The sequence below is a fragment of the Cottoperca gobio genome, chromosome 19 (genome assembly GCF_900634415.1).
Source record: "Cottoperca gobio chromosome 19, fCotGob3.1, whole genome shotgun sequence".
NCBI classification, from domain to species: Eukaryota; Metazoa; Chordata; class Actinopteri; order Perciformes; family Bovichtidae; genus Cottoperca; species Cottoperca gobio.
In genome coordinates, this window is record NC_041373.1 from 9,862,552 (window position 1) to 10,108,816 (window position 246,265).

General features: G+C 40.6%; 14 protein-coding genes and 1 non-coding gene across 42 annotated transcripts in view; 5 read left to right on the top strand and 10 right to left on the bottom strand.

Annotated features, from left to right (window-relative positions):
• Positions 1-3,793: 3,793 nt before the first annotated feature.
• Positions 3,794-5,365, bottom strand: six3b (SIX homeobox 3b). The gene is made up of 3 exons (XM_029456532.1): positions 5,335-5,365; positions 4,550-5,244; positions 3,794-3,932 (listed from the first exon to the last, which is right to left on the bottom strand). Exons 2-3 carry the CDS (start codon positions 5,242-5,244, stop codon positions 3,794-3,796), a joined length of 834 nt encoding a protein of 277 aa, XP_029312392.1. The 5' UTR covers positions 5,335-5,365.
• A 9,365-nt stretch (positions 5,366-14,730) lies between these two features.
• ppm1bb (protein phosphatase, Mg2+/Mn2+ dependent, 1Bb) lies at positions 14,731-35,967 on the bottom strand. Of its 2 annotated transcripts, none has more exons than XM_029455601.1 (6): positions 35,584-35,967; positions 25,571-26,413; positions 23,124-23,241; positions 22,445-22,556; positions 21,696-21,753; positions 14,731-16,077 (listed from the first exon to the last, which is right to left on the bottom strand). In XM_029455601.1, the coding sequence occupies exons 2-6, from the start codon at positions 26,399-26,401 to the stop codon at positions 16,048-16,050; spliced, it is 1,149 nt and encodes a 382-aa protein (XP_029311461.1). In that variant the 5' UTR covers positions 26,402-26,413; positions 35,584-35,967; the 3' UTR covers positions 14,731-16,047. The 2 variants fall into 2 exon arrangements, with proteins under 2 accessions (XP_029311461.1, XP_029311460.1); XM_029455600.1 differs by having other exon boundaries at positions 14,731-20,175.
• A 6,223-nt stretch (positions 35,968-42,190) lies between these two features.
• Positions 42,191-42,284, bottom strand: trnai-uau (transfer RNA isoleucine (anticodon UAU)). The gene is made up of 2 exons: positions 42,247-42,284; positions 42,191-42,226 (listed from the first exon to the last, which is right to left on the bottom strand). It is a non-coding gene; the product is annotated as a tRNA-Ile (tRNA).
• A 2,902-nt stretch (positions 42,285-45,186) lies between these two features.
• mta3 (metastasis associated 1 family, member 3) lies at positions 45,187-68,722 on the bottom strand. The gene is given in 20 exon segments (XM_029456472.1): positions 45,187-45,843; positions 51,442-51,560; positions 51,651-51,682; positions 52,261-52,422; positions 52,546-52,624; positions 52,626-52,639; positions 54,389-54,611; positions 55,661-55,818; positions 56,570-56,688; positions 56,841-56,899; positions 57,788-57,862; positions 59,072-59,260; positions 59,363-59,462; positions 60,087-60,189; positions 61,060-61,177; positions 61,647-61,710; positions 61,847-61,973; positions 64,589-64,682; positions 65,746-65,813; positions 68,488-68,722. Coding segments are annotated over 20 exon segments (2,103 nt in total). The 5' UTR covers positions 68,516-68,722; the 3' UTR covers positions 45,187-45,671.
• Positions 68,723-69,831: 1,109 nt separating this feature from the next.
• On the top strand, positions 69,832-73,144 carry kcng3 (potassium voltage-gated channel, subfamily G, member 3). The gene is made up of 2 exons (XM_029456585.1): positions 69,832-70,457; positions 71,991-73,144. The coding sequence occupies exons 1-2, from the start codon at positions 69,832-69,834 to the stop codon at positions 72,634-72,636; spliced, it is 1,272 nt and encodes a 423-aa protein (XP_029312445.1). The 3' UTR covers positions 72,637-73,144.
• A 4,706-nt stretch (positions 73,145-77,850) lies between these two features.
• Positions 77,851-82,543, top strand: cox7a2l (cytochrome c oxidase subunit 7A2 like). Its single transcript, XM_029456969.1, has 3 exons — positions 77,851-78,008; positions 81,084-81,218; positions 81,537-82,543. The coding sequence occupies exons 1-3, from the start codon at positions 77,937-77,939 to the stop codon at positions 81,675-81,677; spliced, it is 348 nt and encodes a 115-aa protein (XP_029312829.1). The 5' UTR covers positions 77,851-77,936; the 3' UTR covers positions 81,678-82,543.
• Positions 82,544-87,292: 4,749 nt separating this feature from the next.
• On the bottom strand, positions 87,293-90,796 carry pigf (phosphatidylinositol glycan anchor biosynthesis, class F). Its single transcript, XM_029456483.1, has 5 exons — positions 90,388-90,796; positions 89,362-89,453; positions 89,039-89,155; positions 88,849-88,957; positions 87,293-87,614 (listed from the first exon to the last, which is right to left on the bottom strand). Exons 1-5 carry the CDS (start codon positions 90,613-90,615, stop codon positions 87,501-87,503), a joined length of 660 nt encoding a protein of 219 aa, XP_029312343.1. The 5' UTR covers positions 90,616-90,796; the 3' UTR covers positions 87,293-87,500.
• Positions 90,797-91,241: 445 nt separating this feature from the next.
• On the top strand, positions 91,242-93,543 carry cript (cysteine-rich PDZ-binding protein). Its single transcript, XM_029456985.1, has 5 exons — positions 91,242-91,383; positions 91,612-91,677; positions 92,040-92,094; positions 92,304-92,407; positions 93,085-93,543. The coding sequence occupies exons 1-5, from the start codon at positions 91,368-91,370 to the stop codon at positions 93,147-93,149; spliced, it is 306 nt and encodes a 101-aa protein (XP_029312845.1). The 5' UTR covers positions 91,242-91,367; the 3' UTR covers positions 93,150-93,543.
• Positions 93,544-94,448: 905 nt separating this feature from the next.
• On the bottom strand, positions 94,449-97,740 carry gch2 (GTP cyclohydrolase 2). Its single transcript, XM_029456984.1, has 6 exons — positions 97,244-97,740; positions 96,643-96,752; positions 96,422-96,477; positions 95,839-95,870; positions 95,619-95,703; positions 94,449-95,402 (listed from the first exon to the last, which is right to left on the bottom strand). Exons 1-6 carry the CDS (start codon positions 97,533-97,535, stop codon positions 95,273-95,275), a joined length of 705 nt encoding a protein of 234 aa, XP_029312844.1. The 5' UTR covers positions 97,536-97,740; the 3' UTR covers positions 94,449-95,272.
• Positions 97,741-103,610: 5,870 nt separating this feature from the next.
• On the top strand, positions 103,611-114,336 carry msh2 (mutS homolog 2 (E. coli)). Its single transcript, XM_029455704.1, has 16 exons — positions 103,611-103,868; positions 104,118-104,266; positions 105,447-105,731; positions 106,104-106,250; positions 106,585-106,734; positions 107,473-107,606; positions 108,127-108,326; positions 108,680-108,789; positions 108,896-109,019; positions 111,119-111,269; positions 111,375-111,472; positions 111,766-112,011; positions 112,469-112,673; positions 112,752-112,999; positions 113,203-113,378; positions 113,871-114,336. The coding sequence occupies exons 1-16, from the start codon at positions 103,661-103,663 to the stop codon at positions 114,045-114,047; spliced, it is 2,808 nt and encodes a 935-aa protein (XP_029311564.1). The 5' UTR covers positions 103,611-103,660; the 3' UTR covers positions 114,048-114,336.
• Positions 112,042-129,709, bottom strand: fbxo11b (F-box protein 11b). Of its 4 annotated transcripts, none has more exons than XM_029455709.1 (23): positions 129,385-129,709; positions 128,018-128,181; positions 127,739-127,799; positions 127,355-127,496; positions 127,141-127,270; positions 125,677-125,760; positions 125,367-125,499; positions 125,103-125,209; positions 123,276-123,387; positions 121,531-121,637; positions 121,276-121,413; positions 120,974-121,191; positions 120,558-120,738; positions 120,338-120,460; positions 119,657-119,742; positions 119,423-119,499; positions 119,196-119,339; positions 116,736-116,846; positions 116,530-116,637; positions 116,326-116,434; positions 115,997-116,095; positions 113,851-115,799; positions 112,042-112,668 (listed from the first exon to the last, which is right to left on the bottom strand). In XM_029455709.1, the coding sequence occupies exons 1-22, from the start codon at positions 129,470-129,472 to the stop codon at positions 115,670-115,672; spliced, it is 2,652 nt and encodes an 883-aa protein (XP_029311569.1). In that variant the 5' UTR covers positions 129,473-129,709; the 3' UTR covers positions 112,042-112,668; positions 113,851-115,669. The 4 variants fall into 4 exon arrangements, with proteins under 4 accessions (XP_029311569.1, XP_029311568.1, XP_029311566.1 ...); XM_029455708.1 differs by having other exon boundaries at positions 127,355-127,499; XM_029455706.1 differs by having other exon boundaries at positions 127,718-127,799.
• A 4,719-nt stretch (positions 129,710-134,428) lies between these two features.
• On the bottom strand, positions 134,429-146,886 carry fshr (follicle stimulating hormone receptor). 5 transcript variants are annotated; one of them, XM_029456199.1, is made up of 14 exons: positions 146,508-146,886; positions 143,743-143,814; positions 142,911-142,985; positions 140,955-141,029; positions 140,787-140,861; positions 139,599-139,673; positions 138,932-139,012; positions 137,882-137,950; positions 137,707-137,781; positions 137,000-137,197; positions 136,457-136,581; positions 135,896-136,077; positions 135,618-135,809; positions 134,429-135,470 (listed from the first exon to the last, which is right to left on the bottom strand). In XM_029456199.1, exons 1-14 carry the CDS (start codon positions 146,678-146,680, stop codon positions 134,943-134,945), a joined length of 1,995 nt encoding a protein of 664 aa, XP_029312059.1. In that variant the 5' UTR covers positions 146,681-146,886; the 3' UTR covers positions 134,429-134,942. The 5 variants fall into 5 exon arrangements, with proteins under 5 accessions (XP_029312059.1, XP_029312057.1, XP_029312058.1 ...); XM_029456197.1 differs by having other exon boundaries at positions 136,457-136,674; XM_029456198.1 differs by lacking the exon at positions 140,955-141,029 and having other exon boundaries at positions 136,457-136,674.
• Positions 146,887-150,686: 3,800 nt separating this feature from the next.
• nrxn1a (neurexin 1a) lies at positions 150,687-205,888 on the bottom strand. Of its 20 annotated transcripts, none has more exons than XM_029457182.1 (26): positions 205,542-205,888; positions 202,954-204,353; positions 198,263-198,280; positions 197,532-197,561; positions 196,472-196,477; positions 185,406-185,707; positions 184,201-184,224; positions 182,168-182,329; positions 179,820-179,891; positions 179,276-179,500; positions 178,432-178,579; positions 177,429-177,559; positions 176,086-176,338; positions 172,709-172,912; positions 171,608-171,634; positions 168,512-168,634; positions 167,248-167,629; positions 166,767-166,957; positions 165,974-166,147; positions 164,006-164,125; positions 163,026-163,207; positions 162,214-162,385; positions 161,182-161,271; positions 159,788-160,098; positions 154,028-154,106; positions 150,687-153,376 (listed from the first exon to the last, which is right to left on the bottom strand). In XM_029457182.1, the coding sequence occupies exons 2-26, from the start codon at positions 203,684-203,686 to the stop codon at positions 153,075-153,077; spliced, it is 4,461 nt and encodes a 1,486-aa protein (XP_029313042.1). In that variant the 5' UTR covers positions 203,687-204,353; positions 205,542-205,888; the 3' UTR covers positions 150,687-153,074. The 20 variants fall into 20 exon arrangements, with proteins under 20 accessions (XP_029313042.1, XP_029313041.1, XP_029313044.1 ...); XM_029457181.1 differs by having other exon boundaries at positions 205,533-205,888; XM_029457184.1 differs by lacking the exon at positions 198,263-198,280 and having other exon boundaries at positions 205,533-205,888.
• An 18,606-nt stretch (positions 205,889-224,494) lies between these two features.
• Positions 224,495-229,956, top strand: chac2 (ChaC, cation transport regulator homolog 2 (E. coli)). Its single transcript, XM_029457136.1, has 3 exons — positions 224,495-224,869; positions 225,599-225,634; positions 228,743-229,956. The coding sequence occupies exons 1-3, from the start codon at positions 224,735-224,737 to the stop codon at positions 229,136-229,138; spliced, it is 567 nt and encodes a 188-aa protein (XP_029312996.1). The 5' UTR covers positions 224,495-224,734; the 3' UTR covers positions 229,139-229,956.
• A 373-nt stretch (positions 229,957-230,329) lies between these two features.
• psme4b (proteasome activator subunit 4b) overlaps positions 230,330-246,265 on the bottom strand; it is a 31,715-nt gene continuing 15,779 nt past the window's right edge. The window contains 29 exon segments of the mRNA XM_029456393.1: positions 230,330-230,974; positions 232,862-232,995; positions 233,187-233,325; positions 234,256-234,411; positions 235,350-235,478; positions 235,644-235,729; positions 237,076-237,278; positions 237,487-237,618; positions 237,809-237,900; positions 238,650-238,754; positions 238,873-239,025; positions 239,287-239,412; positions 239,505-239,571; positions 240,005-240,158; positions 240,512-240,593; positions 241,487-241,616; positions 241,879-241,932; positions 242,095-242,231; positions 242,539-242,676; positions 242,678-242,749; positions 243,002-243,133; positions 243,324-243,419; positions 243,541-243,603; positions 243,691-243,789; positions 243,880-243,935; positions 244,038-244,094; positions 244,232-244,287; positions 244,435-244,530; positions 244,831-244,988. Coding sequence (XP_029312253.1) covers positions 230,840-230,974; positions 232,862-232,995; positions 233,187-233,325; positions 234,256-234,411; positions 235,350-235,478; positions 235,644-235,729; positions 237,076-237,278; positions 237,487-237,618; positions 237,809-237,900; positions 238,650-238,754; positions 238,873-239,025; positions 239,287-239,412; positions 239,505-239,571; positions 240,005-240,158; positions 240,512-240,593; positions 241,487-241,616; positions 241,879-241,932; positions 242,095-242,231; positions 242,539-242,676; positions 242,678-242,749; positions 243,002-243,133; positions 243,324-243,419; positions 243,541-243,603; positions 243,691-243,789; positions 243,880-243,935; positions 244,038-244,094; positions 244,232-244,287; positions 244,435-244,530; positions 244,831-244,988 — 3,237 coding nt within the window. The 3' untranslated portion in view covers positions 230,330-230,839.

Below are 246,265 nucleotides of genomic sequence, written 5' to 3' on the forward strand. Positions count from 1 at the left end.
TTGAGCGTCATAATTCAGCCCCTACCTGTACATCAGGCCTGGCCAGTTGCGCCCCCTGCTGGCTTGTGGGACGTATCGCCGAGGTGATGACGCTCCCAGGACGTGATGTTACGGCACGCTGTGTTCAAGTGCTCTTCGTAGATTCATATTTCGACAGTGATCATTTCTGTGACACAGAAATCCTTTACTTAAAGTAAAAGTACTGATAAAAAGTGTAGAAATACTCCATAACAAGTAAAGGTATTGCATTTAAATGTATAGTTAAGTAAAACAAAAAATAAACACGAGTATTATCAGAAATGTTTTATTAAAGTATCAAGGGTAAAAGCCTTAAACAAATTATTTAACTGAAAATGTCTGAGCAGTTTAGAGGGGAAATGTTTTTTGGTGGAAGTGCTAACAACTAATCCAACATCTAAAACGCCACAAGGTCAAAGTACAGTACTTAAGTATATGTAATGATATACTTTCTACCACTGTCTGTGCTGTTTAGTTCATTGTACACAAAGATGTCTGACAGATAAAAGGAAAAATACAACAAAATAAAATGGTATTCGTTTTATATCTCCTGATTCCAAGATAAGGTTGTAAAATATATGCAGTGGGAAGAAGTACTCAGATTCTTTACTTCAGTAAAAGTAGAAACGCTACAATGTAAAATACACTCCATTACAAATAAAAGTCCTTTACTCCAAATTACTTTAAAAGCTGCTACATGTATTTTAGCAGATAAACTAACTTTAAGTATCAAAAGTAGAATGGCTCCTTCCAGAAACCTATATTATTGTATACTATATATTATGATTGTATTACTCCTGTATATGAATACATATGTTAACAGCATTTAAATAGTTGGTCAAAGTAGAGATAATTTGAACTGTAGTTAATCTCTAAAATACATTTTTTTTTTAACATATCATATATGTTGTCATTCAAATCTTCCCATCTGGAACACGGTGGAGTTGAAGTATTAAGAAGTATAGTATTCAAAATATGTAAACAAAGTACAAAAACCTCAGTACAGTTACTCTGAAAAAATGATGAAATAGTGTTAAAATTTAAAATATGAGTCAGTGGTAAAAAGGGAAACTAATGCTTGTGAGTCAGGTGAATCCAAGGTAGTTGGGACAGTTTTGAAATGTCGTCCTTGTGTTAGCTTTCTTGCCATACATTTTTTATAACACATGATACTAACATAATATGATTTGAGGAGAAAAAAAGACTATAGCATAGGCTATTCCAAAGGGGCCTGGCATACCATTGTTTTGTAACATTTGTGTAAATTGGACAGCACATCTTATCTAATATAATCAAAACTTTTATTTTATTTTATGTGTCATGATTTTATTGTAGTAATACATTACATTCACGTTTCCATCAAAGGTTTTTGGCAATATATATGACAATTGTATGACCTTATGATGAAAACTAGCAAAGGTTTATAAACGTTACTTTACTCACCTCACGAGTTGCAGGTCAACTTCCTGTTTGATCTTGGCCCCGCCCACCTCCGTGATTGAGTTTCTCTGCTCGGGCTCAGAGAAATAGTTTTTATCTTCCATACGGCCCTATTTTACTTTATGTCCAAATCATCCTAAATGCAGCCTAAAGTAGGAAACTAGAGTTAATGTACTAAGTTAGCCTACATTCTGTAAAATATGAAGGACACAATGTTACTACGATATAAATCAGCCGCTAAAAGATCATGTAACCCTGTTTAAAATCATTGTCCAGCCTGATTTACGATTAAAGCTCGGTTACTGTACTTTTTAACAGTTCATTTTCTGCATAAACGTAATATCTTTACTATACTTAACCGTCTTTACTTTGACCAATGGGTGGCGTCCCTCTGCCTTCACACCCCCTTTGGAAAAGTCACCGACTGCAGGTCAGCAGCATGAAAGTGAGAGAATAACTATTTTGGTTTGTTGTGACCTTTATGTGGTCAATGATGTGAAAAGAAATAGCATGTTTGATTTTTTTTCAACAATGGAGGAGGTGTATTGGAGGGGTATGGATATATAAATTACAATTCAAAAGTGTGCAAGAAGAAATAAAAACATCTGTGTAGACGTCTTGGAAAAATCTAGTTTTAATACTTTTGAATCGGGAAAACACAAAAGTAGCCCAACCTAACAAACAGCAGTGGAGGGAATATTCTTTTAAAAGTAGCCATACAAGTAAAAGTCCTGCACTCAAAATGTTACTTCAGTCAAAGCACAAAACTATTAGCATCAAAATATACTTATAGTACACATTATGCAGAATGGCCCATTTCAGAATAATGTATATACTATTATTGAATTATAATTATTGTGTTGATTTTAATTATTTTACATACTGCTGGGTAGCTTGTAAATGTACCCCTAGGAAACATTAATGTCTTATTTGATCTATTCCTATAATAATAATAATACATAACATTGATTTGATGATTATTTTCTATGTCATTAATCTTCATCTGCAAAGTAACTAAAGGTTTCAAATAAAAGTAGTGCTGTTAAACGTTTGCCTCTGAATTGTAGTGGAGTAGAAAGTAGCCGAAAATGGAAATACTCACAGTACCTCAAAGGTCTACTTCAGTGCTTTAGTAAAAGCTGAATGGCAACGGACGATGGATTGCTGTTAATCCCAAAGACACCGAGAACATTTCAACTGACGTTAAGAGCGAGTTGCTTGTATCATACTAAGATGTTTTAAAAACATTTTCTTGGTTTTTTTATTGCGCAAATGCTGTGTTTCTATTTAGCAAGTAGAGATGCATAATAGTATAGACAAATATTATAGAACATATATATATATATAATATAATTATATAACAAAAATAATTTATCAAAACTCACATAAAACCTTTCAGGTAACACTTAAATATATTTATAGACAGTTTTAAAGCCACCCGTGAATCATTTGTACTTGTGATTTTACAGTTAATACATTCTTTATAACTCACTGGATTTGTTCATGGTTGAAATCATACAGTATATCATTTACTACTGTGATACGTTTTTATAACAATATATACAATAATATACAATTTGTGACAGTAATGGTGTCATTAAAGAAGAGTGGTCACAATAACAGTCATATATTAAATACTTTTATTTATATAAAATACCAAAAACATTTCTTCAGCATCAAATTGAAAACGAAGTACTACATAGTATCACACACAGACTGCACAGTGAACTCTGTGAACTTTAAAGAAAGAAGAAGTGAAGGTAAAGAAAGAAAAAAAGGTTTATAAACATACAAATAGCCAGATAGGAAGGTAAGGCTTTAGTGCTTATTGATTGTCTACAGCAGTGGACATCCTGGGGTCTTTTAGAGAAACAACTAGTTTCATTTAAAAAAATAATAATGACATATAATTAGAGAAAATAAGAGTGATTATCTCACTGGCAGGTTTCAGTCTGTAAAGGTCCTCCCATGTGGGGGGTCCCCGGGTTAAAGTCCAACAGGGGTCCACGGCATGATGTCTGTTTAATCAGGTTGGTAGTGTAAGCTGGGTCAACAGATGCACCATCCAGTGAAAAATCTAAAATGTGGGTCTGGTGATCAAAAAAACAGAACACCAGCAGCATAGACAAAAATCTATCACATTCTCGGGAAACAAAAGGGAAAAAAAACTTCATGTAACCTGGCTGGGGTAACATTTAGGATGAAGCTGTTTTATGCCCTGAACATTTATTGCAACCCAAACCCTGACCAGCCTTTTTTCCGCATCCTCCCCTCTCTGGTAATCCACGACGGACCATGTCAGGCCCCTTAAAGGTTCATTTTATATGTTTTAGTCTCAAACATCCAAGTCCGAGTCACTGTCCGTTACTGAGAGAAGAGTTTCTCCATCTGCGCGCTCCCCGCTCTCATCTGGACTGCACTCCCCTCCGCTGAGTGACCGCGCACCGTCTGGACACATCCGGTGATGCTGCAACCTGAAAGTTAAGAGAAAAACAAGTTAAAAGTGGGGAAGTCATCTAAAATGTAAACCCAATTGTTTGCGAAATTAAGTGCAAATGCAACAAGTTCAAATTAAAAAAACTAAACTTGTCATGTTCTTATGAAAAATAAACTAAATGAACTAAAACGAGTTAAAAGTGATTGAAAACCATTGTTAAATCATAACAACAAATAATATCGTGCTAAGCAATTTGCACCCATTCATAAACGGTTTGCCTTCATCAACAAGATGACCCACACACTGACCCAGACGCAAATTATTGTGCGAGAGAGAAGAAAGATCGTCCAGGTCAGACTTACAGAAGGAAAACAAAAACCTAAAGGCTGAATGGCACTCTTTTACGCACACCATTGGTTGCTTGTGGAGACGAAATTATCTCAACGTGAGAGTGAAAGAGTAAATGATCAATAACGATACTGATTACTTTTTTGGACAAATAGAGTTGCCATGATTTTAACAGTATTTCAACTGTTACTAACTAAATACACTGTTAATAGTTCATGTTGGCTACTCTAGAGTGCAATACCTGCATATTTCTTCAGCTCACTATAAGTTACCAACTGTGACTTATTCCAAGTCAAAGTCACTGACCTGTTTTTGGCTGCCGCCGCCCGGTCTCTCTGTCTCCGGTTTTTAAACCAGTTTCCAACCTGAGTCGGTGTAAGTCCGGTTGCGTGCGCCAGCTCCCGCTTCTTCCCGGGGTTAGGGTACGGGTCCTGCAGGTACCACTCTCTTAGCAGCCCCCGTGTGCGCTCTTTGAAGCAGTGCGTCTTCTGTTCACCGTCCCAGATTGTCCTCGGCAACGGGAACTTCTTCCTCACGCGGTACTTGTCAACAGGTCCGAGCGGTCGCCCCCGGAGCTTCTCTGCCTCCCGGTAGTGAGCTTCGAGCCACATCGCCTGCAGTTTAGCGTGCGAGGCGCGCGTAAAGCGGTGCGTCTCCAGGATGTGATAAAGCTCGCGGAAACTCCCGGTGTGGTAGGCCACCACGGCACGAGCCCGCTGCACAGATTCGTGCTCAGAGATGGAGTCGCGACCGTCTGCTGTCACCGGGAGAGACCAGAGGAAGCGGGCCAGCCGCTCGATGTCTCCTGTCTCCTCCAGGGTCTCGCAGACGCTGGCGATCTGCGCCGCGGAGAAACACATCCCCGGGAGAGCCAGGGGAGGACAGGCGGAGGGAGGGTCCTCCGGGGACCGGGAGCGGGCCAGGATAGAGGGCCCATCCGCGAAGTGTGGCAGGAGGATCCGAGAGGCTGAAAAAAAGTCGAGCGGTGATCTGAACACCATCTGGATGACAGAGTGAAACCAGAGAGGAGATGAAGTGTGTCTCGGAAACAGTCTGACAGAAATCTGCTGAAGTCTGACTCTTTAGCTCACCTGGGAGTCAGGGAGGGACCCTGAATCTGACTCCTCATTGGACACCCTGCAGCTGATGCGGGGTTGTCATGGCAGCACTGTCAATCAAACACAGAGGATTTATCTTCCTCCTTTTAAGCACAAGCCGGACACATACAGTCTCTTCTGAACTGACTCTCCATTGTGGCCCGTGACTGTGACCTATTTCATTCAATAGGAAACAGAAAGAAAGTTAACTCAAGGGCCACTTATTAGCTATTTCCGGGGCTTTAAAACAGATTCAAACGAGTGGAAGAGATACACAAAAAAACACACCAGGCAGTACATTCAAATCAGTACGAGTGGACCAAAACGGCATTATACAAAATAAAAATAAATCACAAATGGTGTTACAGTGAAACATTACATTTTAGATGAGTATAGTTTTCAAAATATTGATAAGATATCCACATGACTCTACATATACAGTATAATCTGTAATAGTACCTGGTTGTGTGTTGGAAATTAAAAAAAAAACATTAAAATCTTCTTCTTAATGTATATCTGGATATTTATATTAATGCTAGAACACCATTTTATTTCCAACACATATTTTAATAATGATAATAATGAAACATCTTTTTTAAATCTTACATTATTGTTGGGTATTTTATTTAATATTGTGTTTGTATTATTGCTATTTGTCGGCTTTATAACTTTGTTTTGAATAGTGCTGTATAAATAAAAAATATAATTTGTATTGCTATATTTAGGCTATTATATTATATTATATGTATATTATACAATTCTAACCGTTTTTAAAATGTATCTTTAAATCGATTCAATGTTGTTTCAGCTCCGGTTTTATCTACCAACAAAACAGCAAAGTGATATGTAAAGACAAACACAAGGCAATTATTACTTTAGACTTATTAAAGCTAATACACAATACATGACAATAAACCAAACAATATTCAAATAACAAGAAGGCCCCTCAGAGAAAACACACTATGATTATGATTATGATGTGTCATAAAACAAAAGAGAAACAGGAGGAAATACATCTTGAAACAAAACTGACATCTCTGCTTGCTATCAACTAAATCTCATAACCTCTCTGGGCATGCGGATAAGCTGCTTGCATCATTAATAATAGCAGTGATGTGGACGGTGTGATTGGAAATCTCACCCGGACCTGAAAGCGTATGTTTCTCTAAGTGGTCTCCGTCCACTCTAATCACTTTCTAATCACTTTTCTATTCTCTAATATCCATAAGTTCAGAGATAAGCTGCGGCTTCAGCTCCATTCTCTTACCTTGGATTAGCATGAGGCCTGCACAGCTGGCTAACATTAGTCTAATAGAGCAGCATATTCAATCAGCATTAACACATTTGGGTTGGCCTGGGCCATATGCTTTGGAGGGTGGCACCCTTAGTGCAGATTTAGTGTGTGAGCATGAAATATGAATATAAAGTAGATTTTTTTTGGGCCTCAGCAAACAAAAACACACTCTTTTATACCTTTATGTGCAGCATCTCATCCTACTTTGACACACACACACAAACACCCCAAATGGGTGTTCCAGTGCAGATGTGTTGGCCGTGAAAAAGGGGGTCACCCATCTTAAAAAGGGTTAATGCCAATTACCCCAACAGACAGATGTCCCTGCATGAGGAGGCGTGTGCCAGTTTTTTTAGCCCAGATGATGCATGGTAATCTCTTCTTCTTTTAATAAATCAAATCCAATAAGCGTTATAATAATTAAAATAATAATAATACACCAAAGCGTACAGTTTCTTAAATTCTCCGCTGACGATTTGAAAATGGAAAACATCTTGGGGTGCGCAGTTAAAAAGAGCTTGCTCCTCATTTTACTTGAGGCTAGCAAACTTGGGGCAACATTAGCCGCCAATAGCGTAACACACCTGGATATCCAACCAAACCTTTGATGGTTGAGTTGCATTGTGGGTAATGTAGGCGGCAAGTTTTGACAAGTAAGAATGTGTGGAATAAAAAAGATGACACCTCTGGTTCTGCTGCATTCATTTAGATTTTTTGAATTTTAAGCTGTCCATTGAGGATCCGGCCATGTTACGGGAGTGCAATGCTAAAACTATTTCAACACCTTATACAGCCCAAGAGACTTCACAAACAAAACTGATACCGACAAGAAAAACATTTCAGTGTCAGTTCCTCTTGTTCCCACATTCACGTGGAGTGGCTCATTCGTCTCTACTTGAGATGCTGGAGTCTCCAGAGCATCGCAGCATGTTTCTCTGTGTGTTTAAACAGCAGGAAACAATGGACAAACACACACAACAGTCTCTGAGCGACAGTCATGGCCAGGGCTCCTCCAAGTTGAAAAGAAATTCTTCTAATTGAAGGAGGAAGGACGAACCAAACATAATCGAGGTTTGTGTGTGTGTGTGTGTGTGTGTGTGTGTGTGTGTGTGTGTGTGTGTGTCTGTGTGTGTGTGTGTGTGTGTGTGTGTGTGTGTGTGTGTGTGTGTTGTGGTGATAAGAGGGCGAGTGAGTCGTAATGGTGACAATTAAGTTAATTCAGCTACATCTCCATTCAGCAACAGCACAATAAGGGAGGAGGAGGGAAAGCAGAGTTGGATGACACTTCCAGGGTGGTTGAAGGTACACAGCGAGGATACGAAGTGAATCGCCTCCTGCGTCTCCTTATCCCAGTTTACAAAAGCCCTGCTCCTAATTAACCTCTCCACTGACCTCCACAACTTAATACTGACCTCTTAAGCCCTGAAACTTTAACCCCCTCACCTCGTCTTATGGAAGAGGCCGTATAGCCCCCCTAACTCCCCGCAAAGCCTTCTCCTCGTTAAGCCACTAATCACTTCCTGAGTCTTTGTTGTGTTTTTGAGCTTTTAGAGGGATCCAGGAGAGTTTGGTGCACAAAGGTACCCAGAAGAACAGGAAGGAGGGGGGTAAATTGTGACGGGCTGAGAAAATTAAGATGTGGAAAGAGTGGGAGGACAGTGCTTTTTAATAAGAGTGCCGGTTAATCGATTAGTTGGTTGCCAGAAAAGAAATCAACGATTTTGATAATCAATCAAGAGAATCATTGGAGTCATTTAACAATATGCTGATATGCTTTCTTGCTGAGAGCGAGATGAGAAGATTGATACCACTCCAAAGATGATATCTTAAGAAAAGTTATTTTCTTGGTTTCTACCTATGAATGTTCAGCAACATGGGCGATCAGGACAACTGTGCAAGCATAAACCCCTTCAATAACACACACAAAAAGAGAACACATGAATGTGAAATGATGTACAGTGTGGCAAGGGGAGGTGAGTGTTCTGAAATGCAAGTAGGAAATAATTTGTTTTTAAGTTTCAGCTGTCTTCAGCCTCTCCAATGTTAAGTTTGCTGCTTTAATCTCACTGTAAATTGAATATATGGATTATTGATTCAAGGAAAGCTGGCTGTACACGAAGACAGATGGATTAGGCTTTGTGTTAAATTCGGAGTATGTTTGTTGTGTGGTCTCCAATTGACCTCTGTCAAAGACTAGCTAACAGGTACTCAAGTAACTGTACTTGCAACTAATCCTGATTGGTTTGAAATCCAATACCTCCAAGTTAATCCTGCTATTTTTATTGGTGAGACGTTAGTCTAGCTGTTTGAACTCAGAAACGGCTGGAGAAGAGATTTTTTTGCAGAACGACAAACATAAATACACACGTAAACACCTAACCAGGTTTGTGACACACAAATACACACAGATGCTCACAAACAATCAGCCACACATGACAGATGGGTGACGAGACATTAAAGCACAAACACCTTACTGATAGATGAATAAACAAAATAATCAGATAATTTGACTAATAATTCCTCTTAGGACAGCTGGGCCAGATGTGAAGGTGGCGATTACATCATTATCCTGTGTTTTGTTAGTGTCATCTCACCACTCACCGTGATTTTAATTAAAAGCTTGAATGACACAAACACGGCTGCCTGACAAACAAACCCCAGCGGCCAAAAATACAAACAGCTGGAGCCTGAACAAAAGTCTGGCAGAGACACACGGTCATACAGATGTAGGGACACACATAGTGCACAACAAATACATTAACACCCTCCAATTACACACATTCATGCAAACTCAGCGGGTTAAGAGAGTCAAAGAAATGGAAATGAAGAGAATGAGTCAGGTTTTTTAAACTGTGTCAATCAACCCGGGGATCTAAATCTTTAAAAGAGAGAAAATAAATAAATATATTTTTATAGAATTAAGGAGGTAAACTGAGAGGTCCAGAGAGTCGATAGATGCCCCTCTTTCAGGTTCATAACTACTATCCAAGTAGCAATCACTGAATTAATCTAAATACTCCACATACACATGTACATTTGCAAGAAAAAAAACAATATATGTACAATATTTTCACAAATCAAACCAAAGAAGGATCAATATTCTTAAATATTAACTATAAGTTGCCCTTTAGTTAATGTTCACTGATCACAGATCACAGTAATGCATGTCATAGAAGCAGAGCAGAAGAGTTTATACTTTTACCCCCAGTTTAATCAAATGTATATTTATCTAGATGTCTCCTGTATTATTAAGTGCATGCTTTGTCAGTGATTTATGGATTGTTGTTGTAAACAATGAAAGTGTAGAAATGATTCAAGTTGACTGCTATGTGTAAGTACTATGTACTTTTGGTGTTTTTATTATTTCACGTCATGCTTCAATTGAATGTTTTATGTTTAGCACTTTGATTGTTTTAGGCTATATGTGGTTTATATTTCATGTCATATTGAATCTGAGTGCTTTTTGTCTGTTGTTTTTGTGTGGGGAATAGCCTATGTGGACAAGTGTCATGTGTAGGTTGATTAAAAAACTAATTCAACATATTAACATAGTCGCAATTTTGCATTACGAACACAAACGTTCACCTTCAATCCCATGATTATGACCTGTTTAAATAAATGCAAGTAGTATAAGAAGATATATTTTATAAATAGTATAGTATATATTCCCCTCATAGCTGATTAGTTTTGCTCCCTTTTTAAATAATACTCTTTGTTTGGTACAAATGAGATATCTCTTAATGTATTTAATGTAAAACACACCTATGGCTGGATCTAAGACATTATCTGCACCTGACGAATGTTGTGAGGCTTTGGAAGAGAACAAAGATTGCAATTTTTGGACTTGTAAAAATAGATGTGTATGTGTTTCTACTCTAGAGAAGAAAGTATTAACGATGGTAAGAATAATTGGTGGAGGAGCAAAAATAAAGGTAAAGAGATAGATGCAAAAAAAAGTGGGACAAGGATGTAGGAATAAAAAACCAAGAGAGGATGAAATGACATGAAGTCAGGGTCATGATTGAGTGAAAAGAGGAGCAAAGCAAAGAGGGGAGGGGGAGGCTTAGAGGGGAAGCAGAGGGGGAGGAAACTGTCCTGTCTGGTGTGGTTTGGGGTAATCTGGTCTAATCTGCAGCATGTTAACCTATCTGAGCAGCAAGAGAAAGATTATCCCTCTAACAATGGCCACACGCTCATCTGCTAAATTACTCCACTCAAAATCATATGATGAGACACACAAATGTGCAGAGACACACACACACACACATTTCAGAGGTCCATCAGCATATTATATTTCATTATATTTCACCTTGTATGGATATTGAACTCCTTTTGAGCTCTCATTTGGAGCCTTCACATCACATTCAGAGGCGAGGTGTCTCGTTTGAAATATGATGCTCCTGCAGAATCACCCGGTCGACATTTCTCTCGCGCAAGGTTACAGCTATAAGCGGAAAATCCTTCGCTATGAAAAGAGAAAGAGTGGGTGGAAGAAGAAGAACTCGAGTGAAAGCACGTAAAAAAAGAGAGAGAGAAACCACTCGCGTTTACCTCCCTGCTAACAAAGCTGTTGGTTTTTCTATTGGCACATGTTCTTCAGCATGTTCAGGTCAAAATAGGTCAGTTGACCTTGAGATGTAGAGAGGACAAACAAGTACTGGCAATGAACACCTTCCGCACCCTTTCAGGAGAGGAAGGAATAGGAATACAATGCTTAAACAGCCGCAATACATACAGATATATTATATAAATACTGTAACGCAGGGCAGGTTCAGAGTCACCATGTATGTGCTCTGTAAATGGAGTTTCCGAAGCAGCTTTACCAACAGCTCCAGGTTACAGGTGAGGGCTGAAAAGCTCTGACCTTTTGACACAAACTGCTCTCAATTCAAACGAGAGGAGACAGACGGAAATAAGAACGAGGAGAGTCTGAAAATACTTGATGAGTTCATGTAATTAAACAAGACTAATGCTAACGGCAGCATGCTAACACGTTCAGAATGACAATGTTACCAGGTACAATGTTTACCATCTTAGTTGAGGATGTTAGCATGCTGACATTTACTAATTACTAAATACACGGTACAGCTGAGGATGATGGGAAAATCATCAGTTTGTATTTGGGGTTTTCCAACATTTCACAAAAAAATGACAAATGTCAACCTCATGGTGGCGCTAGAGTCAAGGGATCATGTAGATTCATCCTCTGGGGAACATGAATGTCTGTAAAAAAATGTGTGCCAATCTATCTAGTAGATTCCAGTTGTGTCGTGGAACTAAGTAAGTACTTAAATACTGTACCGTAGTACAATTGTTAGTCAATTTATTTTAGTATTTCGAATTTATGCTACAGTAGCCTATACTTTTTACTTCACGTTTTTTACATTTATTTCTACAGTTGCGGTGTTCTTAATTTGATTTCTCATACAATAATCCAATCAATGTATTAAATATGATGCATTATGATAAACATAAACAAAGTCTTGAAAAACATTCTTTTCATCTTGCATAAGATCCATATGCTGTGTGCACAAATACCATCTTTTGGGACCATTTTGCTTATGATACTTACATAGTTTTTGCTTTTTCCACTATAAGATGGAGAGATATTTCAGTGGGGACAGTGAAAACAATTGACCTGCTGGTAGCCCAAGAAGAAAAGTAAAAAGATCACCAAAGTTATCAGAATTGATATGCAAATTTCATGGCAATCCATCCAATAGTTGTTGAGATATTTCAGTCTAGACCAAAGGGATGGCTCCACCATGGCTTAAAATAAATGGGACTATTCAACAAAAACCAAAGAGGCCGTAGACCTGTGTCTTATCTTGTTTTATGTCATGTACTTATACACAAACAAATTAAAGTGAAAGAGATTAAAGATGAACGAGGAGGGGAGCACAAACTAATTTTAACAGGTCAGTGTCTATTGTTTTTGTAATATCAGGCTTAAAGTGGCACACCCTGTACCCCACAATCAAATTAATTTCACCCCTTTTACCCCCCTAAACACACACATATACACACCATCAACATGGTAATATATTTGGATCGCAGTAACACACATGCTCTGCAATCCCATAATCCCACTCCAGATTGAGAACACCTTTAAGATACGATGTGATTATGATTAGGGATTATGATCAAATTATGACAGAGTGACAGATTAGACAGGGGTTGTGTGTGTGTGTGTGTGTGTGTGTGTGTGTGTGTGTGTGTGTGTGTGTGTGTGTGTGTGTGTGTGTGTGTGTGTGTGTGTGCAGCACAATCATTTATAAAATTGACTTTTTTGTCAAGGCATTCTGGCTTTATTAGATATTTATCCTGTAAAGTGAATAGCAGAAGACATTTTTGAGGGAAGGGAAAAGACAAATGTACGTGGACGGATGGATAATGTTGCTGCTTAGATTTCCTTCTAATAGTAGAAATTGCAGAATTGCTTCCTAAATCTAATACATAGATTAGTTCCTTAGAATAGCACAAAACTGCCAAAAAAAACTGACTACCAAACCTCATGGAAAATCTTTTAATTGTTTTGTATCAGACACTTGTAGGTTGTTTGTTGTATACACATTATTATGCATAAGCAGATAATTACACTGAATTACCACTTTCTTTATTCAATTCGATTTATTGATGTGGGCACCAATTCAAAGGTCTGGAACCAGGCTAATATAATCCACATTTGTCATTATATAAGTACTGGCAGACTGAATTCAGTGTATGCAGGGACAGCACACTGTGCATACACAGTATGTACCTGATGTAGTCTTGTGGGCTATTTTTACCAGATGCGACAGTGTGTGGCTGGTATTGTTTTCACCTTGTGAGTCTGTGTGTGTGTCATCATGGCAAAATGTGCTCCTGGAGACACCTACCGTAGTGGGAACTAACATAGAAGCTTTGTTGAGTATGACAGGTCTATATATTTATCATGTTTACTGATATCATTTCCCCCTGAGGATTAATAAAGCACCTATATACCTTACTATCTACCTACCTACAGAAAAAAAAAAAAGTATTGTGTACATTCCCTGCTCTACACAGATCAAAGGTCAAAGGTCGTCTATATAGCAGGATCCCGGGAGCTGGTAGGACTTTAGCAAGTCACTGATCCATGAACTTCTCCCAACTGCCGCCCTCAAAGTAATTAATGCGCCTCATTAAGAAATGTAACTGTCATAGAGGAGCAACAATGAGGCCAAACAAGCCAAGACAGGTGAAAAGTTCAATTTAGTCCGACTCGCTTTGTGTTACTTGGCTTCACTGAGCCAACGTCGGTGTTTTTTCTTTTTTCACGAGAAAGAGGTGGAGTTATTACAAGCAACATCATGACAACCATGAACAAAATACCTGCTGAAACGGTGATACTTGCGAGGAAAATTCCAAAATTGCAGTGGTGGATGAAGTACTCAGATCTTTGCAGAATGGCCCATTTCAGATATATATTATTGGAATACAATAATTATTCATGCATTAATGTGTTCATCAGTTTAATGTTGCAGCTGTAAAGGTGAAGCTCATTTTAATTACTTTATGTATTGCTCGGTAGCTTAAGCTCTAATATTGTATAATCATCTAATAGTTGATTATATTTTGTATTAATAATCTAAATCTGCAAAGTAAATAGTACCTAAATTGTCATATAAATGTATAAATATAATATATAAATAATTGTGGGAATTATTTTCTCTTATAAAAAGCATTTGGGATTTTCAACATGCTGTGATATAGAACTTTCTCTATTTTGACAAGCAATATAAAAAGTTAAAAGTAATGCTGCCAAAGATAACACCTGATTTAATCTGTCACCTAAAAAACAACAGAGGGAGTATTTTCTATCACCAATCATCATCACTCATGTTATTCTGAGCCGTGGTGATGTAAGAGTAAATACATCTCTACACTGTCAGGGATCCTGTCGGAAATGTAAAAAGCAATTTGAAGCTATAACTTTGTGGTAAACTATACCTCAGTCTGTTGATCTGATGGGTCCTGCTTCATGACACGGGCCTCTGAAAGTGGAAAAGGCCACAGAGACGTACATCCAGATATTGATATGACCTCTTTGATTAAAGTACGCAGCCACCACTGGATCCTTGGCAGGTATTTTATTTCATATATAGACGCTTTCTGTAATCAAATGTGAGTGCAATCAAACAACAGCAATACAAACATTACCAATGCAGTCTGAGAACCAGGAACAGGGTTAAAACAGGGAGTTCACTCACTCTACATAGCGAGCAGCTAGTAACCTCATGGACAACATTAAAAAAAACGAAAACAAAAAAAAACACGATCCACTGTCAGGACAGTCCGCCGTCATGTGTACTTCCAACCCATGATGGTGGGGAGGGAGGTGGGGAAGCCCGTTTGACCCACCGCCCTCCTGCCCTAACCCTCCTCCAATAGGAAGTCCAACCAGTGATACAACAGCACCCCCCCCCCCCCAACCCCCCCAATAGTCCAACTTGCACTCAGCTCTTCAGTGAACTAGATAACCTCCTATTTTCCCCCATCATGATTATCATCGTCATCATCCTAATAGTATCAACAAGAAAAAAAAAAAATCCAAATCATTTCCACTTCTCACACGGCAGGAGCCAATCAGAATGCAGAGGTCCTTCGGGTTCAGTCAGTCTCAACCAATGGCTGTCCATCCGGGTCGACTAGAAAACCACGTAGCTGTACATGTAGAACCAAAGTCCTCATGCAGTGCCCTGCGAAGGTGGCACATCACATACGTGCACAGGTGGAAGTGGAAAGTGGGTGGGGGGTGTTTATGGTAGTTTTTTTTAATTGTGTGTCTGTGTGTGTTAGAGAGAGTGTGTGTGTCTTTTAAGAGGGGAAAAGCAAAGGTGTTAGACAAATATCAGACCCAGGAGCACAAAAAAGAAAAAGTCCAGGAGAAGAAGAATTACATACAAAGTCTTTATCCACCGTCTGTCTTCTCTTGGCCCTCCTCAAAACACTCTCACACACAAACTCTCTCTCGCACACACAAACATACGCACACACTATAGGTCCTTATGTCATTGTGAAGTCAGGTGTTCAATGTCAACATTCGAGAAAAAAAACAAAAAACAAAAGAAAAACACCTCAATGGTAAAAATCATCTCTACCATCACAATGCTTTCAGTTCATAAAATCTTGACATTTCTGAAGTGATTTTTGTTTTCCTCCAGGTTTTAAGCAGTATGCGTGTGTGTGTAGTTGTTGTCGTTGTCGTCTTTGTCCCACTGCTGCAAACACACACACACACACACATGCACAACCAACATACGCACACTCACGCACTCCAACACACACCACATGTCCTCTTTTAGTGGAGAAAGACATGGCGCAATGGAGAAACACTCCTCCTCTGGGCGGACGCACCGATCACCAGGAGGAGACGGGGGTCGTTGCCACGGCTACCAGGGGTCTTCCAGCTCACCGGCACTCTGGGTGAGTAAAAAAGGAAAAGAGACGGAGAGAGGTGTGTGTTAGGTTTTATTGTAGCTGCGTCTTTCATTGCACACTCAAGTTAACATACTGCTCCTGATGCCTTAAACAATGACACATTTTGAACCTCACTGCCCTCTTTGATCTACTCAATTTGAATGGATAATGGTGAAAAACAGTGACATTCCCCTGCCCAGCCTGTACGTTAACTACAACGAGAACCCAGACCTCTGATGACTCACCTTGCGGAGAATCACGAGGCCAACTGTCAGACTGAAAAACAGGGGGAGAAATGGAGAGAATGGAGTCCCTATAGTCTACGCAGCACCCCCTTCGCTCGTCGCTGCCAGCTCATGCAATGCAGCAGCAGGCATTTATTTTGCTGCTATTCTTTTAAAGGAGACGACAGATTAGAATGTCTTCGAAGCAGCTGGGGTGAAATTACGAGACGAGGCTATAGCGCTAAAAGCTGACAGGAGGGCAAGGAAGGTGAGGATTTATTTTTCTGCTAGAGCTGAAAACTTCAAAGCCTACACAGAAACATGTACAACACATTCAATATAGTAGAGGGACACAAGAAGTTTCATGGAACGGTCCTCTATCAAATGCCACCACTTTATCTTGGGACTTTAATGATTTCTTTGGATTACATACAACAAATTTTAAACGGGGCAAATATGATTTTCGTTTTGCCTTTTGTATCCCTAATCACAACCCTGATCTACACATTTGCAAGGTTTGACACATTGGTCGAGACACAAAAAGTGTACAGTCAGATAACAGTGAGAGACACTCATATACGTGACACAAATCATAGCATTATACCTCAAATCATTTTTATTTGTTCATTTGTCATTTTAAGTGTGTGGGACTGATTTGGCCCACGTAACCGCATACAAATACAACTCATAACACACACACACACACACACATACATACATACATACATACACGCAGTGTTTAGAATAACCTCCCCTCCGATAGTTAAGTGCCTTAGATATTGAAACGATAAGTGCAGTGCATGCATTACACCGGGTACTGGGCTTTATACAGTCTTACAATAACATCCCTCTACCTGCTTTCAAAGAAGAATAAACACTGGAGGTTCAGTCTGATCGAATCTTTCACAATGAGGCAAGAGTTTCACATTGTGTTGTTTTGAACAGACGTTGTCGTAACCTGTGAGGAATTAAATATATTTTGTGTGGGTTTTTATCAAGCTGAAACACATCCTGCCACAGTTAATACCAGCGGCTGTCAGCATGAGCAGTGGGAACTTTATGAAAACCTGGTCCACGAATGCTTCAGCTATACTGTGAACTGATCACAGGTATCACATAATGCCGACAGTGGAATTCAGTGCTACGATTGTTTCGGCCACGCTAGCAGTATGACTTTAGGGATGTAATGTCAGCCATATGTTTGAGTGGGTGTTGCCAAGAAAAAAGGCCATATTGTTACCTAAAGCAAGATGGTGAGTAGTATCTACAGTGACTTTTTCTTTTCTTTCTTTTTATCTTAAAAGGGAACAGTTCACCTTAAAATCCCCAAAACACAGTTTACCTCTCGCCTGTAGTGCTATTCATACATCTATATTGTTTGGATGCGAGTTGCAGAGAGTTGGAGATATCGGCCGTAGAGATGTCATCACCTTCTCTCTAATATAATGGAACTAGATGGCACTCGGCTTGTGGTGCTCAAAGCGCCAAAAAAATACATTTGAAAGACTCATGGGTCGTGATTTCTGTAGAGAAACATTGCTGTTGAGTTTTTCAAATCTAAATCTTTGACGCTTTGAGTACCACAAGCCGAGTGACATCTAGTTCCATTATATTAGAGAGAGGGCAGAGATCTCTACACCAAAACAATCTAGATTGCTAAATAGCCCTATGGGTAAGATTTTGGGGTGAACTATCCCTTTAAATGTCTCAGGTTCAGTTCTACAGTTTGACTTAGCTCAGCCTTCTTCTGTCTAAGATTAACTTTGTCAGAATGGCTGCACTTAAGCACAGCTGTGCTTTAAGAGGAATGCTAACGATAGCATGTTACCAATGATCACATTAGTATTTAGTATTTAAAATCCAAAAGTTGTACTCAAAAGCAGTTAGTTCACCTTTGAAGTCTTTTCTCTTGTAAAAGCAAAAAGATAAAAAAAAAAGACTTTAAAAACACTGATAAAGCAAAAATCTCACATTTGAGTCACTTGTTCAAGTTTCTATGATGGGCTCATTACTGTCCCGAGCTGTAGTGGGAGCCCATTCCACACCATCTTCGACAAGCGATACATATTTAGGCTGTATCGGAAGTGTTTTCAAACAGCAATTTATTTTAGTTTTACAAGAGCAAAGACTTCATGACTGAAGACTAACTGGTTGTTTTGGCAAAAATATGTCTGTTTAACCGCTGAACCAGCGTTAAAGAGTAGAGCACAGCTACTTCCCTGAGCTTTTCTATGGAGCAGGGGGTACGGCCAACAGTAGCTGTGATTTACAGCCAACACTGACAAAGCTCACATGACTAATATAAAAGTTGAGCCATGTCACATAATGTAGAACAAGAAAAACACACACACTATACAAACGATTTTAGAAACAATATGACTTTTCATCTGGCAAAAATTTTTAACTAGTGACGGTTTCTCATATTCATCCATTCAAAAATGTACTTTCTGCTGTGTAATAAGCGTTACAGCATTACAGGGTTGCTAGCGGGGCTGTAGACTATTTTAGTCGTATTTTCATTTAAACACACGTTACTTTTATGGCCCCTTTAGTCAGCTAGTTGAGTGTTACTGACACAATTACTTCCCCCTTAATACCAACAACCAGGAACATATCTTAACCTCTTTGTAGGTGACTAATTCCTTGCACTGATGTGGAATTAGGGATATGTGGTGAGGGAATGATTTAAACGAAATGCTGCTCAAACTACAACCAACCCACCTACACAAGTGTCCCTCTGTGGTTAAACTGCCCAGTTGTTCTGTACCCAGACTGATTTGAACAACCTAACATCGCTGAACTTGCTGATAAATAGGCTAACAATCAATGATCCCCCGCTACCAAAAACAGAAATTTCAGTAGTGATGATTGGTCTCTTTCTCCGTCACTCAAACTCTTGCAGACACACATAGACACACTTACATACATAAACGCAAAAAAAATTGTATTCTGAGTCTGTAGATGGAGTAGGCCTGGAGACAGTGCAGTGTGGGGAACACAGCTGCAGTTCAGAGGGTCTCCTCTCTTTTTCTTTGTCAGTCCGTCCACTGTAAGCAGGTGAGGGGGTGGGGGGGGAGTGAGGCTGGGGATTGTGGACTGGGAAATCAGCCAGAAGCCAATACTGGTAAATGTAGGCCAGTGCAAGGTTCATTTTTTGCTTCACCAGCCACTTTTGCATGTAATAATAATTTTTTTATTGATTATGTTCTAGTGTAAACATCAGTCTGTGTTGTAAAAGTGGCTGGCAAGTTTGGGGAATCCAAGCCAAGGTGGTCAGGGGACAGGGGGGAAACAATAGAAAAGAGTCCTCATTAGGAGGAAGGTATATATGTGGCTCGGAGACAGAACTTGAATAGACAGAAGGGCCATTTTTATTTCCATTGCATTACTGAAATATTCATGAATGGCAATGATAGCTGTAGTTGTGCTCGACCATGATGGATCTGGAAGTGGCCGATGTGTCCATTCAAGTTCTGTGGTGAAGGAAAGGAGGAGAGGTCATAGCACATCTGACTAGAGCTCTGGGGTCGGGTGGGTGGGGAGGTAAGCTCAGTTAGAGGAGGGGTCGGACTCAAGGGCGGGCGCATCTTGGCTGGCCTCCGGCTCTGCAGTGGCAGGTGAGGGTGGGGGTGACCGGGGAGAGGGAGGGGAGACGGGCTGCTGCAGGCCGTCGCTGTCTTCATCGGAGGTCCTCCTGCCCTCCCCTGCTCCCTCCGCAGTGCTCTCCCCTCGCAGTGTGTAGGTGGCGAGGGACTCCTCCAGCACCGAGTGGTACTGCCCCCGGTGGTGCAGGCGGAACTGCCGCAGAGCCTCCAGCAGATGAGCCGCCGTGCTGCCACCTCCCTCCTCACTCTCCTCCTCTCCCCCCGCACAGGCCTGAGGTGACACGCCAGGGGTCAGACTCTGCAGGCACGCTCCATGGTCAAACACACACATACATACACTAACAGCGGCACAATACTCACGTCATTGTCACACAATTATCTACTACACACTAGCGTGACGATGTCAGAGACATTCTTTCACCAGTCGGACAAGCCCATGCAAACGCTACCTCTGACCCTGTGACCAACAACCCTTTGTGATATTCGCTGTATGGTGTAACAGAGAGGAGGGGGAGAGGGGGTGGGGGTGGGGGGGGGGTCAGCACCTACACAGCCCAGAGAAAAGAGCCTGCAAGTCAAGACTCCACTGACATTAAAATGACAATTACACTCGTACATAAACACAAACCTCCACCATCACATCACACACTTTCACAGTTTAAAACCTGACATCTCTTTTTTAGAATAAGAATTATATTTGAAAGATTTTGTCTTTATGGTGAAATAAATAGTTATGATTTATGGAGTTTCACTAAAAAGATAATCTGAATAAAATGACCATAGACAATATTTTTGTGTTTTTTAATGTAAATAGTAAAATGTGTCTGAGAATGTAGAACTTGCGTAACCATGGGATAGTAATGTTAATACTAAGCATCTGTGTGTGATTGGCCCTTTTCTGCCCAGGTTGAGTGAATCATTTTTCCTAAAAGAAATTAAATTAAGAAGAATTATATCATCCTCTGGATGATTTTTTAACTTATTGAGATTGAAGAGTGGAAAATAGAGTTGCTCTGTAGTGATGGTCAGTCACAATACATTTGACAATAAAAGTTACTGGACATATTTGGACATATATTACTTTTTCTGTACGCTTCAGCTAGCCACTCTTTATAAACACTGAGAACTATATATATATATTTTACTTTTTCTTTCAATTCCCCCTGCACTCAAAAATGTGTTTTTCTTATTGTAGCGTTTTACAGTAGACGACTGCTTTCACATTCGTCTGCAGGAGAGGGAACGTTTCTCTGTGTTCACCTTGAATTTGCGCTTAGGACGTGTACGAACGTGTACATGACCAAAAGTGTGATGTGGAAACTTCAAGCCTCCGGTGCACATACGAGACTTCTCAGTGAAGCAACAGACATCATTTTGATCGGTAGTTCAACTTAATTACCATTCCAAGCAGTATTTCTATACATCTTAAAAAATGTAGGGGGCGGGGGGCTATTTCAGTCATCCATAGGTTTTGCGTGTATTCATTGCTGAGGAGTTCAAAAGGTTAATGGAGGTCATACTATACAGTATATATTATTTCAATGATAAATACAAGATTGGAACTGACCGCACCGCTCAAGGCTTTTCAACATGGAATGCAGTCAAATGAGTTTCACTGAGCTTGCCAAGATTATACTGCCAAGTCTATCCTCCACCCTCTTTCACACTTAAATCACATTCATTCGCTCACACACACAAAAGAGTGTCCTTGTCTGGGCTGGTGTGCGTTTACATGTTGCGGAGGGGATGAAAGGTCGGAGAGGTGAGGGGTATAAAGCGCGATCAACTCACCCCTTCCTCTTCTCTGTGAGGGTTCAGCTTGTTGTACACCGCCTCGATCACACTCCGTCTGTAAACACACAAACAGCACACAGCTCTCTGCTTAGAGAAGAGGACAACTCTCAACATAACACAAATAGTCTCGGTTCATTCTTTCCAAATGTATATTGATTAACTTTTCTAATGGAACTGAGAAAGCAGCTGAGTCAATACTTGAGTATCCGCTATTCAGGCATAAATAGACTACAGAATCTCTTTATGAATTTTTACAGCTAAGTGTTTTTATGAGTGTTATCCGAATGTTTGCGTGTGGCCCGTGTTGTGCATACAACTGTCTGAGTAAAAAATGCTTGGCTCAGTGCGACCAGAGATGCAACTAATGATTGTTTTCATCATCAATTAATCTGCTGATTATTTTCTTGTGTAATCGTCTATAAGACATCAGATAACTGAAAAATACATATCACAATTGCCTTTTTAGTCTGACCAACTGACTTAAACCCAAAGATAGTCCTTCTGCTACAAAGTAAGACAAGGGAAAGCAAAAACATCTCACATTGTGAGAAGCTGGAACCACATAATGTTTTGTGATAATTATGGATTATGTGTATTAGGATTAGGATGCTGGTGATAAATTATGAATTTTCCAAGTTTCTTTGCCATAACAGAACAATATATGTGTATAGTAAAGGCCAATAATATTTAACAGTGTGTTGTGTATGTAAAATGCAGTTAATTGTTGTTCCGGGCTGTGTATTTACTTGCTGGCCAGGCCTCCACCAGGTGGGAGGTTGGGGATGTTCTCTGTGGCAATGCTCCGCAGGACAGACACCAGGTCAGGGACTCCCGCCTCCCCACTGTTCCCCAGGAGCTCTACACAAACAAAAAGAGGTCCAGGGGTTTGTGAGAGGTAATGTTGTAGTTTTAGGTGCACCTCCCTTTCCTTACCTACCATCCAATCTCCCATAGTAGTGCAAAATATGTGTGTGTGTGTGTGTGTGTCAGACTGATTTAAAATATTTGTACTACCTAAAGAATGTTTATTTTTGCCCTGGTATGCACACAGAAACTGAGCACAGTATGTGGCCACTTGCTTCACTTAACCTTTTTGAAAAACATTTTTGAAGAAGACATCGAAAGACAGCTGAAGAACAGTGTGGTCATTTAACTACAACTGAACAGCTAAATGTTTATAATAATATACCACAAGTTTCAAATACAGCACATCAGCCAGTGATAGTTTAGAAGATAAAAAGTAGGAAAATATTCAGAATTGTTGTTCAAATATGATAAACTATGAAGATTATAGCATTTTAAATTAATTTTAATACAATAATTAATGTAACTGTGCCCCACTGAATATCATGATAAATGCATACAGACTGTCTATAATGTTCGTATGTGTGAAGGTGTGCGTGTACAGGTGCAGTGTGTGCTGACCCTCAACACGGGTCTCCAGGTACTTATCCAATTCCTCTTCTTTCTTCAAAGCCTCCTCTGAGATCTTAGGAGCGCCGGGTAAAGACACCAGCACCACACTCATATTGTCCCTGCTCCCCTGCAGAACAAAGATGAGATGGAACAAATAAAGAGGAAATTTAAAATCTGTGTAGTTCATAAGTTATATTTTCTAGCTTTTAATTGTACTTATGTTCACAACGATATATCATATACAGATGGACAACATGACAGTTCCCAAAAGGTGAAGCTAAAACATCTTGATTGCCCCCTGATGGCTGGCTGCAGTATAGGTCATAAAGCCCACTCTTTCCATGTTGGGACATGTGCCAAACAAAAAAGTACAGCAAATTTTTTCCTAAAGATTATTTCTGCCATTTTTGGAAGTTCTTATCACGCTGATGTATGTTCAAGTATTAATTTTTCTTATATGATCGGATTTGTTACTTGATGCTATAAATATTGGGTGAGACGTCATGATTGACAGCTGCTCTGAGTGAAGTAGTCACAGAGCCAAATGCTTGGGAATTGTATGAGAGAGGTGTAACTTTAACTTTCCTTAACAGTCATGTGTCTCAGTAAGTGAACAAGTGTCAATTTGATAATACATTTATTTATAGAGATATTCTGGATCGTTGTTGTGTCTTTCTAGCCCAACAGCTACCATGGCGCTAACATAGCAGCTAGGTGGCTCATGCTAACAAGCTGTGGCCATGCCTGGCTCGTGATTGGCTCAGGCTGGTGAGTGGGCGGGACCTCGATATTGCAGCTCCAGCCCCTCAATCACAAATACACCGACTCCAAATGACGTCAAAAGCACATGTTGGCAGCGCCAGTATCAAGGATATTTTGGGTTCACTTTTGTACAGTAGGTAGAAGGGAAGATATGTCGTCCATCTTTATATACAGTCTGTGAATGCAACCCTTAAAATCAGCTGGTCAGTCATAATGTTCCTAAATCTTGTAAATAAAATAAATTAAATAAATTATTAAATGCTAGGTAACCAGCCAGCAGTCTTTTTTCTTCAAAAACAGAAGAAAAAAAAAGAAAATGGTGTAAACCTCCTGCTAATAAAAGATTAAGACAGGCAACGCTAGCATGCTGTTTTGTTTATATTTGAACATTCAAAGCTTTCCAGAACAGAGCATTGCGGGTGGTGCAAGTAATGAGTTACAGTAACAGGTTAGTTACTAAAGAACGACCGATACGGGTATTGATATTTGAGGGTTTTTTAAAAGATCATTTTTTGGCTCAGCGGGCTTCAATTAGCGGGAGAACGTTGTGGCCGATGGTCCAACATGAAGCCACGCTCATCCCGGTTTAGGAGCCATTGTCTGAACAATGGACAGCATAATAATTGGCATTTATAGGACACACAAACAGTTACAGACAAGACAGAGCTCTGGCTTTAAACCAATAGATAGTAACCTTGTCATTTACTTTGTAAAAGTCAGTGTGGTCAGAGTAACTTTCTGTAAGTGTACAGTGTCACATACATCACAAAAGGCAGTGGCAGCAGATGAGATTTATGACAGCGTGTGGCTGATACTTGAGATAACCCATCTAGTAAGATAAAAATAACAAGGCTGCTAGGCACTTGTTGGTTCTTAGAGTAATGGAGACACAAAATAGGTGATACATGGAAGGTAGAAGTCCAAAATGTGGAGCGGTGGATGAGTTCAGCTGAGTAAAAAAGAGACTTGCTTTTTATTTATTTTTATCAACAGCTGAGAAGGCCAATGGGCAGGGATAGAATTGAAAGCAATGATACATTATTTATAACCAGATTTTTATGATCTCTCACTGTGAGATGTTTAATTTTATCAAACAAACGTTAGATCATTTTGTTATCTTGTGATGCAGTTTTCCATCATTTCAGTATGTTATTATTTTGTATATTATATTCTTAGTAAGTAAAATACCTTTATATTCTTTTCACAATTCTAAGGATAAGAGGCATGACTGATGAGCAGATCATTTGGAAAACAGAATTGATGCAAACCGAACAACACTAAAACCTCACTATCACCCACTTTATCAATTACTTGTGAATCTTCACTGGCCTCACGATTCATCGGTCAAAGATTTGAATGCACAATGACTCTCGATGCATCTCAATGTATCGCATCCACAATTTTCTATATCACTGCACAAGGGTACTTTTTATCAATCAATCTAAACTCCCTTTTAGACAATCACCGAAAGACCTGCCATTGCAGCTTTGGACCGTAGCGCTTTGCTTTTAAATGAACGCTCTTGCAGGTATGTTCTGTCTCATACAACACATTGGATTTCAATTTACCTTTGAAGTTAAATTTGGCTTTTGAATGTTGTAAATCTGTAGATTTAAAAGACAAGCTGAAAAGCAGTTAACTATGTATACACTTTCATCTGCAATGTACGTCATATGTGAGAAATAAAAGCTTACCTTGTGCAGACAGGTGTCCACCACTGAGTTACAGACCTTCTCCAGGTCATCACACACCAGGAGTCGTGAGCGGACAAAATCACACAGCTCCTCGTTGGACATGACATCCCAGATTCCATCACAAGCCAGCACCACAAACTCGTCTCCTTCGGCCGCTCGCTCCAACACGCACACCTCGGGCTCTGGGCTTACCAGCTGCTCCGTGGGGCCCTTACCATCCACACATTTGTAGTCGTAGTCCCCCAGGGCCCGGGACACAGCCAGGGAGCCATTTACCCTCTGGATCATGACTGAGCCTCCAGCGTTCTGGATGCGCTCCTTTTCACGGGGGTTGCAGGGCTTGTGATCCTGGGTGGAGAACCCCACCTTGGTGTCTCGACTCAGCACGGCCCGCGAGTCGCCGCAGTTAATGAAGTAGAGGTGGGTCGGGCTGAGCAACACACACACAGCTGTTGATCCACTGCGGTCCAGGCCCTGTCGCAGGTCAGAGAAGCTGCGCATGTACTCGTCAATGTTCAGGAAGCCAGAGCGGATGCCGTCCTTCACGCCCTCCACGGAGCCGGATCCTGAACTAAATTCAGCCCCTCCTGATAAGATGTGTTCCAGCAAGTGGCCGGAGCAGTAGTTGGCTACCCGGGAGCCTGCATGGCCATCGTAGACAGCAAAGAAGGACCAGTCGGTGAGTCCATGGGGCAGGCCAACTACAGCTGTGTGGGCGTCCTCCATCTCCACCCGCCAGCCCTGCATGGAGCTCAGGCCATAGCGCAGCCCATTGCCCTCACCGTGGCTACTATGCTTCTCCGTCTTCGGCTTGTCCAGGAATGCACCCATTGCTGCCTATAGCTGGAGATTAACCAAGGAAAGATAGGAGAGAACCATAGAAGTAAGATTACACCATCACGAGCAAGGACAAAGAAGATCATTTATCCCTCACCAAGTCAGCCACTTTTATCCTTATGCATCGGTATCTGTCGGGCTACATTTAGAATATAGGTAATAACAATTCTTATTGATAGTTTTTAAAAAGTTTTTCGTTAATGTTGTAAGTTATAATGACTGTAGAAATAAGAACTCAGAAGGAAGAAAGAAAGCATTACCAAGATACTGTAGTTAACTTGATTTTGTATGTATTCATGATCTACATAAGTTGAAGTAATAAACAATCAAGAACAAATCTAGAATTTGATTGACTATTTCACGATTCACGATCTTATTACAAGCCATTTCATCACTCAGCGCACATGTAATTGTAAATAAAGACATTACAAATGTGAGTGAAGTAAAACTCAATTATTTTGTCAGATTACATACTATTTTATAGTTGGTACAATAACTCCCTCTGTAAATCAGCAGTTTTTGTTCAGCAGTTCAGTAGGCTAACTTATAATGTGCTTACAGAGTGTTTTTAATTACTCAATGGATGGTGAAAGCCAGAGATCCTCACAACAAGACAAAGATAGCCGAGGAGGAACCACACTGCAGCAGTAAAGCTTCTTTGAGCACACATAGTTTATTTTATTCTGAACACAAGGCAACTAATACTATTAGTTAACTTGTTGGCAGAACATCAAGTGTGTGTGACGTCACATTGCTGAATCAGCAGGGTGTGAAATTCTAACCTGCAAAGAGCTGAATGGGAATGAAAACGGTAAATGTTTTTGTTCTTTGCGAGTAGTGAAACTTTGTCCATTCTGACCACCATAATACTCTCTCTCTGCTCATGAACTAATCACAGCCAAAGGCTGAATATGGATACAGAGGCAGTCAGATAGGCAGCATATTTGGTCTGTTAGTGGCCATTCCGAGTGAAATAAATCTGTGTTAAAACAATTAATTGGGCTGTTTGTTCAGGTACTGGTGAGACAATAAAATGCCACGAGCAGCACCTCATGCTCAACCGCCTTCCGCCAAATCCTTGCCATTTATTTTTACCTACACTATATTTTCCCCTCATACCAATCAATTCTGACCTAAATGTCAGCAACTGCTGCTGAGAGCTACTTAAAATATGTATTGCTTGGCTGGTGTAGTGCTCTTAAGATCTTGAAATCAATAAAAAAGCGATAAAAATTGAAGGCGCCCCGAGCACGTCTTTTTTTTAAAACATATTGATTTCTCGCTCTGCATTTCCTCCCACATGACTGCACACACGGCATGACAGGCATGTGCCCAAAAAAGGCTGGTACATGCAAGGAGTGACTACAGCTGGTTTTAGAGGACTGTGTGTCTGTGTGTGTGTGTGTGTGTGTGTGTGTGTGTGTGTGTGTGTGCGCGCGTCTGCTCTGCGCATGTGTGCAGTGTCATAGTCTATGTGCGAGAAAAAGACACTCTATAAATACACCTTGCTGGTTTAGATTTCATGTCCAGGGTGGGGCAGTGGGCCACGCCATTCACATTTCTATTGCTGTTCTGTTACATGATTGTATCAACAGGGTTCCCTCTATCAAGCTCTCGCCACTAGCTACTGCCACTCACAAGTAGCCTATAGGTTCAAGTATGGTAAGAAAGTGTGTTTACATATGTGTGTGAGAGAAAGAGAAATCTGTTATGTTCACCAGCAGTGATTCTCTCTAAAAATAAAACAAACACACTGTCATTGCCTAGCAACCACCCACCCTGCATGGCAAACATCCAGGCTAAGCTTCATTCAGCGACATCCCCCTCTCTATGTCTCTCACTCACACTTGGTAGAGAGGGGAAAAGGGAGTTGCATCATACATCCATTAAAGCAGTCGCAGTAGCCAGACCCTGAAAGGAGACATGCAGACTGCAAGAACACATGCAGATACTATGAGATTTCTCTGGCTGACAATTGTACATTACACTACTCTCTCTCTCTCACACACACACACACACACACACACACACACACACACACACACACACACACACACACACACACACACACACACACACACACACACACACACACACACACACACACACACACACACACACACACACACACACACACCTCCATTGAGACATCAGACTGAAACAAGGAACTCTCAACCACTTAACCCCCTCAAAACTGCTGTCACCCGTGCTGTAACCACAGGTTGAAATCAACACCCCCTCATGCAAAGACACACATGTCTGCCAAAAACCTCTGGCTACGAACAGGGAAGTGGAAGGTCGGGGATTACATAATTCTGCAGAGAGCCTGAGTGCTGCTCTGAGAGCAGTGCACAAATAAGTTAATGCTATCCTGGAAGCAAGGTTAACATACAACTTACGACACTATCCATGTGTACACATACATAAAGTATGTATCAGCTTGGGATGTTGATTATTTGATTTGAAGTCAATTTTTTTTCTTTTATTAACTAAACACCTTGTGTTAAGATAATGCCGAGAAAAACATTTCAAGTATTTTTCCAGTCAATTTCAGACTTTTGCGTTGACGCCCACATCGAGCATTGCAAATTGGCTTGCTTTTGCTTTTGTGAATAACTGGAAAAACAACTGACCCAATAAGAGCCCTAATAGAGGACACTATAGAGGAAAACAATACCAAGAAAACTTCAACAATGCAATAAGAACATATTCAATAGGCTATTTAATGAATATCAATGAATTTGATGTAACACAACATTGTACAATTTGTATAACCCTAAATTATGACACTGTGTCCAACCAAGTTTGGCTAGCATTAAGAGTTAACTACATTAGCCATTTTCCCTCATGTTATCGCGTCAAAGCTTTAGTTACTCATTTCTTGAATCATTAGTTTAGAGACTTGAGAAAATTGACGACTGAGGGCGGAAGCTAGACTAACTGCAGATAATGATTTAGCTAACTAAACTAGTACTTACAAACATTAGCCAAGCTGTCTATCCAGCCAGCTAACTTCTGCTAAATGGATAATACACTAACACATTGTCTTCACGTAAACAAATTGTAATGTCAATATCAACTGCCGTTCACTGTAAACCTGCTTAATTGATGACAACTGTCTGCAGGCTAATGTGGCTTTCAGATAGAAGACGACCATTCCAACCTAGCGCGGCGCCGAGCAAAGCACACCCAAATTTCAACCTAGTTGAACTTTTGTGATGAATGCCCCACCACTAGGAATGAGGCAGGCAGCCAGCTACAGATATAAAAATGGAGGAAAAGTTCAAAAGAAATTGGTAGTATTCAAATTCTGGGACACCCGTCTCTGCATATATCGTGACATCTGGAGGAAAGTCCTATCTTGGAAAATGGTTTCCAACAAACTTGGAATCCCAGGTGTGTTACAATGTGTGGCGATCAGATCAGATTCAACTTCATCATCAATGCACAAGGACAACGAAATGGGCATAGGGAATAGGGCAAGTGCTAGGGCACGCTTTTTAGATGCACCAGATTCAACATTGCTGGCAACAACAAAATGACACGCTTTGTCTGGCAAGGGCTCTAGAATTTTTGAAAACCTACTTTGTGTGCTCCTCAATGACTTCCCAGAACATCTGGTCAGATCTGCGCTGAACCAAGCATGTGCAGCGCACACCACATCCAATCTAAAAGCCCTATAAACGCAGCCCCAGTGTCAACTGACAATAGACAAATCTATGTTGAAAGCGGAAGTAGACAAGCCACCATTACTGCGGGGGCACCTCTCTTGAAAACTTGTGTTTCACACTGTAAAGTATGTAAAAGATTTTAAAACACTTTTATCAAGACATATGTCCAGCAGATCATGTTGAAAATGCATCAAGTGCCATTAAAATAAAGGTTATAATCTACTACAACAAAATTGTGTCAAGACATCATTGCTGTGGAAAGTAAAAACCACAAGCCTCTGCTCAATTTTACTTTCAGAAATAGCCATTATTATTGTTTAAGTCACATTCTGAGAGGCTTGGCGACAAAGGACCAACCACACACCAATAACGACGGAGCAATGTGGTCACACAGGGCCAACAGTGAGCCGCCACACCACTGCTTTGTGTGATTATTAAATCATAAGCTGGCAAGTAATTCCTATGGGTTTAGTTGGATACTCCACACGGCACTTTCACATCCGGACTGTGGAGGAAAGAAGCAGTATGATGATTGATAACTTTTACTACCTGTGAGAACAACAGGCTGGCAAAAACTGAAATTACTGCTCATGGACTCCATGGTCTTTGACACCAAATACCTACATGGTAATAACTGAACACACAAAAGAATACAATGACACTATATTGTGCTGGTCCAACTAGAGATGTTTCCTGGTGAAACAGACTCAAATTAGAGGCTACATATACAATCCATGTGATGAACTCAGTGATTGAAGACCACATGAAGGAATATACCTGATAAATATGACACGATCATGTGATATTTCCCCATATTTACAAGGTGAGGAGGACCACGTGAATGCACCATTAAACAAACCAGCCCAGAGTGGATTGTAGGATAGTGAGCGAAGACTGCAGAGGATACACCGGGTCAAATTTCACAGCCGCATTTGGAGAAGCCACTGGAATGGGACAGCCTCGTCAAACTGTTATGACGTATTCAGTCTTGAAATACGGACTTTGGAGCAGGCAACACTGAATTGGGACACAGCTCATATTGTGTAATTGGTCCCCTGTGTATCAGTAATGACTTCCAAAGACACACCTTCCTATTGTGTCTATTCACACCTATAATATATTAGTGTTACATATTTAAGTCTGTCTTTTTTTATCTTAACTGCTGAAACCAATTTAACCTATACTCTGACCTTGCATCTCTTTTGTACATTTCTTTTATTACACACGGAACAAAAGGTGCAAAGATCCAACATGCAGCACTTCAACACACTTTATTGATCCTCCATTTCTTCTTCTCCACTTTGTGCACTAATCTGCTGCAGAGTGCTTCCAAGGTCGAACATACAACTCCTGGATCATACCAGTCAATGGAAATAACTCCTAAGCACCTGCTCTCATGCATTCTTTTCCTTTGACAGTCAATAAGATTTTTACTTCATGACGGTGAGAGGACAGAAAACGCTCTAAAAACATAAAGCTTGGATAGAAAGTGACACTTCACAGACGTAATGGTGAATTACACCTGGCGAACAAGAACAAACACCTGCAACCACAATTTACAACTAAGTGAGACTCAAGAAGTCTGACATTTTACCACATAGAAAGACAACAAGGGGCCACATTTAATAATTATTTTCATTATAACTCTCTTTTTTTTTTGATAAATCAATTATTCATTTGATTTATAGTGTACACGGCTCATCATAAGGTTTGAGAGTCCACGTTGACATCTTCAAATGTCTTGTTCTGACATTTGCCATTTCGGCTTGAATAAACAACTAGTGATTATCGATTATGAAAATTGGTGCAGATAATTTTTCTGTCGATTGAATGATCAATTAATCGACTAATTGTTTCAGCTCTAGGTTTTGTATTTTCTGAATTTTCAAGAAGAAACACAGCTCAACTACAATCCTGGCAGAGGTTTCCTAAAACCTCCTTCACAAGTGACCTATAAGCTTAAAAGAAGGGATTACTTAGGTGCTAAGACACTATCAAGAAACCCAGCCAAGTCTGTTAATCATCACAAAGTGTAAATAACATAAGGATTAAAGAACAGGTATCAATAAACCACTGCCATACATATGAAGTTACTGATGGCAACTACATATTAATTCTGCAACTAGCGATTATTTTTTATTATTGATTTTTTGTCTATAAAATGTCAGCGGGTTGAGAAAAATGGCCGCCACAAGTTCCCAGACTGTGTTGACAAGCCCCAAAAGTCTATGTTGTCCAACCAACAGTCAAAAACACAAAGATATTCAGTTTACCATCATAGAAGAATAAGAAAAGCAGAAAATATTCACATTTGATAAGTTGGAACCTGTGAAATTCTGCTATTTTTGCTTGAAGAAATAGTCAAGATAATTGGCAAATAAGTTTCCATCAATTGACCAATCGATGAATACTCAATTAAATTGATAATAGTTGCAGTTCAAACATACATGAGTACATGATCCATCGAGTTTTTGAAGTGTTTATACAAACACAAATGGCCTTTTTTATTTTTACAAATAACTAGGGCTGGGCAATAATAGAGTATAATAATTTATAGTCTTTCAATGGAATCATAGAGAGATAAATAGAGACAGTGATATACAATTATGTCATCTAAATAGATAATAACAAGCACATAGTAACTCAAAATGTAATTACCCCAGTACAAAGCTACAGCACTTAATATCAGTGCATGAACAATAGTGGCAAACATACACCTGGTACCCCAATGCAATAGTTTTTATTCCAAGAATATTTTATCAATGAAATCAGTACGGGAAAGAAAATCTGCATGGCTCAATGGTAAATGTTACTTAGTTGCCTTCATGTTGATGTTATGTCTCTCTAACACTTAATCAATAACCTACATAAGCAAATGAGAAAGCTGTGGTCCAACTGATTTACTCCACTGAAAACAATGAAACAGTCTCGTCAGAGAGGTTTTAGAAACAGTGCAAATGCTTCCCCATTATGGACCAATGTGGGCTCTTGTAGTGATTTACATATTTTTAAAAGCACCTTGTGACACACAGTTCTATCAGTGCACAGCCAAAGCCTTTAAGATCTGTCAAACTCTAAAATAAGCTTGTTGACTGTCTCAATCTCCTACTGACACTGCGTTTCATCTGCTCCTCAGTCTTTACACAGTGACTGCTGACTCAGATAAGATTATCAGCTATTGAACTCCTCCCGTATCGGGCTGGCAGGGCACAAGCCCAACACCAAGTGATGTCATATGCTGGGTCACCTGTGCGCCTTATCGCAATCTGATATACTGGAGAAGGTGAGCAGGGTGGCTGCTAGGCTACATTTCAACTCTGCACAAGACAACATTGATGATGAATGTGAATGTATCATATGACTTATCTTAGATGACAAATCTCTGCAATATAGTAGAGTAATTTAGAATGGCTTGATCATCTAAGATCATATAACATTCTGAATTATTTTTTAAAAAGCTAATAATAATATATATATTCTTTTTTTTTTTTTCTTTTTCTTTTTAAAGGTGGAAATGTTGTCTCTGCTCTTTTATATTGCCTTTACCTCTTCACGTCAAGAGCTTCACTTTCAACATAAAATCTTAGCAAATATTTTTCTTAGCCATCAGGAGACATGCATGAGACGTTGGCGGAGTACACCAGTACACGCTGGTTTGCATTGGCTAATCCCATTGTTTAGACCGAGTCAAACTGGGAATAAGACCTAGTTACATGAAAACTTCCAAAAATTCTTATTGCAATATTAGAAAAAATAAATAAATACTAGGACATAATTAATAGGCTTACTGATCCAAAGTTGATTTGTGATTAGTTGATGCAAAGCGTTACTTACTTAGCTGATCATATCACAAACAAATTTGTAAAAAAATATCTATAAAGAGAACAGTATGCAAGGTTCAAAAAGTTAGTAGCAGGAGTCAGCATCTCGCCACGGATTGTCTCAATTCAAGAATCAACGACAACAATGGAAAGCCAAATTCAATTGGCACTTTTATTAATATAGAATTATGTTAAATCGTAAAACAGTCTTAGCGTTATGGTCGATCATATAGGCCTGTACTGCTGTATATCTAAAGTTAGGAGTTACCAACCAAGCCCATGTTTATAGTCAGGGCAAACCCTGCTGCCCTGTGCCTATGGACCTGCCCCTCCCTAATAAAGCCTGGACTAAATGTAATACATAGAAAATATTACAAATACATTAACATGTATCGCAGCTGCAGCAAAGTCAACCACGATATATGTTTATGTCAACTGAGGCATTAACAACAAACTGGGAACTGTACAACTGTACTTGACCAGTTAAGAAGCAAAAACAATGTACACAGTTTAAACTTAAAACAATTGTAGGGAATTATTTATGCGTGTTTTGTTTGAGTTTTAATCTCTTGTTATTGTACTTCATTTCACTGTAATTTTGAGTTTGTCAGCTCCACAATACGTACTGAGTGTTATCAAAAAAAACAGTTATGCTATTTATTGTTATATACCTAATACCTAATATATTTTGGGTAAATAATGAGCAGAAGAGAAGAAGGTGAAGTGTTGGGAGGAGCAACGCTATTGCCGCAGTGAAAAAATGGCTGGTTATAAACACCTTACAAGCTTGTGATTAACATTAATTGTTATCTGTTTAGATTACATTTCAAGTGTACTGACTGATTTCACGGGCACCAACAAAGATACTAGACGTAAAAGCGGGGGCTTGCGGTTATAATTACCCTCTAAGGTCACTGCATACACAACAGAACATACAGTAAGTTAGCTATCCAACTGGCATTGAACGCATTTGTGTTTGACACATTAACGGTAAAATGTGGACATTAATATCGCAACATAGCTACTTCTTGAAATGAATGGGGCCCATGGCAGTTTGTGGCTGTGTGCTTGGTTAAATATAATGTTATGTCGTTAAAAATACCATTACACGGCCAAGCTAACATCACATAGCTAACCATTGACACTCATATGACAAAGTCCGCTAAGCTGTCATTAGCTGGTTATAGCTAGTGTAGCCTATACCATGCTATATTAGCTCGCTTGGGACCAGACTAAACACTGGAAGCCAACGTGTTGTTTGACTGTTAACATTAATGTTACTTTAAATTTGCTTCATTCAGAATTGGCTCGCAAAGGTTAGCGGTAACGTTAGCGAAGTTACTTTGAAACTTGAGATGATAAGTCAGGTTTTATTTTGACAATTGTCTGTTTGAACACTAACGTTATTGCACAACACAATTTATTTTTGCATGAACCGACTGACTGTTTTTGGAAATGCGTTTCTGTGTTGAATACCAATCCACTGACCACATGCTGAACTCCATTCCACTTAACACTGCTCCCTCTACGGAAAGGCCTAGTTTGCTAGTGTGTTGATATGAGCTAACGTTAGCCGACTTGCTAATGTTAACTTAACAGTTAGCTGTCGTTGGTGCCAACGCAATTCCCCAGCTTGTCAAACTCAAGCTAATGACGTTAGCGCACATACTAGCATGCTACTTACGTTTTCCTGCTGTTGCGAATGTAGATCCAATCTTGATTATCTGCTGGATTCTGCTTTTGTGTGAAGATATGTCGGTAACCTAGCTATCTACGGAGCTAACGGTGGCTAGCTAGCTATGTTATGTTTCCTTATTTGACAAAAATAATCGAGATTGGCCTCAGATGAGCGGCGATAATTCCTTTCTCGGTGGTTCCCTTCTTGGACAGCGTTGATTTTTACGCATGTTTGACGCCAGTTCTGTCTCACACATAAAATGAAGACTATTCCGATCGTTCCAAAACAAATATGGACACTGAGAATTGGTTATATTATACAACACTGACAAATCTAGCACTTTCTTCAATTGAAAGGCCAGAGCTATCCTTCGACTTTGGGTGCTGAACAAGAGGAGGTGTTATTTTTGGCATATGCTTGGTGATTGGTTACAACGTCAGGGCGAAACGCCTGTTAATTGGCTGCTGCTTCTGTCAATTAGCTCTGCCCCTGTCCAAAACTACATTCTCATTGGTCTATTACCGAAGTTCTATGATGCACTGGATCTGTGGAATACACTCGTAACCCATTTTGGTGTACGCCGAAGTAAATCTAGATAGGCGGGGTCAATCTTGAAAAACACATTTAACGCCGTGGCGGGAGTAGATTGAGCGCAAATTGGCGTCCAAGACTCAAAATACAAATACAATCAAAGCTGGTACAGTTGAGATTGAAATAATGTATTATTCTCATCCACTATATGTTAGGAAGTCACCACGCACACACTCGTGTGCCCCGGAGAAAAATAACAAGCGCAACCTAATTCAAGTTCAGCAGGGATGATTGAAGGGGTTCCAGTGGGAGTCTCCAACATAAGGAAGAATTGTTCCATTTTACTGTAATTCTCGAGAAATTACACATAACGATTAGGTTTCACTCACTCCCTGTGCACTATATTTTGCTTAGGCGACGCAACTTTTCAAAATTCAATCAAATATGACAAAAATCTCCTCATAGGGGAAGAAATCTTATCAAATATAAATTATAATGACAAGGATGTTAAGAAGTTGAAGGATCCATTTTACTGTCACATTGTCATAAATTAACTAAATATAACCACATCAAGATATCTATTCTCAAATTGATTTAAATCAATCTTTAGGATTTCAATTGTGGTTTAATGTGGGCGATCTTTGCATTAGCTTTATTTACAATAGGCAATAATTGCTGCTACTTTGTTTAAGTGTAGCAGCTCATTCTGTATAGGCATACATGTGATTGACTGTAGAGCTGCAACAATTAGTTAACTAATCAATTCGGCAATTGAGAGAAAAATTATATGATAATCTATTAATCATGATAGTAGTTTAATCTTTCATGCAAAAATGACATAAAATACAGTTTTCAGTCCCTCAAATACGGAGATATCCTGCTTTTCTTTATTTGATATAGTAATAAACTGTGTTGAACTGACAAACAGGACATTTAAAGACATAACACTGCACTTTAAGAACCTGGGATGGAAGTTTTTAATAATTTTCTGACATTATTTAGACCGAATGATAATAATAATAATAATAATAATAATAATAATAATAATAATCGTTAATGAAAAGAATAATTAATTGCAGCGCTGTATCAGTTCATGATACTCTATATTTTCAATCAGTCAAACCTACAAACTTTATGTTTGTTCATTTTGCGAGATTATCACCTGTTCTTAAAATATGAATCTCACATAAAACGAACAATGCCAGGTTAATAGTTTTGACCATCTTGCACCTTGCATTGAAAGACCTGAAACAGTCACAGCTCAAATCATATGCTGTTCTCTCATGCAGTCTTGATTTTACTGTATGACTCCGCTGCGTTATCTAGGTGCAGTTAAAGCCACAAGGTGAAGCCAATGCTAGGAGGCCCTTCAAGCTCAATCCAGCAATGACACACATCTGCACTAAATGCAAACTGACACTGTACCCAAGGTTGTATTACCAATAGACATAATAAGGAACTTCCCTCTGGGGAAGTGTGAACAGGTAGTATTTCAGCATAGAAAAACTGTACATATTGAAGGTTAATAGGAAGCAAACAGTTCATTTTTCTTCTGGAGCCACAGCAGGTTAGGACTGAACCTGCAACTTCAGTTTGAAACCAAAGTAATAGAGTAATAGAACGTTTTTTCATGGGAATAAAGCAAGTCTGGTGGTTCCCCAGGACATGATTAGTATTTGTTTTGTATGAGCTCTGCCTGATATCAGTGAGATATATTAGTTTCATATCAAAGACTGTTATCAGAAAGAAAGAAAACATGTGTGGGCATTGCTTTTATTAGTGAGTCGTTTGTAGAAAATGACACAAAAAGGCCTCAATATGATTCAGACAAGCTTGTCAGATCATCAAATAGCGACAGAAAGCTCTTATCCAAAGTCAGAATTGAGTTAAGAATTGGGAGGGGCTCTTTTGGGAGTCCTAGATTTTGGAAATAAAACTCCCATTCCTTTTCTCCACAGACAATGCTACATGACACTTCCGTGGCTTGGATAGACCTAAAACTCTCCTGGTTTAATCATCACTACAAAACATGAGCAACTAGTAAATATTGTTCTTTGATGAAGAGTTAAAGGTACAAGCTTGTGTACAGTAAAATGAATGGTGAAAACGACTCCTGGTGGACACTGAGTAGTATTTGTCAGTCGAGATTTGTAAACACAACATTCAAAATTGGCCGCTCCTCCAAGGCTCAACAAGGGTTACGGTGCTCGCCAGCAGATGAAGGCCAACATCAGATACACTCTCGCTTTGGTCACCTGGTCGCTACATTTTTACAAACACAGATTTCTTCAAGAGATATCAGAGAAGCAGTGTGATTCAGGTAGGAGGAGGTTATGACCTTCAAATGAGGCCTTTCAGAACAGGTATAAACACGAGAGCCTTTAGACAGGCAGGCGGGTTACTTTCAAGTATACTGAACACTTTACTCTGCAGTAAAAGGGCGTAAAAAGATTATACATATTGGTAGATCTTTTAGAACCTCAGACCAACCAACTACAGATTATAAATAAAGATGATATTTCATTCATTCGAATAACAAAGATGTGCAAAGAAATACAATGTAGGCTGGAGTGAATACAACTGGGATTGGGAGATTAAAGCATAAACATGAGTGTAAGTGTGTGCATAAAGATGTCTAGTTAGATAGTGTATCAGTGTGTGTGTGTGTGTGTGTGTGTGTGTGTGTGTGTGTGATGGGAAAGCTGGGTTTATCCGTTGTCATTTTGTGTTTCTCCCTCAGGATTAGATTTGTGTCTTATTAATGAAAAACTCATCAGATATCAGTACAGTTCCCTAAGGAACTAAGCAGGGTTATGAGACACAGGTCAGATTAAGACCCTGTTTAAATACTGTGTGTGTTTGTGTGTGTGTCTGTGTGTCTGTGTGTGAGTGAGCAGCAGAGTGGTATTTAATTTTCCAAGTTGGAGGATTATCACTGGCAGAATTTGATCATTCTGCTCTGATCAGGATGTTCACTCACAGCTTATCCCTAATATTAAACTCTCAGTCTTTTGTCCCCTCTCCCCTCAATCCCCCACACATACACACACACACCCACACACACACACACACACACACACACACACACACACACACACACATATTTCCACACGTACAGACGCTTGCGCCACTCCAACTGCCGCTCTTCTCATTGAATAAAGTGGCCCACTGAGCCTACTGTCAGGGTGTCGTGTGTGATTGTTCAGCCACCTGGTCACCTCATTGGAGGGAGTAGGGGGGGGCAAAGGAGGAGGAGGAGGAGGAGGAGGAGGAGGAGGAGGAGGAGTTGTGGGGTGGGGTCGTGGGGTCTCTGGTGGGGAGATGCAAGGCTTTAGTGTCTTATGGAGGCAGCTGAGGAGAGTAAATTAAAAAACAGTTTTGTCTAATCCGGAACACCAAGAACAAGTGGCACACACTCCAAAATCTGATCCCTCGTGTTTACATGGATCTGGATGAGCTTAAACACACACACACACACACGCACACACACACACACACACACACACACACACACACACACACACACACACACACACACACACATACTACAACATTCCCTCAAATGATATACACACATGCATTTACATGCATACATAGACACATATTCCCTGCTGTTAAATACTCTGTGATTGTGTCCCGGGCTGGATAGAGGGAGAGGGAGGGAGGGCAGGGGGGGACGGGAGGTACAAGGCCCTGATCTGCACTCTCATTTTCAGCCTGGAGATCTGCACCCGGGACATCTGGGTCACATCATTACTGCAATCTTCTACTTGTTCATTCGCAGCTTTAAAGGGCTTAGAGTGACAGACCTGCACACAAACATTCACACAGAGCACACACACATCCAAAGACACAGATAGGCCCGTATATACAGCATGTAACAGTCATGTACAGGGAAACAAATTATGTCTAAAAAAGATTTATGGTTTGAGTCTTCAATAGCCCAGATGTTACCATGCAGTGAAGAAATCGAGCATTATGCACATGCTGTTTAGAGGTATGCCAAAGCCAAAGCTCCGAATGGCTCGATTGAAAATGTCACTCAGCAAGACAAGGCAAGTTTATTTATGTAGCACAGTTCAGCAACAAGGCAATTCAAAGTGCTTTACACAAAACATCAAAAACATTGAGACAGGGGTTAGGGTTAGGGTTAGGGTTAGGGTTAGAAAAAGAAACACACCACAAAAAGACATTCAACTACAATAAAAACAGTAATTAAAGAACCACAAGAATGGAAAATCAAAACAAGTTCAAATAGAATAAGAATACAAGAAGAAAAGTTATAGTGCAGTGTGTAAGAAATTAATGATTTTTTGATTTTTTGAGATTGTCTTCAGCCTTGATTTAAAAGAACAGAGAGGTGAAGCAGACCGGCAGTTTCGACACAGGAAGCAGACCTGTCCCAGATGACCTGAGAGGTCACTAAATAAATCTGTGAATACAAATGATTATAAGAAAGACCAGAGGCAGACTAGTCATTCAGTCTCCTGTCAAAAAGCATCTTGTGGAACATAAACGCAAACTACAGTTAGAAACACATCTTTAGAGCTGCGGAGGTGTGGACTCTGTCCAGTGAAGTTGCATCGCTCTCTAGTGGTAAAAACGCTTGTTTCACAAAATAGCAGCAGTTCCGGTGGACTACAGGCAGGGGGCGCTGTTGGGCAACACACCTGAGAAGATCGAGAGAGACATACTAGAGTTTGTGTGAAATAAAATAAAAATGTTATTGCTTTGCTGTTTGTTAGTCCAATATAAAAAATCCAATATTGTGTTGCTGTTGTTTATAGTGATATCAAGAAGCTGTGTTTCATGATTTAACTCAAAATATAATTATCACTTTAATTATTTTACTTTATCCTTCCGCTTAGTAATATAGTTGTTTACATGACAGTTACTAAAACAAAAGGATTTTTCATAATTAGTATTGTTATTTTTGTTTTTTATTGTTGTCGTTATTATTATTGTTATTATTATTATTATTATTATTATTATTATTATTATTATTATTATTAATATTATAAGATATGCAACAAGCATGTGTGTACAGAAACTATTACACAAAAATATAAGAAAAACCTAATAAAAAGAAAATTCACTACACCAACAAAATGTTAGTAGTTAAGGAGTTGTTTAAAATGTTCAATGTCATGTTTGGAGTAAGTTGATTTCTTCTTTATCTACCCACCTTATGTGGAATTCCTATTATACAAAGAAATTATCATTTTCGTTTATATCTTAAAACAATAGACACTCTACCTTGTATTGCTGACTTAGTGTATTATCTATAATCTCAAAATATTTAAAATGAATCAAAAATATATTTAAGGTTTGCAGTAAAAGAAAATATATATATTTTTAATCGAGACAAACACGATTACAAGTATCATAACTTTATAATGTTATACATATTAGACACTGTCATTTTTGCTTTGTGATTTTGTCACAAAGTGCTCTTGTATAGTTTATATTATTTTTTACTTTCTCTATTTATCTGTAGGCTATATGTATCATTGAAAGGAGCCAGTTGAGGTGGTTCGGGCATCTAGTAAGGATGTCACCTGGGCGCCTCCCTAGGGAGGTGTTCCAGGCACATCCAGCTGGGAGGAGACCCCGGGGAAGACCCAGGACTCGGTGAAGAGATTATATCTCCTCACTGGCCTGGGAACGCCTCGGGATCCCCCAGTCGGAGCTGGAGGATGTGGCCCGGAGAAGGGAAGATTGGGGTTCCTTACTGGAGCTGCTGCCCCCGCGACCCGGACCCGGATAAACCCGGATAAACGGTAGACGATGGATGGATGGATGGATATATGTATCTATCATTGTTCTGTAGCTGACCCTATCATATTAAAATAATATTATGTGCCATTTTAGTTTTCTATTGCTTGATGTTTGTCCAGTAATTTATTATCACCACAGTCACTTTATGAAAATACACCTGCTGACAGGAACTAAGAATCAATGTTGTGTTTATGTGTATTTGGAGATTAGAGTTCTACCCAGATGCACAACAGTTGTTATAGAGGAGATTAATATGCGAGGTCGTTTGCCTGCTGTCACAAGGTCAGGGTTAATGTAAAAACTGTGCTCCAGGTGAGGCTCGAACTCACAACCTCGGCATTGCTCTGCTGTATACTGTCATATAAGTACCGCGCGCTAACCGATTGCGCCACTGGAGCTTCGGCGGTTGAATGACACGAAATCGGTTTAAGAACGACATCCACGCATGATCAACAAAAATCTTTTATTTTGTTTGTTTACTGTTTTATTTTGACATTTTTTTCATTTTGGAAAGCAATGGACATAATCAAGAGACAGGGTGAGAAGTACCCGGGCCAGGATGCCGGTGGTCACACAGTGTCCAGCATACAGCGTGATGCGTTCAAGTACCTCATACAAAGCTCCGACTTCCAAGATCTACAGGAGTAATTTTGGAGTGCGTGTTTTAGATTTTTGTGTACATGATAAAATAGAGGTCCTTTTAATCAGACAGTCCCTCTCTTTTTATCTATCATGTCGTATTGCTCCTAAAGTCAAAGAAACCCATTTTAAAATAGTATCAGCAATTTGCCCTGCTTGTGATTTTGAAGTGGGTCCTTGCATCTTTTGTTCTTCAGAAGCTGAAACCATTGATCTTTTTGTTTTAATTGTTCATACACTAATTTGTCTGGCGTTCATATTTGGTTGTCATTAAAAAAATATATAACATTTACCATCATATACATACAATGTTATCACTTATTTTATTTGACAATAGGATGCAAACATTTCAGATAGCTAATGTTTATCTTGTGATTATTTTGGGGTAAGTATCATATTCATACTACAATGTGTTCATGTATAATTCTGCAAACTACTGTAAGTCACTGAAATATATTATAAAATGAATGGAAAGACACATTTTACCTCTTACCTTGCTCTATTTTGCTCTTTGTCTGTTCACCTGATTGTTTCTCTTTTTAATTAAATAAAAATAACAATGATTAATTCCCCGTCTTATTTTGTATATTTCCCTTGTGCTAAATTAAAAACAAAGAGTTCAGGCTTTTTCTTGTTTCAAAAAACACCAACAAAAAATTCAATAAAAATAATTTTAGTTAGAGTAGTAGTAGATAGTATAATAGTAGAAATATATATGTGACACATCATGCTTGAGTCTCTTCTTTTTTAGTCCTGATCCTTATTTACTAAACCACATTGATAACCCAAATATGCTTATTAAGGTCTTACGGTCCTACAAAAAGGAAAATAACAACTGCCTGCCATTTAAAATGCTGAAGTGTTGAAAAGCATTGATTTAAATAAACAGCATAATCAATTAAAAACAAGATGTTTAAAATCAAAACAAAAGCAAAAAAACATGAGGTAAAAAGCAAGTGGACAATATAAGCTGTAGTCTAGACTGCATGAAAATGTAAACTGTCAAGAAAAACATAGCAGAATAATAATGCCTATGATTTTAGAATGACATGTTAATCAATTACATGTTAAGGTGTCCACATATGTTTTCCCACTATAGTTTACATGTTGTGTTAAAGTGCAAGATTCAATGTGCTGCCTATGTTACAAAGGCCTATATTATGAGGAAACAGATGTCATGATGAACATGTTAAATCTGCTGAGGCTTTTTTAAATTGTCCCTTGCAGTTCCACATGCCTATAGTTAAAACATAAATCCAATTACAACATATCTAGTACAATGTAAATATTGTCATTCACACTCTCCCTCTGTTTCTGATTCTCACCTTCAGGGGAAACTGCAGACTGTACAGAAAATGTGATGGAAACAAAAACACACAGCAGTTGACACACACACACACACACACACACACACACACACACACACACACACACACACACACACACACACACACACACACACACACACACACAGTGAAGTACCTTGAGGCAAGCTGCAAGCTTCCAACAGCATGATTTATATTTGGAGAGCACTGCTCATTCCTCATCACTGTGTCAAATTACCCTATTTTTTTAGGATATTTTCTGACATCCACACACAGGCCACAGTGTGCAACAGGTGATCCATAACTCTCTACCCTCCAGAGCACCACAAAGAGAGGCAGAGAGATGGAGTAGGTGGCCGGGAGACAGGGCAAGCTGTCAGGATGTAACACCACAAAATTACTCACTGAGACTGGACACCATAATCCGGCATTGTGTTGTTGTTGTTTTTTTATTATTATTATTATTCTCATCTTATTCATAATTCAACACATGACATACGGTAAACACTAACATAAACATTCTGAATGAAAGAGAAGAAATCATCAGCGGAGGCTCTCACCTCAAAGACATGCGGCGGCGATGCCAGTTTTAAAACCCATAATTAAACACACCTGAAGGCTGCGTGGGATAACCCGGCAACATTTTGAGTCAACGCCCAATGGCAACATGCAGCAGGGAGAAAGAGAGGTCTGAAACAGGATCAACTTGACTGTTGGCTTTAAAGAACAATGAAGAAATATTAGCTGCTGGACAAGTCGCTCATCTTTTTTGCCTCAAAATGTTGCCCGTACCTCACAGCCTTGAGGAAAATATGACAGATCCATGCCCTTTTTCTGTTGCAAAGTAAGTGCTTTAGTACCCGTGTTAGGGCTAGGTAGGTACAGTCGGCCATAGAAATAGGATGAGTAGATTTACAGTGCTTTCATGAGATATACAATATATTATACAGTGATTCATGAGGGAGGCGTATGCTGTTGGACGTAAGCTCTCTATTTCGTTGCCTTGTTATATTTTCAGACCTGCAGATTTGTTATAAATAACTGACAGCTATTATTTGTGAAATAAAGTCTCCAGGTCATCATTTTTCAACTCCAGCTCATTGATTTAAACTTCAAGAACAGTATGAAAACCTGCAGGTAAAACACAATTCTGAGCAGCCATTCTATTTTTTTTTATAAAGAAAGGCTGCAAGTTCAGTCTTCGCATAGTGCATTTTCTTTTTAACGTCAGCGTTGGACATTTGCCTCTTCTCCAAAGTTAAAAGAACCCAACAAATGCAATCCCAACCCCCACCCCTATCCTAATCCAGCCCCATGCCCCCACCCGAGTCCCCTCCCGAAATAACTTTATACAAACTGATAAAACTTCACAACAATTCACCATCAACACAAAAAAAGTCACACAAAGTTCTGTCGTTATGTCAATCCATAAAAACTAAGTACACGTCAACATCCTCTCTCGCGTGTTGCTGGCATGACACACACACAGACACAGACACACACACACGCACACGCACACACACACACACACACACACACACACACGCACGCACACACTCACACACACGCGCACACACACTTGCATGCACCCAAATACAGTATTTACACATACAAACACATTCCCAGGATTAAATTCAGGCGGCACTTTCAGTCAGGTCAGGTGTATGTTTCTATTGCATCACGGCTCATGACATCCTTCTGTTGCCAGCTTGTTTAAGTGTTCAGGATTATAACGCCATTTTAAAGGAATTTAATGAAAGAATAGGAGGCGAGAATTTGTTAGTGTGTATGCAGCAGGGGTGTCAGAGAGTCCGTGTTGAGTCAGTCGTGGATGACGATGGGGCCGCGCATCCTCAGGCTGGGGTGAGGGTGAGGAGGGGCGAGGACAAGCCCCTGTGGAAGGCCCTGGGTGACCCTGCGCAGGGTGATCTGCTCGCATGGCTGCCGACAAGCATGCCTCAGCTGGGTGCGGGATAGCAGCCGCCTGGCCCTCCTGGAGGGGTGGAGACGAGACAGGACATAAGTGCAGAAGAAGATACACTGATGCAAAGCTAATGTCAGTAAAAACTCCAGATTTAAAGATTCCTTCTTGACCTTGGAATCAGTAGTTCGTAGTAGTAACAGCAAAGAAAATAATCTCACAAATTTGCCAAATTACTGTTTCCAAGGCCAGGAATGAATTTCTAATCTCAATTTTTAAGGCAACATGGATGAGCAGTCCGTAAAATGCTAATGAAAAATGGAAACTTTAATCTATTCTATATTTTATTCTGTATATACTCTGTACATTAGCCTACTGCTTTTTGCACTTCTGATTAGATGCTAAATTGCATTTCTTTGTCTCAGTATCTATACTCAATAAAGAACAATAAAGTTGAACCTAATCTAAATAGACCTTTGTGTTGAGATTGTTTTGTCAATCAAAATGAGTAATTCAGTTGGTTTTTGACAGAGCCAGCTGTTTCCCCCTCTTTCCAGTCTTTGTGCTAAGCTGTTGACGGTAGCTTTGTATTTAGCGTACAGATATGAGAAAGCGGTATCGATTTTCTCATTTAACTCTCACAAGAAAGCAAATTAAACAAAACAGTCAAACTTTTCTTAAAAGGTGGATTTTAACTGCGTACTTGCGATTTGGGAAATTTTGGCTGTTAGATTTGATTGTTGACTCTTTCATTCACTTTCTCTCATCTGTACTTTAACTATGAAGTCTCCGGAGTTAAACTTTCTCTTTTACAATCCGACAGTTTCTAACAGTTTCATTCTTCATGAAACATGTTTAGCACATGGCGTTTGGGTGTGTGATATTTAAGTAGATTAATACAACAGTTAGTAGCATTAGTAACATTTGTTTTTAATGGTGTGTTATGTCATGTGTATTGTGTGTACCCTTGCTGCACTTGGAAGAAGTCAAAGACAAACTTCGGCTGAGGTGGACAAAAAAATCGAATCTAATTTATGATTACATCTTTATGTTTCAGCTAGTTACAGTAGCTGAGCCTGCGGATACTGTTTGTCTGAATAAATTATTTATACTGGACGTGATGCTTGGAGAACAACCTGCAGTAAAAAAGGCTTCCAACACATAGAAACAATAATGAAACTGGCTTTGGGCTGTGGGCTTTATCAGACAGATTATCTATTATGTATGCTATTAGTTTACAGGCAATTTAGTAATTAATCACTTAATTATTTGCTTGAACAAATTGTGTCCTCACTTGCTCTTTGATTCTGGTTTTTGCAACATCTCCTCTCTGTGGCTGTTTTCTGCACATCTAACAGGCAACAAATTGTTTACACTTAACAATGAGGTGTTAAGTGGTAAAGCCTCTGACACAATTAAGACATTAGATGAAGACACTAATAAAGAGAGAAGACTGCAAACTTTAAGTTGGTTAAAATGATTCAATGCAAGACGAAAAGGTTCGGTTTAAAGGCACCAAGTTGAGGTTCCATTCTGCTGACAAAGTCTTTAGAAACAACCACTTCATTTTTATTTCTGGAGGACTCAAAGTGCAACATTTATTGAGCATTAGTAGTAGAATTAGTGACAGAGAGGTCCTTCACTGCAGGGTTTCCAGACTTATAAAGGAGCTTGCTAGTCATTTCCAGACTGCAGTGGGCTTTGTGCTATAACAGGTAGGCTCTTTCAACAGCACACAGCAACCAAAAGCACTAAACTACAAGGCCATGGGGCGCACTCCCGTGTGTTGGACACAGCACTACTGGTATTATTTGCAGACAAATGTGAGATACATAACCACAACGTGTAGTTGATTCATGGTTTACTTCAGGCGGTCAAGAAAAACACTTTCAGATTTAATAAATGCACAGCCCTTGTCTTTTCTTCCTCTTTCCTTGTTTCTCAGCAGCATTAAGGATGTTTATTTTTGTGTTGTGAACAGGAAAACACATCAGCTCCCTCCACATCCCCGCTGTTGATAAAATGAGCACTAGAGCACTCATGAAGACCCTGCGCACATTATGTGCCTGTGCAGCCAAGTGTAGTAAATAGGCCTGCAATTGCATGCATCTACACATCTTTTAAGTACGACGAACCCTGAGATTATCACACAGCATGACAGACGTACATTTCACTTAGACCTAGAGTCAGAGCAGAATATAAAGCAGAGAGGAACAGAGCAGATATCAATTGGTGGCACATTATCTAAAGCTCTGCTGTTTGTCTGTTCAGCTGGCCGTTGAGAGGAGAAAAGCAAACATGTGAATCCACTCTCAAATATAGCAAGCTGTCTCATTTACATTTCTGTTTCTTGTTCTGGGCTCAATATATATATTATTATATATGACATTAAATGATTGTTATTACCGATGCATTGATGCATAAGCAGCAAAAGCTATTTGATAAACAGTTTGGTAGTTTATTTCAGTGGTTCCCAACATAGGGGTCGGGGCCCTTTCAAAGGGTCCCAAGATAAACGGTGATATGATTAATCGGGTGGGAAAGAAGAAAAACGAAATCTTTGGTTTTTGTGAAATATTGGATAATTTGATAATTTCTGGCCTCAAATTGTTCTTTAAATAGAACATATAGATGTCTATAATCGTATCATATGTTTCTCTTAATCTTAATATCCAAAGTAACTACAGCTATTTTATAAAAGTAATGAAGTATTAAGTACAATATTCCCCTCTGAAGTGGAGTAGAAGTACACATAAAGTATAAAGGAAATACTCAAGTGAAGTAAAGACGCGTACAGTACTTGGGTTTAAGTACTTGGCTACTTTCCACCAATGATTAGGTATCTCTGAATCTGAACTAGACTTGCAAAATCATTTTCTTCACCTTCCTTTTTAAAACTGTTTTGAGGCATTTATAGTTCCCAGAGGATGAATCCTAACAACGTTGATTGATTCCCTGCCAATACGCCATTTTGGTTCAGAGTGAAAGGTTTCGACAACTATTTGTTGGATTGCCAACATACTTTCTACTAACATGGTCCCCTCTTATTCCATCACGAGTTTCACATTCGTGGTTCAGATGAAATATCTTGAAAGCTATTAGATCGATTGCCATGACATTTTCTACAGATCGTCATTGTCCCCGCAAGATGAATCCCAATGACATTGTTGATCCTCTGACTTTCCACCAAAGGGCCACCAGCAGGTCAAAGTTGTCAATTACCCAGTGAAATATCTCAACAAATAATACATTGATCCCTGACTTTTTATCAGCTTCATGATCAGGTAAAGATTTCAGTTTCTTCATAAGTTCTTATCATCTTATTTTTGTCCTGTTTAGCTGTTTGAATTGAGTGAAACCCATGCAAAGAAAAGTGTTAATCTCTCCCTCTCTGTCTCTATTTGTCTCTCTTGCCTCCCTGAATTAGAGGGAGTGATCTCCCACTCCTTCTCTCTGCTCTGTGACACACTGCGTTCTTCATCATACTGAGAAAGAGAAAGAGGGGGAGGAAATGAAACTTTCAATCATCTCTCATTAGCAGCAGCCTTTCAGAGCAGAATCTATTCATGTCTTTTATTCTGAAAATCATTTCTAGTCTCTACTAGGCAGTGTAATATGATAAAGGGACAGCATTCAGAACGACATCGCTCACACACACAAACACACCGCCATGTTGATATTGGTGGTAAGTGAGTGATCTATATGAATGCAGCTGTGATTAATATGGTAATGATATTTCCACTCAGGGCCCAGCGCTGCCTGGCTCCTCGCTGGCCGATCTGCACCAGTTAGCTGCTCTAATTTTAGCCTCGGTTATCAGTGGGCGGCTCTGAGGCCCGGGTGCCATGGCTCATTAAGACACAAGCTTAATGGAAGAACATCTTTCTCCCTCACATACAGACATGCAAACATTGATCATGATGTGCATGTGTGTTTGAGAGATTCAGAGAGAGTGTGTGTCGATGTATGTTTGAGAAAAATAAATAGAAACTTATTTTTTATGCATGTTTATTCAATCATGTCTACAACAAAAGGTGTACTGAGAGTACAAACAGAAACAGACCATGAATGTGTTTGGGGTTTTTGAGACATTTCGATCAGTTTTTTTTCATTTAAAAAGCATTAATTTCAAAATATACATGTATGCCTGTATTACAGTCGTAAGCAAGTTATTTGTTTACATCAATTCCAGCAATTTATAGAAGAGATTATTTTATTTAAATTTCATTTTGTTCAGCAAGAGTGCATCATCAAATCTTACAATCCACAATTTTTATTCAACTTGAGTCTTGAAAAAACTAAAATATCTCTATAAATGCAGCACGTAAAAACTTGGATAAATGCTAATATCAGCATACAAACATACTCAAAATGACAATGCTAACATGCTGATGTTTAGCAGGAATAACGTTTACAATGTTCACCATTTTGCTAACATTTGCTAATTAACACTAAACACAGAGTACAGCTGGGGCTAAGGGACATTTCATTAGTTTTGTGGGTATTTGGTCATAAACCAAAGTATTAGAAGAATAAAAAGATTTGGCAATAAGTGATCGTCAAAGTTATTACAATTCATCCCGTGGCGAACATGAATGTCTGTTTTAAATTTCATGGCGAGACATTTCACCAAAAACTCAAAATGTCAACCACCCGCTAGCGCTATAGACGAAAAAATATCGATAATACAATAATATAACGATGATAGAGTTATTAGACTTCATCCAATGCACCAAATTTTATGGCAATCGATCCAAAAGTTGTTCAGGCCGTAGTCGAGAGATTTACAATATTGAAGTCACGATTCAAAGTCCCACCAACACCGTCTATAAAATTGTCAAAAGAAATGCATGTTTTATGTATGGTTAGGTGTTCAATTCTAATGTAAGTGAGCATTCTCATGGAAGCCCACTACTGACGTCAGATGTTGTTTCGACTTATCATCAGGCCCTGCAGTGAGAATCAAGCTGTGCGGTCTCAAACGGAGCCATCTGACAGCCGACATCATCCCTCTAACGTACCTGAGCTGCCTCTAAATCCGGCACTCACCCAAGCAAAGAGCAGCTAAACCAAAACCTACATCTACATGGTATCTGCTTAGGCTAAACTGCAATGGCTGGCCCAACTGGCACCATAGGGGACTTCATCTGAATGCCGTGGCCCGCTTTTTTTAAACTATAGAATATTAAATTCCCCAAGGTTGCTAAAAAAACCCTAAGTTACCAGAAAAACAGTGAATATGACCTTAGTTTCCTCAACGGCAGCTTTTCTTCTAGGATACATTTTTCCTTTGGATCAAAATATCTTAATTTAGTCCATCGACAGTGGTGCTTTTACCGTTTTATAGCTGTGACCAGCTGCATTAGAGTTTTGATTCAAATAAACCCTTTTATTTAATTTTAATCAATTTGAACTCTGCAGGTTTCCCAGGCTGCCACTCTAAGGTCACCACAGGACACACATATTGTCTTTTCTTTTAAGAGCTCAATTTCTCTTATTTCGCTCTCAGCATCACTTGCTTTCCGTTGACACACACACACACACACACACACACACACACACACACACACACACACACACACACACACACACACACACACACACACACACACACACACACACACACACAGTCAGCCAATCAGAGGTTATAAAGGTGTCACCTTTGCTTACCTGGTGTCCCGGGTAACAAGGAAGAAGCTGTCATCAGGGGCATCGATCCAGTTGGGGCGTCTCTTGCGGTTCATCACTCCACCTCGGGAGTTACCACTGCTGCTGCTGCGACCGTTGTGCTGCAAAAACAAAATGAAATATCATTTTATTACAATAAGGGGGGATGCAGTCGCACAGAATTAGTTAAAGGGAGAATATAAGACACTTACCAGGAGGGGTCCACCTGTGGTTCCAGGGTTATCTGCAAAAACAAGAGCAAGAGGCAAAGTATGCATGAGGGAATCTGTCACTTGTGAATAGTATTGATTACTTTTCCTAGTTACAAGTGGTGCAACAAATAACTGTGTTTCAATTTCAGTAAAAATTAGTGAAGTTACCAATAAAAAACAAAGAGTCAGACTGAAGTTGAATCATCCAAATTATCCAATTGACCCCCATCTGCTGATTCGTTTTCATTAGAATTAGTTGTCATTCTCTCCAACGAGCTAGTTTAGATAAGAAATGGCAGAAAAGGTTATCAACTCCGGGTGTATTTCCACTAATTTGATTTTATCAAGCAAAAGGATGACAAGGATATCAACAGTTTTGTCCCCAAGGTCCACTCACATCATAAGTAACTCAGTTAAAAAGCAAGACGGGACGCATTTTCCAACTTTTTCTTTTTTGGGGGGGGGGAGGGGGGTTTAATTAATAGATATAAACAAGTAATGGCTTTTTGCTTCTAGGCAGGATAAAGTTAAGCAATAACACTCTTATTGGAAAATAACTCTTAATGTTTGTGGCATTCAGATGTTATATACAGAAAAGGAGTGTGTGTACCTGAGCGCCTGTCCGGGTCAGCCCTGCTGTGATGATGGTAGCTGCGTTTTCCCAGCATGCCATGGGGGCCGTGTGGGAGAGAGGAGAGGAGGCGTCGAGGGGGAGGTGTCTGCAGGCCCGGGGTGCGGTGGGAGCGAGGGGCGTGGGCTGCTGGACGGGACTCTGGAAGAGACACTGGAGCTGCATCAACTGGCTCCTATAGACCATCTGAATCATCGCTACTCATATTCCTTTATTTTGACAGTTATTCAGTAAAAATCCAAGTGCTGATTATGTGTGATTTACCTAGAAACTGCACAACACTGGTCAGAGTGCTCCTTTGGGGGGCTCTGGTTTTGGGTAGGCGATTCCCCTGCCCTTCCGACGGCCCTTAACATGTCTAAACCAAACACACACACATACATTTTACAAACCACTGCAGTGTCTTTGACTGTATAATATCTCTCTTCTCCCTCGATCTACTGAAATACTGCAGAATCATGCAAGTAAAAAACAAAGCCCGCAGGTTTGTAGAATTGTGTATAAAATCAGTCTGTAGGTAAAAAGGCAATCTGTCAGGATGTCTTATGAAAATAACCTCTTTATGTTTAAAATGAATGATGCAGGAGTCGATGCATGTGGTGACTTACTTTCAGGGATGGTATGTCCACTAAAATATCATCTCTAGCCACATGCATACACAGAGATGTAAGTACATGCTTACATGCACACACACAAAATAAAAAAATAATTGTCAACACGTACATTTAAATATGAAGGTATTACCAGGCATTGCAGGTTGCAGGTTGAGTACATGCTGGAGGGGTGGGGGTGGGGTGGGTGTGTGTTTATGGTTCCTCGGAGTGTGGTGGAGTTGATGGACAGATAACACGGGACACATGAAGCACAAGGACTCGGAAGAGATGCTTTCAGGTGTGACTTTATTGGAGGTCTACTCTCACATTCACACAGTGATGAAAGAAAAGAGCAAAACAGAAGAGGTAGAAGATGAGATGAGAATATTGCAACAGTTGTTAGAAAATGAAGGACGAGGATGGGGAGAAATGGCAAATCCTGTCTGCAGGATTTACAAGCGAGAATAGGCAACATGATGGATTCATGTGAATATTGCATGATTTGAACACAGGAGAACAGCTGAGTGGATGGTATGGCGAGGAAGGACATGGTCCAGTAGATGACTCCGAATGGGTAAGCCTGATAATCGGCGGGAGATGCGGCCAGCAGCAAAGAAGTCAAGAGCAGCTAGTTATTCTTTGTACCAAAAAAAAAAAAAAGGTCCTTACTTCAGCTTCAACCTCCCTTCTTTCAAGTTTTATCAGTGCAAAATCCATCTAAAGCTCATTATCAACCCAAACACAATTCATTTTACACACATGATTAACAGCATGAAGAAGAATGAGTGCGCAAAAATGAACAAAGATGATTTTAAAAATGGTGATGACAAACACACTGAAGCTGAGGTTCAGTATTTACAATAAACATTCGTGGCCGAGACAACTCGTTCTGCCATGACAGCACAGAGTGGGCACGCCTGTACCAGGGGCGCCGTGCAAAATAGAGCTTCTCTTATTAAAATACATTTTCTCTACATCTAATTTCAGCAAGTACACGGCTCAGACTAGAATATGAGTTCTATTGGATTACAGTTGACTACTAATGACAGTTATTATGTGTGTGTTTTCAAAGTGTGTGCAGGCGTGCTCATGTAGAATAGCCCTGTTTAACCAATAAAAATCTTTGTTTGGAATTCCAACAATGGCTTTCAGTTCACAGTGAACAAGAACCACAACAGATAAAAGAATAAAAATAAATAAAAAACACGAATGAAAAGATGATCAAAACTCATAGTTATGAGGACAGGCAGTCTTTATTGGAAACAGGGAGTGGGAGAATACAAAACCAAAATAATAATAATAACAATAATAATAAAAACAGAAAGAGAGACAGACGGGGGGCAGAGATGGGGGGGGGGGGGGGGGGGGGGGGGTTGATGGTGGGGCAGTCAGGGAGAGGAAGGGTGGCGAGTGTGTGTGCGTGTGTGTTTCTGTATGTCTGCATATGTTGTGTTTTGTCTGCAGGTGTGTGTGTCCATGTGGCAGAAGTTAGGAGGAATTTAAAGAGCTCTTACACTCTGCCTTTATGGCCCCACAGTTAATGGGGACAAAGGGCCGGCGCGCAGCACGGCGCAGCCTGATGACGTCGCGGCACATGTGCCGGGCCAGCTTGGTGAGGCGGGTGGCCTGCAGCAGGAAAGCCTGCTTGGTCTTCATGGAGGACTTGGGGCTGCCACTGTTTCGCATCGGCACCATGTGGTTGGACTGGCGAGGAGCGTGACCCCGTGAGCGAGGCTCCTGGGAGGAAAGGAGGGACAAACAAAAGGCAGACGGTGGATTAAATCCCATTTTAGGTGCATTGATAATCTTTGTTCTCAATCCGCTTCTTACTATGAGCGATGTGCTCCAACAAGAACACACCACTTTGTGCCAAAGTTGGAACAGTTTTGGTGATTTTGCATGAGAGTAGTCTCAGTTTGTTTTACTTTGACACGGGCTTTGCCACAAATACTTAAATAGAAAAGTTTTCAGGGACTTCATAACTTTTCTGTTCCACTAGCTTCCACATCACAATGCATTTCATTTTGAAAGCATGCTCATGTTCAAGAATGTTTAATATTTTTAAATGCTAAAAAGACATGTTATACCAACTTGCTGTACTAAATAATAATAATCGTGTTTAAACTTTACCACATAGAGAAGTCAACACTATGATCAAAATGTTAGCTTCTTTCTTAAATACAGTCCAATACAACAATAAATCCTACTTGCATTAGGGTTAATAGAGACGTTAACGCAACTGTATGGTCCTTTTGGAGGCAGCAGTTTGAGATGTTACACGGAGAGGTGATTCTAATATTTCATCCAACACGTTTATGTCAATGAGGGTAACTACAGCCTCCAAAATGACCATAAAATTGAATCAGCACCTTAATAAAAACACCAAGAACAAAAATGTAACATCATAATCCCCATGAAGGTAGATGATGTGTGATGAATACTGTTAATAACGCTGCTGCAATACAATTATGTGAGGACGCTCTAGGGTTTCTGGTGTTGTTCATTGATTTCTTTATGACGAAATACAAATTAAATCCACAGAGTAAAAGTGGAAGGTGTGTGAATGTATTCACAGCTCATATGTGAGATACAGGAAGTGATGTTTGATGTTCAACTTTACAGACCTGCAGTTGCGTGGTTCTTTATAAAAGCATCTCTAATACAGTATTTTGGGATAAAAGAAAACTAGTATGAGATTAGGTGAATTTAAACATGTCATTTCTTGAGATTCTCTCTTCTCTGCACTACATCCCATGCGTTTTAAATCTGTGCCTGACTGGGCTTACAGTAGGTGCTGGACTGGGGGAGGTCCTCTCCTCAGGGCCCTCTGCTCTGCTCGGCATCTTCAGGCCTCCGTACTTCTTCCAGTACATCCAGCAGGAAACGCAAAGGCGGCACTGCATGTTCGGAGGCCCCCACGAGTACCACTGGGCCGACTGTATGGCTGTTAATGCACAAAATAAAATTCATAAAAAGATATATTTTGCGATTTTCATTTTGCTCTGCTCAACGATCGAATGGTCAGCTCTTACAAACACCAACAGAACACTTCCTGCCACGACTGTAAGGGTTTTATTGTGACGGAGCTTCATCTTCCGGGAGCCATTTTTAATAATTCTAGCAAGTGTTAACTCATCGGTGCGCTTCTTTTGACAGTAAACTAGTTTGTTAAAATAGAAAATGCAATTCAGTGACAATCTTTTATTGTCAAAACTAAATTTAGACAAAAGATGAATTGCTATAATCATTTATCATAGAAACAACGCCGACTATTTGTCGCTCTTTAAATGCGAAAATCTGCACTTTTCTCTGCGTGATATAATTGAAAATTAAATATTTGGGCAATTTGAAGCGATCACACCTTGTGAAATTATCAGGGGCATTTCACTATTTATAGAAGAAACAAATCAGCAGAACCTATGGCTTGTTATTAAAAGTGAAGGGGGATATTGATCACCGAATTAGTAACAGCAGTCAGATGAATAAATAGATGGTAATAGTAATGGTGCAAATTAAAGGAACTGGTCTCTTCCAGATCCAGAAGTGCTCTATAAGGAAAAGAATCGTTTAGCTGGGTAACACTTCATTAGTTTCCCCTCCATTTCTTATTGACCCATGCACACGGCACATGTGATTTAATTTCACACTTACCATGCTTAAACATGCACTCGCTCTCACACTCAAACAAAACTCACTATAGCAGCTCTCGCAGGCTCTGCCCCCGCCTGCTACATGGAAAGCTCCGGGGCCCGCTCCATTCACTGTCGCCATCTTGCCATTGGTCATTGAGATCTGGTTGGGGTTGGGCTTGTTACTGCAAGAGAAAAGAACAAGAGGAGATTTAAGAAAACAGACTGACTGCAGCTGCCCTCTGCAGTGCTTTAAATCAAAGCATTAATTATGCATAAAAAGCCATGGTTACAGTAACGCTACCAACTTTCATAAATGTGAAATGAATCGACTTACTATGTGGGGATATAAACCTGCTTCAGTTTGCTCTCTGCCTCTGCTGCCTTCAGTCTCTTCTGCTCAGAGAGAAACACAGTGGATTGATCCATTAATGACAAATAAATCAGCTGCTGATAAATATCCTCTCAGACAGTTCAAAATGAAGTCTAATGCATTAGAGTTAAAGGCATTACGACAACAATCATTAATTGTGTCAATGCATTTTAAAAAGGTGTCGTTTTCTTCTTCTTCTCCACAGTTTGCAGTCACAATGGACGGCCACTGATAATCTCTACAGCACTGGGAAACCCCATTAGCATGAAAAGTTAACCCTTCGTCAGCGCAGTTTGTAGAGAAAACTGTTTGTACTCATGTTATACATTTGACTGATGCTTTTATCTAACGTGACCTCTTCTCTAAGAGCTACGCCTCCACTTCATCAACGCTTCCTTTTACTTATTTGACAACTTTCTAAGCTTCTCCTGCACCCAAAATTCCCTTTGGTTTATTTTCCCCATAAAAACGGTGCACTTCACCAATGTTACACACAAAATGGTCAATTTATTTGCCATGGGATCTCCCACTCAGTCTGTACAAAAAGCTGCATGATCTGTTTTGTGAGTCTTGGAGACATTTCTAGCAGAAAAACCTGCATTACAATCGGGGGATTGCACGGAGTGAAGGTCGGTGAAATGAAAGATGCTACCGAGTTGCATTATGGGAATTGTAGAGAAATGGGAAGAAACGTTTTTGTTTTGTTTGTTTTCAAATGTTAAAAAAAGAAAAGAAATACTTCTTACAAGGTTGACTTATTGTAGTTGCACACAATGTGTTTTAGTACAAAACATTGAATGTGAACAATAAATGTGTACAAGAAAATTCCACAGGGCACCTTTAAGCCTTGGACCCAAAAGATTAAAAAAATACTTTTTAAAATTGTTTTGCAAATACTGAATTGGTCTCACCTGTTGCACATATCTGTCTGTGGTCTTCCACATGTAGTAGTACTCTATGATACTAGTCAGAGACTTCCATGGCAGCTTCACAAGGGGAAATAATGAGTGGAGAGAGGGAAACGGAAAGAGACAGAGCAAATTAATGATATTAATATCTCATGTTCTTGCCATCTGGGTGCGAACGCCTTCATATATATTCATGAGCGGCATCGTGACCACAGAGGCTGAAAGCTACCGGCTTTGCTTGGTTCTGAGCCCCAGACCAAAACACACTCCCGCACGGACACACACACAGTGATTCACACATTTAATAAAGTATTCATGAACACCTGGTGCCTCTACAAACACCCATATCCTGCCTTTATTGTACGGTACAGGTAGATGGTGGGAAGGAGAGTTCAATAGAAATAGTCACGCTCTGTAGGCTTGAAAGGCGGCTGTTAAAATTGGTGATTTTTAATTCCCCTCCACAGAACAGTGACTGTGGTCATCTTGAATTCATGAAGATTACACTGAATTCCCACTGAGGAGGAAGTATCACAACTTACAAAGAAACTCCTACAATCACCTCTGCGGCACAATCAAGACTCCACTGTGCATTAATATGGCAAGTTTCAAGAAGACAGCTTCTCCACTAAAACACAGCTCATCACACAGCTTCTGCTTTTTACTTCACTCGCCATTATGTGCTAAAGTTTATCACACGTAGCCCACCATGTTCTTCGTTCTTCAACGGACATACATGGCCACACAACTAGACAGCGGTGAAGGTAATTATGCTGTTGTCATGTTTTAATAACTTGATTCCCCAACATGACACCTGGTCACTATGGGAGTACATTTTAGCATATGAATTCGAGCGGACCACAGATTGAGTCATCGTCTAACAGCCGCCTTTCATGACTAAATAAGGGGGAGCATTTTATGCTCTCTCTGGAAAAAGGAAAATACTTTATGGTGCAAAGAATTCACGATAAAAATGGGACCAGGATCAATAGATGTACAAATCTTTCTGACGTCCAGTTTTGGAGCTCAGAGGGAAAAGATGAACTACATTTAGGGCCGACTGTGCCATCGAAAACGTGTGTTGCTTCCTGTTCATTTGCAGGTAGAATCACGGTTGACAATAACGCAGAATGTAACATTAAAAACACACTTGAACACCAAATACAAAATACTTAAAATGACTAAAATCGAACAAAATGTCCCCTTGGCAACACTGTGGCAGTTTGCGCGTGACTGATATGACTTAACATAAGTGAGTGTGATCGCAATTATAAAACACACACTTACAAAGTCTTGTCGGATGTCGTTGAAGTCTTTTCCGTATTTCTCTAGCGCCTCTTCGAACATGGCGGCTTCCGAGGCGCTCCACTCCTCCATCTCATCCCTGCAGAGCACCGGGCCGCCAGCTGGGACCAGTACACTCAGTGCACTGGAGAGGTCGTAATTATGACGATGCAGCGTGTCCATCGCATGGAACTGCAACAAATGTACACAGAGAGGAGGGGGTTACAACTCCTCATTTAAGTGGCGATCAGGTGCTGCAGAGAGAGTGTGCATTAATGTGTGTGTTCAACTCACCAGTGTGATATCTCGTGACGCTGCAGCCGCACTCATGTGTAAGCTTGGCTGTCGAACTGAACTGCTGCAGTCTAACGCTCGAGCAAAGGTCCCAACCGCCCTGAGCAATTACACACAAACACACAAATAAACAAACGCACACATCCTGGTCAGAAGGACTAATTATTTTTGTTCATTGGTGTTTACAGAAAAATAAGCAGACACAGCTGCACAGCTTCCAGTAACGACACAGTAATGAGCCAATCATGACTCAAACTCAACAAATGGTTAAACTAATAATTCTGTGCAGAATACAATTTCCATCCATTTTTTATAACCAAAATAAATTGTTATAAATTAACATATTTTTTAAGAATAAGAAATGAACATAATGAGCTTTATCTCAAATAACAACAATGTGCATTTATTACATTTGCGATGATATTTGCGTCATCAATCATCCACAAACAGAAGAAAATAATGGCTAAATAATGTAAGTTTCACAGCAGTGGGGGTTACAGCTGCACAATATAGTTTTTTTTAAATCGTCATTGCTATGTCAACTTTTTTATTGGTGCCTTTTGTGCTCAGTGTAAGGTTCAATTCTTTTTTTTAAAAAAAAGAAATTGGAAAGAATTTTTTTTTTTCAACAAGCAATTTGCTTTATTTTAGCAGCATACTGAAAGCAGCAGAACGGTATAAGTCCACATAACATGCGGTCAGTGGCAGAGGTGAAAGGTCTTACCGTGCTACTACTAGGAATTGGTCTATCTGTTTGCTGGTGAGCGGACACTCTGGATACCACAGCTTCTCTTCCAGCTTGGACTGGTCCCGGTCATCTGCCTCCCCTGCAGGACACAAAAAGGCCACAGCTCACAGACAGCGGGGGATCTTAGACACAGGCCGAATAATTTGGTATATTTTGTGGAGATATTTATGATTATCAACCCATGAGAAGGCTGTATCAAGTTTTCTGGTAGAGCTAGTAGATTAAACTCGGCACACAGTTTGCTGCTAGTGCCATCTGTAAATGTCCACAAACTATATGATGGCTCTGGACAGAAGAGGGTGATCTGGGGTCATCTTCTTCCATTATAAACTGTGTACATGTTGATATCAGTACAGTAGTAGCGCCATCTTCTTTGTTCAATACGATCAAAAACAAAGACTTTCTGCTCTACAGCCTCAAAGAGGGCAACAAATTGCAAAACTAATCTCTAATGAGCATACTGGATATAGACATTTTACAACTTTTGTTTACGCTAGCAAGAAAACTTTGTGTCAAGCTGTGAGGTGGTTTATTGTCTTTTCTAATATTGACTTCAGTTACCATTAATACTTGGCCATGTTTTCAAGCTGCATGCGGGAGAGAGGCTTAAAAAAATCAAGTCATGGGACAATATCAGTTTTTGTTCTTGTAAAGAGTGGACACTGGATAAACAAGGAGGGTCAATCATGGGCTTGAAGTCTAACGAAACCTACAACAGAGGATTTTACTTGACTACAACAAGGGGGAAAAGGCAGCTATTGTCTTCATTATTCAAACAAAGCCTGCATATTCTCACCCCTCCAAAGAGAAACTACCTTTCCATGCTGTACCCCTTTCAGACCAATCATTAGAGGTGTGGATACTGAGGCTGGAAATAAAGTGTTGTCAGTCAGAAACAAAACAACAAAACCTGTAAGTGTAATTATATAAATCACACGTTCTGACTGACCCTCTTGTAGCATTTCAGGTACGTCTGCCTGAAAGCGCGGTCCCACTCTTATTTCTCCTTTGTCGGCCAGCAGGGTTTTCTGTGTTGGGTCGTACACCAGCGAGTAGAAGAATGTGTCCTAAAGAAAACAAACCAGTTATCAGCAATCATATTTATATATTTTTTTTTTAAAAGCACAGGATAGAAATAGTGAAGTTTTAGTGGGAAATAAAGATAACGGCTGAAACGAATAGTAAAACCATATGCCACTATATTGATCATTTATTACACGTTCGGGTATTTGTTGAGGATTTCTTTAACTAACGGGATAATAAACTTAATAGTTTTAGTCTTGAGGTGTTGGTGGGACAAAACGAGTAATCTGACACGATCATCTCGGGTGTTAAAAGATTATTCTGCACATTTTTCACTAGTTTCTTAAATTCTATGGACTAAATGATCAATCAAAACAATTATCCGCTGATTAATCAACAATGAAAGTAATTGTTAGCTGCAGCGAAGACCTTTATCTCCGTTTTTGACACCTGACAACCTGCTATGACATCAACAGTAAGAGATGATAAATCAAGTTATTTTCTTTGGCTCACCTCTTTGTCAAGGTATGAAAGAACGGCTTCAGTCTCATTCAATAATGCGACGCTGCACTTCCCCCTAAGAGGGAGAGCGAGAGAGAACAAGCACCATGTAAAACACAGGAAGTGAGCAGCACTTGTCAGTTCATGGCTGGATGAATGTCTATCCATGGGCACTGCCTGCACAGGAGATTGTGTGTGTCATTGAACAGTACCTGATGTGTGTCGCAGGTAGACTTTCGTACTGCCGGGAGAGAAAGAGCTCTCTGTGGCGTAGCTGGTGTTTCTGTTTTTCTGATAGCTCTGTCTCTATGGGGCTCTCCTTCTCTTCTTCCAACTCCTCTGCAAAAGGCACACATCAGAAAATGACATCAGAAAACTTATGAATAAAAAATAGAAAGAGTATCCATGTGTCACAGAAGCAAGTTGAAGAAGAATGACACAACAGGCTTTACTCATGACAGATAACAGACCGTCCATTTATCTCTAACATTTCATAAAACACCACTTAATGATATTTCATAACTGGGCTGACTTCAGATACAATAGGCTGGTAGAATGGCTCGAGGGCTTTGCAGTCACAAAGCTGCCATCCATTAAAGACGCCCGAGCTATTACACTCAGCACGACTACAAGTCATTTTAAGAGGACACCGTGTTCAAGCATAAATACTGGAGTAGCTGCAGCAGTCGGCACATAACAACATGCAGCAGATAAACGTTTTAAGTCAGTGCTACACAGTGCAGGCATATACTTCAGATAACAGGTGACGTCAATTTATCAATCTATTATAACCCCAGTTATTTTCACTCTCCATTATTGTTCGCCATTATCTCCATATTTAAACAATTAGCATCCCCCCCCCCCTTCTCTAAGATGGCTGTCTTTTCACCCGGCCTTCAGTGTGGCGGTTGCACTGTGGTGTGACAGCCTGTGGCCGGGTACATTTCCATTGTAGTTACTAAACCCTTGAGGCCGGCGTACGCTCCAAATGATCTAGTTCTTAAAATAAGTCTGAAGAAGAGAGTATTTTCTAGTTGTTCTGTATGGCCACACACAATGACGGGGCAAAAAGCTTCGGTCATAGCGAGTGGCGAGACGCAATGAAGTGTACAAATGGAAAAATAACAATGAACACTTTTGGTCTCTCCACAGTGGCGTTCATAGTGTTGCACTCGTTTGTACACAGAAAAAGAGACAGAAGTAACAAGAAAGCTAGAGAGCGAAGTTGAAAGCTTACTTACAAGCACTTTGAGTTGAAGCATACTGACCCCTTGACTGAGCAGCGTCTGTGATTGGCTTACCATTTTTAAAAGTCTTTATATTTCGATTTTAGTGTAACATAGTTTTTCCATTTCCTATATCATGTTGCTGTTCTTACTTTTATCCAACAGATAGAAGTCTTGCTGTTTGCTCGTCAGCTCTCCTTCTTAATATAAGAGCTGTAATTGCTGTGTAAAGACAGAGCTAATGCAAACTGAAAGGTTTTTCTTTTTGCTGCTGCCGTTTCACATTGAAAGCTTTCCACTTACAAACCACTGGAAGGCCACTACAGGAAGTCTATCTCTTATTTCTCGCTGAGGTTAGCAACTGGTTGATTTTCATCACAGCCAGATGTATACATTTTAGCAGTGGATGACTAAATGTATGCATTCAAAAAACAATTGTTGGTTGTTTCGAGTGCCACAACACAATTATTTTCACTACAACTGTGTTAGGGAGGCATCAACAGCAGCAGCAGCAGCAGCAGCAGCAGCAATCTCAGGGGCAGATACCTTCAAATCTTGACAAATAAAATCCAAACTATTTGCATGGCTTGATAGTAATAAGGGTATGTTGGAAAAAGTATATATTTTTTAAATAAACTGGCCGATTGGCAGTTGAGCCTCTGTTTGGCCCATTTTTGCAAAGAGTTTTCTCTTCTGCTGAGCAGCTGGTAGACAACTGACTCCAAATAGCTTTGTGGAATTGGCACTGTGCTGCAATGAGTGCATATGTCCCTGCATACAGTATGGTTTATTTTTTTGTGATTAAGCTTTATGTTTACAGTCTAGCCAAATGAGCAAAACTGGTTTTCCACAAACAGTTGGACCACACAGAGAGAATATAATCATGTTACATTCCTGTCTTTTCTGTCAGTGCTGATTCTCAGTCACGTAAACTTCAAAAACTATTATTCACTGGGTCTCCAGCTGCCGACTCCTCATCTCAATCGTCCTACTCAAAGTTGTGGGATTTGCTTTGGCAGAGTTTTTTCTTCTTTTCTATTTTTTATTTCCAGGAAGTGATCAACAATTTGTTTTATTGTGACTAAAGGACAAAGTGAAACCTCACTGGGAACAGGTACATGCTTCCCACACAGAACAGTGTGATAACAACACTTTCCTTCTTTCGTCTCATACAGACACCCTCCAATTATCTCCCTCCAGGTAATAGGTAATTGAGAAATTAAATATGTTCAAGTTGCACTGGAGCGCCTATTTGTGTGACCAAATGGATGCACTCAAGAGCCGTGGCCAACAGGCAAAAAATAAAATCATATCGATGGTAAATGTTACATTGTGCACAGGACGTGCTAAGTGGAAACACAGCTGGACATGTCTGCCTGACTGACATGCAGCAGAAAGCCCATAATGATATTTTCCATTTCAATACATACAATAATATAAAACAGAGAAAAGCAAAACATATTCACTTTTGTGAAGCTAAAACCAGAGAATGTTTAAAATGTTTGCATGAAAAATGACTTAAACAAAATAATTGATGTTTCCTAATAAATATTGTCTGTTGATTGACTACCTAATTGACTAATCATTTTGAGTTTAATGCAAATCAATATAAAGATTCTGAACAAAGTATATCGTCTCTTACAACAATGAATTGCTTGTAAGGGACAAATTCACATGTGATACCTGAACATAACGTTGTCCTGGTGTGTGACAGGAGTTACTACTCACTTGCATGTTTGTCTGCGAGCTGGATGAGGCTGTGGGAGATGTCTCTCCTTCTGTAGAAACAAACCACCTTGGCCTCCACATTTCCACTTGCCGTCTGAAACAGAGAGTAGAAGGATCCAGGTTGACTGAAAGCGTTGGCAACACCTCCCTGCACAAACCTCTAATTTCCCAAGAGACCTGCCTCCTTTGTGTGCAATGCTGCTGTGACAGGCTGACCAGGACAGCAACAGCGCTTTTGATCAGATGATTGATTGATTGTCTCGCTGTATAATTAGGCCGACAGGCTTAAAGACTCAGCCAGTATTAGATTCTGTGACTGATGGAGAGCAAATGGATGTGGGGGTATGAGATTTGAGAAAACTGCTTCCAACTTCTGCTGCTGTTCAATGGAGCTTGGTGGTAAGAGCAGATGTATTTTATGAACCAAATAACAGGAACACTTCATGATGTATTGCAATGCAGCACCAAGATAAGCTACTGCCACAAAAATGTCCATCAAGTTGAATATACCATTCGTCATACAGGCAGCATCTGTAGCAGGGCAACTGTGTTACATTGCATCATGCTGCAAGGAGTTCCTGTTATTTTGTCCACCTTCTAATGATAATATATATATTACAATAATGTACAATATGTTTTTTTTCTGACATCTTCTCACCCACACCACTTGATAATGGCACGTATTGATAATGCAACACAGGAAAAGCTTTTCTGATGCCTGTTGAAGATGCTTGTGTAATATTAAATTAACTGACATAAGTGACACACATCTAGGAAGAAAAAAACAGGAAACTCTACAAATGATCAAACATTGGCAGACAAAACAGGTCAGACCACGTAGCTTTTTTTAAGTTGGTGTAAACGGCTCTCAAGTACAAAGCTAGCTGAGCTCCTGAAACGTTCATTACAATGATCTCCCCCGCCTACACATATACTCCCACAGGTGTGTCTTGTGATATCTATGGCAGTTAGGCGACTAGTAAACACCCGTCAGGTTCCCTCATATTACAAACACTTTATGTTACAATTTGCACACACACACACACCATCGCAAAGTGGGGGGTGGGGATACGAACAAGGAGGAATCCTAGCTATTTCTCTTCAGGCGTAAAACAGCAATAAACACACACAAAAGAGACACACAAACACTTCAATACCTTGTTGAGTTCTTCTATCCGCCGGATCAGGTAAGGGTTACTGGAGGAGTTCTCAAAGAATACGTAATCTGCAACAGAAAACACACACTAATCACCTCACTGTATCACTTACTATACTATATTACTATAACGATGGATTAGCCGGTAGGACCAAGTGAAAAAAATACACTCAGTGGCCGCTTTACTAGATACACCCGTAAAATCGAACGCAATCAACAGCAGCTCGCCTTCACAAAGATAATAATGTTCAGTTTTGATTGAGGCTGTCAGAGGGGGGGTTAATTACCTCGGAGAAAGGAAGAACCCATTACATTTTGGAGAAGATCCTAATCGCAGGGCGGATACACAAATCATGCTTTACATTTGTTAACATTTGTGCTGGTTCAGTAATCGGAAAATATAGTTCCCTACTTGGGAAATTCAAAGTTGTTGAACATTTAAGGGACACATTTTCATGGCTCACCGGATTAGTTTTCTTTGCTCTTCGTTGTTACACAAATAGGCCTACTGGAAACACTGAGCAATAAAACAGGACTACAACACATTTTCTTTGTTGTCCATGTTGTTTCCACATTACGACTTAAAGCTCATTGACACACCAAAGTCGGAAGAATGACTAACGAACTCTGGAACTGTACCATCCAAGGAGCATGTGAATGCACCACTGGCCTTGGCGGAGGTCTGCACTCCCAGAGTGCTACTCTAGTTTAACAACACATTTACCATTGAGGTTGTAGTTTGCAGTAGTGTTGAACAGGACTGCATTGTATTGAGAAGTGTTTCTAATATTTTGCCCACCCGATTTACGAAAATGAGGCGGGGAGAATATTAGAAATACATGAATTAACTCTTCTCTAACAGTGTCAACAAAGCGCTTAACAAAACAGTCCCCTAAAAGTAGAATTTGTGGCAGAACCATTGCATTTGAGTGCATTAAATTGTATAGTTGTTCCTTATAAAGTATGTGTACGTATATGTACACAAGTATATTGCAACAACTAATTCATTCCTACCTCACTAAAAGAAGTGTGTCCCTTCATTGTTTAAATATGCCATTGATTAACTAATGTTTCACTGCCATCAGCAATTGTTACATCTAGAGGAAGAGGTTGAAAAACAGATGTGAGGTCCATTAATAAACTGGGTAATTGTAATAAGCAAGAACCACAAAGAATATCGATTCCAAGTTAAACAGTTCAAGGCAAAGGCAATTATATATTTGTACTGCAAGGACTCAACAAACAGCCTGTGAGACAGTCACCACACTGTTGTGATTTTGTAAGATAAATAAATTGTGGACAGGGATATATCTAAGTCATAATTGCTGATTTTCAACTGCTGATCAATAAAATCAGCGTAAACATGACTTCACCTAGCCTGAAGAGACAGAAAACCAGCCTGATTCAACTCTACCTGAGCAGAATATACAGTAACTTTGGAAAAGTTCAGTCCATGGCAAATGCTGCCTTCAAGTGCCATCTGAAATATAGGTACAACTATGCTCCATGCACACAAACAAGTCAATCAATAGCTCAATATTTAATTCAGAGTTGTCTGTTTGTCATTCAGTCAGGGCATTTAAATACTAGTTATCCACCTCTAGATTGAAAATGTTTATCCTCCGATTTGTATTGTTGTAACAGAATACATTCCAGCAATGACATTTATATTATTCTCTTTAAGTTGCACAAAGTAACACTAGCTATGAGTATGAAGAGTTAACATTTCCAAAAGACTAGTCTCAAGATAGATATGTTATTCTTAAATAAAGACAAAAACTCCAATGCACCATCAAGATTTTAGTCCTAGCAGCTGCAGTTTCCAAAGAGCACTTGAAGGCAGCAGGAGAGCTGCAGCTGAGGTGACCATACAAACAAACTGATAAACATTGTAACGACACTGATACGCTTGTAATAAACGGTTGCCAATAATATCAACTGTGTAAAGACGCTTAATGTTTAAGTGACATGTCAAACATCTGTTCAATTGAAGATTAATCACAGTCTTCATGCAGATTAGATGTGAATAAAGGTGTAAAGTTTAATTCCACCCGACGCAACGACGCCATGAATCGAGACAATAATTTGATGATGAATTCCTGTACACTGCTAAGAAGCTAGCTTGCAAGTGAAGCCAATTTGCTAATTGATTGTGCTTGTGGTGAATGTAAGTGGACAGTGTGGTAATGCCCTGGGTATAATGTGACCAAGATTGTGAGATGCATTCCTCCAATACTGTGGGATTAATGCTAATCAGTGAAGCCATTGCTGGTGCTAACGTTAGCTAAATAAGGACTCGTACTAATGGCTGCATGCCAGAAGAGGCAAATACAAAGGCAGCCTCATACTGCCCGTGGTAACATTTTAACAACCTTTTAAACACATGTCTAGTCAAGAAGTGACAAGGCATATCCGTAACCCGTGTCCCCGGTGTAGTTATCCAAAAGCCAAAGACCAACAAAGGAGCCGACAATTGAAATATGTTTACATTGTAAGCTAGCCATTTAGCAAGCTGGCGGCTAGCTGCTGTGGCCACGACAGACGCGAGGCCTGACCCATTTTGAATCCAAAATATTTAGAAATGCTCACCTTCCTGCGCCAACTTAACGCATCTCTGTAAGTGTAGCACAGCCGTATCTCACTATTAGATGCAAACAAACAAAAATAGCGCCACACAATCCCCAGGGGATGCAAAACTGGAAGGGTTTCAGTTTGATAAAAAGATCCACATTGACATACATACCTCCGACCCGGTACATGTTGGCCGCCATTTCTGCCCTCCCGGAGTGTTAACGTAAACCATAAACTAAGAGAAATAGAATAAATTAATAAAAACAATAAAACTCGGTCTCTAAAAAGGTAAAAGGTGCGATAAATTATGATCGTCGAGACTCCGGATGTGTACCCAAGCGGGAGAATTTTTGGCGAATCAACCCCCCCCTCCTCCTCTAGGATTCACAGTACCCTTTACAATACAGTGAACTCACGGCAGCCAAAAGAAGTCGGATCAACCCGAAAAACCACTGACTGGTGACGTTGAGAGGGGGGCCGCGCACGCGCACAGACACGCACGCACATACACGGTTACCTTTAAAAATCATGATACCTTTAACCAAATGCAACCATAATTGTAATACAGGGAGCATATATCATATATAACTATATATTTAACCAGGCTACTTAATATTATTAGCTTAGGGATATTATAGGAAGACGTCATTAAATGTTCTTAATAACGTATTACAATATGTCATGTTCTTTATTGTCACGTCTACAAAAATGACAGGGAAGTTGATTGAAACTTTTAAGGATTTTGGCTTTGTATTTGGTGCCTGCAATAAGCACATTAAGAGGAAGTAAATACAGGAAAAGTAAAGGTCGAGAACATCAATAGAAAAAAGAAAAAATATGAATAGGATAGGATAAAATATAGCCTAATATAACACGGCTACACTAATAGTTTAGTGCAGGGTGTGCAAAGATACTGATAGTGAGAAGTTCACTTTTTCTTGTTTCTTAGAACTCCTTCCAACAGTGCGCATATAAATATGTATATGAAAATCTGAATAAAATAAAAATAAATAAGTTAAAATCTAATTAGAATCGTGCACAACTCCCTAAATAGTTTATACAATAATTGTTGCCATGTTTTTGATGATGCTGAATATTTCAAACTAAGGGCAATAAGGGGGAAATAAACTGTAAGATTTACCCATAAAAATATTTGTACTATTTTATATCTATGGAGACAGGTTCTTCTTTGGAGAAACGTGTGTAAAATTACGCTCTGCAGTTCCCTTGTATGTTTTCTTTCAATGCGTGCGTCCGTGCGCGCGCGCATGTGACATCATTGATGGGATTGGCTCGCCCTCACTGGGGTGGAGAGCCTCTTCTACTGGCTACAGAGAGGAGAGAGGAGTGAGGGACATAGGGGATAGTTTCCATCAGCCACAGAGCTCCACTCAGAGCGAACCACGCCCAGAGGGGACAGACAGGGGAGACTGTGACCCCCAAGTGTCCAAACTCCTGTGATGGAAGGGACAGTGGACTGTGAAGATGAGTTTTAGTAAGGTTACAGGTTAACAAGATGAAGTTCGGAAAGAGCATCTGCGTACTTAACGTAGGGGGAACCCGGTACGCCTTCACCAGTGAGGTGATTAGGGATTTCCCTCTCCGGCGCGTCAGTCGTCTGCATGCCTGCGCAACCGAGAAAGAGGTTCTTGAACTGTGCGATGACTACGACCGGGACCAGAACGAGTTTTTCTTTGACCGCCACGCGCAGGCTTTCGTGTTCATCATGCTTTACGTGCGCTCCGGTAAACTCCGTTTTGTCCCCGGAGTGTGTGAGTTGTCCTTCTACACAGAGATGCTCTACTGGGGACTGGAGAGCGTGCATTTGGACTCCTGCTGCCAGAAACGCCTGGACGACAGGATATCCGAGATCGGACTGGACACACTGTCCGAGGTGGACATCGGTCTGTCGGGGGATGAATCTCAGAGCTCGAGCGCTCCGGTGCAACGGACTGCGCTCACCGGTCGTGCCAGATGGCTCGAGAAGATACGCAAGACATTCGAGGAGCCCAACTCTTCGCTTTTGGCACAGCTTTTGGCTTCAGTGTCTGTGATATGTGTGCTGGTTTCCATGATAATGCTGTGTGCCAGCACACTGCCGGACTGGGATACAGCCAAGAAAAACATTGCGGAGGAGCAAAGGTAGGCGGTCGTCCGGGGTCAGTTGAGTTTAGAGGAATAAAAGGGGCAACTTCATGAGGGTGCTACTAAATGTTTCGGCGCTATATCTGCGGATATGTGAGACTGTGCTTTAAAATCAAGTGCATACAAGTCAGTAGTGACTTCATGCCATGAGCTCAACAGGTTCAAATATATAAAGGATACGTTTATGTCATGATAAACACTCACACACTGTAAATGCATACATTAACACACCCTTCGTCATAGAAGCATCTGCATGCGTTCAGCGGTCATTGTGCACTATCCATTTATTACCCAGAAGGTTGATGCATTGTCATAGCCCAACACATGACCCTAATATGATGTTATCATTTCCCCCTATTATTTCAGGGTAAAAAGTCAACAGTTACTTTGAAGCAGTATATTTAAACCATGCTAGAAACCCTTCATTAGTTAGACATAGGGACTTAATCCCTGTGTTTAGAGAAATGACACTTCTTAGGTCAATACAGCTCAATGACAGCAAGTTTCAGGCAGCACTTAAACATTAGGATCCTCAAATGTCAGGCAAGCTCTGGAGGAAGCCAATAAATAATCATTCCATATTATCAACACAAAGTGTGGTGTTAATTATTACACAGAACACCCAGTCTTCCTCCTCAGCCTCATCCTCTACACGTTTAATTTGAACATCTTTATTGGCTTGGTTAGTTTACATTGCACAGTACACAAGAAGGACAACCATATCAAACAAATGACAGATACATAATATGCCAGCGGGTAATGAGTTGAAAGAGAAGGTGTACTGAGGGATTATATATTAGGGTAAGCAAACAAAAAGGAATAAAGCCACTTACAGGAATCACCTTCCATCTAAATCAGTTATTTTGGCTTCAGTTTTTGGATGCGACGTGAAAAAGTGCACCTCTCTTTCCACATTATTTTTGCACACCCTGTTCTCTCTGTGAATGCCCGAGGCAGCCGTTCTCTAAATAAGGCTGGGTTATGTTCACTCACACTGGACATAGTTTTGGATCAGTCACAGTGGTTAGGTAATAACTAAAAGTGTAGTTTATACTCAGGGTCAAGATTATTCCAATTTAATTTCATGCCAGTAGTCGATGATGCAATTCCCTCAGTTGCTGATGTAGTTATCCTGAGGCTCTGACTCCTTCTATATCAAATACAAGCTCCACCCCACTCTAGTTCAATTTGATTGCCTTTGCTGTGCTAATCAATATAATTGTGTGATTGCTTGTTTCACTGTGTCTATTTGAGGGTTTTTATTCCCTCACTCTGTGCAGTTTCCCGGCAATGTTCTGTCCTTAATATATATCTATCCTCCTGTCTTTGCTTACTTGTGTCAACCCTGAAATGTGTCACATCCTCCTTATTTCCCATAATTCATATTACCCCTGCTTTGCATCGTTCTTCCTCCTCATTAACTGATCGTCAAACAGTGTCTCATGATATCCGCATCTCTCTGTAGCTCCTCTGCCATTTCCTGTTTAGTCACTTCGGGTAATTTTTCTCCTCTCCTCTCTTTCTCTGTAGAATCGTGGAGGCAGTGTGTATTGGCTGGTTTACAGCAGAGTGCACAGTGCGCTTTCTGGTGGCCAGAAGCAAGTGGGACTTCCTTCGCCAGCCGCTGAACATTATTGATGTGATTTCCATCACCCCCTACTATGTCACCATGGCGCTGGCCCAGGCCGGGATGCCGGGTGCCGGGCTCGGGGTTGCTGGAGTGATACTGCGGGTGCTGAGGATGATGCGAGTGTTCTGGCTCATGAAGCTGGCCAGACACTTCCTGGGCCTGCAGACTCTGGGGCTGACGCTCACTCGCTGCTACCGGGAGATGGTCATGCTAATGGTGTTTGTCTTCGTTGCCATGGCAATATACAGCGCTCTGGCCCAGTTGCTAGAGTACGGCTTGGATTTGGGAACGCAGAACCCGGATTACGCCAGCATACCAGCAGCCGCCTGGTGGGTCATCATCTCCATGACGACAGTGGGATACGGGGATGTGTACCCTGTGACAGTTGGAGGACGGGTGCTTGGGGGAATGTGTGTTGTGAGCGGCATTGTTCTCTTGGCACTGCCCATCACATTCATCTACCACAGTTTTGTACAGTGCTACCAAGAACTCAAACTCCGCTCTGCCAGATATGCACGCAGCATGTCAGTGGAGCTACTGAAATGAACATGCATTTATACCCAAACACACAACATCAGAAAGAAACTCAACAAACCAGAACTGCTGATCTCATTGTGAAAGTAGATGGGCACTCAGAGAGAGCAGACTTTTGCCAAGGCCATTTTCATAAGTGAAAAACAATGCGTGTATCCGCCTCGTGATTGGGATCAAAAATGTAATGGATTCTTTCTTGGCCCATACTACACCCTTCCACCAAGTTTCATGGAAATCGGGCCAGTAGATTCTCCATAATCCTGCTGACAAAACAATAAACTGAACCGAAAACATAACCCCCTCGGCGGAGGTAATAATAATGATCAACTTTGTGCCCAGCTGCCTTGTTTCCTGCCTGAGCTGCACTCAATTTTATCTGGACTGTCTAGTTTGTGCCTGTTGTGTTGATGATCTCCAATCATTGTCTTTAACCAGCATGGTCTGCGCCTGTCTCCTTAACAACACTACTTGGACAGAAGAATAGGAATACACAAATGATTATTTAAGCAATAGCTCACGACAGGCCGTGGTATATGCTCATTATATCACAGTTAAGGGGCGTGGTACAACCCCCTTAACTGTGATATAATGAGCATATATCACGGTCTGAAGTGAGCTATTGCTTTTATAAAACTGTTCCCAAGTGTGGCAATATGAAAGAAAAATACACACTCCAATTTAAATAGTTTTTATTATTAAATAATGATGTTCAAAATAAAACAGTCCCTCCGTTGCCTTCTGCACAAAACATAGTGCGAAGTGGTTGCTATGCAACAACACTAACAGCTAGTGAATATATTAGACAGACAACGTTGATCGATTATTTGGCTATTTATTTACATTAATTTGTATGTTGCCGTTTATCAATCCACTCCTCCAGAGTAAAGCTTCGTAAGCTTCTTAACAGACGTAATATTGTAGCTTTTTATCAGACGCGGAGGGATACTGACTTGTTGTGAAAAGTAACTACAATTCTACACGTGATATACGCTCATTATACCACGCCAAAGAACCAATCAGATTACTTGATTTGACATGTCCGTTTTATAATTATTAATAACATACAGACGCAGTCAATCCAGTTTTGACAGCGGCTGCTGTTTACACTGTATTCCCATGGTTACAACATTGGCAGAGACGGCTGCTGAGTGTGTGTGTGTGTCAGATGGTACAAATTACACAAGGTTGATGTGTGACCTAGATGCATTCGGTTGAACATGTGAAATATAGACAAGGAGTGAACAAGTGAGTGCGAAGTGGGGATGCAGAAGGGGTACACAGAGCGCTTAGTGTGTAGGAGGGGCTTAAGGCACAGGATAATGAAATATGGAGACAGGTCAGCAAAGGACTGTAAGGTGGCAGACCAATAAAAGTGCGACAGATATGATGGCGCAGATGGAGTGTGAACTGGAGGATAAAAGATTCTGGGACAAAAAATGACAGAATGTGTAGCAACCCTGAGAACAAAGACTGAATAGACAGAGAGTGTGTTGCTTCTTCATTTGTGAGTGAATGTAAGGCATTTTGTATTTCTGTGTCTCCAAGGCAACCTCCATCATCCAACATGTCAATCATGATGGCGGTTGGTTTTTGTGTGCACACAAATAGGACACATCCACGCACACAATTCCTGGCTAGCGCGCAGCAATTTTGTTTTTGTGATTATTGGGAAAATTACATAAAATTAGAAAGAAATAAAGGAAAATAGAGGATGCCACAAATGATGGTGCTGACATTAATGATTCATGATGTTTGCATTGTCCATGGTTTGCCAAGATGATATGATTGAAGAGGCACCTGATCAAAGCAAACAAGTCAACACCCCTCCCACACAACAGTCTTTCTCTGCATCTCCTCTCCTCTTGCCATCAACCATCCTCTTTTTATACACACACACACACACACACACACACACACACACACACACACACACACACACACACACACACACACACACACACACATCCAGCTCACGCTATTCTGTTGCAAATTAAACAATTAATGAGTTTCTTAATTATCTGTCGGCCCTTGAATTTAAAGTCTACATGTGTTGTTTCCTCATAAACTTTGCAGCCTTGTATGAGTTTAATGTATTTTAGACATATCTCATGATCATCATTGTTGTTGTAGTTGTATTGTCAATGTGCTTTTTATTGTAAGTAGTCACAAAAATGAGAGATAATCAATATTTTACCACCTTGCCCACGACACATACTTTTCCAGCTCATGTGGCACAGCTTATAGCCCAGTGAACTTCTGGCCAGGCCTGATTGAAACCATCAATCCAAACTTTTCCATCAGTAGAATATAAACTTGTAATTAATGTGATTAATGTATGAGCTTTTATAATAAAAAATATGTGAGCAAAATGTCTGTGAATGTGTAATTGCTTATAACAAATCAAACTAAACCATAAAAAATGTTAAGTGTTATCAGACTCAATCATGCGTCCACTTATTCCTAACCTTAAATTACCTTATGAACTAATCTAATTAATGCCACACAGTATGACTGGATGGAATGGATTTTTGGTAGATGGAGCTTGATAATGCAAAAGTCTATTCACACCTCTAGGTCTGCTGCGTGTGGCGCAACATAACATTTAATGTGAGGAACACCTGAGCCCGTTGGCAAGGATATTCAGTGCACTAATCAGATTCACACTGGGGGGTGAAGATTGAGCCACGGTCTAGTTCACAAAGTACTGTTGTGAGTGTAAATTGAATCACAAACGGATGCAGCTGCTCTGTCTGTTGTCGGTTTAGACTTTTTAAGCATGTTGCACATCTGTCAATGAGCTCTGATGGCTTGAGTTTCAGGTACTCTCAGCTCATTCAGTAGGTAACTAAAAATAGGCACATCAGTGAAAGATTAAAGGAAAAACTAACATAAAGTGTTTTATAGTAAGGCGTTTTTCCTCTACAAGCTGCCAGAAAATCTTTAATGCTCCTTTACATAGATTCTCGAAGTCCCGTATTTGGTGTTTTGATGATGATGGTGTAGTGAAATATACATCGCTCCAAAATTTGTGTTTTTTTGGGTCAAACGTTTGTTGGTTCAACCAAGTTAGAAACCAAAAAGACTTACTTGTAGGCACAGTGGTGCTTTGAGCTAAACGCTAACGTCAGCAACTATGATCAGTACTAGGGCTGTCAAGATATCAGATTTTCAATACACGATTATTGTAAAATTTCACGATAACAATATTTACGCAATATTTATAGAAATGTTGATAAAATAAAAATAATGCACAAACAAAGAGTACAGCTGAAGCTGGTGGGAATGTGATTTGTTTAGCAGGAATTTGGCCAGAAACCAAATGTAAACTTTGAATTGCTGAGTCAGAGAATCATCAAATTCTCTATAATTATTCCTTTGGGGACCATGGAGATCTGTACTAAATGTAATTCACTTCAACACTTCACTAAAGAACAAAAATGTCAAGCTTATGGTGGTGCTGGAGGACAAGTCAGGGGATTACCATCGTCAATAGGATTTATCTTCTGGGTAAAATAAATATTTGTACTAAATGTCATGGTAATCCATCTAACACATATTGAGATACTTCAGTCTGAACTAAAGTGGTGAACTGACGGTGTAGTCGTTCATTTAGTCTCCGAGGGCGTTCTGGACTTGCACTTGAAAAACCTTTTTCTTAAAAAGCTCTTTATGTAACACAGTACAAAACATGCAGTGAACTCAGCCTGAGGGAGAGAGACAGAAGAAAAGCACATGTGGACAAAGATGCTCACACAAACACACAACATGTTTTCATAACTGTCATGAGAATTAGAAATAGCATCAGTTTATACATTCATATAATATATTTTTTAAAAGCAGGTAATGGTTTGGCATGTTTATTTTATACAGGACATGTAGGACTTTTATAGAAAAGTCAAACTGACTAAAAAGTAAAAAAAAATAAAAACATATACTGTAAAAGGCTACAAATATATTTACTAAGGGTGTAACTTCCACTGGAGAAGGTGTGACTTTCCAAATTTCGAATTAGTTTTTTATCTTGGCTGCTCTAATCTTCTGATTTATGAAGCTTTTTGAGGCTATGAGCAGCCTGAGGGGAAGACCTATTTATGGTTGAAAAGATATTGCTTATTTCTCAGCATATATTTTTAAGGAAAGAATCCTTTAGTCATATTTTAATTTACACATGACAATGCTTGATAATTATATTCTCCTAAAAATATGCAGGAGTTGAATATCAATTTAAGATAAGACCGTCCTATTTTTAATATGATCATTATCTATTAGGTCTTTCCTGGGATTAATTCATTATTTATACTAATACCACCTTGTTATTTGCTAAATGTTTTTTTTCTAAAGATATGACAGATCAACAATGCCAAAACAGATAAATCCCAGCTTCTAAATGATCCCTGCAGAAAGTACAGTTACTATCAGCAGCAGTGAAAGGAGTATTCAAATCTTTTCATTAAGTAAAAGCAGAAACACTACAGTGTACACATACTCTTTACTTACAAGTAGGACTAAACGTCCTGCATTCAAAGTTTGACAAAAGCATTAGCAACAAAATATAGGTCTACCTGTATTACCAAAAGTAAAAGTATCCTACTCATATTCGGAATGGCCCATTTTACAATAATTTAATGCTGTATTGTATTACTGTATTGTAATTAATATAATTTATAATAGTAATGCCTACTTTATATACGGCTGGGTAGCCTAATAATAATATAATAATAGGCCTACAACACAATGTATTAGTTGTGGTTGTTATGTGTTTTTTTTTTTTGCTTTTAAATTATAGTAAGAAATGTACAACAATATATGGCAAATGACACATCATCAGTAGGCTCCTTAGAATACGGAGCACTTAATATTAACAGAATTACAAAACCTAATCAAAGACAAAAAATTAGGAAATAAAACAAAATAGCCAAAGGGTCTCTTCTAATAACTCTAAGGCATCAATCATTTCTTTGCTGTTCTCTTTTTCATATCCTCCAGTGTTTTGAGTGCTCATAAAACCACCAGTATGGGCTGTGTTGTACCTTAAACAAATAAAGTATTCAACAGAGTACTGGTACTCAAAAGTGTGCTTAAGTGCGCGAGTAAATATACTTAGTTAGAAATAGTTTTAAATAGTTTTTGTTAGTGTAGTTTAAAAAACATTTATTCACACACCACCTCCGGCGCTCCAGTTGAATTTTAAGCAGGCAGCGTCGGAACAGTTGACTGCTGACGTCATATTCCCTCGACGGTCGCAACCGAAAGACCCTTTACCGGGTGATTTTTGTTGTGGATTACACCTTTCCCCGTCCTTCAGCAGGAAAATGTACTACAAGTTCAGCGGTTTTACCCAGAAACTAACGGGGTCTACTGTCCCGGCCGCCTACAGCCCTCAGGTAAGAACGGGAAGCTGTGTGTCGGCGAGAGACCGAGTCGGTAACCGCGCGGATGACCTTCATATCACCGTGTTGGACCATATGTCTTTACCGTAACGTTAGCGGCCAGGGATTTCACAACGCTTAAATATATTTAAAGGTCTCCAATGCAATGTACAATTTGTGTATTCATTCCCAATCGTGGTGTGGTTGTGTTGATGTGTTTTATCTGCTGAAATATATTATTATTAACGGTGACGTTAGTTTCCTGTCGTTATCTTCATTTGAGCTTTAATTTAATTTAATTGTCACTGTGTAGCTAAAGTCATCTGCTTTGAGATAAACCGTAAAGAGTTAATGTAATTCATTAGAAAATGTCATTTCTTTTTAAATCACTGCCTAATCGTGGAGCCTTTAATTAACCTTTATTTTGAAAGGTTATAGGGATATGGCTTTCATTTGACTTTACAGCCAATTTAAATTCAATGGCCTCTCGCATTATCTGCCAGATGTAACCTTTATTAATACTCCTCAGTTATTTATTTCCCTTTGTTTTTATTGTATTAATAGAAATGAGAAGACAAGAGATAATACATTGTTGATAAAGGTTGGACATATAACTACCCCCTCTCTGTCACTAGCCTGACAGCTCAGACCTTAAGCAAAACAAAACGCACACACACAAAAGCAGAGGTGATATCCATGTGTGTCGGTATGAGTTTAGTTTAGGCTCACATAGATGGTCGATGTCAGGTTTAATCTTAGACAGCCTGACCGTGGTCCAGTATATTCGATGAGCTTCAGTTGGATAAGTTATGTGAATAACAGAGTGAATAATTCCTCTTTTCTTTACACCGCAGCGTCCTTGTTCTATGATAGTGGGTTAGGCTGCCTTCAAGCCATCCTGTTTCTCAGTCACTTATCCAACAGGGTTTATTTGTTGAAAGGAAAGTAAATATTGTATTTGGTGGAATGTAAGTACTTTCCGTAAGTCCCGGTCTCGTACTGTAACACACAATTTTGTCATTTTCTGCCAGCTGAGTATTGGTATGAATGGGGTTCAATAGCATTAAAATCCAGTTCTGAATCCCTTTTTTTTTATCAAATATATTTTGGTAGTTTGTTTGGTGTGGAATGAAGACATCTTAGTTATCAGTTTGTTGTGAGTACCACCTGAGAGAGTTTGTGAATGAAAGATTCAATAAGGGACTCGTTGTCCGCAGAGCTAAACGATTCCACGATCCAAAATGAAATCGGTTATCGGAACCATCTCTACACATTAGCCCGTAGTTACTACTGGGAAAACATCTGCACTACAATCCTAGAACAACGTTTTATATATTTGTGTTGTTCTTAAATGAAATAAGCAAACAATAATATTTTGAACATTCAGGCCTGTGAAAACACTGGCACCCAAAGAACAATGATTGAACCTAATTGCTGATTCCTGATATAGGATATAGGATAATAGAAAATCTTGCCTTTACCAGCGATTGTTGACACCGACTGTTTTTATAGCGTCAATTGTATATACACTTTTTTGCGCTTAAACTCAATCTATCTTTGTCTCCTCTACAAGCTAACTTGCTATGTCAGGTCGATAGTCTTTTTAAAAAATACAGACAACATTCACACTTGGAGACATCATCAGGCAAAGTAGAGATTCTAGTTTACATAACCTGCATGTTTTAGGTAGAAGTGAGGAAACTCTCACCAGACCTGAAGGCAGCATTTTCTATCCTTCTCCTTCGCATTTTGCTTTAAATTCCTCAGCATCTTGCACAACATGGCACATGTCTCCCTGTAATAACAAGTCATGCAGGTGAGGCTACAAAAGATAATGTGGCTTTGTCTCTGTATTTATGGTTTTAAGCCTTAAGCCTTCTCTTAAATGGCATGGGAAAATAATCTTCTTTTAGTGCCTCTGCATTTTAATATGTCAGATTTAATTGACCCGCTCCCACACTATCTGCCTCCACACACCCTGACAAGGCAATGGTTCTCCCTGTCATTTTCAAATACAAGGCGGGTGAGAAGCTTCCTCCAAGTGAGAGGATAATAAGGAGTCACACTTGTACTTCATTAACACCGCAGTGTGCCTCCGTGTTTTTAGTGACAGTATTAACTGAAAAGGAGAACAGCATTCATTAATAATGCTACTGATAATTTCCCATAGCTAAGTAAATCACACTGATGGAGAATTTTAGGATTGCTAGGTGGAAAATGATCACATGCCTCTTTCTTTTCTTTTCTGGGGGCGAAGTATATCTGAAAATGCTGATAAAGTTTGTAAAATCGGCAATAAAATATTGTGTTATCATAACTTGCGACAAAAATAACTTGGATGTTAATGCACTGTAGTTTGTAGTGTTAAACTGTTACTTGAGATGCTCTTTAATAATCTGAACAGGCACTTAAACTGTCTTGCAAGATGAGTTGAATCATTTAGGCAGCAGCGTTGAGCTCAGTGCAGTGCCTACAAAGAGTAAATGGACATTTGTTGTTCTACAAATAGATATGAAAAGAGTTGTTTGACTTTTAAGGGACTTTCTGTTATTTATTACTGTCAAAAAATGCTCAGACAGAAAAAGACATGATTCATATATTGTTTAGGGGTGTGTCTGGATCGATATATTGATTCAATGCACGGGGATGCGTGCGGGGCGCGGTTTCTATTTGCGCACGTGTGCCTGTGTCAGCTGCGAAGCCCCGCCCTTCGCAACACGGAGAGAATGTGAATGCGCAAAGTAGACAGTACAAACTGAAACGTGCACATACATTAGATCAATATCATAAGCGTTTAGTTTATTTAATAAAAGAGCACCTGTCAATGTGAAAAGTGAGTTGTGAATAAAAAAATATATTTTCTGTTTTAATTCGAGAAAGGGGGGGAAAAAAAAAAAACACCTTGAATTTCAGGCAGAGCGCTGGGAAACACTGCTCTCTTTTCGGGAACATCATCATTATATTTGATGTCCTTTGCAAATAAACGTTCATAAATCCGCTTAGAAATCATAGAAAAGGGTGCTTTTGTTGCACGTACTAATGACGTTGCATAGAATTGTGCATTATTTTGACCAGTTTGTTTTTGTTTAGGGGCTGAGGGCAGGTGTGCCAGCAGAGTCCCCAGCCATGATCTTCGGCACACCCACCAAGTTGGTGTCAGAGGGCGGGAGCATGGTGGAGTACATTGGAGCAAACCGGGTTCCTGACCTCCAGAAGATTTACCAGGTAAGGAAGAACAGATAAAAGCTTGAAGTCTTAGTCCTGACAAGAAGATAATGTATTTCTACCTGACACTGATATAGTTTTCACAGCTTTCGTTTATTCAAAGAAGTCAACCTCAGAATAAAGGTTCAAGACCTGCTAAGTTGGTCAAACTTTAGTCAAATAAAAATAGTAAATAGTAACTGGAATATTGTGTTCTGACCCAAATAATAATAGAAAAGTTGTGGCCTATCTGACACAGAAAACTGCTGAGAACTCTTCATTTTTTAATGTTTCATATTGTATTATTCTTGCCTCCCTCTCTATTTCATCCCGACTCAGATTTCAGACGGTATCCCTATTCATTTGAAACGTGGCATCCCTGACAGGCTACTGTACCGCACCACCATGGCTCTCACTGTAGGAGGCGCTCTGTACTGCATGGTCGCGCTTTACTTCGCAGCCCAGCCCAACAATAAGTAAACAACACAGAACCAGGACCTTTCCTTAACACCTCTGACACGTCGCTGCTGCAGTTCATCGACCCAACATTCCCAGTCTCCATCTGACCTCGCCATGCCACCTCTTGGGACTAATCGCTATCGGAACATAACAATAATTATATCTGTCTTCTTTGTAAAACCCATGTCTAAGTTAATAAATTTTAAAGGGAAACAAAGGTAAAACATGATTATTTTTCCTATTTGTCTTTAACATTATATCTTCTGTTATAAGTAAATAGCACTCACTGTATCAGATTAGTTGCCAGATGCACAGACATCATGTATGAATCTGTATCGGGTAAAGAGTTTCTTACAAATGCCAAAATAGAAACGGAGACGTAAAGATATTTCTATGCTCACAGCTTTCAACAGGCATGTGGTAGTGCAGTGATGAGTGAGAGTGTGTGTGTGTGTGTGTGTGTGTGTGTGTGTGTGTGTGTGTGTGTGTGTGTGTGTGTGTGTGTGTGTGTGTGTGTGTGTGTGTGTGTGTGTGTGTGTGTGTGTGTGTGTGTGTGTGTGTGTGTGTGTGTGTGTGTGTGAGGGAGAGCTAGCATGATGGAAACACCTCGTCTGGAACATGGCTGCTGCTCATTTGGCTTGAGTACTGTCTCATTCAGTATTTATATGTGGGCTCTAGTGTGGTGTCAGAGGGAGGCTGTTTCAGACAGACATGTTGGCAGCCCCACATCAAGCTGCTGAAACATTGATGTAATCTCAGTCTCTGCATTTGCATGTGTATGTTCTTTTTTTTTTTTATCAATGTTTTCAGGCAAAACGTCACTTTACATAAGCAATATAATTCTTGTGCAGGAACTGGGTCTTTCAATAAAATGTGTTACAACTTAAGGACACGTATACATTGTAGTTTTACTTAAGTGAAATGAAAAATACATTTTCCAAGTTCTAATCCTGTGTCCCTGTGTTAATTGATTCATCTATTTTTAAATGCTAAATATGTGTAAAACATATTTCTTTAGATATATTATTGAGGACTCATCTTGGACTTGGGCGGTACAAGTTTATCCAATTAAATAGGATTGAACCTTTCCAAAGAATGAGGTTGAGGTCTAATTTATTAATTCAAAAACATGTTACTTAAGTAAAAGTACAAAAGTGTTGGCATCAAAAATACTTAAAGTACCAAAAGAAATACTCGGTATGCAGAATGGCTGATTCCACCTTGATATCAAGACCAAACCATCACCCTATCAGCTACTGTGGTCCATTCGGTTGGGTATGTTTGAAACTCTGTGTGTGTGTGTGCATGCGTAGTGATTGCATTGATGGGGCAAGGTCACATGATGCTCGACACTTTAACACTCACAAGAAGTGGACTCCGCTGATTCAACTGATTAGTGCAGTCCTCACGAGAGATCTACCACTTGTAATCATCGAGTAGAACACGTGCAGGCAGCACAAGCATGTACATGTTGCACGGTACACACACGTGCAGTATATAAAACCGGAGTTTGTTATCATTTTATCAGCTCTTGTATGCATAGTATACCTCTGACATTTTCTTTCTTTCTAAAAGGCGTCAAAAACTCTTAAAAGTTGATCAATTTATTACATAAAATTGAACCTTGTTAAAATGAATGGATACAGCCATGCAGGAGTTTTATTTATTAAGATATGGCACATTCATATGTCAGTATGACTCAACTCTGGACCTCCCTTTGTCATGGCATCAATACTTCACACCCTGAGGTAAACCTCATGATAGATAATTGATGATAGCACTGATTTAAAGGAGAATAATCTGACCTTCTGTGGAGAAATAATGAGTATGGTTAATAAATAAAGACACAATGAGAATGATAACTGGAAGTGCGTTACGCTGAAACGTGAGCTTGTAATCGCTGGTGTTACAACTACAGTGATGAGCATTTCTCTATACGCTGTACACCCTGGGCTGGCTGGTTTTTACAAAATACAATTATTGTTATGGCTAACATGTAGTAGATGGATGTCATTGTTTATTGGTAACACAAATGTTTAGCAGAGCAACTGAGGAGGGATCCTGCTCCCAGGACGGACAGACGTGCAATAGATGTCGTGGGTACAGACTAAACAACATAGTAAAATGACAATATAGACAATCCATGTGACATAAATGTTTATATGAAAAAGATGGATGCAGGAAGAAGAAAAGGCATTACTTACAACTTACAAACTTACAGGTGCTGCCAAAAATAATAACGTGGGCAGGACCACAGGCGCAGACACGATTCCTGATCCAGACGCAACCTGATTGTGGCGCTAGATGAAAAATCAGGATGACCAAAGTCAGTCGGATTCATCCTGGGGAACACAAATGTCTGCACAAATTTCATGGCAATCCATCAAATAGTTGCGATATTTCAGTCTGGACAAAAGTGATGGACCGACCGAGCGACAGGCCAACAGAACATCTTTAACATTTCTTTACCCTTAGGATGTATTTTGTGACCTCTTGGAGAGTCCTGACCCTCAGATTGGTAAGAACAACATCTCTACGACGCTCAGTTGTTCCTTTTACATCTACTTTCTCCTTTATTCAGTTACTCTTCTCCCACTGAAGCTTTTCTTAGAAAAACATGATCATTATGTGCACACATTAGCTTGAGATGCACCTATTTTTGTAGTTTTCATAATAACCCTCGTACCTGCTTTTCTTAATTCCACTTCTCTTTGTCGCCGATACCTCATGCGTCATGAGCCTACTTGTGCATCCTTCAGTCACAATGGATCCTTTATTGTCGCTCTTATACCTGACATGACAATCCCATGAGCTCTGCAATAACATGTTTACCACTCAATAACACTGCAACTGTTAATGAAGCAAGAACCCCGGGGGGAGTGTGAACACAGGAAACCGGTGGGAGGGGGGGGGAGGAGTGTGAGGAGAAGGTAGTTATGTGGAGGATGGGTGTGATTTATATAGTGAAAATTAAAAATGTATCCCGTCTACTCACATTCTCCACAGATAACGTCTCGCTCTGTACGAGATCACTTGTCTGTGCTGTTCCCACTCTAATCCATTCTTGTAATAGATCGATGTAATAGATCAAGTGTGTAAAATCTTTCCATCTTTCAAATTATTCTGATCTGTTTCTTTGTAAAAAAAAAAAATGACACAATCCTGGTGAAAATTGGTGACGGTCTGTTATTAGTGTCCCGTGTCACATTTGTAAATCAGAATCAGAAAATCTCAAGTTGTACACGCGCTGGCTTTAAGCCAGACAGCCGAGATGATTGGAAATGAAAATGAAACTCGGGGAATCGAGATGAAAAAATGTCATAAAGAATATGTAATAAGAAAAGATGTTTCCTCATGAGTGGCATGAATGTGTAAACTATCGTTAACTAACGATGAGCTGGATGACATTGATTTCTACATATGAGCTAGAATTTAGTTCTTTCTCTCAGTATTTCTATTATTTCTAGGAAAGCTTTGGTTTACAATAATTGTTTCCGTGATCAGAATGAGGAAATGTGGAAGTGTGTGTTTGAAAATAAGTAGTTTTTTTCTGATCAGCTAGCTGCTCACTGAGGCTGTAATTTGAGCTAAATGCTAGCATACTCACAACGACAACGCTAACATGATGATAACATTTACCATGTTCACTATCTTAGTTTAGCGTCTTACCATGCTAACATTTACTAACTGGCATTAAACACAAAGTACAGCTGAGGCTGATGGGAATGTTGTATTTGGCCATAAATGACTAGTTTATATGTTTACTTGATGATAGCACAAGACGAAAAGTCAGACGATTACTATTGTGATTACAATGTAACATGATGATAGTACCACATTTAATGGAAAACCATTTATTAGTTGTTGAGATTCTGAGTTTCTGTTTGGACCAATGTGGTGGACTGACCACCATACATTTAATTAAGGGCTGTATTAAGTTAATGACTTTCCCCTTTATTTTTAAAGCTGCATTAAGCTATGTGTTCCCACTAGGGGGCACAACGTGTTGACAAACTATTTTCACATCCTGCAGTTTTGTCTCCAACTCCTGAGAAACATATCTGGGTTATTAGATGTTTGACTTTCTTGATTAGTCTGCTGTTTGAAGCTGGGCTGGCAGTGTACATTAACAGCTGAACTGAATTATCGATGCTGAAAACAACTCTCAAACAGCTAGATTCACAGTTAAGAGTAAATCAAAAAAGCTGCAGAGCTGGGAGTTAATTATTTGTGTTCTCAGCAGACTGAGCACTCTCACAATACCCCGCCACAATAGCAGAGCATGAGAACAAACAATGAACAAATAAGGTTCTCTGAGATTGAACAAGGAGAGTATTTTGTGAAGCAGTAGCTTTGTGTGTGTGTGTGTTAGCCTTCTCCTTGTCTCGCAGATGAAAGGACCACAAGTGGAATTGAGTGCATGAACAAAGCAACTTCATCCAGCCCTGAATGTAAATCGATTATACGTACAAGAACACCTCGAGGGACTAACAATGAGACGATCCAAAGATCACCAGATGTGACATGCCCACTGTACGAGTCATCTTAGCTTTCCACACTACAAGGAGTTTGGAGGCTAAATCTGTTCATCACACCCTTTGCTCTCCATGGGGAGTAATGTGTCAGATGGTGGAGAATAGAAGAAGAAAAAAAGCACGGAGAACAAAGGAAATGGAGGTAACAGCATAAGGTCACGTTGAAGTTAATCAGAAAGATGGATGGAGAAATTGTGGCGTGGAAAAGGTGATTGCTGTCATAAGTATACATGAGCTACTTCAATGCTTTGAAATTCTCTATCTCCAATGGCTTTTGAAAATGCATTTTCCCCTCTTTTTCCTTCAGGCTAATTTTCCCAGCATTTCCCGGGCAACTATTTTATATAAGAGTTCAAACACAGGGCGAAAGGACAGCTTTGCCCCTGGCTCTGTGCTGTCAACCAATCCCACTCTCTGCAAAGATGACTGAAATTAAATTTTTTCCTTGCACGTAATGACTTGAGTTGTATATTATTACAAATATCTAGACCATCTGCAAACAACATCCTTCATTTACTTTACAATCTGACACTGCATTGCAGAAAATGTAAGTAATTATTTAAGTTACTTGGCTGCTAGGGGAGGACAAGAGATGTGGGCGGCATGAAAAGAGGAAAATTAATGTCCCCAAAATGAAAGTGAATCAATATGGTGGCCTACGGATATGAAACGCTGGAATGAGAACGAGAGGGAGGAGAGTGAGTTTAAATAGAGTTGGAGCAAGATTAATGGTTGTTTAAAAGAGAATGGTATTCATCAGTAGTCAGCTTGCAAGTGCAGAACGTGGTGTGTGTGTGTGTGTGTGTGTGTGTGTGTGTGTGTGTCAGGATGGAAGTACACTCTGCAGTGACTTTAACTTTCTAACTTTCCTCCAAGACTCTTTCAATGAATGACCACTCAACCATAATGCTGATTACTTTGCAAATAAGTGTGAGGCTTGATTTCTTCTTTTCACACACACACCCACACAACACACACACACACACACACACACACACACACACACACACACACACACACACACACACACACACACACACACACACACACTGACCCAACAGCACCACCTACAGGTCATTCAAATCACTGATGTCGAGGACATTTTTCAGTTATAAATTCCTAATCTTTTAATCAAAAATCTTCAGGAACATATTCACTCATACCGTCTTGTGTTATTACAAAATCATCTTTCCTACAGGCAGCAAAAGATTGTTCCCAATAAATAATCAGTACAAAGTTTAAAGGAATACAGCAGGAATACGAGAAATGCCCTCATGGACACAAATACAGAAATGTAAATGTCGGTCCGTCACTTGCACTTGTATGTGAGCTGTTTGCGGTGATAGTGGATCCACGCGGGAGCCCCAACAAGCCCGGTCAGGAAGCCGATCGTAGCGCCCAGACTGCAGGAAACAGGCCACACCTACAAGGAGCAAGACAAGTGAGTCAGATCGTTGCATGGAAAGATCAAGAACGGCAATATTAGTTCAATTCATCTTTTTTCCCCACAAGCATGTCTCCCCCAAAGAAGAACTTTTAAAAGAGAAAACCCAGCAGTACAGCAGTGTCATTTAGAGTTATGCTCCAATTACCACTCTTCGCCTTCAATTTGCATTTTCCCTCAGTCATTTTGCAGAGAACTCCCTTTGCAATTATAATTATAATTTTAATCTTTTCCTTTTTGTCATTTAAAAAAACTTGAATTAATTCATTAAAGAAAAAGATTTGAATGGTTACTGGTTTGACTCATATTTCAAACTTATGGAGGTTGTATTTAATACTAATCAATGATGAATGGAAGCCTTTTTGTGAACTGTACTGTATGCAAGAGGAGGTCAAACAAAATGACTGGCAGAAAAACGACAGAAACATTTGCAACAGTTACAGAAATTCAATATTAGGGTCTAGCTTTAAGTATTTTGTAAATTGACTGTATTTTTTTTGTTTTTTGTTTTTTAAATAAGCGGTTCCCGACATTTAGGACTTATGACCACTGAGAAGCTCTGTCTACCGGCACAGTTGGCCTTGGTCTAAGGGTTATGACAAGTTTAATTTAACACTGATCCTTCCTTGATTGTTTTACTTGAATCCTTTTAATGCCCTATCATAATGCCATAATATGAAAAGATTTGGAGTTTAAATACCAAAATCAACTACAATAAAATAAGACAAACTTAATACAGAATTTGTTTTTACTGCAGATATTATCCAATATCTGAGTTTTTAAATCCTTCCCTCTTTATATCTGTCACAGTAAAGCATTAACAGCTGTGCTGTTTATATTTTCTAGATGTTTTGGGTCCTCACATACCTTTACTGACAAATCTGTTTGTGAAAAAATCTTCTTTTTCATTCTTTGCTAACATTTTTAACAGAACAGGCAGCCGTATATGGCAGTTTTAGGGACATTGATTATTCTAATGATGAAATCTAACAAACGTGCACCTCCTTGTGATCATGTGGCATTCATCAAGCTAAAGCAAGTGATTTACTGTAAATCTGTGCAATTAAGAGTTTGGTGAATCCAACATTCACAGAAAAAAAGTAAAAGAGATTTAGGATAAGAACATAAAAATCGTTCTTGCATGAGACCCAATATTAGGATTTTAATCCCACAATATACATTTTTTATGAGAGGATTTCTACTGTATGCTGACCTGCCAAGGCCTGTCCCAGTCCAGAGGTATAGGAAAGGCTCCCACCCAGGCTCCTACCAGTGTGCAGGCCACTGTAATCTGTAGACAGGTGTCCCACACAGACATAGCTCTGGAGACAGAGACACAAGATAAGCACATGAAACACATGACAGAAGGACAGGGAGAAAAGAAAAGCAGATTTTAGGCGCACCCGTGTCGGCTGAACACTCGTATCCAGGCCTGGACGTTGGGGCCGAGGACACAGAGACACCTTAGTGTGGTTAGAGAGGTAAGCAGCACAGCGAGGGAGAATGTTTCCAAGGCGCATCTGAAACAAGTATGAGAAATTTGAGGTTCACAGTATCTGTGACGGGGACAAACAGAACCTGCTTCGGTTCAGATACAGCAGGAATTTTTATAAGCATGACAATATATATATATATACACAAATATATAGCCACAAATACTCCATTACTGCCCTCTGTATTTAAAATAAATCACAGATATAGCACATGAGCGTCAGCAGCTACTCACTCAATCAGCGGCGCTCCATAGAGAACCACCACAGTGTGGAAGAACAGGCACGACAGGAAGAAGTACAGGCAGGAACGAAACAACCTAGACAGCTGCAGAAAGAAAAGGGTGAAGAAAGGTAAATAAATCATGAAGAAAAAAAGTTCACAGAACTTAAAAGTTAAAAGAGTAAAACCCTAGAGCCTTTGATATCCAAGTATGAATGTTTTTGGCCTCAAAAGGTTCCTGGAGAAAAGTTCTTGATTGGAAGAAAGCAGCTGTATGTGCAGGTTAATTCAAGTTAAACGTTCTCAGTTCTTTTAAACCAGCACTTAACACTTTCCTGCTTGCCACTGCTTTTTATCAAATTAAATGCGGGACTACACTGTCTGTTTTATTATATTTATAGCTTGTTTTTTGCATTTTCTCTTTAAATCCTATTTAAATTAATTGTTATATTGCCTTGTGTTTCTTTTCATAATATCTTTTCTGTCCTATGCAAAGCACTTTGAATTTCCTTGGTGTGTAAAGGTGCAGTACAAATAAACTCGAGTTGTAACCCTTCAGAGGGGGTAAGGCATCACTGAACTACAAAATACGTGTACACGTGCTACTCCTCAACCAGCTACAACATTAAAATGCTACTTACAATGCATTAGTATTAACAATCTCAAATTAAAATTCAGATTCAATTTCTACAATCTAAATATGTAATGTATGATAATGTATCAAAGGAAGCCCATTTCCGCTAATAAAAGAAAATAATAAGATAAAAACTGTCAGTCAAGTTATTTTGACAAATGTTCTCATTACATGATCTTTATTCTCTCATCACATTGGTGAGAATGTGCTGCCTTGCTACATGCATATACAGCACATACAACATGTTATTGTTACTGTAGTCAGTACTTTTACATTATGCTGATAATATTCCTGTACTGACATTTATTTGCAAGGCTTTTTACTTGTGATACAGTATTTTAACATTAATGTAATTGTAGCTTTACTTAATTAAGCACAACATTCACGATGAAGGTAAGTCAGCACCTTGTATCCTACTGTGTGCTTCTTGGTGGGCGGTGTGATGCCGAGCAGCCAGAAGACGGCGACACTGACCGCGGTGACCGCACCAGACACCGAGTAGAGCCACAGCAGGTGAGTGCCGTACACCGAGAAGCCCTGCACGAGCGCCGCAGGTAGCACGGTCGCCATGAACACCGAGGCGGCGATGATGGCGTGAGTGGACGCCATGGCTCTGATTTCATGGTCCCACATGACGAAAAATGTAACTATCTACAACAGGAGACTATAGACAATAGACAGCATGTCAATAAAAATACTTTAAACTGTTAATTTAGCAACGGGTGTACAGAGTAGCTTAAATCCATGGGTGAATTTCTTGACCTGCCTTCCGTAAACATGGAGTGACTAAGACTTCCGCTTGGACGTCACAATAAAAGTCTAATGGTATCCCTTGCAAAACGCAAGCCCAGCTCACGATATGAAATGAAATAAAAAAGAACAAGAGAATACTGTCTGATTTAAATATTAATATTTTGCTAATTTAATATGCATACATATATTTTTTGTATTGTTTATAACGTCAAAGTCTGTGGTTATTTAAAAATAAATTAGATGTAGACTGTGACATATAAGATAACATATGATGTATTGGAGATTGTTGCACAGTCTTAGTTATGTTGCACATATGATATATCTAACGTCTATGGATGTGACCCGTACAAGGGCAACTGCCACCTTCAGCAGACTTTTGTTTTGAAGAAAACCATCCTCTAACCAATCACAGAAGGTTTAAGAAGTTAACTGGGGCGGACCGTAGTACCAGCCAATGAAATTTGAGATGTTCATAGCTTTGACCAATCAAACTGTTGCAAATACAGGAAAAGCGAAGAATCGACCGGAAGTTTACAAACATTAACCGAGCAATCCAAGATTAGCTAACAATTTTATGTTGTTTTGACCAACCATTGACGACAAACATTAGTTAAAACAAACATAGAGGAAAAATGGTGTGTGAAAAGTGTACGTATCACCGTGTTCGGATGCTTCCTATCTTCAAATATAATCTATATGTGTACCGCTAGCAAAGGCTGGGGTTCTTTGAAAGCTAATGTTATGTGACTGCTAGCTAACTGTTGTCATTACTGTCCACATCGTTGTATTGGTTTATGAACACGGACTTAAGCGGTTTAAACAAAGCAACCAAGTATGTTATTTTCTCTACAAATTGCGTGTTACTTATTGTTTCAGGTGAGAAGAAGCTCGGTAAAGTTATCACACCTGACACCTGGAAGGATGGGGCACGGAATACAACAGGTAACTGAGAACACAGGTTCAGTGAAAATGTGAATTTGTCGGTAACTATTTCTACTGTTCATAGTTCATATGTATGGCCACATTAGGGACACAAACAAACACACAATGGCGGAGTGACAAAGCCTACATATTATAAATCAGGTTGGAATCGACTGAGAAACCATCTTTTCAAGGCAGACATATTTAGGTTACCATGTCGGCTGTGACTTAAGCACATTATAACAAGCTTTACCCCTCTGGTTTGTTAAATCAGACATATTTAGCTATTTGTGGTTTTATTATTTTTATTTTTATTGTCAAATACAACAATTTAATGTTGGATGATGATGTTTAATTTAATTCCTTCTGCTTCTATCACTCAGAGGGTGGTGGGCGTAAGCTGAATGAAAACAAGATCCTGACTTTGAAGAAAGCTAGGTGAGTATCTCACTAGAGCCAGACTTCCATCATTTTCTGTTTTTATTTACAAGAAGTCAAACAAAAGTAGTTTTTATCTATTCACTCTGATTGTTTCACATAAACATTTATCAAGTTAATTTGTTCCCTAAACCAGTGCTATGGTTTATGGCTAAAAAAATATATTGGTGCATCTCTAGTTATGTATCTGTATTGCATCTCCCTCTCAGGTTTGACCCATACAGCAAGACAGGCTTTGCCACCTGCAGGATCTGCAGAAGCTCAGTTCATCAGTCTGGATCACACTACTGTCAGGGCTGTGCGTACAAGAAAGGTATAATAAACTCATTCACACTGGACTTCATACTGAGAGGAAAAAAAACAAAAAAAAACAGTTTCTTCACTGAGAATAACAATTTAGAGTCCGAACATATCTGTATCATCTCCTCTAAAGAGACCATGTCTACTCACTATGTAGCAATGCAGATAGTTTTGGGTTTATTTGGACAGGTTTTTAAATATTTGTCTCTGTCACTGTCCCCTGTAAAATCCACTCGCATCACCAGTGATCAGGTAGTATTTCTTCCGTTGAAAGTCGTTCCAATGAAAATTGTTGACAGGGAAGTAAATTATCCAGATTAACTGGGCCACTGTTTCTGGAAAGAGAATATGTCACTGAAGCTACACTATCTGCACAAAAAACATGTGTTCTATATGTTGATGAAGTCTTAAACATCAGTGGACAATATTGTGTAATATAATACTTGATTTTTATACTGTGCTGAAATGAATTACCTACCTAATAAATACAACAACTGTAGCTTGTATTTAAAAAGGGACCTGATAACATATTTTGATCGGAAGTTAGTAAAGGATAAACTAGGAAATGCATCGATATAGTAGTTTACATGTTACATAATACAAGTGCACCACCTTCTCCTCATATTGCCTTTCTTTTTATAATGATATTGTTTTTATTTTTACTTTTCTCTTTTTATTTTGTCTCTCTAGGAATCTGTGCAATGTGTGGAAAGAAAGTTTTGGACACCAAGAACTACAAACAGACATCCGTGTGACAGCGTGCCGATCCGAGAAAAGTTCCTACGAGTGAATAACAGATGTGAGGATGAGACTGATGTGTATGTTTGTCAACGTGTCACATTTTCAGTATGTTTCCACAGTGTCCTGCTCACCATACAACTATAACTCTTTTGTGTTATTTTTACCACTTCTTGTGAAGGAGAGAGATTTGGAGCTGGCTTTAACCCTCTTATTACAGAATATCATATAATGCCACTGGAACTATTACAGTGGCCGTACACAGGGAAGCACCGTTGTATCCAAATACACCACCGGTCATCACCTGTTTCTGAAGTCGAGGCTTCTAGATTTAATTTTGTATATTTTAAACGCTTCGATTCTTTGCTTTAAAAAAAAAAAAAAAAAAAAAAAAAAAAGTTGATATCTGTATGTAATATATAAAGTGTTGCATTTTTGTTTGAATTAAACCATTCAATATTAAGGACAGGATTATTTTTATACCTCTGCATGACTCCATAAATGGTACAATTTTAGCCGCTTACGCACAACATACCCATATTTGCCCTGTATGCCTGTAATAATCGGTTTACTCTTACATAATCATATTTAGAAACTGCAGGCTGCACTGTCAGGTGAGACTCCCCTCCCCCTCCTCCATAGCTGTCAGAGATAAAGGTTATAGTTTACAGGTTGTCTGACAACAGGCTCCTCCTTTGATATTTAAAGGCCCTGCTCTCCCTCAGGCCTTTGGCGCACACAGTTGTTTTAATGTCTCATTATTGATTTATGCTGTTGTGTCACAGCACAAAGCAGCATCAGTCTGCAGCTAACGCACGTAATATACAGTAAGTAATGTTGGGATATAGCATATGAGTCAGATTACCCTTCCTAAGTAAGTGATCTAACCTTAAAAAAACAAGTGACTATAACTGGTTACATAATTATGGATCCTCTAGTTTGCTTGTCATATCATTGCCCTTTTGCTCCCGTTTGTTTCTGCATTGTGGTGCATTCAGGGACATCAGTAACCCAGTTTATTGCTGTTACACAGCCAATGCCAGAGCCCTCAATGCTCGTGTCATTTGTATGATGTCGATACCGAGGCAAAGATGATGTTGAAGATAAACTTAGCCGTGTCCCAAGTCTATACTACATATTAATAGTAACATGTACTGTATACTGTTTCTGCAGTTTTTGTGCAAGAAATCAATGACAGTTTGTACTAATTATGCAGATTTAGTCTATAATACCAGCATACTTTGTGTTTAGTGCTAATTAGCTAACATTGATTTTCTTTATTTTCCTGTCATGCACACAAAGTGCCCAAGTGGGTTTTCAAGACTGGTCAAGCATTTCATTATATTATAAAATGATTTGGTTATTTTACTGCTCTGTCTTAAACTAAATATTCTGCCTTCTCTCAAAAGCTTGGCAAATAAAATCCGCTACAAACAAATGTTCTCTTCATGAAACTCCAGCCAAATGAAGTCAATGTAAATGGAGGTAATTTGACTAAAAAAGTACATCATCTCTTATTTCCTCGTGGACAGGACGGTAAAAACAACTTTCATAATTTCCATCATTTTATTTAAGCAAAGATTCATCAAAATACATGCAACAGTTGTCATTGATAAAACTAATAGCAATACATCCTTTATTCTGCACTTTGTACTGCAGATATAATAATTTGTATCTTAGAAATGTCATATATTACAAAGACCTTATAAATGGATCTATAAATGACACATAGTTCATTAAATAAGTGGATTCTAAATATGATAATAAAGCATCAATGATACTTCCAATTTATAAAAAAAAAAGGTTAAGTATTGACATGTTACAACAACAGGTTTTATACTTTATAACAACAATATTGCCATGTAAGACTGTAAAATATCTACCAAAGGCACCAAGAATGTGAGTCTTATATTTCCTATGATGTTCACAGTGATGGATTTCTGCAGCAGGACTGAAATCTATCAGGCGTTGGTGTATTGAGATGAGCTCCAGAGTTGGCTAGGATCCTGCATTAAACCGCAGCTTTATGTTTCCTGCTATTGGATTATATGTTTCCTTAAAAGTCAGAGGATACGCAGATACGGATACGCAGGCTAGAGCTTTCCGTGTGCTACAGAGGACCTGGAGTAAATGACTTTTGTTAGGCGTTCTGTGAAAGAGTCAGGAACTCCTCCCGGGTTTTGGGGTCCTCCAGGTAAACTCCCAACATGGTGCTAGTCACTGTGCGGCTGTTCATCTTCTGCACACCACGCATGACCATACACATGTGCCTGCAAACACACGCAAACACACATGGAATAATCAGATTTGCAGCCTTTGACATGCTTTGAGGAAAGTCTTTGACCTAAATAACGTGTATATAGGGGATCGGTTGTTTATGATTTCCAGGTCTGGCATATACCCATCACTATGAAACATTTTGCCAGGAAGGTAGTAGGGCAGCTTTAACTCATGCAGATAATAATGGAAGTCGTGTGTGTACTTACGCTGCTTCAATAACCACAGCTACACCTTTCGGGTGCAGAGCATCTGATATTCCAACGGCAATCTGCTTAGTCAGACGCTCTTGAACTGAACGAAACAACACAATGGGACATATGTGAACACGATACCAGTTATTGCATTCAAATTCTTGGGTAAACTAGAGGAAAATCACTGATTATATGCAAATCCTATTAATATTGCATAATTTCTTTGGGTGCTTACCTTGAAGCCTCCGACTGTAGATCTCCACAATTCTGCAGAAACCAGAGCACAAGCAAAGTGAAGAGGACCGATAAAGATCAGGCGTAATAATGATTACTCTTTTGATAAACACAGAGTGGCATCAGTCCATGACCCCCCCCCCCCCCCCAGCCTCTACTCTGGCCTTCCAACTGTACAGGCCCTACATCTGTGAATGATTCACCAAACAGAACTCTCCAAATCTGTCGCACAAGATTCAACAACAGCATGCTAGTCTAAAAAGAAACCCACTGACTCTGTTACTGTTATTCTGGGTTTGTATATTCAGAGATGGTGTGATATTTTAGGAAAGGGAGAAAGAAGGAGACCGACAAATGCTGTGATAATAACTGGTGATTCCCACAGGTCTGAAGGGATTTTCTCTGGCTCGAGAGCGGATAGAGTTCAGACTTGTGCTTGATGAGGGGCATGGATGATGGCCACTGGGCTTAGACTTAATCCTCCAGGTCAATGCGATAAAATAACAGAAGAACGCAGCCACCCGGCACTAACACCAGAATCATACAGCCACAGTGGCAGCAGGAGGGTAGGATGTGTGTGTTACCTTGCCAGCTTGCTCAGTCCCACCACTTTTTTGTTCGGAATATACCCGATGTGAACCTGGACAGAGATAACAGACAGTGAGAACAGAGGTCACATAATCAGAGCAAGGATGTTAAATATTTGCAATTAAAATGCTGAACAATGCTTAGAAACATGCAAACAATTTAATGATGATTCAAAGTTAGCTTTTAACCCACAAACACTCCAGGTGCTTTGTCTTACCTTGCCAAAAAATGGCACCAGGTGATGTTCACACAGTGAAAACACGTCTATGTTCTTCACAATCACCATCTCATCGTGGTCTTCATCAAATATGGCATTGTTTAAGACGTCTGGGGACACAAACACACACACTTTAAGAAATATCCACTTAAATGATTCACTTGGAAAATGTTAGAAAATAGAAAATCCATCAAGTCCAAATATATTTAATATAATGTAGGCCTACTATCATAAGACAAAAAAAATACACATCCAATCACAATAACATTTGACGTTTCTGCCGTAAAGAAAAACTCCTAAACCCTAGATAATATAAAGCTGTTCATATAGGCTACTTCCAGGAGCAGCACAACTATTATAAACACTTTACAGTATATTATAATCCAATGCAAATGTCAACATCACAAACTACAGCTATTAAAGGTTGAATCAACAAAACTGTACAACAGTGCGAAGAGGTTTCTATTTTCCCAGTCACTCAGCGTATTTTTCGCGTTAATAATATAAAAGAGACACCATATTACATGAGTGACTGTCTTATAATAGCATGTGTGCATCCTCCAGACAAAAGCCCAGCACAGAGATGAACCTGTTGACTTACCTTCGATGGTCTCGTGGTAGCCCTTGGTCAGGAACTGCATGGCCTTGGCGGCTCGCAGCGGCGTGCGCAGCAGTCCCTGCCGGTCCGTGTCTTCCCCGAGTTCGCGGAGGATGCTGGTGTAGGCGACCTCGAGAGCAGGTAAGCGGGAATTGTCCTCGTCCTTTTTGCGGGACGTCTCGTGCTTGCGGTGCACGACGGACTTCTTGGTGTCTATGATGAGGTCGCTGAAGCTGTTGTTGCAGTGGAACTCCTCCACGGTGTCATTGACCTTAACGTTGCAGTGGCCGTTCATGTTGAAGTTTTTTGTCTCTTTACTTTGGAAGAAGAAGTAGAGCTGCGAGGAGTCCTGGAGGCTGAGATACCCTGCAGTTCTGGTAAACTACTCCTGTTCCCGGTTCTCATCGTGCTTATAAAGCCTAAAGCCGGTGCCTCGTGCGCACCGTCAAGGTGCCGCCTACGTCAAAACATTTAATTTCGTCAGCAGATTGAATGTCATCACAGTGCATCCCCCCCCCCCCCGCTCATAGGGCACGCAGCCGACTTTTGTTCATCACTTGACACATCATCATTCCATTCATTAGTTATGATTATGTTTCTTTAATAGAAACCAGACAGACCTCTCTCTGACAGCAGGCTCATGACTTCACGTGGAGCTCAGCCTTGATTTGGAAGTTAGGGCAATTATGTTTATTTTTGGTTGAACTAACAGAAATGTAATCTTACAGCTGTGTGTATATCCACATCAAATACATTGATAAGCCACAATCAATAAATGAACAGCACAAGGCAGATCTGCAGTACTAAATACAGGAATAAAAACAAATAATTGATCAATATGGTCTGAAAGTACACATTTACAAATACTATTCTTACTTTTAATTTACAGCTGTGCAGGTTATTTCCATTATGGTGGCTATTTAATATTTTCATAGTCTATCAGGGCTAACCACTGTTTACATTATTGATCAAGATGCTTTTTTTAACGTTTAATTATTTGTTTATATTGTGACAAAAGTCCATCACAAGGTGAACATTTTATTATTTTGTCCGACCTACTGTACAGTTCAAACCCCAAAGATACAATGAAAATCCTCAATTTGGAAAAGCCAGAATAATATTTTGCTTCATTAATGATTTAAACATTTAAAGGATTATCAAAAATATTTATTTCATTTTATGCCAGTAAACTACATGAAGAATGTGAAAGAGTTTGATAACAACTATGGGTTTCAATAATTAACCTTCATTCAAAAGAAGACATTGAGAATATTTGCATTAACAAAGTGGTCAAGACTGATGTGCAAAAATATTTTAAGGACCATATGTCATAGTAAAAGTACTGACTTATTATTTGAGCGTGGACAAATTATGTTTTTATGTCATTTGGTTCAATGTGTAATTCCGAGCTACTGGCTCCAAAGAAATAGGGGGCAGTATTTCACCTCTAAACTGGGTCCATACAATCGCTAATGTTCGTATTTTAGTTGTAGTAGTTTGGCATATTTATTGTAGTCTAATTTATTCTTTATATTGTGCATTGCATTTACTCCTGTGTAATGCCTCTCAGTCAGTCAGTGGCCAAAAATATCAAAATTTGACTAAAGGGGAGGGGAGGACCCAAGTGCAGAAAACAGATGAAGACAAACCAAAAGCGAGCTTTTAATAAAACAAAGCTGAATCAATAATACAAAGTAACAAAATAAGACTGAACATAGGCACGGAGTAGGCACGGGGTAGGCACAGCAGGCAGAGCAGGCAACATTCAGGTAACATGAATAACGATCCGACAAGGCACACTGGGGCAGACAGGGATATATACACAGACACCAAACGAGGGCAAAAGACACAGCTGATGGAGAAAGGCAATGACACAAGGCCAGGACAAATAGACACAAGGCCAGGGTAAATAGACACAGGAGAAACACATTAACAATCAGGAAGTGAGGGAAAACACACAGACAGGAAGTACAACTCGACATGACACAAGGGGGAGTGAACATTTCAAAATAAAACAGGAAACCAACGCGCAACCAGACTGTGACAGAACCCCCCTCTCAAGGAACGGATCCCAGACGTCCCAAAATGTAAAAAAAAAAAACAAGCAGGGTGGGTGGAGGGGATCTGAAGGAGGGATTTACGGGGCAAACGAGGCCAGAGAACAAAACTGGCCCGGGGCAGGAAGTCCGGGGAGGCCAGCGAGACGGGGCTGGGGGCCGGCGAAGCGGGCAGGATTGCCCTGGAGGCAGCCGAGGTTGCTCTGGATGCGGGCGGAGCCGCTGTAGTGGCATGCATGTTATTTAAGCAAAGTATTTTTGTATCAATACCTATAATAATGATTTTGTAAACTCATAATGACGTATGATAATCAAATGTATGTTATTATAGGCTGTATTCCATCTATAAGTGTATCCTAGAGGGAGGATTAGGTATTACAGTTTCCTGAGGGAGGGGGAGAGCAAGAAGAGGTCAATCTGATGGAAAAGTATCAGGTGGGCTATTTAGCCCCCCGCCAGTGTAATAAACACGTGTAAGGCTCATGAACGAGCAGATGTCATCCCAAACCAAGTCAGAGGAATGTGACATACAGGGCCTCTTTTTGATTTATAGTTTCAATTGTATATAAACTGGGACATAAGTGTTTGGAACCCAGTGCTTTTCTCCGGAGAATGTATTCAAGAGTTTGCTTTATACTTATGTGTAAAATAAACTCCATTCGTATCAAGACTTTAAAGACCTCTCCAGTGACTTATTTTCTTGTTCATTTATTACGCTAAGATTAAATAAGACCAGAAATACAATAGTTTTAAGAAAGTGATCGTAGGAGGAGATCTTGTTTCTCACCCCTGGCCCAGAGAACATATTTCTTCCACGACACCGCTCTGGAGGCTGACCCGGAGTCACTGGGGTTTCTGGAGTCCAGGGGAACCCGGGAACTGGGGTCTCGAGAAGCAAGGAGAGCTCAGGGACTGGGGTCACGAGATGCGAGGAGAGCGCAGGGACTGAGGTCACGAGAGGCGAGGAGAGCGCAGGGACTGAGGTCACGAGAGGCGAGGAGAGCGCAGGGACTGGGGTCACGAGAGGCGAGGAGAGCGCAGGGACTGGTGTCGCAGGGACTGGGGTCACGAGAGGCGAGGAGAGCGCAGGGACTGGGGTCTCGAGAGTCGAGGGGGACACAGGGGGTCTCGAGAGTTGAAGGGGCACAGGGGCTGGGGTCTCGAGAGTCGAGGGGGGCACAGGGGCTGGGGTCCCGAGAGTCGAGGGGGGCACAGGGGCTGGGGTCTCGAGAGTCGGCCGAGGAACAGCTGGGGTTTCGAGAGGCAGCTGGGGCGGCTGTCTGCAGCGGTCCGGTAGCAGGAGCGGGAGTCTGCGGAGGTCCGGCAGCAGGAACGGAGGTCTGCGGAGGTCCGGCAGCAGGAACGGAGTCTGCGGAGGTCTTCAAGCCGCCTCTTGAAGCGACAAACAGGGGGCTCCTCATGTAGACAAATGAGAGTGTTCACTACCCAAAATATTTGCTGGGTCCATACTATGGTCGGATCGTTCTGTCGCGGTTCTGGATGGGGGAGGATCCAAATGCAGAAGACCAGACGAAGATATAACCAAAAGCAAGCTTTTAATAAAACAAAGCTGAATCAATAATACAAAGTAACAAAATAAGACTGAACATAGACACGGGGTAGGCACGAGGTAGACACAGCAGGTAGAGCATGCAGAGCAGGCAACAGTCAGGTAACAAACACGTGGGCAGACAGGGATATATACACAGACACCAAACGAGGGAACAAGACACAGCTGGGGGAGAAAGGCAAAGACACAAGGCCAGGGTAAATAGACACAAGAGGAACACATTAACAATCAGGAAGGGAGGGAAAACCCACAGACAGGAAGTACAACTAGACATGACACAAAGGGGAGTGAATATTTCAAAATAAAACAGAAATCCAAAGTGCAACCAGACTGTGACACTGAGAGCCGGTTAGACAACTCTTCACGTGGGGCTGATCATCTGTGTTTACTGGGGCACTAATGTTAACCGGGGCTGTAGTCCGTGTAATGTTATATTAGTTTAATTATTGGACTAAATCCAAAGTGGCAGGAACTAGAAGTGAAGGGAGATGGATGTTTCGATTGCAGTTTGACTAGTAAAAATAAATTCAGCCACTGTGGAGATATCAATGTCTAATGTCAAGAAAAATGACATGCTGAAAAATTAGAGGGCGTAGCTTTCAAGTAGTATAACATCATTCGACTATAAGATAAAGGTGGGTGATATCAACATGTTGACCCAGGGGGAAAGTTTATTGAACATTTGACCATGGGGAAAAGATTCACTGAGAACAATAAAACCCTTTGAAAGGTGTCGTTGATGTGTCAAAATAAGAGGATATTGATCTGGGGAACATACCACGCTGGGAACATAGAGTCATCCCCTCGAGACCATGAATAAACAAAATTTCATGGCAATCCATCCAATCAATATTTCAGTCTAGTCTAAAGTAGTGGACCGACTGACAGGCCGATAAACAACCACTAGCGTGACTAAAAAGTCATTGTAAATAAAGGCAGGATGGAGGAGGATGAAATGGTGGCGGAATAAATCTGAAACGAATTGTCGGTGTTGCTGTGTTAGCTGCTATTAACTGAGGAGAATCGAGTCCTCACAGCAAACAATTGTGCTGATGGGCTCATGACACCCTGAGCTCCATAACGTGCGTGATGGCTCAGAGTTGCTGTCCTCCTGCATGTGGTGTGTGATCACTACTTTTTTTTATTGACTCTGTCAGTTTGTTCCACATGTTAAATATTAATTATATTTGGAAGAAGAAACTTTGGCAAAATGATGCCCCTTACTCAGTGTATGGTAGGGTGTCATCTATGTTTGTTTTTGTTGACATTTTTCCTTCTTATCCTTAGTTGTATCTAGCCCTGCAGATAGTTCTGGTTCTATAATTTTTGCATTTTTGTGAATTATGCAATTCCTGACAAGCTTGAAGTCTGTAAAAGAGAATAGTGCACTGCAAAGTACAGCCTGTAATATTGACTTGAAATCAAATTATTTATTTATTATGCTAGAATACGCCTTTGATCCCCAAAGGGGACATTTGGTGAGTTCAGATGGTTGGGAAAGGACATTCATTGTTTACTTTTCCAACATATTGGTGGAATGAAATGATACGCAGTAACCGTATAGGTGTGTGGGGGAAAATAAATTGATTCATGTAATAATCGAGATTCTTATCTTCTAAAAACCTGAATCGGTTCAGATGTGCATTTTATTTTTGAAATTGTTACGTTTCTGACAAATAAAAAGGCAGCTAACCAATTTTATTTATGTAACAGGCAGAATTTTTCATTCTTTGTATAACTTGAACCTGTTGTCACTAAGAATTGAGAAATAATAAAAAACCTTTTAGTACAAAGTTTTTATTTCTGTGAATTTAGCATTAATAAACATTTGCCTTTGTGTGTTTACATTATTGCAATATTTTAATATCACTTTTTCAAATATAAAAACTCTATAATCTTATACACACTTCACTCTACTGTCATGCCGTAATTTGCCATGCCGCCTTTATTAGTGCACAGAGGACTGTAATAGATACTGAAATTGTACTGAATCGAGAATCGATTTCAAATTTAATCATGACCCCAAGAATCGAAATCTATATTGTGAGATACCCAAAGAATCACACCCCTAGTAACCAATATGTCCTCTGAAATGACAATGAAAGAAGAACGTGTGATCTCTTCACATTACATGGACTGTTGCTGATGACATTAGTCATGCAGTTTCTTGGAAACTTCCTTGAAAAAAGAAGAAACAATTCTTGCCTTTGGGTCTGCTAGGACTTTCCCAACAGCTGAATAATTTTATTATTTTTTCTGTCTTGAAAATATACAATACCAAACAATCACATAATTATGAAACCCAATCTGCCTAGCATTACCTAAGACTTAAAAAAATACAATATACACATTTCACATTTTAACTTACTGAACATATATTGTTGTACATTTCAAAGCATACTTTGTATGTATATGTCATTTTGTGCCTACATCATCGAAAAACTAAATTTTGTTGCAAAATCTAATAAGAAAGTAACATTAATTGATGTTTATTTTTTATATTGTTTGATGGGAATATTAACCACTTATTACCTGTCGTGGTTATTTATTAATTTAAGGCTGCAAGTGTTAACAGTATCATTGGTGTTAATCCACCGGAAAACAGTTTTGACGAATGCTAATAAACAAAAAGTTTCACCCATCATTATTCAACACTCTCCGATACAGTAGGAGGCGGTAGGCACCGTTTACGTTGATTTATGACCCGCAAATAAACAAGAAGAAGAAGAAGAGAAAAAAAAGAAGACGAACGTAGATTCCGGTTTGGTCACAGCAGTGGCGGGAGATTCCAGCATGGCGGTGCAGCCGAAACACAACCTGTCTATGGATAGTGCAGCCGAGCATGGCTTTCTGAGCTTTATTTTCTCCATGCCAGAAAAACCGGAAACTACTTTCAGAATATTTGACCGCAATGACTTCTACACTGTCCACGGAAAAGACGCCATATTCGCGGCGAAGGAAGTTTTCAAGACTAATGGGGTCATCAAATTTTTGGGCTCAGGTAACCTGGCCTCTATAGCTTAGCTAACCACGTCACTGAAGCTTGCAAACTGGCGGCAGGCTGAAAGCTAATTCAGCTACGTGTTGATGCATATGGAGGCTTAGATGTAGCTGCAAGCTAAGCTAGCTTACTTGCAAATGCATCCATCAGCCGCACTCCTGCTAACTGTATGTTGCTTTATAGGGAGCGTTGCATGACAGGAGTCGAACAGGTTGTTTTTAATACTAATGTGGGCGTGTTTGTCTACAGGGAGTCGCAAGCTGGAGAGCGTGGTCCTGAGCAAGCTGAACTTTGAGGCCTTTGTGAAAGACTTGCTGCTGGTGAGGCAGTACAGAGTGGAAGTGTACAAGAACCACAGCAAGAGCAGCAAAGAGCACGACTGGAAGATTGAGTACAAGGTAGTGTGTTGACTACCGAGAAGTGATAGTGTGACCCATCTACCATTTCCAACTTTGTCCTCGAAGTGCTATTGGTTTTGCAGCATCGAGTGCAACATAAAACAAACAGCATAATAGTCGGAACAGCAATCAGAACAATACATGACTATATCCTGTCATCCCCTACATAAAAGTATGATCAGCATAGCGTTATAATCAAAATACGTGAACAGTCCTCCAGAGATCAACATGAACATCATCCTACAGATAGTTTTAATATTCCTGATGCGCAAACTGCCTCCTTTTTCCTGCGTTTAGGAGGGTAATGAGTGTTTGAATCTGTTTCGGTAGAGATTGATGGTCCCGATGAAGAGGGTAGGTGCCTTGAGACCGAATGGGATTTGTCTTCTTTAGTTATACAGACCAGACAGGCTACTCTTCTGGATCCTGTTACTTTGCTGTTTTTAAATTTAGATGAGCTATGTTGTTGTCCTACTTTAATTGTGCCACTAATTCATCATGATTTATGTGTTGTTTGTAGAGGCCCTGTACTGTGTATATAATGCTTTTGTGTTGCATGCCTTAGTTAGCACTTGATGATGTTGCCCTCTGTAGTCTGCACTGTATACATACATTTTTACCTATGGTTGGGTGATGCGATTGTATCACAGTGTGGTCAAATGTATGCAAAAAGTGTCTGATTTTGAATTGATTTGATTTATGTCTAGATCAACAAGAACCAAAGGGTAATCAAAGGGTTACTTACTACAGTACCAACATGTTAAAAGACTGGCATAAAAACATCTTAAAACAAAGGATTTGCAGATCTTGAACATTTTTAAAAAGCGCTGTGTTCAGTTCCCTCAAAATAGGCCATTGTTATAACACTATCGATGTGAAAGAGGCCGCTCTTAAGGATGAATCTACGCAGAGCGTTAGCACCTTACTCTGCACCTTACACCTTACAAAGCTTTATCATGCGTTTCAGCTCATTGTTCAGCTGGTGAACACTGTTGGTAGAGACAGTTAAAAGAGAGGGAAGGTTGGATTTGGATTCATCAGGTGGCCAGAAACACGACTCCAAATGGACGATAATGTTAAGTCATTGCAGGTTTAGACAAACGAATAAAACAATGTTTTTATTTCTCTGTCTTACTGTTTCTTGCCTGTCGCCCATCTTGCCCATTTCCTCCGCTCTCAGGCCTCTCCAGGAAACTTGACTCAGTTTGAGGAGATTCTGTTTGGTAGTGGAACCGGTGCAGTGGGTTGTGCGGGAGTTGTAGCCGTGCGGTTTGCTACAGGAGCTGATGGACAGCGAGTGGTCGGGGTCGGCTATGTGGACGCCGCCCAGAGGACGATGGGGGTGTGTGAGTTTCCGGACAACGAGATCTTCTCCAACCTGGAGTCCCTTCTTGTCCAAATCAGCCCCAAAGAGTGTCTCTTGGCCCATGGTGAAGGCAACACCGACGGCAATAAACTACGGGAGGTATGTAGCAGTGACAAAAAGATCTGCGCTCCATCTGAAAGAACTTGTGTGGAACTGTATGTTCAATATATCCCCAAAGCAACACAAACAAGCAACTTTCTGTCACATCAAACTAATAGACTAATAGTTTCAGGCCTGTTAATAATACAATATTACTTCCTAAATTAATTAAAATGTTGCTTTAAAAGCGTTTACATTTAAATAAAAATATCTGATGATAAATTGCAGGGATCGTGCGAGTCTGAGAAGTGTTTAATTTTCACACCCCGCCAATGTATACATTTACTAACGCCCACAAACAGTATAGGTGCAAGTAAGGTGTGAATACTTTGTGCGATTATGGTGTAAAGACGTTATTATGTGTTTGTGTAGGTGGTAGAGCGTGGCGGCGTACTGGTCTCTGAAAGGAAGAGAGCAGAGTTTAGTAGCAAGGACATGGTCCAGGATCTCAACAGGCTGCTGAGGGCCAAGAAAGGAGAGACTGTGGCGAGCAACACGCTGCCTGAGCTGGACAAACAGGTGAGCAAAAAGAAAGAGCTGTCTGACACTTGAGAGTAAACAACAACTTCACATAAATCACTATAGATTCTGTCACATGATACCATCAAGAACAACATAACGATGCTAAGATGTTTTTCCAAGGAGGCGCATGTATATCTTTTGTACATTTTTAACCATAAATATCCAATATTTTTTTTTTTTCCCCCGTGTGGTCGTTTTGGAAAGGCCCGGTGAAGGTGGCTGGCGGTTCTGGCTGGAGCTTTCCAGCACCCTTCACCCGGACGTCGCCGCGCAGCCGTGGACTAAGTGTCCTGTCTTTTAAATTGTGATCTGCGTGTGCTTTCATTCACAGGTGGCTATGTCGTGCTTGGCCGCAGTGGTGCGTTTCCTTGAACTGCTCTCTGATGAGTCCCACTTCAACTCTTTCAGTCTGACTGCTCTGGACCTGGGTCAGTACATGAGGCTAGACAACGCTGCCGTGAGGGCTCTTAACCTCTTCCAGGTCAGTGACGGGGACCAGGTCATAGAAACTTACATTTTACCCCCAATTAACCAGAGTAGTTAAAAAGTAAAGTAAAAAACTAAAAAGTTCAGTTCACCCAAATCACAAAAGAAACATTCTCTCTCTTACTAGTCATGCATGTAGTTTAGATTGTCCAGGTTTTTAAATGTCTGAAACCTGTCGATACAGTTGAAGTAAAACAAAAACACATTAGACAACTGTGTGGCAGCTTAAATCAATTTAGCTTTTTAGATTCTGGGTCATTTTGAATGAATTTAGCATCTATGGTGTCACGTTTTGTTCACAAGTTCAAGCATCGCGCCTATGATTGGTTTCTACTCCAAAGCAACAGGCCGACGCTCATGGGTATTGTAGTGATTTAGACACGTCCAAAACTGGTGGGCAGAACGTCCAAAACTGGTGGGCAGAACGTCCAAAACTGGTGGGCAGAAAGTCCAGAACTGGTGGACAGAACAGGATTTCTCAGAAACAAAGTTGTAATAATTAAAACTTAGTCAGGACACAAACCCTATCCAGGATAGTGTGCACTGAGCCTTTTTGTTTTGCAGCTGCTGGAGCATGTCATGTGATCTCTTTCGTACATGTCCTAGATATATTTCGCTGTGCTAATCTATTCTATTAATCGAGTGTTTTTTAATTCCCAGGCTTTAGCGTGTTACAGAAGCCATGGGAAATGTGTATCATTCTAAGATATTAATGGATCTTGTATCCTCCCAGGGATCACCTGATGACACCAGTGGAGCTCATTCATTGGCCGGTCTGTTGAACAAGTGCCGTACGCCGCAGGGTCAGCGGCTGGTTAACCAGTGGATCAAACAACCACTCATGGACAAAACCAAAATAGAGGAAAGGTAATCCATTAATGGGAACAAAATGTCAAGTTCAAATAATTCTGGATGTCCAGAGGCTTATTTTAATGGATTAGTATCGATCAAACGAGGCCGATCAGATTCTGTGTCAGTTTCAGGAGGCACATTCTCCCAGTTAAACTTTCACTCTTATCTTTTGAATAATTTAAGTTTATACATTATTACACTTTATTTTTGAACCAGGACCTTTTTTTTTGTATTTGGATCAAGAAGCTCGTGAAATATAAAGTCAGATTTAGCAAGCTTCAGTTATTTCAATGTGTCAGATGCATATTTAATCACTGTAAAGATGGGACTCTGTATTAAAGGACTTGGATCTGGATCAAAACGCGTGATTTGGACGTCGATAATTTCTACACAACATTGTGTACTGTAATGAATTGTGTGTGTTATACCATGACTATGTCTATTGGATAAATTGCTGTGAAATTGGCTCTGGAAATTTATTGCATTCATGTTGACACATTTTGAGGATACTCTTGATTTGACTTTGTGTGTACAGGCTAGACCTGGTAGAGAGCTTCGTGTGTGACTCTGAGCTCAGGCAGACTTGTCAGGAGGACTTGCTGCGGCGGTTTCCGGATCTTCACCGCCTGGCCAAGAAGTTCCACCGTCACTCTGCGACGCTGCAGGACTGCTACCGCGTCTACCAGGCTGTGAGCCACGTCCCTGCCCTCGTCACAGCCCTGGAGAGATACTCAGGTACACACCGCTGATAGTGTGTGTGTGTGTGTGTGTGTGTGTGTGAGTGTGTGTGTGTGTGTGTGTGTGTGTGTGTGTGTGTGTGTGTGTGTGTACTGTACACTGGTGCCAGATTTTTAGGAAGGTGCGGTGTATTACTCCTCCTTTTTGGCCTTCACAGCATTAATTCTACAAATCTTACTGTCAACATGATGCAAAAAGAATCCTGTATTTGTACTATAACGGTACAAGTTTGATGTTCCTGAGGCCACGAGAGAGACTCTTCTCGTTCTTCACTGAAAACCTGGTCACCTGACATCATGGCTGTGCATACTACCTTTTTTATTTATTTCTGATGCGTGTGTGTTTTGTAGGTCGCTACGAGGTTCTGTTGGAGGCGGTGTTCCTCTCTCCTCTCAGAGATCTGAACGCTGACTTTGTTAAATACCAGGAGATGATTGAAACCACACTGGACATGAACCAGGTCTTTGCTTTAGTGTTTTATGTTCAATGTAAGAATATCGCTCTGCTTAAAGTTAGCGTTTTATTAATTCTACACGTTGTTTACATGTATCTTTTCTTGCGTGTAGATTGGCCACCATGAGTTCCTGGTGAAGGCGTCATTCGATCCAGTGTTGAGTGAGCTGAGAGAAAAGATGGACGCGCTGGAGAAGAGCATGCAGGCAGTGCTGAACAGTGCCGCCAGAGAACTAGGTACTCTCTCACACACACACACACACACACACACACACTCTATCTTACAGATATCTGTAAAAACAAGTTTATTCTGTATTTAAAACTTTAAACAACGTACAGTATAGCACATGTATGTACAGTATAGCACGTGTATGTGCAGTATAGCATGTGCAGTATAGCACGTGCATGTACAGTATAGCATGTGTATGTGCAGTATAGCATGTGCAGTATAGCATGTGCAGTATAGCACGTGCAGTATAGCACGTGCAGTATAGCACGTGCAGTATAGCACGTGCAGTATAGCACGTGCATGTACAGTATAGCACGTGTATGTGCAGTATAGCATGTGCAGTATAGCATGTGCAGTATAGCATGTGCAGTATAGCATGTGCAGTATAGCATGTGCAGTATAGCACGTGCATGTACAGTATAGCACGTGTATGTGCAGTATAGCATGTGCAGTATAGCATGTGCAGTATAGCATGTGCATGTACAGTATAGCGCGTGCATGTACAGTATAGCACGTGTATGTGCAGTATAGCATGTACAGTATAGCACGTGTAGTATAGCATGTGCAGTATAGCATGTGCAGTATAGCATGTGCAGTATAGCATGTGCAGTATAGCATGTGCAGTATAGCACGTGCATGTACAGTATAGCGCGTGCATGTACAGTATAGCACGTGTATGTGCAGTATAGCATGTGCAGTATAGCATGTACAGTATAGCACGTGTATGTGCAGTATAGCATGTGCAGTATAGCATGTGCAGTATAGCATGTGCAGTATAGCATGTACAGTATAGCGCGTGCATGTACAGTATAGCGCGTGCATGTACAGTATAGCGCGTGCATGTACAGTATAGCGCGTGCATAGCGCGTGCATGTACAGTATAGCGCGTGCATGTACAGTATAGCGCGTGCATGTACAGTATAGCGCGTGCATGTACAGTATAGCGCGTGCATGTACAGTATAGCGCATGTATGTACATCAGCCTGGAGGATCTCTGTGAGAGCATTTGTTCCCACTGACCAGAGGTCACTGCAGAGCCTTCCCACGTATCAGGGAGCCTCTTTTACTGCAGCCATGCCCACATTTGTCTGACACTAACATTTATTTTGTTACATTTTACTGGGGTAATAAATGCCCTATTTAAAATTTTAATGTATGATTCTATATTGTACACATTTTGATGATATATGAATAACAAAAGGCTCCTTTTTGTCTCCCAGCAAAGTTGTGTTGGTGAGTTGCTCAGAGCTGTAGAGGCTCACAAGTTTATATAATTCAAATTTCTTTAGAATCTCAATTTTAAATCGCCTAGAGCTACAATGGTTACATAATCACTGTTGAGTATTCTGCCTATAATTATTTTGATTAATCAATTCGTTTTTTTTCTTTTCTCAAACTGATTAATCGATAATCAAAATGGTTGCCGACAAATTTAATGGCTGACAAGTAATGGATTAATCTTTTGCAGCTCTAGAAAAGACTTCATAACACAGTATGTTATGATTGCCCAGCCTTGTTTAGAAAAGTGGCTACATTATGAACGTTAGCGGCGGCAGGAGTAATAACAACAATGGTGACGTTGCTATCGAGGCCGTTCTAAATCGCTTAAAAGTACCAATTGCTTCGAAACATTCTGCTTTTGAAGGTTTTTTTTTTTCAAAGGTCAGATGTTTTTCGCATTCTCCCCACTTGATTTGGGAAGAGGCGGATACGTTGCTCTCGTGATTTGATTAGGGAGGGTTTGAATCCCCCTCCCCCACAGAAATTGGTTATAGTGCAGGTCAGACTTTAGATGGAAACGGTGTAGAACAAATTGACATTTCTGTCTAGCAGGCAAATGGTAACTTGTAGGAGGAAACACAACCGGTTAAAGCTGAACAAACTGTTTGTGGCTCCGTGTGTAATCTCCGTGGTCAACCCTAGCCCTGATGTTTAGATACATGGGCACCGTAACTCCGCAAGGGAGTAAATATCTTCTTTTTATTAATAATAATAATATTGAGCATTTGATCTAAATTAAAACAAAGCAAGTTGGTTAGATTTAGCGCCACGTGACTATTATTATATTATTGTGACATTTATTTCATGGACGTTGTTTGTGTCTCAGGTCTGGACGCTGGTAAGACTGTGAAGTTGGAGTCCAACGCCATGCTGGGTTTTTACCTGCGAGTCACCTGCAAGGAGGAGAAGAGTCTGAGGAACAACAAGAAATTCAGCACGCTGGATGTTCAGAAGAACGGAGTGCGCTTCACAAACGGGTCCGTCTCACTGTGTCACACACATCATGTCCGCCTGGGATAACAGCGCTCTCCCTGTCAGCTGACTGTCTGTTGTCTCGCATGTGCTCTTTCACGTGTCTATAGTAAGCTGAGCTCTCTAAATGAGGAGTACACCAAGAACCGGGAGGAGTACGAGGAGGCCCAGAATGCAATTGTCAAGGAGATCATCAACATCGCCTCAGGTGAGTTTTATCACATGCTGCTCACTGCGTCCCAGCAGTATGGCATTGATTTGACAGACGGAAGAAATTACAATCTCGTAATTGCATGGAATTTGTCTCATGTGACCTTTTCACAAATCAATTTTATTCACATTTTCTACAAAGGGCAGCAAACTGTAGTGTTAACTTTTTAAAGAAGATTGTGGTCAGATGGTATTCATTAATCAGACAGTAATAATGTTTATGGCCTGCACATGCTGCAGTCTCCTGTCTCTGTGCTAATTCAAGTGTTTAAACTTTTTTCCTCCCACCAGGTTACGTGGATCCCCTCCAGACGCTGAGCGACGCCATAGCGCAGCTGGACGCTGTGGCGAGTTTTGCTGTGGTGTCCGTCTCCGCCCCTGTGCCGTATGTTCGGCCCCGGCTGTTGGCGGACGGATGCCGCCGTATGGAGCTGCAGCAGGCCAGACATCCCTGCATGGAGACTGACGCGGACACCGCCTTCATACCCAACGACATCACCTTCGTCCAGGGAGAGAAGAACTTCTACATTATAACAGGTGTGAAGACATGACACACTTCCAAAGTGAAATATTTTAACACTTTAATAGCAATTCTATTGAGAAAAAATAATAACGCTAATAGTGTGAATATGGGATGGTCTCATATTTAAAAAAACAAATAAAAATAAAAAAACCCATAAAGCTCTGCAAAACTGAGGAGCTGCAGATTAAGGAGATTATTCTCTGTAGGTTCATCCCTTTCACTTTCTCAGTTTTCACAAAGCATTCTAGAGTTTTCAGTTTTCTTCCCACCCATTCCATCGAATCAGTCACACAACGGTAAATACAAACAAAGAAGAATCACTGTTTTAATCCGTAAACATTGTAATTTGCCTGAGGAAATAGGAAACATCTCAAATTTAGTTCCTCGTCTAATTTTTTGGTTTAGTTGCTTTTTCCCCCCTTCAGTTCTGAGAATGAGGACACATGACATTATTCTCCTCTTTGTCAACAGGACCAAATATGGGCGGCAAGTCAACGTTTATTCGTCAGGTCGGTGTGATCGCTCTGATGGCTCAGATCGGCTGCTTTGTGCCGTGCGAGAAGGCAGAGCTTAGCGTGATTGACAGCGTCATGGCCAGGGTGGGAGCGGGAGATAGCCAGGTCAAAGGAGTGTCCACCTTTATGTCCGAGATGCTGGAGACGGCTGCCATCCTGCGGTAAGAACAGACAAGCTTGTTTACAGCTACGAAGATGATACACAAGCTTTTTTCTCATCGCCAGCTTTGCCCCTCCAGCTCGGCCACAGAGAACTCTCTCATTATAATCGACGAGCTGGGAAGAGGCACGTCCACATACGACGGATTCGGTCTGGCATGGGCCATCAGCGAACACATTGCCTCCAAAATCAGCTGCTTCTGTCTGTTCGCCACTCACTTCCACGAACTGACGGCACTGGCAGCGCAGCAGTCCACGGTCCACAACCTGCACGTCACAGCCCTGACCTCCCACAACACACTGACCATGCTGTACAGAGTCAAATCAGGTTGGTCGTTAGATTAGTGCAGATCTCGGCACATGTAATGCAATAATAATAATACAAGCGTTTTCCCTAGCCTATGGATGTAAACTGACAGGGTGACATCTATTTTATTGTTTCTCTGGACTTTTTGAAAAATATAAGATATGGAGTGTTAAGGTACAGAGAAAAGGCAGGTGGACTGACCCAGCCCCTGACTCTGTGTTCAGGTGTGTGTGACCAGAGTTTTGGAATCCATGTTGCCGAGTTGGCGTGCTTCCCGCCATCGGTGGTCGCCATGGCTAAGGAAAAGGCGGAGGAACTGGAGGAGTTCCAGGAACCTGCAGGGGAGAGGTCGGAGCAGGAGGAAGAACCCGAGGCCAAGAGGCGACGGACAGACAAACAAGTAGGGCTCAGTTTTCCCAATATCCAGCGATCATCGCAGCCCACATATACGGGCATGCATTATGGCCTCATTAGAAATAAGAACTGAACCTAACTTCAGTTGAATGACTTACTATACTGACTTTTAATGCCATACTATGACATTCTGATATAAAAATACTTTGTCATGAGGCTGAAAAGGTGGTTTTTCTTTTCAGGGTTTCTAAGAAGTTGACATTTTGGAGATGTACAAACATACCAGCATCACACTCACTTCCTCAAATCATCTGCGTTCCTACACTCAATCTATCAGATATGAACCTCAGCGCAATCACATATCACCCACTAAACCAAAAGTTCACTACCATCTGGTTAGATGGAGCTTTGTTAGTTTCGTCAAAGCAACACTGAACCATCTGACTCGCTACAGTATAATAAATTGTATACATAAGGATTTCTTTATGTAACCAAGATCCTGGTACAATAAATCTTACTGATGTGCTGCTTCTTTCAGGTGGGAGAAAGCCTGATTCAGGACTTCCTGGAGAAGGCGAAGTCACTCTCTACTGCCACTATGAGTGAAGAAGAGGTGAAGGCGGCGCTCATGAAAATGAAGGCACAGCTTCGCTCCAAAAACAACACTTATATCACAGAGATCCTGTCCCGCTGTGTTCCTGCAAAAACAGCTTGATTTTCAGGCTCATCATAACCAACAACGGTCATGTACTGTAGGTAACCACACTAGAGCATTTACATTGTATATTTTTTTTTTTCAATAAAGAATTAACACTTGGATATGCTTGTTTTTTTTACATTTGGCAGTGTAATTTAAGAACATCACATTTCTTTGGAAGCACATGATGCTGCCATTTTCAACATTCCCAAACATTATAAAATCAGACATTTATTGACAATTCTGCAGGATGGGAATTTAAAGACAGACACCTGTGATCTAATAAAGTTTTATTTTCTTAGAAATGGCCAGTTTCCTGTTTTCTTTTTTGTCTTTCTAAGAAAGTATACCCCTTTTTGAATTCCAACTAGCATCTACATAATGGTTATTGAATACTTCACAATATATTAAGTCTAGATGTTATGGTACATGCATACGATTCAGGCTGCATGAGGAGCCACAGTCACCACGATACACGGGGGAGAGAGAAAGGGACGGGCGGGGACGACTGCAGATCGACTCTTCAGTTCCAGTTCAAAAGGAGCTCAAACTCCTTTTGAAACCCTCTCCACAAAACACTGACTGCATCAACTTATAAACATGTACACACACACACACACAACTTTCACTGTACACAACACACATTTATACACTCACATACACACCTTTATACAAGTGTGGAGCCCCTCCACCTGCCATTTAAGCTAATATACTGGAGAGGGTTTTTAGTGTTTAAACGAGATTCTCTTTCACAGAAAGAACTTCACCACTGGGACATTTGAGTTTCTGCACTTTGCCTTACGGTTGGGGTGGGAGAAGGGATGCTAACCAAATAAAAATAATTATAATATATAATAAAAATAAAAGACATTCAAATACAGTCAGCTTTTTTGCTTGAAAATACAAAACTACATGAGAAAGCATTGAAATAAAATCCATTGATCGGAATTTTTTTTTTCTTTTTTTTTTTTAAAAGCCCAAGTGCTCCATCACACACACACAATCTTGCTCTTTATCCACACACACACACACACAACAGAGCAACATCTGCCCATCCGTTGCCTAGTTACAACTGCCAAGGCAGCCAATGGGGATGGCAGCTGCGAGGAAGCAGAAAGTCTCTTTGACAGCAGTTCTTGTGAGGAGGAAGAAGTGGGCTGGGAGGCGAGGATTAACACCGGGTGGGAACTTCACCCGCTGCCACCGACGGCCCCTCTGCATAGCCCTGCTCTTCTCATCTTTGTCTACAGACTGCAATAAGAAATACTCGAGTGAGGAATCTCTTGTGGCCGCTCTGTTAGTCTTCCCTTAGCTCCACTGCTCCCTCTAGTGGAGTCTGCCTCCACTGCAGCGCGTCTGACTGCAGCGGGCAGGAAGCTGCTTCCTCTGCAGCCTCTTTCACCTTGATCCCATCCGAGAGCGCCGCAATCAGAGTCTCTCTGGGTCCTTGTGGATGTGTGCGTGTGTGTATATATATGCATGTATATACACACACACACATACATATATATATATATGCATGTGTATATATATATATATGCATGTGTGTGTGTATGTGTGTGTCTGTATGCGCGCATGGCTGTGTGCAATGTAATGTGTTTATATGCTTATGTGAGAGAGTGGAACTGGACCGGATGCCTTCAGTTGTGTTGCAGCGTGTTGGACTCGATGGGCGGCGCCGAGTCATACAGAGTGTCTGTGTCGTGTGTGGGCTCTCCGGCCAGCGTGCATGGGTTGGACAACGTTCCTGCTCCGCAGTCGCAGAAAAACCTAAACGGGGAAGTGATAACAGGGATTATTACCAGAGTCTCAAGTACATACAAAAATTTAACTACAGTTGCTTAATTGTCAGATTGAAAAATATGATTCCCAGTTTTTCCAATATTGAATCTTAAACATGAAATGCAAAAAATTGAAAATAATTGGGACGTCAGAAGAAAATGTCAAAGGAACCAAAAATGTCTTACCGATCGTGCCGTATAAACTCTACATCGTGTCCTTGGTGGCATTTTTTGATGCAGTTTACACAGATGGCGTTCCTATCTGTTGTATTACAGGTGTGACATCTGGAGCGATAAAAGAAAAAACAGATTCATAGACATAACACAATGAGGGGAAATAAAAACAAAAGCCATGACAATTACTAATCCAATACGAATGTAATGTTTCGGTTGGTCTACAAAATGACTTTATTGCCCAGGTTGATGTCTTTACCATTAGTTGATTATCAAAATAGTTGCAAATTAATTTAAAAATCTATCAATATTATTCAGAACCTTTTATCTGACGCACTTACCTGTAGAAGTCGTGCATGGGGTAACTGGTGTAGCTGGAGATCTTGTAGAGGCACTGTCCTCTGCTCACTGCCTTCTCAATGGCATCCTGGTTATTCAGAATCTTATTATCTGACAGAAGAAGGACAGAAACATGCGATCAGAAGGCAGATACAAACCGCTTGTAACTAGACGGAGGCTTTCATGCACACAAAGCAGCTCGTTACCTTTCATGGTGACGTTGACTCCCGAGGCCAGAAACAGGCCTCCAAAGCGATTGTTGAAGATCTGGTTTCCCTCCAGCGTGGCTGTAGCGTGGTTAGTTATTTCAATACCTGGAGAAGAAGAAAAGTCTGTCATCAGCACCAAAAGGAAAGATTTGGAAAGACCAAACTGAGATTTGTGCTCATATGGATTTAGAAAAAAAGCTAACCTGCAGCGAAGCCGTCAAAAATGCGGTTCTTGCGGAGTATCGGGTGACTGTTAGTGCTGATCAGCACACCAGCCTGAGCATTCCTGAAGATGTCGTTCTCTTCCAATAGACCTAAAGAGAAAAAACAAAAATCATGGTTCAAACCTGTAGATCAGTCTTTCTCAAAGAGTGGTCCGCGGACCACCGGTGGTCCGTGAGCGACCGTTAGTGGTCCGTGAGTATATTGGTAAAATGTCACATTTGAAATTAATATATTATAAGTTTAAAGTGTTTCTCAAACTGTTTAAAAATGACTAGTATAGACTAGAGCAGGGGTCGGGAACCTTTTTGGCTGGGAGAGCCATAAAAGCCAAATATTTTTTAATATCATATGTATCATAACTGGCCCGCCGGCTTAGGTAATTAAATCAATGCATGGCACAACCACGGAGAAATACATATTTGAGGAAGTATCTAAATGTGTGAGAAATGAAAGTGCCTCGGGACAAACTGACGGGACTGACGACAGACGGAGCCTTGGATGCGGGAGAAGATGCAGCGGGAGAACTGTGCAGGTGAGCTGACGGTGTATCACCGCATCATACACCAGGAAGCGCTGTGTTGTAAAGCTCTGGAGATGGAACATGTAATAAGCACCGTAACACAGACCGGAAACTTTATAAGAGTCAATGTAAGTATTTTCCTGAGGAGATACATTCTGAACATGGCGGTGTGATGGCTGAGTCGAGGGAAAGTGCTGAATAGATTTTTCGAGTTGCGTGAGGAAATCTTCCAGTTTTTGGAAAGCAAAGGGAAACACACCACAGATCTCTGGGACGATGTGAGCTGGCCTGTTTGTGCGACATAACGAAGCATCTCACTGTTAAACCTGCAGCTTCAGGGCCGTGTGATCACGGACATGTATGATGCAGTGAGAGCTTTCCAAGCCGAGCTGCCTGTGGGAGACTGATGCAGCAGGAAACTTTGGTCACTACGTGTTTCCAAACGCTGACAAACCATCTCCACCGCTGTGTTCCCGACCGCACATTCTGCTGATCAACTGAGCGTATTTGCAGCTCAGAAATTAAAATTGAACTGCTCAGCAATCCGTTTGCAGTTGACTTAAATATGTTCCATATCTTTTTGGACTTTATCCAATATGTGTATCCTGTTCAATAAATGTGGACCGTGTTTGGCCCTCGACGTAGTCCCAGTTTTTAATGTTGGCCCTCTCTGTGATTGAATTTGACTCCAGCTGCTTGCTTTGCGCAGTTTCTCCTCTGCTCGGTTTTCGCGAAGGGCGGGGCTTCGCTGCCGACACACACACACACACACACACATGTGCGTACACACCGACAGTCAGAGACAGGGCGGAGAAAAGGAGAGGGGAGAACTAAAAAAACAAAATCCGCTGCTAAAAGTTTCACTTTAAAATGACACAGTATAATTATTTATTACTATAAATGTCAGCGAGCCATATAGACTAGAGTGTAGCATAGATGTAGCGTAGCTACGTAGGTTCGTTTTACGATCTTACGTCATATATGATCTGCGCGGTTAATTTGAGTAGTCAGTTAAAAAGAAAATTAAATCAAAAATCTGATGCGACAGTGAAGGTGCTGATGCAGGTGCTGATGCAGGTGATTCAGTAGCTACAAGTCGTTCAGCCGCAGCAACAACAAGTGATTGTGTGCGTTACTGAGTCCCAGGAGAGCGTCAACTATCACATCAAATCGGGATTGTTTTTTGACTGGAGATGAAGAGGATCCCAATCCACACTGTTTTGTGCTATGCGTCGTTGGCAAACGAGGCCCTGAAACCCGCCAAACTCAAGCGACATATTGAGAGTAGACACAAGGATTACTTTGGGAAACCTTCAGGATTATTTGAGAGATAATGTGATGAATTTAAGAAACACATGTCGAAGGCGCCGTCACAGTTTGCATTCTGCGTATCTCTCAGTAGCAAACGATCTTGCTGTGGGTAAGTTGCGGCTCTGTTCGCTCAGACATAAACTCAGTAATACTTGTAGTCTACGTTTCATATGATGTGTAAAATCTATCAGCATTTACTGTTTAAATCGCATATGAAAGAAATGCTTGTAGAATCCGTAGTTGTATTTGTATTGTTGATTTAATGTGTGAACGAGCGATACAGAGAAGGTCACATGAAGCTCATTATTAGGCGGTCATTTGTAATATATTGTTGGAGTGGTAAGCAGGCCTATTGTTTTTGGATATTTGGGGAGTTAGGTGGTCCGCGACTGTTTTTTTATTGGCTAAGTGATCCATGGTCTGAAAAGGTTTAAGAAACACTGCTGTAGATCTACAGGAGTAAATTGTAGTAAGCAAATCTAAACACTGAAGTTCAGCGCATGTTGATCGTGTTATCAAGTTTAAGACATACTGTATATACACCAAAGATTTTAAAAAGCTGTGTGATGTTTTCTAAATTATCTGGCTACAGATTGTGATTAAGTACCTCTGCCTCCATTGAAGATGCAGATGCCTCCATCTCTGCCGTCATGAATCTTATTTCGTCTCAGCGTGGGGTTGCTGTCCGTCTTGATCCACACACCGGCCATGGCATTGTCAAAGATCTCATTGTCCTCGATGAATCCCAGACCTGTTGTATTAAACAGCAGGATTAGACATGCAAAGAACACATACACTACATATGAGACCAGCGGCTGAATAACAAATACAGACCTGAGTTGTAGACTAAAATCCCTCCATTCTGGCCTCCCCATATCTTGTTGCGCCTGATCTTTGGGTTGCTCCCCGTCCTGTCAAGATTCAACAAGAATTATTCCATACATTCACAACCGAGTGGAAAACGAAAAACTAGAAAAATCAATAACGTGCCAAAGCTTTTAGTATGATCATCTGGTTTCATATTTCCTATGTTTAGTAAATAAACTGCTGAAAGAGGGCAATCGTTACCTTATTTGTACACCAGAGTACATGTGATTGTAGATGTCATTGTCTTCCAACACACCGTGCCCGTTGTCATAGAAATATACGCCAACCTAAAAAATTTAATAAAGACAGATGATCACAATATTGAAGTTCAGACTAATTTGTTAGATAAAATGGCAACATACAAGTTAATTTTTCTCCAGAACAGGAAAGTAAATTATAAAACGTAAAGTAAGGCAGAGTGAACTAAAGACAGCTGCAGACCTGTTCTCCTGTTGTGCAATTACACGACTCAATTAACAAAATATTCCCATTCACACACAAAACGCTTGAGGAAAGGTGCACATACATGCATCTTCAACTGCAAACTACACCTATGATGTGTCGTACCAAAACAAGATTACTAAAGAAAACCAGAAATGTGTAAAGAAATTAAAAGCTTTAGTTTGATATTTCTTACTAAGTGCATAGTATTGCAGTCACTCAAATCAAAATGACAGATTATAGCAGTGCCTCACTTCACTGCAGCTGTCACACACACACACACACACTTAATAGTCAATGTTTAACTTTCCATAAAAATAGCGTACAAAAATTAGGTTGTTAATTATATAGTTCTTAGAAAGAAAGAATCGGCCAAGAAAGTTGTAATCGGTGTATCTCTACTTTATATAGATTTCCAATGTTTGACCATGTTCATTTTACCTGTTTGCCACTGTGGATGCGGTTCTTGCGGAGGACCGGCGTGCTGCCTGTGGTCACCCAGACTCCAGCCAGTGTGTTGCTGTAAACCTCATTCTCCTCGATCACCCCCTGGCCTTTCTCATGCTGAAACACAAGGCAGGATCAGCAGTCACAAACCTCTGAAGTTTTTATTAAAAACCAGAAAAATGAGCTGTACTTGCTGGGAAAAGAGTATATTTACCACATAGATGCCCCCATGCTGTCCATCGTGGATCTTATTGTGCCGTACAATGGGGCAGCTGTTTGTTCGGATCTGGATGCCTGCCAAGGCGTTACCATAGATATCGTTACTCTCTATTAAGCCCCGTCCATCTCCAAATATGTACACCCCTCCTTGGTTGCCGTTGAATATAGCATTTCCCCTGGATATAAAAGGAAACAAACAGTCACAATCTTGGAATAAACGTCCACATGCAGACAGAGACATAACATTTTCTTCACAGCCATGTGTTTATTCACAATAATATCAGCCGTGTTGACCGTGTCATATTTTGCTGTCTCCATTGAATCCTAATGATGCATACAACCAGAAGCCAAATAGCCCGTGTCCCTCTATAGGTTTACAAATGCTGTCCAGTGTGAAGTGTTTGTCCTCACCGTATCGTCGGGTCGCTGTTGGACGTGATCCACACACCAGCGAAGTTATTGGCGTAGATTTTGTTCTCTATAAACTGTCCCCGCCCCTTCTCGTGGACGTAGATGCCTCCCGTTTGGCCATGATGAATCTCACAACGCACCACTGTTGGGTTGGCGTAGGCCTTCACCTCAAAGCCTGCTATGCGGTTTCTATGGATGTTGCAGTTCTCAAAGTATCCCTGAAACACAGAAAGAGGATTTAGAGGGTCTGTGATGTTTCTTCAAGTAAAATGTATGACATGACGTAGCTGCTGTGTATTCACCATGCCGTGATCGAAGGTGAACACTCCAACGTCTCGCCCGTGGTGGATGTGGTTACGTCTAATGATGGGATTACCGTGGTTTTTCACCCAAATTCCTGCTAGCGCATTGTTGCTGATTTCATTGTCTTCATAAATGCCCTGGAACAGACGAGAAAACATGGAGTCAGAATCCTGCGTGAACATTTATGTGGGCATTGTTGTGCACTTATGGCAAACTATTAGTGTTACTATTGTGGAGAAGAAATGACTTTTTACCTGTGCGTGATCTGTAATGTACAGTCCTACGTTCTCACAGTCACTGATGTTGCAGTGTTTGATAGTTGGACACGCTCCCTGGCCACTCACACACACAGCTGAACCCACTAAACACGGACACAAATAAACAAAAAACAGAAGCGTCACACTACAGTAATGATCACTTTCATTATCAATTGAAGAAAAGTATTGAAGCCACAATGACATGACAAGACAAAGCATTAGAATCCTTACAACTAGGAAGCAGCACAAATGTGGTATATCTATCAAGACTTAAATCTTAATTCATTGGTTAATTTTCTGCTGATTGACACAATTTAAATTTGGCATTCAAAATAGATAAACGCATGTTCAAACAGGCCTGTAAACTGCTCGCCACACCTGTATGACATGGATACTACGAGTTGTCTGGAATGCAGTTTAGTGCTCATTTAAATGCGTATTATTTGCATAACCTATAAACAAGGCATATATGGGCTAGTAAACACATGCATAGAAAGTAATACTGGCATCTCAGTAGGGCTTTACAGAATAGTTTGAGGCTTCAATCATAAAGTTGATTCATTTATGAGGATGTGATGGCGTAGTGGTCTAGTGGTACGCCTTCCAAACAAAACACTAGAAGGTCGGGAGTTCAATACCAGGCTGAAACCATTGTACCTCTGAGCAAGGTACTTAACCCTGAGTTGCTCCAGAGAGACTGTCCCTGTACTTAGTTCAATGTTTTCACAGAGTTAGATTCCAGTGGTGTCTGTGTAGTAGTGGGATCAGTTTAAGCTTACAAAAAAAAAAATATCACAGGTTTGGGTGACAAAGCAGCAAGTTATATTATTAATAACTTACAGAAACATTGGAGTGCAATAGTCCACCTTCTCTCTCTAAAACACAAACACAGCGAGCCGTCTTCTGTCTGCACATACGTGTATATATGTTGACGAAACTGACGTCATTAAAGAAAGTGGATAAAAAAAAAAAAAGACTACCTGATTTTTTTTAAATCTAAAAAAACATCATCTCATAAAATATGACGACATTCAAAAACCTCAATAGAAGCTTCAGATGTAGAAGAACATGACATTCGGTACAGCTCTACATCTTACTGGCAACACTGTACTCATTAACAAAACATATCAAAAGGTTATGATATTATCTAGGCGAACGAACAATCACTCCCAAGACATTTGAGTTATTGATGCTAAATGTGCCGCGACATTTCATGCTACATGGTCCTCATCAGACGATGAAGACACTAATTCACATGGCCAAGGCTGATGGACATTAAGTTCAATACATGAGGGTCTGCGTTATACTTTACAATATTTCCTATTGTAGAAAACAAATAACCCAACATTTTTCATGAGAGAACCATAATAGTCATTGCCTCCAAAAAAAAAAAAAAAAAAAAAAAAAAAAAAAAAGAACTACTGCTTCGGGGTTTTTTGGTTTTGAGTCCAAGACCCAAATGACAAATTTAGTCTCTCATTCTGGGACATAATGAACACACTGATCATTAAGTGATATACTTAAATTAGGGACACAGTGTTAGTATTCTATGGTTTTACAACACAAACACTAAACTGTTATAATACAGGAGTACACACAAACCTGAACGATATGTAAAAGAAACAAGAGCCCTGCAGGAAATGCTGCATCTGTCAACTCATATGATTTCTTTAGGGCTGTACGAGTGTTCATGTCATTGTGTCCTGCCCTACTAAGAAAGAGTCAGTGTGTGTGTGCGTTACCTGTGCATGTGGAGCGAATGATGCAATGGTCGATGTTGGGGCTGCAGTTGACTGTGATCTCCAGACAGTGGTGGGCGTTATGGTGCTGCGCTGACTTATCATCAGGATTAAACTGAGAAGAGAAGAGCAGCAGAGGTCAGACACTGGCTGCGCTTACTGACAACACATCAAGCTTCTTTCCACCCACCACATCCACACTCGACTCTCCCTACTGGAGGCATTAGTGACTATTACTGTAGCTGATAACAGTATATAACCAGGAAACAGTGATAGCTTCCACTACAAGAGACATAAATTAAAATCAATAAGATAAGATCACATAAAGAGTGAATTTATATTGTAATTGAAGATTTTGCAACAGAAAAGGAAACTTTTTAATTCTTGGACAAAAGTGGTGGTGCTAAAGAATGACTTGTTATAGCTGGTTTAACTCTACATACAAAACTACACTGGCAAAAATTAAGCTTGACATTTATAACAACAAAACATCTTCATTCATTGTGTTTAAAGCACGTATTTCTGCACAGTTGCAGAGAAAGATTAGGCTACACTAATATTATTAGTATATTTTTTAGAATTAGATTCCAGTTGTGGCTGCGTATGATTGTTTCAGACTTCTGTGATCAAAACGTTTCCAATAGCTTTGTAGTGAAAGTCCAAAATGTATTGGAAAAAAGATAGATGTAATCATTTCCAAAATTCACAACATGTTTTTATCTAACAAAATGTATTTGTTGGGGTTCAGCCATTCAAAACAACGTTTTCACTGTGGTCAAAAAACAGTTTGCCGCGCACAAAGGGAGGCTGGCACCGGTTATAATGGGGCAGTCATGAATTACATTTATATACAAGATGAAAATCAATCCCCCCCCCCCTTTATTTAGTGTGATGACGTCATGGCCATTCAACACTTTAAAAAAAAAAAAAAAAAAACTTCTATTGAAGCTTCGCAGAAAAACAACATTTGGTAATACACGGTTAGTGATCACGTCTGCCCGGGTCAAATTGATCTCCATCAGTGGATGAATAGTACCATTCTCACCATCTAATTGGCATTTGTATATTTATTACATGGTTATAAAGTAATGCAAAACGGATAGCTTCGCTATTTACTGGCTTGCTGCCAATTCTGCCCGGGGTGAGGCTTTGCTGGTTTTTGGCTGGCTCTGTGTCACCGCAGGGCAGGCGGTGCATGCAGATAAACGGCGCCCCTTTGCCGGGGCTCCTCTCTCAACCGGCGGCAAAAGGTTCCGGACTCCATATGTCCACTGCCCGAACTTCGGTGCCGCTGAGCCGGTTGAGGAACGTCAGTAAATGACTCTCTCCCCCCTATCACGATTTCAGTGTGAACGCAACACTGTTATAAAACCTTCTAGCTGCTAACACTTAACTAACCAGAAAACAAGCTGTACCAATATTAGGTCATTCTCTTTTAAAAATTCTATTCAGCAAAACATCCTTTATAGGTTGGTCAACGTGTCCTATTCCAATCCCCAAAACAGCAGAGACAAATTTTCTAGTTGACCACACAATTTGTTTTTGTTTTTTAGGATCCCATGAGCATCATTACAAGGCCGTGTTTGTTGTTCGCCTCATTTGTGGTTCTTACTTACAGAAACCCAGGAGTCTCCATTTGGGAAATAATAATTTGATCCTCAACTATAAATAAATAAATAAGAGACTAAGCAGGTTTTTCCTACTGTGACTTCATAGCTTAACAGTGGAGCACTGTGAGAATATTAAAAACAGGGTCCTAAATATACAGCCATTCTTCACGGTTGTTTAAAAATAGGTAAAAATCAAGGAATAAGTGAGAGCTATGTTTACCTTGATGGTCATATATCCCACATAGGCATCCTCTGAGCCCTCCATGAAGACAAACGTCGAGTCTCGAGTATTTTCTATCACCACCTTGTCTGCTACTTTACCGGGAGCTGAGGGGAAAGCAGAGAACACTCATTAACACCCTTATTCATACGGATAATAAAGACCGCTGAGACTGTATCCCATCTTAAGAGATATATTGATTGCATGCGGCACAAGCATCGAAATAAAGTCTTAAGTACTTTCCAGTGAAGAAAACATGCTTACCTGCACCAATCATGGTGATGGGGGACTCTATATAAATCCACTCATCTGTATAGATGCCAGAGTGGACAAAGATTAGACCGTCAAAGTGGGCCTCTTGTACTCCACCCAGCGCATCCTCAATGGTGTCATAATACTGCAGGAAAAAAAGAAGGAGGAACAAACACGTTCAGGCCGAATTTACACACGAACAATTCATCAAGGCAGTTTGGAAACTCACACAGGTGTTTACATTAGCTGTGCTTTGCATAAATGTCAGTGCTATGGCCAATGAAATAAATCCTGAAGGATTTCTCTTTTAGCTATTACTTACCAGCATATTCTCTCTGCCTTTGTATCTGCCAGGGTTACTGTAGAAATGCTCAGCAAAGCCTGGTTTTACATGAGCACCTTTATACTGCAACACAGAAAACAGAGGTAAAGTTTCTGGTGATCGCACCAAACAGTCTTCATAAGAATCACGCTAACCTTTTGCTAGTGTAGCGCAAAAGAAATAGCATATTTAGGTGCAGTAAGGTTTCTGAATAGAAAACGGTGCAAATTGGCAACAAATGGCAGACAGTACATTTTGGATTGTTACCCTTTAAAAACGTAGCATTTGTTGTCTTTTGACCAAATGTAAACACAAACAGAACGAGATAAAACAATCACTGAAGCAAATTCCATTAACATATAGCAAAGGTGGAACCAAATGTGACACTACTAAGTTTTATTTATTTTGTATTTTTAATTGCATAGCATAAGAGATGCTTTTCAGTTGTATAGCCTATTGTGAACTAATGGGCAAGTGTTTGCACAGCATAATACAGTAGTGTTTGAAATGTTCCTTATTTTTAGAATTAAAATATTTCAAATGTTCGAAATAAATACAATTTATTAGTTTTTCCACGCAACCAACCTCGCACTAAGCTGTGACTCCTAAACTGAACCGTGACTTCTGCGAACCATTACACCTCTAGTCTCTGCTGGTTGTGAACATCTTAAACACACAGTTGTTTCTCCTGAAGAGGTCAAATGACCCAACAAGTGACTGGAAGTCAAAATATATTTTAAATTCTGTATAGCAGAATTCTATTTTTTTTCTTCTGGTTCCCGTCCTGTAAACCATCCTGCAACCCATGAACCCCAAATTAGGAACAAGTGTCACATGGAGACATGTTACACTGATCTGACTGAATGAACTGAAAGTGTTCGTTGTCAACTTCTGAGAAATACAAAATAAGCAGAAAAAGAGTTTTGACCCCGGACAAAAGACACTAAGGAGCTGCTGGATTCCAAGTAACTTGTTTGCTTCCAGAAAACAACAACATGAGAATAAAGCACAAGCACCTAAGTAACTTTTAATTAGGTGCTTGTGACTAAGTCAGATTTATTTGACTGTTCATTTAACTGCTTACAATTGCTTATCAAGCTAATTTTCCTAAGTGCTCATCAATGTTTTATAGTGATAGCTTTGCTTCCATTTCTTCCTGTACATAGAGATATTTCAAAAATAAATATACAGACAGAGTCACTTTCTAACGTGTGTGCGCAAAAACTTTACAAGCACTCTTTTCCCCAGATCAGATATTATTATCCTGGGAGTGACATGGATTTCATTGCAAGGTTATATATGACTGCACAGAACTGCACTGCATTGTTTACTTTTAATATCTATACAGAAAATGTAAGGAGATAATAAAAATAACCCAAGTTTGTGCAAAGATATTAATCCTCTTCAGAGAGCACTTTCTTCTTCATGGCAAAACCACACAGAAAACTATGAGGTCAGACTTACCAGCTGTTGGAAGCTCTCCTTCCAGGGGTTTGGGTGTTCATGCTCCTCAGGGCTGACTTGGTAGAACCTGCCTGGCTCAGGATGCATCATGGGACGTGTATACTCAAACACCTCCATGTATAGACGCTTCCTGGAATATTAAATACCACATTAAACGAAATTCAGTCTGCCTTTTATTGAAAAGACAAGTTTCCATCTCTTCAGCAGCACTGACCATAGGATGGGGTCGTTTGCTAGCTGGCTGAATCTCTTGCAGACACAAGCTGCCTGACAAAGGTCCTGTTCCAGTAAGTAGGAGAAGATCTTCAAAACAACCTCATCTGGAAGCTTCTGCTGCAGATATTGCTCTGCTGGGGCTGCTAAAAACACACAAATACACACACACACTCAGAATATAAGCTTTAGGAAAAATATATTTCCTCTCCAAGCACATTAAACTATGGAGTAATGCTATTAAATGGATTGGAAAGTAACAAGATTAACCTGCCCACACAGAAAAATCAATAAAGATTTTTTTTAAAGGAGGGAAAAAGCTAACACTATCTCCTTGCCCCAGCTGCGGAGATTTAACACACACCTGGCAGGTCGTGGCTCTTACCGGACACTCGTGCCCGCTTGGCTCGATGGCCAAAGGCCTCTGTTGATGAAGTAGAAGCTCCCTGTAAAAGAGGGGAAAGAGGGGAAAGAGGATATCAACTTCATGCCAAGATTCAAGCACTAAGTAATCAACTGGAAAATGTACTGCCCTGTCACAAAATCATTGTTCTTTCAAAGGACACAATCAATCAGCAATTCTCTCTCATTCACACACTGAAGTCTATAGACATGCACACTGCAGTCAATGCACAAAAAATGCACTTTAATGTTTCAGTCTAACCTCCATTGGGCCCTTGCTCGGACAGGCAGAGGCGGTGGCAGAGGCAGCAGCGGTTCTCTTGGGAAGCAGGGTCTTGCGTCGGAGCTGGTAGGGACTATTCTGAGCTCCTGGACCGGACTCCTCAATAGCCATCTCTGCTGCAGCTGCTGCAGGAGCCTCCTCATCTGGACAAAAAAGGAAAACAGATTTCCTATACATAGACCACTTTCTTAAGAGGCACTTCAATGCACAAAGCTGCAGTATAGACCAAGGCCATGCAATTTAAAAAATCAAATTAAAAAAAAATCCCTGAGAAGCTGAATCATCTTCTCCTTTGCTCAATTACACAACTAAACGTTCTCCATGAGTTGCAGCAAACACTTTAACCACTGACACAATGGTGTGCATTCAGCTCACATGCTGTATGCACACTGCGCAGGCTAACAGACAGGGTAATAGTTGGTAAGGCAGACAAAGGTTAGTGATTGATAATGGCAGATGCACCCCCTGCAGCCACAATGCCAGTTTTTCATGTCTAGTCAATCACAACTGATATCAGGCAGTGTGCATTTGTCTCTGGTCCTATATGTGCAGGATCAGACTCAGCTTTTATGGTGCTGTCAAATGAAGGGCCGCAGATCAAGTCGATCAGACGTGCAGCTAATGGCTAAAAACTGAACTGCGTAGCTGGCAAATCCGCGGTGTAAACAAATCGAGCTGCGGCTAGCAGGCTCCGAGAACAAGGAAGAGGATGTGGGTTCAATTTGTTGGCTAAGCTAGTTTTAAACTATGGCTCCAAGCACAGAAAATGGACTCGGTGAATTAATAGTAAACACACCGCATCATCTATCACAGCTGATCTAGTGTGGCCTCTGGAAGCTGGGGCGTCTCGGCTAGCTAGCATTGCCCCCATTCGCTGCTAATGTTTTTGTTAACGCTACACCCCAAAAATGGCAGTCCAAAGACGCCGCAGATTTACACCCTCAGAATCGTTAGTGACAGCTGGGAATGCGGCGTCCGATAAGACATGCAGATTGTGGTCAATGCGTGTGAAGTCAATCCCTTTGCGCCCAACTGAGGTTACCTTAATATGTGCTATTAATGTTAAAAGGTTTAGCAACATACGCATTACGTTAGGCGGAGACAACCCCCAACCTCCACATAACCTGGTAAGCTAGCTAGCGGTGTTAGCTATCCCCAATCACTCAAGCCAAACAAAGCGCGGCCTGGCCTAAGCCATAGAGCAAGAAGCCTCGGTTTTTCCTGCTGAACCCGCAGTCTCCAGGAGTGGAGACCAGACCAGTAACGAAAAACAAGGGCGATGTATCGACTGTTATCGCCTGACAATGCTTCGTGTTAAATAATTAGCTGGCCGTGGCCTAGCTTACCTCTATCCCCGTTGTTCCGTTCGGGCTGCACCGGGCGCGGCCTCGACACTCGCCTGGGTCTCCTGTTGGTGGCTCTGACGGAGTTCATCTGGGGAGTTGGTTTTTGAAAAATAGACTGCTATCCTCGACCGACCGCTTCTAAATTTAGCCCTCGACCTAAACTAACACCCGCGCAGCCTTTTTCCCAGACACAACCAAACAACTGCGATCAAAAACCCGCTGGTATTTGGGGTGTAATCGCTATTTTTTCTCCTCCGCGGTGTTACAGCTCCCCCCGTATCGCTGCTCGGTGCCAGCTCCGTCTCAGTCTGTAGCAGGAGGAGCCATTAACCCACACGGGAAACAATCGCGAGAAAAAAAGACCAGAGTGTCCGTTCAACCAATCATATTTGACGTTTTTATAATATCATCCTGCAGCGGCCAATCAGGAGCTTCGTATCATACGACTTGACAAACCTTTCTGTTGTAGTTCGGGATCGGTCAAGCGGCGATTTGATCAATGCCCGAGCAATGATAATGCTAAAAATAATATAAATTTTGAAGCCCTCATTGTCACAGATACATAAAGGCTAGAGCTATATCTTGGTATAATTTGTATGCCACATTGACAAGAGATATCCTCTTATGTTAAACCAAGCATTTAAAAACTCACTTTTTCTTAATTATAAACAAAGAGCATAGCCTTGAATGTGTCTAATTGTCTTCCTATCTAATGGATTTATTTATTTGCCATAGCCTATGTCAATGAAGATATGAGTGGAACATACCGAGCATATGGAGGGCAGATACTGTGATAATGTTGCAGGAAATGTTTATATTAAAAAGTTTATACATTTTTCAAACTTCAAAAATCTTAAAGTAAAATGGAAATGTGAATGCCAAATCAGGGTACATGAATTGTGAGATGGAGCATGATAAGCGGAGTAACATTTTACAGTAATGTTTAAAATGTTATGATTATATTTCAAAACTAAAGTATTACCTAATGATTTAAACAGAAGAGGGAATTTAATGACCTTTTGTCATTAATACTGTATTAATTGGCAATACAATTGGAATCAATTTGAACTGACGTGAATTCAAGCTGAGACTAAACAAAAATCTTTTAACAGCCACTTTTCAAGACTGCAGGATGTGAGTTTTTCAAATGATAGATTTTGGGTGCAAATTTTAGTAAACACGTTTGGTCAATAAGTATCATTACATGTAATTGGACCACCAGATGGCATTGTTTGGCTGCAAATGATTACGCGATGATCTCACAGCAACTGAGACTGTTGTGTTGTATTGTTACAAAAGTTTTAGTTTTTCATATTGTTTTCGATGTGGAGAAGATCATTATGTAGGAGCTCTTAATACACCCTTTAAACATTCAACAAAAGCAGCGATTAATCATTTTTAGTAATCAGTGAATATAAGTTTGAGGACGATTACATTACAATATAGAGGAATGTAATCCATTTAATCATAAATGCTTAGGTTAAAATAATCAAGGTTAACACATATACACAATCATAGTTATACATATGAGTTGTTCTCAAATAAACTACATTCTGCCAATATCTGGTTGGATGTTGTTGTTTTTTTATGTGGCTTTTTTATTACATAGTTTTCAGTGGAGAGGTAGACAGGAAAAACAAGGAGAGAAAGGGGTGCAACATGCAACAAATTAAAGTCAAATTAAGGTAAACAGGATGCCCTGAGTGTTATTGCATTAAGTAGTTACAGCAAAATATCTGGTGAGTAGCAAAAGCCATCAGCCACCCATCAGTGCATACATGGAAATGCTCCTCCCTATCTCAAGGAACTCCTCCTTCCACAAACCTCCACACGCAACCTCCGCTCCACTAAAAAAACTTTGCTCCACCCCCCCAGGACCAAGCTCCGCACCATGGGCGATCGGGCCTTCTGCTCAGCCGCTCCTCACCTGTGGAATTCCCTCCCAGAACACCTGAGGGCTCCACAGGCCACCGACTCCTTCAAGAAGGAACTAAAAACCTTTCTTTTCAAAAAAGCCTTTCCTTAAAACCTTATGTCTGTTGTTGTTGTTTTGTATTCTGTAGCACCTTGAGATTGCTTTTAGCTATGACAGGCGCTTTACAAATAAAATGTATTATTATTATTATTATTATTATTATTATTATTATTATTATTATTATTATTATTATTAAAAGCAGCACAGATTTAGAAACATCTGTACACTAATGTCTTTTTCTCCATTGTGTACAGTAAGTACATTTACTCAAGTACTGTACAAATTCGAGGTACTTGTTCTTTACATTTATATGTTCCTTTTATGCAATCTCAGAGGTTAATATTGTACTTTTTTCCACCACATTTGTCTGGCAGCTATATACAATATGTCATACCTTTCCTGTCCAGTAAAAACAATCACAATGAGTACTTTTACTTTTGATACTTTAAGTACATTTAGCTGATAACACTTACAAGGTTTTTAATGCAGGACTTTTAATTGTAGTGGAGTATTGTACTTTATTACTTGAGTGAAGGATCTGAATACTACTTTCACCACTGCTTTTTTTTTTCTTCCTGCAGGCCCCAATGTGCCACATTATTACCCAGCGCTCTGTCCGGAGCAACATTTTACTGGATCAGCCTTTCTCAGAAATAACGTTATTCATGGTTGAAGACAGCAACACTTTATTTTTTACATAATAGTGATGGTTGGATGTCTCTGTTTTGTTACAAATATATTTTTCAATGAAAACATTTATTGAAAGAATACCACAAGCTGTGAAGAGAATAGTACATTTTATTGTTCTGTTAAACCTCAACTTCCAAGCTGATGTATGTTCTTGTATCTACATTATTTGACCTCTCGCTGTGCTTTGCTGTTACTATCAATTGGTTTTGGAAATTGGCTCCAGACAGAAATGTTTTGGATACATAAATTCAACACTATGAAACCACATGATGGCTTCAGCTTGAACTACATTTTACCTTAAGACTTTTTGTTATCTTTTGAAACCCACATGCTATGAATGTGACCACTGGACATTTAATGATATATGATTTTCCGTAAGACCATCCAACAATGAAAATGAATGAGGTTTAATAAAAAGTCCCTTTACTGTCATCTAGTGTATGGTCTTAATAGTGAATCAAAGATGGCTAAAAACAGAGTTGTGAAGCTTCGTATTGTATGTAATAGGGTTTAGATCAGATTTAACTATATAATAGTTATTGGTCCTGTGAATAGGCTGCATTTCTCCCTGTTCACTAGGCCATGTTCCAAGTGTTAATTAAAGGAGCATTAAATTAATTATAATATAATTAGAAGCTCAATCAAGGAAAGAGGGAACAGGTGTGCCTAATTAAATCCTCTTGCCATGGAGGGGCTGGGCACTGTAAAGATGTAGGAAGATAGGTGGGATAGATCTGCAGTAAATTACATTCTATGACTGTTGGTGTGCTCATTGTTATGGATGGGTGCCCATACCTAGATTGAGATGTTAGGATTAATTTAAAAATCCTGTATTAATGGTATATGTTCATTATTCTGTGTGATTTAGATGCTTGCTCGGTTTCGCTCACCCTGGGCTTACAGGTGGTAGGTTCCAGTTAGGTGAGGCTGAGAAAGAGTGAGAGAGAGGAGAGAGAGAGAGAGAGAGGGGTTGGCACATTTCTTTTGTTTGGTGTTCGGTTTCTTCAGTTTAATTTAGTTTAATTGAAATTCCTGTGTTTAATTGTTGCCCTTTGTTTCAGTAAACTTTAAGTGAATAAATGCCTTTTTTTTTGCACTGTTGCTTATTGACCTGGTTCTTTAACATCCCTTTGTAAAGTTGTCCTGTGCCAAACCACCTCATCTTCCCTTTATATGGGTGGTAGCATTACAGGTCCTGGCATCTAGTCATGGGAAAAGGAAAGTGATTGGTTCCTATATAATTGGATCTAACTAAGAGCTTTGTGTTAACTCAGCCATTGTGTATATTACTGTATTGAATCTGTAATATGGATACTGCAAACACTCTGCTGAGACGCGCAAATAAAAAGTGAGTATTTTGTCCTCTTTGATTTAGAAATCTGGAATGTGCTACCGTTTATTTATTTTTTTGGAATACTATAAATTGATTTTTTTGTTTCTGTTGAGAGGAGGACTTTAAATATGTTGTGGTTCACAACAGAGCAGAGATCCATAAAAAAAATCCTTCATCAGTAGCATCACCTGGTGGTTAAAGAATATACATGCAGCCACACGTTCAATGTTGGCATGTGGGAGGCAGTGTATCCATATCAATGAGATGGACTCGGATTCCTTCTCGCAGCTGCAGCCTTGAAACCCTGGGGGGGGGTGTGTGTGTGTGTGTGTGTGTGTGTGTGTGTGTGTGTGTTTTTATCTAGCTACCATATCCATCCTTCTGTAATAAGCAGAAAGAGCAGCTGTGTCGTCTCCCCTCCCCTCCTACACCCACCCGGGCACACAGAGCAGATGTTGGAAGGGTCACTTTGTCCTTGAAAGCTTTCGATGCTCTGAAGGACAGCATTTCTAGATAAAGACAGCTCGTGTGTGTTTGTATGTTCCTTTTGTTACTACTCCTCACATTCACTATACAAAATCTACTCAAGCAGAGAAGATATAATAAACACATTTATAAATGACATGGAAAACCATCGCAAAGATACATTTTGTACAAATTACACTGATATATATATATATTTTAAAAAGTGACACTTAATAATACTTCCATTTACAAACGATAAACGTAGTAACAGTGTAAAGCTAATCCTTCATTTTTAAGACAAAGTGAAGGGTAGGAGGGATGTGGAGGCATGGAGAGCTACAGCAGACAGAGTGTATGAGAAGATTATTAATCAGTAGGTCCCTGTGGTGTGCTTCTTAATGAATATCATTCAATCGTAATGTTGAATGCTAAATGAATGTTGATCCCTGGATGTGAGTATGCTGACATCCCAAGTGTCAAACCTTTGTTAAACTGTTTCAAAGCACTTCAGTTTATTTCATTATCTTGAGACGCCAGATGGATGACATTTCAGACAATGCATGAAAGTAAAATCAGTTTACTCAACTTCCTCTGCTCTTTTATTTGTGATCTATATTGTTATGAAGAATTAAACTCCACCCATCTGACGTATCAAACAAGTTAAAACAAATGCAATACATTATCTAGGACAGCTATTCAACCTAGATTTGGTCAAAGTATCTGCAGTTGTTCTGTAGCTATCTTTTCTGTACATACAGTAGTGTTTACACATGGGTTACATGGTTTAGGAAGGAAACTTGTGCCCTGTGTTGTTGTAAGTCAGAATCAGTGGCTGGTGAGCAGCCAAAAGATACCAGCAACATATCAGACATACATAAATACCAACAAAATATGATGTCATCCAAAGCATAAGAAAGATGAGTCTGGGCATCATATTGAGGATCTAGCAGTCTTTTCAGTGTCTCTTCAACTTGCACAAGTGAATTGAATTTCTTGTAACTTATGGGTGCATTATATATTCTGTCAATATTACTCAAGGAGAGACAATCCAGCAAAAAGTCTGTATCTGTGGATTTTTGAAGTCAGTTAGCTCTCTTATTTCCCATCTAGATTTAATGTATTGGCCATGGAGTACAGCATCACATGGCTGCTCTTTGGAGAGGTCCACGCCGGCTGCTGACAGGAGGAAGTCTCCGTCCGGTAAATCTGTGCCCGGGTTTTAAACAGGCCGAAGCGAGCTGTGAGGAGAAAGAAATCCCGCCTGAAGGTGCGGGTGAAGAAGGCGTAAAGGAAGGGGTTGGAGCAGGAGTTGATCGGGTAGAAAAGGACCAGCAGAAGTTTGGCTTCTGAGATGGTGATGAGAGGGAGCTTGAGGGCGGCTGAGACAGCAAAGAAGGAGATCGGAGCCATGCAGACAAAGTCAGTGAAGATGAGGACGGCCATGCGTTTGGCCACGCGGGTGTCAGCGTGGGCCGGCGCCGACGAGGGGTTGCGGACAGTCAGGTAGATGCTGAGGTAACAGCCGCACACACAGAAGAAGGCCAGGATGTTGAAGAGGAGAAGAGACACCACGTAGACCTGAGACACCACAGTGTCCACATCCATGGGCAGGCAGATACTCACCTGTACCACAAACAAATACAGACACATAAACACACACATATTCAAAAATCTCACAGTGTACAAGGGCACGTAAATTCTAAAAGGAACAAACAGTAAATTGTTGTAGGAAGTTGAATGGGGAGTATGCGGCCTATACAAAGCACTTACTTTGTGGTAGCTGCTGACCCCGACTGTGGGCAGCAAAGCGGCGAGGGAGGAGAAGATCCAGCCTCCTGTCATGACAACACATGCGTGTCTCAGGCGAAGTTTACGGTCGAGCCGCAGAGCGTGTGTGATGGTGTGCCAGCGCTCCAGTGTGATCGCTGTTAATGTAAACACTGACAGCTCACTGGCAAACACCTGTCATTGAAAGAAACGGACAGAAACGTATGAGTGTTGTGATTTATGTAGTGCTATCATATCTATGCAAAGGATTACATCCACACCGTGAAGAAGCCTGCAGTCCTGCAGCCCAGGCCCGTCTGCCAGTAAATGGCGCTGTTGTAGTACCAGCCACGAGTGAGCATGTCCACAGTTGCTATGACTATCAGGTAGATGCCCATGCAAAGGTCAGAGAAGGCCAAGTGGCACATGAGGAAACGAGGAACAGTCAGTTTGGAGCGGCTGCCTGATGAGGAAAAGGAAAATGACAAAACTAAATCTTGGGAAACCAAAAGGTACTTGGTAAATAAATATTACCAGTAAAATGTCCTCACATCCACATTATATTATTGAGAAAGAGATTAAAGCTTAATATAGCTGTCATGTGAAAACCTTAATAAGAATAAAATAAGCTTATAAACAAAGACAAAAGCAAGTAACTGTAAGAAGGAAGGAAATTAGGAAAGAAGGTAGCATGGAAGAAAGAACACAAGGAAGGCAGAGAGTAAAAACAAGGAAAGGAAATAAGGAAACAAATGATGAGAGAAAGTAGGACAGGGTAAGGGGAAAGGAAGGAAAGAAAGAAATAAGGAAAGAGAGTGTGTAATGTTTGTCCCATTTCTTACCTAACAAGACCAGAAGTACTGCTGCGTTCCCCAGCAGCGCGAGGATAGAGATGACCCAGATGAGGACCCGTAGGGGGACGGTGGCCATGATGTCCTCACAGGGGTTAAAGGCATCTTTAGTTGGGCTGCAAGTGATGGAGGTGGAGTTGTAGCAGTAGACCCTTCGTAATTTAATATTATTTGCATTGGGGTGGGAGCACAAGGAGTGCAACCTCGATCTAGCATACAACAAAATACAAAAAGTGCTGTAAACAACATCCATACTTTTCCCACTAATACAATATTGACTTTTTTGACATGTTTTTCTAAAACAAGAAAATCTCGGGATCAGAGTTCTGTGGGCAATATTACAGTATTAGTGAATGGTAACTAACCAGCAATGTCATGATGAGATATCAATAACAAATATGAAATACTGCTAAAATATTTACAATATATATACTCTTTAAATTTGAACATTTGTTTTGAAATAAATAAATAATCACATAATAAGCATATGTTCTTTAATAATGTGTTCAGACATCTTTTTGATGATAATAGTACCTGTTCCCGTCTATCTTCCCGTCTATCTTTTCTAAGAAGCAGCAGTGTGACGGGTACGTCAGGGTGGCTTGGCGGAGTTTGGTGAAGCGCTGCACAGGAGGAAGTACTTTCAGATCGGGGGCGGACTCTGCAATCAGCTTCTGGAGTCCATCGAGGATGTAGTCCGGCAGGGATCTGAGGGCTGTGTTGGAAACGTCCCTGCACAAACAAATGCAAACAAGTTGGTATCTAACAGAGACGAAACATCATTATAATTTCAGAATGTAGGCCATGTTTAACAGATGTCTTTATCAGTTCATAAAATATATATATATATTTATTTTGCTTAGAAAAAAACCCTCCAGCTTTGCTTCGACTGAAACTCAAATTTCCTGGATTGATAGGAAGAGCCACTGTTTGATTGCCAACTGATTGCTGGGATGTGGAGTCAAAAAACACCACAATGACAGTCCAAAACAAAAACAGTCTTTTCTTTTCTGATTGCCACTTCAATAGAAATGGGTTTCTCTTTGATCGGGGAATAGACTCTCTCCACACCACATTTCCGGCTCTCGGTTGATTTTTTTACCTTAAATCTGCCATGTTTCTAAGTGTTTCTGAGCCACCCCACAAATGCCACAATTCTTCTTGTTTTCTACTAGTTTCATAAGTGATGATGAGGAGGGTGAATCATGTAGGCATAAGTTACTGTTGGATGTCATGCTTACAGCACCACCAACTCACTGGAACCCACAAAGGCGTTGGGGTTGATGTCAGTAAGCTTTATGTTTCCTTTTAGGGACCTAAGAGAGACAAATTAAATATGTGAGTGGAATCTTTTTTTATTTTTTACAGTTTTTGGTAAATCTTCTGTTTGTTATCGTGTGTCTGCCTGTGACTCACAATCTTTTCATCTTTGTGCCGTTGAAGGCGTCACTTGCCACCTCCTCAATATCATTTCTGGTAAGCCGTCTGTCATTAGGAAGAGAAGCCAAATTATAGTCATGTGGCCGCAACACAAACCATTCCCAACAATAAACTTCTCTGAACTATCAATGCTAATTTTAATGTGTGCAGTTCTTTTGTTCTCAGTGTCTAAAGCTGTATGAGTACACAGACCACACAAAATAAATTGTATTTATTATTATTATGTAAGACTTCCTTTGAGACCTTTGAGACTGTCGGCAAACTACATTTGTTACATAGACTTGGTAGAATATTAAGATTTCTACTAAAGTAAAAGTAGTAATGCCACAATTCTCCATAAGTATATTTCACAAAATGTATAACTTTTGCTTTAAGTTAAAGTAATACTGCAAAATAAAAGTTGTCTATTAGAAGTTGGAGTCATATGTAAGTCAAAGTAAAAGTACAAAAAGTATTATCATCAAAATACACTTAAAGAATTAAAAGTTATTTTTATCTAGATTAATTATAAATGTTTTAATATACCATATAATATAATATTGGATAATTATTACTGATGCATCACCATTTGAGATGCATTTTAATGTCGGTCCAGAGGGATTTACTTTGACCTACTTTACATTCTGTCAAGTAGTTAGAACTGCAACATTGTATCATATTTTATTCACAGAAAACATTTAGTAACCTGTTAGAAAAATGTATTATATTATATATATATATATATATATATATATATATATATATATATATATATATATATATATATATATGTCATATATTTCCCTTTCAAACATAGTGGAGTGGAAATAGAGGATAAGAAGTAAAGTAGCAATGGAATAAAAAATAAAGAGGCGATAAATATAGCAGAAAGAGTGTTAAAACTGCAGAAGACAAGTAGGAGAGCACTGGACCCGATAAAGAGGGCAGAGAGCATTTCAGGGAAGATTCATCATAGCGCATGTTATGCCCACTCGGAGCTGTGCGAGGGTGGTGCACGTGTTTCTAAAAAAGTGATGAATCTCTTACATCAGGCCGATAGTTTGAGTGCAGAGGCCTCTGAAGGCATTGCTGGGGACTCTCTTTATGTCGCTGTTTTCTTCCAGTTCACTAAGCAGCACATAAAGAAGAAAAAGGGTAAATAGTAAGTAAAAACAACAGATATATGTACAATACTCAATATCAATCAAATCAATCAATCAAAAAGCTTTATTGTCATTTCGAGCTATACAATGTGCAATTCAAATAAAATTCCTGTTTGTCCTGGCTTACTGTAAAAGTGACTGAATAAGTGATCATAAATATTTTTAAAGTGTCGTAGTGCTAATGCAGAAATATAAAATAAAATGTGTACTTAAAATATAAATGTACTATATATAATATAAATGTCAGGAATACATGCAACAATTCCCTTTGAATCCACTTCCTTTTTGAAGCTGATACATGTCAGATGGGAAACAGTTTGAAGAAGGATTTTTAAAGGCTGGAGACGAGCGACAGATGGCTTGTATTCCTGATACTCTGTTCTGTAAGGACTACTCATTGCGTAGGTTTTAACTGCAGTGTTAAATGTTCAATGGTGTGATTTCTTCTGGGCATATTTAATTCTGTATGCATACAATAGCCTACATGTTCAAATGCATGTGGGAATAATGGTGTGTGGGCATTTGTGGTTCATTTCTGTGTTGAGACGTACAACAGGAAGTCGTAGGCTGCGGAGTGGATCTTTGTGAAGTTTGGAAACAATCTCAGCCCGGTGTTGGAGATGGTCCTGTGATATGCAGATTAACCACCAAATGTTACTACATTCACACTGACGCATCCGAACAACACATACTGAATTGAGTCATAGTGATAAAATTTAACAATGTCGCATTCATTGTATTAACAGAGACACAAATTAGCAAGTGAAGAGATTCCAAGACAACTCAAAGAGAAGTTCAGGTGGCAGGGTGATAAATCAGCGCCTTGTTCCAAATAACTGTCCTTTTTCTGTTAATGTTTAACATTCAGTATCTCGGAAATATTGGATTCTGCAAAACACCGATTATTCAGAACTGATACAAAACCTTAGAAAGAATAAACTTGAATATTTCAAAACAACACTGAGAGTCTAAAGCCTCGCTAGCAGCTCTGTGAGGTTGTACTTGTAGGCACAGTGTAGTGCTTTGGTTTAAGCTAAATGCAAACATGTTAACATCCTCACAATAATAAAGCTGATGTTTAGCAAGTATTATATCTACCATGTTTAGCGCTTTTTGATAAGCAAGATTTGAAATATCAAACCATATTTTAGAGAAACCTCACAGCTGTAACATTTGTTATTAAATGTTATCAGCGTCAAGTATTCTGTCTAAGAGCAATAACTTTCAACCTTTTTATTAAGAAACAAATTGAAGTTATGAAATCAGGTTTTCTTTTTTTTTTTTGGGGGGGGGGGGGGGTTCATTGTGGACGTTTAATGATATGAAATCAGAAATATTTAATTAATTATTATTATTAATGTTTTTTAAACCATGAACTGCTTTGTTCATCTGTCCCAGTTCTCACACATTGGGACAAACATAAAAGTAACAGTGATGCATTGTGCTGAATAAAAAGTTATTTTGATACTGTGTGACAAAAATATGAATCAATCAAATTTATAAAGAAGAATTGCAACACATATATTTAACATGGCTGAAATGAACTCATTTAGTGGAAAAACGTTTTTGACACTTGATTTCTCTTCTAGGGGGATCCAAGCTAATTAATAAATTATGTCTCTGGTCGTGTGGGGGCCCGTCACAAGTAGGCCTGTCACCCGTGACCCATTTTGGACTCACAATCAGCTTGAAAAACAGAAACTGAAGAAGAAAGTATTGCACTCTCACTGTTTACTCACAAATACTGTAGATTCACGATGTTCCTGAATGCATCCGAATGGATGTGGCTCAGGTGTTTTACATTTCTTATGGTTCTGAAAGGAACACACACAGTCCCATTAATTAAATGATTGTTAATTACAGTTACAGGGTGTCACAGCTGCCATTATCCCACCAGGTATACTTACATCTTACTGAGTTCAGGGAGATCAGAGAATGCAAAAGCCCCTATACTCTTCAACGCAACATTCTCAGAGATGTGGCTAAGGGATACACAAATTAGTAAAGAAGAATATGACATTTATATATACAGTGCTTATAGAAAGTCATCATACTCCTTTGAAATAGTTACTTTATTTGCTGTACTGCCTGAAATCAAAACCCATTAAAAAAATTAGACTTTTTCCAGCTTTATTTACAAATGTAGCGTTACAACCTGAAACTAATGAAAAGAAAGACGACAGTTCTGAAAATTAATAAAAAATGAAAAACTAGAATAACAGGGTTGGAAAAGTCATCAGTCCCCTCATTTAATACTTCGTAGAGCCACCTTCTGCTGCACTTACAGCCATCAATCTATTTGGATATGTCTCTACTAGCTCTACACACCTAGATTGGGGAATATTTGTCCTTGCAGAATTGTTCGAGTTCAGTCAAATTCCGTGGTGAGCGGCGATGGACTGCTCTCTTCAAGTCCATCCACAGATGTTTTATCGGCTTTAAGTCAGGGCTCTGACTTGGCCACTCAAAGACATTCACCTTCCTGTCCTTAAGCTACTGCGTTGTTCTTTTGGTGGTTTGTTTAGGATCGTTGTTGTGTTGGAAGCTGAATGACGCAGGTTTTCCTCAAGAATGTGGGTGAACTTGGCACCATCCATTTTCCCTTCAGTCCCTTCAAGTGCCCAGCCCCTGCTGAAGAGAAACATCCCCACAACATAATGTTGCCACCACCATACTTCACAGTAGGTATGGTGTGTTTTGGATGGTGTACTGCGTTTGGTTTTCGCGAAACATAGCGCTTGGAGTTCAGTCCAAAAAGTTCAATCTTAGTCTCATCTGACCATCCAACCTTTTTCCACATGGCAACAGAGTCTTCCAGGTGTGTTTTTGCACAAACGAGACTGAGTGTGGCACCTTTTCAGAAAAGGCTTCTTTCTTGCCACCCTGCCACACAGGCCAGCTTTGTGTAAAGCTTGTGAGATTGTCGTCACATGCACAGACCGACCAGTCCCAGCCATAAAGACTTGTAAGTCCTTCAAAGTTGCCTTTGGTAGCTTCTCTGATCAATGTCCTTGTGGCTCGGTCATCCAGTTTGGACGGACGGCCTGATCTAGGCAAGGTGTTGGTGGTGCCATACGCTTTCCACTACGTGGTGGAAATTTATTTTAGTTCGCCCCTCTCCTTTCCTCCACTCTGTTTCTGACTGTAGGTGTGTTTTGCCGCCCTTCGCAAAGTACAGCGGAGGAGGGAATGTGAATGACAAAGCAAAAAAAAAAGAATTGTAATAAAATAAAATAAAACTTTAATTATTATTATTATTATTATTATTATTATTATTATTATTATTATTATTATTATTATTATTATTATTATTATTATTAATTGCTTTATCTACAAACAATTTTGCGACCCCCCTGCAGTACCCCTGTTGAAGACCTATACTCTAAGTGGCTGATCACTTATCCAAACCAGGTATTTCACTAATTAATTTTTAATACGTGCCCATATTTATTTTTACATTATTTTTTGATGAGGGTTATAATGTGTACATGCAGCTCAAAAAAGTTAGATTTAATTTATTTTAGTTTCCAGGGTGTAATGTGACAAAAGGTAAAGATTTTCACAGGGTAAGATGACTTTCTATAGGCACTGTATATATATATATATATATATATATATATATATATATATATATATATATATATATATATATATATATATATATTAGTTGTTGGGTCTTCATTCACACTCATTCTTTGCCATATTTTGTCTCCACCACCCTGCCAAGCTTACTCCTCAGCTGTTTGGGTGATCAGCTTTCTCAGAGTTTGCAGCTCTTCTTGTTCCATAACAAAGACTAAACACGCAAGCATGTTGTATAAATGAAGTTTCGACCGGTGGCTTGTGGAAAACTGTGTACTCACATTTCAGTGAGCCGAGGGAGGCCGGCGAAGGCAAATGCGCTGATATTCTCCAGCATGTCGTTACAAGATATGGTGCTAAAGTTGGAGGAAGTGGGGAAATGAGGGTAAATAAAAGGATATAAATGATAATTTTTCCAACTTTATGGAAGCTTCATTTACTAACAATTATGGGATGTTTCCCAAATGACGTTCACAATTATATTTCTCAAGACCTGAATATATTGGAAGCGAACATATCACAAAAATGACATAATGAGGATTATTTGTGTCTGAATTCTGAGATACAGAAAAATATCTTTTGCATGCAAATAAATTATATTTTGAGGAAGAATTATTATAAATACTAATTTAACATCCCATCGGTTGTATGTTTGCTATTATACATGCAAGCACACAATATAAAAGACAAATAAAGTTTGTAGCGCAAATAAAATTCCATACTTCAGTTTTAGGAATTTCATGATTAATTCAAACTCATGTAGAAATACTATTAATATCAGGGATCATTTAAATGATTTAGCTTTATATACTATACATATCGTGTTTGCTATTAACACACAGTTAAAGACAAAATAAAAAAGTTTGCAGCACAAATACAATTCATTATTTTTGGGCTTTCTTTTTTCACATTATGTGATTTATTCTAATGTAGCGTTGCAATAAATGTAGGGGTTTAGTTAACATTCAGCTAAACACAAATCTGTATTACGACTAAATTAATTATTTTAGTTTGTATACAGAGACCCCCATCTGACCTCAACAGTGGCCCGACCACTTCTACCCTATCATTATGTTCCACATCGAAGAATACACATTAACAACAGACACTTACATTTCCCTGAGATACTGCAGGGAGCTGAGGGTGCCCTGGGAAATCACTGTGATCTGCGTCTTCCTAACTTTCCTGTTGAAACAGAAACAACCTCTCACATCAGCTCTCAGCGATACACCGATCACAGGAACGTTTCACTTACGAGAAATCCTTAAAAAGCAATTGATGGACATTTTTGTATTGTGGCGTTCAGGGACGTGGGTGGGATCATTTCCACCTTTTCAATGTTACTCATTTATATTGGGGATTTTCTTTTCATGCAACAAGTAAACTGTTTTGTGTACAGCATGTCTATACAAAGACCCCGAGCTTATTTTGCATCTGGTGGTTGTAAATCAGATCTGAAATGACTCTCCATTGCTGCATACTTGTAAATATCCCACTGTTCCTGAGCCTTGACCTTGGAGCAGCGCAGAACAGATGAGAACACACACATTGCTGCCTGGGAGTTCTCAGAACATCTTTTGGGAATGGACGCTACTTCTGTTCTGCCACAAAGTAAGTCATCGTCTGTGTGTGGGTGTGTGTCGCCTGTATTTGTGAGTAAGATACATATGGAGTTAAATCCGGACCAAAAGCCAGATTTTATGTTTTTAGATTTAGATCCTATTTTTCTTTTACAGTTTTACGTCTTATTTTTTTCACTTTCAGATTGTATTTTTTTCAGTTTCATACTTTTGGCCCTGATCTGGCGCGGGGGGGGGGGCGTGGCTTTAACTGAGAGGGGCGTTGAAATGTGAGTGACAGCAAAACAAAGAAGACTGAGGACCTTTCTCAATCATGTTGCCTTCAGGAAACGTAGGTACCGCAAGAAGTATGATTCTACACTTTCTATACACCATATTCCTCTGATTGTGGGACTTATCCATAAGCGCCAGCTGCCGGTTGAACAGTCGACTACTGTGTGCACGCTCAGCTGAGAGGTTGTGTCCTGCTGAGTAGAGAGCACTGCCGATTTACTGCCAATCACGGGAATATGTTGAATCATACTTCTATCATACGCGGTACCTGAAGGCAACATGAATGAGGAAGGTCCTCAGCCTTCGTTGTTTTGCTGTCACTCACATTTCAACGCCCCTCTCAGTTAAAGCCACGCCCCCACAAGTGCATGTTTGTGCTTCAGAGGAACAGCAAAGAGGCCATTGCCCCCCGCTGGCCTCGCTCGGACCAGGGCAATCTTCAAACTCGACCTTCATTTTGATCTAAACCACACACCTGTACATTTTTATGACTGCATCTTTCACGGTTCAAATCAAAATTGAAATCAAATTTATTTATATAGCCCAATATCAACAAATTACACATTTGTCTGCTTTACTGTATGTACAGCATACGACACCCTCTGTCCTTAGACCCTCGCATCGCACAAGGAAAAACTTCCTAAAAGAAACCCCATAATTAAAGGGGGAATAAATGGAAGAAACCTCAGGGAGAGCAACTGAGGAGGGATCCCTCTCCCAGGACGGACAGACGTGCGATAGATGTCGTGTGTACAGGATAAACAACATAGTACAAATACAACATTTGACAGAAAATATGTTGTGTTGAAAAAGAGAAAGTATGGATGAATCCAGGAAAATGTCAAAAAGGCTTTCTGGTGTACGGGCACGGTTGCAACACCAACGCAGTCTCAAAGTCTGCCCTCACACACACACAGACACACACACACACACACACACACATATTTTCATGAGGTGAAAACAATACCAGCATCGTTGTAGTGGTTGGTAACAATATCCCTCTTAGAAAGTTTATTTGTCGCAAGTAATATTTCCTTATATCATGCAGTCCTAATATGACTAGTAGATTATGGTGGCTACTGCTAGCTAATTATGCTACTGTTATGCTAACGTTAGCACTGATCCCATGATTGCTGTTTGTGGACAGTGGTGCGACCATACGGACAAAACAACACACAGTCCTGCCAACAGCTTCACGCTGTTCGGTAGCGGTGATGTACAAAGTGCAGTGAAGAAGAAGATTGCACACTTGTGAAGGTTGTACATGTAAACAATGCACACATCAGCTTTGCAAATGTTTTAAGAAAAAAAATGCGTTTAACAAGTTTGTTAGGCTTCAAGGATACACGCAATGTGTTTTTGTGAGAAGCACTGAAAGTAAACTCTAGCGGGCATCTTTTACCTGTGGCCACTTTAGAACGCTGGGAGTGGCTGAAGACGAGCAGATACGCTTTGCATACATTCCCTTAAGTAATTGAATGTTTATTAAAACCAGCATTTGCAAATTCAGTGCAGAATTCAGCCAAGAGGAGATGAGAGAGGATTAGAGAGGAAAGTCTAAATGATTATGCATGTTCACGGGATGTGATATTGGCCACATGGCATGCTCCCTGAATCGGTATTGGTGTACGATGGTGAATGAGAAATACTATTTTGGGATGCATTCTCTGTAATATTGACGTATGTCAGTTGTTGTAGTTGATTAGAGGGACACTACATCGATTTTACACATAAAGGTAATTTTACTCATTATAAGGAGGACTGCGAAAACAGCTGTATGATGAATTCTGAGCTTTCTAAAGTCTGAAAAATAACCCTGGATGATGTAGTCAGGGCTGGAGAATACACATTTATAACAGAAAATGCATTAAGAAATGGAGATGTGGACATTTCCCGGGCTTTCCAATCTACAGAAAGGAATGAGTCAAAAATAACTTTGCAGCGAACAAATTAAATGGAAACATTTTCAATGATTTCTCAACATTTCTGCAAATATTTGTGTACATTGTGTATGTCTGTACTCACAGGATTTGGGTGTTGCTGGAGATGTTGGAGGGAATCTCTGTTACCCCGAAGCCCAGGTAACATAAGTGCGGGGTTGCTTGGTCAACTCCAGGTTTAATGTCCATCACAGGGCAAGGTGCCGACGCCGTCTTTATCATCACAATTATTAACGTGATCAGAATTATCACCATCATCTTTGCAGTCTGTCCACAGTTCGGATTGTTGTATTTGAGGTTTTTAAATCTCCTTGTTTGTCTTCCTTTGTTTTTTTTCTCCCACGTGGTGTTTTTTCATATATGCAGGCCTTCAACCAGAGCCCCCGCTCCACATTTGATATATATGTTTATCCGTCCATCCACTTTGGGTTCACCAACAGTTCGAAGAGAGAGTAGAAGTGTGACGTTGCTTTCTGCCATGCAGTGGTGAATAATGGGGGCGTGTGAACAGCTTTATGGGTGTTTGAGGATGTAGGAGGTCTCTGCTGTGTCGTGTGTGTGTGTGTGTGTGTGTGTGTGTGTGTGTGTGTGTGTGTGTGTGTGTGTGTCTGTGTGTGTAAAAGCACTACATAAGTGCACAGATGCTGGAGTCTCTCTAAAAACCTGTTTCCATATTTTATTTATTCCACTTGATCTTTAAAGTGTCTTCAAATCAAATCACACAAGCATTGGATGCAGATTTGCAGAAGACTACATTTGTAATAGGTAAGCTATTAATTTCTTATTTGAAACCGATTTGAAAATCAAACACTATAACAATTCTTCACAACAACATTCACCTCATTTGTAATCTAAAAAGTTGATTCTTATGAGGAAAAAGCGGACAAATTGGGTCAAAACATTGATGCTTAATATACAGAAGTGAAATCACTTACCCTCTGCTGGACAAGAGCATTTTTGTTAAACAAAGTTTGTAATATTTGACTTAACAAAAAAACATTTCTAACTTTTTTGCGGATTCCTGAATCTGACAAAATGCAGTAAAAGGTTATTAACGTTAGCTAACAATAGCCTACTTATTTTAGTCATTTTTGACACTTTAAGAAAGAGACACTAAATCATTCACATATAAATATAAATTAAGATACATATTAAAATCAAACACTTATTTCCATTGCATTTTTTTTTCTGTAAACTACCAATTAGCGTTAGTTAGCTAATTTTATTAGTACTGACTTGTTATTTTTTTGGTTGGGTTTCATAATGACAAGTGTTGGGGACTCACCCAAGGCAGAGCCATGACACTCAATTTCCCAGGACCCATTGAGGTGATTTTTTCTAAATTAAGACTAATTAGCATAAATAATAATTGCTCTTAATATAATAATGATTAATTATATTTTAACAATGACTAATTCCTTCTGAATGCCATTTTATTGCATTTTGAGCTACTGCACCTATATAATTGTAGTGCCACATTATTATCAACACTTATTTATTATTAACAGTTTAATTGATATGAATTATCATTCATATATGTGAGAATCTAATAAAATCTCAATTTCTTTTAACTTCAAAGTCATGTCATAAAACTAACACATAATAATTATGGGGAACAGGCGTGAATCTGTTTAGTCTCCTGTCTCATATTTGTGTTGAAAGATGAGTACACTTTGATAGCGATGGACATAATATTCCTGTCTAACTGCACTCCCCACACGTCAGCAGGACAGCCAGCATGCAAGGACACTCTCTCTCTCTACACACACACACACACACACACACACACCCACACACACACACACACACACACACACACACACACACATGCACGCACACGCACACACTCACATGTCATGTAACAAACAAACCATGTAAAATATTTTTAAATGTTCAGCTCTTCACACAGATTCTCTTGTATTGATACATAGTTGTGTGTGTTGTTCTGTGGGAACTTCATGTGGATGAACAGAGCTCTTTATGATTTATTTCAAAGCAGGAGGAAAAACACAGCCTTGAGCTCCTGACACGACCACACACACATTCATACACTCTCCCACAGTTGTGCTCATAAACAAGGTAAGAAAGAAACAGAAGGAGAGAGAGAAAGACAGGAAGATAGATAGAGTCGGACAAATGCAGCTGCAAAAAAGAGTGGAAATGAAGGACTGAGGAAGAGGAAAATCCATGGCCTAGTTTTTAACTCTGCAGAATACAAATATACAGTATCCTTGCTCTACAAGTCAATAGATGCATAACATCAAAAAGTCAAGAAACATTTTTCACAGCAGAGTTGAATGTCAACTCATATTATTGACGATGCATGCAATCCATTTAGGTGATCAAGTTCCAGGGCCCTGCTGGTGTGCATCTTCACTCACTGAGATGGCTTTAGTGGGGCACTTTCATGGGCCACAGATTCACAGATTTAGCATTGCACTTTAACATCAGACTTGTGATGGATAGTATCAAATCGTTGCTGCAGAGAGGATATCTAGTAGAGGCTTATGTAGCCTCGAACAACGAGTCTCAAGAAGAGATGAAGATCAGCGGTCCGGTGAACTCACTTCTTTCTAAATCCAAACTCCCAGATTTGTTTTAATTTTCAAACTTGTAGTATTCAGCTTTTTAATTTTTATTTCGGGGTGAACTGTCCCTTTAGCGCAAACGAAAGATCACCCAAGTCTGTAAATGTATGACATGTCCTAAAATAGCCACTGGTAACAACCATATTGTTGATTTCGATAACAATATGGCCTATATAGTTCTCGCTCCAGTTTTTATCCATCCAAATGTTGTTTTCTGGTGTGTGACGATCACGACAGCCTTATTGGGCCAAAGGTGTGGGATCGTTCCATCGGTAAATGTTGGACGTGTATGTTAGCAGGAAGTAACTGATTGGCACCGGAGTTGTTTTGTTGTTTACCCTATGAATATAACAGGGCTGTGTCTCTATCTTAGCTGACTGTGGTCAAGGACAGCACAGCGGCAGATGGCTACAGCCTAACACAAGCCTTTTGTTGAGCACAGACCGTGCAAAGCAAAAAGAAAGTTAAAAAAAGCCAAACAGTGGGAGAACAAGACAGCGTCACTTGGGAGGTGTTTATTGAAATAGCAGGTTCTTGTAGCTTCTCTCACCTGAGGATGCGAGCTCAACCCTGCAGTCTCAGGGATCTTTCATCCGGCAAACAGCAACTCTGCAGAGACTTACACTGCTCGCTGCACACTTCAAAGCCCTGTGTGGTGTGTGCGAGGCGGTGTTTATGTGTGTCTATTGTCCCAGTTAGACACAGCAGGACTTGGAAGAAAAGGTGCTACTTTCCTTACTTTGATGAAGTAAGAGGTGAAAGGGAATAGGAGGAATGTGCGGGAATCTGCAGCATGCAGATATTTTGTTAGAAGCAGATAGATACAGTATGTCCACATTTTGGGAAATATGCTGATTCACTTTCTGGCGGGAATTTAGATTTTAACATCAGCGCCACTCTCACGTATGCCCGTTAAATATACAGCTACAGACAGCAGCTTAGCTCTTTCCAAAGTAGGGCTACAACTAATTATTCATTTTATTGTTGATTAATCTATTATTTGGGATATGGACGTTACAATGACATTTCCATGGGAGCTGTAGTTTCTTTCTGCGCTAACAAAGTAATCGTTAATCTTTGTTTAGGTTTCAATTACTAATAGAAACAATGCCGATTCTTCTTGACAAAAGTAAACATCAGAAACGAGCTAAAGAAAATTCAGAAAGACAGATGAAAAAATACTGACTTGTTGCTTAATAAATTACTAATCATTAATTAATCATTAATCCAACTTGCTGATTATTTTTCTGTCAAGATATTATTTGATTAATAGTTGCAGTCCAAAGTTTAAGCAGCTCTAACGCATACTTGAGTGAATTAAGATAAGTACAAATAAGGCTATTAAAAAAAAGGGTAAAAACAAAAAAGTCCGGTACATAACCAGCATAAAACGGCAAATTGTCATAATCTGTTTTTGTTCAGATGAAATAAAAAAGATATAACGTGTTAAGTTTTGGAGGTGCTGCAGTGTATCAGACAGAGAATGCTATTCATCTTCAGTAAATAAGCGTATTTGCCAAAATGACAAACTATTCTTTAAAGATCTGCTTCCTAACACAAGATGAGTTGCTATTAGTTTTTCTTACTGATCCACTGATCTCTCATGGTCCATGTGAGGCAGACACAGTATTTCTATCTGCAGGCGCACAAACCAATACACAAAACGCACTCCGGGCTCACTTGGGTAATATTTTATTTACTCATTAATCTTCAAAACTATTTTTCATAATAAATTTCCACTTTATGTTCATCAAAGAACCGTAACAATAAAAATAAAAGTAAATACTGTAGAAAAATTGTACATATAGAAAATAAACATGGTTAATGAACACCTAGATGTAGTATCCCATTGGTTGAGACACCTCCTTTGTTTCAGATGGCAACACAACAGAGATAGAGGGGAAAGAAAGCGATAGACACGGAGGGCAGAGAGGGAAACATACTAAACAAGGGGAAAACAAGAGAAGGGAGGAAAAAGGAGTTAAAGGCCAGTTTAGGATGGAGAGAATAAGGGAATATGTTAAGTAAAGTTTTGACATTATACTTTCAAATCTCACAGTCCTTTTCACGTCCTTTCTTTCACTTGTAATTTTGCATGCATCTGATTGGTTGGTTACGTTGCTCAGCAGATCTGGAGGGGCTTGTTCATGTCATGGCACTGTTCGTATTGATAAACCATGGAGCTACAATTCTTGAGCTGCGGAACCTGAGACGCAGCAAAAGATCCATAAACAGATAATTATACTGTAGCCCAGATTGGAAACCCATCTGTCTGTGTATTGGTCATGTCATGAATATTGAAAAATCCGTCAATCAATAGCATGAAGACAAAAGGACGCAAAGAGAACGAGAGAAAAGGGAGAGCCAGTGAAATCAAAGCAACTCAGGTTGTCATATAGTCATTGGCGTCATGAACTGGACTTTTCTATCTATTAGCAACACATGGTAACATTTACTTTGTTCTGTTTTTGATTATTTTCCTCGGCTGGTTTTTGCTATAAAAAGGTGGTTGGTTAGAGCAGGTATAGTGGGCGTGGCCTATAAGACATCAGGCTAGAAAACAGGACGTGGCCTGTGATGGGCGCACAAATCCAGGCGTTGCACTGGAGTTACATTGCAACCCGCAACACCCCCCTCCTCCTCCCACAAACAAACAAACCTACCGACTTAGTGGGACACGCCACCACTGCACAGCACAGCTCAGAGACTCAGGCATGCAGCACACTCGAGATGGTCACACTTTGAACTGAGAGTCGATTCAGGGATTAAATCATGGTTGAACCCCACAGACTTAAAAACCATTCGAAGTGCGTATTTAGGAATACTTCAAGCCAAGGTGGTAAGTTTATGATGGTGGTGCGTCACCTCTGGAGTTTCAACGCGGTATAAATCACACGGAGTAAGATAATTCACGTGCAATAAGACCCCCCCCCCTCCCTTCCCCAAAGAGTCTATTCTGCCCAAATGTTCTTCATATTCATCATTGCCATAACAATTATCATAATGGTCATTGTCATTTTCACCATCGTCTTCTTGTATAGTCTTCAGTGTCACTTATGAAGATATGGTGGTTCTTTAGCATTGCAGGTACATGTATGTCTGCAGGTATAGATTGTTTATATTTTTCTGTGTGTGCGTGTGTGCTGTACGTATGTGTGTGCGACACCGCAGTCATGCATGACCGGTGTTTGTAGGTAGCATCTGAAGTCTCAAGTATCCTGTCCAGGAAAATGTCCCTCCGTTTTTCTGCTGATTCCATCTTCGTGATTTACAGGGTGCCGTAAAACATCAGCACCACAGCCCGTCCGTTACATTAATGGCACCAGCCCTGCTTCTGCCTATTCACTAGTAATTCACTGTCTCTATGGCTACACCCTGATTTCCCTGTCCTGTTGCTTGGGGATGACACTTGGACCGTCAGTGTGCTTGTTACTTCAGCATCCTCAGTGCTTCATCGAGTCCCGTCTGCTAACAGGGAGGAAGGCCAAGAAACTTGGAAGAGACACTTAGTGCTTGTCTTGGTGCTTTTATATCATATTTGTTCTGGTGCTCTGCCCTCTCGCTCAACACACTCAGTCTGCCATGTGCTTCATTTAAAAGTCTCCCGTGACCTCTCTGAGTCCAACAGGAGAGGTCCTACTGTGGCAGGGGAGTGACTGGTCTTTTTTTATCTGGCTGGACCCAAAAATGGTTCTTAACTGGGAGTTGAACTGGTGCTTTTTTTTAAAAATCATTTGGAATGGTCTTTATGTTCATAAAACAAGCCTCTCGTAGTGGCTCTGCTCGTTGGTAAATACTGTACAATAAGGGTCCACACCCTTGGGCCAGTCTGTATGTGTCTGTGTATGTTTGTGCTTAAATGTATGTGTGCTTACATGTGTATATGTTTGTGCTTGCCAGCATGTGTGCAGATGTGATTATTGGAGAGTAAACATTAACAGCATGTCTATGTCGGTGTGTATCTGTGTGTTTTTTTTTTTTTGGAGAATATATCTATTTATGTACATATACCGTTATATATAAAGGTGTATGCGTATATGTCTGTGTGTTGGACGTCTTCCGCCTCAGACGTAGTACTCCTTGTCTTTGTTCTTCTTGTTCTTGGAGATCTTGGTGATCCCCAGAGGTTTGTCCTTGGCGCTGCCGTTGGGCTGTGTGGCTGAGTTTCTGATGCGGTTGCTGCTCTCGTCCACGCTGTAGGAGCCCTCGTCACGGTTGCGGTACTTGTACATGGCGTAGAGGAGGATGAGGATGCAGAGGGCTGCGGCCGCCACGATGCCCACCACCATACCCGTGGTGCTGCTGCTCTCTCGAACCACCTCAGACGGACCAGGAACCACCTTCACCTCCGGCAGGGGAGGGCGGGCTGTTAGAGGAGAGGGGAGGGGGGGGGGGGGGCACGTGATGTTACATTACACTTTATGGCACATATTATTCATTTGTATTACATATTGAGGGGATAAGTTGAGGGCTGCAACAAGAGGATACGATGCATTATCATGATGAATTATTTGACGTGCACGTGCATAATGCTACATGCTGGCAAGGGAAGTATGCAGCTTAGAGCCAAAGCTGTTTGCATATTATCACATAATGTGTAAACAGATTATATTACGTGTTGAGCGGAGGACCAGAGCACAGGTGCACATTATATCCGTTTTATTACACACATTTGACACTTTATGACATACACAGGCAGCTAGTGGCTGCTGTGTGGTGATATACAGTATGACAAAATATTAAAAGGTTGTTGGTAAAAATAATTTGCATGTGAATTCTTTGGGCTGGATGGAGGTGAGGGAGGAGGGAAAGAAGGAAAGAAACTGCTACAAAAAGAAAGGATGAATATTCAGGGATGGAGAGTTAGGTAATGCCTGGATGCAAAAGCCCAAGTGGAAATTAAAAATTAATTGTAGTGAGCGACCAAGCGGCAGGAAAGAATTGAGCGACAGTAAGCTGGGAGAACAAAAAATAACTTAAAGAGGCAGCGGTGTGTGCATTTGTGTGGGAGGGGTACCTGAACTGGGGTCACAGGGGTCAATGTCTTCATCATCGCTGGGACACTCAGCCGACGCCACCAGCAGGTCGTCTGCCGACTGTGGAGAGAGGATCCAGAAAAAAAACAGGAACATGAACACACGTATATAGAAACAAACTCTTTATCAATCCACAAACAGCCGGTGCTCCACACCCCTTCTGTTTATTTTCTACATGTGTGAGCACACAGTCACAACTCATCGCCCACTCGTTTTCCAGTTTGCCACGAACGCTATTGCCCGTTACGGCCCCCAGCAATGGCAGGCGGCCAACACTAGAGTACCAAGTGGAGAAGAAGAAAGGAGGAGGGAGGAGAGAAACATTGAATACTGTTAAAAAACCACCAGGGGACACTCAGTTATCATCTCCTACTCACTTGACCCTCCCCCTCTTTTTTTCTCCTCGGGCCTCTCTATCTTCCACACCTCCCTGCTTCCCTCTCCATCTGATGTTGGCTAGTGTTCATATGTGCTGGAGAATGTGCAGTGTGAAGCCAAAGAGAAGAATAAAACCCCAGCTTTCATTAAATATTCCACCTTGATGGTTATTTAAATCTAATTTATTTAACACCTCTCCATAAGCACCCTGTCAATAACCCACTTACATTCACTCTCTAACCCACATCAACCAAGTAATATCTCAACAACTGCTCGTTCTCCGTGCCTCGCTCCCTCTCTATGGAAAAGGCACCCTTTTTCCTCTCCATCCTTGCTCCTCCTGTTGCCATGGCAACTCTAAGTTCAGGCTGTTAAAAATGATGGGGAATAAATAAAAAAAAAGGAGTGTGCACCCTCAGCGGGGACCAGTGCATACGCCATTCCAGCCACAGTATGAGGGTAGGGGGAGATAAAAGGAATGTTTGGGAAAAAGAGAGAGAAAAGAAGACGGGATAGGAGGAGGAGGAGGAGCAGGAGGAGGACTTCAAAGTGCTGCGGTCTTTACTTAACACCGTGCTAATGTGCTCCGCATATTCATGAAGTACTGTTAAACATCGCCCGCCTTGACGCTTCGGCATGAGAGATGTGAATGTGTGTGTGAGTGTGTTTTAACCACACTGGGCGCTCAGTGCCAGCACTAAATTAAAATTGGATTGTGATGCATTGCAGTAGATGTTAGTAGCCCACAGAATAAAGGAGAGAGCGGTAGAGCTATATAAAAAAGAAGAACCCTAGAGGCAGATTACAACCAGACCAGAACAGAATCTGAACCAAATCAAAGCCCTAAGTGGTCGATAATGTCTTAGCTGAAACCTACAGGCAGTGATTCAAACAGAAATTCATTAAGCTTCTTCTCTATTCCCTTGCCTCTAGTTTTTGTAAGAACATACAGTATATTACATAAGGTTAGAGGAACAAACAACTAAGTTTATTCTTCTGAAAAAGCCCGCTCTGGCTCTGTATTGTGCGGTCTCGGTCCTGACAAGTCTAGTTTGGGCTGAAACATATATATAGTTATTGATGCTTGACTCTGTCTCTTTCCTCCACTGCCTTTCCAATCAGTTCTGCCTACTGGGCTGTCAAATGCTGCGAGGTTGAGCTTAGCCTCTGGAATCTAGCCAGTCAATAAACCTCTGTGCTTTGCCAGGATCCAAATAGCACAAGAACCAATCAGCCAGTCGGAAACACATCACCCCTTTCTGTCACTGATCAATGTCGAGCCACCATGCTTTATTATTGACCCAAAAGACACGTACGAGCCCTGTTTTTAATCCAGATTTCAGCTAAAACAAAAGCAGACAAGTACATTTAACAAGGCCCCTCCTCTGATCTGTGACATCCCGCCCGTCCGCTGACCACCCCATTCAATCGGCAAGGTGTCAATTGGACTATTGATCCACCTATCACACGGGAGACAATGAACACGAGGAAAACTAGACACTTGCCACACACAACTTAAGTTTATAGCAGATGTACTAAAGACATACGTCCGAGATACATCCGCCCCTCCGTCTTTGTCCCCATATTTTCACAGTCTATCAATAGAGCATGCTGACACAATGATGGACACAGATGCACAACGATAGGATGATAGAGAAAGGGAGTGAGAGAGCATGAAGAGAAGAATATCTGCATGCTTAAAGAGCAAAATCTCTACCTGAGCAGCCGAACAGTGCCAACGACCATCAATGCCTCCCTGACTGCCTAGTTCACACATTTTAGCGGCACTCTGTCCTCACACACACTCGCAGAAGATTCAACAGCGTGTCTGCTACTTTCACAACTGGAAGTCAAACACACACATGTACATACACAAGCTCTATAACAGCCGAACGCTCTCCATTGCTATATTTCTATTTAGACACATCTACACAGGCACACAGGCGCAAACCAAATCAGGCTGAAGTTGGCAGGCTGATGAAGAGATCCTGGCGAGAGAGGAGAGAAGCTAGCTCCACTACTGCAGATGGTGAGATAGACTCATACACCGCCTGCATTAACAGCCTATCACTGGAGCTCAACCACAGAGAGAGAAAAGGAGGGAGGGAGGAGAGAAGGGGGGGGGAGTGACGGGTAAATATGGAAAGCTATGAAGAGAGAGAGAGTGAGAAGAAAGGAAAAAAGAGGAGAGTGAGCTAAGGGAGGAGGGAGAAAGTATCTCCAGGAGATGGATAGTGAGTGGAAGAAAAGCAAGAGGGAGAAAAAGATATGAAAGTAGAAGAGAGCGAAAAAGATAGCAAGGAAAAAAAATACAGGGAGGGAGGATGGGATGTTCAGAGGGCTTGTGGAAGTGTCTGGGTCAGCTGATTCCTGATAGCCAACCGGGCGCCGTTCGAAGCCTCAGGCTTCTTCTATCAGTCTTTCCATCAAACACAGGTACACACATACACATGAACACGCACGTCCACAGACAGACACCAAACATCAAAACCAAAACTCTGTGAGTTAGAGCTGCCTCTAGCATAAATACACACACACACACACACACACACACACACACACACACACACACACGCACACACACGCACACACAATCTTCTCCTCGCTGGTGCTCAGCTGTCATGCATTATTAATCCCTTCCACTTTTCAAAATGCAAAGCAAAAAACATAAAAAAAACAAACTGTGGACTTCAGGAGGGGGGGCACATCACACATTCTTAATGCACAAAGTACTGACGGTAAGAGTGAACCCATGGGGCGACTAAGGCAGAGCCACTTCAAAACACACCCAAACATGGGGCGTGTGTGTGTGTGTAATCGATAAATTGCTTGGAACCGAAGCCCCTTTGGAAGACATCCCTCACTGCCCCCCCTCTGATGCAATGTGGTGCAATTCAAGCCTATTGTTCTCAATCCACCTGAGTATTTGTGTGTGTGTGTGTGTGTGTGTGTGTGTGTGTGTGTGTGTGTGTGTGTGTGTGCGTGTGTGTGTGTGTGTGTGTGTGTGTGTGTGTGTGTGCGTGTGCATGCGTTTTTTCTGTGTTCACTTTGCATGTGTGCGCTGGTTAAGGCCAGGTTAGTTGCCAGGCAACACTAGGCAGCCTCAACAGAGAAGCTGTAGATTTTTCTTGAACAAGACCAACACACACACACACACACACACACACACACACACACACACACACATAAAGACACAAAGTTTGGGGGCCAGCAGGAGTGGTTTGAGGAGCTAACACACACACTGCATCATATTGAGCAGATAGTGGGTCTGACCTAGTTCTCATCGAGTCATATTGACTTGAGTGCACAACTCTTCTGCATCCCAGATATAGCACTGACATCAGCATATCACAAGAGCAGGACTAGTTTGTTTTAAAAAAAGAACATAAACAGGGAGAGATTGAGAGGTGAAAGTGTGACAACAAGCCCGTGCCAGCGCTGTCACTCTGCAGCGCTATCCATCCAGCTCTCATATCCATTATTGATGCCTGAGGCTTAGCTCACAGCTCTCTGCGTTCTATTATTTATATCTGAAACAGCTGGCGGTTTATACACAGACGAGCTATTCTCTATGGGAGTCTGGATGGGAGAGCGAAAGCAAGCAGCAGGTAGTGGGGCTCACTATCTCCATGGCAACTTGTATCATTGGGGAATTCTTTTTTTTTTTAGTGCGGCAGGCAGACACAGTTTTATAACACAGAAGAAGAACTGCAGTACACACAGACACCCACAAAGAGCCTGACAACATCACACTAGTGATCTGAACAAAAGAGTCTGCGGTGCACCTGCTGATAATGTATCCTCTGACATTAGCATCGACTCTGCATCCACTATAAATATGCCTCAAACTACGGTTATGTGTTTCTATTGTTGAGTCCCATTTGCATCAGTTTACTAGACGCATATTGTGGAAAAGCTATTACAGCCTCCATTAACACAAACATTTCCCGTCCTGTAATTTAGTGGGAAGGGACCACTTCGTTGAGCCATCTAATCCACTCATGTGAATGTGCTGTAGCAGAACAATTAAGTGTGTATGTGAGCCTTTTATTGATGAGACGTCTTTGGCTCCCTTATATTTTGCATGCGATGATTTTACCGGGCAAATGAAATACTATTAATCATTCATCAGAAGTTATAAAAACATGTTGCACTTCCTGAGAAAAGGAACTGCAACATAAAAAGGTTCAATTCATTTGACAGCAATACATAGATACATATTTAAAGCATTTTTTTTTAGCTACTCTGCTCCAAAGAGCTGGAGCAACTTTTCAGAAGATATAAGACGTTTGACTTTTAAATTAAGGGTTGAAACTTCATTTGAGGGGTACAAGACTCTGAGCATGTAATCTCAACCTCCACGGTTGTAGTCTGGCTGTGGACCTTTGATGCATGTCGTCCCCCCACTTTGCTACCTCCTCATCTCCTGTCAGCTTTCCACTGTGTACTATCTAATAAAGGCTCAAATGTCTGAAAAAAAACCTTTAAACACTCTCCCCGAAAATAATAACACTAAATACGTAGTCTTTGGCTGAATTTTGAGCATTCATCATTATTCTGTGCTTAGATCCTGGACTACCTTCTATTCATCTTTTTTTTTAATATCTTTCAAATATTGGCCTCATAACTCTGATTTGTGTTTCTAATGCCTTATGTCAAACCCCTGCATTGTGTACAAAATGTGCGATATAAATAAACTTGCCTTGCCTTGATTGGCGTTTATAACAATCCCACTCCTCCTGACATATCCTGCTATCCTCTGGCCCTTCATTAGTGGGCGGTGTGCTTGCTAATCCTCTTACTGAGTTGGAGAAGAAATTTATCAAAGCAAATTAACACTTTTTAATCACCATTTGTCACACCAAAGGATGATGAAAGTGGGTGATTGGACATACTGTGTATTATAATACATCAGAAGAATTACATACAAGTACATCTTTGTATGACCACACACGGCAGGGGGGGTCGAGCGAGTTTTTAATAAGTGCAGTCACAATATCCGATTCTCATCAAGCGATTATTGTCGCCAAAAGAATTCCCGATAACAGTATCATCGCGATATCTATAGAAAATTAGACAATTAATAATAATGCTATCAGTTAAATTCATCTTTATCTTAGTTTATTGTGCGTTTTGGTAAATTAATTACACTCAAGATACAAGTGTAGGGAGGGGAAGAGAGAGTCTGTTACCATAACTGTATAACTGCGTGATTTAAGAGGGACTGGATTATTTACACAATATTATCACATGTGTATTATTAACATGATATCAATATTTAATTGATTAAATATCACGGTTATCGTCAACACCGGTACGGCGCGACACCCCAATTTTCCGAGCTGTAAAAGATGTGCTCTGACCTGCTGGGTGGCGCCCTGTTTCCTGTTGGTGGCCGTGGTGGTTGTGATGTCACTTATGGAGGGGGCGGAGTCAGAGCGGTTGCCTCCAGCTGCAGCACTGGACTGCGGGGTAATGGAGGAGGACGGCATGTCGCCGACCAGTCGTGCGCTGCCATCCACTCTGATGTGCGGGTGCCCCTCGGCGGCCATGTTGAGGATGCGGAGTCCGTTGTAGTAAAGTCCAGACAGCTGGCCCTGGAACATGCCTCCACTTCGCTCACCTCCACCAACACGCACCGTCGTCTGGCTGTTGAAGATGGTCAGCTGGCGACCTACACGGACACACACACACACACGCACACGACACAAACACGCACCAAACACACAGAGGCACACCAGGAAGGAAGGTGGACAAAACACACGCAAATACAGTCACACACACATACATACCAGTGGTCACATACGTGCATACATACACACACAAGAGTGTTTGAGTGTTACACAATCCACCACCCCAAAGCCATGGTGAGAAGATGGGATAGATTAAGCATGGTAGAGCAAATCGAAGCCGTGGAGAACCGTGGAGGGCTGAGACTGTGAGAGATAAGAGTGGGAACAGAAAACAGAGAAGAAGAAGAAGAAGAAGAAGAAGGGGGGTGAAGAGACTGAGACGTCGAAGAGGAGGAGGAGGAGGAGGATGATGAAGAGGCAGCAGATGAGAGGAGTCAGAGGGTCCTGAGAAGATGGGGCTGACAGATGGTTGCTATGGTGATGACTGTGCGGCACGACATTGTATTTGAAGGAGCAACAGACAGGCAGAGAGAGACAGAGATCTAGAGAACTGCATTAACAGCCCTATGAAGCATGCACAGGTTATAAGCTCTAGGACTGCTCACTGTTAAAGGGACTAGAGGCTAATTTAAGGAGCTCTGCTGATGTTTAGGAGGAAAACTTTTACATTTTTTTCAAAAAGCATTGCTCTATTAGTCATTTCAAATTTACATAATCTTTCCATGTCCCAATACTTTACATGTTTAATTTACAAAATGTTTTTTCAAGATATAATTTTTTTTATAAATGCTTTATTGTTTACAATTTGATAATAAACACAATTATTTACCAGTCTTAATAAAGCATCTTTTATCAGTACTCGTTTTCTATTTTCTGATTTATTCACATTTAAATCTCTCCATCGTCCCTTTAACCTGATATTATCAGATACACACTAACAAGATACGTTCACAGGCACTACAGTTTACACAGTATTACACACTACAGCTGCCCAACTTTTAAATACTTAGTTATGGATTTATTTTTAGATGTTAGTTGATGGTGCACAATATAGTATATTCAACTGTCTTCAAATTGTATTTTTTAAGCTCAAAGTTTTAAGGAATTTTAATCAGGGTTTTTACCTTTGTCGAGTAGCCAATCGTCAACTACTCGACCGAGCCGATAGGGGATTCGCTGTCTGGCGATGGCCAGGCGCTCGTTATCAATGTTGCCTTTAATTTAGAGATGAAAACACAGTAGTAATTACGCACATCCATACGTGGTACAGGAGCTGGATACAAAAAGAACAGCAATGAAAAGAAAGTAATGGTCTGCTCATTGTTAGCATGTCACTGCGTTAAGGTAAGCTTGATGTGCTAAGAGAAGAGGAAGCTGATTTCATTATCCAGTGAGCGGACTCTTACTCTCTGTTCATTGGGTTTAATTTAAAGAGACATTTCAGGGGTTAACATCTGCAAGAGCACAGGGAAATAATGTTACAGCTGCCACATACTGTCTATATGACTGACTGAGTTTAGAGTTACATACAGGAAGAACCCTCACACACACCTCACAACAACTAGCATTTAGCATTTTAACTGTCAGCTACCTAAAGCCTGGACCTCATTGTGTTAGACTGCTAGCTAAGATTACCACTTTAAAAACCAACAGATATAAAAACAAAAATAAGTTCAACAAAATACACTTTTTTTTTCTTCTTATGTTTACTCTCTAGTTAAAACTTTTACTCAATATATGACATGTTTTTAAATTATTGTTGAAAAATGCACCAACTTTTATTATTTTCTTTTATGGTGAGAAAAACAACCGACACCTGAATTGAATATTTTCATAAATGACCTTTAACACTATTTAACAGGCCTAACATGACATAGCTGGATAATATACAAGCCATTGTAATAAATATATCTTTTTATGGTTTAAAAAGTCATGTTTCATAATCAGATCACACATATTTCATTTCAAACACAATAACATAAAACAAAGCTGCAATTATATTTCTCAACCTCAGTGTTTGGATATAAACATTGAGGAACGCTGATGTAACCAATCAGGAAGTTGGTTGATTTGGTCTAAGGTGTAGTTAGCTCTGTCCCAGGACAGGCAGTGCTGTGGTCGGAGAGTTGGGCTTATGTGGACGGGGCAGGGCCTACCTGAGGGATAGCGCTCTATGACTGGAAGATCGTCCAATTGGAGGGTTGCATTGCCTCCGCTGCGGGTGAACCGAATTATGTGGTACTTTCCATCGTTGACAAACTTGGAGCTCTCCTCGATGTTGATGTCATCAGTGCCAACATTAAACACTACTCTAATGTTGCCTTTGTCCTGAGGAGGAGGAGAGACAGGAACATGCTTCATGAGGAATGTAAAAGGGCAAGGATATCATTTATTTGTTTGTTTTTCATGTCCTAGTTTATTGCGCCTAATAATGACTAACAATTTGTGCTCCCATGTGACTGTGCCTGTGTTCATGTATCAAATGGGAACTCCACTCATTTTCAACATCAAAGTCTGTTTACAGGTGTTGGGAATACTACTGCACATGTGAAACAACTTGTATAAAGCTTTTTGATGCTGATAAAATGCCTCAAGTGACACTTGTCTGAGGCTGAGTTGCATTGTTGGTAATGTAGGAACCAGATGTTGACAAGGAAGAAGGATGCGTGAAATAAAAAAGATGATATTCCCCCCTGATTTTGAAAGTGTCGTTTTCTGTCATCGTGAGTCCTATACTATTAAGCGTGTGAAATGCTAACTCTACTCTTTTGACTTCTTTATGCGGCCATTTTGTCCAGATCTCTTATGTAAAATAGATGATGGTTCTGAATGAAGCATGTCGGGTCAGTATATGCAGTGAATAAATTATATTTCTCAAGGAAGAGCAATATGTAGAATAACTTCAATTATTCTTAAGTAAACCTAATTTTCTTTGGCCTATTATTTGAATGTGCAGGTGTGTACTTACTATCTGCAGCTGAAGGTAGTCTCCCAGACCAGACGCGCTGTCCACCCGAAGCAGAATGGCGTGTTTCTGTTGTGTGCTAAACCCGAGGGCAAGCCGGTCTGCCCTGGTGCTGGGACGTTCATTAGGAGGCCATGTGTACACCACCACTCCTCCATCACGGCCAAATATATAAGTGGTCCCAGCTGGCCCACAAAGATATTTTTATTTAGATGCAAGCATGTCTATATGCCATGAAGATATATATCATCAGAGGTTCCCTACTGCAGATGGGACCTAGGCCTATTTTTCTGCTAAATGTTTAATCCACAAGGGGCATATTGGAAAAATAATAATACAAATTCTAAAATGTCACAGCTGACTGGCCTTCCACATTTAGATTGTTCCTCCTACACGGCGAAATTGGCTGTATTTGCCAAACTACCTCTCAACATTACTGCGGGAGGCTGACTGCAATAACTGACTCACACAAATAACAGCATACAATTGTACTCTCTGAAGGGTGACTAAATAATCAAGTATGTTACATTGTAAGGCTGATGAGGATAAATTGCTGAAAGAGGGCATTATTATAGAGAATTAGAATAACCGAACTAGACATTTAGCGGGTGCTATCTTTGTGCCTCTTCAGAATCAATAGTTGACAGTGCCCTCACCTGGTGGCTCTGACAAAATGCACACAAAAATGCTTTGATTCAGTGTTTGAAACCAAATCATCCAAGTGCATCAGTTTGAGACCTGCAGTTATACACTAACCATGCACAAAGCATCTACACATGTGATTCAACCTGATGCTCTATGATCTGCATACCCAAACCGACATCTACTGAGTATTCAGGGGTCACACATACTATTGAAATAGATTTTTTACTTGAGTTTAGTTTTTTTTCTTTATACATTTTTTTGAAATAAGTTCATTCTACACTCTTACTGCAGCTGTCTACACCTGGGACTGAGAGAGAAAACAGAAAGCAGAGACTCACCATCATTGCATAGCGGCCCGGCGTACGACGTCATGCTGCAGTCACAAGTGAACCCCTCCCACTGCTGCAAACACACTCCCTGATTTGAGCAAGAGTCTTCTTGACATGTAGTGCTGGGACCTGCAGTGAGAGACAGGTGGTGGGGAAGTTGCAAAAGTTAGGAGACACACTTTTTTGATTTTGTCTGGAGCCCAGTTTTTTCACAACAGTATGCCAGTACTGTATGGTTATTTCTAGACCGCATTTCCTTGAAACACTTTGCTGTTTGAAATGGCCGAGTAGATTGTTGTCGTGCTGCAATGACGTTATGATTAGTAGTATTAGTAGGAAATCATTGTGAGACTAGGATTGTGAATTGTGATGTGAATAGGCTCCCATTGTTTTACGCTAACAGAAGATGCTGGATTATGATTATAAACTGAAATTAAACTGGAATCTGTGTTACGAGGTGAAGAGAGCCAAATGTGGAGAGCATGCAGGAGGTGAGCCTAGATGAATGGGGCAAGGACAGGAGGAGGGGTTAAACATAAGAGGACAGAGTTATGTTTAAAGGCCTTCATCTCAATACTCTTTCTTCAGCAGTCTGTCACCATTCACTCCCTGCCTCGTGTTAAAACCACACAGGAGGAGAAGGACTACATTTAGAAGCACACTAATATTCCACTATTATTCTGAATATCACAATATTGGAATTCGCTAAAGCCTTATTACGAAGGTAGCGTTTTCTGATGAAGATAAGTGGGATATGCTGATATTACCCAGGTTTTAAGAGTCATCTTTTGACATGTATACAGTCTATACATTTGGAATATGCATTTTAAGTAAGATTTTTGCCGCGGTTTGCGACACGCGGCCTCTTGCCTGTTAACGCTCAGCTCTGCGTGTTGTACACAAATCAACTAGAGACGCATGCCCAAAAGAAAAGACCACATTTTTGGTGGGAAGGAAGAACACACCTAATTTCAAACATTATGAAAGACTTGGATACCAACAGGTTTTTGGATTTGCGCAATGTGACCTTGTCAAGAATGTGGCTGAAGGAATGAAAGAGGGAGTGTTCAAATAAATCCGCCACCGGTGGAAGAGTTAAAAAAATCCTATTTGGCTGGCTGCATGTAAACGATAATATCAGTGGGATATTTATTTTTTTATTAGCCATGTAAACAACTTTAGGAATATTGTATTTTTCGGAATAAGAGCAGAAATATTGAATATTTCTTGCACGTAAACGTAGTCATTGTCAAAGCTCTAAACTTAGTTTTTCCTTTGTTGCACTTCTAACACGAGGCATGGAGGAAAGGGTGTGAAATGATTCACAAATGGAGTATTGAAGGTTAGGTTGGGAGTCAGTAGGAGAGGGTTAGACAGCATGCTGCTAGGAAACCCGGGTGGTGGAGCTGTGGTCAACTCAAGTCAAGCAGTGGTGATGTCACTACTGTGATGTAATCACTATGGTGGCTAGGAGAGGACAGGTCACCTCTGACCTTTGACTCTGGATCACTGGGATCCACACAACACTGGACACCACTGGGTAGTTTCAACACACGCATACACACACACACACACCCACGCGCACACTCACACACACATTTTTCCCACCCTTATACACGTGTCTCACATGCTCACACAAAGCGATATACCTTGCAAGTCAGCTTTCATCAATGTAACTTTTGTCAGCCAAACAAAAAAGCAAACAAGCAAATTAAGTTAGATGGTTAGTCAATGCACACAGATGCCTGTGAACTGCTGAAAGAGTGGAACAGAGAGAGAAAAACACAATGTGCAGAGAGCTCGAGGAGGAGATGAAAACAAAAAGAGTCAAATTTACATCTAACAGACCAAAAGCCGGGTTAGTGGGTTATCCTAATAACACAGAGCATGAGTTAAATGAAAACTGAAAGAAAAAGCAGTAGGGAGATGAGACCGGGACAGATCTACTGGTGGGACTTCTGTGTGTTTGCACCTCACCTTCACAGCCTCTTTCTACTTGTCCCATGGTTGCCAGCGCATCAGCCAAAAGGTCAGGGAGCCGGCCATTTAGATCAACTGTCGCTAGGCAACCCTGGAAGCCCTCGCGGGAGTGGACCAGCTTGGGCAGGTCTCGGTACATCTCTTTGGAGACGCCCCCGATGTACAGGTCGCCTGTGGAGGAGCAACTCAATGAGTGGCAACAAAATGAACCAATCACAATGTCAGACTGTATCAGTGTCAGGACTGTAATGCTTTTTATTGATATAAGCGTTATTTTTGCAATTATTTATTACATTTTTTGTTCATATAACAAAATAAACCCAAATATGTTCAATTGATAACAGAAAAAAGCGGCAAATGTTCTCATTTTTAAAGCAGGAATTTTGGGATGTATGAATAGTGAATATTGGGCTTTTAAAATGTATCAATTATGTTAATTATTGACAAAATCCACCTTTAAAGTTCACCGGCCAAGAAATACTCCAGCACATAACCCCCCATATATCAGCAAATCTTTAGTATTTTTACTTTTGTACGTTTGTACGGATTAAAACAATGAGATATAAGATGTTAATTAGTGAGCTTTAGAGGTGCTGGTAGCTTCACATTAATCATACAGACATTAGTAGTATCAATCATCTCATCTAACTCCCGTTAAGAAAACGCTCAAGCCTATTTCCTAAAATGTTGAATTTTTCCCTTTAACCGATTTTTTTTAGCAGTAATTAGTTTATGTTTATGTGCATATAAATTACTGTAATTGAGGTGTCACTTGTGTTTTTGTGCATACCCTTCAAGTCGAGGTTCTTGGCGCCCATTGTGGTCTGCGTGGTGACTTTGGTGTCAATCTTGACCGTGTGGAGATTGTTAGTGTCTCTGGATATGTGCACGTTGTGCCAGTGGTTGTCATTTAGGGGACTGTTAGAGTTGCCCTTGATCAGGTGTGCTCCATTGCCCAGGTCAGAGATGTAGTGTAGGTAGCTAGAAAGGGAGAGGAAAGAGAAAAGAGAAAAGGCACATTAATGGTATTCATGATGAAGAACAACACAGGGGTCATACACTTTAGGGCATCTGTCTCGTATAAACGTAATTACAAGAGAAGAAAAAGAGCTGCTTGAATTGTGCATTTTTCATATTTGAAGCCTCAAGAATTTCCCAGACAAAAGAGAACATGCGGGTATTACCATAACCACATATTTAAACTGCATATCAAATCATTTCCTTTTGCAAGACATTGCATTGACTCGTGCAATGTAAATACCACAGCTTACCCTTTAACCAGCTCTATCACTATGAAGTCATTGCCGTCTCCCCTGTTGTAGAGAACAAGGCCATCGGGGGACGTCGTCTTGAACTGCATGAAGAGATGCATGGAGTAGTAGGCCTGCAACGTGGGCAGCGTGACGAAACTGGAGCGCGAGCGGAAGGTGACGGGGTCAGCCACGATACTCTTATAGCCAATAACAGCGTTGAGCTCGCAGTAGTCGATGTCGCCGTTCTTGCACAGGTCGATGTAGGGCATGCCATTCAGTGTCAGGCCCTGAAGGTGGCCGATGAAATTGGAGGGCACGGCAGGCATAAAGCGCTTCTCCGTCACAATACCGGTCTCCACATTGTGGAACTCCAACTGGGTGTGGTCGCCCGCCATCTGACCTGGTGGCGGGGGTAAACTTCATAGGTGAGGGCTACAGAAAGTTGGGTTTCAAGTGGAACTGTTCCAATACTACAACTACTACTAATCCTAATGTCATGACAGACTAATAGTAACACTAATGCTAGGGGTGCAACGGATCACAAAACTGACGGTTTTAAGTCACCGAGCAGAATTCTTTTCAGATTGGCAAAAAAACAACAAAATAAATGTCATACGAGGCTCCAGACTCAGACTAACTCTTTTAACCACATTGCTGAATTTACAATTCAGTGTAAACCGTCAACATTTTTAGATGTTTTACTTTTATATTATCATCTATAAAAATTAGCATAAAAACACATCATCCATATGATTAGAAAAATAATGGTTGTATTTTTATTTTTATATTTGCTTTGATTTAAAAAAAACATTTGAGAACATCATGATAATGTTATATTTCGCCCAATTTTTGGCGATAGAACTTTACTTCACACGATGAGGGCTGTGTAATTAGTTTGAGGTTCATATGCGCACCACACCATTGGGGGGGGGATCTGTACGGTTAACGGATTAACTGCGGTCCGTTACACCACATACTAATATTAATCTTATAACTAATACTAAAAAAAACTAGTGTACAGTTATAATCACATTCATAATTATTATTTTCACTTACACAGGTAGAGATGTTCTCTAAAAAAATAAATAAAACCCTTATTGTTGGTCTTATAGCATTTAATACAATTAAATAAAGATAACCAACCAACAAATGATCATATAAAACATTTTCATACAGAAAAACAAGCAGATGTCTACACACAGACTTAAGAAAGGGCAAAGTTTTAGAGAGTCATTTTATGATGAAAAGCTAAAAGAGGAAAAGGTAATGCTGCGGTGGTTACCTTCAACTGGCTGCAGATCGTCTACGGTGAGTTTGAGGCCCTTGCCACGCCGGACTACCCTCACCGTGTGCCACTCATTATCATTGAGGCCCGACCCCGCAAAGATGGTCTCTGGGCCTTTACCTACACATAGCCCAGAGCACCATTAACATAATGCACAAAGAGGTGGAGAGAGACATATAGAGAGAGACAGAGGAGATAGAAATCCAGAGACAGAAAAAGAGAAGAAGAAGAAGAAGAAGAAGAAGAAGAAGAAGAAGAAGAAGAAGAAGAAGAAGAAGCCAGGCAGGTTGAATTAAAATTTAAGGACAGAAAGGGAGGGAATGGAGGGGAAATAGCAGAGGAAAGGGAGAACCATACATATTCTGGGGAGACAAAATCCTGCGTGTCAACACACTCTCTCCACAGACAGACAGGTCACTTTGCAGATACGTCAGCGGGACAGATGATGTGACACAGACAGACAGAAAGATTAACATAAATGGATTCCATGAGTGTCTAAGATGGAGACTGAGTCACAACAGGCCCACGCTGAGACAATCCATCTGTGGACACATCACACTGCCATGATGACCACCTACTTCCCACACATGCACCAACAGCAAATTTGCACCCCCATGACTCCTAAACCTCCCCCACACATATAACATACCCTGTGTCTACATGCAGGGTCTTTTCTTTATTTTGTCAGAAGAGCGCAGTACTTCAAAACGCCTCATGGTGGCACTAGACACACAGTAGAACACCCGAGAGCTCTCCAAGGTGCTGATGTGCAGCAGGATGAAAGAAGCTGAGCTGTCCTCTCATGATGTCTCTCTCTCTGCCCATCTACCAGCTCATATCTTCACATAGTCCACTGCACACATTTGACAGACTGACTGTTCCCAAAACCTCGGTGTCCCCTTGCTCCTACTCACTACAAGTACCCCACCAACCTTGAACACAACACCCACCATCCCCCAAATACATACACACACACGAACACACGAACACACAAACACACACACACGGACACACACACGGACACACACACACACACACACACACACACACACACCCCCCATCCTCCTCCAAGCCCTGTTGGTTTGAGTGAGTCTGCTTACAGTGACCTATAGGAGGTAATGATGGGGGAGGTGAGAAGTAAACTGACCCCAACGGATTCTGCTGCAGAAAATGTCAAGCATGCCTACATCACTCATGGAGGCAGGCAGGCACACACACACACACACACACACACTCGCACACACAGAGGTAGAGAAAGAGAGGGAGGCATGCTGACACGCAAACATATTATGAAAAGTCAATCAAAATGGATAAATGTGTTTGTGTTTGCAAAGCTAAAAGAGTGTGTTATGTGTTCAGAGAGGACACAGGGTTCCCCTGAGGAGACTCAGCTGTGCTCTGGGCATGAGCATCTCATCCTGTTACCATGGATCACTGCCTAACACTGAGTGAAGGAGAGAATATGTGCATGTATGTGTGAGTTTATGAGTGAGTGTGTGTGTGTGTGTTTTTGCATATGTAACTAAATACTCGAAGAATGAGCAGACCGTGATGAGAGTGAGGCAGTGATCTGTATCAACCTGGGAACAGGGAGAGGCACAAATACACGCCAATAAACACACAGACATGGTCACACGCACACGCACACACTCACACACTCACACACACACACACACCTATTTTGCTTACAGTGCGTTCAGCAGCGTGGTGAGTTTGGTTTAAAGTAGAGCTACTAGTGATAGCTGTGGCGGTGAGCAGGCAGTCTGCTCTCTGTGCTGTTGAACCAAAAGACGACGAGGCGAGACATAACAAACAGAAAGACAAAAGGGACTGTTGTTCTGCAATTGCAATTCTGAAATTCATATCAAATGAAAGCAAGCTAGTGGAGATTATAAGAGCAGGATAATGAAAACAAAACGACAAAAAGCGTTTCATATTTCATTAGCTCCCAATAACAAATGGCTTTTCTGCTGGATAAGCCTTGAATCTCTCCCATGCCGAGGCTTTTATTTGACTGCTGAGTGGACTGTTTCAATGGCGCCTGGCTGTTAAATAATTTTTTTTCCTGCCCCCCTTGAATATCAGATGTATAATTTATTGTATGCACACGGTGTGCCAGAAAAGTGGCTGCCTACTTAAATGTTCATTGAGACAACCGGTCTAAAATTGGCCGACAGACAGCAACAGCGCTGTGTGGCTAATAGGGTTTCTATGGCAACTGCAGTCGTCCATTTCACCACCTCTTTGCCGTCACAGAGCATTTCTCTTTCTCTCGCTCTCTCGCTCTCTCTCTCTGTGGTCGTGACAGACAGAGAAACTCCACGTGAGGGAATTAAACTTCATCAGGGATTCAGCTCCATTCACAGCAGCATGAACAGGAACATACACACACACACACACACACACAAAGGCAATGTTGAGAATACAGAATGCAAAGGCACGCAAGCACACACTAAACAATTTAAATGAAACACTTTCCAAAAATCCCTCATGTACAGTTTAGAAAGAAACAACAAGCAAACAAAGAAAGCAACCAGACAGACGTTGGGATGAAGGTACGACGGAGAGAAACAGAGCGATAACAAAGTCTTTTGTCTCCAGCATGAAGGAGAAGTAATTACCCTGCAGCTCTAAGTTGCATTCATCCACCAGCTATGCTTCCCAACACACCTAATTTTACCTGAACACCTCATACTGAGATTTTGTCCTTCTTCTTCTGTCTTTTTTCTCTCCCCCTCCCTTCAACCCCCACCGTCCTCTCTTCCGTCTATCCTTCTTTGCTAAAATGGCCGACCTGGAAAACCCTGGCCCTCAGCAAAAATCGCACCACTCCTGTGGTGTAGCTGAACAGGCACAGACACAAACACGCATATGTGCACCTTCCCTGTCCAACACACACTCATACACACATATATGCACACAGACACATGGCACAAAGATATGTTGGATAAGGGATTACGATCAGATGGACTGACAAGACAGAGCGAGTGAAAAATAGTCAGACAGACACATTAACAAATACACACACACCACCACGCATACTGAGGAGTAGGAGGAAGGGGGAGGGGTTAGGTGAGATGGTGGATCACTTACTGGCTGTACAGTTTATCCTGATACAGTCTGGAGGGAGAGCAGAGCAGAGGGTTAATGCTGCACACATACACAAACTCTCCACGCCCTGGGGACGCACACATCGACACACCCTGCACGCATTATTTAAAAACACGCACACACTGCTGAGAAAACACACACTCTCCTTTGTCACAGGACCTCAAGCTGGATCGTGTATTTTCTTACAACAGTGTGTTGCAAAATGCAATTTCTGAGACTTCTGAATCTGGATCAGGATTAGTGGATCTTTACATCGGACAGTTACAAGGAGAGCAGTGTGTCCCAGCATGAGCAGCGTGCTCATTGGCTGCTCTGGCCTGAGCGACAGTTTCAGTCACCAATCAAAAGTGCCAGGAGACTGAGATGGGTCATGTGTGTCAGTTTGTCTGATGACATCGAACACTTCCCATAACCTTTGTCACCCATCCAGAACACAAATCTCCGTAAATGCTCGGAAGATTTAGCCCCACTATTATACTTCTTTTCAAACATTTTTTTACCCATGATGTCTTGGTGTGTCGTGTGGCGTCAACCACAGAAAAGACGCGGCTGCAGACAACCAGAGACCAACACATGCACCCCTCTGTTAGTCTATGTGTGTGTTAGCATGTGAGTGTGCTTGAATTCATGTGAAAAAGTGTGACTGGAAATGTGTTTAACAATTGCAATTATGTGTAAAGTGTACTATATGTGTGTGTTTGTACAGTTTGTGAGTCTTTGTATTGATTGTTGAAGGTGTTAGGGATGCACAGGTCCACTGGGAGTGAGCAGAGAATGCAGCTTGAGGCTTGACCCTCTGTTCAACGGAAAAACAATTCTGCTAACCTTTAATTGTGTATTGTGTTATTGTGTGTATTCAAAGATAAGCTGTATATGCACTATTAAGTCTATCAGCATATTTATCTGCAAGAATAATCATGAAGAGTACTACTTAACTTCCAGAGACAATATATTATTTATCAACATTTAATGACATTCCTATGCAAGGAAAGGCCAAGAGGCCGGTATGAGCTGCATTCCCCTGTGAGGTATTCAAAACATTGTTGGAGAATCTACATGTATGTGTGTGTCATGTGTGTGTACCTAGGTTGACAGTGAGTCGGACACGGCCCCCATCCAGCTCCAGACGAAGGGTGTCTGCGGAGTTACGGGATGTGGTTGCCATGAGAACGCCATAGGCCCGCTGGGAGCGAAAGCGTAGCGATACGTCCTCCGCCTCGGTGTGCATCGCCACAGGCAACTGCACCTTCATAAACTTACTGCCGTCGTACGACAGGATAGTCGCATCTGTACAACACGCACAGAGGGGGGACGGACAGGGAACGAATGAGAGAGGAATAAGGCGGAGGACAGAGATGATGGTGGAGGAGAGTGAGGTGGGTGGACACATAAAAAGAAGAAAGAAAAAAGATTGACAAGGAGAAAACACACGAGGTGGGAGGACACAAAGGCAATTTGACGTTGAGTGAATCAGATTTAAACATGACGAAGTATGTTGCAGCGTGCCTACACTCCCTTGTTCCCCCGCCGGCCACGTCATGTTGAAACTCAAAACCTGCTTGTACAGAATTACTCCATCACTTTCCACCCTTAATTCATCATCTCTCCCTCACAAGAAAGGGATGTAAAAAGAGCCGTAGCTGGTTGTCCGGCCCCTTATTATCCGGTTGAATCAGAATGCATGGCAGTGAGTGTGTTAGCCACCGTCGCTGACATCCCAGACCCTGGAGTCATAATGTAACAAGCTCAGGTGATCCTGCTTTAATGTCTTTTGCATACTCATTTACATATTCATAATCTTCTCTCCCTGCTACCTGCTGGGGCCAATCCCCAACCACTAAACTGTTTACCTCTGAGAACCCTGTTTTTTATTGGCCAATTACATACACAGCTAAACACACTCTCCATGTCTCTGCGTCTATATCTCTCTTCCTTCTTCTCTTCTTCTTATATCCCTCTATTCCATTCCTCCTTCGCTTTCGCTCCCTTTCGCTCTCCCTGTTTCCGTGGGAGACGGTTGGAGCCAAGGCAAAAACAAGAGAACAGGAAGAGAGGGAGGCCTCATGAATACTGATGAGCTGAGAAGGAGGGAAAGAGAGAGATAGTGTGCGTGTGTGTGTGTGTATGTCAGAATAAGTGAGTGAATTTAAGTGTGAACAGAGGAGGGTTTAGTAAAGTGAGAGCAGGGGGAGAGAAAATAGGGACAGAGCAAGACAGAGGGGGGGGGGGGGGGGGGGGGGTGTGTGTGGAGGGGGGAGCTCTTGGCTAAAATGCAAATGAACCCTCATTAACTTGAGGAAAAAAGGAGGTGGTTGGCCTGTTATATCACAGATAACATAACTAACAGCCACACATAAACCCGCCCAAGCAAACTCCAACACACACACACGTGAACACATTTCTGATAAGGGAGACAGCCGACTAAATTTTCCTCACCACAGCACCTGAATCACTACCAGACAACTAGAGCAGGGAGGGTCGGTGAGAAGGAAGTATGGAAGCCCATTTATGCCCCAAAAAAAAGACAAAAGTGCAACGCACACAGGTCGTGTCGCATACCGTCACATCATTTGACACCTGTAGCATGACCAGATATGCCTAGAAAACAGAATAAGAAAGATAGATAGATATATTCTATAGTTTTGTTGTTCCCATGAAAAGATGGAAACCAACTATACTTTGCTACTTTGGGTTGAGATAAAATGTGTGTAATTCATATCATTTCATCTCGTGTTTTCTTTTCCTGGGAGGAGAAGGCTTCCATGGCATAAAGCAGTACAGCAAAAGAAAACTTTTTTTCCACCAGTGTGAACAGCAAGTGACGGAGGAGGAGAAGAGCTGAAATATATGTTTGTGTGACTGCTCTTTACAAAAATATAAATTCATCTTGGAGCCAGAGCGTGGCGACCATCTTTGTTCATTAAAGAAGAGAGAGGTGGAACAAAGGAGAGAGGGAGAGAATGAGGGAGGGAGAAAAACTGAGAGAGAAACCGCAGGTAGAAGGCGTAAACATGGCCAATCACTCTCTCCATCTGCTTCTCCATCTGTGCTTCCTTTAATCCACTGAACCACCAGTTAGTGACCCCTCAATGCACACAGAGAGAGATGAAAAAAGCTCTAGAGGAAAGGAAGACAGAACTAAGAGAAGGAGAGAGAGAGAGTGCATTGCTATGATAAACATACACTGCGGATGTTTGTCCTCCGAAATAAAACATTTTCATATCAACACCTTTCAGAAAGTGTTTGTGTGTACGTGTGCGCCTATATCTCCTGTTAGATGATAGTACAACCATCACTTGAGACGCGTCAACAGTTGCAGCACAAACAACATTTTCTTCTCTTCTCCTTGTCTGACTCCATCTCGCTTTTTTCAACAGGCCTCTATCAGTCCCTCTGCCAATCTCTCCTACTTTCCATTTCTCTCTCTCGGCCTGAATTCATACCTTTTCTCATAACTCTCTCTCTGTCAGATTTTCTACTCCCATCTCCCATTCCTTCTCATCTCCTCACCTGCTGTCATATGGCGGTTCTGGACCGGTGGTTCCACCCTCCTCTGTCACAGCTCCTGCTCCCTGCTTTCTGCACATTTCCTCTCCCATCGATTCCCAGTCTCCACATCCACAGCAGTCCAATAGTCCTGTCTGCCCCCTCTGCATCCTCCCACCTCTTCTCTTTTACCCCCTTTTGATCTCCTCCTTTCCCTGCCTTCATCTTACTACTCTCACTTTTTTTTTTATACACAGATTTGTGTTTTAAGATACAGCCAATGGCAGAAAAGGTTATTATTTTTTATTGCTGTACAAACAGGCTCATTTTCTCCTTGTTCTTTTTTCCTACATCCACCTACTTTCTACCTGCCATCCTCTTTTCATTTCCACCTTTCTATTCTCCATCACCAGGGACAATGTGGAGGGTAAACTTATGTGAACTCAATCTGCAAGCTTTTTTATTTGCATAGTTTAGCCACATTTTTATCTGCCATAAATCTTTATGAGGGTGCCTTTTTAGCGCACATCAGAGTAAGTACTATCAAAGAGATGTAATTTGTTAGGATGGACCTTTTCAAGGCAAAAAAAGCATAACTTAGATGTAAAATGATTTAAAGTTTTATCACCCAATATAACTGATGATCATAATATATTTTCACTGATTGATGAGAGTTATTTCTGACATTAAAACTTTAAAACAGGCTTTCCACACTATACCATCTGTCTTCTGTCGCTCATCTCTTTGGCATTACTCAATGTTCTCAAGCCAAAAAGCAAATGACAAAGCTGTCAGTATGACTGTATTTTGCATCATGACATATTATGAATTTTTCACTAAATGTTACTGTTTGGTGACTGTAATTAGCCAGCTTACTCATCTCTATTGTGAAAATGTGAGTTTAGCATTTATGCCAAATTGCTATACAGGCAGCCAAAGTGTTATTCTCGTCCCCTTCACCACGTCATTCTCACCTCTCTCACAGGAGCGTCCCAGGTATCCCGTCCCAGAACAGTCGCAGACGTAGCGATTCCAGCCCTCCCTGCAGACGCCGTTGTGCTGGCAGGGGTTCGACAGGCACTGTTTGGACGGCTCTCTCGAGCACGAGGGCTTTACCCCTACTGCCCTCTGGGCCTCGGCCAGCCGCCGGATGTCTTTGCTCTGCCCGTCCACAAACAGATCTCTGATGCATCCCACATAACCGTAGTTCAACAGAGCCGTCCACACCTGAGGAGGAAGTCACCAGTGTTGAGTAGCTTCACAAGATGGAATTTGACTACATTTTGCAGTGTTTGGTGACTTGGTAACTGATGTCAACATTAAATCGTTTTATAAATAGCTTGTTCAAAGCAACGTTTGAAGGTAGAACTGCCAGCAATTTTTAGCTTTGAAAGTTTAGACACTCTTGGTCACATTTTCACCCTGATATAAATTGTTAAGATTACTTAGTTTTCCAGACTGCAGTACAGAATGACTCTAGATTCCCTTTTAACGCTTTTGTTTACATATCATGGACCTCAAACAGTGAAATGCAGAGGAAGAAAACTAGCATTATAAAATGATGTAGATGTTGAATTTCAAATTTCAAATTTATCAATTATATTTTATATCTATTTTTCTATTTTAGTGTAACTACTGTTAGTAGCTCACAAAATATATTGCTCTCGAATTGGGATGCAACTAACGATTTTTTCAATTGTCGAATATTTTCTTCACTAATCAATTAATCGTTCTATTAAATGATTAAACTATCTATTAAAAATGACCATCACAATAATAATAAGAGAAACAATTACTAATTGGCTCGTTAAAGAAACAAAAGAACCAATCAAATAACAAAAATAAAAAAAACAGCAAAGACAAATTGGACAATCTAAATAACAACAGAGCACAATATGATTGAAAAAATGTAATCTAATCCGATTTGAAAAGATCTAATATGATGGTTACATTGATAAAAACTAATTTAATAAGCAGGGTTTGAGTTACTCACTACTGACAGAACATCAAGCTGCAACCAACTCATTTCATTACTGATTAATCTGGCGATTATTTCCTCAATAAATCCATTAATTGTTTGGTCTATGAAAAACATTGAAGATGGTAAAAATGTCACAATTTCATGGAGCTCGAGGTGACGTCCACCCACAATGCAAAACCCCAAAATACTCAATTTACTATATTGTAAGACAAGAAAAAGCTTGAAAGTTCAGAAGCTTGAAAAATGACTCAAACGATGAATTGAGTATCAAAACAACTGGAAATGATATGTTTTAGTATGTCATACGGCAGACACACAATGTCAGCACACACACACCTCTGTAGGGAAGATGAGTCCAGCCCGGTCTTCAGGTAGTCCTCCGAGGTACAAAGTCTCATCCAGATCCAGGATCTCACTGTCTCCCGGAGCCGTGTACGCTGTCCTCACACTGTTCACCGAGATGGTTCCTGGATTCACAGCGAGGCATCAAAACAACTTCAGCAATCGTTATGATCTTCAATGTGAACATCCACATCATAATCATCACCACCACCATTATGACTACCATCATCATCATCTTTATCATCATCATCCTTCCCCCTGTCTTTGTACTCCTTCTTACTTTCTATAGTCAGAAGCAATGGAAATACAAAACTACACAGGCCGCAGTCATCGGTCAGCTCCTTTTAGACCATGCTGTTTTAAAAGTGCTTTGTCAAACATTTTGTCACTACAAAATCTTTATTAATACATACATTTTTAGACAAACAAGATCCCAATTGAGAACATTGGCAGCCTTTACTCTGAGTTTCTAGATTGTAGTTAATACTGAATGAAAACTATAATTATATTGGTGTTAGGATGAAAAACCTTTAAATCCCTGTACTGGTACCCCTGGTACTGTATCTATGGATTCAGTCATTTGGCTCGTGCGTTCAAAGGGCCGGGATACTGTGTGAGTATTTATGCATCTACCCACATGAAGCATGGGTTTCATGGCAAATGTAGTCATAACTTTAGAGAACTTTAACAGCACTTCTAGTAGTAGGAGAAAAAAAGAGGCAACCAATTGCTTTAATTATAGTCTCAGTATTATGGTAATTACACCAACACATTTCAACACATTTGACAGTGGTACTGTATATTGATTGTTGCCTACACAGCACCTTTTACAACCCAATTTGAATTAAATACAGACAGCAGCTAAATGGCCTTGCTAGGCTGGCGCTTACTATAAAATGCTGAAGTACGCTCTCGCCAACTCATTTTCCTCCACCCCCTCCATATCACCCTCTGTGGTCAGGGTTAGAATCATGGTTTGAGAGAGCTGTGAGTGTACCTGAGCGTCCGTCTCTCTGGAAGTCCACATGATACCATTCTCCGTCGTTGACCTTTCTGTCCATAGCCTTGGTCTTGGTGGTTCCTGAGCCCATGGCCAGCAGCAAGTACAGGTGCCCGTCCAGCATCTCAATGGCAAAAAAATCCACCTAAAAGTCAAAGAGACATGATTAGTATTCTGTAAAAAGCAGGGATGTTGATGGCTAGCAATAAAAATGCAGATTATAGCTGCAAGTTACAAAAAAGTGAGTGGGCTCCGGTTTAACCATTTACAATCAGGTTCCTTGAGCAATGTCATTCATCTTTTGTGGAGACTAGTAAACTTTTTGAAAACTACATTAGACTTGTAGGGAATGGGAATTTTTAGATAGTTTAGAGTCATAACAGGGACAAACAGGAATTCAGTGGTTTATAGTCATCTTGGATTTGAATAGCCAAATAAAATTGCTATTAAACTTTGTACACATTTTCATGATTCCATGTATACAAATAACTTTTATGATCCCTTAACTTTACACCACCAAATTCAGATTTTTTATTTGTCAATACATTGTTTATATTACCTGCAAAACGAGTGACATTTCCATTTGTGTTTAATGCTAATGACTCAATGTTAGCGTACTTACACCCTAAACTAAGAAGTTGAACATGTTAAACAATATACCTGCATGCGTGGATATTCTTTTTTGTTCACTCCTCTCCTTTCCTCTGCTCTGACTGTAGGTGTGTGCGCACGTGTGTTTGTGTCGGGAGCCATAGGTTCCCGACCTCTGCTGTAGACTGTACGCTTCTTTTAGTTTTAAGTTTCCCTGTGGTATTTCAAAAAATGTATATAATATTTTTACCTTGAGTGTAGGAGGCGTGCGTGGGTCCTTGCGTTGCTGCTGTTGGGGTTTGCCATGACTGAAAAGCATCAACCCATTTGGCTCTGTTGTCCTGAAGTCGAACGAGATCGATCCCGCCTTCTTCGCCGACCACTTGCTCAGTGCCACGAAAGACTCTGGGGTGTCAAAGGTCACGGGGTCCAGCGTGGCCACACTCTCGCACTTAAAGGACACCACCCCACTCACCTGGGGCAGGAAGAAGAAGAAGAAGAAGAAGAAGAAATGTTTATGGGTTCAAGCTTTTAAAAAATGGGTTGTTAAACTGATGTCCCGTGAACATCAAGACCAAAGTGGTTCCTTTATAGTCTGGGAAGTTGCTTCAAGCTAACTAAAAGCTGACTAAAAGACAACCTCTCAAAAATATAAATCCCATTTACTTAAAATTATTAGAGTATAAGTCTCACAAGGCCTGACAGGAGGTTGTGATACAAAGTGATGTCTGTGTTTTATGTATAAGAGGATAATGTGTCTGGTTCAAGTTGTACATGATGTTTAAAGTACATACCTTCATCTTTGGGTCTCCCTGTTTAGCCAGTCTAGACAGCTCCAACCGTACATCATTGTTCTTGTACACCACCTGGAGGGGACGGGATTAAAGGGTAAAGAAGGACACATTAATTCACCTAAGGATTAAAGAAAACAGCTTTTTCTTCACTTCTGGTCAATAGATATAGCCTACAGTATATAAATATTGTGGCACAGAATTGGACTACTGTATTTGTTCTTTATTTAACCTTTGTAGCAAACAAAAAGAATAACCTTTTCAGAGGTCAAAAAGAAGAGAACACTGAAAAGATAAAGAAGGAACAAGGCACTTTATATATGACCAGAAATCCATTAATCTTTAACTCAGGAAACATATTTTTCATTCAAGTGTTTCGGTATTTTTTACATGAAAGTGACAACCTTAAGAGCAGCGAGCCACTCCAGCCTCATCTTTTGATAACTCCCATTTGTCCCCGCCACTTGAAGGATCGCCTTTATTCTTTCCCTCTTCTTCCCTTTTCTATTTCTCTCTTTCCCTGACACAGTACACTCTCTGACTGAGTAGCATGAGTGTAAAAAGAGCGTGCTTGTGCTGAGCATTTAGATGTCGAGAGAGACGAGCACACACAGGCTCTGCTTTATTAATCCACACCTCTTTCTATGACTTGTGAGCAACTCGGCAAATTTCTCCTCTGCATTGGCTTTTCACCTCTGTTTTTGTATGTCATGCGCTTTTGTGTCTGTGCGTAGGGCAATGAGGGCGATTCTGGAATACAAGTGCGGCAAGTGTGAAAAATGGTGTTAGCGTGTGGGCGTGTGCCTGCACCCGCATGAAATGCACAAAATTGTTACAGCCGTGATCGTTCATGCGTGTGATTCACTGCATACATCTTAGTTTGCTCACATGGATTATCATATCATCGTATTAAATATGTAAATGTGCCAGTGGAGGGTTCACTTTGACAGCGGCAGCCTCGTTTAAACGCCATCAGTCTTAATGAAGCAACACAGAGCGCATTCACCACTGATACAGATAGCTCTCTGTTTGGCACATCATCTGTCGGCTTGTTTGGTTGTTTGTTTATGCCTCTGTGTGAGTCTGTGTGAATGAAAGGAAGACTCAGACATGGTGTGTACATAATGCGTGTTAGGATGTATTTGGGAATGTTGTGTGTCAGGTGCTGTGTATGCATATGTATGTTTTTTTGTGCTTGACTATTTTTGTCTGTGTTTTTGTGGGTATATTTGTGCATTTCCACTCATATATGCGCATGTATACAACATGGTAAGATTGCATTTATGTGTACGTGCTAGTGCATTGGTGTGTTTTCATCAATTTGTCATGTGAGTTTTTGTTGATTGTGTGTTGTGGCCCATTTTAAGCACAGCGGATGGATGGAGCATCTCTGTGGCGTAGCTAATTAGCATGTTAGTGCTTAGTGCTGTATCTACTCCCTCAACGACACTCATCACTGATTCTCTCTGATGCTGGAGAGGGTGTTTGTGTGTGTGTCTGGGACTGTTTGTGTGAGTCTGCCAAATGGAAGCATTTCTGTGTGTGTGCGCTTTATAACATAATGTATGTGTATAATGTTTGCGTGATGCGTGGCAAAAAGGGAAGGAAGAAAGTTATTTTTTCTTAAAACCTGAGACTATGCATACATTTATGCAACATTAATGTATGAACTTGGCAATCATTTAATATTTTCATTTATCGTCTTTCAGAAGGATCTTATTATGAAAAATGATCATGTTGATATTAAATCAGTAGCCCATACAACCTAAATTAAGTCTAAATTAATAGTTCTGAGCAAATCATTGTGTTCTCTTGGATTGCCTTAGCAGAAAAAAATAAAAATAAAAATCTAAATCAGTCAAACAGTTTGGCTGAGAAGTGAGTTCTTCTTATCTTCCTATATTTAGTCATGGGACTACTGTTTTAAAATATATATATATATATTTCATTATATCTTTGGAAAAATATTGTTGTTCAATATGCCCAAAGACTAAATATAGTATGATAAGAAAATGGCTGTATCTCAGAAACTACAAAGAGCACAATCTAAATGATAAAAAGTTGAATAGCAAAGATAAACACACATATGCACAACAAAAAACAATGTTAGCGTTTTTCCTCATTTTTCTAAAATCCTGACTTTAACTATTGATATAACTGTTTTTTCATGTGGTCTAAAAATGTAAGATACTTGCCCAAAGTATTTCCATACCAGATTTCAAGACAACATTTTTCCTTATCACACTAAACATAGTCTGTTGGCACCAAATGGGTTAATGTCGTATCATATCAATAGTACGAGTATATCAAGCGTGTTACACACACATACATGAATCATGCATACATCCCACCTCTTTGAGACATCCCATGAAGTTATTGCTGACTGGAGAACCGGGCAGGTCAGCGGTGCTGGGGCTCCCTCCCACGTAGAAGAAGTCGTCAGAGCCCAGCATGGTGTAGTCCTCCTGGGTGTAGCCCGTGGTGGTCAGGATGCCGTCCACAGAGATCGTCACCTACACAACAAAGCACAGGGAAAGGACACGCTATATACTCACACCAAAGGCAGCGCTAGGCGCTAGCTAGGCGCTGACCAGCCAAATTAGCCCCCGTTACTCTGGTAACCAGTGTGTATGCATTGTGGTGGGGAGAAGGCCTGATTGGTTTGGGGAATTGGCTAGTTGTGCTGTTGGTGTGGATCAGTGGTTAAGTGTGTAGTGTAATTGAGTTGTGCTGCCTCTTGCCTCTGCCGGTACGTTAGAAATATGTTGCTAAATGACACTCTGCCTACAGTTAGTAATACACTCTGTAGCCTCATCTACAACTTGTGTTCTCTAACTGGATTCAGACGATGTTGTCCGCCTGCTTCTGCCTTTTTAAGTCTATTGCACAGAATGACAACTAGATCCTGTGTGTGATTCATAAAGATTCAGTGACACCCAAAGCTTCAGACTGTGACTCTTCACATCCAAACTTCAAAACCAGTCCGTCACTCTGTCCCTGCATTGTCCCTGCATTGTACTGACTTTAGCAAACCAACCAATATGTGCAGCGTTGCATTAAAAGGCTCGCCTCGTCTTCTATGTCAGCTAATTCAACCTTTACATTAAAAGTTTTCCTCGTTATGTCTCTGCACAGACTCAAGTAGGAGATACCAATGTACTTCCTAATATACTAACAACTAACAACTTTCCTTAATGCTCCACTTGAAGCGAACCTGACGCTGGTGTTATTATAATTTAACCAGCCTATTCTGCTGTATAATAGCCTGTATGGGGCTTTTAGCTTGCACTGGTTTCCAACCCTGTCACAGTTAGTGGTATGTTATCACCCTAATATTCTACAGTACATTACTGACCATGTTCAACTGCTCATAAAGGTTGAGAGCTTTTGACTTTCCCACTACAGTAAGTTCCCTCTCACACTATCATTGCCGGGCAAAGTTGCCCAGCCAGGCAGGTGTTAGTAAAGTCTCCGCAGGCTTCTTCGTGCTTTTGCAGTAGGTGTTAGTACTATTAACTTGTTAGTAGGTGTTAGTTGTTGCAATGCCGGCAGCCACAGTAGTGCTACTTGTATCAGGCCAAGCTGTGTTGGGCTACTGAGGTTAGGGTTCAATGCTGTTAGTAGTAGTTGTGATGATGTTATGTTGTTGTGCTGTTAGGGTGAGTTGTGATGATGTTGTTAGTTAGTTAGTTTGTGGTTTGGGGGGGTTTGTTAGATCAGCGAATCTGAATGATATGACACATGGACGAACATACGCATATTGATGTACACACACGGACAGGTGTTAAATGGATTACGGCTCATTCCACACGTACACATACGCACAAATACAACATGCAGCCTGTTCCTCTCTCTGCATGCAACCACAAAGAGGACACAGTAGATAAAAAAAACAAACAGAGGACATGATAAATCAGTAGCACCATGGAGAACATGCAGTGGCAGAGTGGAGGACAAAAAATCCAAAGAAGAAAAAGAAAAAGAAAAGAGGGGGAGGAGGGACCTCTCTATCCATTGTACGGACCAGTCAGAGAGGGGAAGGGTTTCTGAGTCACGGCATGCAGGAAGGGAGGGGCTCGCCATTTGCGTGCAGGTAAGGGATGAGCCAATCAGTACACGCCTACATGTCAGTCACAGAGTGATGGGGTGAAAAAAACAGTAGAGAAGGGGGGGGGGGGGGGGGGGGGTGGGAGGATTTAAAGAAAAAAAAGTGGTTGGCAAGGAGGGGGGACGGGGGCTTTTTAAGCGTAAAAGATTACCAACCGCATTTATCCTTTTATTGGTTTAGTTTTGAAGTCTATGGTTCAAAAGGAAATAGAGACGGGGCAAACCCAAACTAAGAAACAATTAGAATGATATCTACCGAACAATGGAGTTTGTTTACCATAGCGTGTCCAATGCCTGAGTGCTTTGTAGGAAAGGGGGAGAAAGGAAAGCAAAAAACTGTGAACAGAACAACTTCGGGAACAAAAAAAGGAAGGCTAGAAGACCTCTGGTGAGGTTAGTAGGTTGGTTGGAGTGGATTCGCTAGGAGAAGGGCACAGGTTAGGTTAGTAGAATGAATCATTCCATGGATGGTGGTTAGTTTCACTAGCAGGTTAGTAAAGTTAGTAGTTAAGTTAGTAGTACAAACAGGCAAACGGTAGAGGCAGGGCACAGGTGGGTTACAAGCACCTGAGTGGTAGTGACCCTCGATGTTTTCTAATTCACTCTCTCTCTCACTCACTCACATATTCACTCGTGTACACACACACACGCACACACACACACACACGCACACACACACACACACACACACACACACACACACACACACACACACACACACACACACAATTAAAAAAGCACTCACCTAGAGCTGAAAGCAGTGCTGGTCTGGTGGTTAACCCACTGTAAACTAAGACCAAAACCTCAGGTATTTTCTTCCTACCACAGCATCACTGCAGATGGACAACAGACCACTGACCGTAGCTTCTACATTGATTAGTTTCTTGCAGCAGACTTAAGTCTTTTCTGCTGCCCTTGAAACATCTGCAGCAGTCACTGTAGTTCACCAAAGTCAAACGCACACTGACACTATTCAACAGGGAATTATAAATGAATGTTGCACTAACAATCATTTTAATTCTTGATTAAACTGTTAATTATTTCTCAAAAAAACTCATTCATCGTCTATAAAATGTCAGAATATAGTCAAAAATGGCCATCACAGTTTGCCAGAGCTCAAGGTGATGTATTCAAAATGCTTGTCTGGTCCAATAGTCTAAATCCCAAAGATATTCAATTTACAATTATACAAAACAAGGAAAACAGGAAATCCTCACAATTGACAAGCACATGTTTGGCATTTATGCTTGATAATTGGTTCATCACAATAGTTGTATTTATTGTCCATTGATTGCTAATCATTTAATCACCAATTGAAATCCAAGCATGCTTCCATCCATTCGTTAATATACCATCTGTTTGTCCCTCCCCAAGACCCTTCAAGTCTTTCTTCTACAAGGCTTATCAATATCGCTACTAATCTTTTATCTCCTCTCTTGTTTGCTCGGTCGCTCACTCCTCCACCTCCTGTTGTCTGGTTACCTGTCTCAGGTTGCGGGTGACCTTGACGTCGTGCCAGGAGTTGTCGTTGAACTTGCCGTTGACGGGCTCCACCAAGGCCTCGAAGGCCCCGGAGCCAAGGTTGATGACAAGTGACACGGCCCCGTTCTTCAGTGCTAGGTTGACGTAGTCGGCTGACTTGCCGGTGTGCAGCATCAGGCCGTTGCGCTGCAGAGTCTTGAAGGAGAGCGTGATTTCATCGCTGCTAGACTGGATGGGGTTGGGCGACAAGTCGTAGCAGAAGAACTCGGAGCCCTTGAAGGTGGCAACATAATCCTCGCGAGCTGGAATAGAAAGGTGGAAGAGGAAGGAGGTAAGAGGGGGAAGAACAAAGTGTGGAGCCATTACACTCTTGTTGAACATTATCATAATGATTACAACAAATTCCAAGCTACATTGCTTCTTCCCACACTGCTCTTCACAATATGCTCAAAGATGATAAAATGGTGGGTGTTCATGAGAGCCAGCTGAGTAAAACAAAGCTCTGCCTGGTTAAATTTGATTTGAAATGTGCAGTACAAAACATATTGTTCAAGATCCCGAAAATGTTGTTATTGTCAAGCAAAGCCTCACTGATGCCAGCACTTGGAAGAAACACTTCCTTCCATACCTCTCATCGTACATGGAGTGGTGTGTAAACAAGCTTTGATCACTCATGTGGGTTGGAGATTAAACAGTGTGGATGTGAGAGAGACAGTCGTGAGTCTGTAGCGTTCCAAACTCGTTATGAAACCTGCCATCCTCTCTTTTGAGAGAACAGCTGTGCTGGCAGTCTGAAGTAATGTGGTCTTGTTTGACAACAAGGCTCATTTCGTGATGTTCGTCAAAAGCCAGAATGTGTCTGTCTGCGTATGTATGTGCAGGAAAGGTTAGAAAGGTTTTGAGAAGGATGAAGATGGAGAACAGCAGCCTGTAAGCAACATGGCGCGAAGCAGGCAGGATTGGCCAATTAGAATTCAGAATAACAAGCAGACAGCCAATGGCGACTTACCTTGCACACCCTTACTGACCCCCAAGGACACGAGACCAAGGTTTTGCAATCCATCATCCTTAAGCTCACACTCTCTTATCTACTCTCTCACACCTACTCACACAGTGCACAGCCAAAAACGCAAGCCAGCAGAGGAATAAATATGCACACCTACACACAGATCTGCGGAAAAATTATCATACTATTGTGTCGGCATACACAAGCAGGGGCGACATTATCTGTCTCCTTCACACCCATCCCCCCCAAAGCATCAACCTTCCTCCGCATCCGCTCTAGTGTTCTCCTCACCACCATCCCTGTACCTCTCACACCTCCCTTTAAGCTTCACGGCACCATTCCTCTCCGCTCATCTCGTTGGCCTCTTTTTCTCTGCTCTGTGAAGCCTCTGGCGTAACCACCAACTTGTAGTTCACGATAATGAGGAGAACAGAGGGGAAATTTAACACACACACTAGGTCAGGCTGGAGCAAGACAGACACTTGGTGAGGAACCGCTAGAGAGGAGGGAGTGGGGGGATTGCCACGTAATGAATAGACTGAAGTGTAATAGGTTATTAAGGTGGTTGAGAGGCAGAGAGAAGTGTGTTGAAATGGAATTGGCCGCACTTGAGTGAATATAACATGGAGAGAATAATGAGAAGGAAAAAGTGAGAATATATCACAATTCAAAGAGCAATCGTGGCAAATTGTCTTTCTTTGCTCCTGTTGCATAAAAAAACCCCAAAGTGTGAATGCCAATATACGGTATTAGTGAGAAACAACAAGTTGTATGCCAGCATGCATGTGAGTTCCCCCTAGTGAGTGCGATTTCTTCCCTCCCAGCATGTTAATTAAGAGTGCGTCTGTATGTGTGTATGTGTGAGTGTGTGCGCGTGCCTCAAAAGAGAAAAGAAAGTGTGTGCAAATTGTGTTAAAGCACATGAATGTGTGCGGACAAGTATAGGCTTTTTATGTGTGTATATAATTTGCGGGGGTGTGGGTGGGTGCTGGTCTCTGTAAATATTGGTGTATTGCTGTCAGAAAAGCTATTACCAACTCAGGGCCTCGGGCAAGTCTTTACTGAGAGGAGCGAGAGCGAGGAGGGGGAGGGAGACACACACACACACACACACACACACACACACACACACACAGACAGAAAGAAAAGCTACAAATGCTAACACAATCACACAATCCCACTGACACACACAAGTAGACACAGAGACAAATGTAAATGAGGTTGCGGAGTGAGGGTGGGGGAGCCAAGTTGTTCACAATGAGAACACACGCAGCCGTCCAGCAGCATTCTCGCGGTTATTTACAGCGGTGCCATTAGGTTTCAGTGTGGCGCGCCACTATTTTGTTGCTAATTTACAGACATGTCATTAGACCAGACAGGAGCACATAAAGCATCTGCATCGATGTGAAAGCTCTGGTCCGCAACAACAATGGGCGCACACGCACATAAATCAGGCAGGAAAATACATATTGGATGACACAAACACAATGAAGAACATGTGTCATGCATGCATGTATTCAGTGTATACACACATAACTAAAACACACACGCACACAGAAACACTCTCAAGTGGGCAGGTTGGAGTGGATCTGTTGTAGCTCAGATTAATGGAGTGAGTCAGTATTAGCTCAGAGTAAACAGTGAGACAGACACTGACATACACACCACATGTCACACTTCATCCTGTGGAGAGCACTGTCGATCAACGCAGGGAAACAGGAGGATGAAGGAATACAGAGAAAAGAAAAGAGAGCAGAGGAAAATAATAGAAATCTCTTAAGCTAAAATTTCCTTTGGATATTTTTAAGTACTATTATCTTATGTTTTATGCAACTCATGTTCTTTCTATTAGTTGTTTAACTAATGTTTTTTTTGTTGGCTGGCTGTGCGGTCGTATGGTTAAGTCTGACTGTAAAAGAAATCCATTGCTCCCCAGATTCTATTGCACAAGAGCCCTTGATCCTAATGTGATTATAAAGTTAGTAAGTAAAGGAAGGTAAAAATGATTCTCTCCAGCTATTTATTATCTGATTTTCTTCATTATTTCTTGTTATTGCTTGAGTGTTGGTTATTTTTTAACCGTATTTGTTTGTATGCCGGTCGCATGGTTGTATGTAAAGTCTGACCGGAATGATTAGTCAAATTATTGATTGGTATTTCGACAGAAGATTAATTGACAAGAGCCTAAAGAATCAATGAATTGATTAAGTAAAAATGCCAGTAATTTGCTCAGCTCAAGCATCTGAATTATGAGCATTTGCTGCCTTTCTCTGTTTTGTATCATCGTAAAACTGAATATTTTAGGATGTTGGACCGTTAGTTGGACAAAACAACACATCTTAAGATGTAATTTGGGGTTCTGGGAAATTCAGATGGGCCTTTTGTTCTCTCTTTTCTGACATTTTATAGACTTAACAATTAATCGAGCAATTGAAAGAAACGATTAACAGTTTAAGTGATACTGATTATAATCTTTAGCTGCTGCCTTATCTGGCTGAAAATGTTTTGGTTTTTTTCAGCTCTCCCTTGAAAAAAACGATCTTGATCTCACTGAGACTATCTGATTGAATTAAGTTACTAAAGGAAAGGACAAGAAAGAGAGGAGAGCAGGAATAAGGGAAGAGAGGGAAGTAAGAAGGGGTGTACGGAATACCCAGGAAAATGTACAAGGAACTAGTATGGAGCCTATAGTGGGAAGAAGGATTTAAAGATGGAGGATGATTGGCATTTGACTTTGAAGGCTGTCATTAAACTACTTCTCTAATTAATAAAGCAGCCTGTGGGGAAGCATGAGGGAGAGAGAGAGAGATCTGATGGTTGCAGCTACTTGGACCAGCTGCAACTGTGCCGCCCCTCCACCGATCACACACACATCACTAGGATTACTCTGTGTGTTTGTGTGCATATGGTGAGTGTGAGTGTGTGTGTCTAATATAGCTTTGTCTCTTCTCATGTGTCTCCTCAACATTTCACACACTAATTTATCATTTCCATGGCAACCCTGTGTTAGAGGTGCTACAGCAAATATGAATGTGTCCGTGCATGTGTGTTTCAGGCGGAGAGAGAGGGGAAGAGTGATGGAGAAGGGGGGCGAGAGAGAGAAAGAGTGATTGAGTGAACAGTACATTATCATGGACAGCTGTACTGAATCAAAATGGCGGATGGAGGCTGGGAGCACATCAGGGGAGCCTACATTATACAGCACCTGATAGAGGGAGCAGGGTGGAAAAGATGCAGGGTAGAGAGAAAGGGCAAGATGCATGGGGGGGATTTGAAAGAAGCAGAAATAAATAAGGGGAGACGGAGATACTCATTGAGATGGGCAACAGAATATGGAAGAGAAAGAGGTAGAGGGGTAAAAAGAGAGACAAGGAAAGGGAGTGGCAGAGAGCGAGGGATGGATGGCTAGAGAGCACGAAAGAGAGAAAAATGCTGGTGTATCTAAATCCTAGTGTAGCAAGCCTCAATCATGGCAGCCCTGTCATTCTGGAGATAGCACACTGCAATTCCACTGCACCTCGTTTTTAGCCCACCATGCAGTTCTGCTATCAGCTCCTCTCAGACTCTTCACACACGCAAATGCACACACACACACACACACACACACACACACACACACACACACACACACACACACACACACACACACACACACACACACACACACAGCATAAACTCAAACATCCTGCATGAAGGCATCCCTCCTTAATAACAGACAGGTGGATTAACTACGCACTCATACAGTATACAGATAGATGACCAGTGTAGGAAATGTATGCAAATGTATGCTAACATATGCATAGACTCTATATTAAGTTAAAGTGTGAAAATCCATATGGCCAAGTTCACTAAAGGCTATGACTGCTGTTTCCATCTCTATTCAGTGATATACAGCAACTGGCTTTGAAACCAATTGGGCTATCACATCACAGCCAAGGGAGCAATACTGTAGAGGAGGATATTACTGTCAGGACACAAGTGACGGATTGGCTGTCTGCAGCATTGAGCTCTTATTGCTTGTTTTGTTGTTGTTGTTGTCGTTAAATTGAAGGCATTCATTTCCAACACGAGAAATAAAGTTTAAAAACACAGGTTTGTCAATTATTTTCATGATCTATTAATCTGCAGGTTTCTTTCTTGGTTAATTGATTAATTGTTCTATCTATAAAACAGTAAAGTGTCAAAATGCCCTCCTTAAAGTCAATAATTGTCTAAAATAAAATAATTGTCAATACAAAGCAATTGTACAAGCAGCAATTGTAAAGAGTCCAATGTGATCAAAACCCAAATATATTCAATTTACAGTGATACGTCATATGGAGCATTTTTGTGTAGTAAATACAAAATACATTAAAAGTTCAAATTGTTTTTCATCAGATATGATCTTTTCTGCGTGAATTTAGTTGAGACACAAATAGATCATAACTTAATAATATCTTATATTGTTAATTCCTTTGAATTTAATTTAAAGAAAAAAAACAGCACACTTCCTGCCATTATGCTCAATCTTTCATTTCTTGTCCCTTCTTGTTTCTGTTATCTTTCCTCATCGCTCTCTGTCTGCAGCTTGAATTTGGCCTTCTCTCTGGTACCCAGGGAAACCGGCTTGTTTCCATGACAATGTCTGCAGGCAGAACAGTGTATTTGTCTTAAGCTGGATAAGATCAGTCAGTTTCATCCGTGTTAGAAACACACACACACACACACATCATTTCACATATACACAGAGAAAACCATAGAGCGCTGAAAAGCGCACACACTGAGAAAATGTGCATACAGGCAGTTAAATTTACCCACACAGACAAATAACGATGCTCAGATTTCATGCATGTAAATCCACACACATACTGCACTGCCAGACAAATGCGCACAGGCCTACTGAAACCCCTTACAGCAGGTTGTTAACAAATAACAGTAGCATAAAGACCTCTTTTCATAAAGGTAATGTAATGGGTTTTTAATGAATACTGTGGCTATTTCAGTTGTTGTAGTTATTCCAGACAAGCACCACAAATTAATGAGTGTTTGTGTGTGCAACGCCTGTGAGTGCAAGTGTGTCTATTCTCGTTCATGTGTTTGTTCTTGTTTTGGCAAACAGCAAAGAAATGAACTTCAAATGCCAGATGGGGTACTGAAGTGAATCGCCAATTGGGCCACTACCCTCAGCACCCACACAGACACAACGGAAAGTGCCGGAACAGGTAGATAATTGGAACACTTGCCTGTTTCTATCTCTTTCTTTCTAAAAAGGGAGTGTGTGTGTGTGTGTGTGTGTGTGTGTGTGTGTGTGTGTACACAAGATATCTGCATCACTCATGAATACCACGCTGGCTGATGCGAGACTGTGTCAAGTCGGGGAGCCCAAGGAGAAATGCAGCGCCCCTGCTGAGAAACGCTGCAGTCTTATCTCCCTTCCTGTCTCCCTCTGTGTCTCCGACCTTCTCTTTCCACCTCTCTTTCCCCACTTTCTGAATGCACCTATCTTTTCTCACCATCACTTTTCTACACTCCTTTACCCTATCCTGCCCACCCCTCCTCCCGCCCTCCCTTACACAGTTGCAGCCAGCCTCCGCTCTATCTTCTCCCTTCATCCTCCGTAAACAGGGAGTCCGTTTGATGTCTTTATTTTTAGGCGTTAACAGTGTGCATTGGCTTTGTGTTCTTCCTATTAGGGTTGCGGTGAATGTGAGAATATGTTAATGCTTACTTTCTAACAGGATGGTAATTGCATACAATTACCAGTAAATGTATACATTTACTAGTGGGATTGCTTTACATTCCCCATGGTGAGTTCTGTAACTGTGCATCTCCCTGATAATGTGGGGGTAGAGCTCTGTATGTGGTGCTGAGACTTTCATTACAAGAGCTCCATGGGTGTTAAGCATTAATGAGTGTTGTAGTACAGAACTGTAATGGGTGTTAGTAGCAGAGAGTAGATGCAGAATTAGGCCCATTAAATGGAAAGGCTATATCTAGACAAATTGTGCATTTTGCAATAAAAACTTTGTTGCAATTGCTTTTTATCACTGCTGATGGCCAGAGGGGGCACAACTTAGTTTTAACAGTTTTTTTTAAATCACAGCTCAAGATGTGGCCATCAGCAGCCAAATTCATGCCAGTCAGTCGGGCAGGCAGCCAATCACCAGACACTTGCCTCTTAACACCAAGCGGTTCTCGCTCACCTCGAGTTGAGTGCTGCTCACTTGCCCATCTTGCTAAATTATGTAAGCATTACAACTACAGTGGATAATGTGTGTCTCACAAACATATTTTATTGACAAATATATAGAATATTACAGTATGTACTTAAAGGCTAAAATCACTGTGCAGATTTTAGAAGCTGGTTTAGAATTCTGGCAAGTGCAAAATAAATATTTTGGAAATTTCTCTGAATAATTAAATGCCTATCTGCCATGTGGACTAACTTTATTTTGTTGTATTGCTTTTTCTATGAAACTGCACTATTTCAGCTGCACACAGTCCCAGTGCTTGTATGTCTGTTTGTGCATGTGCCTGTTTTCACTCAAGCCTAAAATCAAATTGCCTTTGTAGATTATTAAAGTTGTGGTTTTGTAAATTGAATTGAATGTTAAAAGGGTACTGTTTCTACAATACAATGGAAAGAATCTCTTGAAAAAAGACAGATTTTTCTAATCCACATGGACAGTTGATTCAATATATCTACAGGCACAAACATAACCCAACGTCCTGCATTACTTTCTACTTGACTTGAAGTCTACTTGACTTAGTTACGAGTAGTTATCAGTCTAATAATCTGTTGACTATTAATCGTTTAGTCTATAAATGTCAGAATATAGTAAAACATGCCCATCAGAAGTTTCCAGAGCCCAAGGTGACGTCTACAAATTACAAACAATGGACCAAAGATCAAAAAGTATTTGATTTACAATGGTATTAGAGATTCAATGATTTGTCAATCTGTCAACAGTCAATAGTCAATGAACAGAAAATTAATTGGCACTATTTTGATTATAGAAATAAACAATATATATGTTAGGATTTGATTTTTACCTTTGTCCTTCATGAAAGATGAAAGATCAACTTGGGCTGTGGGAAATTTGAACTAAACACAAAATTTTGACATTTATTAAACAAAACAATGAAATGATTGAGAGAGGAAACATTCAGCAGATAAATAGATGATGGAAATAATCATTAATTGCAGCCCTAAATGATATCAAATTTAAAAAGCAGGAAGTCTTCACAGTTGAGAAGCGGGTATCAGTGAATGTTTGGCATTTTTGCTGAAAAAGACAATTCTATAATTAATCATTTATGAAAATTGTAGTTGACTGAAAATTGACTAGTTTAATAATCAACAAATTATTTCAGCACTACATCCTAAAAACACCTGAAAGAAATACGCTGATGAATGATATAATAATCATAATCATAATAATTTAAATAACAAAAAGATGTTATTGATGCAATTTAGTTTCAGCGCCTGTATTTATGAATAAATAGTCGTTGGGCGATGTATTATTAGGACTGTTAGATCATGATGAGTAAGAGGTAGGAGACATGCTGTACTTTGCTGGTAGAGATTGGTTCCTCTTGTCTTGGCGTCTGCTACCACTCCCAGCCCCACATATGGTTGAGTCAGCACGGAGCCTATCCTCTACGTGTGTGTTTGTGTAAGTGTGTGTGTGTGTGTTTTTGTGAGAAATGCACGCACATGTGTATGTCCGGGAGAAAACGAAATGCGGGGTGAAGGGACAAAAAACAAAAGAGGCAATTTTAGGAGAAATCCAAAGAGTGTGACACTGACCATGTGCGTGTGCGTGTGTTTGTGTGTGTAGCCGAGTGTGCGTCCATCTGTGTGTTTTTGTCATAAGACAATGTGTTAAAATGAGCCACTTTGATTGCCGACGCTTTGTGAGTCACAAGTGATGACTCACAATCCACCTCCCCTGAACATACACTCATGCACTCACACAAAACACGCATACAAACAAACATACGGACACACACGCACCTTGTTCTCCGTCCTGCCTTCATCCACTGACCGTGAAGAATATGTGCAGGCAGCCTTACTCATGCATATTTACACTGAACACACACTCGCTCACCTACTCAGCGGGCACTCTCTAAAGGTTATTTTGCGTGAGTGTGTGTGTGAATGGCTGTTTGTCCGTCCGTTCACGTAAGCGCATGTGTAAAGGTCACTTCAAGCGAGGCTGACCAATTGTCTATGCCATGCACAGATTGTTGGATTGATATCCAGAACACTTGGACATGCAGAAAAACAACTGATATTAACCGTACAACCCGCCTCAAGTCTAAAAATAAATAATTGAATAGCATAAACGAGCATCGCTGCCAATTACGTCCGAGAGCCACTCCTCAATCTTATTCAGAACCTACAATCACTCCTTCATCCAGGACCCTTCACAGTCTATTCTTGGCCAGACAGAGAGAAGAGAAAGGGCAAAATCTGCTACTTGGCTTTAAGCACATTTTCCATCCAGATTATTGCTGCTCAATACTTTTCAAAAAAAGAAAAGAAATCCATTTCCCCCTCTTCCTTTGGTTGCTCGATACTTATGAAAATCCAATTTGGCTCCCTCTTTTCTTTCTTCCCTCCACAATTCGGGCATTTTCACCCACTCAAAGTGATTAGTGATCTGTGGGTATCGTTTCCAGGGAGAATGATAGCTGTGTTTTATGGAGGAGGGGAAAGGTCCAGGGCTCCCCATCAGGGCTGATGTCCCTTGCAGAATGACTGTGCTGGGAGGGCAGACAGGAGCACCGCTGTCCCTTTGCAGATACAGGCAGTTGCTCTACATCACAGGAGAGAAGACGACTCACTTTATCTCTCGCTCGCTTCCTCTTTCCCTCTCTACTCCCTCTATCATTCATTCCTTTAGCTCTTCTCTCACAGACAGGCACAGTCGCCTTTTCTCAATTTCCTTAGCACACACACAAGCAGACACACATGCTATATATCTTTCTAAGGCACCCCTCCCCCACCCAATCTGCCCCCTCAAAGAAACTAATTTCAGCTTTGCGGGCTCCTCAAAAAGCCTCTTTACGCTGAGCTAACCTAAGCTAGGCTTCGTCTTTGCCATTTGACAGCCTTTACTCCTCAGTATGCAAAGCAAAAACACACTCGCACAAACACACACAGCTTTTTCATGTTTCTGAAGCAGACAGTTTTTTTTTTTAAAGATAAAAGAAAGAAATCTGCCACAGTTCTACATTCAGCCTATCACAATCCAAACATCCGTAATAGTGAGGGCATCCACTATGCACAAATACACTGAATACATTGTGTATTAATGCTGGAAACATATGTTAATACATGTCAGTCCTTAAGTAGGTGATTTAAAATGCTGAGCATAAGCCAGATGAAGCAATTAAATGTTCACTGCCACCTGGATGATTCATGCCAGACATTCTAAATGCAGAAACTTCAGCAGCTTACTTAGCAATCAAAACATAACAAGACTGCTCAGAAAGAAATATACTTGTCAGAATAGAGATGTCTCAGTGTGATAGATGAATTAAGGCATAATTTTTGATCTATTCAAGATATTTCTATCCACCAGCTTGGATGAAGATTTCATTAAATAGGAATAGCACATTTCAGCAAATACATGGCGGCCCTGTCACAATGGGAGACAGCCACCATCAGGTCCTCTCTCATCCAATCAAAGAGCACAATAGACGTAGATCAGCCTGTCACAGTCAGGCCTGTCTTTAAGTGGGTCAATCAGTGTATTCATCAGTGTCATGCAGAGCCGACCAATCCAGCAGCACCTACCTTCACAGATTTTCAAATGCACCGTAGGCTGGAGCTCCACTTCTTTCGCACGCACGTTTTAGTATGAGCACGCTTGCACAGACATGCATCAACAGCTTACCTTACCAAAAATGAAACATTCCAATTCAAAGGCAACCGAAAATGAGAACTTGAAGCCAAACCGCTCTAAAGGTCTGCATTATCATACATACAAGAGCCTGTCAATACATTCAACTTCAACACCACCCACACAGCCGATAAGACATAGATGTAAAAAAAATCAGGGGATGGGGGTACCTTTTCCTAAAATCACATAGGGTGGGGTCCCAAACAGTGAGAAAGAGGGCAGGAAGGAAAAAGGAGAAAGAGGGGAAGAAGAGAGAGGTGGCACTGTAAGTGTGTTTATCAGTGAACAATTTTCAAAAGCTAGAACAGTGGCACTTTTGGGGGGACTGTGATAAACACTGAAAAACACTGGAACAACTTGGGGGTTGAGGTATAACAGCATTGCTTTTATACACAGGGACATCTGTTCAGAATCACATGTGCTCGCCAATGTATGAGCAGGAGCCCATGTGAGGACAAGTGATGGCAGAGCGAGACATGCTGGAAGCCGATAAAAAGCCATGAATGAATGAATGTGGAGTGTTCCTGTGAAAACTACCACAGTCATTGATTCAAACCATGATGTAAAAGCACACATATGTATACATCATGCACCCACACACACACTAAAACACTCCCATCCTATCAGTCAAACTCTTACATACAGATGAGAGAAAATGAAATGAGGTGGAAGAGTAAAGACCAATTCAAACCATCCATGGTAGTCAGTCGATCAGTCGGCCATTAGCTCCATTTCCATGACCTGGAGCCTTGCCAAGTCTAACCCAGCAAAGCGCCGTCAAGCCGCAGCCGTCTAAAGCCGCAGCCGTCTAAAGCCTCCCAATGCCCCCTCCCACATCAGCAGCCATGATTATATTTTATATCCCAGCAGAAGTTTCTCTCAGGCTCATCACTGTCTTCAAAAATCAAACCAAAAATATAATTTTTAAGACCATATTTCATCTATTATTATGTAATTGCTCCACTTGCAAATGCCCTAGTCATCCATTTCAGTTTAAATTAAAACTGAAATTCTTGATGAGACCAAATGGGACCGTTTTAAAAGGAAGAAATCTCAATTACAAAAAAAGAAAACTGACCTTAGTTCAGTGCCTAGAGAGACAACTTCCTCCCGCGTCAGGTGGTGATGGAGTGGGGGAGGGATACAGGGAGTTGTGAGTGTGGGGGTGAGGAGGTAGGGGGTGATGGTATAGCAGAGGACAACAGGAAGTGAGGTAAGAGGATGCCATACCTTGGTCGCCAATCATCAAGTGTGCCAGACCTTAAAGGAAGACAAGAGCACAGTCAGCACAGCAAAGGATCATGGGGCGTGAAGTGTGTGTGTGTGTGTGTTTGTGCAGATATGTGTTTTGGTGATACAGGAGTTTGTCAATGACATACTGGTGAAGGCTAGGGTTCTCTGTGTAAAAGTGTGCGAGAGTCCTCTAAATTATTCAAAATGTCTAAAAAAAAGTCTTGCTTTGAAGACACTTACTCATCCTAGGCTGCGATCCTACGCACAAACAGGTACCTCCACAGACGTCTGCACACAGCCGGTCGTATACAGTACAGTATTTGTGTGTGCCTACAGTATGTAACCTTGAGGCAAGAGCCTCTTCAAATTAATGCACATGGGATGTGGAACTTACCAGATGTCAGCATCCAACCCCTACATACCCACAAAGACCAACATACATTTACGCTGGCTACCTTGATCTGTATTTCCACAATAGAAGATTGAAAGAGAACATGAAGGCCAAAGACTGGCATGAAAAAGATATAAAAGGGACAGAGAAATGGTGAATATAAGATGATGATAGAGCTAAAGAAATGTGTATTTAAGAATAAATCGAAGAACAGGAAAAAGAGGGAATCAGATAGAGAAGCCAAGAAAGAGATGTTTGAATAAAGAGCAGGAAGAGAAACTTAAAAATAGACAGACAGATAGACAGAGAAAGACAGATAGATAGATGTGCAACCTACCTGGCTTGTAGCTGGGCTCTGGAAAGGTGTAGCGGCCGGGCGAGGAGAGAGAGAGACAGACATTCATTAACATGCATGCTAAGCCCTTGGGTTACCATGGCTACTTACTGTACATGCACACCCGTCCAGGGTTACCGTGGTAACATACATGCAAAGTCCACACAAACGTCACAATGGATACCATGCTGCACTGGTAGCCAAAACTGAGGTTTGTCTATATATAAATATGCAAACAGCACAACCTCTTTGTAGGACTCCACATGTGAACATATAAGGGCACACATACATACCCACCCACATTTGTAGAAACAAAGGGTGGAGAGGGTGTGGGCGAAAATATACTTTCCTACCTGTATGTTTGGATTCAAGAGCCGTTTACCCCAGAACTTACCTTGCAGCAGCTTCCTCTCCCCAGAGCCCCCCGACAGATAGCATGCAATACACACACACACACACACACACACACACACACACACACACACACACACACACACACACACACACACCCTCTCTCTCACTCTCTCTGTAGTTCACTCACACAGACACACATACACTAACATTGAATATGACAGTAATAATGTTGTGAAATAGCAGGAAAATATAAAATATGTAGGGATGGATTAGCAGTGCAGGAAGACGAGGGGCATGCATGGTTCAATAATTGGACAGAGTGTGTGTGTGTGTGTGTGTGTGTGTGTGTGCGTGTGTGTGTGTGTGCGTGTGCATTCTGAGCTGTGTGCTCATCTGAGTGTTTCCGTGCCTCTGCCCTTGTGCTAGTAGCATGGCAGAAACAGGTGGACCCATTAGCATGCTAACAGCAATTTGCCCTCAAGGACAATGCAAGCCAGGCCAGTCCTAACAAGCAAGGTTCTCTCTGCCTTCACTGGAGGGCAGAATAGCTTAGATAGTGATTACATGTATGCATAGGCCCACACTATCTGCACTATATGTCTTTCAGGGGAGAAACATGCTTGCAGTATATATTTTAATACTTTGCAAAGCTTGTCACAAATCTGCAAAAATATGAGAGTTAATTAAAGTGGATCATTAGGAAACCTTGGAGATATTGTGTAATTGTAAACGTGTACAGAAACAGTCATATTATTTATTTGTGGCTTTAAACACGGTCCTAAGGATCCATTTTTTCTTCTAGCAGAACATACTCATTCTGGATTAAAGATTCATAACAGACTTTTTTCCTCTAATTTTTCGAGGGTTAAAATTTCATCTCAAAGATTTATTGTGCAACTTCAGTGAAGTTGCTGGGTTCAAAATAACAAAATAATTTCAAGGTACCATATAGGAGATAAATCTTTATACCAACTCTTCCTGACTCTTTCCTAAAAGCCAGCTATGTTTCACCATGTACAATCAATTAAATCACAAAACCTTAGATGCCTTTAATATAATGTATTTTTATCTTCATTCAAAAAGGGATTTTGACCTGAGCTTTTATTCCCTACTTCCTTTGCCATCCACTTAATTTCTTTCAGGTACAACCTTTGAATTCTCTTCCCAAGAGTGCTTTAGTGCACATGAAGAGACATTTCTTTTGACATACTATGAGTTGGTATGAGTTACTCACTGGTAGTGATATTGATGCATGAATATTAGCTCAGCCTGTTTATTTCTGTCTGAAAGCTGCGTGTTCACTGGAATAGTGAAATTATATGATGAAGTATGAAGTAACCTTTTAAAACCAGCCATTAAGCTACTTTCAATTTCCGCCATCATCTAAACCCTGCAGCAGTTTCTACCTAAACTGAGAATCTGAGAAGCCAGTGCAGCCAATGCTGGTAATGCTGTATGATTTCACATTACAGCAAATTACTACAACGGAATACAGTACTGCTCACCCTGTGTACATCCATCCATCTAAGCACAACTCCTTAGTGGAAACATTTTATGAGACTACTATTACTAACACTGGCTACTATTACCAAGAGAAAAAAAAACATATTTTAGCACCTTTTCTGCACAGAAACACTTTGCATCACTTAAAATGTGAGTCCATCCCTTGAAATATAAAACAGCCCCTTAAAAGGTATAAGTAGCCTCTTGTTGAGCAACAAAGTGCCAGTCCAAAGCAGGTATTGTATCTAGTGAGAGCCCTTATATAAAATGTCTGCACCTCCCATTAAGCCTGTAGAGCTACATTGCTGTTAGGTACCTCGGTGGTGATGTGACTAATGGTGGTGCTGGAGTCTGCATATTGTATGACTGTGTTTCTCCAGGTGTTTGCATGTTTGTGTTACATGTGTTTGTGCAGGTTTGTGTCAGTGCTGTTTGTGTCTCCCAATGTGGTTTAACCAGCAGCGAAAAAACAGCAGACTGGATTAGACTGGCTTGGATTACATGTAATTCTCAGCGCAGCACCGAGTTTCTGCAGAGCTGATCATAGCTTCACCTGTCACCACATGAATGTATAGACGCAGCACCGAGTTTCTTTTTGTTTTAATTTTCGCTGATTCTGTCAAGGATTTAGATGTATCAGTTGATGGTCAACTGTATAAAATTACCCAAAACAATTCAGTCACTATTTCTGAGGTCTTCAAATTGTTGTTTTGTCTGACCAACAGTCGCAGAGTTGTTCAATTTATGCTGATACTAAGCAGAATAATCAATTATTTGTTTAGTCAGAAAAATGTCAGAAAATGTCGATCCCAGTTCCTTCCAAGTCCAAGGTGATGTCTTTAAATGTCTTGTTTTCTCAGTCCCCAGCACAAAGATATATTTAGTATAATGTGATATAAAATCTCCATTTTGAGGCTTAAAACTGCATTTTCTGATCATGAAATTGAATTGGTTAGTTGCTTATCAAAATAGTTGACAGTAAAAATTATTTTTATGATCTGCAGATTATTTTCCACAGCCCAAAACTCAAAGATATTCAGGTTACTATCATATATAATATGACAAAGAAAAGCCTCAAACTTACACATTTGAGAAGCTGGAACAAACAAATGTTTGGCATATTTCCTTGAAAAAGTAATACAGTAAGTAAATCATTGCAGTTCTGCTTCAATCATTAATTATTTCTCTGTCAATTTCAGCACTAGCTAGGATAACGAACCAGCTTCCTTCCCCACCTGCTGGGGAAATTAAGACCAGTGGTCAAGGCAGCCATTATAGCCTTGAGGATGCCTGTCATACAAAAACATACAAACACACACACTCTCCACCACACACAGGTGTCAGACATGATGCATGTAGTCTCTACGAGCTGAGGCAGCTGTAGGCAGCAAGTAGCTGAGGAATAGGGGTAGAGAGCAAGGACGGAAAAACACTCCTGGCATGAGGTCTCCCTATTAGTCCTATCTCCATGGTAACCTAAGCCATCTCACTGCCCACTAAATGCTAGGGTGTGATACGGTGGGTGGCTAAAGGGAGGTGTGATGCTGACAGTGGTGCTAGGTGGAGTGTGAGGTCAGCTTGGTGACAAACGGTGGCACATGTACAGCCAGATGAATTTGTGTCATTAAAATATCAATCGCTGAGGCAAAGCTGAAAGGTATCTTTGGAGTCGAAATGAAAAAAAAATAGGAGTTGAGAGCGTTATTGATTAAGAATGCAGATTTGCTCTTGAATGAACTGAAGCAAATCTGATGACACACACAACTAAGCAGAGGGAAATGAAAGCATTTGCAGTACTGGCCATAACAAGGTAGCTGAGTTCATTAAGCAGCTGTTTCGTTTTGGTAATGGCCATCATTACAGTGCCCTGTATAATGGCACTTGTATTGACCAAAGGCTTGTTTGACATTGTTAAGAGAGGGCATTCTTGTAGAGTCGAGATATTAAATTATTTGGGAAACAGCATTTTTCTTTTGCCTCTTCCACATAAAAGTTTTATTTTATATCAAGCTGTTTATTGTGACAGTTCTTTATATTTATAAAGTACTACTGACAGGACACTATTTCCTCTTTGATAATGCATAAGAACACATACTATACACACTCACATATACACAAACAGAGCATCTTTACAGGCTGAAATCTGTTCAAATGAATGGCAGGTGATAGATTGTAAACACTTAATTTCAGCTCCCTATGTATTGTACCTGTGAAGGCCAGCTAGAATCAATGCAAATCCATTAACCCAAGCAGCCAGGTGTCAGCCATGTAACGACCACCGATTTCCAGCCTCTTAGTCTAGTTCCAATTAAAGTCTCTCAACACAAGCCAACGACCACATCCATAGTGGATCTACATGGTTATTGTGTTTTGCCAAACACACCAACTGAGCCCATCAAGACTTTAACGCTGCCAGCCAGGTAACGGTTTCCAGCGAGTTTCAGGAATTGGCTTCAAATCTCCAGACACTCGAGCTTGATGGTCTGACTGCAGCAGCTGTTCTCAAGCGCTCAGCTCCTGCTTAACTAAACTGACTACACTTGTTGTGAAGGAGCTTAATTCTGGAGGTACATACTAAATTTGCAGCCATAAAAAATCAATATCAAACATAACATTGTGAAGGCTACTGGTCCATACGCACCAATTGAAGGCAGCTGTGAAGGTGTGAATGAAAAATAGATATCTACACTGAAGGACCTGACCTCCAGCCTGGAGTTGGAGGTATAATTTTGGAGATATCGATCCACAAAAGAAACTGTGTATGCATGTGTGTATTCAAGTGTATGTATGTAAAGGATGAGATGTAAATGAAAGGTCAGCATGGTTCTATGCCTTACCTTCGCTGCAGTCGTTGCCTTGGTAACCGGTGTTGGAACAGTCGCAGATGGCCTGGTCGTTGACCAGGCTGCACACCCCTCCGTTCTGGCACTGGTGATCCGGCCCACAGCCAGCTGTTACTGTGACACCCTCTGAGCTGTCCAACGTCGCCAGTGTGCCGTTGACGCTCACCGCCGTGATCCAGCCACGGAAGGCGGGGTGTTCCCGTACCGAAGGGGATGTGAGGCGCAAAGGCGAAGAGTGGAGCTCTGGCGTCACCCCGCCTATGTAGGTGTGGCTGAATACTGTCATGTCTCTTCTCTTGCTCTTCACTTCCGCCCAACCCTCCAGTCGCCCGTCCACCTCCAACGAGGTGTTCCTCCAGTCCCGCTTGACACGCACTGCGTGCCAGTGTCCATCACTCACCGCCACACCTGATTGAAGCTCTGCGGGCTCAGCACAGAAGATGGAAAAGCGCAGGCGGAGGTGGCCGTGGAGAAGCAGCAGCTCCAGGAAGTCGCAGAAACCCTCGTCATCCAGGTAGAGCAGCAGGCCCTCCTGGCTGTGAGTCCGCAGGCTGAAGCTCAGCACACTCTCGCAGCAGGCGTTCCACACTGGGAACCTCCCCCACTGGCTGGACACGCCTCCAAACTCCAGTACTTCCCCTTGGGCCTGGCCCCCCACGCTGCACAGGCACAGCCCCAGGAAGAGCAGGGGGGCTGCCGCCCAAACACACACCGCCATCACACTCATACACACACTCGCTCTCTCACACTCACACACACACTGGAGGAGATAGAGGCTAGAGCTGGGGTGTTCCCTCTAGCCTACAGCTCATGGTGACAACTGCAGGGCACTTCGCGGAACACTTTCTATGTGTCTCAGGTGCACCCTGCTTTCTTGGCAGTGCTCTTCACAACTCGAAGCTCCTATACAATGCAGCCCCAGCACGGGAGGTAGTCAAACAGCAGCTCCCTCCGTCCTTTGAGCACACTAGGGGAATCTTCTTCTTCCTTGGCCTGGTGTTTGTGTCTTCTTTGATATGTTCAATGTCTTCTCTCCATTCAGTCTTTCATTCTTCACTTCTAACATATGAGATTCCAGCTGTGTGTATTTGTGTGTACATCTGTGTGAGTGTTAAATAAGTGACGGAAGGGATGTGAACTCCATCTTTGTGCCCTAGATAGGGCCTTATCCCCCATGAAGGCAACTCCCCACAGAGTATGAGTGTGTGAGTGTGGGTGTGTGGCTCACACATTGGTAATGGAGAGAAATGACACCGTCATAGCAGAATTGTCTCCCCCTCCTCTCTGTCTTAGTAGGGCAAGAATAAAAGTGTGTGTGGGCAAATATGTGTGTGAGTGTGTGTGAGTGAGGTATGTGCGTCTTTCACTGCCACGTCATCACTCTCTCCAGCGACCTACAGAGAGAACAGAGACGGCACAATCAACCAGGGTCACACACACACACACACGTAAACACACATGCACAAATACTCTCTCACACACACAAAATCCGAGACTGCTATTATTCTCATATTACCCTCTCCTGCATTTTTTGCTCACACACATACACACACACACACACACACACACACACACACACACACACACACACACACATACACACACACCACATTGTCACATTACACATTTAACAGGCCCAAATCAAAACGGTTTAAGAACTTACTGAACATACACAATAAAACCAAGATTTTGTATTTCCACACAGCCCATACATCAGTGATTTGAGCAAAACACATACAGTGCAGGCACGCGCGCGCACACACATACAGACATACACAAACAGCACCTCCTCAGTACAGCTCCCATCATGCCGCAGGAGATTTTTATAAGGTGGCATACCTGCGACTTCCTTTAACATCATGAAGAATGTTTTTAATCACTTCTGAGACTTGACAATATTCTGAACGAGACAGCTTGAACAACAACATTTGTTTTTTTAATTTGTTTTTATTGTTAAGGAATTAATAACGGTGAGTGGTGGCCACCTCGTGCCACCGTCAATGATTCTGTTCACAAAGAGCGGGAGCAGAACCGCGCGCGCTGCGGCGGATGACTCAAACCGCCTCGCTTTATCGAATGAACGGCTTCGGAGCTCATTTCTAACAACTGAACACATTCACACACAACATAACAAACATTGGCAGCAATTGTACACACACACACACACACACACACACACACACACACAATAGGCTACACATCGTTTATTCTCTATAGTTCAACATTTGAAAGGCGAAAAGCGTCGACATCACAGTTATTGATAGACGGGGTGAATGAATGCGGTTGAAATATCGATTCTCGATTTGCGGCCATACCTCTTCTCCATTTTTTCTCCTACGCGCCCGCTTCTTGACTACACCGGGGGTTCAGTCACATCACCTGCGCCCTAGCACTTAACTACAGCTCAGCTAACCGGTAACACGGTAATTACTTTTTTTTTTTACGCTAGCTGTTTTAATTGACATCACAACCTGTAACGGTAATGTGACAACCTCGCCCCGGTTAATGAAAAACATCGCGACAGCGGTTTTCCTCTATGCAGGCACATATCTAGGTTAGAAAAACCGACCTACCTCACGCACATCTTGTGGTTCCGTGGCAACAGTGCGGCGCGCGACCCATCGATTTCCCTTTCCATTTGAGGAGAATTTCAAAGACGCGAGAGAGGGCAGAGCACCCGCGCGCCTGGTGGTAGATAGAGCCGGTCTACCGAACAGGGACAAAATTATCACAGGCTCGCCTCCAGGCGACAAGGTGCTATTGCTCTCCCCCTCGCTCTCTCTCTCTCTCTCTCTCTCTCTCTCTCTCTCTCTCTCTCTCTCTAGCTCTCCTTCCTTCTCTCGCGCGCTCTCTCTCTGTGTCTGACTCAATGTCTCTCTCTCTCTTCTCTCTCGTCCTCTTGAGGAGGAAAAGGTGCAGTCTGATGCTCTTCGCGAGACTCGGCAGAGGGAAAGTCACGTGGTCGCGAGAGAGAGCGAGAGAGAAAGAGTGTGTATGTGTGTGAGAGAGAATGAGGTAGAGGGGATGGGCGGGGCTGTGCGCTGCTGCAGCACCTTGGACAGCGCGCACTTATCGCCCGCACGAAACAGAAACGCAATTACCGGAGGAAGAAAATAAGGCAAGAACTGGGGTAGATCCGAATGATTAAATTTGTGAGTGACAGTGACAATGGCCTTCACCTCTCTCGTGCTTCAGGAGCGACTGTAAGGAAGTCAGCGATTCAGTGAAGTGTGTGTGTGTGTGTGTGTGTGTGTGTGTGTGTGTGTGTGTGTGTGTGTGTGTGCGTGTGTGTGTGTGTGTGGGGCGAAATGAAAAGGAAACAGACATCACTCAGTTTCTCTTTATCCCTTAGTTATACTCACGTATACAGAACACACACCTAATTCATCTGAACAGACATCAACAACTTTATTCATTCTAAAACAAACAATGATATTTTAGTCAATGATGTGCTTCTAAACTTTGTTGAACAGTTTGGGGGGGGGGACTTTTTCTTTTTTGTCCATGACGAAAGGTCTTTTCACAGATTGGTGTGAAAAACCTTAACTAGCCTGCACAGAGCCCTTAACTGAACCAGGACCTATGGAATTAACTGGTAGGCCAATTGAGAGCTCATCTGGCTGAAACTGAGACTTCCAAGAATGTTCTTACATATGGTGTTGTTCATAATGACAGTAATGACTATTAAAATAATAAGAAGGAAAACAAATTGAAATAAATAGTGAATAAAGTACACTCTGAATTTGATTCTTGTGAGGTTATGTGTTTCTTCAGGCAGTAGGACAATCACCTGTAATTCTCAGGTATTTACTTTGCGACATATAGTGTATTTAGATTCATGCTACATGTACAAATATTCTCAAATATACACACAATCCCATGTAAGATCATCAGCAAACACACATGCAGATACACACACACAGGGCTTTTTTTTCCAGCCTGGGACTCCAGCTGTGTTGAGCACAGCTCAGAGGTGCACTCCCTGGGCTCCCTGGGACAGCTGCTGCCCCCCCCCCCCCCTCTCTCCCTCTCCCTCTCTCTCCCTCTCTCAATCTGTATGTCTGTCTCTGACTAGCCAACTCATCTGCTTTACTGCTTTTACTCTGCTTTAACACTCACCTTCATCGAGTGTTGGAGGAGGAGAAGTGGAGATAGAACATTTTCAACCGAAGGTTGGGGCCTCCAATAAAAAGAACAGCCCTGACCTGATCAGAGATGCTGATTCAAGATACACTATACAGAAATGATGAATGGAGCAGCATTCAACACATAACGGCGTGCAGACGTCAATTATACATAACTCCTGTTTTTGCACTGTAATTGTCATCTTATCTGTGCCTGTTTGCAGTAGATTGTACCGTCTGTACTGGCTGTTTTGGTTGTTTGCTTATGTATACATTTGCTACAGCATACAGCTTTAATGGTTGATCCATGGTATATCGTATGACCGCACGGCCTGGAACAAGAAGGCTCAAATTGATTTGAGTGATAGATATTAGAGCCAAATTGGTTTACCACAGAGACCAGCGCTAGGATAAGCATGCAGTTGTGCACATGTTTTCGTGTGTGCTCTTATGTGCGAGAGGAGTGTTAGAGAGGGAAGTGGGGAGAATGAGACAAGGAGGAGGAGGAGTTACTATGGAAACTATCTCAACATCAGTACCTGGTTTCCAATTGGACTGACCACCACCACCACCACTCCTCAAACCCCCTCGAAGTCTGCTCCTCCTCTACTTCCTCTCCCTTTTCTCTCTCCTGCCATCCCCAGGCCAGGCTGACCTTTTGGACCAAATGCCATTATCAAATAATAACGTTCTTCCATTTCTTCCCTGTGCAATGAAAAAAAACATGTGAAACACATTTTCAGTGTAGAGAAACACAGAAAAAGGTAAAAATCACATGATTAATTACTGTTCTGAGAAAATTAAAGTTAATGGGAAATAAAGTATTGATAAAAAAAAGTCACATTCATTTATTCATCCCATATTTTAACTCAGAAAATCATTGAGGTAGATACTTCATTTATAAATAAGAAACTTAGATGAAAATGTCGAAGCAGAAATAATAAATAGCCAAATTAGTAGAATAATAAAATCATCAGAATAAATCATGAAAATACATTGAGATGTTGCAAATCATCTCAATCATATCAAGTAATCGGTGTCGTTTTAACCTATTGAGTATTGTTCTCTTGAAGTAAGTAAAAACATAAATACACATGAATGTCAACCTTTTCCCAATACAAATCAACTCATTAGGATTTTCAAGAAATTAACGCCTGTATTAAAAAAAACAAAAACAAAATGAAGCACATCGCTGCTCTAGAATCAATAAATTATTACAGTTATTTGTAGAATATAAAATAAACAAATATTATATTTTGGAGACCGTTTGAAAAAACCTCTCAGGCCATTTTTGTTTTAGGAAAATAACAGTTTCATTACTTTTGCATGGTAATATATATATATATATATATATATATATATATATATATATATATATATATATATATATATATATATGTATATAGATATATCCTAGAAATATACTCACATTGAGAAAAGTGATTGCTAAAGTGACGGATATCTTTTGTGGCCTTTGTGGGAGCATTGCTTTTGCTTGATGAAATCATAACAGAGGATATAATTATGTGCAATAATTCTGAAAAATTGAGCAGTGAACTTCAGGTAACTTTTGTTTTTTAAATGGATTTTGGAATGAAACTGTAGCCGATTAAGATAAAAACGAGACGCAAAATGGTCAGGCATAATGGAGGCCTCATTCAGCATGATGCAGAGCAGGTTATCTGTTTCTACAAGAACCATCAAGGCGTGATGTGATGCATCATCAGTCTGTAAGAGGCACAGGGAAATGCATTATACCATGAGCATTTTAAATTGCTGCGACTCTATCAGCCAACATTAACCGTGACAGATATGGGCCGCCTCTGATTGCATTAGTCTTTATTGAATGATGAGGCGGAGGAGCTCCATTCTGTACATTCCTCCAACCACGTTTGCTCTTCCTCTGCGTCTTCCTACTTCCCCTCTCCCTTCCCCTCTCTGACAGGCTGACAGCAGGCAGTGACCCCTGACTCTTTGCCTACTCAGCAGAGAGAAGGTCACTGTATTTGTGTGTGTTTGTCTCGGTGTGTGTATACATATTTTCTTTATATATATAAATATATATGTGTGTGCGTATGTGTCTGAACTGCCAACAGAGAGAATATACAGCCAAAAATAAAAACTCATCTGTCAGCATTCAGTGGGTATGTGTGCGTGTTTGTACGCGCCATATTTTGTGCTTGCATTTATGTCAGTTTGTGCTACAGTGTTTGGAGCTAAGCTTGAGACGGTGAGGTTTACCTAGTTTGTGCTGTGAATGGTGACATGTGGCGCAGAAAGGGGGTGAGGAAGGGAGGAGTCGAAGTGCCACATGTAGAGAAATCTCTGTTCTTTAAAGGTGGTATTCATATAAACATGCATGTCGAAGACTCACTGTGTCATTCAAAACACCGTACGTACATGGTGGTGTGAGCATATGATTATAAGAGTATCATCTCTGCTGTCATTCATACAAAGAGGGTGATCTCTGTGTATGTAAAAATGTTTGTGTATCTGTGCATGCGCATAAGTGAGTTAGCGTGTGTGTGCGTGAGTGTGTTTGACAGGCAACCACCCTTTTCTAAATGAGATTAAATGGGAGGTTTGTCTCTAATCGTGTTGTAATGAGTTTCTGTGTAGCTCATACATTTACTAATTCTACTTGCCAATAGCGCAAACAGCCACGTGCGCATGTCTGTGTATGTGTGTGTACGCGTGTGTCTCTGTGTGTGAGGTAGGAGAGGTCACCTCCCTGCAATCTTACTCTCATTTATAACAATAGCGCTGACCTGTCCTTATCAAAGGATTGCAATTTCTAAACACAAATAACATTAGCTCATGTGCACAAACATGCACACATGGCCGCACACACACGTGCATTAGGCACACACATACACAAGCAAGCACAAGAGCAAACGTGCAGTCCATCTGCGTATAGATCTGTGTGTCATTAGAACTCTCAACAGGCATTAGCATTGATCATCTGACCAGCAGATGGAGAGTGACTGACAAGAGCCAAATAAAGCCTGTCAGGTTGTGTGTACCTGTGTGTGTGTGGGTGAAGAGGTTGAATGAGAGGAGAAAAGGTGTGTGTGAAGGCTTGAATGTGTGGCCAAATGGAAAAAACTCAAGATCCATAGTTAATTAGCCTTCGCACCACTGATTTACGTTTATGTGTGTGTGCATGTGCAGAGCTTCGTGTGTGTCCGTACGCATCAGAGTGACCATAAATCTTGACCTACGAGCAGCTACTGGTTGTCATGGCGATGCAGCCGCTTTCAGCCCACGTTGCATGCCCTACAGGCCTACAGTAAGGGGTCAAGGGTCAGAGCAGTTTTGTGCAGTGGAACAGATTTTAAGAGCGGCTTATGAACAGGGAAACCAGAACAAAGAACACATTGTCGCCTTTAACCTTTGACCTCGCAGTCTGGGAAATGTCATGATAACTGTACAGCCGACATGGAGCACACTCCAGATGTCTGAAGCTACATGGACATCACAGAGCGAATCAAGGGTTAAAATAAGGTGGATACACCTGTCCACACATAATGAGTAAACCACAATGGGATTTCATACAGTACTTGGTCAAAAGTATGCAGACACCCAAACATTATAAATGATAGGTCTTTTTAATGGAAGACATTTTGACAAAATGTGCCACCTTTTATATGGATTTCCAATCAGTGTTGATGTTAAATGTAGTCGGTTAAAGAAATAAATTCTTCAGTGAGTGCTATATTGACCAAGAAAGTTCAGTTGCAAAATGTTTTGTTCTTCCTCCATCCAGCGCCGTCATTTGATGTGACACTGACGTAGATGAATGGAAGGAGGAACTACAAGTTTTTTCACCTATATACGTTTCCAATAGCAAATATGGTATTCCAAAATATTGGCTGACTGATATACAGCCGTATTCATTCAAGCCAGAGTCTACTGCCTAAGAAAAACATTGGAGAGAGGCCGTGGCTGCGTTCACCTTGCAAGAAGATATGGATTGCCAGAAGCTTGCATGCAATGCATCCTGGTACATGTAGGCACTGCCTGCATGGCTCCGTGAGCAGGAGAACTCAGCTTTTTCTGTCAATATAGGTCACACTGAGGAATGTATTGTTTTAATTGACTACATTTACCATCAACACTGATTGGAAATCCACATACAAGGTTGCAAAATTTCCCTTTAATGATGGCTGAACTCCATTTAGCTGCTTCATGTTTGCTGGCTCATTGTCACAATCATCGTCATGGCTTACTGGAACACTTTGCCATTATTAATGTTATTAGTTACACGTAAGTAAAAATGTCTAATGTTGAAAGGGCTTGCTGTTGAACATCTCATTCCAAAACCGTGGGCATTAATCTGCTGCGATAACAGACTCTATGGAGGCTTTTCAAAAGATTTTGAAACCTGACTGGCTGCAGGGATTTGCTCCCAATTAGCAACAAGAGCATTAGTGAGGGTGAGTATGGATGTTAGGTGATGAGGCCTTGCTTGTAGTCGGCGTTCCAGTTCATCCCAAAGGTGTTGGATGGGTGGGTCAGGGATATCTGCAAAACCATTTCTTTGTGCACCCTTGAAACAGGAAATGGCCTTTCCCAAACTGTTCCCACAAACACTCTATTGTCTGGATCATCATCGTATGCTATAGCATTAAGATTTCCCTTAATGAAAAACAGCCCCAGACCAGAAGCACACAAAATATAATTTGTATTGATTATACACACAAAGTGGCCCATTTGCGTGTCTGTGTGTGCAGGAGTATAAAGGTGCAAGTATGTGCACTTAGGCCAATGCGGAGAGGGGTAGCATGAATTAGGAAGTGTGAGCGGGGAGAGGTGGGTTACTATGACAACGGGGGAGAATGTTCCAGGTGACAATGTGATCGTTGAGATGCTAATTGTCCATTTTCAATCCTCCATAAAGTTTAACAGCCACCCTGCCTCCACATGTTATTCTAACTCAGTCACAGAGTATACCTCTGGGATGTACAGCTATTCCTCTGTCTCTCCATACCTCCCTCGCTTCTTTTTTTTCTGTTTTATTGTGACACCCCATCCTCCCTTCACACCCCTCTATCTCCTCCCCCTTCTTCCTGGCAGAGAGAGGGACACTGTGTAAATATCATAGGCGATCTGGAGCATATGTGCTCATCTCTCATGAGGCCAACCAACACCTGATCATCAGACTCCCTATCCATCCATCTCCCGTTTTATTTGCCTCGTCCTTGCTCTCCTCCCTTTTCCTTCTTCACGCCCGTTTCCCCTCTCCTCATTTCCTCCTGTCCAAATTCATTTCCCTCCATGTTCCCTGTCCATTTTTACTCCCCTCCTCCTGCTCATTCCCCACTGTTTATCTCTACCGCCGCTCCCTCCCAATGCAGTGCGTTTAGCCACTTTGTTCCCCTTAAAGATTAAGATAATTAAATCAGCAGCTAAATGAGAGAGAGTGTACTGCTGGCGTCACCATGGTAGCGCTTTGATGTTCTATTTTAGCGCGATAGTATCAACACCAACTCATCAGTCCCAAACTACTGTTGCACACATTCACACACACACACACACACACACACACACACACACACACACACACACACACACACACACACACACACATACACACACACACACACACACACACACACACACACACACACACACACACACACACACACACATATGCCCAATTCATGCATTCACACCACCTCCTACCACCTCCCTCCTCCTCACGTCCTCTTACAGTACACACAAAGACAGATTTGACGCGCTAAGCTTTACTGTCTTATTTCCTGTCATCCAACCACAGCATTCTTTACTGTTGATCTCACCCACTTCTCTTCCTCCTTCCGTTCCCTCTCTCCAGACCTCTCAAACTCTCTCTTTTCTGATCTTATGCCGCTCTCCCTCTCTCTCTCCCGCCTCCTTCCTCCCGTTCAGCAGGTTGCTAGGCAACTGCGCTCCATTGATCTAGAGGAGCACGATGACAAGCTCCCATAACTGTCATGAAACACACACACACACACAGGCACACACATGAACACACACGTAGTTATTGGAGATGTCTCGTAGCACCTTGAAAAAGAAGGCGTCCTCGCTTATCTGGACAAGGAACGGGAGGAGAGAAGGAGGAGGGACAGAGTGATACAAGTCACAGAAGAAGAGGAGGAGGAGGAGGAGAAAATGGCTCTTTGTGTTTCTTACCTACTCATACCCCCCCACCTTCCCAGTCTCCATTCTCATTCCCTCTTACTTCTTTTAGCTTTCCCATGTAACCCTTGCCATCCCTGGAAAACAATTACCTTCCCTAGTGGCCAGGCTAAATTTCCAATCTGACCCATCACACGGTCATGGCCACCTCATCACCGCAAGCCACATACTGGTTCGCTTCCATTTGTGCCTCCACTTCAGCACTTCTAACACACAGTGTCACAATAAAATGAAACAAAAGAGGAGATGGTGGGTGAAAGAAAGGGAGTCTGTAAGTGGTAATATGTTCAAGGAGCTGGTGTAAAATGGATGCATTTTCATTTTCATTTACAGATAATGAAAATGTCAATATGTGTCTAAATACTTTAGAGTGAAACATGTCATAGGCTAGGTAATGTCAGGTTTAGTGATGTGTTTGTGCATCATTTAAGATATGTTTCATGTCTCTTATTCGCTTTCTTGCCAAGAATGATATGACAAGAAAGATACCACTGTCAAACATGAAGCTACAGTCAGGAAATGGTTAGTGTAGCATAGTAGAAAGACTGGATAAGGGGGAAACACCAAACCTGATTCTCTCCAAAAGTTTAAAGATCCGTTTACCACCAACTCTAAAGCTCTAATTGCTTCTGTGAGTGTTTGTGTGAATGTGTATCGCTCCTGATGAATGTGTGTGTGAATGGGTGAATGCTTGTGTTGCAGAGCACTTTGAGTGGTCAAAGGACAATAAATGCACTTTATAAATGCATTCCATTTAGCTTTTATTTTATTATTAACATTCTCAGGACATTCAATCATCAGCCCTGTGTAAGTGATAGCATATTATGTTATAATCATCTGAGTCCAGAACACATGATCAACACTTTAAACCACCAAGATGATATTCAGTAGTTTCAGTGAAAGAAGAAATGCTTCTATTTTTTTTATCATTATAGTTACTGATTACTAATTTTAATAGAACATAAATCAAAAGCCTTCATAAATCAACAAGACTTCATATACTCAGTCTGCTATATCCCTTTTGAAATGGGCTCTAATATAGTCTCACATATTTTTTGTATCAAATGTTTAGAGATGATATACGTCTGAAGGCACTATGAACTGTTAGCTGCATCCTTTCTTTCCTTTCAGCACTTTATCAATGTCTTGTCATTGTATTCATTATATGTTCTGCGTTATAGTGTTATCAGCGGTACACTGAATAGATGCATTTCAGAAAACACTTTTTTCATAATTTCTTTACCTATAATTGAGGAAAAGTAGAAAGTAAAAGGAGACTGACACAAGCCCTTACACGGCTGCCTCACAAGGTTGAGGCAGAGAGAGAAGAATGGGTCATTGAGATAAAAACCTTGAGGCGCATCTGTAAGACTAAAAGCAAAAAAATAAATAAAAAAGACTTCAGTGACGTATTAATATTTTGATCTGATGTTGGCTCTGGAGGAAAAGTTGGGGGATCAAAGTGATTACAAATTATCCTGAGGAGGGCATGAATGTCTGTACCGAATGTTGTGCCAATCCATCCAGTAGATAATGAGATGGATAAGAGAAAATGTTGGCATGCTGGTGGCGCTTTAGGAAAAGTCAGAGGATTATCAAAGTCATGAGGATCCATCCTCTGGGAACCATGAATGTCTGTACTGAATTTCATGGCAATCCATTCACAAGACATGCAAACATGGTTTGGAGGTGGGAAAGAATGTTCAAGGAATATATTTTAGAAAAGGAAATCTGGTCACTTCTGTAGAGGGTAAGGTGAATAGCTGTGAAAAATATCAACAAAGAGAAAGCAAAGGATGTTCTTTGTTTCAGTTAAAGAGCAAACGCAAATGATTTTAATTGAACATTGGGCAAAACAAAGAGAATAGACTTTGATGGAGGACAAAAGGACACAACTGACATGTAAAATGCTTAGGCCATCTACTACAGCAAATTATTTTATTTGAATATTATATTAATGATTGTTGATGGTTTGATTTTGAGCTCTGAAACAGTAGCATGGCTTAAGGTCAGAATAAATACGGCAGATGACAATATTTACAGTGAAGAGAAAGAAAATGTTCTTTTCTGTGGCTACCAGCAGCGATGCTGTCAAGTGTCCAGAGCAAAATGTTCCATCTCCAGCCAGAGTGACAGACTCCCTTTCATCATATCAAATCAGTCCTCTTCACCTGCCAAGCTCAACATATTCCCTGACAGCACAATTTTTCTTTGTCAGCCTCACACTATTCTCTGCTTCTAAATTCAACACATCGTTAAGATCAGAAAAGAAATCAAATGGAGTAAAAAAGAAAGAAAACTTTCATGGATCCCTAGTCTCTTACACCTCTTCATCTCAGTTCTCCTCCCCCACTCCAGTTCTCTCTCTGACTTCAGTACAGTCTCATCAGCTCTATGCTGGCTCTTCTCCAGCAATTATCTGGTTGGTTCCACTCTGACGCAACTTAGACTCCACTCATCGTCTTCTTCGTCATCAGCTCCTGCTTCCTCTTTAAGAGCGAGACTCCCTCTCTGACATCAACTCCTACTCATCTCTAGAATGGGCATCAGCTACAGCTTTGCGTTTTCTCTGGCACTGGGTCAATATCGGCTCCATCTCCTCCGTGGCTCTTCGGCCAGATTGGCGCCAACACAAGGCTCTGCTGATATGGCCATGACTCTACTTTGAAGCCAAGCCAGCTGTCCACCAGCTCTGGCTTTGACTCAGCTCTGCTCTTAAACCTAACACTCAGGCTTGTTCTATTTCCAATCCAAAAACTATGTTTGCACAGTTCACACTTTATTTTCAACCCAAAGTTCTGCCTTAATAGTCAACACTGAAGCAGCCTATTGCAGGGTTCATTGTTTTTGCCATGCAATGTAGCTCTATGTATGGCAATGTCAGCCTGTCAGTTGGTCTGTCCACCACTTTTGCTATTAAGTTTTGTACAGACAATGATGGGTTCCAGAAAATGTTTCCTAACAACTTTGGTGACCCCCTGACTTTTCGTGTAGCGCCACCATGAGGTAGTAATGTTGGTGGTCCCTGATAAGCAACTATTGGATGGATTGGGATGTAATTTGGTACAAATACCCATGGTACACAGAAGATGAATCATAATGACTTGATTAGTGTGATTGGTGATCCCTTGACTTTTCCACCACAAGGTTCAAATATCTGGTTTTGAGTGAAATATCTCATTCAACTATTGGATGGATTGCCATGAAACTTGGAGCAGACATTCACGTTCCCCAGTGGATGAATTAAAAAAATGGTGAGCCCCTGACTTTTCATTTAGCACCACCATCAGGTCAAACTTTCAACTTATACTTATATGACCAAATACCAGCACATTTTAATGACATTTCCATCAGTCTCAGCTGGACTTTGTGTTTAGTGCATATTAACATGTTACCATGCGAACATGTAACTAAGATCGTGCACATGGGAAACATTATATATGCTTAACATCAGCATGTTAGCATAATCATTGTGATGATGTTAGCATGCTCACCTTAACTTTATAGACTCTTGTTTTATCCTGTTTTGCCTGAATAGTTACCAGCAATGCAAACTATTTCATTCATTTGTCAATTTTTATCTTTACCATCTTAGATGAAGAATACTTTTCATTGCTGCTTGGGGATTGCTATAGATTAAAACACTATGGCACCAACTTCAGCTGACAAATTGTCAAGTGAATGTCAAGGATTTAGACAAAGAAGGGGTCATTGGTGCACACGCTGCGTTCTGAGCACAGCAAACACTCTTTTAGAATGTTTGATTATTTAAAACTTGAACTCTGAGCCATTCATACTTTCAAATGGACAAATAGACAGTCTCAAAACATTTCTGTTAACAAAGTATCCAACAGTGTTTTTACTAATGGCACAGTTCTGTATAACTATGACTTCTGCTTCTTCTCTGCAGTTACCTTTTCTACATTTACCATTCAAAGATTTGAATTTTTACATTCCACTCATCCTGTGGATCACTGCAAATTGTGCTATGGAGTCTAACAAATGTTCTGCCATTCCCAAGATCATTTTAAATTGGACTCCCAAGAAAACCAGAGAGTCCCTTCTGATCAGTCTCCTGTAACACTTTATGGCTCTCATTCAAACATGCTGATAAAGTTATAGACTTTGGTTTAGCTTGAGGAAGCTTTAGAGTATTAGTTTCTTTTGCAGCGTCTGGACTTAAGCCTTATTTATACCAATTTTAGGGGAAAATATTTCAAATCCCTCCAGCGATGTCAGTTCCAAGTGAGGAATATATCTTTGTAGTTACTCAGCATATGCAGGAAGAATAACAATACATGTTGGATGATTGGACACATTTTTCAAAGATTTTAATGACCCCAATTTAATTTATCTAATTTAACAAAATACAAGTTATTAAGTTATTATAATAATGTTTAACTCAATTGCTGACAGAGGTTTTATATTTGATATCAGTCAATGAGGAGAAGTAGCCTGTGGTTCATTATAGTAGAACAAATTAAGATCAGCAGTAATCTAATTTAGGTTTGAAAAAGAAAATTAATAACATGGATATTGCTCTCTTCTTAGTGGTGCAGAACACCAAATGTAGAAGAGTCCACATCGCATTTGCTTTTCATTTAATTATCACCGTTTCAGTCAAAAGACCTTTCCCAAGACAAGTGACGGCTTTTGTCTTGAGGGTCAGAAACTTCAACTTTATAATCAAATTCTGAAAATATGTATTAACCGAAGCCTCTATCATCCCATGGACTCCACATGTTTGGGTTTTCTTGCTGCTGATACAAAGAAGAAAACAGAATTGATCATCTATGAAACCTTCTATTTTATCATAATTTCTATTATTACATCTTGTTTGAAGATGGAGGGAGAATATCAGTCATGCCAATGTGAACATGATTCTATTATTATAATTAATCAATGCCTGCCCTGGTCCAACACTTTTACAAACGATGTGTTTGCAGTCTCAGTGTAAAAACTGAGTCAAAATAGATAATATTGACTTGCTAATAATGACTTTCTTATCTTACAGTCTTTCACATCATCATTATTAGTTGTTCTACCCAGAATAGAATCTCATTCTCCGGCAAGTACAACAGTGCTGATACATGTGTCTGCATTCACCGAGCCTGTGAAAGAAATCTCAGGAGTCATATGAGCAGTTCAGGATCAAACAGTCTGAGGCCTCAGATCCCAAAATGGCCCACTCAACTCTGCTCTCTACATATAGTGGACTTTTATAGCTCGGCTGGCCAATTCCTCACTAAGGCTGCTGAAATAGAGTCAGAGGTTCAAGAGCTTGTTTTGTGTGCAACCACAGCTGCTTGAGTGAGTCAGTATGGAGGAGACCTTTGGATGGGTTTTGTAGACCTCAATCGCTGCAGGAGAACAACTAAATATTGGAGGTTAGTTAGACGATCATGCAGGTTGTTGGTGGAAAAAATAAATTCTACTATCTGAAGAAATCTCCTTTCAAAGCTCAACCAGAGACGAAAGAGCAGGTTACAGAGATTAACACCATGTAGAATTTTTAGCGCAGTGTCTGCAGTGGATGTGAAGTCCAATGGAAGAGAGGAAGACTCCGCTGCAGATGTTGAATGTGTAGGCATTGATGGTGAGTTTGTGTCCTGTTGTTGTTGCTTCATTTTCGTTCTCTTTGCCTCACAGTGTTGAGACAAGGTATTCTTTTTTATGTAAGCAGCCCAGTGCATGCTGCCATTGAAGTCTGTCCTGAGCGGCATCTTCCCAGGTGACAGGGTAGATGTTGAAGTATTCGATCTTACAGACATCCTTAAAGCGTAGCTGCCGTCCGCCGGGTTGACTCTTGCCTATTTTGTTTGGTGCACAAGTTTTAGGCCCACTTCTTTGGAAAAAGCCATTAGCTTCATGCACCCAATGAAGCAGGTAGGCTGTAGTGGGACAGCACCTTAATCGCTGGGGGCTGCCCAGATTGAGGCGGGCAATAGCTGTCCAGTGAGGTTTGGCCGACTCTCCCACCATTGAAGGCAGCCACAGACACCCACCTCTACCCCAATTGAGAGAGGGCTTAAAACTGGTAAATGCTTACCTCCCTTGTTGTTCCTCGACTGCACAGTGAAGCTGGAATTTCTTCTCCAGCGCACAATAAGCCTACGCAAAGTGTATGCAGGCCCTGTGTTGCCCAGGCAGCAGGGCTTCCCTCTCGGCCTCCCTGGCCTGATTCAAAGGAACAGTGAACATTTGGCGTCAGTTTGGCTGCAGGACTTGCCAGAACAATGCTTCAAAAAATGTTACTGCATGACTGAGTCCAATCCGTGTTTTCTGTCAGGATTTGTTCCAGAGAATACCCACAAGGCAGCAGGTGCTATTTGACCCATAGGTGAGGCAGTGGTTGGTGGACGCCAGGAAATATCCACTCAACAGTGGGCCTGCAAGACACGCCTCTGGGGCCAACTGCTGCTCCTAGATACCCCTGCAGTTAAGCCTGGGATCATGGATACCCAGTTACCATGTGTCGCTGCGGGGAGGCACTGCAGCAGTCTTAGTGGTGGAGTACCCTTGCCAATATAACCAGCCTATGTACGGGCAGGGGGAGGATTACACACTCTGCTCGCTTTTTCACTCCTCAAACTTGGACAGCTGGCCAGCGGAAGGGACGCGAAGCAGGTCGCTGAAAGCAGGAGTGCAAGCTACTGAAAGAAAATCTAATGAGATGTTTTGGAGTAAAATGCATACTTTCCTAAATAAAAAGAAACTAGTACAAATGTCTAAAATAAACACGAAAATGGGGGAGTAAGTCTCTTTCATGGTCACCTCCCCAATGTATAAGTAGAAGGCTGTGCAGGAAGAGAACAAGAAGGTTTAGCAAAAGCTCTGGAGTTGGAGAAGGAACACAAAGAGAAGCGCAGCACATGGGGAAAGAGAAACAGAATAGTGATCGTCAGAGAGGAAGAAAATAAAGTTAATGTAACATGTATGGATGTAAACACATTGCACAGATTCATTGTTTTTGCAATAATGACTTATTTGGTTTAGTTTAATTACCGTGTTGATATTGTGACTCTTCTGATTTCATCAGGAATAAAAAGTGTCTTACAGAAGATTTAATTTGGATTTTCTGAAGTAATTTAATTGCTTATTGTCTATATTAGAATTGAAAGCTTCACATTATAGTGTTTAAAAGACAATGTTTTTCTTACTCACAAAATGTTTTCCAGTAAATTCAATTCACGATTATTCCTCCTGACTTATCTTCATATTTACGGCAACATCTTTGTTTTCCATTTTCCAAACGAAAGATAACACATTTGCCAAAGTCATTCAGTAAAGGGACATACTGCGTGTTTCTTCAACAGAGCAAATAAAATACATTCCTCATCATGACAACAGCCTCTTTTCTTAGACAGCAAACAGGCTGTAAAGCGGACTGTTATTTCCCCCTTAATTGCTATGTTCTTTGTCATCATGATGAAATATGCCAGAAAAAGCATAATAGAATATTTCCCTCACAAATGTGTCCCTGTCATAGACAAATACGGCACACAAGGTGAGCCCACGGGACAGTTTGTTAGTTTTTCGTGGTGTTGATCCACCGATGAATGAGATGAAGATTGTGTGTACATGAGGTTTAAGATATTTGGAGCAGGATTTAGCCTGTAAGTACACTTCTGTGTAACTCTGTAGAGTTTTATAGTTATTTTAAATAGCTCATGATTTTCACAGCAGGGAACATGAACTAATTGAAACTGCTGCATTTACTTGCTTTAAATTACAGGAATTGCTATGCTATTATGTTTTATGTATACTTCACTGGTTTTGGTGTTTTGAACAAGGGTATCTTTATGGCAGATGTTTCCTCGGCAGCATTTTCCAGCCAAGCTGTGGATTTCAACCACAGACATGCCTCTCCAAATCCAAGGCTGGTGAGTTACATAAAAGGTTTGCTGACTAGCTTCTCTCAGAGGCAGAAGAATGAGCACGGCTGCTGTTCATGGAGCTGACATTACAGGCCAGACTGTGGCTGTCCACTTTGTTTGGTTCTGAATCAGTGCTCACACGACATACATGAGGAGCGTGTTATTTGGAAAAACACACGATGAAGGGAAATAGAAACTTAGCACCCCCTGGTGTCAGGACTGAAGCCCATATTCCCTGGGTTATGTGTCACAGTTCATGTTTTGACAAATGCAAAAGCACAAGTGGACATTCATTGAAAATAATTGGATGCATATAAAAGATAGCCTACAAGAACATACAGGAGCTGAGGACACATTAATCAATAGGGCATTCAGGTCATTAAAAAAAAGATTAACATTGTCACTGGTACTTTAATTGAAACAAATTCCACATCAACACATTTATTAATCATTAATGTGTCATTGGAGGTGAATGGATGGATTTGGCACCCACTTCTAAATCTTTATTATTGTCATTCCACATTTTTCGACTTAAAAGCTTAATTAAAACATTATGACGTAGATTTTTGACATTACATTAATGACATTACATTAAATCTAACAACAATGTGTTTTACATTCTCAGAGATAACAATAATAATAAACAAACATACACACAAATTAATTAATTAATTAATTAATGAATTAATAAATAACCCGATCTGCTAAAATAACTTTGCAGAAGACTGTCACCTCACCTTTAAGGCTGAATCCTTAAATCCTGCATCTGCCTCTTCAACCCTAAACTTCAACATTTCTCAATGTCTCTCAATCATTTAATACAAAGACGAGAGGTCTGGTTATTCAATTTATTAAGTATAAAGGGCGTTATGTGGGATATGTGGAATGAGAGAAACTCAATATGTTGAGTGGCTTTGGCTCAAGCTATTGCCTCTTGCTCGTCATCTTCAATATATTCACCACCAAGATCACGCTCTTATTTCTGTATGACTTTATGTATATATCTGAGGGAGTAGCAGAATTCCCTCAGATATATACAGAATAGCATAGCAAGTGGCAGTGCAAAAGAAAATGCTTTAATAAAAATAAATCTATGTCAATAAATAAGGAAGCGTCTGTGGTGCGGTTTGAAGTAGTCACAAATAATGTTCAAGTGGCTGGAAGGACATGGAGGATGGTATAAAGCCCCAATAACCCTGATCCCTTTTGCATGCCATATATAATATGACAACAACCCTATTTCTAACTAACTAATGAAGGTGAATCCTTTATTTTTAGTCATTAGTATTAATACATAATGAAATTATATTTTGTCATATTTTGCCAGACTTTGATTATATTGCGATTGATAAGATAATCTTAATTTCACGAGTTGTCTTTTTTCCAGCATAGTTTGTGGGTTTATTTAACAAGGTGAAGGAAGAGAAGAAACCATTCATCTATGCCCGTTTCTGATTTAAATGAGATTGTAGTCATTCCCAAACTATTTGGGTATGGCAGGCCCAATTATAAAATGTCAAATTAGGTAGGGCTAAGCTTCCTTGTTCTCCTGGCAGCTGCAAAGCCTTCATCCTAATCCTGTGCCTTTTATTATGGCAACTAAGAATGGAGAGAATGCCTTTTCCAGGTCCAAAATTACAGTCTTTGATATCCATAGAGGTAACAACTGTAATTGATGAAGCAATTTCGGAAGTATGTTTATCTTTATCAGACTAATTTACCTATCCAAAAAAGGGGGAGGGGATGCCATCTCTCCAGGTATTTTGTAACAGTTCCAATTATGGGTGCAAAATTAAGCTTCCACAGATCCTCAATATTGGATGAAACTTTAATTTGAAGATAAACAAAGCCTCAGGTGGCCCATCTAAAGGGGACATTACCAAATTAACTTGTACGGCCAAAATTCCCAAGAGGCATCGCTTCAGATTCAATATAATGTACTACTATGTAAACTGATATCAAACCAAACTCATTTATAACTGACAGACTAGCCCGGACAGATATCTCAGGGTTTGTAAGGAAAAATTAAATGTTGTCCACATATAATGCTGTGCTATTGCTTTTATCATACTTTTGGGAATATAAAATGTTTTCAGGGAATATTCTTTTCTTTCATGAATGGATGGATGTCATAGTTATTTTTCAAACCATAGCTGCTCATTCATACATTCACGTAAAAACTCCATTTAAACTTTAAAATGTTCCACATCTCTCATACATTATTGGTATTATTCAACACTAAATCCTATTAAAAATGTTTTCAATATTCAGCTTTCTTTGAAGTTTTGTTAAAATGGTCTTCTCAAACTTTTACATTTGTGTGTGTGCACTCGACCGAATGTTCAGAATGTTTTCTATCAAAGCTAAAGTGGAAGCTTTATTATTTTTAAATATGCTCTCATTCCTACAAATTTCACTCTTCATACATAATTTTAGCTTTAAAATGTAGGAAAGTTTTTAGCTATGAAAGCAAATGACTAGAAAAAGCAATTAGCAAAGAGTTACATTTGACCCCTTTGAGCCTGAAAGTGAGAGGGGTGCCCCAGAGCTGCCCTATTGACTTTCATGAAAACTTAAACCAGAAATTTCTGAAGGAAAGCCGACAGCAGCAGTTTTCTGACCTGCTCCCATTCTCAAAACCACAAAAGTTCATTAGTATGTTGCACTGTCTTTTCTAAAGGATTTTTTTACAGACACAGACACACACACACACACACAAACACACACACACACACACAAACACACACACACACACACACACACACACACACACACACACACACACACACACACACACACACACACACACACACACTTTTCAAGCTTTTTTATTAGGTGAATTTCTGGATTGTATGGTTTTATCAATAACAAAGAGTTGTTAGTAAAAAATGTTTAGATAAAACAATTATAGTTTACTGATGTAAACATAAAATTCATGTTTTTCTTTATGCAGCCCACTATGACGGCATGGTAATTTGCTAACTTATGAAAGGCACAAACCAACTATTTGTGGATTGATTTTAAAAAGTAGTCTTAATTAGATTGGTGTCTGTTTGACTAATTGGCTGGTTTGACAGGGTTGCCACAAATTAGACTTTACAGTGAAATACAAGCATCCGGAAAAGCTGCTTGCCTTCAAAATAAAGCAACATATTTTTAAACGCATGCTTATAGTGATGCGAGATAGTGTGCAAAAACAAAATGCTATGAAAAAGCAATATTGCATTGTGATTAGCTGCCGAGAAGCTTTATAAATAGTTATTGTTATCAAAATAAAAATATGAACGGAAAATGTACTTTATACTGAAAATTGTTCAGCGGAAGTACGCGCATTTACGTAAGCTATATGACTGAAAAAATATATAACTCCAGGCAGTCCCTAAATGAGCGCGTGTTATTACTTTATTGTATACAGTCTATGGTTAGTACCTATAGAAAATATCTAACTTTACACTTTTGCAGGTGTACACGTCAATTATTATAATGTTATGAATGTCGTTGTAAAACAGCTGTCGGACTAAAACGTCACGACAGCTAGTTCAGCTTCAACCGTCCATGTTGTCGTCGTGGTAACTAATATCTTAACGTCTTATCATGTGGGTTTTCGGTTACGGGTCTCTTATATGGAAAGTAGATTTCCCTTATGAAGAAAAAAGAATTGGGTACATAAAAGGCTTCAGCCGTCGTTTTTGGCAGGGCAGTACCGACCACCGGGGAGTACCCGGTAAGGTGAGTGTTCGTTTTTGTCTTGGACCTTTATTAGAGCTATTTTCTGATAACAGTCGCAATAGCTGATGCAATGTTGCCATGTCTGTGGGCTCAGTGTTGCTTTGTCAAAGGGGGTAAACCCCGGGGAAAACAGGATATGAAAGAACTCCTCTAAATATCTGATTAAAGGGGATAAACTACTGAAAAGTTTTTTGGTAAATTCTTGAATTTTTCGAAAGAAACATATACTTAATTGTGTAAACACATTGGACAGTCTGTTCACAGTTGTTAATTTACTGTAAAAACACCACAGGTGATCTGTAGCTGCCCATAAAAAAAGCAGTAGCTATCTGGTTATACTACCTTAACTACTAACGCAAAGTCACTGTAGGGAAGTCACAAGTCATTATCCATTACAAGTCATTATTATATATAATATAATATATATATATAAAGTAAGATCTCGTACAGTAGCTCATTGGGGTATCCATTTACTTATTATAATTGTTTTGCTATTATTAAGGGGTCTATACTAAACTATACAGGTCATTCATTAGTGTCGACTGTAGCTTGTATTATTCCCAAAACCTTTCCATAAAAAGAACCTTAGTCTGTTTTGTTGACATTTGTATAGTAACGTTATGTACAATTTTTTATAATACTTCTATATAATTCCACTTTATTTTATAACACGTTTGTGTTTGTGCTGCTGTTTCAAAGTGCTTGTTCTTCTGTCTGTGCCCTCTACAGCCTGGCCGGGTGGTGACACTGGTGGAGAATCCTGAGGTAAGACATACCCCTCCTAAACTTAATGGTACCATACATAACTTTTTAAACGATTCATTTCACTGTCTATTACTTTGCCAATTACTTTCTCGATTAAGTGTTCCGTCTAGAAAATAGAGAAACATCTCTGCTATCTCAGAGCCCACGGTGACTTCTTCAGATGTCTTGTTTTGTCACACCGACATTCCACAATCCAATGAGTCCGTTTACAATAATACGAAGCAGAGAATTGTGGAAAATATTCACATTAAAGAAGCTGGGACTAGCAAGTGGTTGGCATTTTTGCTTGATAAATAATGCACATAAGGATTAATCCATTATCAAAATTGTTATAGATGAATTAGACTGTGAACCGTAGACTGTATTTAATCTTTATATACAGACGTTCCTATAAAAACTTTATTTACTGTAAATATTTGAAACAAACTATCACTCTTATGGAAAGCTAAAATGACATCTTCTCTCGATGTTCCTTCTCTACGTACAGTTGAGTTGCCAAGCATCCGTCACTCACTGCTTTCAATCATGACGTCTCACCCTCTTTTTATAATTCAAACCTTATCCTTAAAACAAACACTTGAACATATCAGCGTGATGAGAACTACCTAAAAAGAGAGCAACCATCTTTGGGGAAAATGTATTCGGCGTTTACTTTTAAGTTTTTTGTTTGGCCCATGTCCCATCCGCTTACATTGAGGGAGCGGGCTTTAAGACACATACTGCAGCCAGCCACCAGGGGGCAATCCAGATGTTTTGGCTTCACTTTTGGGGAACTGTCATGTCGTCCGACTTTTTTATACAGTTCATGATTGTACCCAGCAGCGTTAGCGAACGTTGGCTAACTCTTACATTAGCACAGCTATATGTTTGTTTGCCAGATGATATTTATGTTTGTTAGCTGGCATACTGTAGAACATTTTAACTTTGGTTTCAGTCAAAGTAAAGGGTAGCAGCACTTTTGCAGTCAGGAAAAGTCACAAATATCACCTGGAAAACAAACACATAGCTTACATTGGCCAGAAGTCCTATTACTAATATATCAATCTAATACAGGCTGGTCATGTCTTCTCTCATGAAATAGTCAATGTAACATCCACACTGCAAGCCACGCATTGATTCCTTATGACAACTTTAGCTAGTAAATTAGCTTCTTGGATTATTTAGCGAATCTCTACAGATTTATCTGCTCACGTTTGATTGTTTCAACACTAAGCTTTCAAATGTTTGGACCGTTTCGCCCCAAAGATAGCTGTCTGACTAGTTTCCAGGAGATTCCTGTTCCCAGGTTCCCAACCTGTGTAAATAAGAGCAATACCCTTGTTTGGGCGCTCTCATGTGATTGGCTGAAAAGGAGGGAGACATATGATGTATATTGACAATTCTCTGTTGAGGAAAATGTTCACACCTGACAAGCACTTTGTAAATGCAGGTTCAACAGTTTGTATATACATTTAGTAATATCCAAGTATGCTTTTGATGAAAATTGCAAATACTTTTAAACACATATATTTGTGGATTTATTTAAAACAAGAAATATTTGTGTGTGCATCAGAAACATATTTCTGAACCTTTGCAATACCAGAAGATGGATGTAAAATAATAGTGTCTTGTTATCACATGTGGGATTGGCCAGATGTTTGGCCTGACAAAGAAATGACATTTTTTAATTACTTAATTAATATACACACTTTATCCACCTATTTAAATACCTAATTTATCGTAAATATTTGTCATTTCTAATGTTTGGGCGTTATATTAAAAGTGGTATAAATCTTTATTATAGTAATTACATTTGACATAGTTACTATAAATGTGATTTTATTATAAGATAAATCATGTGACGGGGAAAAGCAAACACAATCTCATGTTATTCATACAGTATTAATAGATTACCTGAGGGTCATAATTCACGTACCTTGTTATCTATCACTGTAATATTGAGTATAATTAAGAAAAAACGTGCAGCGTTGAGGCAAACAAACTAGCAATACATATATACAATATATACTGTTGCTGTTCATATATGTGAACAGCAAGATTTTCAAAATGAGATTTCACTTAATAGAACACAGCGTCCATAAATTGCAATCACTTTACATCCTGTTTTTCCAAACATGAAAACAACAGTGGATTGCCATAGTTTTATAGATATTATATTTATTGGCATATATGCGTGATGTGAGATAAAGACGCATGGTGAACAAGGGGAATGAGAGTGATGCTGCTCAGGAAAGGAGATGACATCTTACAGCAGAAACAATAGAGAGCAGAGTGTATTGTATTCTGACCTTGGATGAGAGATCATCTATTGCAGTTGATAGGAGATGGAGAGATACAGAGTGTGCAATGTAGCGAGAACATGTTAAGCATCTAGAAAAACATGTACTTAGAGGTGACAGATGAGTATCTTAAAAATGTTACTGATAAAGTCAAAATCATCGTTCTACCGCAGTCAGAGGTAGTGATCACAAACAAGTCAATAAAAACAGTGGTAGGGCTGTAACTAAAGATTATTTTCATTATTTAATATTCTGAAAATTATTTTCTTGATTATTCAATTAATAGAGTTTTATGAATGGTCAGAAAATAGTGAAAAACGCTTATCATAGTTTCCTAAAGTCCAAATTAATGTTTTTAGATTATTTGAATTTCCCAACCAACTGTCCCAATACCAAAAGATCAGCAGTTTACTATCATAGAAGATAGTAGAAGAAGAAAACCAGCACTTTTTCACATTTGAGAAGCTGGAGCCTGTGAATTTTGCATTTTTGCTTTAAAAAAATGACTTAAATGATTAACCTAATATCAAAATTGTTGCTCAATAAATCTCAGTTAATTTACACAAGATTAAAGTGAGACTTTCATTTAAATAAATGTCTGTTAAATCACAATCTTTCGCCGAACGAGTTACCACAACGGTGGCCCAATGATGAAAGCCCTCGCATGTGCATTATTACCAACTGGGTGTCTGTTGCAACATTCCCAGGAAAAATCACAAGCAGCGCTCTCTGTGAAGTGAGATCCCAAAACACCTGCAAATACCGCTTATCACCATTTTGTCTGAGAGAAATCCAAGCCGCCTGTATTTCTTCCTTCACACTTCTTCAGGGGTGCGTTTGGGGCGTTGCCTACAAGCTACCGACGGGCCGGGAGCAGGAAGTGAAGAGCTACCTCGACTACCGAGAAAAAGGTGGTTATCAGGTCATCACTGTGACCTTTCACCCCCGTCCACCGCTCTCTCCCTCGCCCAGCCAGACGCTGCTCTACATCGGCTCTCAGGACAATCCAGACTACCTCGGCCCCGCCCCTCTAGAGGAGATAGCCAACCAGATCGTCAGCTCTACCGGTCCAAGTGGGCAGAACACAGAGTACCTCTTTCAGCTGGCTGATGCTATGAGGACAATTCTGCCGGAGGACTCAGACACACACCTGTTTTCGTTAGAGACTTTAGTTAGAGAACGATTACACAATGGGCAGAAACACTCACACACTCAAACTGGTTGATTGTGGTCAGATAACGAATAAGACACGATCACTCATACACACCAGGCTGGATTTGTCAAAGAATCTCAGGGTTTTAAGTCATATACATAAGGACATAAGGGACAATAAGGATATTTGTTGGGGACAGAAAATATGTTGACTATATGTCTGTTTTTAGTCTCACACTAGAAGTAAATATCTCCATTTTGTCTCATGCTGAAAAACAATACATTGCAGATTAAATGTATTAAAAGCTGCTTCAAAAAAAAAAGAAAAGTGAAATACATAAAGGTACTGCAATTCAAACTATTGGAGTGTTTTTACAACATATGCTTAGAATAAACCTGTCAATTTAATCGTTGTACAATTAACAGTGCAAATGAAGAATGTTTTATTTATAAGTTTTCCATGTCAAGAAAACAGAAATCGACATAACATGAGTGTAACAAACCCCCCCCATTCAAAATGACAAATGTGTTGAATTAATAAATATATTCTGAGTGAATACATCTACATTCACATATACATTTGGTCTGTTTTTATGAATTTTAAAACATGTGATGTATGCGTGTACTGAAATATAGGGCAGAGGCAGTAGTCATTTCGTTACGAACCCAGAGCAGTATTATTTCAGTGCATGACTTCTCAGTATATAGTTTTTTGGTTCACTTAAAGTGCCTGACATGTGAGAAGAGCAGTGTACAGTGTATTCCAGATTGTACTCAACAGCTACACTACTTCTCATTCTGCCAGCATACGTCTCAGCACAGTGAACATATCAAAGTCAACAGCACTGCATCAGAAAAAAATCGACATGCAGAATAAAAATGGTGACAGCTCTCTCTGTGATCCTGTCTTTCTTAAACACACACAGCAGCATCTGCACAACACAACTAAAAATTATTCGTGCATCTATGTTTGATCTCCGTCTCTGTGCACAACATAATCTGCTGTGGACATCGATGTGATAGAATGTGCGCCGACAAGCCGCAGGTATCAATCGACCCTGGCTAACATACAGCATGCCACTCTTAAAATAAAAAAACATCTCTTTACAAATGATGCAGTGAGTTTATTATATATAATACAATCATATAACATTTTATTATTAATTATATATACAGTATATATATATATATGCTTATAAGTGTTGTATCAAATACATCATTTATATCATTATTAAGTAATATATTAGAAACATTGCATTGCATGATAAGTGTTGGTTTACATTATAACTTTAGAAATACTATTTTTTTCATATTAATACTACATATTTATATTATTATTATTAATATATATATTATTTATATGTTTTTCTTGTATTTAGTAAATGAATGTATCAACTTTTTACGTATAATTCAAAAATATTTTGAAAGTGAGATTAGTGAAATACATACTGCAGATGTGGAATATATTCTACAACATAAAAAATTAAATACAATTTAAGGGTGATTTTCTCTAAAATAAAGTGGCCACCTTTGGGGCTGCTGAGCTGCTTGGCGAGACAAAATAAACACACCAAGTAAGTTAAATATTTGAACCCGTTTTGCCGAGGACTGCTTCTCTGCTGTTCCAGAGGAAGGGCTCTCAGCCACTGCAACACTTTAGACATTATTCTAACAGGCTGCACAGAGGATCCCAACACTATATAAAAAGGTGTAGTTATTCTTCTCGAGTACTGATCAGTCAGTCTGTAGTGGACCTGGCGAGGCAGCAAGCTGTCTAGGCGTAGTAACAGGGCGACACCAGCAGGTCCGTGAGCACGAGCAGCTGGTCGTCGGTGAAGCACTGACGATGCTCCTGCCAGTTATCGTGGTGAGTACGCCTGAACTCCGACAGGGTCTTCTTCACCGTCATCTTGGGACAACAAACATCAATTAAAATGATTGTGAATGAATGACATGTACATCTGTGCCCATACGCCCTCACATGTAAGTGTAAGTAAGTTCATTCAAGTATAGTATTTAAGGATTATTTTTTATCTTTACTGAGTATTACCATTATATGTTTCTTTATACTAGGGCTGTTGTTGTTGTACTAGGATGTTTTTTTAAAATAAATTGTTCAGCCCTACGTTATACTACATTTATTGCACAACATTTGACAACTTGGCATATATTTGAAAGCTGTGGTTGCTACTGTAGTTACTTTGTATACTAAGACTTTGAACATTTAAAACAACATGTGTTGCTTTGTTAAATGTTTCTAAAGTAGTCACCTCTACAGTAAAATGCCATTTATACATGAAAGCATAAGTATCTCATAATATGATGTATGATAATAAATCACTCACAGTGAGGGCATTTTGTCTGTATAATAATAATACTTCTGTACTTTTAGTCGTCAGGACTTTTACTCGTAACATTTTTACATTGTGATATTTCCATCTTTACTGAAGCGACAGATCTGATTATTTATTTATATAAGTATGACACTGGAGAAATACTTTTTAAACAGGCCCATCTTCGAACACATTTTTGATCGTTAGTACACCAGTCATAAATCAACGTTTATCAAATGATTATTATTAGATCAATAGATAAGCGAGATGTAACATGTGATCCACTGCCATACTTTTGTTTAGTAACATACAATAAAAACACAAACTGAATTTTGGTTTTGACAAGAAGTTCTCAAGTTTTTTTACTATTAACACTATAACACAAATGATTCCTATACATACACAGCATATCATCCTTCTCAAAGATTGAGTAGTGGCTGTTTAACACATTAAGAACTATAATATTCCATCGCTGGAGTAAAAATAAAAATGAGGACATTTCATGAAACTGCAGTAAACTCCTGCAATAAAGAGGACGCTAATAGTTCAAGGGCGAAAAAGGTTTAGAGCTGATAAAAGCCTTTGATAACAACTGCAGCTATCAGTTCTTACAACGAGAGCTACCCTTGTGTTCGACAGTAGAACTAGAACGAGGTACGACTCGCAGAGTAAACAGTCCCACACAAAGTGAAATGCAGTGTGGAAACTAACTGCAACTGACAATGTTTCCAGCTTTTGTTTACAATCATTAAAGACTAATGAGGTAGTAATAATTTATTGATGTTAAAATGCCACATATAACAATTTAAAAACACAGTGAAGAAATTATTTAAAGTGAAACGAGTTTGGAGTGACAAGTTAGCGTGGTTCAACAAGGACACGGAAACAGAAAAAGAAACATAAACTGATGAGTATAACCAAGGATGTATTCATGACTTAAACATCGAGTACATCAATCTTACATCATGCCCTTCAAACTAAATGATTAGAGTGGATTTTAAGGAAGAAAGTGCCCCGTGGCCTGACAACTAAAACGGATTTTGACTACAGATTAGTTAGTCTGCCTGAAGAAACCAAGATATTATATCCTTGTTATTCTGCACCAAATCTACTTCTACCACTTGTTTATAGCATTTGCGCAAATAACTCTTTTCAGAAGCTTTTGTAACAGACTGGGTAATTCATCTACTCTTTACTGTATTCCATTTTCTTTTCTTTCTCATTTCTATCACTTTGCAACAGGAGAAGCAGTGCATTATCATCATCATTGGCTCCCCCATCACTGTAATGTATTATTCAAACGCTGCACTACGGATTACATTGTATGTCTTCTTCATGCCTGAAGTAAGGCCAAAGACACAATTTTCTCCTCAATTGGACAATGAAATTGTATTCTTTCAGCTCACACTGTGTTGAACTATATGTTTGTATGTGAGTGCGTGCATGTGTGTGTGTCTGTGCACCTCTATAGGCTGTGGGTCGTTGAGGTGGTCGCTCAGGTCCATCAGTATCTGAGGCATCCAGTCTGGGACGTCGTAGGGGCTCGACAGGATGCACCCACTGAGGCCGAGCACTCCAGCATGGCGCCGCACTAAGTCTGCGAACACACACACACACACACACACACACAGACGCCTTAAAATTTCAAGGTTCACAATTCCCCTGGGTTGAGAAAGGGTAATAGGGCAAGTATTACTGTGATTGCCTCATTGTGTGATTGTGACGTACACATACATGTGTGTGTGTGTGTGTGTGTGTGTGTGTGTGTGTGTGTGTGTGTGTGTGTACCTGTGGAGGCCAGCTCTCCTCTGGCCCTGGGGAGGCGAGCCTGACTCAGCGTCTGGAGCTCTGTCTGCAGACTGGAGTCCAGAGGGAAAAACTGGCACTGCAGTAAACCACTGAGGGTGGTGCCTGCCATGTCCCTCACCTACAGAGAGCAGGAGGAAGGGGGAGGGAGGGACAGCAAGGAGAGAAAAAGAAAGAAAAAAGAGACCTGTAAAGATCAGAACCGAGAAATAAAGGATGCTGAGGAAAGCACAAGGCAGTTTTAGGGCGAGAAACGCATTCACAATTTATTAAAGAGGCGAGTGCAAGGAGATCGGTGTGAAGTGAGGTACACGGGACAATGATGAGCAGAGGAGGAGGAGGAGGAGGAGGAGGAGGGATAGATGCTGAGTTGAGCTGAGGTAAAATTCACTTGCAGAACATCACTCCCTTCCTGTATCACTTTGCATAAATTATGAATAAGCAATTGAGTGACAGTTGATGAACTGAAATAGACAACGATACAAAGACAAAACATTCACCAGCTGTGCACTCACACAGTTTACAAAATATTGTGGGAAAAGCAACTGTTTTTGTAAGTTAGACACCCTGGGTGAAGCTTAGTGTTTATTGATATTTATCTGTACAAAAGATGATGTACCTCAATATTAAATGATATTTTGTGTATGAGAAGTTGATTTCATTCCATTCAATAAATAGACATGAATAATTAACAGCTTGTCAATACAAATATGCTTTGCCAAATTATATTATGGGCATTAGATTGATTTATTTTTATCATTTTTAGATCCCTTAAAATAGGCGTGCACAATGACCATAGTGCTCTATCAACATCCCTGTAACCACAGAAGAAGAGAACGGCACCAAAACAGGAAAATAAATTAAGTGCTGAGCAGAGAGGTAGAGAGGTATTTTTAAGCAATAACTGTGAATAGAAAAGACGGATTAAGATTTAGTGAGGAGAAACTAGGGGACAATAAGTGGCCATTTATAATCCTGTGACATTTATACCTTGCAGAGGGGCGATGGCTGTATTAAACCAGAGTTTGCTGCCTTTTTGTGCATACATTACCTCAAGCTGTTCGTCAAGCAGCAGCTGCATAACTAACTTTCGGATGCGGTGCACCTCGGCAGGCACACTGAGCAGGGTAAACAAGTTGTAGAAAACCATGATCTGCAGGTAGGTCAGTACTGAGAAGCGTGCATGCCATGATCTGCTTCCTGCCATCTAGAGAGAGGGGGGAGAAGTTAACATGTGGTGTAGCCAAGATTCTCTCAATGAAGTGAGTTATTATCTTATGAGAAGACAATAATTATCAGTTCAGTTACTTCGCCACCATTTTAAGTTGTATTGTTTGCTTTGAGCTAAATGCTAACATCAGAATGCAAACGTGCAAACAATGACAATGCATTAGGAAGAGAAACAGTAGCTAGCCAAAAGTCTATATGCTACCAGCTCTGTTAGGCCTGAGCACAGTGGTGCTGTGAGCTAAACGCTAACGTCAGCATGCTAACATACACACAGTGGCATTGTAATGCTAAACGTTGGTAAAGGTATAATGTTTACCTTGTTCACCATCTTAGTTTAGCTTGTTAGCATGCTAACATTAGCTAATTATCACTAAACACTGCAGCTAACAATTGAGGCTGATGGGAACATTTGTTTTGCAGGTGTTGTAAAGCAAAATATTGGGCAATTAAAAAATGCTTCCAGGCTTTATGTTAAGCTAACTGGCTCTCGTGCTATATTTAGCATTCAGATATGACAGTAGTATTAATTCTCTCATCTAATTCTCTGCGACAAGCCTATTTTCAAAAAGGTCAACCTATTAACCTTTAAATAATTTGAGGGATTGTGTTTCCACAATACATATAGGTTTGGTTGTCGAGGTGAAACCAAAAAACAATGCTTTCTCATACCAGTCTACCATCAAATATGAAACTGCAGACACCATGGTTAGACATTCCGCCAGCATTTGGAGAATTTCTCAACAGGAGTTTCACTCACATACAAAACTCCCAGCAGAAATACAGTAACTGCATCAAAACAAATTAAAATAACACAGGTTGTTTTTAGTCTAACAACACCTTGGTCAGCATAAGGCTCTGAACACTGACAGCAGGCAGGTGGGGGGCAGTGTCTGCGTTTGAGTGTGTGCATATTACCTCTTCCAGCGCTGCCAGAACCAGAGGGATGTGCTCAGGATACAGCAGGCCCTGGGACATGAGAGAGAGACACGTGCGAGCATCCTGCTTCATCTCATCATAGCTCTCATCAATCTCCACCGGGGCAATCTGCAGGGAGAGAGGAACAGAGAGAGAGATGGAGAGAGGTAGGAAGACACAGTGCTACGCACCATTTTGAGTAAATGAAGAGAGAAATTGAATTTAATGGGCAAGTAAGATTGAGTGGGTAATAATGCTGCGCTGGGACCTATGTGTGTGTATGTGTGTTCTTACCTTGAAGAGTAGAGGCAGAAGCTTTAGTTGTTGCTGAACTGGAGTGGTAAAAGTGCGCCCTGCACTCGCCATCAACCATTTCAACACTGCAAATGGCACGACACACACACACACACACACACACACACACACACACACACACACACACACAGTTAAAACAAGCCTTAACATTTCAAGGTTCACAACTCCAAGATTTTGGGTGTCTGCCAAAAATAAATAAAAAGCAAACTTGGTGCTGTGACCTTACTGCATTGCTCTGTTAATAAAACACAATCTATCATGATTTAGTATCTAATGATTTGGATAATTTCATAACAAGATATTTATCTGTATAATGGAGATAATGGAGTAACAGAAACTGAAAGAGCAACAATGCAAGACAAGAAATGAGATCAAAACACATTCTTTGCTAAACAGATCTACCTACCATGAAAAACAGGTGCTAATAAACATAAAATAACACCTACAATTACACATCTGCTCCATTTGTTTTATATTTTTCTATCTTTTAAAAACACACCTACTTATTGAGCATCAAAATAAAACTAAAACTAAATAAATAAACGCTATAATTATGACAGACCTTTCAAATTGTTGCGGTAAATGTACTCTAAACACTGCCAGAAATGGTGGAAAATAGATGTAATTCCTTTTTTAAGCTAAAAGTAGTCACGTTTAAATATCTCTCATAAGTATCATTTAGGTTTTTTTATTTTTCAAAACACCTAATTGTTTCATCAATTGAAGCTACAGCCTTGCTTGCGCTCTAGTTTGCTTACAGTACCTCTAGTTGTATTAAACCATGCAGAACATTAGGTAGATTTTATGCCAAGGTTTTAAAATAGCAGCCACCTCTTATTGGAAAGAGATGTTGCTATTGAATTTTAATATGTCAATGCTGTAAGCACCAATAATAAAAGTCCACCTCAATTGTTTTTGTGTAGATGCAGAAATAAAAACCAAACTATCTACATAGCTAAATATCGACAAAGGTAAGTGACATACAAAATATGTTTTCATAATGTGATGGAACTGAGCCTTTAATGAAATGTAATTTAAAAGAAAGATCTCTGAAAGGCAAAGTGGACTTCATTTATCTAACAACTATTGGAGAGGATAACAAAATCCATAATAAAAAGTACTGCTCCATGTGGCTCGTACAAATGTTAATATTAGAGACACCCTCCCAAATATTGAATTGGACTCCTTTCCAAACACACACCCTTGGCATTAATATTAGCTACACTTCACTACCTTATAACGTGGATTTAAAAGATGAAATCAATAAGGGATCCAAGCTTTGAGCTTGTTTAATCTAGCTTCCGTCTATTTCATCCAGACAGCAAGATGTCCTGATATATATATACTGTACATATCGTCTACACCATGTCCATCCACCACACAGTCTACATGCTTGCATCCACATTCTGACCCGTCTTGAGCAGTTTGACAGCCTGGGTGCGCTCGTCCGTCCCCTGGGTGTTTTCCTCGTGGACGTGGTTGTGGATTTCTGGCTCCGACGTGAGGGGCTTGAGCCGCTCTAGGACCCGAGTGACAAACTCTGCCACGTGGGGGGAGGAGGTGGTCCTGGTGTGGGGCAGGGCCACGTCTATCATGAAGATATAGGTCAGGACACTGGAGAGAGAGAGAGAGAGAGAGAGAGAGAGAGAGAGAGAGAGAGGGGGTAAAGGATGAGAGAAAATAAAAAGGGAAAGACAGAGATGGAGGTAAATAAAGAGGCTTAGAATTCAACAGACCAAACATTGCGCACAAAGTAATTAGATGAACCTATTTAACCAAGATTATGTAACCCAGAAGAGATAACGCCAAGGTAATTTGTCACCTCCCAATCCGCTCCCTGACATTCTTATAAACCTGGGTGAGTTTTGGCTCCAGGTAAGTCAGCAGCCTGTGCAGCAGTTCAGAAACTCTCCACTGCTGCTGGGCCAGACCTCCCTGAAGCACATACAGCAAACTGACAGAGACAAAAAGAGAGGGGGACGGAGGGATAGGGGTTTGTTGTGTTATTGCGGCACATCAGCTCAGCATACGTCAACTCAGGTTACTACTGCAGCCTGAAATCAGAAACCTTAGGAATACTGTAGATGAAATAAACACAAACTCTGTGAGTATAGTTATTCCTGCACATGGGCACACACACATACCTGGCGTCCCTGAATGAACCGCCCTCTCCGCTCAGCGGGCTCTCCATCAGCATCTCAAACAGCCAGTGGAGTTTCCTGGGGTCCCGGCCCTCCTGTTGGAAAGTAGCCAATACAACGTAGGCTTATTTTTGGAACTATTATTTCAGGTGGGCAACACATCCACTGAGTCCCTGCATGCACATATATCAATCATTGTACTTCCAATGGAAACAGAGAAAGTAGTTCCAGGTAACTGTAGGTGTTTTTTTGTACACTAACAGGTTTAGTAGGTGTAATGTTTACCATCGTTACTATCTTAGTTTAGCGTGTTAGCATGATAACTTTCATATGGTGTGATTTAGAGTAAAATAGATGATATGTATGCTTTAGGGCGGGTTCCAGAAAAAAACAAAATGGCTATGGACAAAAATCAGGATAGGAACGGCCAAAAAGCCAAACTCGAGGCTTCAAAAACCGCAGTACACAAAGCAATGGCTGATTATGTCTACTTCTTATATACAGAACAGAACCATGAATATCTGTACAACATTTCATGGCAATCAGTTCAGGAGATGTTTAGATATTTCAGCCTGGACGACAGCGGTAGTCAGAGCGACATTGCCATCCATAGAGCCATGCTAGTGAGATAAAAAAATAACAACAAATTGTAAAGCAAAGAGCATTTGTGCTGCAAATTGTGTTCAATTCAAAATCCAATTTTCCCCTAAATGTTTGTTTTATTGATTTAAAAAAAAGAAAAAATCTGATCTTCAATATAACACACAGAAATTCCCATCTCATGTTCTTTGCTGAGCCCTAAACTGCTGCATGTGCTGTATTTGTATGCATGTGAGCAACTCACACAGGCAGTAGCGATGCAGGTGCCCCAGTCTGTGTAGGTTTCCACTGTGATGTTGGTTAATGCTGTCCTGATCAAAGGGCACAAAAGCTGCCATAACCTGTCCACCTGAACACACACACACACACACACACAATAATGAAAGGTTTTATTAATATTGACTTTTCTTATCAAAAAGTAGTGCAGTGTGTGTGTGTGTGTGTGTGTGTGTGTGTGTCTCCAGTACCTTGCTGAAACTCCAGAGTTTGCTGCCTCTGATTAGTCCTGCAGTAATCTCACACACACAGCGCTGGGAGCTCTCATGGGGGTCGCTGGCAAGCTGCTCTAGGTGAGGCCATAGCAACGGCAGGAACACGTCTCCATAGTTACTAAACAGCCCCTGTCAATCAAACGTGAGTTTGTTTTATGTGGAGGAACAAAGAACTACAGTATTTTTTTTGCATCAAAAAAAGACAGATTACAGTTCGTTTGACGCAAGTAAACTGTCGGCTGTCTGACGGGGAACAACGAATGACAGCAGTTGATGACACAAATTCCAGCTCTGCTGAGTTCAATTCAGCCTTGGCTAGCTGTGGTATGCTGTGTCACTTCTTTGGAAGAGGTTTGCCTGATCGATTGAGGCTGAGAGTTTAAATTGCACCTTGAAGAGACAGAAGCGTCGGGGATTGAAGCTGTCGTTTCCTTTCCGATCCTCCTGAGAGAGAAACTCCATAAACTGCTCAATAAACTCTGGGTCGGAGAAATATTCAAAGATGATCTTCTCACCCTGCATTGAGACACAAACAAACACCAAATGCAATAATGATAGTAATACTGAGGCATCGGCAGGAGATTTTGTGCATGGTACGGTATGAGCACCTCACTCATCTCTTCATACGGCAGGTCGTCTTTTGCCTTTTCAGAAGCTGCATGGATCATCATTTCTCTGGAAGGAGCGGGAGACAAAGAAGAGGCTGCTGTGATTTATAGATAACAACAAACTGGCAAAAAATATGGATAGACACACAGTGTCTTCAAATAAGCAGCAAGGATAAATGAATGATTATAAAGTCCGTTAGTCAGCAAGCCAGCATGCCCTCTATCTATACATCAATTCTTCCATCTAGGCCAGGCAGTAAGTCGTTCAGTGAGCCTTATCTAGGCCAAGCCGTGACAGGAAGTCAGTTCAACACCCTGCTAGTTATCCATTCACCCAGATCAGTCATCCAGCAGTTAGTCAGACAAAAAGTTAGCCACAAAGCCAAGCATCAAATCAACCAGGCACTTGAGTCAATCAGCTATTTAGCTCCATCCAACCAAGCCGTTAATCCGCCTTCCAGTTTCTAAATCCACCGCCTAAACACAATCATTCTCATTACCTCGGCCATGAGTAGAAGCCCCAATGTGTTTTCTCCACATACTGCTGAGAATCCCACTGTTCCTCACTTAGAGGCAGGTTGCTGCTGTCGTACTGCAGCCAGCGATTCCCCTCACGATCCCCCACACACACACCATCTGGATCCTCGATACCACCTAAACACACATGCAAACACAAGAAAAGTCATGGACACAAAACACAAATGAGACAAGCAAGTCTCATGTGTGAGTGTGTGTTTGTGTGGTGACTGTCCACTGTTGGAAAGTCTAGATGAAAAAAATCAGTGGGAAAGATTTTCTAATTTCAAACAATTTATCTTTTAATAGAAAGCAAATGTAGATTTATATTCAGGTATTATTGTTTACTCAATTGGAAATGACTTAATGGGATTAGGACTGCTAATGCTGACATGGCGGAAAATGCTGGATTTAGAAAAGGCCTCACAGCAAAATGCAAGACTTGTATACTGCATATGATTGTTATTGTGTTTTTGTGCACTTATACTCACTGATATCTGATGGCTTCAAAGACACTTTCTTTCTTGGTCGTTTGAGCTGTTTCAGGATGCCGGCCATGGCTGAGATTGCCACCTGAGAGAGAGAGAAAGATTACAGAGTAGTAAAGTAGAGCCACGCACAAGCACAGCAGCTCCTGGTACTTGAAGTGTTGTCTGTACTGATATTTGTCCTTACTAGTGATAGTGAGCTGGAATATGCACTGGGCAGTCTCACTTTAACATTATTCTATGGCACTGCTGCTTATTGTTTTAATATGTAGATGCTACTTTTAAATTGTACTGTTTGGGACTTGCTCATTTGTTACTGTATAGAAAACACACACAACTTGAACTTAAAACTCAAGCTGTATCCCAAATCAATAAGACACACTAATTCTAAGCAGGCTGTGAGAAGGTAGCCAATATGCGTACCAAAAAACGTGTGCTGCTAATGGACACTATTGTCCCAAACTACAATGCACAAAGAAACTGGAGGCTCTACTCACAGCTGGAAAAAACACAATAAAATGCACGTTTAAGAAAGGTCTCATAAAAAAAATATGGTTAAATCTTTAGAAAGACATTTTTAAGTGACGCCCAAGGGCCCATTTATCATTTCCTGTTAGTTTAAAACAGTAAAGTATGTTGATTTAATGTTTGCAAACTGCAAAAAGATTATACTATAAAGATTAAAATATAGTTATAAAAGGTATTATGTGCTATGAAATTGGGACACAGCATCTGTGTTTAAGACATTAACTACATGTCTGATTGTCACATATTCTCCATGTTTGAACATCATTTAAATTATTTAAACATTTAAACTTTGGTGATGTTGATGAACTGCATATTACATGTGATGAACCACTAAAAAAAGCTTATTTAAGTCACCTCATCTCAGTCCTTATAACCAGGTACTTTATCACAAACTGTTTATCGTTTTTCCATGCAAGCACAAACTCAGATAGACATACGGTTCGCACCCACCTTGCGTATGCTGATGGAGTCATGTGTGAGGCTCTGTGTGAAGTAGAGGACAGCGTCAGGGGGCAGCGGGTGATCTTCTCTCAGCTGGAGAGACAACAAGTCTGTGGCCATGTGCTCAAATTTCCAGGGCCTGAAACACAAGCAGACACACATGCAAACAAGTCTTATTGGTAATAATACATTTTTTAAAAAGTCATTCTATAATCTTTCACAAAACCTTTTGTGTTGGGTTTTTGCTACATATTTAGTACATATACTGCCACTGATTGTTGATACTTAAGCCCATTTAAATATAGAATATAACTCACACAGTGTGCGTTTTCTATAAACATTTACATAGCAAGTGCACATACAGTACATATAATACATATACAGGTAGAGAGAACACCTACAGGTTACTGTCTTCAAGGCAGTCCAAGAGATCGTTGACCAGCTTCTCATATTTCCTGTACATAACAATAAAAAGTGTTAGTAGGTAGAGCTTCTCCTGCTGATACTAATGATGATACTAGTCACAATAATAATACATGCTAAGATGATCTTCTTATGTTTCTGTACAGCTAATGTTCCTGAATGAGTGAATATGCAAATGATTCCAGTTTGCCTACCTCGCAGCAACCACATTTCTGATTTGCTGACGTTGAAGCCCCTCTTTCAGGTCCTCTATGGACGGTGCCTCTGAACAAGGCGTGGGAGTTTCAGACTGTGCGATATGATTGGCTATCTCTACACATGTTTCAGACACCTAGACGTGAGAGAGAAAGAGGAGCAATTAAAGAAAAGATCAGATGAGGGTAGTGAAAAGTAAAGTTTCTCTGTAGGGTCCTTTCCATAATGTTGTCAGACACCTATAATAACCAACCATGCACTTTTAGTGGACGTACATTTAGGGTGCGCTATTGCACCGAGCGATTACATTGCAGCCAGTTTCCCGGCTACTGAAAACACTGGACCAATTTCAAAAATAGTTGTCCCCATTAGTCAATTAGACAGAAAAACATGGGAAAATAGGTTCCAGGTTGAAAAATAGATTTAATGAACATGTTGCTCACAGTAAAAAAGATCCCTATGGTGACGTGCTGGCGATGGATCCGGTCAATGACTTCGTCGAGCAGTCCACCGATGGAGGGCTTCTCCAGGGTCATGGAGGGCGACAGACCACAGCGGACCAGGGCGGTCCACACCTCCCCTGACACAGTCCCAGTCACTCGCACTGGCCGGGGAAAGACTACTATGCAGACCCAGCAGACAGTACAGAGCACCCTGAAACAGCCACAGGGTAAAGACACCTTCCATATTATACGGTATATGGCGGTATAAACATATACAGCACAGGCAAATTGAGCGAGCAATACAACTTTAAAATGCTGAAGGCCACAGGTATCCAGTGCAATGTAGCCATCAAATACAGTTTCAGCACCTCGGACAGTGATCATTATGAGCACGTTCAGAGTGACAAGTGTGTTTGTGACCAAGTGCTGTAAGTGTGTGTGTGTCTTTGTGTGTTCGTGGTACCTTAAACTGCTGCTGTGTGCCAGTGGTGTGTTGGGGTGAGAGCAGTTGTAGGATTCGGGGAATCAAGTCTCTGTAGGAGAAGCTAAACGTTCCCAGTGCGGTCGTCAGCACATGCTGGGCCCTGCTACGTACCTGCAAGGACACACACACACACACACACACACACACACACACACACACACACACACACACACACACACACACACACACACAATAAATGACTTCTTCCACCAGAGATGTTTATGTTAATACCATCAGGAAAATGGGAACCAGCAGATGTTCCCATTTAATTTTTCTGGTTAATTGTTGGTGTCAGTTTTACCTGGCTGTAAGTGCTGGTAGAAAGCAGCAGGAGATCACAGAGCAGCTCCTGATGTACCACTTTATATTCACTGCCCTCAACCACCAGCTTCCTCATCTTTTCACACAGAAATACAATATTCAAATATTACTCTTTCTTAAAAACACCAACATTTTATTTCATATGCATGTGGTCACATCTGTGACCCTGCACAAAGTGCGCATGCTGTTGAACTGACCTCATGCTGGAGCAGAACCCGGTCAATGAGCAGCGCTCTAATGTTCTGCTTTTTCCCATGAAGCTGCAGGGGGAAAGGCAACATACTTAAATCACTGTGTAACTCATTCAAACTGAAAATCAACAGCATTGTTACGCCTTTCCAACTCACCCTGTTTTCCATGGACTTCTTGACAAGAGTAAAGCTTTTCCAACGTGAGTCAAACTCCTTCTTGTGAGTGCCTCGGAAAAACATGAGGTCACTGATGATCTGTAGTCAGACAGACAGAAAAAGGCCGCTGTGAGACCACCGCAGGATAGAATACAAACATTTCACACATGAATGATGGAAACAAATCACCTTAATGATGACGAAGAGTGACTTTGTGTCATCCTCAGAGTGCTCCAAGATGTGATCTAGATACAAGTGAATATAGATTAATTGTGCATCACGATCACACCCCACACAAAGTGAGGAGTTTAGAGCTGGAGTGTAGCGGCGTTAAAGTCTTCACTCACGTAGCAGCAGTCTCATGGTTTGGCAGATGGACTCTCTGTAGTTCTCTCGTGAATCATCTGGAGGGGAGGAGACACACAGGCGTCCCGTACGGACACAGAATGCAGGATGAGCGGCCTTATCACACACTGAAACTGCTCAGAGAACGGCTACTGGTAGAATGGTAATGTGTGGCTGTTCGCTTGTGCTTTCCTACCGTAGTCGACGCCTATGTGCAGCTTGATCTCCCCCAGATTGACCATGGAGGGCACACTGAGGAGAAACAAAATGTTAGGAGCGAAACGTGACAAGCCTGCAGGAAAATGTGTGTTGTTGTTTTTATATCTGTGTGTGTGTGTGTGTGTGTGTGTGTGTGTGTGTGTGTGTGTGTGTGTGTGTGTGTGTAGCTGCAGGACTCACAGGTCAGATACGTGTGGTCCATCCAGAGGGGGCAGCATGCTTCCAGCTCCAAGAAGGCAGTGCTGCACAATAGCAAGACTCTGCAACAGCTCCTCCCTGTGAATCACACCACATGTTACAGTCCTTTCACGATAGCCTTTGTGTTTTTTGAGAATGCACTTGGCACTGTCTATAATGTTGTTTCAACACTTTTGAGAAGTTAACTTTCCAACCCTATGTGCTCTTGATTAGGCTTCATTAAGAGCGTTAAAACAGATGTTAATCTTCAGGTTTCACTTCTTTTTTGGACACAAAACTCATTTATCATTAATAAAAGGCTTCTTTGTTTCTTTGTTTTGTTTGTGCGTGTGCTTGACTACGTCTAAAAATGTAAAACTAGGAAAAGCGACAGCACACCTGCTCATTGGCTGATCTCCAGAGATGTGACCCTTGATTCGCTGCAGCTCAGGGTGCAGAAGGCGGGACAACAGTTTGAAAACAAAGTTCTCCTCATCCTGATCGGGCACGTGCCAACACACACCCAAGTCCGCCACATCTCCAGCTCTGCCCCAGTCCTGGAGACAGAGGGAGAGGTTTTCTCAGAAAGAGACTTTCCACTGGAACAACTGGCAAGCAAACCAGCAAAACCAGTCTGCCTCACAACCTTAACATTAAACAATGGATCCGCAACAAACTGAACTGGGGTCAAACTGTCCCCCGTGAAGTATATCAAATACTATGTATATACAATTATAGATTATAGTTTTCTTTATCATATAAACACAGAATAATACACATTAAAAATACTTTTTATTTTATCGATATTTTTTTGTGTCCCATTTTACTATGTCCCCAGTGCAACAAACTAAGATATAATATAAAGGGAGGCGTAAAGTAGATAATAACCATAATCATGTCTTTCATGTTTTCTGATCTACTCTGTTTGACTCCTTTATGAAGAATGTTTGTCCCATCAAAATAAATGTAAAACACATTGGATATAGTTATAATGGTTCTGTTCATGTGAAGAAGGTTAGCTAGCTAAATCTGAGTCACTTACAGAGCTATGGCTAACTTAGCTCAAAGGTTTCCACTGCCCTTTGCCCTATATAAACTTTGTTTTTGTTTTTAAGTTATGAGGCAGAAATGTTGCTGCATAACAGGAATGAACCAGCAGATAAATCCAAACAGCAAAATACCTCAAAATGAAAAATCAACAACACAAAACTAAATAGAGAATCAGTGACCATGAACTGCAGATAAAAAGAGATCAGTTAGTATTTGAAAGCGGCAGAGCAGCGTAGCTGTAATCACTGCCACCTTGACATCGACACAGAAACACACTTCCCCTGCACTTATGTGCAGAAACACGACAAAATATGATAGAAAAATCTTTTCTCAGAAACAAGTGCAGGACAAGTGGCTCAGTTTCTAGCTTTCTGCCACAAAGTAAAGTCAGACATGAAAGAAATCTTCTTTGAACTTGTATTTGGCAGCCTTGAAGTGACTTTATACAATTATACTTTTACAAAGAAGAATTTAGCACATTTGTTGTATAATATATATTTTTAAATATATATTATAGTTCTCATTTTAATACACTCACTTGGTCTAGCATGACTGGTAACGTATGGTGGATAATATTAGCTAACCACTGTTTTAGACGAACGAAGGCATCTTTACAGCTTCTGTTCAATGAGTAAGCAGATTTAGCTGTTATCACCATTTTCTCTCTTAAATTCTTTCTTTATACATTTTAGCAACAGAAATGTTTTTACATAAGTTTAGTTGTCATGTAAAAATGCAACTTTAAATCAAAATTGAGAGATAAAGAGAGACAGTGACAGTGACA

Coding starts and splice junctions, on each gene's coding strand:
- fbxo11b (XM_029455705.1), bottom strand. CDS start 129,472: ATGAACTCCGTCAGAGCCACCAACAGGAGACCCAGGCGAGTGTCGAGG. Junction 125,761..127,140: donor AGGAGAGCTTCCAACAGCTG/GTAAGTCTGACC, acceptor TCTGTGTTGCAG/TATAAAGGTGCTCATGTAAA. Junction 121,638..123,275: donor CATTCGCTCCACATGCACAG/GTAACGCACACA, acceptor GTCCGTGTTTAG/TGGGTTCAGCTGTGTGTGTG.
- cox7a2l (XM_029456969.1), top strand. CDS start 77,937: ATGTACTACAAGTTCAGCGGTTTTACCCAGAAACTAACGGGGTCTACT. Junction 78,009..81,083: donor CGGCCGCCTACAGCCCTCAG/GTAAGAACGGGA, acceptor GTTTTTGTTTAG/GGGCTGAGGGCAGGTGTGCC. Junction 81,219..81,536: donor ACCTCCAGAAGATTTACCAG/GTAAGGAAGAAC, acceptor ATCCCGACTCAG/ATTTCAGACGGTATCCCTAT.
- gch2 (XM_029456984.1), bottom strand. CDS start 97,535: ATGAACGGCCACTGCAACGTTAAGGTCAATGACACCGTGGAGGAGTTC. Junction 95,871..96,421: donor GGACTGAGCAAGCTGGCAAG/GTAACACACACA, acceptor TGGTTTCTGCAG/AATTGTGGAGATCTACAGTC. Junction 95,403..95,618: donor GCTGTGGTTATTGAAGCAGC/GTAAGTACACAC, acceptor GTGTGTTTGCAG/GCACATGTGTATGGTCATGC.
- cript (XM_029456985.1), top strand. Junction 92,095..92,303: donor CTGACTTTGAAGAAAGCTAG/GTGAGTATCTCA, acceptor TCTCCCTCTCAG/GTTTGACCCATACAGCAAGA. Junction 92,408..93,084: donor GGGCTGTGCGTACAAGAAAG/GTATAATAAACT, acceptor TTGTCTCTCTAG/GAATCTGTGCAATGTGTGGA.
- pigf (XM_029456483.1), bottom strand. CDS start 90,615: ATGTGGGACCATGAAATCAGAGCCATGGCGTCCACTCACGCCATCATC. Junction 89,156..89,361: donor TATGGAGCGCCGCTGATTGA/GTGAGTAGCTGC, acceptor TACTTGTTTCAG/ATGCGCCTTGGAAACATTCT. Junction 88,958..89,038: donor CGAGTGTTCAGCCGACACGG/GTGCGCCTAAAA, acceptor CTCTGTCTCCAG/AGCTATGTCTGTGTGGGACA.
- fshr (XM_029456197.1), bottom strand. CDS start 146,680: ATGATGGTGATAATTCTGATCACGTTAATAATTGTGATGATAAAGACG. Junction 140,862..140,954: donor CTCCCTGAACTCAGTAAGAT/GTAAGTATACCT, acceptor TGTTCCTTTCAG/AACCATAAGAAATGTAAAAC. Junction 137,951..138,931: donor ACTCAAACTATCGGCCTGAT/GTAAGAGATTCA, acceptor TCCTAATGACAG/ACGGCTTACCAGAAATGATA.
- kcng3 (XM_029456585.1), top strand. CDS start 69,832: ATGAAGTTCGGAAAGAGCATCTGCGTACTTAACGTAGGGGGAACCCGG. Junction 70,458..71,990: donor AACATTGCGGAGGAGCAAAG/GTAGGCGGTCGT, acceptor CTTTCTCTGTAG/AATCGTGGAGGCAGTGTGTA.
- msh2 (XM_029455704.1), top strand. CDS start 103,661: ATGGCGGTGCAGCCGAAACACAACCTGTCTATGGATAGTGCAGCCGAG. Junction 105,732..106,103: donor ACGGCAATAAACTACGGGAG/GTATGTAGCAGT, acceptor GTGTTTGTGTAG/GTGGTAGAGCGTGGCGGCGT. Junction 112,012..112,468: donor GAACTTCTACATTATAACAG/GTGTGAAGACAT, acceptor CTTTGTCAACAG/GACCAAATATGGGCGGCAAG.
- chac2 (XM_029457136.1), top strand. CDS start 224,735: ATGTGGGTTTTCGGTTACGGGTCTCTTATATGGAAAGTAGATTTCCCT. Junction 224,870..225,598: donor ACCGGGGAGTACCCGGTAAG/GTGAGTGTTCGT, acceptor TGCCCTCTACAG/CCTGGCCGGGTGGTGACACT. Junction 225,635..228,742: donor CACTGGTGGAGAATCCTGAG/GTAAGACATACC, acceptor ACACTTCTTCAG/GGGTGCGTTTGGGGCGTTGC.
- nrxn1a (XM_029457182.1), bottom strand. CDS start 203,686: ATGAGTGTGATGGCGGTGTGTGTTTGGGCGGCAGCCCCCCTGCTCTTC. Junction 167,630..168,511: donor CGATCTGCAGCCAGTTGAAG/GTAACCACCGCA, acceptor CCCCGCCACCAG/GTCAGATGGCGGGCGACCAC. Junction 154,107..159,787: donor AACAGGGCGCCACCCAGCAG/GTCAGAGCACAT, acceptor CTCTCTCCACAG/TCGGCAGACGACCTGCTGGT.
- six3b (XM_029456532.1), bottom strand. CDS start 5,244: ATGGTGTTCAGATCACCGCTCGACTTTTTTTCAGCCTCTCGGATCCTC. Junction 3,933..4,549: donor GCGGCGGCAGCCAAAAACAG/GTCAGTGACTTT, acceptor CTTAACTTTCAG/GTTGCAGCATCACCGGATGT.
- ppm1bb (XM_029455600.1), bottom strand. CDS start 26,401: ATGGGTGCATTCCTGGACAAGCCGAAGACGGAGAAGCATAGTAGCCAC. Junction 21,754..22,444: donor GGTGGAGGCCTGGCCAGCAA/GTAAATACACAG, acceptor GTGTGTTTACAG/ACGGAGTGTGATCGAGGCGG. Junction 20,176..21,695: donor CTCACAGAGAAGAGGAAGGG/GTGAGTTGATCG, acceptor GTGTCACCTCAG/GCCTGTGCGGGGGGAGAGGA.